Below are 240,656 nucleotides of genomic sequence, written 5' to 3'. Positions count from 1 at the left end.
AATATTATTGAATATTATTATGTTCTCTTTTATAACTTTACAACAGTTTTTGTTCATAATACTTAAAATACTCATAATAGAAATAATGTTATGATAAGCACATATGTATATTCATTTTTGAACTTTGATTAAATTATAAATAGAAGTATATGACCCCTATGAGTACAGATGAGTACATAAGCACATGCGCGTGTATGTATATATAGTAATATTTTAAAATATTTTCAGTAAGTTATGTTTTTTGTGATGAATTACATGCTAAATTGTCGATACAAATCCTTAGCAAATATTTCCTGATAATACATACGATATCCTTCGAATTTAATATTATATATATTTAACACAGAATATAATTATATTCATTTAGTAGATGTTTTTACACTTTCCAGGATAACTTGATTATAAATCCCCTAATGTAATACTGCATAGTGTAGCGCATGTACAGAATTATGAAACGTCAATATTTTATCAATATCTACGCTTTTTAAACAGGAATGCATTTACAGAGTGTAATAAATATGTGTATATATAGTACAAATATTAATTTCTGTTCCTCTTACATTTCTGATTCAGAACAAAGCTAATCTTTAAAAAAACATAGTTGATTGAGTTTTTATTTTGTTAATCTGTCTGTATAATATTAAGAGAAATATTGTTAAGAAATATTAAGAGATCTTTCTTTTATGAAAACATGCATATTTAATTTTAGAAAATGTTATATCTTCAATGTTTCAATTTTTGTGCTTTTATCAATAGAGAAAGAAATTATAATCTTTATTAATATTATACTTAACATTATATAATAAGAATCATAAATCTCTGACTAATAAAAGATATGAATATGTAGTATTTCTTGCATGGATATTGTTTATACGTTATACCTCAAGACTGTTTTTCTAGAAAATGCTATGGAAAGAGTGTGTAATATATATATATATATATATATATATATATATATATATATATATATATATTCATGATTTAATTAATAAGAAAGATTAATTAAATCATAAAATATAAACCTCACTTGTTATAGCTGTTATAGGAAAAGAATGGATCAAATACATAAATATATTCCGTTCAGCGAAAGAATAACTGCAACGGACAAAACGAGGAGAACATGACGCGCTACTCGGTACCGTATTTGTAAACATGGTACGTTCAAGAGCTTTTTAAGTGGAGACCTGCACGAAACGAATGAGTTTTCATCCAAGATCCATGATTATTCTCTCGCTGCACGGAGTATACGACGGAAGCTGGAAACAAAGGATCATGAAAATAATATAAGCTATTGTGTATTTTAAATATTTATTCCTTTTTTTCATTCAAAGGATAATTTGTTTTTATTATAACGTTATCCTAAGCATCTTTGAGAGCTCCATGCCCTGCCATACCTAAATTACTTTTTATATAACATCTTTTGTTTTCTTTTCGTTCTCTCTGTTGGCTTTACGCCACAGACAAATCAGTTTTTTTTTTCTCCTCAAATTGGCCTTCCCGGCCTTTCGATATCACTTGTCGCAATCAAATTGTTACTATCTCCAGTTTTCATTCGTTTTTCTCCTTTTTTTATCTCGGCTCGCTTATATACTGACTTTATACAAATTGATTTTGAAAGTTTCATGGCATTTTACCGTCGGTGGTGAACTGAGATGCTAATATTTATCTCATGTCAAATATGGTTGGAATCAAATTCGCTTGTATTTTTTTCAGAAAATTTCGCAATACAAAATGAAATGGCGCTTTGTCATTCTTTAAATAGGATAGCTATTTCATTTCCTCAAAGGGTTAGGATCCCTAATAAATGTATTGAACTGTTCGGAATAACGCAACACACACAAATCCAGGTTCGACAAAAATTGTTTCGCGAAGAACAATTATGTGCAATCAATAAGACTTGCGTGTCTATATAATAAGAGACTTTTGATAGCCAAAAGATTATTTATAGTACAATAATAATTAATCATGTAATTATAAAATCTTATAATTTTAGATTATATAATTACTTACCAAATATTTTAGTTTTACGCTTTAAAAACAATCCCCGAGCAAACACAAAACTGAACGAGCAAAAATAAATGCGTGCGATAACCACTCGCAAGATGTATCAACGCGAGATCAATTTTACAGTTGAATGCATATCATACTTGATATTTTTCTTCAATCAGTACACTATCGGAAAGATTCAATCATTCGAGTTAAGCGATTAAAACTCCTGATCCCTTACTGATGTATTGAATTATGATGTCAGATGCGAAAAATTGTGAAATTTTCTCTTGTAAAATAAGTAAACTTTTTTTATATGTTATCATTATTACATTTAATAAGATAGATTGATAAAATATATTGAAAACTCTCTTCTAATCTCGCTGGAAATATAAAATAAGTTAGAAGGCAGTTTTCGGTTGCAAAAAAAAAAAAAAATTTACAATAGAAAATTTTACATGTTTTTCGCTTCTAGCATTATAATTTAATATAACTGCAGTAAGGATATAGGAACTTTGACAAGAATACTAAGGAAAATAAAACCAATTGTTACAATTGTGCTGCGAATTTTCGTTATATGAATTTGGAAGACACGAAGGAATCACGAATCGTGCCATACAACTATGATAATTCGAAGAAACGTGTGTAGACGTACATCACGGCTGATTGTCAATTGAAAGAATGAATAATGAATCGTTTCACCGTAAAAATCAATTATCGATATCCGTATACTTAAAGTGTATGAAATATGCACACACACATACGCACGTTTTTAATTTTCAATGTTCTTGTATCTTAATTCGGACATCAAGATATCAATGTGTAACTCGTCTCTGATTGAGAAATATATTCCGATGGAAGTATGCGCGTGTGTTTTTATCGTTACTATTATCGTTAGACTTAAATTACATTTATTTTTATTATTTTTTTTTTCGATCGGCTACGTCGTTTATATAAACGGTGAGGAGTCACTAAATTACTTACAGTCTACGATAGAATATGTTGATGGCGACATGACTGACCAATCTCTTTGTACTTGCTGTTATATTCTCATGAACGATCTATATATTCTTGTTTATTTTCTCCTTTTAAAATCATCATGGCAAGGATTCTCATAAAGATATAATAAGCATAACGTATAAATTACGAACATTCCACGAATGAACAGAACATAATGTCTGGAAACAGGCAAGCAACGTAGCATATAAAAAGAGCGTTGGTCGACACGCCGTTAATGCACATCGTCGTAGCGATTAGTGTGCTTAAATTCGCATTCACACAAGGAAATCTCGATTCACTAATGTTTATAGCAAAATCATCTTTTCATCTCTCTCTTATAGCAAAGTGTTTTTTTATACATCAACCACCGACGATAAATATCACATAACGAGAAAAATTGTAACTCGTTAATCGAATCTCTCGCGCGCGCACAGAGTTTTTATTTGTTAAGGAGCCCCGCACGCCTTGGCGAACACGCATTCGCAAGTCTGTCTAGCTATACATCACAGGCACCGTGTCTAGCTATAATCACGCTTTTCTAATCTTATTAACTATGTTCGGTATTGATACCATGCGCTTCTTTATCTTCATTTCAAAATGAACATTTATCGCGCGTGTGTTGTTCATCGATGATTTAAAATTGAAATAAGGAAAAATTCCCTCCCTAAAGGGAATTGTCTCTCGCGATGGCAAAAATATGAAAACAGTATTTAACAACAACGCAAAATTGCCGCACATCAGCGCTTGCGCAGCGCAATCAACGGGTGCGGGGCTCGGTTGAGTTTTTCAGAGGGGCCGCAACGAAAAGTTCGGAGATATACCTGGTCAACATTGGCATTACAAAATCGTAAAACTTAAATATTTACGTTACTTCGCGCATTGAGTATGCACGAGAGGTCATTATAATGCGCGAGAAATGTAGACCTCGATGTAATTAACATTACACACGTTTCTACGACAGGAGGGAAAGTGGAAAAGAAAATAATAACGCGTTTTTCAGAACAAATATTTTTCTTTTATATGCAAAAAAAAAAAGATTCCCGCGTATCATGTTTTTCTTTTTTTTTCCTCGCTTTTCTTTTTATTGTGAACGTTGAATTTCGAGCGAAATTATATTTAGTTCACAGAACAGACATTGCCATATGTGCACTACACACATACACACACACACACACACACACACAGTCTTATACACAATCACGTACACCCATACACACACATCCCCGAAAACTTAAATATAAATGTTGCTCTAGGTATATGACAGAACGATTTTCGCAGTAGCCCCGAGGCAACTATATCGTACGTAACAATTAGCTGGTCAATGATCAATTTCATTGTGTAGGGTACTGATGTGGCATGGTGTATGTTACCATAGTGGGCTGCTGGCCCGGCGGCAAGGGTGCACTCGCTGTCGGGGGTGTGGCGGTAGCTTGCGTCGGCTGCCAGGCACCCGCACTTGGTGCAGGCATCCTCATGCTGTTCATATATTGTGCCTGTTGTCCATAATATTGACCATAGTATTGTGCAGGCTGCAAAAATTGTCCCTGCATCTGCGGATAGCCTTGCGGATACCAATAACCCATCTGTTGACCATAACCATACGCGTACTGTCCTACTCCTGCCGTCACCTGTTGTAAAAAAAAAAATAACGTCTATTTTCACGTCTGTTTTTTTATATAACTCGGTTGTGTAAAAGATGTAAAACATATATATAAATTTTAGCTAATATGGGATACAAAAGATAAATAAAGTAATTTACATAGGCCTAAGAGAAGGGTGCGAATGCTCTCAATATGCTTGCTAATAAATCTGAAATAAATACATATAAATGTACATGGTGTATATAATGACTGGACCATGAACAACTTGCTCATATATAATAAGTATGTAAACAACAACCTGTTGAGCTTGATGATTGGCATTAGGACCAACGCTGTTTGGATCGCCGTTTTCCTTTCCCCAAAAGCATTTGACAATGCTACCATTGATTTCTGTATTATGCGTCGATTCAATGGCATGCGTTGCAGCTTCCTTAGTTGTAAACTTAATAAAAGCATATCCCTTGTCTTTGAATACTCTTATGTCTTGGATGGTGCCAAAAGGAGAGAATGTTTTCTTTATCAACTCGTCTGTGATGCCGTTTGTGAAACCTCCGCAATATACCGTGCAATTGGTAGGACTACTTTGATTATATACCTATTGGAAAAACATTAATTAATCTTGATATCATTATGTAAAGTTTAACAAAATTAAGATTAAACAAACAAATTTAATTTTCTTTTTTTCTCCTGTTTTCATCCGACTCTATGAGTTTATCACTAAAAGTAGTTATTTGTTTCACGTCCATGATAATTGCATAAACTTTTTTTCTTATTCATATAAAAATTATTACTAAATTAAAACACCAAATCCATTTTTAAATGTCTTTATGTGCGCGAGCTATTTCTACAAGATATTTCAAAGTTAAACGATCAAATTTTATATGTTCTTTAACTAAAAATTAAAAAAAAAAAAAAAATTATATAAACAGATCTAGAATAGTTTTTTAGTATTATGTTACATTGAGAAAAAAGAGATTTGTTTAATTTTCCATTTGAAAATGCTATCTTTTGTTTCTAATGCAAGATTAACATTGTTGGGAAATTAAATTTAATACAATATATAATATCTTTACACAAATGTAATATCTAACTAGCTTTAGTTCAATGAATGCGTCGTTGAGCTTATTTATCAATTCCTGTTGCGACTCATTCCTGTACAGTAGATTATCATTTTTACAATTCCCCACAGATAAAAGTCTAACTGTGTGAGATCTGATGATTTCAAAGATCACACAATTGATGCTCTTTGGATAAATATTGTCAACCTATTCTTATATCGCATAACTTATTAACAAGAATCCGCTATTCATGTTCGATAACATTTTAATAAAGTGTTTGTGGACCTGTTTATGTAACCTTTTTTTTCTCATGAAATGTTCTGTTAATATTTGATCGTTCAACTTCAAAACACCCTGCACAAGTGAAGAAATCACTGTGTGTAAATAATTCTAGTACAAAATCCTAATCGCAAGTTTCACAATATAAAGAATTAGTGAAACTACTCTAACCACAACCACCCAGGAGCAATCCGGGGAGTCCGGCTGGTATATACCTCTTCATAGTTGGGTTTACTATTGTTCGAGTGTCGTGGCCGCTCGGATCTCGGCGGCGGTGGTTTCCTGGTGGACCAGTTGGTCCTGATGCTACGCGAGCCCAGCCACTGGCCGTTCATCGCATTAATCGCCGCCTCAGCCTCGGACTTCTTGACAAACGACACGAAGGCGTAGCCTTTGCTCTTGAGCGTTTGCGGATCGCGCACGATCCTGCAATTGCTGATCTCGCCGAAGGGCGCGAATGCCTCCTTCAGCGTCTGCGTCTCAATTTCCGGCGAGAGGTCGCCAACGAATATGTGATGATGATTGCTGGTGTCGAGCTTGGGCTGATTGCCCGGACTGGTTGCCCAGTTAACCTTCATTTCCTTGTCGAGGAACGATCGCTTATTCATGGCGGCCAACGCCGTCGCCGCGCTTTGATGATTCGTGAACTCGACGAAGGCGTACGGGTCGTTGCCGGGCTCCCGGATGATTTTGCAACCCTTTACCGCACCGATCTGCGAGAAGAGGGCGCAAAGAAGATCCTCGGACACCGAGGCGTCCAGGTTGCCCACGTACAGGGTACGCGGATTACTTTCCTCGCTCATAATTCACGTGAACGAGTGCACTTTTGCTAAACTAGGTGAGAAATGGCGAGAGAAAGAGAGAGAGAGAGAGAGAGATCTCTCGTCGAGAGATTCGTTCGTTTCGTTCGTTCGCTCGCCTCGACTTCGTTTGCACACTTTCTAGCCCTTCTAGCCACGCCGAGACTGCCAATCCCCCAAAAGAGCGCTGCTACACAAGCGCGCGCGCGTCGTTACAAGATATTATATGCGCGGAGAGACCTCGCAATGACAAGCTGGACAGCTGACTTACATCAGTCGCGTGAAAATACAAAAATCCTGACCGCGTGGATTTAATTGCTCGCTCATCGGGAACGATGTCGGTCGCTCCCCTCAAGCGAGAGTCGATTATCTTTTTCCCTCGCGTACAAACGGCAAAGTTACACCCAGCCTCTCTACGTCATACTCACTAAAAACTAAAATGGCCGCCTCGCGGCTCTCGCGTTTCCTTTCGCACGCGCGCGTGCAAACGAAATGTCTCTTGACGCGACGCCTTCCACCACCACCGCCAACACTACTACTGCTACTCTACTACTACTGTTACTATTACTATACTATTACTCCGCTGCTCGAATAATCCCGATTAACCTACAATAAATACAGCGACTACCGATGCCCGAAATTCACCGACCGACACGTGTTTTTGTATTACTAGTCAATCTTTCATATCGGATAGCGCGAAAACCAACACGAATCATTGGTCTTGCGAAACTCACTAGGCGTGTTCGGATTTGTTCTGCTTATATACAGGGTGTCCCAGAATAATCATATCACCTCTCGTGTGCAGGTAAAGCAAGTGAAATCAAGTGAGAAGAAAAGTCCTTTACATTTTTCTTCTATAGAAATGATAAGAATGCTTGGTTCTCCTTCACCTCTATTTTCTGTTGCCACCTTGCTGATTTTAACCGTCGGTTAACTTAACCAAAGGTGGTGAAATTGGCCCTTATAATAAAGGAATTATTATTGAATAAAGTCTGGCCAACCAGCGCCGACTTTTAACCGGACCGTCAGTGAGCTGCGCGCCTAGTAATGGTGCGCCACTGTAAAGACCCTTGCACAATGCGAGGCGATAGCGATAGGAACAAGAGAATAGCGATAGCAATATATGATATCCAATGAGAGATCTGCTTTTTTGAAAATGCAGTGTTCTCATTGGATATTGCTTATCGTTATCGTTATTTCTTTGTTCACTATGTCTTGCATTGTGCAAGAGCCTTTACAGCTGACGCTCTCGCACACTACCAAACGCGCGGTTCATCGACGTGCGCTTGGCTAAAGATCAGTGATGATTGGTCAAACTTTACTCCATAATAACTCTTTTATAGAAAAAATAGTAAAGGATTTTTCGCTTTAGTTTTACTTGCTCTACCTGTACACAAGAAGTGATAAGCGGGGAGCACACACATTTGAATAAGCGCATAACCATAAACATAAAAAAATTGATTGGTCCACAAATATATGCATAAGAAAATGAATCAATCAATTTATTTATGCTTATAATTATGCGCTTATGCAAAAGTGTGCTCCCCGCTATATGGTTATTATGGGACACCCTGTATATTTGAATTGCGTTCCAAAATTTACTCCTACAAATGGAGTAGCGGTTTGATTGACCAATCAAGACAGAAGAAATAAAGATTTCATTGTTCTGATTGGTCAATTAAATACTATTGATTTAAAGGAGAAAATTTTTGAACGTTTTAATTACTGGATTGCTGGATTATTGGATTGTTTCAAAATTTACTTTTTGAAGGACTACAATTAGGGAAGAAGAATAATTGTTTTCTCTTTACGTTGGAAAGAGTAAGATTAAACTCTTGAACTAGTGCAACCGCTATAAAGAACAGATCTGATATCACACATTGATAATCCTGAAACTGAGATTCGTATTGTCACCGCGCGAGATATCTAATATTTATTCGCACAATTGATTCAGAATTTCATCACATGACCTGTTTTGACAATGACATGATTTTGACAATGAGCGTCAAATGTCAGCATAAAAAGGGGCCTTAACTGTACTTCGTCGATTGTTTTGCGAAGAAAAACCGGGATGGCATTTTTCAGGTCCAGACTTCTCTTTAGGGCCAATTTCACTACTTACGAGCTCCATAAAATTAGCCGGTCAACATTTACTTATAATTTTTTTTTTACAAATCGTTTGTTGATCGTTTGTTGGTGATTGTTAGCCTAATTACAACGTTTGTTGGTTAATATTTTCTTTGAAAATATAAAAATAAAATTTTGTGTGAAGCTAGCCTGAAAGATATTATTTTTGTTTCAATCTTATGTTTGTTGGTTACGGAAAAACTAATTAAAACGTTTGTTGGTTCATTTGCCTTGAAAAACGAAAAAGTTAATGCAATAATGGTGCCGGAGGAGATTGGGTAAAACTTAAGATTAAGAGCAACGTCACCGATTTCAATGACCTTGATATATGTTGTCAGACATAATTCTGAGTAACCTTTTCTTCTAATTTAATCGTCGCCCGTTGCTTGTTAAAAAGTTATTAACAAAAAAAGTTTGAAATATACCAAAATACATGCATGGACAGGAAGTACGCGCGTGGGCGCGCGCACACACACACACACACACACACACACACACACACACAAGGGATGCAAGGGGGACCTTCGGCCCCACCCTCACGCCGGTAGGCAGGATGGACCTCGCTTTACAACTTACAAAGTACATATTACATTATAAAGCAAGGTCTCCTAATACTACTAGCGTGGCTGGTGCGGGAGGGGGACCGAAGGCCTCCCTTGCACTCTGCGTGTGTGTGTATGTGTATGTGTGCGCGAGTGTTTTCTGTTCATGTATGTACTTTAGTATATTTCAAATTCTTTTGTTAATAAGTTTTAATAAGCAACGAACGATGTTAAATTAGAAGAAAAAGTTACTCAGAATTATGTTCTTGACAACATATATCAAGGTCATTGAAATCGGTAAAGTCGCTCTTAATCTTAAGTTTTACCAATCTTTCTTTCGCCACCATTATTGTATTAGTTTTTTTCGTTTTTCAAAGCAAATATAAACCAACAAACGTTTGCGTTTTAATCATAGATTTTTCCGTGACCAACAAACGATTGCGCATCGATTGAACTAAGATTGAAATAAAAATAATATCTTTTCGGCTAACTTCACATAAAAGTTTATTTTCGTATTTAAAAAAAAATTTATTAACCACCAAACGTTGTAATTAGGCCAACAATTACCAACAAACGATTCGTAAAAAAAAAATTATAAAAATGAATTTTGACAGGCTAATTTTATGGAGCTCCACCTTCGGTTAAGGTAACCGACGGTTAAAATCAGCAGGGTGGCAACTGAAATGATAAGAATGCTTGGTTTTCCTTCACCTCTATTTTTTTTTTGTTAAGCAGGGAGCACACACTTTTCCATAACGCATAACGCATAATGCTTAGCACATAGCATAACATGCAGCAACGCACACGTATGTATGTACGATACATAAGAATTTTATATTCAAGATGGCGAAGTTCGTTTTTTAACTTAAAAGTGTGAAAATCTTTGGCAAAATATTGTGAAAGTAAAAAGTTGTGAAATATTCGAGAAGTAGGTACAATTGACCGAGTCTTTATAAGTTGTATATCTGAATTTATAAAAAAAATATTAATGTAATTAATAACATAATTCCTATAAATGTAGACGTTAAAAACGTAACGAATATTTAAAGAATATTATAATTCATATGTAGCTGTAAAAAAAGATAAAATAATGTGATATGAATATGTAAGTAATTAAGTATATGCAAGAATTTGGAAATTATGTTTCTTTTTAATATTTTTTTAGGCGATGTCTGATTATATACCTAGATACAAGGCGTCTGTTTCCATAAATATGAATGAAAATGATCTTATTTTGTTCGTTTTGCAATTGTGCCTATTGGCGTTATTAAAGAAAAGAAAACGAAGAAAAAGATGGCTAAATTAGAGATGGTGGGTTAGACCCATTAACGTTGTATATATGGGGATTATGAACACCTCTTTCAAAAGATAAAGTATAATGATCCAAGTATATTTTGTCGATATACAAGGATGAGAGAGGAAACTTTTAAGCTTCTGCTACAAATGACAAGACCATTTTTGACCAAATCAACCAAATCATCGAGCATTTAGTCCAGAGCAGCGTATTTGATCATAACTCTAAGGTAGTTACTTATTTTCTTATGAGCTGTTTAATTGAAGAATGAAACATATGTGTAAAACAATATTATTTTCCAAATGTTTTATTGATATGCAGTATTTTTGCATATCAATATTTCTATCAATTATTTTGTATAGGTTTTTAGCAACCGGAGATCAAATACTATCTATTGCATTAGCGTTTAGATGTGGAGAGTCAACTGTTCGAAAAATTATCCAAGAAACTTGTCGAGTTCTAGCCCAAGTATTGCAGCCAATTTACCTTTGTTTGCTAACAGAAGAAAAATGGAATAATATTTGTACTGGTTTTCTGGAAAGCTGGAATTTCTCCAATTGCGCTGGATTTTTTGACGGAAAACATATAGAAATACAAGCTCCGCCAAATTCCGGGAGTTTATTTTTTAACTACAAAAAGACATTCAGTATTGTGCTAATGGCTGCATGTGATCATAAATATATGTTCACACTAGTTGACATTGGTTCATATGATGGCAATAGTGACGGTGGTATTTTTACTTCTTTTGACATTTATTTAGCATTGGAAAATGAATTACTGAATCTTCCCAAAGGGACTGTAAATCTTCCTGGAAGTAACATTACAATGCCTTGTTTTTTTCTTGGAGACAGTGGTTTCCCGATCAGTACTTTGATGCGATCTTACTCCGGAAAAATACTTAATGAAAGAAAAAAAATATTTAATTATAGGTAAGCAATTTGCGCAATTATTATTTTTATTACAATGTACTATTATTAAAATATATCTTAATCTTATTAATTTTTATTTTTAAGTTTTATTAATTTTTGCAGATTATCTAAAGCAAGGCGTATTATAGAAAATACTTTGGTATTTTATCTTCACGATGGAGAATTTATCGAAAGCCCATTAATATGCATCCGAAATATATAGACATGATTGTCATGGCGACTGTACGTCTACATAATTTTATAAAATGTGAGAAAGATCTTGTGGAAGCGAAGAACAGAATATACTGTCCTCCACATTTTATAGATTCAGAGGACTCTGAAGGTAACATCATCCCCGGGGAATGGCGACATATACTGAAAATGTACTGAGAGATATATCTCCCACTTCAAAGCATCACGCAATTATAATTGCGTACAAACAACGAGACAAACTGGCTGATTATTTTCTAACACAACCCGGCAAAGTTCCGTGGCAGTATGATTATGTAAGAAGAGGACAACATCGTGATGATTCATAATAAAATACTATTGAAAATTAAATATATATATATTTATGTAAACATATACTTATGTTATAATAAAACGATTTATTACATTGCATAAAAAAAATAAATATAACATTTTGTGTCACTCGTTACATATTGCATAAAAGAAATAAACATAACATGTATTATCACATTATTAATTATCACATATGTTGCATTAAAAATTAATATATCTTATCAGTAATAATTGCATGTTACATAAAAATAAAAAAAAAACGTATCATTAATTATCACATGTTACATAAAAAAATAACATGTTCAAAAAAATAACTTAACATTATCACTATTTATCACATGTTGCATTATAAAAATTAACTTAAAATGACGTACAATAATTATCACATGTTGCATTAAAATATTTAACTTATATATCACTAATAATTATATATCATATAAAAAAAGTAGAATGTCATATAAGATATAACAATTAAATATCAAATAAAATACGCAACATTTCTTTCTTTTTGTCTGCCTTTGTACATTGGGGCATATTGATAAATAATGAAAGTATTAATTGACAAAATGCCATATCTTTTTCCATTTCCGGCTTTAGAGATGATGGCGATGAAAAAACTGGAACACATCTGTTCTCTATAAATAATAATAATAATAAAGAAATAACTTTACCAATGGTATTTTCGAGAACATCCGGCTGGGATTTTCCTTTTGACTTTATCCATTTTCCAATTAAATGTTTGTCCCGCGTATGTCCAGAGACACTTACTGCAGATGTAAAAGAGCTGCCAGATACATTTAAGTGCAAATCCGAACTTAAAGAGTCATTACTAAAAACAAAGAAATTTTAACATTATTCTATGTATGCCTCTGTATGTACATATGAATTTAAAAAACATGACAACTTTTACTGACTCTATATGCTGCGCGCTGTCACTTGTTAAATCTACGATGCTTTTTATTAATGGTGGTTTATTTAAAGTAGCCACATTTAGAGAAGATGAAATATTTTCTTTTTCATCGTGTGAGCCAAAATTTCTGAAACAAAATAACAAAAGTTTTATTACTTACTAGGTTTTATTACGTACAAATATAAGATTTCTACTTTATATGAAAATTGATCATTAATTTACGTGTACATACTTTTGTAGATTGGAAGATCCTATTAACGGAGATACACTTTTGTTTTGCATGTTGTATATGTTGGTCATCATTCTGGAAAAGAAAGAAATAAATATTTTTAAAGATATAATATAAAAAATGAATAAAAATATACTTGCAAATATCCTGTAATGTATTAAATTGTTCAAAAAATTCGTTTGAAGTTCGAGAATTTAAAACAAATTTTAACAACTTAATATTATATTAATAAAATATCTTAGAACATCAATTATTTGTTTCTGTTTTATCAATTTCATTATTTTTCTGAAAGCAGAAATGCGCTTTATTAGCCAATCTAATTTCTATATTATATTCTATATTATATAGATAATAACATATTAATCTTACTTTCTCCTTTTAACAAATCGTTCTAGGAATTGCATATTGTCAAAAAATTCAAATGTTTTTCTTTTTGATGCTCCACTTCCGGTGGTTGTTTCTTCTTATTGTTGTCTTTTTTCACGTGAATAGCGTTCCCTCAGTCGCATCCATCTACATTGACAATCTTCTACTTGCAATAAAAATAACATTAGCTTAAAACATTCAATAATAAACAATTTAATAATAAAAGAAATTTATTTTATAGATTTTAACCCTAACAATATACTATGTCTGGAGGATATCCAAAAGATGTTTTAACATGTCCTCCGAATATCCTCCGGATGTCCTCTAGACAGGTGTGTTGTTAGGGAATTATTCGAAAGTATGATGAAATATAACTAATGAAATATAACAATCAATCCCAAATTTATTCATTATGATGAATTGAACTTATTTGTAAGAAATTTAATTTTATCAACATTTAATTAAATGTACTAAGCTTGCTTTTCAATAAGAAACACAAACGACATATCAGAGACACACAATGTTTAATATAGTTGCTTTCTAACAATGATGCAAATATAAAAAGCTAGAAAGCTAAATATATTTGTGTCATGTTATATTGTTGTAGGAAAGCACTAAATCAAATATTAGATCTATTCTTTTTAGCTGAACTACTTGCACGTTCATCCTTTCTCTTTTTTTCTTCAATATGAAAAAAAAAGAGGAAAGAAAAACTATGCAAATAGTTTAGCTAAAAAGAACAGATCTATAATGTCACTTTATATTATTTATCTCTTGCTGGAAAGCAACTCAAATTAATTTTCAGATTATTAACATAATATTAATTTAATAATGAACTCATTTTAATTAGCACAATTTTATTATTAGTAATTTTTCTTACTGAAAATACGTTCAAAGAATAACTGAATGTATAATTTAAATGTAGAAAAGCATTATGTATGTACCTGTCATACCCATGACACTTGCTATTTCTACCCAAGCATTCTGTTTTTTGAGGCTATCTTTAAAATCAGTCAACTCCTTATTATATAAATAAGGATGGTCACGAACTAAAGAGATCAGCAAAGCATCTCCGCTCATTTTATTTTTACTCCCATAATCAAAATCTTCGTCCTCTTTGTCTTGATATGACGAAGCATAATAATATGAATCATGATCCATTTTCCTATCAACATTAAATACAGATATGATTTAATAACAAAAAAAATAATTTTATGATAGTTAAAGAATTTTATCTAATATTAATAAAAAACATTTAAACATACCTTCATAGAATATTCCGAAAAAGTTAGAAAGGTCGGAAACGTAGTTTGTTGTATGTAGTACGCACACGCAACACGTCTCTTCGCACAATCCACAACCATAAAAATTCATTCTAAAGCGAGGAGCACACACTTTTGCATAAGCGCATAATCATAAACACAAAGAAATTGATTGGTCCACAAATATATGCATAAGGAAATAAACCAATCAATTTCCTTATGCTTATAGTTATGCGCTTATGCAAAAGTGTGTGCTCCCCGTTTTACGTATTTCTCGACCCCTTATGCATTATGTTTTATGCACAATGCAAGCTCCTCAGAACGAAGAGTGGGGATAAAAATAAGAAGTTCTGATTGGTTTATTTCCTTATGCATTATGCGTTATATATTTATAATATGGAAAAGTGTGTGCTCCCCGCTAGAGTAGGTGTCATTTAAGAAAGAAGAAGCACACAAATTGACATAACTACACATGTATAGCGTAAAACCACCTGGATCTGAATCTATTATAATCTTTCTATCATTTCACGAAATATGAAAATCATATTTAAATAAGAGACTGTGCATATTTTATTATAAACAGGTAAATAGATTTGATTAAATTATGAGTAAACAAGAATTAAAATCAAAAGGATTTAAGCGCGCTGAAAGCAATTTGCTGAATAAATTCAGTACTACATTTTTGAAAAATTATCCACATCATGTAATGCCTGGTTATAACTTAAATAAGTCATCATATATTGAGGAATGGAATGAGGAAAATGTAATGGGGCTCTATCAAGAATTTTCATATAATTGTGATTTACCAAAGCCGTTATTACCACCAGCGAGATTATCAAGAACAGGTAATAATAACATTGACATGTATGAATTTTTAATTTGTGAAATATTCTTGAAATATAACCTTTTGTAATTTTATTCTATTTTTTCCGACGATGTTTTGTAAATATTTTTTGAAAAATATTTATAATTATTTATAGCTTTTATGTAATATTTCTTTCTTTCTATTTCTTGTAATATTTTAATTTTTTTCAATTTTGTTAAATATGTTATATATATATATATATATATATATATATATATATATATATTATCTTTTTAAATTTTATCAATTTTATCTTCATGGGATAAATAGTTATTTTACTGTAACGGTTATAACGGTGTAACGTTCTGCCAATTTTAAAAACTATATTTTAGCTAGTAATTAAGTACCGCTTTTATCCCTGCAAAATACCTATGGAATAATTATGTAATCCATTTGCTTTTATTTTAATTGTTAACTAATTTCATTAATCGCTTATCATTCTAGTTCCATATGGTTATTTAGCCTAAAAACCGAATATATTTTAATCCTTTTAGTAATAATAATCGATGGCGCAAGGAATTGAGAATTCCTTAAATCGACGAATCAGGAAGCATTATTTAGAACTAGCTAGCTGTACAGCAGTGACTTTCTAGAACTAACCTGCTGATTACTTTAAGAACGGACTTGCGAGCGAGTTTCACACTCGATAATATCGATACTAATATCTAACTTTTAAGATTTTAATATTTAATCATACAGACAAATATATATAATAATTACTCACTCTTAAAATGAGGAGTAAATGCGCCGTACTTTATGGAATCATAAAACGTATATAATAATAATTTGTTGACTATGATTTGTTGAATGTTTATAATTATTTTATCCTCAAAACATCACATATAAAACTTTCAATACTATATTCAATACAATTATACTTTATAAATAATTAAAATCATATTAATTAAAACAGGTTATTATACAATGAGCGAATGCTTCCATAAAGAAATGATTTTAATAAAATTAATATGCTTTATTGTAGTATCGATCAAGCGACCATAAATATAAATTTAAGAGGCTTATATTCTATGGAATCATAAATTATATACATTGCATATAATACAAATAAGTTATCTAAAATATCTATATTTTTAAACTATAGAATGCCATAACTTTAATTAAATTGCCAACTTATTATCAGAACTGAAATAAATAGAACAAATGATTCCATAAATTAATAAGCATAAATATTAACCATATTATTAAGGATTTTATATTATAAAATATTAATTAAGCTGAAGAGAATGCGCATAAGAGGCCTCATAAGTGAAACCTGATATTGCGAGCGATAAGTCGAACGGACTCGCGACGGCTACGACCACGAGCGCCGAAATTTAATAGGCAGATAAACACACCGATCGACAATTCTCAGAAGAATTGTTGTTAAAAATCTTTCTTCTCGGAAGTTCTCCACTGAATCATTCTAAGAACCTTCCAGAGCGTAACGCGTGATCTGCACACGGCCCGAAAATCCTTTGTTTCGACAGTATATAAGCCGGCGATTTCGAGCCTTCGGGGCATTCAATTAAGAAGTCTTCAACCATTCAGATCATTCACTCTTGCATTCAATTAAGAAGTCTTCAACCATTCAGATCATTCACTCTTGCATTCAATTAAGAGGTCTTCAACCATTCAGATCACTCACTCTTGCATTCAATTAAGAAGTCTTCAACCGTTCAGATCATTCACTCTTGCATTCGATTACGAATTCTTCAAGCATTCAAATCATTTATTCTTAGTTAACATTATTCATTACTAATTCATTACTATTTCGTACAAGTATTTGCTCCGTATTATTCGTTCATTGTTCGCGTACTATTCACTTTCGATTAATATATTAATTGTTATTACTGTCGATTCAGTGTTAAGTTGTGTAAAACCAAGGAAATAATAAAAAACTTTGTGCATACATCTGTGTACTTTTATCCGGCCTACTTCATCCACGACCGAGATCTTAAAAGACGAGAGAAGGGCCTAACAGAGTACGACTAGAACTTGAACAGAAGAAAGGATTTTCCTGCCACATCACGATAAGTATTTACAATTACTATAAACCCCGTCTTTCCATAAATATTAGAACTTTATTTGAATTGACTGACAACCCCTAATATCATTTAATTACTTTTTCATCCTCTAAATAATAAGAAATCCCCTGTCAAGCATTAGCAAGTGGCTAACAGTTTCCAGTCAGTCAACTTTAATCTATTATCCTACTATTATTTAAAACACCTCCATAATATCAATACTAAATAAGACATAAATTCCATGCAAAATATACATTACTGTTGTCATTTAAACCTGACTTAATCTTGTAACATTTTGCTCTTTTTCCCGAAAATCCATCGTTGCCAAGCGCTTATGGTGCCCCTGGCGACTCCCTCCCTTTTTCCTAAATTTTGACCTCGTTGCCGAGCACTAATTACGGTGCCCTGGTGACATTCGACCTCTTTTCTAAACCTTCTTTTTCTATCAGAAATTTAGAGTCATAATATAATCAAGTATTGATATTAAATAAAAGACCTTATTCCTTAGACCTTATTCCTAGACAATTCTCATAATAAATTAATTCGATCTAACTCTCTATTATTTAGTGTCCACAATTTATTAATTACTCTTAATTTCTATTATAATGTTCCTTTTCAAATCTTAATTCTCTAATTCTTACGGTTTCTAATTAATATACATATATATCTTAAATAACAAGCCCCTTGCATATGGTGAACCCGCAATACAAGCGGACTTGCCATAAAACGCAACCATAACCGATATCTTTCTTTTATTATAATATTAAAATTCTATTCTTTAAATCTGATTAACCTTCGAATTACATATACTTAGTTGCGTCCATATCCCTAAAATACCTAGTGAAACTTCCTAGTAACCAACTAGTTCCGCGCTACATCATTCCCCTAGATCCACTAGATTAGTCCTAGCTCTCGGCGTCCCTGGGGTATAGCCGGTGAAAGCAGGTTGCCCTATAAAAGTAGAGAGCAATCTTTTTCTCACTAACTGAGGTATAGAGAGAGAAAGAGCGTCGCTGAGACGTAACAACGGTTATCGTTACTCACAAATAACTGTTCATTTAAATTATATATGTAATACTACTATATTGCTAGTCAAAGCTCAACGCAGGCGAAAACATTATGGTGCAGACATATATCAACTTCTTGCTTCCATAATTTGTGTACTTGACGTAATGCGCATGCGCTGGCATACGTAGAGGCTATACATGTAATATTATTGGCTCAACAAAATTCGCGCATGCGCATTGAGACAAGTACGCAAATGGAAGCGAGAAGTTGATATACATCTGCACCGTAATGTTTTCGCTAACACCGCTTATTGGAAAGATACATGACTAGCAATATAGTAGTATTACATATATGATTAAGAGCCAATTTCACCATCTTCGATTAAGTTAACCGACGGTTAAAATCAGCAGAGCGTCGGTTAATCTAACCGAAGGTGGTGAAATTGGGCATTAAATAGTTATTTTGTAACAATTTAGAAATTTGAAACAAAAAATATATTATTTATTATTGCGTCTCAATTCTTGTGAACTTGCAGCGATGAATATGTTAGAGAACAAACTCACTGCATGAATTCGCACTCTTAAGCTTTTTTTTTTGCTGTAGGATAGAAAATCTCGATTCTCTAGAAATTTTTTATTTTGCAACCAATCAACACACTTGAATAATTTGTCAGACGACAATAAATTCTTAATTTTTTAGGGAATATTTTATTTGTCATAAATTGAATGTGCCGATTGGCTATAAGATAGGAATATTCTGGAATCTCCAATACAAAATGACGACGACGAATGAAATATGTACACTGTTTACAAAATAACTGCCATTGGAGAAAATTGACAACTAGTTACAACGGTTATCTTTCAATACAGATTTTTCATTACAAAATCACAGATATGAAAATACCGCCCACAGAGCCACCCATCACTCTTTGATATGTATGTATACAAGTCACCATGGCTACTTCGGTGAGCACGAATCCATCTACGTTGTTGCCATTAGGTAAAATAATCAATTTGTATATAAACAATCTCTTTTTTTTTAATTTTTTCTTTTTTTAAAATTATATATTATATATATATATATATATATATATATATATATATATATAATATATAATATTATATATATATTATATTATATATTATACTATATATATAATATTATATATATACTATAATATATAATATAATATATAATATAATATATAATATTATATATATAAATATATAATATATCAATAATATATAATATTGTATATAATATTTCTCTCGATCTCCCTTAAATATATAGTAGACAGCCCATTTATGCATTATTATTTGCAATATTATTTGCAGAATTAGTCGACAAATGCATTGGTTCTCGAATACATATCATTATGAAGAACGACAAGGAGATTGTAGGAACTCTGCAAGGCTTTGATGATTTTGTCAATATGTTGTTGGAGGATGTGACAGAAAGTGAGGCAACCCCCGAAGGACGTAGAGTCACAAAGCTGGATCAAATCCTTCTTAATGGCAGCAATATTACTATGGTAATTTTTTTATTGATGCTATTTAATATTATATTTAATTTTAAAAGAATTAAGATTAAAGTATTTAAAATCATAGTATCAATACATAAAGCAAAAGAAAAATGAGGCAAGAATTTTTATAATTTATTTATTTTTTCCAGTTGGTACCTGGTGGCGAGATGCCAGATACATAAAACTGATTTTCAATACATCATACCAAGTATCATTCTCAGGCTTTATTCCAAGACACAAGTGGTAATCTAGCTATGTATCACAAGTAAGAATCCTTATATGCTTATTCTTGCATAAATAAATATTAACAATTAATTATAATAAATCGAGTTTATTGATAATTTCGCTTAGTGCTGGTCTGTCCATGATATTCTGTGACCATGCTGCTTTGAACAATTCCTTGTATCTTCCATCGAATTCATCGTCGAGAGTTTCACTTTCAGGACGCGTTCCTTTTACAGAGATATATATGATAGTGTGGATATGTAGTCCATGGAAAGGTACCTCCCGAGATAACATTTGCCAAGCCACGATTCCTAGTGAGTAAATGTCGGCGGCAAATGTAGGTATATCTCCTCTGAATACTTCTGGTGCCGTGTAACCTGGTGTACCCTGATGGAGAGATAAAAGTGTTTTTTTTTTCTTTTTTTAAATAAAGATACCCTGTCATTAGGCGAGTATATACATATATCTTTACAATTTTAAAAATTATGGAATTATTTTCTCTTCACGACTGCAAGTTTGAAGATAAAAATATATTTTTTTAGTAATAGTAAACACATTTAATGAATTGCATATGCGTACTCGTGGCTTGATCGAATCGTATGGTTCGCCAATCAACATAGAGCTACCGAAGTCTGTGAGCTTGGCTCGATCATCAGCAACCATCAGGATATTGGTCGCTTTCACATCCGCGTGTATCACCGCGGAATTGTGACAGAATTGGAGCGCGCGGGCGATATCCCGCCAAATGGAAACCCGTTTCTCTTTGGATAGAACTGATTCCTGTAGTCTGTCTTGTAACGATGTGCCACACAACTCCATCGTTATCAGCGATAAGCTGATACCCTGTTCTATATTCAATATTTTCACGATATTAGCATGTCGTAGAACAGCTGCATGTTTCTCCGACTTTATTACTTCGTTATCGTTCCGTTGAATTATCTTGGCTGCTACTTGATCCCCTGAGAGAGAAAGAGACAGAGGGAGATATAATAGAAGTGTTCAAATTTATATTTCGATTTTTTTATCTTTTTATATATTTTAAAAATCACTAAAATTTATTAACAAGATTAAAATACCTTTGTAAAGCGCCTTGTAGACGGTACCGAAAGCACCCGTGCCTAGCACAGAACGATGTTTTCTCGGTAGACCGTCCCTTAATAATCTGTTTCTATTCGGAGTATCGATATTAAACGGCGACAACAAATTTTCATTCTTCACAGTTTTTAAATTGTTGGGAGTTTTCGGACTTGAGGATGCTCTACTAAATTATTACTTATGAGTTATTTAGCTTGATATAATAATAAAGATGCTTATTCTCACCTAATGTTGGGTACATTTTCGAATGACCGAGGTGACAGATGTTTCAGTGTGGGTATTAATTTTCGCGGCGAAGCCATTTATCCGATTATTTGTGTTCATAATAATTTTTATACATAAAATATAGAAATAAAAAATATATCAATTTTTTTTCATACTACCTGCATAGAAAACTCAAATTTCCATTATATTACTTATACGAGAAAATAGGATTTTTCCATTAAGATTTCGTTCTTTGTATGCAATACATCGAAGGACGATAGGTGAAATATCTTTATTATTATGTATATAGATTATAGATGATCCACAGATAAACTATAGAGAGCGCGCAGAGATGGTAATTTCGAGTATATGAAATATTTATATTCTTTTTCTACATTATAAAAGTAGAAAATTCTACATTATAAAGGACTTCGTAACGGAAAATTGGGATGATGTAAATATGAAACAGCAGAGTGCAATTAAAATATATATTTTATTCCTTAAGTCGCGCTAAAATTTAAGAGGTAAATCAGCTACTGAGAGCCTATTGCTAATTATTACTTCTTTTCTTTCTTTTTTTTTTAATACTGTACATTAATTAGATTATTTACAATTGCTCTATCGCTCCGCAACAATTCGCCTTCATTACAACATAATACCATACAGTAACTCATGCAGATGTGTGTATATGTATTCGCATACACATGTGTTCATTAATATTTACGATGATTGATTAAATTTCACTAATTAGAATCTGCATTACAAACTTGTTTGTTATTAACATTAAAGTGCTGGTCTAAATATCGTCTTGATTTTCGAGCAATTCTGCTTGCTATCACAATGATTAAGAGAGTATCAGGGTTTCTCCGTTTTTCCTCTCTCTATCCTACTATTAATTAACAATCAATATATCCCACGATATAAGCGACTTTATAGAGATTCAGTAACATACTCTAAAGAGAATGAAAATACAATTTATCATCTATATATGTATGTATGTATGTATATATATATATATATATATATATATATATATATATATTTTAGAGTTGAAAATAGTTTGTTCAATTAATTATAGCCTTCTATTTCTTTCACCAGCCTTATTGCTTATTATAGGCTCCGAACCGCTCAATTATAGCATTATCGATTGTTTAGGAAGCACGCACACGCTTCTTTTGAATTTCCTACGTAAAAGTAGATTAAAATTATAGTATTTCATGAATAAATATATGTTTTATGAATTTATTGATATGATTTGATAGGATTCGAGTGCAGCACGTTAGAAATTAAGTCAAACAGAATAAAATATTGCAATTCCGGTCGTTGCAGGACTCGTATATTCATTGAAAAGTCCGTAAATCTAATGGAAGATCTATTCCACATAAAGATTTACGGAATTGAAAATCTGAACGTGTAAAATGCGTGTCTATAGATATAAAAATATGGTATTCATATGCAAGAAATCGCCTATCTTTAAGTATACTCTCGCAGAATGTAAGTACCTGTGCAAGTCAATGAGATATACGAGTTGCGTGTGTATATATGAATGTATACAGTGTCTAATTATTCGTATACGCGCGTGCATAATAAAATATGCAGGTACATATGTGTAAGTACTTATGAATTTAAAAATAGCGTACATTTATATGTAAATAAGAATCAGAAATCAAAATTGATTTAAGAATGTAAAAAAGTTTGCGAAAACAATGGGATTAATCGGATTATAAAGGTTTAAAATATGAATTAAGTCATCATAAATCATGGAATATTGAAAATCGACAGAATCTCGTATTTGTAAAAACGCGTATTAATAGAAGATTGAAAGTTTTCTACTCTATATCAAATAAATAAAGGACGTGCATTGCGAAGCAATTGTGAATAAGTGAAGAAATATGAGAGGAAAATTTTATGTATCGCAGAATCTAAGAATCTGAGATATTAATTGTACGATGTATAGAATTCTGAATGATCAAAGAAATATTTGTGGAAGAGGAAGAGGAAGAAAAAATATTTGTAAGAATTATGATTATTTTTCGGCGATTACACCACCTAGCCAAACTTATTCCCATAACGCATTTCGATTTGGCACTATTTCTACGTGCCATTACATTAACTTTTCCTGAGCATTGTATCATCGGACGATCAAACTTGAGGCACTCAGAGGCTTTCCTCTTTTAATTTCAAGAACGTAAACATATCCAAGCATTCATTAGGCATATATGAATAATTGCTTTACTATAATGAAACTTTTTACACAGCTTTGCGATAAAAAAAAAACTGCATAAATATAGACGGAATTAAAGCAGCTATCAAAGAATATAATTGAATATTCGTGCATCTACAAATTTGGAAAATTGTTAAATAAAAATACTATAATTTTTGGAATTAAAATTGTAAAATAATGATTTGTAATAAAAGTTTAAAGATTCGCGATGTTATGTGCGCGAGCAAGAATTTATTAAAAGCCCGTAGAATGTCAGTTATATGCATATTTAAATATATATGAGAGATTAAAAATTTGCAGAAGCAAGCTTCAAAAATTCTTCAAAAATTAAGAAAGTAGAATAGAAACAAGAATCTGCGGAAAGATTTGTGCAACTAAGAATTCACAAAAAAATCCAATAATTTCTTACAATTGTCGATATTCTCGACGCTATCATTTATCTAAAATACATTGGATATCACTTTTCAGTTTCCTATCAGTAAACCCAACATTAGAACATTATACATCTCAATCTGATGAAAATAGAACTCTGTACTCTCTGACTGGCACTAGACACTTTAGGAGACCCTGATGTATGAGGCAGGTATACCAGTAAATAGTTGAAAAGACAGACGAATTTAGAGAAAGAGTATGAGAGAAAAAGACATGTCGATTAAGGCACAGTCTAACCAGGTAACGGAGCCTCCTCATAAAAATCGAGCTCGTCTTCGACTTCGTGTTCGGGTCCTTTGCTATCAAGGGCGCGCAACTCCGCCGCGGTAAAGAAGTGGCTCATTTGAGCGCGCAACGGCATCATCAGGATGAGGAAGAAGGGTAGAGCCAAGGCAGCCCTTGTACTTTTGACTATCCACAGCACGACTAGGCACAGAATCTGTATAAGGGTGAAGACGTGCATCTTGTAAGTTTGCACGCGCCGCACGTAGTTTGCTGTGCCGTGGTGCTTGACTGGCATGAAAAACAGCTTTACGCGGTCGAACAACTGCACACCGTTCGTTGACGAGATGCCCATGTAGAGGAACACACCCAACAGGACGGACATCGGCACTCGGCGTAATAGTGGCGCCATCAGCACGCTTACGCCTATCAGTATTGCGACCAGAAGGGCGCTCACTCGCTGTTCCTTCACCTCGACGATGTGCGGCTTATCGCCGGGGGCGTGGGTACGCGACATCACAGTCACGGCGGATACATGAGTGAGGGAGCGCACCGACGCGGCGCAACACCAGGGCGCACCCATTAGACCGCATCCCACATTCATTAGGCAAACTACCACAATATCCATATGATAGCCGTTACCCTTACGTAACTTGCGTTCCTTCTTATCGATGATCAATCTGCGAACCAGATATGATGTAATTGATTAATTGAAAACAAGTACAGCTGATAATTGGGAGATTTAAATTTACTTACTCTGATATTTGAGTCTCCATAAACACAAGGATGTAAACCAGCAAAGCTGGTATCACGCACGCAAAAGCCATCCAAACAGGAATAGATTTTTCAAAGCCAGTCGGAGAAACGAACCAACTTCTGCCAGGTACGGTCGGAGAGAGACCTTCGGGAACTAGCAATTTCTCTGTCTTTACCATAGCCAGATAGTCGATCAAGACAAAAACGATGATGCTGATGGGCACGCCGAAGTCTCCGAAGGCTCGTCGGGCGCTACGACCCAAGTAATGACTATTGCGAAAGATCCTTAAGTAGTAAGCACCCAGGAAAGTACCGAGACAAAGGATAGTACACATCAGAGCTGTATTGGGCTGATTGATCAACAATCCGGCAGCGTCGCGACTTGGTATTAATTCGCGGGGATTCTCCAAGTACAGATTCTCTTCGGTCTTATTCCACGGTGCATTAGTTACCTTCATTTCGACGGCATAGAGCGGATAGATGGTATTGTTGGCATCCGGACCAAAGCTGTACTCGTGGAGAAGTGGATTACGCATGAAGTAGTTATAGAGTTTAATAAACGTTTCAACGATATAGAGGATAGAGATCAATCCGGTGAAAATCTCTTCGGTGAAACGTGTGAAGAGTCGCACAAGAACCGAACCTTCGACGCAGGCAATTACCAGGGCGATTATGCCCATCCAGGCGCCAACGTATACCCGTACAGTAAGGAACTCGAGATTGTTCGCCAAGCAAAAGGCGTATAGGCTCTCGTCAAAAAGCAATAAGGGACCGGTCGTGCCGATAATCACCAATGGTTGAGTTGCAAACAAAGCCATTACCACGCCCGTCCACGAGCCAGAAACTAAGGTTTCAGAAATGCCAATCACATTCTGCGTCTTATCGCTCATTAAACCGCCAAAAGTAATAGCGGTGCACAATGCGGCGAAATACATAAAGATAGCCGCCGCAAGACAGGAGGAATTTAATCCGTCTGTAAAGTCGGACAAGTAAAAAGGATAGCGACGCTTGATGTCATTGATGAGGCCACCAAACATTCGTCGAGTGCGTCGCAATGGATCATCTTTCTTTTCCTCTTCGCCAGCTAGAAGAGCTATTCATTGAACAGGAGCGATTAGTTACATAAAAACATAATAAAGAAGACAAGATAAATTTCAAGAATTAGAAAATACACGAGTCGATCATCATTTATCGAATTTTAAAAGAAGAAATTACCTTTTTTTACAGCTGCCTCGCTTTGCACTGGCTTACTCTTCTCCTCTAACGCTTTCGCCTTCCTCTTTCTGATAGCTTCGCTTTTCGCCTTGAGTTCATTGAATGGCAACAAGGCCTGCCTCTCCCAGTCACCGGGCGGTAGTACGATCGAATCATCCAAAAACTCATTGATGGCTGATAATAGCTCTCGTCTTTCGTTCGCCTTATAAGCAACTTTATGAAATGATGTGTTCGCCATTAGCGTGGAGATGGAACGACCGATCTCGTGGTAGTCCAGGTCCGCATTTCTTGGTCCCAGCAATGTGAACATAAACCTGACCGGTATTGTAACTTCTGTAATGGACGGCATCAGCACACCTTCGGCCAATCGCACAAAAGCTATTGTCGGCTGATCTAGAAAGTCGACGGCGCCGACAAGAACAACCGTCGCCTCGGCACCAGCCGGGATCCTCTTCAGAATATAGTCGTTGTGACTCTTCTTTAGGTCTTCGCTGCTACTCATGTATGTTAACTCCTCCTTTATATCGATCGCGGTGTGATGATTACTGTCGAGCGCCAGATTCGATGATATGATCTTCGGCTTCGCGTCGTGCAAATTCTGTTGAGTATTTTAAAACTTTTTAAAAAATTATCTGAGAACTCTTTGATTTCATCAAAGAAAAACTATATAGATTTTTCATGAGAAAAGTCTATATATTATTTGCTTCAATATCTTGAAATTAGAATAACACTTGTATCATTAAATAATTGGATATCAAGTAGAAGAATAAACAAGTGAATGTTATATTCTCTGTTAATTCAAAAATCGATAAATATATCTATAAAAAATAATACTTCATCGTTCACCTTTATTTTGAGATATGTTTTGTAGGGTAGAAATATATATATATTTTTTTTTGATTTATGCAAATACAATTTGATTCTTCCACCAAATTATAAAATGTATAGAATTTTCTTAACAATACAATGATACTTGTTCATCTAATTTCATGATATTGTCTAATATATGAAAAAATAAAATATTCAAAAATAATATAACAATGATAAATTTCCTACAAAGGAATAACAAGCTGAGATTGAGCTTTTCAATAGTTTAGAATAAAAAAAATATACTATAACAAAAAAAACATGTTTGCTTTCTAGCATTTCATGATGCGTAGAGAGAAGTAGACAAACTATCTCACAATAAGAAAACACTGTTAAAAATACTGATTTCAAATTAAAAACTGAAAAAAAAACTTATCGCCTTATCACCATAGAGTACTCATGAGTATAAATTAATACACGAAAGTAAAATAATACATACACGAAGATACGATTCAACTTTTTTGAGAAATTCATCTTCGAGATTATGATGCATAAAATAGTTCGTACGAACTATTCGATGTCGGGAAAATTCGTCATATCTTCGTGATTTGCTTCAATACAGAAAATTAGGAAGAAAAGAGTATAAATAAATTATATAAAGATAATATAAGGTTTCAAAGCCCCTATAATGAAGAGAAGCGGGATACATTATTATAAGCATTTTAAATTATCGTTATTGATCGACGAGACTGGGTACTACACGAAAATTTCTAGAATTCAATTTTCAGGATCAGTACTAAGTAAGCCTCTAAGAAGACACCCGCGGACGTAACAATGGAAAAACTGCAAGCTTTAAGAATGAGCTGCGATCTGGCTTTTTCAAATCACAAAATAAAACCGTGGCATTTATTTATTATTATCAAAATAATTAAAAAAGTTAAAAATTTGAATCAATATAAATGAATTTTTTTTATCAGTTTTAATCATACAAAATTGTTGCAAATATTATGAAGACTAAGATGAATTTTATATATAGATTGTGTCGATAAAAAACCGAACTATTTGAACAAAAAGCATAAAAAAAACTATTAATTATTTTCATTATCAAAAATTACAATATGTTTATTCGAAATATATTTCTTTTGCATCAATACAATGCTGGGTACATTGAACTAACGTCACGGCACGGCTTCAAACATCATTGTACACAATGTTCCTTGCATCGTCATTTTCATTCTTAGAAATAGAAAATAGTTATATGGTAAATCTGGCGAATACGATAGATGCTAGACAATGCACAATTACTTATCTAATTTCGATCAAATTTTGATAGATAGTCGAACAGATATGTATGTTTAAATATAATCCTTTAGATGTTACATAATGCTGTTAATTTTAACGAAAAAATTAAAATTCGGCTTCTTCTCGACACACTGCAGTGTACAGTGTACTATGTACACTAAATATAAATATTATAACATGTTACTCCAATGATTATCCTAATCAATGTTATTTTTTTTTATTGGTATGTATCGATTTGTCTATTAAAGTTAATGACATAATAACTAATGATATATAAATTTGGTGCTGTAACATTGTCGAGATAATTGACATATAAAATACACAGAAAATATATTAAATTAAAATCGAAAGTATTGATAAAAAATATTGATCCAATAAATTGTTATTTTGTATTGTATATACATACAATTATGCTTTTAGAAAAAAATTTTTTTAAATCTATAAGTATATACATTTGATTTGTTCCGTAAACTCATGCCGGGTTTACTTTAACAAATAGGAAAATATTTGTATGAAAAGAGCGGGGACAAATAGGATGAAGGACTATAGAGTAATAAGAAAAAAAAGACTGCGTTTGTGTGAATCTCGGGAAACGAGAGATTTACATGTTGGGTTACATGGTTCTCAGCGGCTTCCCGCGCAGCATCTTCTTCCTCCAGCCAGATGGACTGTGGAAATAATTAGCACACTATCAGTCAAGCCTATTTTTTGTTACCGCCAGCTGTGACTACTCACTACTGACCGCGCAACACATTGTCCTCGCAGGGGGGTCTTCAACATTTCCATAGACCGCGAAATAAACGTACAAAATTTATTTCTTTTCTAAATTTCAACGCACAACTATGCGACACAATGCATTTTGACATCCATTATCATCGCGATTATCTATCTATTTTTCGGTTACGAAATTAGAAACGTGCAAACTTAGGATTGCATCAGCCTGGAATAGCAAAAATTGAGCTGGAACTCTCGTCGAATCTAATTTATGTTTATTTTTGCAACCCTAAAGCCTGTAAATACGATTATTACCTAGTTGAATAATTGATTAATTATCACGATTCCCTCATTTTTATATCGATACTTATTTACTTTCTAAGCAATTTCGAAGCGAGCCTTACGATTAATCAAGATTAATCGGAATCGCTTTCGCGCGCATGATAAACGTACACAGCACACACATTGGCGCTAAATCCTGAATTACCTGAAGACTAGTGTAACTGGAGTAACTCCTCTTGCCGCCGAATCGGAAACCACGTTCATGTTCATGCACGTGTCTGTGCCTAAGTAACAGTGCTCTCATCACGACTGGTCTATCCTCGGGCAGGATCAGCTCCTCAATGACCATTTGCTCGACTACTCTATAGGCCAACCCGGGCAAGTCTTTTTCCTCCAAATCGAGAAGGACTACACCGGTCTCTAGGCAACGACGGAGATTCAGCAACGAGTGAAAACTGAGGGAAGCCACGTGAGGCCTGCCCCATCTGTCTGCGCCTTCCTCAACATCTTCCTCGTATTTGATCCACCTGGCAGTCTCTCGCCACTCACGTTCCTCGCCCAAACCGTGCAATTCGTCCAGTTGGACGAACACCTCGTGCGGCGAGTGATCGTACATCTTTTTAAAAGTATCGAGAGGGATCCCGCCCTCTTTGCGTCGGCCAATTTGCACCATCATAGAATGGGCGGCTTTATGCCGACGCATACCACGCGGATCATCGCTCCGATGTGATTCCAAGTCATCGATGTCAAGCTCTTGCAAAGTGCTCGCCTCCTCTGGCTGGACACTGACGCGTCGAGTCAGTAAACTCGATATGTCTGACACACCGGCCCCTGATCGTTTCCGCCATTGCGGATCCTCCTGCAGGGAATATTTGCGAGACTTGTAGTGATGACGTCTGGAAGAAGTTAGTTGGTCAGCCTAGTATTTTTGTAGAAGAATACACACACACACACACACTTAAATTTTTATAAAGGAAAGAAAGAGCTTTGATATTTTTGGTCACTCCAAAAAGAAAAGCAAAACATCAAATAGTGGCAAAAATTACCAATTCTTATTATGATAATAGTGGCATGCATTTATACACATAATGCAGCTTTTTAATTGGTCTTTATCTTCTTGTAGTGTATATTAACTTCAATTTATTTCGTGCCACAAATAAATTATAAAGTTCTCATTCGCGCGGGAAGATTTCTTATCTGTGCAAACAATTAAAAAGAGTCCCTGGTCCTATCTAAATTAAACGCCGATGTACATTTTTTCAGCACAAACTCTATAAATCTTTAACGAACTATCCGCTCGGTACCATTCCGTACCGAGATTGTTGCGCCCCGAATCTAGCTCGGGATGGCACGATAAAAGATCGATCGTTTCGTGTTCATAATTGCATGGTTTATACAAATAGTGCAAATATATGAGCCCAATTGTGACTTGAAATACGACTGTCAGATATTAATTTTCATTTAAATATCGAGGACAATCCGGTTTTTTGCGCACGTAATATCTGTAGACACGGAATATTATATAAATTGAAGTTATATATTTTTACCTGCATATTTTATCATCATTTTTCAAGATATTATTTTATTATTATTAAATAGCAAAAACACTATCATTTGGCGCTAACAGTTAATTCAAAAGATCAAGATTTTTTCTTCTTTATTTTTTTTTCTTTCTCTTTGTTCTTTCTCTTCACAAAACCATATCGAATCAACTTACTTATGTTCGTGTTTTTGATGCCGTCGACACTTTCGGTCTTCCTCATGGAGGCCGCTCGGAGGAGCAACATCCGTCGGTACTTCCGGCGTTTGTGCGCTCGATCCATCTTCTTCCTTGATTTTCTCGAATTGTACTCTCGGGCTACCAACGGACGGGCTATCGCTGAAACCGGAAGCTGCTCTTTCTGAGATTGGTGCCTCGCTCTCACTACTGTTTATGTTTTCAATTTCCTCCGCTGTTTCTTCATCGATCTCGACCTCGGTTTCGGCTGCGATGGCTAATTGCAATCCGTTATGATTTGTCCCATCGACCTCCTGAACCTCATTATTACTCTTCGCCTGGACATTGCTGTGATCCTTCTCTTCTGATCCTTCCCTAAGAACAATTAAGAAAACATAAACTCTTCTTCTTTGGGTTAATATTCGGCGAAAAATTCCTGCGTGCATTCAATCGAATTTTGACCGTTAAATTCAAAATGTAATAAAATATTAAAATCAGATCTTAGGAAGGTACTCCAAATAGCCTTGAAAAGGGATAGATTTTGTCGAACATTAGTTTTTATTTGGAACTATATAACTTACGGTGAAAAATGCCGTCGCATAGATCTGGAATGTAAGCTTTTCAGGGGCATGTGAGGATGAGGATAACTTCTTTTTCGATGTTCTGTAAAAAAAAAAAATCGATTTTTGAAAGATGAAAGAGACAATGAAAAGTAAAAGAAAAATACAAAAAAAAAAAATGGAAAAAAGATGCAACTCACGATTGAAATCGCGATCGCTATATCGCGGTGGTCCGCGATCGCGATCTCGATCGGATCCAGTCGATTCCGAGGGCGAACCGAGCCGGGCTACGTCAAATTTCTCCGCGGTGTCCATCGCGAACACCTTTTCCATCTCCTCGTCGAGCTCCGGTCCCATCTCCGCGCCATGCCCATCGATCTAGAGATGTCAAATAGAGGTATAAATTGATATTTATCGCAACCATATGTTCATCGTTTTAAATTGTTTTAATGATTACGCGATTTTAGGAACAATGCCTTCAATGTCGTGCGGATAAGATATTAAATCACTTTTCGTAAAGAAAGTCTTCGAAATTCGTAAATATATCGCTTTCTTATTCTTCTTGTCGCACATTTTATGCTGCAATAAAATCGCGCTATCACGATACTGTTAAAAAGGAATAATATTTATAGCATTGTTCGCTTATTGCACAAAAAAACTTCTGATATTCTTTCGAGATTAATATTGTATAAGTGAAGAGAGAGTTTTATATCTTGTTCTTCTTCTATGTACGTGATCTGTTACGTGTTACATAAAGTCGTTTGATGTATGACGTTCCTTGACATGATGAAATACTGTTAAATTTTAGATCGTTTATTGAAAAAGCATCACGCATTCGTTAAAAATTTATACATTTATAAAAAGAGATTGTTTTCACTAATCTCTTTCCTTTGTCAGATTCTGAAATGTTCTTTCAATAGAAGGGATTCTATTTGTGGAACATCCTACACGAGAGGCAACTAAGCGCATTTAATTGCTACTTCACTTATGCAATGTACGAAGAAGTTGAAGGGTACCTTTGAGAATAACCGCTGTGTTATATTTTGGACAGATGTATTATCGATCTATTCTGAGAGAATTGTAGACAATGCCGTCGAATGATATAGTGATGGTAATGTTTTATGTACCTACGTTATGCATTCTGATTCTTTACATCTTACATGCATATGTAGGTGCCATTAGCAATGCGAGAAATTGATGTTTCAGGAACAGACATTTCAACATTTAGAATTGCAATTGACTCATAATTTCATTCGTTACATTTTGTATTCCGTATCTATAAATCATCTTCGATAATCTACTCAGACAAAACATATTTCTAAAAGACGTCTAAAAAACAACTTAAAGACTTCTTATTATCCTTTACATTTTTAAGATAACTTTTGATCTTCTTATACTGTCTGGGTTAAAATAAACTATGTTCATTTTATGCAATCAATTTACTATGCGCTAATTATGTACAATTTATTATCAATCTTGTTGCAAAATGGAAATTCATTTTTTGAAATTCATTCTTTCGGTGTTTCACTTTCTCATACGAGTTTAAAAATACATCGCCGGCATATATCTGTCCGGGTCAAGCGCATAACGCTTGTTCACAATAGCCAAAGAGCTATTGTGAGAGAATCGATCTCGCATTTCATTATACATATTGTCAGAAAACTGGCTTTGTATCGTGCTTGATCTGCAATGTCGCTCTTGGAGATATATTTATCTTTTCTTTCGACAAAACTAGATTTGTAGAATTATTTTACTGTAAGAAATTAAGCCGATGCTCGATACAAATTTCAATTTTGAATAAAAAAATATTTTTTTCCATCAATCGTTTTAATATTAAGGGGAAATGAAAAAAAAAAAAATATATATATATATAACAATCTTCTCTATTGCACGAACAAATCTCGAAACAGTATCGAATTAATTTGGCACGTCATAAGGCACGACTATCAAAACGAATGACGCGAGAGTCATTTGGCCAAGTTCTCTCTTGCGAATTGTCAGTTTTACCAAGAACTTGGTAAAACTAAACTAGCTAAGGTAAAACTAAACTAAGAATAGGGCCGCGTTTCATCACGCGGTTTCATCAACTAGTGCTTTATTTTTGCAACGAGATTACGTTGGAAATTTGAGAGCAGACTTTCTTTCAATATTATTTCCGCATTTCAGCGTGGATATATTAGTAACATAATATGTCCACTTTTTTACAATAAAAAAGAAAAAATATAATATTAAGAGAATATAATATGTCAAATATTGCCCTAATAACTTTAATAAAAAAAATATTGTCCTAATGATTTTTATTAAAAAAATTTTATTCATGCAAGATCTAGATCGCAACGTTCTTGATAATAATTTTATTATAAAATTAAAAATGGAAGAGAAGTAAAATGATGTCGGATGATGACTTTATCTCTTGTGCATTATTGTGCCTTATACAACGGTACATTCTGGATGAAAGAATAATTTTCATTATATCTCGCTTATAGAAATGTTATAGGAATATATATATATATATATATATATATATATATATATATATATATTTATACACTGACAATTTCTTTTTTTCTCTTCAGAGAAAATTAAATTATTTAAGAGATATTTTGAAACTGCAATTTTAGCGATCAGCTTCAAAGATTTTTCTCTATTAATTTCTTTAATTTCTAGAGATCCGAGTTTCTAGCAGGAAGAATTTGAATTTCACAGATTTCAAACTCCATATCTTGAGTCTACAGATTGCAACAACTTTCACAGATTTTTTGCAGTCCGAGTGACATAACATAGATTTCTTATGCTTCATTAAGTAGCTTGAATCGTAAATAGATATTTCAAAAACAAGAGCTACAAGAGGAGCACAGAGATCTTGTCTCCCAGAAAAAATTGTCTACTCGATCGCGCAAGTCATGATTAGGAGAATATCTCGTGAACAGGATGAAATGGTCACGAAATTTGTTCACCTGGTGCGTTGTCCGCAGAGAGCGTCGTAGCCAGCGAAGGAGTTTGCTCCGCGCCCGCTCCAGAAACGATTTCCTGGAGGAACCGGCGGCGACCTCGGGCATGGCATCCCGGGCAGAGTGACAACCCGGCCGGTTGGCGCTCAGAACTGGAGGAACTCGAACTAAGGGCGGAGGATGGTGCTACCGGGAAGGGAGAAAGAGGGGAAGAAGGATGGTGGGGAAACGCATGAACGGTCCAAGAGAGGGATGACGCGCGCACCCGGATCGATATTAACCCCATACGTTCGAAGAGTAACCCCTTCCTTCCTTTTTTTTTCCTTTTACTCCCCTCCCTTCTCCCCAATTGCGATTTATCGGGATTTCCACTCGAGATTTTCAATTTCCTGTAAGCCAATTTCCTGGCCAACGACCGTATAAGACAGAGTATATCTTAACTGATCGCTTGAATGAAATAATATCAAGTGCAAGATTAGTGTATTTTTATCTGGAACAATGATGACTTTTTCAAAGACACTATATATTATTATATTAAAAAAGAGATAAATAGATATTCCTCTAGAAATCTAGACGGAGAAGAAAAAAAAATGATTCAGTTTTGCTACATCTCAAAAAATAATATATAAAGAAATAATAAGTAAAAGAAACTAATTTTCTCGCGCTTGTAGCATGAGATAAGATATGGAAATTCTCCCAAGATTAGCAAGAAGAAAATATATTTAAATGATGCAAGATGAATGGAGAATGGAAGATGGATGGAGAATGAGGAGATGGATAAAGAATGGATTCCAAGATATTTGAAAGGAATTTAAAAATATGGAGTACATCGTATAGATGATAGAAAAAAGATACGCTTCGTATATTAAAACTGTTGAATTTGTTTTTCTGTCAGATTTTTTACAAATCTTTCATATAATAGTTCCAAAGATGGATCGAGAAAGAGAAAGAAAGAAAGAGAAAGATGGAATGCAATTTATTGTACAATCTGTCAGATAGTTTGCTAATTATGCCATTGATTATACATATCACTATAACTCAATTAACGCATTGAAATCGATTAGAAAATTGCAACTAGTCGACATATACATACCCGTATGAGCTATGATGATCTGTGATCTTCCTTAAAGAAAAAAAGATACAACCGCCATTTCCTTGGCACATTTGGAATAATATGTCAAAGCTATGCCCAAATGATTGACGGAAACTAGCTGGCGCAACAAGTGTCAATCGGCCGTGAAATCCGGAATAAAAAGACTCGAGTAAATCAACTCGAAGGAGGAGAAAGCTCACGGTAGGAGGGGAATCTCTACAACCGCAGGTGGGAAAGCTCAGCTGACGGTGCTGAATAGTAAGCGGTAGGAGCGATGAGGGGACAAGAATTGCATTGACCGGGTCAACCCCGGCCTAGGTCAAAGAGATGTTATCGATCATTGAAGAGAAAAAAGCGCGCACGAAGAAAAAAAACAGTTAGGAACAGCTTGATGAAAAACAATTCCTATAAGGAATATCAAATATCTCATATATAAAAAGAAACAAAAAACATATAAGAAAAATACAATGCTATTGCAAATTTATACGATAATCATAATATCATAAAAAAGGCATTCCATTTATAAAGCATTTTTTTCACCTATTATTTCGCCATCACTGAGCGCACGAAATCTCAGCCCACTCATTCGTAAAATATAATCGCTTCCCGTTTAAAAACTATTATAGTCTCGACATTTTTGTATTAGGATTTTCGTCTTGAAATGTTCTAACAAATCTGCCATTAAGAGGAAGTCCGGTAGTTTTGGGACACTCTGTATGTGAGTATATACATACATACATACATACACATATATATATATACAGGGTGTCCGGCGTCAATTGTATCACCCATCGTGTGCATGTAGAGCAGGCAAAACTGAGAAGAAAAGTCCTGTACCATTTTTTTCGATAACGCTTAATAAAAGAGTTATTATTGAAGTCTGGCAATTCAGCGCGACCTTTAGCTGGACGCACGTCAATGAGCCGCGCGCCTAGCATGTGTGCGTGAGCGCTCAGCTGTTTACAGCGTCTCACTGACGTGCGTCTGGCTAAAGATCGGCGATGATTGGCCAGACTTTACTCAGTAATAACTCTCTTATTAAGCGTTATAAAAAAAAATGCTACATGACTTTTCTCCTCAGTTTTATCTGCTTTATCTGCATACGACGGGTGATGCGATTGACACCCTGTATATATATATATATTTTGGTCCTAAATAAATATATACATTTTGTCCTAAATATATATCTTATACTTTTATCTAAATGAAAAAAAGAGCCAATCTAGGAAATCTTTGCATAAAAAAGAGATCTTTTTCCCTTATATAGCATCAACGTTATTATATTTATGATGCGACTGTATAACCACGCGAGAGGAGAAGAGCGACAACGAGCTGGTCCATCATCGATCAAATTTTCCTTCTCGACGTGTACTTCTCGCGTTTTGCACCGGTCGACCTTGAATCGCAGCCTCCCCGATTTATTCCCCAATACGCTCGCGGTGACCTTTTTCTTCCGACAGAAGAATTGATGAAGCGTTTAGTACTTTGTCGGTCAATGACAAAGATTTGTTTTTTATCGATAATTGTTTCTCGCGAGTTATTTCCGCAATTCACGAGATAGCCAATGTACACGCGATTAAGTTTCCTAGGAATTTTGCATTTAAGTTTCAACGCAAAGAAGAATAATTGAGATAACAATATTCTCGCACCGATACTTTTAACGATGTTTTTATTAAATATTTAAGAAAAATATACACGGAAAAATAGTATTTAGATTCCGCAAAAGATATTTAAACTCATACTTTAAACGGTCGATTTCTTTTATCTCATAGCACGATTTCGTTTGGCGGCGAGTTACATGAATTGACATTAAGTCTGATTAAAAGACGAGGACAGGAAAGAGGGAGAGAAAGAAGGAGAGAAGGAGAGAAAGAGAAAGAGCGGGAGAGAAAGAAATGATCAAACGTAAATAAAAAAAGGGAAAAAAAAAGAACAAACCTTAAATTGTTCGACATGAGTTTTTCTTTCCCCTGAAAAATTTTTCATCGATCACAATATAAGAGCAATAAAACAGCAACTGTGTATTCATATTTGCAACTACATAATTCTTTTTTTCATATTCAAAATACAGTAAATAATAAAAAAAAATTGTTAGAGTAATCAGAAAAATTGTCGAGCCGCAAAGTTATGTTTCGACAAATTATACTTTGGACATTTTAGAGAATCTCGAGAATTTCCAGCTTTTAAAGTAAATCGATAAATAAATACCTTGTACAATCGTTGCGTAAGAAACAGATCTAAGCTTTCTCGTCGCGTGAAAACGGCAAAGAAATGAGAACAGGAGCGCATCCTACGATGACGAATCTAATTCATCATCACGGAACGGATATATCCTACCTTTGTCGTAAACATAGAAGTGATCTTTCTCGCGCGGATCAATCGTGCAACATGCTCTCCGACATAAGCGGCTCACCTGTGCACTGGCAACGCTGGCGACAATCAGCTGTACATGATAGCGCGGATACGATTGACGCCATTCTTGATAATCGAATTTGCGGCTTCCGACCTTGCGTAAGCGCTACCCTGAACGGAACGTTGGCAAACTTGTACCTTAAAGTCATGCAATGTACGATGAGAATGCGACATAAGAGTATTAACGAATCTATCCCAGGAATTTGTCCCTTGGCTTGCTCTCAGGTGAAAGGAGAAAGAAGAAAGAGAAAGATGAAATAAATATGATAGAGGAAAATTTTTATTCGACAGAATAATTTCCCTGAAAAGCTTTGAAAAATACATCTTTCTTAATTAAATATTATTATACGTTCTTCAAATTTGTTGCATAATGCTATCTTCCAAATTGATACCGTGATTCGATTCAATATATTGCCTCAAATCTGTTAATGATATAAAGATTATTGCCTAATTATTATCCCCAACTTCCTATGGTCTCTAATAATTTTTTTTTATCAGGGTTAATATATTTTCTTTGAATTTCAAAAGATTTTGTTATTTTTATTGTAAAAAATCACTTTTTTTTAGCATTGTACTCCGCAAATGGTTAGGTCACATGGCGTTTCCATTAGGCAACTCCATATAAAAACAAAGAACACTCCGAACTATACTCCATTGTTTGAATCATATCAATGCAATGAAATTAATCGTAACTCCAAGAATTGTCTCACGTAAAATATTGTGAATCTTAATGGAAAAAAAATTGCGAGTAGTATCGCAAGAATGAACATCCGTGATCGATCAAATCGGGATTTCGTAATCAATGTAATATTAATGTATTCGATAATTCGCTTATAAGGATAAGCACATATGGATTCGATTCTTGGTGCTTACGCAACGGTTATTAGTTACAATCCTGCATATGTTGACGATTAATCGAGTATTCCTCGATACGACTGGATCGTACTCCAAAATTAACTTTTTGGAATAGAGTAGCGTTTGATTGACCAAACGCACAGGACAAAGAAACTTTTATTTCTTTCATTATTATTGGTCGATCGAATGTTTTTTTTATTTCAAGGAAATTTTTAAATTTTGGAACGTAGAATCCACTGGAACTCAATTAAAATTTACTCCTTGGAGTGCTTGATCGATCAATCAAAACAAAGAAAATTTTGTTTCTTTTATTCTGATTGATCCGAATGTCACTCTATCCCAAGAAATAAATTTTGAAACGCAACTCTGAAAATTCACATCGTAAGCAACTATAGTATATAGCAAATACATATGTAGCGTGAGCAATGTGGAAGTATGCGATTATATGACGAGTTCCTGGCAACTTTTCTCCCGATCGAAATCACGTGCCGTCCGCGCGAATCTCGCGTCTTTGCCTGTATCGCACGCATACACGATACCAAATGGTTATTGACCTGCGACCGTCAACAATCAGGCTAATCAGTCCCGCTCGAGGTCGTCCCGCTTTTACGAAACTATGTCAGAGTTAGGAGACAATCGCGATGAAGTGATAATCCACATTTCCTAACACGGATCTCCATCCCTTATATACAGCTTGTTCTACATGCACGAATGTGTTTGATATGAAGATCTCATTACGATTCACATTTACAGAACCTCATTACCTCATATGCTTACGTTCGATTCGAACGATAGCACGTGTAAAAAATAATGTGTGCGACTAAATTTGTTTATTTAATCGACAAGCATGAATGAAGTCTATTACTACGCTTATTGCATATCTTTCTTCGGTATTTTTCTCTCTCCTTTTTTTTATAGATGAATCAATAGCACATTAGAAGAAAATTAATGCTACCTTCTTAGAGAAAACTGGTAGAAAGTATCTAATTTGTACGATCGGATAAAATCTTTTATCATTGTCTGATCATTATGTAATGATCAATTTTTAATGTTATTACAATGAAACTCATTGGAAGAAAAATTAGAAGTTAATTATAAGAGAGAGAAGACACAGCTAAATCTCTTCTAATAAAAATATTCCACTTGTCACTGATGTATGCCATATGCCAAAATATCCGGAATGCTAAACTTTATCGATCAATGTCAATGACACGAAAATATTGATATGTCATGTGTACTATGGTATATTTATATACAACAAAATTTTACTCGCAGAACGTATCTACTGTATAATTTCTTTTCTAGAAATATAGAAATGTTTATATATTCGTTGAAACAGATCATAGAAGAGATTTACTATCTATTTCACAATCTATCATGATCGCGATAAAACTCACAATGATTGTGTCGGAAGTGTAAAAAGCCAATGACTCACTTGGAGATGTTGGATAAACTATCGTTTTAAAGTTTCGCTACATTACAGCTACATTTTAATTCTTCTCTCGCCAAATCAGTTGAGACAATAAAAATTATAAAGCACAGCCGCTTTCTCATTCATTATTGTAAGAAAAATTTATCTCCGATATATAATAGCGATATGATATAAATATAATAAATATAATTATAAAAAATAAATAATTTAGTAAATAAATAATAAATAAATAATTATAATAAATATTTGCATAAATACTTAAAAAAATATAATATGTTTTTAAGCGAATACTCTAGGTGAAAAGAACCTGTAGGGTGTTAATTGATACGAAGAAGAAGAAAACACATAAAAGATTTTTTTTTTTATTCTAAATACTACTTTGAATACGGTGTATGTATAAATAATTCAAAATTAAAAAGATGTATTTTTGTTATAAATGCGCCGATGTGAAATTGAATACCTCATATTCGAAAACCGAAAGTTTTATCAAAAATTTTGTTTGTACCCAAAATAGTTTTATAGTTTCTGATAAGTTTTAGAAATAGTTCCGGCAAAAAAATCTAAAAAAAAATTGCATTTTGAAAATATAAGGTGCCAATTTCCCGTAGTACCGCAAAATGTAAAAAATGCCATTTGAATCGTATAGTTTTCGAAGAATTATACAGTTTATATATATTAACAATATACATATATAATTCTGCCAAACTTTTTTAAAAATTTTTTAATCTGGAAGCTAGCATCTTATCTTCCGCTAAAAGTGGCTTTCTTCAGGTGTTTCTTTCTGTAGCAGATACCTCGGTGATTTCAAATTAACATCATCAAAAGCACGGAATAAATAAAGAACAATTCTTTTAGATAAAAATTTTCTTGCACTTAATGTTATTTATCAAATATAAATAAATGTAATCGTATATGTGATCTGTTGAAAATGTGTCCATATATATATATTTTTCAAATAATATCGCCAAAAAAATATAAAATTATCCTCTTATATATTTGAATTATTCATGTATTATTTAATATACTATATATTATGCATGCATGCAATTGCATGGATGTGAAATAAAATAAGCTGTTATCAAATGCTACGTGTGATAAAAGCGCGATATAGACGTGACATACATTACGTTGCGCATAAGGTTTAAAAATTCAAAGTTAAAATACTAATATTTTTAAAAATTTCTTATTTTAAAAGAATCTAAGTTCACTGTTATAAAAAATTAATTAAAAGCCCCATATATAAAACTTTTATCTAAAATATCTTTTATATATCTCATGATTTTGATGATATTTGCTCATAATCATTTATACGAGTTATTTTCGAACAAATTTTCAATCTTTAAACGTGTGTGTGTGTATATGTGTGTGTGGATGATTTATAAAAAATATGTGTCTTTTATTTTAAGCTATTCTTTTTACAATATATATCCAAAGCAAATATTAAAATCGAACAGAGATATTTCCATGTTTTTTTTTCTGTATGTATTGTTGGAAGCAAAAAGAATGCGAAGATAACTGCGATGTTTGTACATACGAGATATTATGTCATTGCCAATCAAGTAATGTGATATTACATTTATTGCAGTATGCATTCAAATGCATACCGATCCCGATATGGAATATCATTTATCGACATATCGCTCTCTATTAGATCATCCGACACCAGTCGATGATATTCTTAAACGTACAAGCATAAACATTTCTCGTGTTCGATTTATCTTTAGAATATTAATATCAAATGTTGTTATCTCATTAAGTCAGTAATACCCGTTTGCCGAAGCCGAGGAAAGAGAGCTTCCTCCTAGATCCATCGGTGTTCTCCATCCTTCACCGGCCACAGCAGCTGATGGCGCAGCTATCAGCTTAAGGCTGTGTCTTTTTCCTGGGTGCCCGGCCGATCCTAAGTCGGGATGGCGATGTCCACATGTGGAGTAGTCGCTGTGATGACAGCTCCGTTCTGCTGGCTGCTGAAACACAAATGATCGCAATTGCGATTAATACAATACAATAGAATAGCTATGACAAGAATAAAACCAGTTATATTTATTCAGAAGATTAACATGTAGGATGTATACATTCCAAGATTTAAATCGCGCGAGTTCATGTATTTGTTTAGCAAAATAAAATTATTTATAAGTTGTAAAATTCAAAAAACGCTCCATTTGTATGTGTATCCTAATAAATTCTAAATATCTCAATATTTTGGTATTTTTGAATATTTTCAATATAGGTATTGAAAAAAATTAGAAGTACTAGGATACTAAGATTTAATCAAAGTTACATACTTATATGAGTGTACATAATTATAAATTGATCGCGAATCAAATAAGGGGGATTTTTTGAAATAAAAAAGATACGATACGAATCTTTTTGAATCATTCAGATAATATACCGATGCCGAGAACAATTGTTCGGACTAATCGCAAAGAGCTCTCATACGATACGGCCGCGATAAATACGCCTCATCGAGAATGATTGATGGAGGATTCTTTCTTTCTCACTCTACTACTTTTATACTCGCCATTACAACTTATTGTTACTTATTGGCACGAAGCCAATATCAACACATCGATATCATTTTAATTTAATGCAATCTAAATGTCAATATTTCAATTTCAAATTGTATTTGCTCAAAATTGAAATCATAGTTACATGCGAATACCCCTTAACATTTTCCCAAAAATTAAATCCGAGGATTGTGCCGTGAACGAATAATTCATTATACATGTCTCGTTAGCTCTTACCTCGTTACCTGTTATTAATTGTTAATCTATCGCGATGCGCTGACAATCGCGAACAGAGTCAATGCAGTCAGTCTTCTCTTAGAGTCTTGTCTTCGGTTACGAGCTGTAACGAGATGAGATGTAACGACATGCACACCTTTTCTTTCTTGGGACATGTGTGTTCGTATGATTGGCAATCAGCATAATTTAGTCTGTCGCGTGGCTTGACACGTAATTTTTCATCTTTGTTCTATTGTACAATTATATAACGACGATTACATCAACATTCGGCATGCAATATTAGTCTCTTTTGTGCATTACAATACACATATATTGTATCAACAATTCACTATATACTTATATTGTTTAGCACTTCGATACTTTTATACTCTGCCATGTCTCGAGACAATTTTCGCAAATACACTGGTAATGTACCTTTTACTTTACTTCGAGTATCTCCTACAGTCCCAAGAATGCCATAATGATCCTAAAAACTCTTGATGATAGGTTTCATTTACACAGCAGACTGCATAGACATGAAATACGTGCGAATATATAGATATATGGATCTAAAGGTGTTTTCACAACAATGCGATATTACATTCGCCATTTCTTATCAATATAAAAATAATTACACGTTATACAGGGTGTCCCCGAATGTTCCAATCAGACTTTGAGATCTTATAGGAAATTTAATTCTAAACAAAAAAATTTTCTATAAACATGGGAAGAACCTCTGTTAAAGGAAGAGCAAAAGGTGAAAAGAAAATGAAATATAAAGAAAATGAAAATTAATAAATTTCTTGAAAAAACGATAAAAATAAAAAATAAAAATCTTTTTCTTTTATGAAAATAAAATAAATTTTTTTAAACTAAAATAGTACGTAATAATAGAAAATGAATAAAGACGTGAAAAAACTAACTGTTCTCAAAATGTCGCCCTTAGCTCCAATACACTTTTGGCATCGAGTAATTTAATTTTCTACAACTTTTGATTCGATACTTTTTGTTTAAAGACTCACATTTTACATATTTGGAAAAATGTGTAAAATAATCACTATTTCAGAGATTTTTGAGCGATAACTTCTTAAGAAAGCATTTTTCGATCCATGTTTATAGGAAATTCTTTGTTCAGAATTAAATTAAGATGTCAAAGTCTGGCTGGAACGTTCGGGGCCACCCTGTATATATGTATGAAACTAGACTTCGTAAGTATTATTTATTCGATCTCATACACATATCTTCCTCTCTAGCCCTTCAAACTTTTATATTTCTGTGTTAAAGGAATGGTAGTTATATTCAAAAATATACGCGGTTTTCCGTACGATTTGGCGTGAAAGCACCTTAAACCTGTATTGTAACGTTATAATAATGAGATCTTGTAACAAAAGAACCGGCCGATTCTCCATTTGTCGTCGTTTTTGTTTGTTCGACGAAAAGACGGATCCTTTGTAGATGCAACATCTGCTATGACGTTACGACAAGTTTTCTTATTTTGAGGCGCCTGTTTTCACACACACTCGCGTTCTTATCCTGTTAAGTTCTATCCATCATTCCATAGAAGGACGCAATACAAGCAGCCAATTGTGCGAGATAAATCATTCATATTTGATGAAACGTTAACAATTTAATTATATATATATATATATATATATTTGAAATATACAAAATCGGTTAGAATAATTTGCTTACTATGCACTGTCTGTGTGACGTAAGTTTGCCGGATATTATATGAACCCGCAAACATGCAAAATATAAATGCCCAACATTCTTGGCAGACATGCTTCATCAATTTTTCAGCGACGTTGACATTAAATTATTGTAGTTATCGAGCGAATGCAAGAATAATATTTCCGAAGGTCGTTTAACGATCGATGAAATTTTTTATCAAACAAATACGAGAATCGAATGTAAAATAATAAAGTAGCATTACGGGCCCGTTGAATTAATTTTTATTACCCAACAATTTGAGACACATATAATTTTTATGATAGCCAACTTGTGCGTTAAGAATTAAAATTAATAATGCAGGAAAGAATTCTTACATATACACATTTGTCATGTAAACATGTGCAGATACATCGACAGACGAAATAAACATCGATTTTCCGTCGTGCATTCTTTAAAAAATGTATGCGCTTTTTCCTCTTCAATATTCGAGGAATATCTCCGATGATTGAGGCCGGTAAGCGACGTGACGGATGCCGGCAGGATTTTTCGAGATCCTGCACGTGCAAATGGACGAGACGACTTCTTGTGAGAGAAAGGAGTGCTTACGTTTCCCTCGATTTGGCGTCGCTTTTGTGGGACAAGGTTATATAAAAAAACGAGAGGGAACATCGCGAAGGTTTTCGACCTGGTTTTACATAGAATTCTGATATATATCTCACTTTGTAGGCACATGTACGAAGCCCGTGTAGAGCCCATTAATGGTAGCGCAACCCATATAGAAGTTAAATTGTTTAACTACAATAAATGTATTTAAAATTTTAGACAAATATATATATATATAAAAAAGATAGAGCTTTTCAATTGTCTAAAAATTGCATTGTTACTAACTTAACCTATATAAAGTTATTAAAAACAAAAGAAAACTAAATGTTAGGATCAAGATGTGATCTAATCGTCTAGTGATGATCTATCTTACATAACTTAGTCTACAAAAAATAATATTTTTAAATTGTTGCTCAAGTTTTATTTCCCTTCATATCTGAAGGTAATATTTTGTAATAAATTGTATTCGGATAAGAATTGTTATGTGCAAATTAAAGTGTAAAATGGCTTTAAAGATGTTATGTGGGATAAGATGAAATGGACCGCGCATTCCTTTTGTAGCCGTCAACAGGCCTCGTAAAACCTCCTTCCGTGGAAAATTCCATGCTGGTAGCAGATGAGAGGCGCAAGAAGAAAGAGAAAGAGCCTCTCGACCTGATCTTTTCTGTAATTTCTGTAACCGTCCGATATTTTTCAATGAGGGAAATCAATTCCGGAATCGATTCTATTGTACATATAAGTAGAAACCTTCAATTTTTTTAGTTGTCTATCATTTTTAAGTTATATCATCATTTATTATATCACATCGTTAACTTATATTTACAATAAACTGTGAGAACAGACAAATTATTTGCGAAAAATTAAGAAGAAACATTGCTATCCTCTCCCCTCCTCCCCCACCCCTACAATGTCATGACAACGTGCAAACTTTATAATAATGCCACCCGCTACGCGATGACACTTACTCGATGCAATTAACATGCTGCTAAATTATTACGCGTGCAGCGTCGTCCTGTTTTTCTTCTTTTTTTTTCTTTTAACCATCCATGCCTCAATTTTTCTTAATTGTCTTTATATAGTGACTAAAGATAATAAAACAAACTACAATTTAAAGGAATTCTTCTAATGTGAAATATATATATAAATATACATAGAGTAGTCTTGTAAAATGATTACTGTAGTACTCAATGTGGACATTCATACATAATGTTTCTAAATGGCTATCAATTCTGCGAAATAATAGAAATTATGAAAAATATCTTTTAGACACAAATATATATATATATATATAATATTAATAATTATATATATATAATTAATATATATAATTAATAATTTTATATATATATATATATCTTTTAGACACAAAAAAATATCATATATATATATATATATATATATATATATATATTTTGTGTCTAAAAGATATTTTCATAATTCCTATTATTTCGTAGAATAGATAGTCATCTTAGAAAAAAATATCATATATATATATATATATTGTGTCTAAAAGATATTTTTCATAACTCCTATTATTTCGTAGAATAGATAGTCATCTTAGAAACATTCAGTATGAATGTCCACATTGAATCACACGATAATGTCTTAACATGCAATTTTCATGCACATGAGGGTATATTTGGTGCACGTGATCCGTTCCTATAATGACATAATTACTTGGTTATTGTTAGAAAATAATAATTTTATTAATAATAATAATTAATAAAAAATTAACATGATAATTTCTTTAAAAATAACTTTATCCCTCTTCGAAAACAGCATGACCATCTCTCGAGTAACTAACTAGTTATGATAAAATATATAGAGACGAAGCACGCGCGCTAAATATACTTCATTATACGTGCAAATTCATATGTTAAGGAAGATATTTCTCACGCCGTGTGTACACTCAAGGCATCACGAATACCTTCACGTTTGAAGATAAATAGCTACTTCAGGTCAAACGCATCTAGATATTCATGCATCATTACTCTATTAGTTCTGGGAAGAATTAGCAATGTTATCATCGAGCAGAGGATACAAAACAAATTATATTACATTCTTTTAATCTTACATTTAACAGATCCGCACACAAGCAGCTGTCAAACTAATTGTTACCGAATCGATAGTCATGATGTGCGAATATTCGAAGACAATGCGTTCAAGCCGAACGTAAATATTTTCAAGTGTGAAAACATTCATGATGCCGACATACAAAATTTTATAAATTATCTACAATTGTCTGTAACTTTGTGGAAGAAAAGAATGAAGAAAAGTGAGTTTTTTTTTTTTTTTCTATATTGAAAAAGTCAATCCCTTTTAAGCCTCTTTGGCGAGAAGATATATTTCCAGAGATATTTCCACTCCTTCTAAATCTACGAAGTAGTCTTGCATTTCGCTTTCGGAATTATGCAAATTAATCGGCGGCCGAAATCCCGTATGGGGAACGAGGACATGGTGTCCCTCCGTGGTGCTCAATGTACGCCACGACGATGATTCATCGTCACGAGACGTCGCGTGTGCGATTAAGCTCATTGAATGCGAGACCGTCTCGTAACTTCGATAACCTGCGACAATCAAAGCTGCGAACTTTGATAATCGCCGCGTGATATTTTACATGACGATCAAACGGGAAATGACATCGATGATGGTGAAAAGAAGGAGCTTCCTGGATTTCGCGAATCGCGCTGGGAATCGTAACTTTGAGAGTCGTTCGAGATTACAAGTTGCGATTTACAATTTACAACGCGCTTTAAAGAATTTGTTCGCCTTAATGCAAATGCTATTTTGAATTGCATAAAAATTGAATATAATATTCTTTGTAGTATAATATATTCGCAATGAAAATTTTGTGCGGTTTCTTTGCATAGTTTAGGAGGAATTCTAAGCCAAAAATATTTATGCGACTTTTATGCGTGTCTTTATGAGTCGGAGAAAAACATAGATATGTATATGGCAATGGCGATTTGCACCTTTGTAAATAAAGCTGTAAATAAAGCATGTAAATAAAAAAACCTGCCATTATAAACTTTACAAGAAATGCTTTGTAAAAATATACAAAACAAACTTGAATGGTCGCGGGTTAAGTGTCGCGATGGCTGCTTATTATCATCAATTCAATAAATCATTTCTATCGTAAACAGACCAAACTCGTGTCCCAACATAAATGTTTCGCACCGAGAGTCTGAGAATTTCTATATAATAAAAACTTGCTAATAATTATCAACAATCATGAAATAAATAAATAAACAGGCGGCGTATAAATACAATACAGTACATATAAATGAGGCCAATTTACCTACAAGGCTTGGTTACCAAAAAGTTACCTCTCTGCCTAAGATAATAATTAATAATCTTTTTTTTAATAATATAGAAACTTTTGCTTACAATAGAAAACTGATTTTGAAGAATCTGTTGCGAAAAAAAAAATTTGTATAATTTTATATAATTCATTATATTACGCTCTCTCTGATCTCTTTTGTGTGTGAGAAATGTACATAATATAAGACATCTTTAATTGTGTAAACTAATACGTAATTTATTAAAATGCGTACGTAAAGAGAGTATCTTAAGATCTTCAAGATCTTTGCGGATAATTATATCTCCATCAATTATACAGATATGTTATCTTTAAAAGAGATATTATTCGAATATTATCTCACAATTAACACTTCAGATTTGCTGATATTTAAAAGAAAGTAATGACCTTGTTAGATGATAAAACGTTTCGTGAGACATATCTATGAAACTGCAACGATTGAAACTGAATTATGGATTGCGAAAGAAATTTGACTAAACCATCGAGTAATAAATAACGAGGTCCTCTTCTTTCAATCGTTCCTGACAGAACAAGCTTCGGCATGAAATTGTGAATTGATATTCGAGAATTTATGAATCATTTATATAGCGAGAGCAAAAGAAGCGTTTGACATTCAATGATTTTTAAAAGACATTTAATATTTATTAATGTCACTCAATGTTTTCATTTCGCAGAAGCTTGTGCTAATTAATGCGACTTTTTCTGTCGGCATTGATTTAAAAAGTAAACGTTATACAATTTTTTATGGAACAAAAGTTTCCATTCTCCCTAGGCCATTTTGCATTTTAAATAATCAAAAAATCCTATCACTCGCCGAGAGACAGAAGTAGTATACGCGCGTCTCTATAATTATAGCAATTATTATACTGTTTCGGCACGAGCTAATAACGGGTTGGTTCATCAATCACGATTTTGTCCCGGAGCTAACATAAGTAACAACGGCGGAAACTGGCGTAACAAGCGTGCATGTGACCAGGGAAAAAAGTTTTATAATGTATTCGAAAATCCCCGTCCATATATATATATATATATATATATATATATATATATATATATATATAGAACACGTGACGAACCGCTATTGTCACCCAGTTCGAAAATAGAATAGGGACCGTCTATTCCCGACCCTGTTCATGTCCCGGTCCTTATTTCCGATCCCGACAACTGTAAACTCTATTTCTATTCGACTCGAATTTTCCTTTCCACGCCTTGTTTCGCGTATTACCCAATCTAATTTTGAATGTTGGCGCGAATCTCTTCTTTTACGTGTCGGATTTTTATACTTATCATTTTATTATTGTTTTTATTTTTTATTATTTTTAAAATTATTTTCATATTTATTATTTTATTTTATTTTTATTTATTTATTTTTTTATATATTGCGCATGTGTTCGTGCATGTGCGCGCGCGCGTATATATTTATTTTATCATGACTTTTCTAATTTCCCACGAGAAAGCTTTATTATCTATTCGCATTTATCGCGCTGAGTCTGATGTACTTTTGTTATCGCACATTCCGCAGAAAACGCCGACGCAGGGCTCGAAAATGCATATCCTGCTCGCCGATTGCCGCGATAAGCGGTCAGCGGGAATTCCTTTTAGCGCGTGATAAAAAAAAAAATCCTTTGCCCGCGACGATTCGTTTTGCGCGATGCAAAAACATCAGGTATTTAATAATCGGCACGTCAGAGATGTATGCGAGTAATAAAGCCCGAAGTGAGAGTCATAACTTTTGATATTACGCATGAAAAAGAAATATGTATGTGTGGTCCACACCTATCGCAATAAATCACTCAGTATTGTCAAAATATGTAGCATAATTTACGTGAAAAAAAAAAAAAGCAATTTTATAATACGCGTTAATTCTTCCACTTTATGCTTCATATATTATTCATAAGTAATATACTCTGAAGCGTTACGTTACGTCTTCGTATACTTTCTGTTCTCAATATGCATAATTCTCTCATTTCTTTCCCTTCTCGAGAAACTCGAAGAAAAGCGTATAGGGGTATAGAAACTCTCGTAAAATATCGGAGAAATAGCGATATGTAGAGCAAGAGAGGCACTGCTATTCCGGCTCGCGTTCGCCATCGTTACTTCCGGCGAAAATGATCCAGGCACACGCGATCTATTGTACATAATGTTGCATATGTACGTACCTAGGCTCCGAATCGATCGTTGGACGCGCACGACTCGCGCGGGCAACGGCGTCGTCGTGGCTACTCGAACCAACTCGAACCAACTCGGACCACGTACGGGACCAGTTTCCGTTCTCCTGGCTCGATTCTCCGGCTGCCACCGCTTTCTCGCCGTCCACCACCGACCACCGGCTTTTACGAAGACCGATACGACATATCCGTGTATTTACAGAGCGTACTATACAGTATCTAAGAATATTGTGGGCAGAGAGTGTGCGGTAAACGCGCGCGCGGTGATCATGCGCGCAAGAGCGGCGCCGCTGACAAACTGATGACCAGTCCTGAACGGGGTCGGCTTCCCATGGGAAACGTCGTCCGTCTCGCTCGCTCCGTCCGTTCGCCGCCGTTCGTAACCGTGGATGACCGGGAGAAAGGAGGAGAGCGGGAACTGAATTTCTGCCTGCGACCGGCCAGCCGGCCAACCAACCGTACACGAACCGAGTCGAGCTGCCCCGAAGCGGGTTTATTCGTTTGCGCGCCGATGCTGTCGTCTTTTAAAATTGAGATTCGCGAAATCAAATTAAATTTCTCATTCGAACTCCACTAAAACTTTTTTTTTTTTATCGAATCGTCTTATCTGCATCTAGATAGCGCAATATATTCTTCGATTGTTCTGTTTAGCGTCAAATATATAATATTTTCAGGATATTTTTATATAGAATTATCTATTATATTTATATTATATTATGTTTACGTTATATTTATATTTATATCGAGTTTTGATTTGAATTTTAATTTAATTTGTAGTAGTTTGTGAATTTTAGATTTTGGATTTAATTTTAATTTTAATTTCCAGTTTGATTTTGATTTTAATTTAATTTTAATTTTAATTTAATTCAACCGTTAATGTAAGAATCGAATGTAAACTGGAAGTCATCCTAAAGGCAAGGATTAATAAGTACAATACAGAATCTTCGTAGAATATTCTCGTGTTAAAAGAATATTTTATAAATCTGCTTAGAACTTATATTTTTAAAGTTCTATGCAGATTCATAAAACATTTTCTTCTCACTCTATTGGAATATTCAAATATTCATTGAAGGATATTTATAGTACGTTTATAGAATAGGTTTGTGCTACCTGGCCATGCAATCCGCCAATTCTGCATAATTCCTATAATTGTCAATTTATTGACACATCGTGTATCATTTAGAAAAGTAACACAACTCAAAAAATGTGATTTTTCGGGAAAGCGAAAAAAAGTTACGTATACAAAATCTAAATAAATGCAGAGATTATTGGATAACTTTTTTTTACAGTAAAAATTAATTATATATATTATTCCACGTACAAAATTCTTATCGAAAATGTTTAAAATTTTTGTTACCATGGTAGCCGAGGTGGAATTTTTTCCCTAACGATGAGAATTTGAACAAATTAACTCAAAATAGCTAAATTTTGAATTATATCACTTTTCTGTGTGATGATATTTAAAACTAAAATTTGATACACAGTATATTGAGTGACGTCTTATTATTTGATCTAAATAAAAAAATTTTTTCAATCTATTATATTTGTAATATTTGGTTGTTTCTCCGTGTCTTTTCTTTTATTTATTTAAGGATGTTTCGTGTCTATTTTTGAAATATTAGAAATTTAACTAAAATTGTACAAAATGTTCTTGCATATGTTCAGAAACTTATCAAGAAATCTTGAATCGATTCACTGAAGCGATCAAAAGTTATGAGGATTTTGAATTGTAGAAAAATGTTATCTGTCTCTTTCTCTCTTTCTGCAAACACTCGTTTTTCATTGTTTCTTGCAGTTGATTTCAGGGGATATTCATGATCAAAAGTTTTTGACATAAATTAGAAAAAATATTAATTACAACTATTTTCTTTTACGAAGACGTCAATCAAAATTATTTTGTGATACTTTAATTCTTTTCATAATCCGGATTTATTCTTTTGACTTTTCAAACAGTATAAATGTAAGAAATTTGTTTTTTTTTTATTTTTGACAGTTTTTTTGCTACTATAATATTGTACAAGCAAAATATCCTTAAGAGTTTTATTTATATTTTTATAATATATCTATGCAAACCAAAAATTTCTATTGATTTCTATTGATCTTATCAAAATCTTTTGGAATAAAATGAAAATATATAAATGTTTTCCTTTAAAGTATAAGTTATTTTCCTTTCTTTATTTATTTTTTCTTTTTTTATCTTATTTTTCTTATAATAAAACGAAATAACTATAGAAATATTAATTATATCAAACTGGAAAAAGAGAGAGAGGGAGAGAGAGAGAGAGAGAGAGAGAGAGAGAGAGAGAGATCGAGGATATATTTTATGACATAAACATACAAAAGAAAGGGAAACACTTGAGAATATATTCGATATTTTTATCTGCAAATTACTCGTGGACGAAAAAAGAAAAACATGAAAATCGAATCCCAGATACTCTGATAGCAAGTGTCTGTGAGATTGCTGTCATGTTGCCAACAATAATATAGTTGTTGGCAATATGACAGCAATATGATTAATTAATATGATTAATCACGCTTGGTTATTTGGAATGGTTCTAAATATTGATTGTGTCGATTAGTCACTTAATCACATGGAATTATGAAAATAAAGAAACGCGAGTTGAAGCAAAATATTTTTTTTTTTTTTATCAAACCAGGAAAAAGGACGCTCTCGGCCACGAACGTTCGTGCCACGATGCGATCGCATTGTCGGGCAATTTTGACGATTCTCCGGCGTATATCAATCTCTTTATGGCGGTCGCGGAATTGGGTCGGTCGTAGAAGACCGAGAAGTCCAATTCTTCCTGCTAATAACTTTTAATGAATATACATCATCGTCGCGCCGCGGCACGCTCGCAGATCCGTCTGTCCCATTTTTTTTTTCTCGCTCGTCATTTTGCAATATCAATGGGTATATGCAGATTACCGGTGCATGCTGTATTATGCTGATCGCATATGCATGCACCGGTTCGCAACAAGTATTCAGAGTGGTTCTACTTTGTACTGCATATGCATTTATGCAAACTCTGTAGGATCAACGTAACGGCGCTGGCTTTATATCGCGTTAGAAAAAAGGAAAAGAAGAGGAAAGAGGAGAGGAGGGGAAAGAAGAGAGAGAAAATATTCGATTTGTAAAATTTACCGCAAATTTGAATTGACCTGACGCATTCTATTGAGGACGCCCCTTGAGGATTATTCTTTTTTCTTTTGAAAAATTAAATTTTTTTATAAAATTCATAAGAAGTATTTTTATTTAATGATCTTTTCTTTTCTTTTCTTACTGGAAATACATCTACGTTATTTTCTCTTTTTTTATCAGGCTTCGATCGAGTAAGAGAAAGGAAATGCCTATCAACAGATCTTTAAATGTTCTTCTGCGCTTGTTCTTCTTTCGGTTCCAATTGATTTGGTATGTTGATTGATAATTTCTTTGATCCAATTGAACTCTAAAGTCATCAAATTGAAAAAATGTGACATCTATCAATTAAAGTTAAAAATTTATATATATGTTTGCTGTCTTTTGAAAAAACCTAAAAACGTATATATACATCCTAAAAGGGTTAAAAATTAAAATAATATATTGGTATACAATATATACTTGGTGCAAAATGCTGTCGCGTCAATTGATGTGGACGATAAATCAATCAATAAATCGATAAATTGATAAATAATAAAAAAGTTATTCGACCAATATTCAAATACACGCAATTAATAATAATAATATGATGAAACAATAATAACCAGCAATACGTGAAACATATATCCTCGAACTTCGCACCGCTATCGCAAATTGTTATCAATTGAATAACAAAGCATATCGCGTAACGCGTGATTATATCATCACTGATAATACGCATTTTTCCGATCAATCAATATGATAGACAACATGAGCGAGCTTCTACGATTCTGGTGATATTCGGATTATAATTATATAATTCAATATGTAAATCGCCTTCGCGATATATAATTATAATCCTAATCCATACTAACTAAGGCTCCTGTGTCATATTTAATTATGATGTTAGAAGCGAGGAATCATATGAGTTATGTTCTCTTGCGAAATACATCGAAATTATTTAATTAAATAATTTTTTTTAATGAAATCACTCGTGTTCTATGAATTAGTAAAATACGCCGAAAACTCCTTTGTTGTTATCCTGCATTGATAAATGTATGTATAATTTATTTGCACGTGTCCTACATTTTCAGTAAAAAATGAATCTTATAACGATTGACCAAGATTTACAGCTATTTATTAATTCATGAAGTTTTCGGCGTCTTTTATTAATCTAATATCATCGAACACGATAATTTCGCTTAAGAATAAAATTCGATTTCTCTTCTGATGTCATAATTCAGTCATGATGTCAATAAGGAACTAGAAGCCTTAATGAAATTCGTCCGCCAGACAATAAAACCAATTCTGTAATCAATATGTGATATCATTATATAGAACATAATAACAAAATTTAACATATACACAATGAAAAATTTGATAAAATATTTAGTTTTATCGTGTTAATATTTTTTTTTTTTTTTTCGTAAGAAACGCTCTTGCAGGGAATATGTAAATCTCTTCTCTCAAATTGACTCTCATTTTGAAAAAAAATCGAAAAGTATATGGATGATGAAAGGATTGAAGATCGAGTACGAATACACGAGTATTAATATGTTTGTTTAATATGATATACATGAGGCATGATGATACTATCGACTTGGTTAAGAAAATGACCATTATATTATTCGCAATAATAATAATAATAATAATAATAATAATAATAATAATAATAATAAAATAATAATAATAATAAAAATAATAATTATAATAATAATAATAATAATGATGATAAAAATAATATAAAGATGATGATGATGATGATGATGATGATGATATTATATATGTATAGTTCAACGAACAAACTATACCTTAATAAATTCTAACGCAGGGCATTATATATACACAGCCTTGTGCTGGTCTAGATATATACCGATTGAGGGATCGGCTCTAGATTCGATTTCTAGCTTGGGGGATTGATGAATCCTGCATCCTAGATTTGCGGATCCGCACGACATTCCGTTCCGACATGTCACACATTTCTATTAACTAATTATCAACATTTATACAATAATACAAGCAAGTCTCTCACGTTTGCACACAGGCATTCACGCACATGCTCTGAACCCGCTAATAGGACTGTGCAAGGATCCTTAAATTGAGAACACATGTCAAATTCTTTATCTTATTAGCTGGTACACCGGTTATGCTTGTCCAATGAGATTAAAAAGCCTAATAATTATATATATATATATAAATTAACAAAAATTGTTATATTTGTAGTCTGCGTAGCGGAACATAAAATTTTAACGTAATATTCCGTTGCTGATTGCATAATGACTGTATAATGCAAACAATTAATTACGATCGATTATCAGTATTGCATACTAATATAATTGATTATTTATATCGCATCGCAAGTATATGCTTAATCTCGGCCAGGCTTAACACTGTCCTTTCTCTTTAAATTCTAACTGAAAATTTTCTTAAAATTAAATGCATTTGACAGAAATAATAATCTCACATGTCTCCTTGACGATCATATGTATAAACAGTAAAATACTATTAATCTTTTAACGCTCAGAATTATTATTTGTATTTTTTATGTACGATAGCATCCCTTTTAATTATTATTTATCGAAAACAATAAAAAAAGCTTTTTTCAGGAGCAAATAAATTTTTTTAATCGTACATATATGCGGGTGTATTTCAATAAAATATTTTGAAATATGTTTATAGGAATAATTTAAGGAAACTTTTTGTAAGAAGCCGCAAATATTCAACAAGCCATTAAACCAACGCGCCGCTTAATATCCTTTCGTTTTATATATTCTACAATTATAATATTCTACAATTGTTTCTTATTTTACGTGAGATTTATAGTTTTAAAATACATACTTGCAAAGTTTTTATAAAATGTTGATTCGTACAATTTGCGCGCAGTTAAATGCTAAGGATATATATATATATATATATATATATATATATATATATATATATAATTATAATATCCGTGAAATCAAGAATCAGAAGATTCAGATATTTCTGAATTTAAATGTTTATGGATCCAATAATCTATCGTTACAGTCGATTGTACATGTATTAATAACAACAGCCAGTCGTCCAATGTAAAAGTCATTCATTGCACATTCCTACTTTTCTCAGGAGGTATCTAATATTACATTTTTCTTTCACGTACAAAGAAAAAATCAAACTCGACATAAAAAAAAAGATACATCAAAACCCAGAACCTTCGCGAAGAATTATTTAATTTAGAATATTTTTATTTTAGAATATTTTTATTTTAATCGGATAACTTTCGTGCGATTAATGCGAATAAATTATATTTTCACATATAAATCCCTATTCAAGGAAACTGTATTCCTCGTAAAAAAATTAAACAAATGTCAATACTGTAATGCATCTGCATCGCAAAATTCGAAGAAATTTATGATTAAATCAAACTATCACAAAAAAAAATTTCTAAAACTATTTTCTTCTATGCTGATAAATGAAAAAAGCAAAGTTTAATTCTTTTTCATAAAATCTGATTCAATTCGATAAATTCTGCTATTTTAACACCAGTTGCACCAACATGTCAATTAATTGTAAAAGTTTTTGTTTTTAAAAAAGATTTGCTAAGAAAATATCGCCTACAAATTTGTAAAAAGATTCGTCGCACTAATAAAAAAATAAAAAAAAGAAAGAAAAGAATGAGAAAGGAGAGAAAATGAGAAAGAAAGAGAGAGAAAGGAGATAGAGAAAGAATATGGCAAGAAAAATAAGAGAAAAGGAAGCTAAGAGACAAAAAGAAGAAAAGAGAGGGAAGAGAAAAGAATGGAAAGAAAAGAGAAACATTGAGAACATGATGAATGAGATCAGTTATGATTAACTGGTTAATTAAGGTGATGAATAACTATGCCGTTAATTTATAACATTTCTTTGTTTACAATTGTAATAATATCATAGCTGCAATAAATTAGGACTTAAACAAGACAAAAAACGAAGTGGTATAACACTTTAATGACACGTTAATTAACCGAGGTTGTCAGTGCAACCGAGCATGTATAAACGTAGCTATTTACAGGCGCGTGCATTTTTTCCATGCGTAAAAGTGCAGAAGTTAACACAAGATAACATGGCACGATAACTTAATAATGAAAGGAAAAGAAAGAAATAAAAATAATCAAATAGAGAAAAATGAAAGAACAGATAAAATGGAAGGGTATAGGAAAAAATAAAAACAGAAAAAAAGGATACAAGAAGAGTGAAAAAGGAGAAAGGAAGAGAAGAAGTAACAGGAAAAGGAAACTAAAGGGGAGAAGGTAAGAGGCGGTGGGAGGGGGGAGAAAAGAGAGAAAGAAAAGAGCCTTTCCCCTCATGTTACGTATTTATAAAAAAGCCGCCTGTGAATAATCGTCGAAATCCACCATACGATTAATTAATTAATCATACTCCGCAAGGGATTATAAATCACTATACGTATATTGCACTGACCAAGTTGTCGCCTATCGATAATACTTCGCGTTTACTAGCCGTTCATAAACACGCTCCATCGTGTTTTCATCCAAATGTCGCGGATTAATAGGTAAATAATGGCGTCAATCTTAATTTGATTCCAAATTAAGTTTTTGTCGGAATCTTATTTCGAAATTCGATCGAGTTGACAATTAAAAGAATAAGATAATCAAAACAAAACAAAAAAAACTTCTGGGCTGAAAAATCTATATCGGTAAGAAAATCTAGTTATTTTTTCTTTAATTAATTAATATTGGCAATATTTAACAGGAATCTTTTACGCACGGAAAATGCACATATGATTATTATTATAATCGAGCTGTTTCGCAAGTTGTCGCAACAATATGTGTTATATACCGCATTATATTAAAATTAGAATATAAAATTAGAGAGTTATCAACACGCATATCTCTCTTCTTGTATATATATCCATAAGTAAAAAAAGTTTTTTCCAAGAGAAAACAATCGCAATCACACTATTTTCGGATCACACAGTTTTCAACGTTTCTAGACAAAGTTCAGGAATCTTCCTCGCTAACTATTTATGTTATTATAAGAATTATTATAAGAGTTTCGTCGGTTCATGTATAAAACTGTTGAAATGTATTTTGTACAAAATTGTTAATACTAAATCTCTGCGTGTTAAATTTTCAATTTTAATATATCTTCATTTTTATTAAAACCGCTTCTAAAAAATCTCTACATCTACATACATACATCATACATACATATATATATATATATATATATATATATATATATATATATATATATATATATATGCTAGTAAGGTATGCCGTTTAATTAATATTTCCATTTTTTTGAAATATGTATAACGAAAGAAGAAAAAAAAGAAACTGTATGCATGGCAGCCTTTTTTTAAAGTCGCAATATATCTACATCCTTACATGCGAGCTAGTTGATTATATACTTATTTGTGCAGAGATTGATAGGATTTTGTATTGATCGATTACATTTCAAATAAATTTATAAATTTGAAGTTCAACTTTTAGTGAGTTAGAAAAACACGTCTAGAATAAATCAACTAAGAATCGGCTATGAACAATTCATCATAAATCGTCAAATCACCATTGCGACGAAACTCTTTGTTATGTCTATCAATGGGGAAAGTTTTCTTGTTCTTCGCAATGAAAATTATAGCTAATGTAAAAATGTGTGTTGCATGTTATATAGAACTTTGGCTTTAAATATACAAAATCGTGGGATGTTGTGCGTGTTTCAGCCTAATGAGCCAAAATTTTCGCACGCTCTTTGCTTCGCAAAACTGCAAGAATCAAATATTGAGATTTAGCAGGTCTATACTCTGTTATTAAAGTTTTCGAAACGGATCGCAAAACTATTAATGGTCAAAAGATATACTGAATATTTCGCGATGAATCGCTGGTTATAAAAACAGAATGGTGTCATAATTGTAAATTTATGATTTCATTTATCATCAATGACTTTATGATTTGTCATCAATTATTCTATCATGTCGTGTCTCATGTACGTATAATGTAATACAATACTGATTTTTACAGTTTAATCAGTTTTTCCAAGAGACAATTTGCGGCAAATTGAACTTTTCTAGTGTGCACGTATGTACGTTTCGTCGGTGATACTCACATTGCTCACTGGAGCGTATTAACATTCCTTGACATAGTATAACTCCACCTATTGAAATATTTATTCATATTTTGTTCCTTTATCCTTTATCTCAAATTAATCGCTCCAATAATGGATTTTGTGCAGGTAACTGACTGACTAAAAATAAGCTGCCCGGTGTAAGTACGCATTTGTATAAGAATTTGTGAAAAAATCTATAAAAGTAAAAGTTCGCGAAATTGCAGATCTAAAAGTCAAATCCAGATATCAAATGTTTGAAACTTTAAGTAGAATTTATACACATGATTCAGATACAAAATCCTCATTTAAAAAACCAAGAACATAATAAACAAAATTCAGGAAAACAAACAAAAATGAGAAATTTTTATTAGCTAAATTTTCGCGAAGATTGCTCATTCTATCGTCGTACGTGGAGCGAATTGAATTCCATTGCGCTCTCGGCACGTTGGATAAAAAACGTCGACGCGGAGGATGAGGGCGGAATACGAGGGGAGTGAGAATCTTCTCTTGCATATTCGTTCACATATTGTACGCCACGTAGATGGGATCGAGTTGATCAGCGAGGAAACCATCGCGCAGGTGCATCCGCTGTTTCTCACCGCGCGAATTAATGGGCACCACACCGGGATCCACTACGACCACTACGCCGACCACTAAATGATGTTCCTCGAGCACAGCGCTCGTTACCAGAGCCACAAGATCGAGAGCCTCGCTTTCACTACCGTCCAATTCTACCACTACCACTAGGAGATTGGTCCATGTGAATACGGCACTGAAAAAATACACGATAACAACGTTCGGTCGTTAATAGCGAATCGTCAATACAATTAGGAGAAGTGTTCTGGATATACAGAATTATTACGGAAAAAAGTAAAGAATAAAAATACAAATTAGATTTAGAAGCCAAGAACTTTAAAAAACACTTACCATTCCGCGATTTTCTTATGACATCGCATGACACTGTTTTCGATGTCTATTGGATGATAGCGCATGCCCCGCAGCAGTATGGCTTCATCGAGAGCGCCGACGACGAACACAGCATCGTGCAACTCCGGATCGTTCGACACGAGATCGGCCTCGGCCGGGTTAGTAGTATCGCCGGGCACATCGCTGATCACCGATTGTTGAACGCTCTCAGTCCTTCTCAAGAAGCCGAGATAACCAGTTCTCGCGTAGACCTCGTTCGTGTTGCCGGTAACCAGTCGCGCGTTGAAGTGATCAGCATAATCGCTTTCATCACCGTAGATTGTGAAGTAACCGCTTGCGTTATGCGACGACTGCACCCAGATCTCGCCTAGATGTGAGTCACCGCATTGACCCTTCGTTTCGGGATTCGCAATAATTACTTTTACACCTGGTAACAACTTGCCCGATTCCATCAAGCACAGAGAATGCGGACTACCGCGTTCTACCAAGGACACCCGATCGTTACGTAATGCGCGAAGGTCCACGTATACTGTCGAAGGCTCCGGACTGGATGCTCCCTATTAAACAAAAGCGATAAAATTATAGCAAAATTTATAAACGGCTTACAAACTGAAGTAATCAATTTTTATCACTAATGGATCTTACCTGTAAGCAAATGGCAGTGTTTACTCGGCAGCCAAATGAAGTGGAGACTGCACGCGGGCTCAAGCCTAAGGCGGAAAATAGTTTGCTAAAACTCGTCGTTAATACTATCCGTGGTCTTTCCTCAGCGACAACAACGCAAGTCCTCACGCATGCAAGACTGACCCCTCGCGCCTTAAGTGCATGAACTGAAGAACCGAGGCCCTTGGTGCACAACTCCATGACACCATACGAGCAAAACGTATCTCTTACTCTGGATTGACTGACTGCTGATAACCAAAGCGCAGGGTTGGCTTCCACCTAGTAACAAAACCATCGAATCAAATCAATGATCAGAACCGAGGGAAGAACGTCTTTACTGCAAAAAAATTACAAAGCTTACCTCGGATGGTGGTATCAGTATGGAATGATGTCCACTGTATATACTGCTAAGACACCACAATGCGAAACCAAGGCCTGAATATGGATCTAGACAGAGAGCAATGTGTCTAGAAGGATAGAGCTCGCATGCTAATTTCATGGCGCGGCATAACGAAGTCACCGCCGCATGAGACATCTTGATACCGGCGAGCATTCCTGTCGTCGAGACGCTGAAATCCAAATAGGCCAGCATTTCCGCGGTAGGCGCCCGATACATCACCGGCAGCTTCTTCTTTGGCATATCGTCCATATCCAGGATTATCGGCCAACTCTTTACGTCAACCACGTTATTCGCCTCCTACGAGATAATGTCAATCGATATCATTTTTGCTTTTCTAATTGAGCATTTTCAGTTACCTTTGTCTTGAGCAACTTGAGGATGTTTAGGTTGGTCAACACGAGAACAGATTTACTGACGTCCACGATCATGCGAACAGTCGGCAAGGTTGTCTGAAGGTTTTGCGGATGCGGTGGCCTGATAGTTACTGGTACTGCGCCGACATACAAGCATCCATAAAATGCACATATTAGATCGGTACCAGGTGGGAAGATGAGCGCCACGTGATCTCCAGTATTGATCCTGCCTCGATCTAGAAGCAAATTCCCAATCCTCTCGGCCTTTTTATGCAGCTGCGAGCAGGACAATGAAGTGGCCACAGCACCTTTCGCATTTAACGATGTAAATATCACATGATCCGAAGTACTGACAGCGCGCCACCGTAAAATTTCAGAGATGAATTGATACTGCAAACGATGAGATACCATAAAATATATATAATATATAACGCATGACAAGTTCTATATGTGAAAAGGAAGAGTCAAAGTTTTTATACAACTGAATTTTTTATTTTGGACTCACAAACCTTTTTGGCATTGTCGCTATCCTCGTCTAAGACACCCATGTCTCGTCCTTGCGCTGAGGCTAATCGGTTGCCCTGGACAATGTTTCCCACCATAACACTGGCCGGACCGACATCTGTAACAGAATCCCCCGCTACACGCCCCCGCACCATTCCGTTAGTAAACCAACACGAACACTCAACCCGGTAATGAAGTAGCTCACACACTCTTTCCTGACTGAGGCCGGAAAATTAAAACTAGAGCAATTTGGTTCTCGCCTTCGGTAATATACGCTCGCATGGGCCTTCCACTCCGCGCAGGTTTATTCATGTTTTAACGCGGATTTATGAATCTTTAAATCCATCGATGCTTGAGAATCCCCAAATGTCTTTTCTTTATTGGATTATATAAGTCCAGGCTGATTATTATTGATGCCAGATTGATTGCATCATGCGTTAAAATTATTAATGTAGAAGTAAACAAGAAAGTGCAAAAGAAAAGCATTAAATTCTAGCAAAAAGTTTAAAAAAAAGGAAAAGGAATTCTTCAATAATAAAAATAATTAAATAAAAGATCAGAACTTTTTTTGCCAATTACTGAAATTCAATTGCGCTTGCGCTTAGTTGGGACCTGAGGATATTCGGAACTCAGCCAAAAAAAGAGGGATTATATCGAATTGAACAACATGCTAAGCGTAATTAACTGTGTCAGAAACTTATTAATTAAAAATATATTAAAAATTGATTCCAACTTAATCACAAATATTTCAGAGATAGTTGTGGATTCCAAGTATTTCTGGAGAAGATATATAATGTTGTTACCACACAATCTAAATGGTACTCCAAAAAAGAAAGAAATGTATATATATATATGTATATATATATATACATATATATATATACATATATACATATACATATATACATATATATATATATATATATATATATATATATATATAATTTTTTAACGACAAAAGATAATGAATATACACACACGCACACGCACACGCACGCACGCGCGCACGCACGCACGCACGCACGCACGCACGCACGCACGCACGCACGCACGCACGCACGCACGCACACACACACACACACATATATATATATATATGTATAAATATTCATTATCTTTTGTCGTTCAAAAATTCGGGCTTATAATAATTTAATTTAATTCATACATTTATCTAATTGTTATTAGAGAAACATTATATGTAATGCATACAAATAAATTAGGAAATAAATTCTATTATGATTTTTATATACATACTTTGATAATCACCCGTAAGAATAATTATTTACATTAGCAGACACACATCCGATAATCTTGATCTTCATATGTATTGCAGAAATTAGAATACTGAGTAACATTTGCTTTTGTTTCAATCAGTGATCTCGTAATTTTTTAGATATTTATGCAACTGTAAAATGCAATATATGAGTGAATGATTGACTCCACGCGGTTTTTCACGCGAAATGAAGTCTAGTCCTCATCGGCTGATTTTTTCGGTACAAGATTTATAAGTATACAATAAGCAAAAATATTAATTACAATATCTTGTTTATCACAAAATTATCAAGCTCAAGATCATCAGAAATGTGTACATGTATGTGTGTGTGTTCATTAATATAAATAATTACTCCTGTATGTATAACCAAGCACATTATATCATGCAAGTATGCATCAGATTTTTAAAAAGCTTCAATAATTTTGTATAGATATACGAGAATTAAATCCTCCTTAATGTGCTAATAGGATTTTAATGTATATTTTTTTCATTTTTTGTTATTTTCTCTCTCTCCTCTATACTCACAGGAGCACGCACGCTCATTAGTGCACACTCACTTTCTTTCGCTGTACTGTCACTCTCGGCAATTCATATATAGTGCAATCTAAAAAAATGTGTACACACACATACATTATCTTGATTCATAAAATATTTAATATTGAATGTGTGTGAGCAATTGGATATGATTTTATGTCTTTTTTTTTATATATTTTATATTTTACTTTTTTTTCTTTGCGCCACATTTGCCTTTCAAAACCATTTAAATGTTTGAAGTATTTTTTTTATCATCAGAATTAAAGAGATAATTAAGGGTCTTGTTTCTGATGAATATCCTGTATATTAAAATGACACACATTTTCTTAAAATTTTCTGGATAGATAAAATATACATTAACGCAATACTTCATACAACTTTTTAAAATATACTTTAAAGAAAAATATACATTTCTTTCTACAACTTTTTAAACAGACACTGTCTTTTTACCTTTCGTTTTTTCTTTTTCTTTCAAAAGATAATTTTTGAAATTTATTTAAGCTTATGTCAATGCCTGCTCAAAAGAATTTCAAAAGATGCAATACCTGTTGGCAAATTTCACTTCACTTACCTGAATGTACTTCGCGCGGTTTCGGTAAATTGGTGACGCAAGTATGAGGGCAAAGAAGCACGTTCGCTGGATGCAAGGCACCTTCGAGAAAGCGGCGTTTCGTCTCCGATAAATGAATACCACCTAATGGCGTCTTGGGCAAATAGTTGGGCGGCACCAAGGCAAGGCAGTATATTCCTACAGCGTGGATCGAGTCGACTGCTTGCAGTACTCGAGACATCCATTGGAAGCTCTGCCCAAAATAACAAACTTTCAAATATTGTCCAAGTCAAAACATTCGGCAAGCACGACTTTATTGGGAAATAAAAAAAAATTCTTTCTCCATCCTCCTCTATTTAAATAAAATAGCATTCAATTTTCGAAACATACCTCTTCCTCGCTACAATCAGGTCGTTGTTCGGCAACGACGCATATCCTCTCGTCTCTGAGAACCCTCACGCTGAAAACGGCGATTCTACCGCGATAGATGAATTTCATCGGTTCAACTGCCAACACGGTGGCAATAATATCATCAGCATTATGTTTCCTGCCGGTCACTGTCATGAGACCATCGCGCGATCCGCAGACAAAAACAAGTCCACCAGGACCGAGAAAACCCAACAATCCTGATCGCGTATATTCTACGTCACCCAAGGGAGTACCATCAGCTTGTAAAGGCGATACCTTGAAGGTGTTGTTAGTAAGTCCTTGTAAACCCCAATATTGGCTACCGGTCGCCGCACTATGCACGCAAACCTCACCGACTTCGTCCGTTTTACAAATGGATGGCAGGCCTTCCATTTTGATAACAACTACTATACCTACAAAAAATACAAGAGTGCAGTCTCATTAAAAATTAATCATACAAATACGACTCGAACAAACGATTGACTTACTTCCAGGCATTACTTGTCCGCAATCCTGCAGCGTCAACGACGTGAGAGAATTCTCCTGATCTACTCTGACAACTCCGTAACTCAGCCCGGACATGGAAAGAACTCCACGACCAGTCGCATTCACTCCCGCGCGTCCTGGCCTTCTTACCGAGACTGTGAGAGCCTCACTAGAAGAAGCACAAGGACAAACAGCATCCGGCCTAAGTCCCTTTGATTGAAATACCGAAAGAAACTGATCACAGGATGACAGAGACCAGGGATTTGCGCCATCCGCTACAAGCAAAAGCCTCAAAGATGCTAAGGAAACATCTTTATGATCCTTAGTGGCAAGTAAACCCCAGTGAAGATCCCGTGACTTCACGACAGCAACGCTTGCGCGATGTTTCGTGATCATTTGCATCCAACTGGCGGGATTGACTTTCATCAAGGCATATGGAATAAAGATAACGTGCATGCCATTCAGCACGCTGGTAAGAGTGCTGTGCCAAAGGCCAACCTCTCGCTTGAAGTCCAGCACACAGACGGCGTTCTCGCCTTCGGTATAGCCACAAGCTTGCGTGAGAGCGCGGCAGTGAGCCATCATCGCCGCTCTGGTAATGGTCACACCCATCACAGAACCATCTTTGTCGGTGGTATATTCTATATACGCAGGGGTATCATCGGTGAGTCGCGGTGGGGACAGCCAATCCTTGGGAGTTTTGCCTAGATGCTCGGTAACAAACCAATGCAATTTCGGCCAACCTTTAAAGGCCACCACCTCGCCCGCTGCCGTCTTTGGCAAACCCTTCAAACACGCTTCACTGGTCAGTGCCACCTGAAAAATATCGAAAGACATAAATGCTACTGATTCCTAAGGTCAGGACTATTACAATTGCGTCATGTAATGTTACTAATGTTAACGGATTAATGCAACTCGCAAAGTCGTACAGCTAATTAGACATGCAAATATAGGAAAGAATGTTGATTGGCAAATAAGATGCCATACAATGTTCGCTTACCTGAATTCCGCAGCTTCCCAGAAGGAAACCAATCTGTTGAGAACCCGCATCACGTCGAGTCAAAGGAACTTCGATGGGCACCGGTACAATACCGGCTTGCAAGCAGCCGTAAAAAGCGCACATGAAGCTGATCGGATCGTTATTTGGATAAACTAGGGCGATTCTGTCGCCGGGTTTTAGGCAACAATCGCCACCGCGACTTAGAGCCTTATTCAGTAAAGTATAGGCGATTTTGTGGGAGCGACTGAGCAGTTTCCCGTACGTGAGCGTTACGCAAAGTTTACCATTAGGATCTAAGACAGTAGCTACAGGTGCTTTATACGTCGCCGAGCCGTACCTACGGTTACGTAATAAATAATTCTTATATGGATCACTGAATATACAAATTCATGTACAGTTTTAAATCAATCACAGATCGTCATGACACTGTTCTTCGATGGCAGCTCACCTCTGAATCGCGGCTTCGAGAGATCGTGGCAGACCAGATGGCACAGATAGCATCTCGCCAATCGCCGACGTCATGGAACCACCCTCGGGTTTAGGAGCATTCGGATCCTTCGGATTCGCAGCGATCTCTAGCTCGATGTCATCGTCCTCGTAGAACTCGGGTAGCGGCCGGCGCTTCGGCCGTTTCAGCGTATTTAGCAATTGCTGAATCTTGGCGGAAACCTTCCAGCGGCCAGTGGTACCTGTATTATTCTGATCCTCGACCACGTGCGCATAACGATTGACCCGGTCGGCGCCGGGCCGACGCGTCGCCGATTGCTGCTGGCTAACCGGAGTGTTGCTCGTCACGTGAGTCACGTCTGGCGGTTGGATGTTGCAATAGGCGTGTGGCGTGTACTCGGCAATGTCGGTGATATCGGCACCGGGCGGCCTTCTCGCCGGTGGTCTTGGCGGTGGTGGAGTATCACGAGCGGAACCGGTACTGCTGGTGTCCGAAAGACCGGTGCCTGCGGAGTAGACGATCACTTATTAAAAAATTAACACGCGATACATATGACATATATATAGCGCTTGATTGATAACGTCTTTTCTTTTTTTCTTCGACTTATACTAGGATAATTCAAAAAGTAAAGTTCCCCGTTTATTATGATTATTATTTACAGTTTGTACATAAACTGAATTTATATTGTCTTAAAATAGAATGACTACTTTTCAATATAGTTCTAATGTACTTATCCCATCTTGTCACAAATTTAAAGATTCCCTTTCGATAAAAATCCTGCTCGTGATATCTAAACTGTACTTGAAAAGCATTTTGTACTGCTGCATCATTCAGGAGGCTATTTAAAGAAAGAGGCCTAGACTTCTCTTTAAAAAAGCCGAGGCTTCTTTTTTATGAATTTTCTTCGCGATAATGCCAGACCTCATTGAATCTTTAAACTCGTGCCAAGGTGAAATAAGTGCGTCAATCTTCTCGAAGATTATATTGAAACGTAGTTATTCTATTTTAACACAATATAAGTCCAATTTGTGCACAAATGATAAATAATAATCGTAATAAAACAGGAAATCATATTTTTTGACTAAACTTTGAAAAGTAATCATTAGTTTTTATTTCAACACATTAAGTCCGATTATGCCAAGTTATAATAAAACAAAGATCGTAATAAAACAAGAAATCTTACTTTTTTTTACACCACCCTATATTTTGTGTGGGGGAGGGGGAGAAACAGATGGACAAATTTCACATTTATAATTATATTATTCGATTATTGTTCGGCTTAATTGATTGATCTTATTCGAAAAATACTCTCTTGACAGGAACAAAAGGACTCTACAAAAATAATTATTAATTTGTTTATATTCGTCTGGGATGTACCTATCCTAGCATAACAGGCGGAAGAGCGTGTAGTAAACAAACATTTACCAGTCGGACCACCTGCGCCTGGGCTCTCCTCGGTGACGACGCTGTCCTCGTCGCTGCTGGATTCACCACTGTCGCGTCTCTCCCGATCAGGGCTCCTGGCCATCACAGAGGTTCTCTTCGATGGCATCGGCAGGGATGGCTTTGGCCGTCCCTGCATCGCTGCCAAGGCCTGCTGCACCGCTTCCTGGCGCACCTCTAAATACGTAAAAATCGATTACTCGAACGAATGACGAGGACGGATGACAACGCAAAGGCACTTAATCATTTTACTTATACATTACTGATGATCTAACTCAACACTATTGTAGCGTGCGCGCGCGCATGTGTGCGGAAGGATTCAGGTGAATAATATGCTAAGAGACGTGGAAAGGACGTTGAAGAGAACTGAATTGAGATTCTTGATAAATGCGTCGTTCATTGTTAATAATAGCGCCTTAAAATCAACGAGAAATTAATCCGGATTCTCTCCTCGAAGAATGATCTTGTACAACCTTTTTTTCAAAAAATAAAATTTAAGTTTAAAATACATGAACGTAACATACATCAATGTAAAAAATATTTATACAAGAGAATATACGGAAAGAAATTTTCCTGTATAAAAATTGAGCAATTACACGAAACATGTAAATACTCAAGTTGGTATTAAAATTTATCAAAAATTTATTTTAAAATTTTCAGTATCGTTAAAAAGATAATTAGTTTCAAATTACAATATATCCTTACTGGTATTTGCCAGTTCCTTCTAATATATATTCTAGTTTATTGTGAATTACACATATAATTAACTTCATAAAAATTTCTCATTTAACATTAAAGTTAATAATATAAAATACATTAATATAAAGATATTATAAGAATGAAATTCAAATGTGTTTAAGAATAAATACAAATTTATATTAACGAGATAAAAATTTATATTATTGTTATCATTTAATATTCTGTAGATAAGATTGTTTAATAATATGTATATATAATTATATTATATATATTATAATTCTATATTATATATTATTCTATACTATTATAGTAAGACGCTCTATACGCCAAACGATTCTATTGACGCGAACATTCTTGGATTGACTTTCGATCTTTCAATGAGATACAGTTTGTTGACTCGTCAGCCGATAACGGTGTACCAGATGGAAGATTATCCGTACTTGCATTGAGATTAATATACATATTCTTTTATCGACGCTTTCAAACGCAAAGCGAATTTTTTTTTTTGCGAATTATGCGAAACGATGTTTCACACTAGCAAGAAGCGTAAGATATGCGGACAAAGCGCGCAAACCAAGCTTCTAGAAGTTTCAAAATTTGTTCGAAGAATATAATGCAGAGCTGCAGACATGAAAACAAAATTATGTAAATAAATAAATAATGTTAATCGCATTCAATACCATACACATTTTATCAAAATTGTTATAACATATAATAACAATTTAAATTTCTTTCATGCAAGAACAATAAAAAATGTAAATTACCTATCATACGTCTAGATTTCTTACATTAGACAATTAGAAAAAATTTATTTTTTATTTGTGCCATTTTATTTATGTTAAATATATTTCAAAAATGCATTAAATATTTGGAGGAATAAAAAAACGTATTTATATCTTATGATAACCGCTTTCTTAGCTGTTGAATGAGAGCAAAAAAAAAAGGTAAAAAGAGAAATAATAAAAATTTACATCACAATTTTTTTACCCAACATTGTTGCCCATCAATTTACGTTTGTTATTTTGACAAAAAGAAATTTGTGCTTGTAGGTCAAAAGATCGAGGAGATTCGACGGATCTATGTAATCGATTTGAGCGATATGAAAATTTGGAATATAAGAAACGACTGAAAAAATTCAACAAGATATACCTACTGTCGTACTACCTGGACGGTAGTTCCGGTATTCCTAGCATCACTTCTACAAGTGTACTCACCGGAATGATAACGGCTCTCATTGCGTGTAAGTCTGCGATTACCACGTCTCGCAGCCGCCGCCACTACCGCCGCAACAGTCGTATTCGAGTTCCCGGTGTTCCCTGTGAAGCCGCCAGATCCTGGAGGACTGGCGATCCCTCCAGGCGCTAAGCGACCACCTGCATGCAAAATAACAACAACAAACGGCACATAGACAAAAGTGGGACGCTACAAGGATCGGCTGCAAAGACTTGTCATCGCAAGACTTGTCATCGTTCGTTTTTCCTCGGTTTCACCGCATCCGGATAAACAAGCTCATTGAAGATACTTGGAACTCGTATACATTCTCTCTTCCTATTAATTTATTTCGCTATTGTTAATTGCAAATTAATCACAATGAATTTCTAGAGCTCTCAAAAAGTGTCGGAAAAATCTAACTATTTTATGTTTAAAGGTCCGAGAAATTAAGACTCCATAGATCAAAAGAGCCTTGAAATTAAGGATAGAAATCAAGAATCTATTGATCCTAAGGCAGGAGTCTCAAATAGCCATCTTCTTTTCCTCTTGGCTCGTTAGCGGATCATAGCAAACTTATGGAAAGGATAGATGAAGGTGAATAAAGGCAGTTTCGGTGGCATTCGACAGATTTTGTAACTCCTTGAATCTAATGTGTGCTATGTCGCTAAAGAAAAGGTGTACTTAAGACTCAACAGAATGAAAATGATCATATATCTCCTTTTTATCACATGACTAAAGTACTGAATTTGAGACTCTCGTCATAAGACGTTGGGGGCAGACAAGGGATAAACCGCTGGCCAAAATCATGTACACCAATCATGTACCAAATCATGTACACGCCTACTAATGCCCATTTTGTGGGCATTACTCCCGAAGTTTTTATTGTATTTTTATTATATTTTTCTATTGCCCACTAATGTCCTAGCAATGTCTATTCTAGTAATATCTAAATAATATCCAAGCAATAATAATGTCCACTAGTAATGCCTCGAATCTGTACACCGTAATGCCCTCAACGGTTTATCCTTTGACGTTTCTTAAGAGTTTAAGTTCCAAGCAGTTTATCTTCACGAAGAAAACTCGTCAAGTTTTCCACAATTTACATACCGTGAAAGAGTGTTATTTATCCGGATGCGAGCTACTCATCTAATTGCGTCATTAACGATTGGTCATTTTACCATCGGATGCTGCGACTCGTGAGTACGACTCGTCATATCGATCGTCCGTGGCAGGAAGGTCGGAGGAGGAGGAGGGCCGCCGGTCGGTGCCGTGATTCAGTCGGAATAATCACCCGACGATTTCAAAAGATCCCGCGAATCATATGTTACGTAAGTTTATCACACAATACCTATCGAGAGAGATAGATAGATCGAACTTTATCGAAACGCGCGCCACGCGAAAAAAAATAAAACAAAACTGACATTTTCCTGTCAAAAACACCTGTAATGTCTATAATCGATATCGAGGATTTTTTATATAAAAATATCCTGTGTCAAGTATTGAAAATACCTATCATAAGTATAGTAAGGACACAATTGGCCGAATAGCGAGAATACCGATGGTAGGCCGACTAACTGGTTGCAATCTAGTCACTCGGAACAATGGAACAATCAGTCTCGATTATCGCCTGGTCAAATTACAAAAGTATCTAAAGGTGCAAAAGCGTCTCGAGGCAACAACCGCGAGATAGGGAGTAAGCAGGCAAGGCTACACGAAGAGAAGTACAAGCAGTACAGTTAGATGAAACTCGTTTGTTTTAACAATGTGCAGAAAATGGAAATATATATTCATTCTAGGATTTACATCCAATTTTTTTTACAAATTTGATTAGGTGTACAACGATGTGAATCGAAAGAGCGAAGAAATTTCGAAGCGAGGAATATTGTGCTATCTCGTACAATTTATATTAGTTTCATATTGAAAAAAATATATATGTATCTTCCTTTAAAAAATAATTTTAATAGAGAAATGGAATTTTACCGTGCCATTCTTATACAGAATGTATACTCAAATCCTGTAAAAAAAATTCCTTGATCTTCCAGGAATTTTTGTGCAGAATTCCAAGTAAAAAGAATATTTTAAAGACTTTTTTAGTGCAACTTTCTTAAATAAATTTTTTTATTGCATGCGTTTTTTAATCCTTTTAACTCATATGAAAGAAAAATACAGAATCTCTTAAGTTTCAAGATTTATTAATCTACTGAAAAACTGAATAACTTTCGTATACGAAAACCTTTTTCACTCGAATAACATTTTCATTTTTTTTATCTAAAAATTACAATATGTACTGCATATTTAATATTTCGTTAGGACATTAAATTTATACATATATATATATATATATATATATATATATATATATATATATATATATCGGCAAGCTAAATAAATTATGTTAAAATATATTGTAAATATATACCTTTCTCTCATCTTTCTCTGTTTATATATATATATATATATAAACAGAGAAAGATATATATTTATAATATATTTTAACATAATTTATTTAGCTTGCCGACTGTTTACATTATGAGAACAAAATTATCAGAGAGAATTTTTTTTTTTTAATTTCCAGTAAAATTTCCTGATTTTTTTGCGTACAAAAATAATCTTTGAGACTTCCATGTATTCTATATTTTTCTTGAGAGTAGACACTAACTGTATTACAGCTAAAAAATCACATGCCATTCACTCGCTCGAGTGTATGTAAGTATGCGTGTTGTGTATGCGCGCGCGCGTGTTTAAAGGTAAAAGCAAATTTTACGTACGACAATTAGAGAATAAAGTTGAGTGTAAATAACATCATTCTATTCTAATCTCTAATAACAAAATTTATATAACAATTATCTCCTGTACAGTTCATTCACAGAAAAATGCAAGCTAAAAAGCTGAGATCGAAGCAAAATTGAGACACAACCAACAATGTTACGCGCATTAATCAACATCCCGTTTGTCCAACAACTCGGAAGAACGTTCTCTCGCTGGCTACGTAATGCATGGCGCTACCTGAGTGATAACGTTTTTCGTTGTGCGTGACGCGTCGTTGCGTGCGCCGTGCACGTGGCTGCGGTCGGCCGCCGCCATAGCTGCCGCTTCCTCCTCCTTCTCCACCTCCGCCGCTTCCGTAACTCGTTCTCTCCAGTCCTTTATCAATGCCTCTGTCACCACCACCACCGCCGCCGCCACCATCACCACCTCCACCACCAATACCACCATTTCCAGTCCCTACGATCCATAAGTGCGTATGTGCTCCAGAGATGCCAGTTTTGCGTTTTGTGCCCGCTGCCTAAGTGAACGAAGGGATACGCACACAAGCGTGTAATGCGCAAAGCGTTTTGCGCATTACACGTACACGGTTCACGCTTGTGTGTGTATCCCCTCCACACGGGCTGGCAACGGGCACAAAACACAAAACTGGCATCTCTCATGTGCTCACAACTGGAGCATTGTTTCTATTCTAAAATATTCATATTTGCGATTTGCCATTGTCATTGTCTTATCCCAAAGCCATATCGATAAATTTTTTCAGGGTCTATTCAAGTCTTGTAAAAAAATTCTCTAAAAATTCTTCCTTGATCTTCCAGGATATTTTTGTTCAAGATTATAGGTAAAGAGAATTTGAAGAATTTTTTTTACAACTTTCCAAGATAAGTTTAAGTTTCAAGTGCCAGATTTGCAAATATACTAAAAATATAAAAAAAATTGAATAGCTTTCGTGAAATAAACGTTTTTTACTTGCATAATATTTTCATCTATTTATCTATTTACTAAAAATTGCAATAAAAAATATGCACTGCATATTCAACATTTTATTAAGAAATTAAATATATATAAATAGAGATAAATACATATTTATAATATTTATAATATTTAAATTAAATATATATTTATAATATTTTATATATATTTATAATATAATATATATTTACAATATTTATTATAATATTTGTTAATATATTTACAATATTTATATATTTTAAACACATAATTTTCACAATTTGGCTTATCGAAAGATTGCTGATTGCTTACAATATAAGAATAAAATTTTCAGAGAATTTTTTTTTAAATTCCTCGAGTCCCCATAAAATTCCATGAGAATTCTCTGATTTTTCTCGACACAAAAAAAAACTCCCTGTTAATTCCAGGTTTCTCCATGTTTTTCTTCTTGTATTATTGGCAGTGCAATACTGTTATAACGATTTATTTATTTTATTTCGAAAATTGAGCAAAGAGCTACAAGATTTATGGAAAAAAAAAGCTTGAAGAATTGATGCAAAACAGTTTGCCGTTATTTGACTAGGCCGATTATCTAACGATAGAAAACTGTCGTTGGTTCAACTCGTTCGTTCACGACAATGGCAGATAGCATTAATGAGCGGATAACGCGGAAGCGCTTCTTCCGTGTGTAGGTACAGTTAAACTGCAAGCCGATTGCAGCGGTTCTACCGATCACAGTTGCAGGTGCAAAGGCGCGTCCGCACAACTATACAGGATGGTCTGGTGCAAACGTACATGATTCTTTTATACGATCATATATACATTGCACTTTCGTCGATTCTAACTTTCTAAATTTCATTTTAATGCATAGGAAGCACGACAAGCAATGATTACCGAGAAAACTGATTTCAAAAGAACTCTGAAAGCGTTTAGTGACATTTCTTTTTTATTTTGATTTGTAGGAAATTTTAACTGTTTCCTTTTTTATTTTAAGTGCATTATATGAAGACATAACGAGTGTTTATATAATTTAATAAAAAGAATGGGTGACAATAAGGGCCTCAATTGGCCCGAAAAAAGAAAAATTGCAATATAAAAAAAAAACATAAAAAAACCTCGATATTTTCTAACTTATCTGATAGACAAAACTTGGATATTGTATATAAAAATATTTAAAGTATTCTCAAATATATACGTTCCCCTAGATACAACTCATATTACATAAATAAGATGTAAAAAAAATGTTAGAATCAAGAAGAGTTAGAAAACATAAAATTTTTTGAATGTATTAAATAGCTGAAGAAATTAAAACGGTTAGAAAAAATATATTAAAATGAAAAATACCGATGGCAATAAACTTTTCTGCATAAAAAGCGAATAATTGCACTAAACATATAAATCATTAAATTGCGTAATTAAAGTGCTCAAAGTGATTGAACTAACTTTAGAATTTTCACAGTGTGTTCACTTAAAAATGTTAATAATTGTAATTGTTGTTTCTAAATACCACGCGGTATCTCTTCTCCGAATAATAAATTAATCTCTTCTCTTAGAGATAAATAGAAAAAAAACAAGCCTTGTTTTTTCAAAAAAAAATTTTTTTATCAGATATTTAATATCTTTATATCTTGATTACTATAAATTGATTTTTCCTTATTTTTAATAGATAATAGATTTGAATTAATCATTATTACTTTAAATGTAGCTCGCACTCCAATTGGCTATATATTTATGCATTTAATTAGAAATTATCCGAATCATGTCGAATTTGATATAATGTAAGGCAAGTCTCATTAATCCATTAAAATTACTTTCAAAAAAAAAGAAATTAAGAATATAAAACTTTAATTTTTTTATTATGTTAAAAAAATATAAAGAAAAATATTATATTTAAGAAAAAATAATGAAAAAAAAATAATAAATAAATAAATAAAATAAAATTTCTTTTTCAATTGTTTTTTTCTATTAAACAAAAAAACAATTTTTTTACATCTCTATCTCCACTAAATAATAAAGTAAATATAAAATCTTTTTCGTATGCCTTTTTAGAGCATATTTAGAAAGTCTATATGTTGAATTAAATTTTTAAATAATTTCTATTTTTAAATAATTGCGTGTACCGAAGCGTCAGCTGGACTCGTTCCAAATTAGTGAAAATTAGCGTCCGACTATGTATAAGAGCATTAAAATCGATAAATAATACGACGCGCATCGGCAAGAAATGCGTGAAATTGCGACCGCAATTGTGTAATTCCGTTAATTTGCAGCGATAAGACGGAGAGAGTCTCGACGAGTGCAAAGTCACGATAACGATTATCGAAAACACAGCCCGCATTAGATTTTACCCCATGTCATAAACGATGTTCAAGTCCCTGAGATCTCTCCCGTAGATCCTTAAAAGCGAAGAATGTTTCTCGAGGAAATAAATGGTAATAAAATCGCGTGGAATTGCGTACGCTCCTTTTAAAACTCTAATCTTTCCTTCAACCTGTGTGTTGAGCGATTCATGTATGATGCAACTGGCAACAATTGCACATTACGGTTGCAGGTACCGAGCGTCAAAATGGCACGTGCCGCGTGAAAATTGCGTTTCCATCCCTTCTTCTTATAACGGATTGCCATCTAATTTGCCATTGTGCACACAATGAAGCACATGTCCCTTGAGAATCGGAACGCGATTGATGTAGCGAGTGGCATTGCTTCTCGATGGCGCAACATTACACACGTCAAGATGCGACGAAGGATAAGACTTGGAAAGTTAGAAACTGACAGTCGCCTTTCCGTCCGATAAGATATTATTTAATTATTGTAATGCGCTGAAAATTTCGCTGATCGTATTACGAAGCTTTTTATGGGCGCGCTTTATTATAAACATTAAACTATAGAAAATGGACTTATATTTATGGACTATAAATATTGTCAAACAAAATTAGTACAGGATATACAAAAAAAAAATATATAAATGTCTCTATTGACTTCGTCTAAAAGTTGTCTCGAAATTATAATATGACATGCAATTTCTATGTATCGATTGAATATTAGGATGATCACTAAACATGATATTGAAGCGATAATATTATTTTCACATCGTTGATTTTCTCATCCGCTTTGTTGCCGCATATTGCGGATAATGAGCGATGATATCTTGCGTTTGCGGAGTCTTAATGAGAATTCTAGAAAAGCGAAAGAGAGACTCACCTATCTGTTTCGAAGCGTACTGCTGAAGTAGACGTGTCCGTTTCTTTTCATATCCCTTCTGCGTAATGTCTCCTGTAAGAAAAACAGTTTAATTAATTGTCCAATCTAATAATTAATTTGTACGATATCACGAGCAAGTCTCAGATTCATCGTTAAATTTTTCTAATATTTTAATGATCTAAATTTTTCATTGAATTACAAATCTCTGTACCTTGCAAGAAAAATTCCATGAAAATTTCCTGTTTTACGAAGATATGTTTATTGCACTATATGCACGAACGATATTCACAATATATGTACAAAGTGTCTAGATAAAAATATATTTACAAAGTATAATATCAATCACATCAAGGAATAGAAAGAATATAAATAAAAATAGGATATAAGAAAAACAATGAATACCAATAGTATAAGTTCTAGATGGTTGAATTGCTCAAAATAAGTTGCACGATTAAAATGCACGGGATTGAATTTTAGATCAATACACGCTCGGTTGGAGGTCGATGCTAATGATGTAACTCGTTCATGTTTCGATATAAAACTTGTTACTACAAACTTGCCTTTCGTTACACCTCGTAACTCAAGAAAACGCTGAAGAATTGATCTTAACGACCGAGACACGGTTTTCCCATGTTCGCAAAATAAAACCGGGCCATCGCGATTATGATAATCGTATTTGAACAATTTTCGCCATCGTCGATGTGTCAAATCAAATCATGATTCATCTTGATCAATATCTCACATTAATAATTTATATATGTTTATTGTATGGAGAATGTGTGCAACAATTTATATATGTTTATTGTATGAAAAATGTATTAATATTTTATTTATTGCAAAGAACTTATCCGCGTATAATTCAACATAAAAGAGCAAGTTAAATTCATCAAGATAATTAATAATAAATATATAATAAAATTATGATTTGTTCATATATATAATTACTTATAGGAAATATTCATACGATACAAATTACAATTTCAAGTATTTTTCATGTAATTGCTTTACTTTATTGGAAAAATCTGATTAAAAAATTATTAACTTTTCTATATATATATATATATATATATATATATATATATATATATATATAATTTTATATATAAAAATGATTTTTAATTGCTTATAAATGTGTATGTACTAAGGAAACAAATCTGAAATTATGATCAATAACTCTAATGCGAAAGTATTTCTCTGCCATTGTAAGTCGTCAAGCCTTTGAAGAAAAAAGCAAAAGCCGTGACGAGACACACGTTAAACCATGATCGCAATACGCAAACTCGTGATCGTGAGCAACAAGCTCATCGAAACCAATCGCGAGAAACGCGTTGCGCAATTCACGCCGACATAAGTCGATGGAGAGTAATAATATAATAATTATTATTATTATTACATTACTATAATATTATTCCCGCAAAATCTCATATATTCCTGGACAATATACAGGAAACTCTAGCTCGGATCTTACTCGGGCGTTTCCTTAAGGATGAACATTTGCGCACGAGGAATACCGGCTGGCCGGATGCTCTTTTCAATTCCGACTTTCGACGCAAGGGTCGTCTCCTGGGTCCGGATTTCTTCAGATGCTGCTGTTGTTGTTGCGGAAACTTGATGTTTCTCCTATGCTCATTAAAATGATTGTTGTCTTCACTATCGGTCGACGAAAGACATGTATAACCCGCATTGGAATTCCCACCCTTCGATCTCTCCTTGACAATACCCTCGGCTAAGAAGTTGAGAAATCGACTGCTGGCAAAATAATTTCCAGAAACAGCCGTATTCGTCGCCGTTGACATTATCGTCATCATCGTCGTCGTTACCGTCGCTGTCGTTGTCGTCGTCATCGTCATCGCCGAAAGCTTCCAAGTAGTTCCTCCTGCCAGTAGACCGTTAGTTCTTAATTCTTCAGAGAACAACTTATCTTCATTAAAATCGCTAATCTTTGGGGCTAGACAAGCCGATGATGAGGATGATGTTGCTGAGAAAGAGCCTAGGGATGACGAAACAATAGAATTAAAAGTATCATCTTCTCGTCGAATGTTGAAGTCGCCTGACAGCAGTAATTTTTGATCATCGAATTGATCATCTGACACGTTTGACGACCAGTCGTTGATCCTTTCCAGAATTGGACCTTCGTCAGGAAAGTATCTGATCTCCCGCCAAACTCGTCGTTGGCGTCTCGAGCGACGTCTCTCCGGTGGAATAAACCATACTGGACTGCTGGTACGAGATTCAATAATAGGTTGTTGATTCTTTTTGTTGGCGCGTTGAGAGTTTCTTTTGCCGCCTCGCTGACGAGAATACCTGAATGTGCTCGTTCGCTTGAAGTAATCCTCCGTGCTCACGCTGGGCGACAGCTTCGGTGCCTTCCGGCGAAAGAGACAGTTTCGCGTCATCCTAAAGTCAAATAGTCAAGATTGCGATCGAAATATTCTTCAAGCCAACGCGAAATACTAATCAATCAATCAGTGAGTGCGAAAGTACGAATTATGATTTATCAATATTCATCTTATTATAAAGTATCAATATTCATCTTATTATAAAGTATACAATCAAGGAAATATTTAATTAATAATTAATATAAAATTGCAATAATCTGCTATTCAAATCGATATATAGTAATTCTTACTCACCGTGTTTAAAATAACATAAAATGCAAGTTCTTAAATGAGTTTCAAAATCATAATTAATTATTTGGATAATAAATCATAATTAATTATCTGATAAATAAAATATCGATCAAAAACTCGAAAATTTTAATACGATCAAGAGATCATATACACACTTTTCTATCACTGATCTATCGTTTATCGGCAAGCTTCAATCTTAATTACCCTGGTCTCAAATCCGCGAGCTTGCTGATCCTGAGAGAGAAGCCGAAGGACGATGACGTAGTATTGTCCTTACTGATAGATTTCTCAGGCGCCGAGACCGTTCTTGTGACAGTCGGTTGCGGCTTTTTTTCCTTTAAGGCACTGTCCAGAAAATGATGAGCCGGAGAATTCGAGACGAGAGAATACGAAGAGGTTGATACCGGGATCGAGACAGAAACTGGTACCGGCACCGGCACCGCGTCTCTCCATATTCTGCCAAGACTGATGCTAACGCTAGGCGATCCTTCCATGGAGGACTCTTGGGTCCAAGAAGGAGTATCATACTTTTCGATCGGTTCATCACCGGTGATCCTGAAGAGTTTGTTCTTGGGCGTTAAAATGGGCGAGGAATCAAGTTGAAGAACTTTTAGATCCTCAGTGATCGAATCCGCCAAATCGGTTTGATTGGCAAGTTTCGCAACCTTAAACTTGGAATATTGAAGAGACTCGATATTAACTTCGTGAAGCTTCTCGCGGGAAGAGTGGACATCTTGAAGCCATTCGTCGTAGGTGATGAAATCACGACTAAGAGAACATTCTTGATTCTTCTTCGATTCCTGCTCCTTAATCTCTTGAGAGATAATCTTCTCGTTTGCCGCTGGTTGCGGAGGGAGATTAACGGCGGTCTCCAGGTTCTTCTGGATACGATTCCGTCGTTTACCCCGGTCCAGATAACTCTTCCTAATGGAAATTCGTTTGAAGGACTCGCTACGCTTGAAGGAAGGCTCATTGCGGTCCTTCTTACGGCCCACGAGCCTCCTCAGATTCTCGAAAGAGAGGGGCCTCATGAAGAGCAACACGATCAATCTCGGTTCGCAAATGTAAAAGAAGGAACGCTATAGATTTACACTTAAGGAATGGTAGCCAGATATATTTCTATAATAAGAATTGATAAATGCGTTCATGGATGTACGATAGAAAGAATGATTTGCCTGATCAACAAAGATTTAAGGATCTATAAAAAGGAAAATTTGTAAATTGTAAGTAGATTTACAGATTTCTTTCTCTCTTTTTCGATAACTATGTTTCTTTCTTGGTTTCTTTTTTCTTTGTTTCTCTTTCTTCTTTACCCTTTTGTTATTCGTATTCTTCTATTTGCCTTTCTTCTTATTTTTTCTCTTTTTCCTTGTTTGTCCTTTCTTTTCGTTGTGCTAAGACTCGCTAAACTGCAGCACCGAAGTTTTCAAATCAGTAAATGATCAGCGTAGCTTTCCTTTTACGACGCCGCGGCCGTTTTTCCTCCTTCATTGTCCTTCTCTTCCCTTTTCTTCCTACATGCCCTCGGCCCGATTGGAATAATCATTCTATATGAAAAAAATTTGGTATGGATTGCAAGAGCATCTTTAGAATCAATATATCCGATATCGATAAAATCTATGAGCGGATTGTATTTTCAAATGAGACAAGTTTAATATTGGTTTATTTATCATTATTTTTATAATTGCACTTAAACAGCTTTCTCGAATTAAAGATTGCTCCACTTTCGTACCATATAATATACTTTCGTTATCGAGATATATATTTACCTATATTTGTATCTCCATTTAATATTGGCATAATAATCATTGACCGATGAATGTAAGCTTCTTCTAAATTACAGTTTTACTTTTGCCGATGATCGGTCCATAATTTATCGATCCTGCTTTATCTTGGATATTTCTCTCGATGGTTTAACCAAACACAAAATCATGTACCTTGAAATTCAGATACTTTCTCTGCCCTCGAACAATTATGTTGTTTGTTTCACTCCTATTCTCTTCTCCTCCGCCATTCTCCACACGATCTCTCTCGACGATACAAACGCGCTCCCTCTGCGCGGAATGTCTTCCGCACATAAGAGAATTTTTTTAATAAAAAATCCAATTTATAGCTCAATGCTTGATCAATAAATAAAGGATCTATTCAAATTAGAATTGTGTCACTTAATATGAAGTAAAGTTAGATAAATTGAATCTATATTTGACAATATATCCTAAGAAAATACGATCACTTTTTCACTGCTTCAAATGTGCGATTCGTCGTTCACAAAATATACTTCAAAATAAAAATACACATCCAATCAAACACCTGCAAAATTCTTGCGAGTATTCGTCGGAACGCTTATAACTTTCTGCGGAAACGCAGCAAGCTCCGCGTTCGCTCAATTCGAGATCATCACCGCATCACTGCTTGGAACACATGCACACACCCTTTTCTACGATATCTCTGTCTAGGATATCTTCTCGTTCTTCGATCGGCGAGTAAAGGCACTCCACCCGCCTCGCCAAACGCGCGGTGTAATTTATTCGCATGTTGCACTCATGCGCGAGTGAAATGCTTTGAGAAATTAAAATTGATTCGCCGAGTCAGATTCGTGATAACAGATACCCTTCCAAAGATCTCACGCGCGAGCTAATCTAAGCAGATTTTAAGATCGCACGATGGCGCGCATCCGCGTGTTCGAATTCGCGCGACGACGCTCGCTGGTCTCGACGTCGAGACGCATACTCCAAGTCGTGTCGAATCACTGGCATTTGCGAGTTCTCCGCGGTTCTCGGCAACTATTTCTCTCTCTCTCTCTCTCATGTACGTGGGCGCAGGAAGGGAGAGAGAGAGAGAGAGAGAGAGAGAGAGAGAAAGAGAGAGGGAAATATACGGGTGGGAAGTTGCTTGCGCGTGTAAAAGTTGCTAGACGGAGTAAGTGAGAAGATTGAACGCTCAGGAACTTGCTCAGAAGGCAGAGAAGGGAGAAGGAGAATATAAGAGTGGTGATGGCATGCCGTCCGTCGACTTTCGCCTGCCTTCGTCGCTCGCAGCATCCCACTCTCCTTCGTTTCATCTCTCGCTTGAGAGACACCCTTCGCCGCGCCGCCCGAGCCCCACGAGATCGCTCGCGACTCCGCTTGGTGCCAACTCCTTCTAAGAGAGAGATTCTTAAGGTAAGATTATGGATCAACTGGAGTTTCGGCCCAGTCGCGATATTGTTCCTCGCGCAATATTGAAAGCCACGCAATATAACGTACACACATCAATAAATAATAATTATTATTATTGATTTCTTTTTTATTCGTAAAAATATCTGCCTCCATTCTATCTTGTTAGCAAGGTGTCTATTCAAATTTTATTAAAAAAATGTCTTCAAATTCTCATCTCATTCCCTAATTTTTCAAGTATTTTTGTTCATAATTTCAGATAAAATTAAAGAATTTTTAAATGCAACTTTGAAATAAGTTTATTTATCGTGCACGTTGTGTTTAATGTAGAAAAGATTGTGTACTCTGCAAAAAGAGTTATATGCGAATGTGTGTGCCGTCGTATTGTTACTGCTTGCTAACTTGATTGATAGACATATATGTATAAAGATTTTGCTTGCAGTAAAGAGAAAATTATTTAAAAAATAGTTGTTTTTTTTTTTAATTATTTGAGAATTCCAATAAAATAAAAATTTTCTAACTTTTTTAATTTTAAAGAAAAAATTCTCTAAAACTTTCAGGTTTTTTTAGACAATAAATCTAATTTAGACAATAATCCTATTTTCAAATTTTTTTGTGCTATCTTCTAAAATTGCATATTTCATATTTTCGTCATAAAATCTGTATTATAAATAGAGACATTAATGATAAATTAATCAAATAGTTGATAAAGATATCTTGCAAGATATGCAAGGCGTTTTATGATTCACTTTAATTATAATAATACTGAGTAATTATTCTGAGTCCATTTTTTTTCTCAACTATAAAATATAAAAAAAAAAATTTATCAATTATACAGCTCTTCAATTTTTGACATTGTATATCTTTATAATTAAACTTCAATTTAAAAAATGTCCATTTTAAATTAAACATGATTTTGTTATTTGTCTACTTCTTTAAAACTAATTCTGCGAGATCTTTTCCAATCACTGATAATTCTATAAGATTATTGGCGTTTTATTTTTGCCAAGGCAAAATCAACTCCAAATTTATCATTCATGCTATAAGATTTATTGGACACCCCATATAATGACAGAATGTAACATACATCAGAATTTGACACAGACCGTAATATTTTCAAATGACTTCCGAGGAAATCGTCGTTCTAAGCATTACGAAACCTCATGATACCGGTAGTCGGTGGTCCTGAACGCGGTGCAACGTACTGCACCGTATATAAGTACATTGTCAGGAGGTTGTGCGGAGGAGGGACATTATAATGGTCGATAAGAGCGCGAGGAATCGTCTATGATGCGTTGCGCACCGGCTCAAGGACACTCGAGGACATTTACCCATGAAACTGTCGACCTTGATCTTACACAGGGATTCGTGAAAGAGGAGGTGTGCTGCTGCATGATACTGTGCTCTCTTGCAATTGCACCTGCATCGCGTGTGATAAAATTGGAGCTAATCAACTCTGTCTGTCTTCCCATCTCTCTCTATTTCTCTCTCTCTCTCTCATTCTCTCTCTCTCTCTCATTCTCTCTCTCTCTCTCTCTCTCTCTCATTCTCTCTCGCTGTCTGCCGTGAAACGAAATACTCGACCAAGTGTCAAAGGAGGCATGCATTCATAACGTGTTGCGCGTGTTCCAGAAGTGCAACACAAATTCACTTTTAAAACAGAATTCTAAAGCTGACACATTTCAGATAATTCAAACGATCTCATTCACAAAGAAAATACGACGAGTTGTTTGTACATTGATATTATATTTACCTAGGAGAGAGAATACTCTGTCAATCTATATAAGATGCTATTATATATTGATTCTAATATAAAGATTTTCTTTACAAAATTAATGATAATTCGTAAGATTAGACAACCATCCGCGAATCCACGGAAATCGTTGAGATAAACGCACACGTTACCTCTAATTGACCATGTAATAACACGACAATTATGAAATTGTAGGTCGAGATCGCTTTCTATTCTTTTTCTATAGGTGTATCATCGTGTTTCTATATCGAGACTTTATGACTTAATGTTGCACGATAAATATCTGGCGGAAAGATTGTGCGACGACAAAGAAACGACTCCTAACTTGTGAATGGCCTGAATTACCGATAAACGCGATAAAATCCACGTGAGAGCGGATCTTCACGAAACAATATAAACGTTTATAGTAAATGAATAAAACATTCATTAAAGTGGAGTAAAGATATCATTTTTATTCTGAATTGAAAGACTTAAAAATTAGGACTTTTACTAGTGATATCTATAAAATAATGTATCAAATAATTAAAAAAAATCTATCCTAAAAAAAGAAATTTTTTCTTGCATATTTTTTTCATCTTTAAATATCAAGAACGCAAAGCATTGTTATCATCACACCCTAAATATCTTATTCTTATTTTAATGTCAGTTTATCACATCATTAATCTTCTATTCAATAATTTTTTTAGTAACACCATTAGAGAATTTTTCGTCGGATTATTTGAAAAATAAAGTTTATTAACAAGAATGTACTATTTTAACAACTTGGATTAAAAAATTTTTCAGGCACGTTAATATTTAAGGATCAAATAAATTTTTGTATCTAATTGTAGAAAGCTAGAAAACATTTTTTTAAATCAATATTAAAAAAAAATACATATTATATCATTAGTGTTACAAATTAAAATTAAGATTAAGCCTACTATTTTGCAGTTTAATGTTAAAATATCCATAAATTAATGAATTTTCGACACATAAATACCTCAATATTTCCTTATAGAGAATAAAAAACTGCGTCGAATAATGTTTAAAAAAACAGAGTTTTATTTAAAACGAAGGTGCAACTGTGTATTTTACAACTGCATGCATATGCATAAATGCATAATAATGATGAACAAAGTTGAAGCAACTAAAATCATTCGATTCTGTGTAACACTTTTTTTCTACGTTTCAAACCGTCTCGCGATAATATAATTACTCGGAATTCCATAGATATTTTGTATATTATTCATGTACATATATGTATATATTATTCATATACATGATTAATGTATAACTTTTTGTATAATTGGTTACGCTTTCGAAACGCATTAGTCATTTTCTCAAGTATAAGAATTACTTTTTACACGCATCGCAAGTAATTGTCAATAAAAAGGTGAGACTCGCGTTATCGCAAATGTCAACAAACTCTAGTTTATCTTTCTAAAATATATCGAAAAAATATACAAACATACCAACTCGAAATATTTATCAAAAATTTCTCAAAAATTGTTTCACATTAAGTTATTTAATTAAAAATAACTTTAATTTAATTTAAAAAAAAATTGATTCTTTTTTAATAATTAAATTAATAATAAAAAATTAAATCATTAATAAATTAATTTTTTCAAATAATTTTTTTACAAAACAATCAAGAGGCTATAAGACCATAAAATATTTTTTAGGAGCACATAGAAATGAGAATAACGACAATTGTTCATGTAAAGGAAAATTGAGTGTCACGATGCGCGCGATGGAGCTGTCTCCTCTTCTTTATTAATGCGGATGCATGACGCCATTGTAACATAGACTTTTAAGTCTTATTTACAGCTGGACGCCACATACAAGATGCTTACATTACAACCGTGTTGTATGCTAGCCGAGCAAGTAATTGACCAAGAAATTGTACTTTCCTTGTTCAACCGGTGTACAAGCGACATAGCTCGCGAACCATAATGACTTTAATTGTTAATTGAGGCTCGTTCCAAGCTATCGAATATCTTTGAATTTAAAAATTCGTCGACTATTGCAATTACATGTCAATAATGACAAAACAAAAATTAAGAAATCAAATAATGATTTTTTTGTAGCATCGATCAAATAAGATACAAGATCAAATTTCTCGACTCTTCAAAGGTTCAATATTTTCGTAGACGTTATGAGAAAGAGAGAATATAAGTGCGCATCTAATATTTTTATAAACTTTTAGTCTCATTAATTTGTACGCAATTATCAAATAAAATTCAATAAAAAATATGAAGATTCTTAATGTGCCTAAAAGATACTTAAGGAGATATTCTACTCTAAAACTCTTAAAAAACTCGAAATTTTTTTTTATTTTCTTGCAGTTTGAGGTTTCGAAAATGTGTCCTTAAAATATTAAGATGAAATTAGCAAAACTGCGAGAGTATTATACAGGTTTGAAGCAGAAATGGCAGATTGAGCTCCCGCGGAGAAGCTCTCCTCACAGAGAGCTACATTACAAGATTTCTTCAAAACTGAAGAAGGTTTTCTCTAAGGTCCCAGTATAGTTGATTAGGGATAAATTACTAGTCATAACAGAATGGAAAACTTTAAATGCATATTTTTCTCAAAAACTACTGGACCGATTGACTTGAAATTTTACACACATATAGAGTGAATGTATACCTATAACCGGAACTATTATATATAGAATTATATCGATAATTTGGATATTTTCCCTCCGCCACCTTGTTTGAGATAAAAATTTTTCAAAAAAATTGAACCTCAATTTTTAAGCAGCTGCCATTTTAATGAAAATATTCGGACTTGATTAGTTCTAGTTCGGGCAATAACTACATTCGTCCTCGCTCGCGAACAGCTGACGATCACCGGCTGTTATTTGTTTCTTCACGCGCAGCCCAACGACGACGACGACGGCGACGACGACAACGGCCACTCGATATTTAGCAGACGCATCGCAGCGACAACAAAACTACATTCATATAGATTTAAAAACTCCTTGGTTTTTTTATTTCAAACAATTACAACGACCGCAATTCGTGCGCCCGATTATACCGACTTCAAAACATGAACATGTACATCGGCGTATAATTCATACACATTAAAATAAAATACCTTATAAAAATTTGTGTTGTTAATTTAAATGTTACTAAAAGTATGTGTGTAATACCTCTGCCCTATAGGCTGAATAATTTTTTCAAAATTAATTCCTAAAAAAACACCTTAAAAGCGGGTGTCTAGAATAGAATATCCCCTTAAAGAGACACTCTAAGAGAATTATTTAGGCAAAAGTAATTCGAGAAACCAGTCGCTTTCTCATAATATCCCTGACCGCAAATGCAAATAAACATATTCTTCGGATGCGTTGCAGTTCACTCGTAAAAGAAAAATTACGAATCTCGTGTCTGTAACATCGAGCCGCTGCACGCTCGACTTGTAATTTTGTAACGTGACGTGCGCAGGTGTAATTTCACGACCCGACCGCAATGTCGAAAGAGTTATATTGATGAGAGTTAAAGAGGAACAGGACGGATCTTGAGATTAAATTCTAATAATAAGATAAAGATCTAAGAATAAGAAAAGGTCTAAAAATAAACAGGATATTAATATTCAAAGCTTTTAAAAAAATTCTCTGAGAATTCCTTGATTTTTCAGGCAATTTGTTCAAAAATTCAGACAAGATTAAAAAATTTTTAGATTTTAAATTTTTAAGAAAAAGTTTTTTTTGTGTACGTTTTTTAATGCTTTCCATTCATACAAAGGAAAAATAAAATCACTTAAATATTAAATATTAAATTTACAAAATATACTGAAAAGAATTGAATGACTTTTGTAAGATAAGCATTTTTCATTTGTATAACATTTTCATATTCTATCATTAATTGTGAGAATTACAATAAAAAATGTGTACTCAGTATTGTGTATATTTTTTGCTACGACAATGAACATCATCAAGAGAGAGAAAGATATATACTTATAACTTTTGAAATATATAATTCACACAATAATTGGCTAATCAGTTTCCCAATGCTTGCAATATAAGAAAAATATTATCAGAGAATTTCTTAAAAAATTCCCCAAGTTCGAATAAAATTCCAGAGAATTCTTTGATTTTTCAAGGTAAAAACGAAATCCTTGAGAATTTCAGATTTTTTAAATTTTTTCCACCTTGATAAAGTTGTTAAAGATTAGTAATCATAATGATTAGTAATCATAATGATTAGTAGTCATAATGATGGACATTAGTGTCATAAAGAGTATCTATGAATCCAAGAAATTAAATGTCTCAAAATAGAAGCACGATAAATTATGAAATTTTTCTAACGTCATTCAATCGCGTTTACGGTTTATATTCAAAAACGAGCCAATTAAAGTGATTTTAATTCAAAATCCTAAGAGCAAACAATGCGTAATAAAATATGAGAGAGCAAGATACAACATTTTCAATGAACGAAAGGTGATCGTTGTAAAAGTAAAAACTGTGCGAAATCAGAATGCGATCTTTGTTGAAGGAAAATGAACTCTTCACCATCTATTTTGAAAAGGATGGACGGCCATTGTGATTTTTTAGAAAAACGGCAGATACGTGAACAAATAGTACTCCGTATATTATTTGTATACTGTTTATCACTAAAATTGTATTTTGACATTTATTCCTTGCATTCCCTGATATTTCCTTTGTTTTTCGCCACACAAGCGAATGACGTATTTAAATAATACTTTCTTGCCGCTTGATTTATAAAACAAGAACAGTACGAATTATCCTTAATAACAGCACGAGTTTGGAATGGAGACGGCAACGGCCGTAAGGTGTTATCGATTTTATCAATAAACGACGGTGAGGGAGGGGGAGGGGGGGGAAGAGGGCTTCTAGGGGATTCTGTCTCGACGTAACACGGGGTGAATTAAAAAGAGTGAGACGGAGAGGGAGAAGGGGGGAAAAGAGAGAGAGAGAGAGAGAGAGAGAGAGAGAGAAACAGAAGGAGAGAAAAAGTGCAACGGACAGAGACGGGATTTGTCGCGAAGGGCGGTGGACGAAAGATCGCGTCGATCGAAAGAAAAAATCACTCACCCTCGGACAGTTCGAGATCCAATTCGGCGAGCTTCTCCCGCACGTCTTCCGGGAGCTTGCCGATGTCGATGTACTCGGCCATCGTTAGGCCATCCACGCTGCGCCGTGATATAGCGAATCCACCAGCGGTGCATACTACGGACTCGTCACCACCGCTCGGCCATCTTGCCTGACAACTGACAGATCGCACCGTCGTGCCGCTGGCGGCGCCACCGGACTCGCATCGCCTCGCACCCGGAGCGTGCTCGAAAAGTCACACATTAACCAGACTGCCAACTCTTTGAGCGTAACGGCACCTACGCGGTAACCAATCGATCTTTCGCTCTTATGGAAAAGTTTTAAGTCCATTGGCTACCGCGTCCTGTACTGGAGGAGGTTATGATCGACGATCTTCAATAATATTCTGCCGATGGCCTAGTGCTCCATCCAATCCGATTCGATGTTGATTATGTTGATATTAGCGCTTGTAAATTTATTAATTAAAGATAGATGCACTTGAGGAGTCGTATACGATGCGAGTCATGCACGAGTTGTATCGAGTCGTTAATTAAATGCGTCGTGCACTTGTGTGGTGATCGTGGACATCGCGTTGACCGTTTTTTGGTTTTGGTTCAACCATTGCAGGCTATGACATCATCTGCTTCGTTGGAATTGACTGGCAAATGAATTTGCGAAATGGATTTTGATTCCGTGTCTTAGGCTGCTTCAGCTACGAAGGCCATGTTGATTACGGCGATAACATCGTCATTAGCGTGAGTTCCAATTTGTAATTACGTTCTAATCTGCGCGCATGATTTTATTTTATCTCTGTCGATGTCTTCCCCAAAAGGGGATCGATATTTACATTTTACTACATGTTAGATACATATGCGCATGCATATCCACATTCCTTCTTGAGAATGAAAAATATTTCTTACATTTTTGTCTCTCTGAAAAAAACTTGCCAGTTTACATTTTTTTTCTCTTTCTAATATTTAATTATTTAAATTTTCGTCCTTTGTCATTTAATTTTCTTCTATGTGAAATCAGTAGCTGTCAAATCATTTTTTTTTTTTTTTTTTTTTTTTCAGAATTCTATACATATAGCCATTTTTTATGTAAATGTACATATATATATTTATCTTATATTGTCATATTTTATCTCATTTTGATAAGAATGCATCTCAATAAATCTTGATCTTAATGTATTAACATTAATATAATAAAGTCTTATTTTATTTCTTTCTTGCATTATTCCAGATATTGATATAACATGTTAAAAAACATAATTTTATAAATAAATACAAAATTTATATATAATATTCAAGTATATAATATAATATATGAGATAAATACGTATATCTATATCAACATATTAAATGTCAACTCTCTCTCTAAGCTTTATCTTGTTTTTTAATGCTTCTTTTGCTCGCAACTGTGGCGATATTAAAAAAGCGCATTGCATTATCATAATTACTTTGATAATTATACTTTATATAAAAGGAACAAGTTGCTGTGCTGTTTATGTAAGTTTATCGATGAAAATTATTTTTCCCTGACATTTTGTCGCCGCTAATTATTCTTGGTACGCAAGAATCAAGTTTTTTTTTTTATCTAGAACGAGAAACACGTTTGTCTAGAGCAAGAACCAAGTACAATAATATATTACCATACAATATATTACTGTACAATATATTACCATATTTTATACTTCAAATAATTTTAAGTATAAACTTTTTTATTGCTATTTTCTAAATCTTGTTTACCTATGCATACATACATACGTACACACAACATTTCAAGGTTTTATATTTTGTATTCAATGTGTTTTACAACTTTAGTTGGCACATTTTCAGAACCAGTGAATTTTTTTTTCCATTAAAAAGAAAGCAAAGAGAAGAAAAAGAAGATGGTCAGTTCATTAAAACTGCGAAGTCATATGTTGTACATTTGCAAAATTGTCACGACTGCGTGTAAGAGAAAAAATATCGATACATTTTGTGCATATATTTCAATGTTAATGACACATTAAATGCGAGACTTATTGCCAGTTTTTGTGAATGATGGATATTATATAATTCTATGTAATAAGAAAAGAAGCCTATCGCCTTCACACAAGTCTTGTTGAATCAGTAAAGAAGAAAGAAACAATTTGTTTAGAATACAATTTTCGAAAAATAGAATCCCTATTTTTTTGAACGCAAACAACTATAGATGCCCAATAAGCAAGTAACATAAAATTAATATTTTGAAATATTAATTTGATAATGCATTTTATGAACATTCTTCTATGAATATACAATGTTTTATAAATATTTTTAAAACGTTATCTAATAATATAATATTTCAAAACGTTAGCGCATTATTATATTTGTAACAATATATTATATTATATAATAATATATTATATTTCAACCTTATCGAAATCTTTAGATGTTAAAAAAAGTTTATTTACTATGACATTGATACAACATGAAAAACTATTTATTTTAAAACGTTACATGTTATAAAATATCTTTGTAATGACATTGTTATTAATGATTTCTTACTCGGTGATTCATTATTTATTATCGCGCTTTTTATATATACATTCTTATATGAGCATTTGTTAGTTATATTTTTGTTTTGATTATTGATATGCGTAGGAGACCTATAACGCAATTAATTACCACAGAAGCTTGCAAATATGCAACGTCTGCGTTCTTGGAAATACAATTGGAATATCTATATTTACGATATTCTACTCTAGTACATCGCATTATTATATAACAAATGTTAATTTTATCTTCTAGAATCAGATACTATGAAATTAAAACATCCTTGTTGCAGATTGTTCTTCAATCTGATTTTTGAAGGAATCTTCCTACCAAAGTAAACCGTTATTAGCATAATTAGCGTACAAAGGAGACATCCGGGAAGCGTGACCCCGAGGACCAGCAATCGACAGTTGAATACCTTTTTATCGGCCGATTTTTCTTTCTTTCTTCCTTTTTTTTTTTTAAGGGGAAAGGAATCGATATGGATAATCGAATTTATATAGATAAGGAGACTGGTGAGGATTTGATCCACCCGTTCGTCGATTATGACATTTGTCATTCGATGGACTCAATGGCAATAAATGATGCGGAGACTGGGGAGCCAGAAGTCAATCTTATAGACAATGGAATCAGAGGTCATCTTAGGAGAGTTCCGTTTCAGGTACTTGGAAAATACTCTGGAAATACTTTGTGTCTCTTCTTTTAAAGAATTTGTTTTTAAATTCTCTGACTTAAATCTGGAACCAATGTTTCTTGTTTACTATATTTTTAATCTATCGTAATTTAAAAATTAATTAATATTAATAATTCATAAAATAAGATAGTATAATATTTGTACAATAATTGTGAATTCGCAAAAATATATACAGGGTGCATCACACAATCATTTGGAACAAATTTTAAAACATTTAGTCCTATTGAAAATAAAAAAAATTGCAATTATATTTTTTCTTTGATAAAATTATATGTATTTTTTTGCATTATTCGAAGAGATGTTCAAACATTCCACTGTTATATAACGAACATTTTATGAACATTTTATTCAAACGTCCCACTGTTATATAACGAACATTTTATTTCTTTATATTCTTCATTACAGTATTAAGATAATCATTATTTTTATAAACGTTTAAACAATTTGTTCTAATCCGTTTTTTTAAGTCTTTAACGAAAATAAATGAATGCAAATACATTTTATCTTTGAGATAATCCCATAAGAAGACATCCAAAAACGTAAATAGTGATCATCCTGATCATGTTATAATGAATAATATAAAAGAATGGGTCACAAAATATTTATTATGTAACGATTTATTATGTAACGATCCCGCTTTTTGCGTGGAAATTCGAAAATCTATGTGACATTTTTAGATTTTGGTTTATTCAAAGTATCGGGCTATGATTAACTTTATTTTTAAATAATGTTTATAACTTTGTAATAAATAACTAGCGATTCAAACTTTTTGAATTTTTGTTCAGAGCTATATATTATGACCTTACATATTTCAAGATCATTGAAATAAAAAAAGTTTCCTTCCTCAGTTTTATCGTATTATTTATTTTAATAAGCAATTTATTTTTTGCAGATACCAAAGGAAGTGAAGGAAAAATCTTTAAAAAAATGCCATTTAACAGAGTTAGAGCCGGTTCCACCAGGTACCTCCTTTGGCCAGATAAATCCCATCTGTCTGTTTTTACCGGCCATCATTTATTTCCGTTGGTTCCTCGCCTTATTGATGATTTTCGAGGTAAATAAAAATATAGAAAGTTTTAAAAAAATGTTTACTTTCGTAAACATAATTGTCAAGGCTGATCTTTCATGCTGTTTCCATATTAAGGTCACTCTGCATGTATGGGCACATCATAAGAACAAGAGCCTGAAAGACGCCAGCGTATACTTTCGTTCACCATTTCATGACATTTCTGCAGAGTTCTGCGCTCTTTGCCAGAGCGAGACCTGCATGAATCGTGTCGGTAAAATGCATCAGATTCGAATGCACAAATTTCTGCGACAATGCAACTACATGAAGAGAGTAGTAACGTAAACTTGGGCTACATGAATGTGTCTAGCGGTACTTTAAGCGTCGCAGAGTTTTAAAATGACGATAGTCACATCTGATTTTATACAAAATTGTTTTATATAAAATAATTGTTATATGTGTGTGTGTGTGTATGTATGTATGTATGTATGTATGTAAATATATAATATATATATTATATATATATATATATATGTATATGTATAATATATATATATATATATATATATATGTATAATATATATATTATATATATATATATATATATATATATATATATATATATATATATATATATATGTATGTATATATATATATATATATATATATATATATATATATATATATATATATTCTATAGGTGAAGGGGAGGAGGAGATTATATGTAACAAACGCACAAGTTGATAATCTATTTTCTTGTTAAGTTTCAAAACTTGTATTTCTAAGAGTAATATAAAGTTTCATATATCTTGTACTTTTAAAAGTAACTGATGTTTGTTTATTAAGAATTAAAAGTATAACACATCAGATATGAGAAAGAAGTATTTTATTTCTTGTCTGATATTACACAATCTTGTAGAAAAGTTTATATTAAAATTCCTTAAATCAAGATTCAACAAATAAATTTAATTGCTATATCAATTTTAAATGTACTTTGTTTTGCACAAAAAAAGCACATTTTATTTTTTTCTTTAAAGTTTCTTTGTACACAATATCTCCAACATAAAACTAGTTGCCATGTTATCTTTTAAATGTGCATTTTATGTACACGACTACTGACTTTGATAAATTCGATGAATTAATCAAATCGAATATATTGAGACCATGTTAGTTTTTAAAGAGAAATAATCTTTTTCATAACATCAATCTCTCGATTTTTATTGCATTATGAAAATTTATTTCGATAAAACTTAAAATGATAAAGTTAATAAGAAAGATTTGAGTATGCGTGTCAAGTATGTTACTATTCGATTAATCAATATCGTTATCGTAATGCTAGAATTTCTCTGGTTGCAATTTTACAAATAATGTTGAAATCTACAGCAATATGTACCCTCCAAAAACCACACTTGCTCCAAATCAATGCAGGATAATTCGGACTCTGTATTCCATGAAAGATGCGAGCCACGGCGCGACCGGTGAATTTCGTATCTCTATAACGTATTATTAAATTACGCACATTAGCGGCAATGTGCTCCTCATTTGCCACCTTATCCTGTACAAAAGAAATGAAAAAAGATATATCTTTCATAGTTTAATAACCAAAAATTCTAAATAGATTTCACTATCAAAAAATGTACCTGGAATACGGTATCAACATTGTTTAAAGGAAAATCCGTTTGAAAATATTCTCTGATAATATTTTTGAGTTCTTCCGATCTCTTCATGACATCATCGTCCAAAATCAAACAATTCTTGATTGTCGGTACGCTGATCTTATCGAACGCCAAGGATATGAGCTCAAGCTGCTGTAAACACGAAGATTCCTGGGAGCGAGTACGGGCGATCAGTGCTTCAAGCGCCTCATCCAATTCCGTGTCGGTCAAATCACCCGGCGCTTTCACCCGTAAGCCGAGTTTATCGTATTGCACCGATATAGCCGAGCGTTTTGTCTTCCCATCAGCTATGAAACACGTTTACATGCATGAAACATAAAAAAAAGAGAAAAAAACCCTTTCCCGAAAAGTGAAACTTGATAGAAACTTTACCTCCTGCCGTCCATTCCAACGTTTTGAGATGGCTTTTTACTACTCCACTATCCCAACCGATGGCCGATGCGATATCAATAACCGAAAATTCAATAATGTTACTATCCTCATGTGAAATCCCCTTCTGCATGTCCAACGCTATCGCCATTGCCAATGGTGGAGACTGAAATCAAAGTCAAATTTCAAAAACTATTCTCCTTAGTAGATTATTTAAGAGGAACATAAGCGCCCGATTGTCCAAATTATTAATTTTTTTGATTTTGCGCGATCGTACGAACTTCCAGTTTACGCAAATGTATATTCTTTTTTTTTTCTTCGTTTCTATACTTTTTCTTTCAATATTTTTTTCTTAATAATTTATTTTTGTATCTTGTTGCTACTGTTTTAATAGAATATTTTTTCCCATAACAAAATTTTCAAAAATCTTATTCTATTATTATCGCTAGAATATTATTGATATTTCGAATAAAAACTTACAGATTGCGCGGCTTGTTTAAGAGCTTGTGGTCCATTGTAGCTGGAAACCCGCGCTCGAACATATACAGACGATAACACGGTAATGAACCTCTTCGAGTGTAGTTCGAGATAGCATAATAATGTCGAAATTGTTTCTTGTGTAATATCGAGATCTTGAACGATCTCGTCGATTGGAAAAGCGACTTCGTGACCAGGACACTTCCAACTGGAATTTTTTTCACTGATTTTTTTGCAAGAGCAGGGAATGAAGATTCTTTGCAGGAGATGTCTGATCGTATGCCTATCGACACCGTTCGCATGTATGTGTTTACGCAATTCCCATTTATCACTATTTTGCTGTATGTTTTGAGGAATAATAATAAATAGATTAATAAAATGGAATCAAAGGATGAGAGAGATTTCAAATAAAGATTTTTCCGAGGAGAGTAATTCATAAATTTTAATCAAATATGATACCGTAGGATTCAAGAACAAATGACAATGCGCTGTGATATTGTCTCTTCCGCTACGGCCGATCTCTTGCACATATCCTTCGAAAGTACCGGGCATATTGTAATGAATGATGGCCCGAATGTCCAATTTATTGATGCCCATTCCGAATGCAACGGTGGCAACCACAATTTTAATTTTACCACTCATAAACTCTTTTTGCACAATTTTGCGCTTGTGAGCCGTCATACCGGCATGATAAGCCTCAGCTATCATGGATATCTTCGCTTTTGGCTTCCCAGGATTTCGCGGATCCTGCGTACATAGATTTAACTTATGAAAATAACAAAAATTTGTTTCATTTTGTTTCACAACTTTTGACATTGTAATTCAATGTGGCTACAATGAGGAAAATCTTAATATTTACCTGCAGTGACACTCTTAACAAGGCTGCGATCCTCTCACATTCTTCTCTACGAATACAGTAAACTATTACACAGTCAAGCTCGCGGAATCTGTCGCTTTTCAATAGCGCGATCAACGCGTGGTCCTTGTTCTCATCCTTGGACACTGTTAAGACGAGATTTTTAGGCAAAGGCACGTCCGATATAACGCCGGCCATACTGTCGTGTAAATCTAGATGCTTCACTATACTTGCTGCGGTGGTCTTTGTGACAGTCGCCGTGAGTCCCAATATCGTCTTCACGTGCAGTTTCTCTTTAAGCACCCGACAGACCATCAGATAAGAAGGTCGAAAATTGTGCGACCATTGAGAAATACAGTGAACTTCGTCGATGCAGGCAAACGCAATTGGTGGTAATTGCCTGAGGAGGGCACCGAAACCGGTAGATTTTTCACCAGCTACCACCGCCTCCGGTGACACCAGAAGAATGTTCACTTTACCGTCCCTGACCGATTGCATTACCTGCTCTCTTACCTTCGGTGTCTGATTGGTATGCAAACATGCAGCGGACAGAACCTTAGGCATGCCCATTACTTGATCGTCCATCAGGGATACTAAGGGCGATATTACTAGAGTAATACAGCGGGAATGCTGGGAGTATAGATACGCCGGCAATTGGTAGCATAAGGATTTCCCAGAGCCCGTCGATAGCATTACCAGAGTAGACTGGCCGGACAAAATTCTCATTATTGCTTTCTCTTGGCCGATCCTAAAATTTTCATGGCCAAACATGCGTAGTGCGTCGAAGACTTCCGTTGGGGTTTTGATAAGACTGCCGTCTTCGTTTGCAGAATATATTGGATCAACCACCTCTCTTTGAGGCGGCAATAATCTGGACAATAATTCTTGTGGTATCTTATGCTGGAAAATTAATGTATCTTTCTCATTAATATCTTTCTCAAAATCGTCATCGAATAACTTTGCCATATCTTCTTTTTCTTCTTCATCTTGTGCACACGAAATCTTCGAAGCAGATGATCCTTCCGAAAGCCAATCGATCCTGTGACTTCGCGCGACAACTTGTGCGTTCCCACTAGCCATCTTCTCAGCTTCCTCCAGAGTCGGAAAATTCGTAGATTCGTCAATCTCGTTCAAAGGTAGAAGAGCAGCGTCCCTGTAGGTTGTACAACGTTTAGCGAAATGTCCAGATTCACCGCATTTGAAACATGTTCCGCCATTTTTGTCGATCAGATCAGCTGCATCCAAGCTGCTCTCGCTAGATGCTAATTTCTTCTTTTGTTTCCACTGATTCCTCTTATACTTAAACAAATTGAAGTTCTTTTTGCCTCGCACGAACACTTTTTTTTTCAAATTTATCCTGACAAAATTATTATTCATTGTTCCAGAGTCCATTTTCTTCTCCAACTTCTCCATTGCGGTCAATTTAGTACTCGCTTTTAAAGGTATCGAATCATTCCTTTCTAGCGCGTCAATATGAAGCGAATCGGAAAGTTGTGCGATGAGATCGCTAGTCTCCGTCGGCTTTATTGGGAAGCGAGGAATCGTTTGCAACATTTTCATGTCATCGTATATCGGAATCTCATATGTTTCCGAGTCTGAATTTTGTTTCTCATCATTCTTCTCTAAATTTGATTTTCGTCTAAGATATTTTCTTTTTTCTCTCACGTCACATTTTTCTTCATTGTTCATCGTCTTTTCTTTACTTCGCTGATTTGTAGATTTTTTAACAGAACGTGTCCGTATAACAGTATTCTTCTTCACTTTTGTCTTTTTAATTTTTTTCTCTTCTGCACAATTGGGATTGGAATCAAACAATACTTGTTTCGCTCTTTGACTTGATGTACATTGACTCACTAGTTTCTCATCAGATATCAAAGTGTCTTCTTGATTTGAAAGATGTTCTGATTTAGGAATAGTATCTGTCAATCTATCTTTTGTTTGATCAGTTTCTGTCTGACAAATATTCTCAGACGTCTTTTTATCATTATTGACAATTTTCGATTCGATGTTTGAACCTAAGGAAACTATGTTGTTTTCAATCCTAATTGATTTGTTCAATGTATTGAAACTCGTTTTAATATCATTAGTTAGCTTAAATGCATTAATATTGTCATCAGCTGCGTTTATACTATATTTATTTTTGAACATTATTAAATCAGAACTTGCATTCACATGACAAGTCTGCTTGAATGTATCGTTATCGATTACATCGCTAGACTGAATAATCGCGGAATCGAAATCCATTTTAACGCATTGTCGTTTTGCGGGACGACCGTCATCTTGATCGCTCAATTGCTTTTTGAAATTTCTGATACGTTTCTTCCTGCACTCTTCTTCAGAATCACTGTTACATATAAAATCTTCATCAGAAACTTGGAGCATTGTTGCAGAATATGCAACAGATGACTTTGGGGAGTGAATGCTGGATTCCGTCGATTCCACTCCAGAATCACTAGTGCCCGAGAATCTCTGTGGATTGATGGTTTCCATGTTCAAATTACTCTCCCTTGTGCATCGATCAAGCCAGCCCTCATTTAAATTACGGTTCACACAAGTCACATGGCCATCTGCCAATTGTTGAACAGCATTGATGGAATATTGAGTGACAGGTTTGCTTTCCTCAAACGTTAATTTTACTGATTCACCAAACATGGGTTTCATCTCATTAGCTGTTGTATCAAAGTCATCTTTGCCATTCGCGACCGTCTGATCAATGCTTGAGTTGGTGTTCTCAAACTTGTTCTTGATTTTAGTCGATGACAGTGATTTCCTCGGGTTTCGTTTAGTAAAGGTTGAACTTTCAAACTTGTTTTTAGATAGTTGAAAAGATGAAGTTCTACCAATCAATAAGGCTTGCTTCTTCTTTGGCATTTGTTCCTTATTCTTGTTCAAATTATTTCCCCAGACTCCCTCAACATTTGTTGATGTATTCAATTGGTTGAAAGAGCTCTCAATTTCTGTAAAACATTTACTATCATGCGGATCTATATTCTCTGCATCTTTTGTATTTTTTTCTGGGCTTGGAATCTTATCCTGATCATTTATTGATTTTTGCAATAAATTGTTAGTGACATTGTCTTGTATATCATCGCAGAAAGTAATATCCGTAAGAGTTTCCTCAAGTGCGCTCGTTTTTAGTTTCCAATATGTTTTATATGCCTCTTTGATAGATATATCCGCTTCTTTTATGTCATTCTGAAAGTTGTCAAAAAAACCCAAATAAAATAAATAAATGAAAAATGTAACAATGTAAATAAGATGCAGGAATATATGTATTACATCACTGATAATATAGCATGTCACAAATCACAATCTTTATTAATAATGTAATAAACATATATAAAAACTCAAAACTCTTAAAAATACTGAACATGCATCTCTGTCTAGTTTACTATCAACTTTTAAAACTGAACAAAATTATAATATTTATTTAATATACAATTTATGTTAATATGTTTATTTAATATACGATTTATATGAATGCAAGATACAAATCAAACAACAGCTGTGTAACTATGATGAAAATGTGAACAGAGGTGAAGAGGCAACATACTTTGTTAGGTTTGCGTCCGTATTTTTCCATAAAATCACTTTCCCATCGTTTTACGCGGAGTTTGTTTTTCATGTATTTGGTTTTAAAAACGGGATCCTCGAGAAGCTTCATGTTATCGTGAAACAAAATTGATTTACAGATACGAAATGCTGAAGGCATTCGAAAATCGGATACGCGTACAATGTTAAATTACACCATCGGTTCTTCGGTTGCTCTCGATGATCCTTAGTCAGTGACTTATAACCAAATGCCATGAAATGAACTGCAAACTGCAAATTGGAGGGACAAATCTCTCCGGACAGGATTTTCGTGCGCATGCGTGAACTACGTCATGAAACATGGGATTGACTTCAACAGACTCGTACTAAGATGCTACATTTTTAAGAAAAGAGGGGCATATAAATTATCAATATTTTTGTTTTTTTTTATTTATAATTTATAATATAAATAATATAAATAATATATATAATATAATATAAATAATATAAATAATATAATTTATAATATAATTTGCAATATAGAACATAAATAATTGTTATATATTAAGTGTATTATTATTACATATATATAAAATATAATATTTTATACTTTAAATATATAATATTTTTTTATAAACATAAAATATGTATTTTTACTCCTTTTCCGCGAGAGGAGTCAAATAATCCTTTTTATTGCAATGAAATATGTGACTGATAGCATAATAGCGTCTGCTAGCGCATGCGCGAGATTTATTCCTCTAATTATTTTTTAGTCTCCGACTTATGTTTACGACTCTGTCGGTAACGATTACGACAATCTTCGTGCTCGGTGCTCAGGTCCTTCAAACGAACATGGATTTGACTTGTCAGAATGCTAGCTTAACTATTGAGTATTTACTTGGTCAATTGAATACAGCCAGACAAGAGATTAATAATTTAAGGTACTTTAAGAAAAATATATTCGTTTTAATCATATATATATATATATGCATATCGCATTGCATATACACATATGTACCAAGCAATACTGTTTAACAGAAGTTTGATTTAATGTATTACAGACAACAAGTGAAAGGTCTACGGTATATACTAGACAAAGATGTTAATAACATTAAACGCTTTTTGGAATTACAAAAAGATGGAGAAGCCTTTTCACACTCCAAGCTAATAGCTTCATCTTTAGAAGAGGCAAAGCCTGGCACAAGCAAAGATCAAGATATACTCAAATTAAAACCTATTGGTGTCATTTCTACTTGGTTTCCGAACAAGAGAGCAACCCCACGACAACCTGGAATATGTGGGAAGGTGCCAGGAAAATTAACACTTTATAATTCTGTATTTACAAATCCAGATCATGCATTGCAAGGCTTGCAGGATTTTTCACATATGTGGTAAGAATAGCACAATGTTGTTTGAAAAAATAATATTGATATTATTGATAAAACAACAAATAATAATCTTTGCCCCCTCTTTTCCATAGGATTTTATTCCATTTTCATAGAAATGATTCAACGCATACTCGTGCAAAAGTAGCACCACCACGATTGAATGGGATAAAAACAGGTGTATTTTCTACGCGTTCTCCACATCGGCCATGTCCTATTGGTCTAAGTTTAGTTAAGATTTTAAAAATTGAGAATTATACAATTTATTTTGAAGGTGTTGACATGGTTAATCAGACGCCTGTTCTAGATATAAAACCATATATACCACAATATGATAGTCCATTACATATTGAGAAATTAAGTAATAGACCAAGAGAGAGTAATACTCAGAATGTCTCAGACATGTTTCACAATATGGGAGAAACCATTTGCTTAAATGAGGACCAATCAACTAATCATTTTAGTGATGATACAAACACTAACAATGCTGTTAGCGAACAAGCTGAATTTGATATTTCCAAAGATGAAGAAATAGCTTTGAGACTTCAGGTAGAAGAATTTCAAGCAACTTCAAATCTTAATGGCTATGATATTACAAGACAATCTTCTCAGTTGATGGAAGCTTATGCTAATAATGCTACTTCATTACAAACTGATATTGCAGATATTATGAATACAGAAACATACCAAATAGATAGGGCACCTGATATGAGATCAGATTTAGATTCTATTGAACACAACACTGCAATATTAATAGCCGAATCACAGGCTGCTTCTATTAGAGATTTGAATAGCAGATTACATGATGTAGATATAAATAATATTAGCAATACAGATTCAACATATATAGAGAGAGATAATGATAATGCAATAGATTATACCGAGAATCAGTCTTTACGCAACTCTAGACTATTGGATGGAGCAGATGGTCCAAGTACAGTTTGTGGTACAGATATAGATTTAGTTAATCATCATATGTTGCATGCAAGAGTCGATAATTCTCCTGTAAGAATGGGAATACGTGAGGCACCTGATGGAGAGGAAGGATTTGAATCTCAGAGTTTGACACCATCGCGAACTTTACCAGATATTCACGCAGCAACAACCGTATCATCTACGCCAATGAATACGGCAATGGAAGATAACTTTTCTGAGATAAGAGTACCAAACTGGATTTCGCAGCCTCGTACAACGACATTGTCAGTAATTTTCAATGAACGTGCTTTGATACAATTAAACGAGATTTCAGACGATAAAGTTGATGAACAAAAACAAGCTATAGAAAATGTATTAAGAGAAGATCCTAGATCGGTGTATCTAAGGCAAAGGTGGGGTAGCCAATTTTACACTTTTTTAATATATGATCTGCACATCACATGTAGATTTGACGATAGTAGAGGTATTGTTACTGTATTCCAAGTGCGACACGCGGGTCGTACTTGCGATTGCGGCGAGCCTGAATGGCAATGCTTAGGACATTCTCCTTTATCTTAATATATTATACAGCGAAATAAAGCAAATATTCTAGTAAACAGGGAAAAAAGAAGAGCAAAATACTATTTCTGTATAGTAATTTAGCATAAAGAATTTAAGTAAACTTTCATTTCCCAGAAATCTTTCTCGTAAAATAATGTTTGCTTTTAATAACAATTATTTTAGCTAATAGAATATTTATTATAATAATATGAAAATATTTTTCTTAATGATGTCTTATAGTTTTTTAATTTTAATGCAAATGTATAAGTTCCTACATTTTGTTATCATTTTGTTATGCAATTATCAATTATATTAAATTTATTGTAGAGTTTATACGCACAAAAAAAAAAAAAAAATAAGGCGCATAAGAAAAGGGAAATAATATACTTTATACATTTTATATAAGATCGGGAAAAATCATAATAGAGAATATAACTTTTTTTTTTAATGAATATGGTGTGATTCTATAATAATATTTTGTAAATATTTATATATATTTATTTTTATGTATACATTCGTATAGTAGAATCTGCACCTGCTGAAAACACCCATGGTTCGATGGGATGAAACATGATGTCCAAAATACCAAAATCGTTATACGACTCATGATTACATAATCTTTTCAATGGCACAATTAACGGATTTTGTAAAAGATCACTGAAAAAAGTACATATACAAGTGTTAAATATACAGATGTGCAAAAAGATTTCATTATATTAATTTTTCATTTATTTCATTATATCTTACTTGTACACCATTCCGTGAGACACGATAAGTCCCCTATCATCACCTCCAGATGCGAATAAAGGATATCGTTTGTGAAATGCTACAGCACGTACACCAGCTCCATGTAATCGCAATGTTTGATAAGGTTTAGTGCTTAAATCCAAGTCGAACCAGAGCATTTTGCGATCGTAGGTTGCTACCAAGACATTATCACCTCCTAAAAAAATTTATATTGACGATCATGTATCAGAAACATATACATATAATCGATACAAAATATATAAATATAATTTACCAGGATGAATAGCCATTGTTGATATCCATTGTGAATTGGATAATAACTTTTTGACCATTTCCTGTTTCACAAGATCATATATCCTTACATTCCTTTGTGTCTGAGGAAAATATAAATAATCTATTAAAAAAGATTGAAGTATATTAATAATATTAGTATTTTTAATATAAATTACTATTACTTACTGCAACAAATAAATATGGTCTAATTGGATGAAATAACACACACTGTATTAATCCCTTTGATTTACTAAAAGGCAATTGAGATCTTCGTTTTGACAACTGATTTATCAACACTGATCTATTTTGGCCATCTGGCATTACAGTAGCAAAATAATCTCCCTTTCCATGCCATGTTATTTGATTTACCATTTTAAAATTATTTAGAATTATCCTGATTCCAATGGACCACTGTTCCCCTTCTACTTGCTCCCACTGTACTGCACTTTGTACTCTGTCACTTACTAATATCATATAACATACATTAATCTCACATATATATGACTTTATCTCAAAAAAGAGGGCTTATAGAGAAACATATATTTATATAACTATTTTTTTTAAATTATTTTTAGAAAAATCTATATAAACAATATTGATTTGATTATTGAGTTATTGATACCTATTTTTTCACTCTGTGGTATTATCTCCAAAAGCTGATCAGTTTTGCTGCTAATAAGATCATCTCCGACTCCAGGATTTATTAAAAGAACTTTTTTATCAGCTGCAACAGCTATCAATGATACAGCTTGATTTGGACACCAGGCAACACTTCTAATAACACCGCCACAGGGCACTGTCTTTAAGCATCTGCCTGTATTCACTTCCCATACTGTCAAAATAATACATGTTTTTATTCGACATGCAAAGTATATAATTTACAATATATTAATAAAATACATTTTAATAAATATAAAAAATTTGTACATGTAACAATAATTATTTACGTAATATATATACATATACATAATTTATTATGCCATTATATATAATAACATAAATAAATATAAATTAATATACTATTATATATAATGATAATATGTAATAAATATAAATTAATATACATATATATGATGAGTTAAGTAACTTACTCTTCAATAACATGTCATCCCCACCAGAAGCAATAAACTGACCATCTGGTTCTGCAGTAATACTTCTAACCATATCTGTATGTCCTTTAAATACCATAAACATTGTTGTTGGAAATGGTTGCAAATCTCTTGGACTGGGCAATTGTGGAACCAAAGCTTCAGGCTCTATTGTTAGTCTCATTTTTAATGCTCTAGGGCATAGGTACAGATCTAAACACCTCTGAAATCTTTCCTTGATATATCTAGAGTATGCTGGTACTTCTCGAAGAGTATTATACTTTTCTGGTATAAAATGTAATTTTCTCTTCCATGGAGTTGTTTTTAATTTATTCCATTCTTTAAGTTCTTTCTTATCAAATAAATATTCCACTGGAGGATTATAGCTTTCTGCATGACCAGGTAAATGTCTTTTAGGTGCTGGAATATGCTTATGAATTCTACGCATCTCCTCTGCCTGATCATCAGACTGCCATAACATATAAAATTGTGGTCCCTGATCCTTTTCCCTATCTTTTTCCATCTCAGCAGTAGATTTCATCCAGCCCATCTTGAGAGCATGAACCAATTTTGATACCTTTCTAGCTTCAATCTTAGATGGTAAGAAAGAACGCTTATGTTCTGGAAATTTCCGAAGAGGCGTTTTCATTACTTCAGAAGTAAACCAATCCACCCATGGCTGTCCAATATATACAACATATAAAGTAGTTAAGTTTTTAATATATTACACACAATATATTTTCAAATTAAATTATTATAAATATAGCTTACCGCATATTCATCAAATTGAACATCAGGTATTTTTTGTTTCTGTATTCTTACAATTAAATCTATATCCGTTTCACTTAATATAATATTCTGGCCAGTTTGAGGATCTTTTATAGTTCTCCAAAAATCAGGATCTTCCATTCTTTTCAAAAAGTTATCTAATTCATCGCCTTTTTGCGGCTTTGAAATTTTCTTACCCTCCCAATCATAACCGAGATGATCATAATCATCATACCATTTCATTGGCACATTCCCAACTGTGTTATAAGTATCTTCCTCATCGGAACTATCATACTCATATTCATCTTCGCCATCAGACATATTTTTAGTTTTTGTTTTGTTATAGGTATCATTTTTATGTGCTTGTGCTTCTGAGTTTTTAGAATTCTTATCTTTTCCTAATGTATTTAATTTGTTTAGAGATGTTTTACTTTTATTCTTAATCTTTAATTTACTCTTTTCTTTTGATGTAATTGTTGAATTCTCTTGTGTTCCTTTATAAGAATTATTTATTGCTTTGTTATCTTCTGAATCTTCAATAGACTCATCTATAGATTCATAATCTGATTCAAGTTTATCACTTTCGTCATCAGATAAAAAAACAATGGGATCCTGTTCTTCATCGGAATTGAGTATATCTGCATTTTCCACTTCTTCATCTGTAGAATCTTCATCATCATTGATATGAGCTTTTAACAAATCCATATTAAAATTCTGAAATGTTAAGAAATTATATATATTTTATTATTACTATATCATAATAATTGTTTTTATTTTGAATTTATTTCCATATAATAGAATTATTATAATATATTATGATATAAGTTTATAATTATATATATATATATATAATGTGTGTGTGTGTGTGTGTGTGTTAACATAACTCTATATGAATAGGATAAACAAGTAGTATATATAGAAATGTATGTACAATGTATGTATAAATATGTTGAATGTATGTATAAACGTATACAATACCTTTGCATTTATCACACATGCATCTTTTTTAGTTTCTTCATTTCCTCCTGATGTCTGATTAACCTGTTTTCTCTTTAAGACTTTCTTTCCCATTTTCTTTAATGTGTTCACTATGTTATAAAATTAGTTTAAGTATTAAGTCAGATATTATTTTTTCATAAATTACATGTATTCGTATATTATTTCCTTTTTGAATTTCTGAAAATATAAAGTACTACAAAATCCTTTTCTTCTACAGTTTGCACTGGCACCATTTGAACGAGATCAACTCTAACCTCTCTTTCCATAAAATCACGTGTATCGGGTAAAATTATTTTTTTTTTTTTTTTCTTTATTTATCATAGACATAGAAAACTCGTAGACGTAAAAGAGTAACGTTCGATTGACCAATCACGACAAAGAAATTTTCATGTCTTTTTTTGATTGGTCGGTTTTCAGACGTCATTCTATTCCAAGGAATAAATTTTGGTACGCTACTAAGAATGGAAACTCGGTAAAGTTCAGCTACAAAGAACAAACTTTTCTGACCCGTGAAAAAGAAAGAACAAGGATGGAACACTGCACGTTTGATAAATTCGGCTCGAATACATTTCACGGATTTCCATTTTTTTTTATTACGGATTTCGAATCATCGATTTTACATGCCTTTTTTATAACCGAGGATTTATATAGATATTTTTCCTCAAAATAAAAATATACTTTTTTCACATTTATATCTATGTTATTCATTACGATGCTTTTGTTAAACTAATATGTATGTGTCTGTAATGAAAATATATGGATATACATTATAAAATGCCTTTTTCTCACACACATTGCGCTATATTTATAATTATATATATCTCATTGTACAAATTTAAAAAGATTTATATAAAAATATTTTGTTTAACATGCTTAATTATTTCTATATTTGTCTAAGTAATAATTCATTAGCAATATATTGCACTAATTATTTTAAAGTGATTTGACCAATAAAAACCCAAAAATTGTAAAAATGTAAGATATATAAGGATAAATTAAACAATTATTTAAATTAAATTGTGATGTAAAAAGAGATGAAAAAATAATATACAATTAAATAATATGAATAAATTTGATTAGATTATAAAACTTTAATATTATTATGTATTTCTATTATGTAAACTAATGATAAGATATAAAGCCATTGTAAAAAACTTTATTCATATTTTTTAATTACATAATTAAACAGATCAGAAAAATGTAGATATCAGATATTTAAAAAAATTTTTTTAAATGTGCGTTTAATACAAATTTCATTTTAAGTAAAAAATCGCTATTATATAATAGTTAAATATTTTTTTTATATTCTAAATATATTGGAAATACTTGCATCTCTAAGGAGTATGTATCTCCGATATCCATAATATAATAACAATGTCTGAACTGCTATCATCTATAAACAATTGTTTGCTTTATCTCTGTTTTATAGAATATACATCAAATGTAAAAAATAATATCTTCATTTTCATTTATGTGTGTTTTACTTTAATATTTAATTGATGAGACTTTTTCTATAATTTGCTTAAATAAAATTTATACACATGTTAAACAAAACTTATAAACTTAAATTGTATAGAATTCATTGGTTTGCCGTTATTCAGTCTTTGTCAGGTATATTAAATAGTATTCATTGTACAAAATATATCCTCAAATAATGACATGCTTTACTTATTAGATTATTCAATCGCGTATTTAGATATTTTAGAATATTAGTTTAACCTAGTTTGATTAAATAATTTAATAATAAGTAAAAAAGAAGTGTAAATCTTTTCTCCCATATCTATTAAACTTAACAGAAAACGATAAAAAACGGATTATTGTAAAAGTAAATATATAAAAAGCATTGCAATAATTATGTAATTAAGGTCTGGAAGGAAAAATTTCTAATAAGCTTGGTGTACTATGTTAAAGTATTTACATTTACTACAGACATGTAAAAATATATATATATATATATATGTATATAGAATTCCGATATATTTTCTGCTAAGAGAAACTATGTTTGAAACTGCGTAACAAGTAGCTTGGTTGCTTTGGCAATATCGTAAGCGCATGAACGTACTTGCTGCAAGCAACGATCCATGTGTTCGGTATCACTGGTGCATCTTTGAAGACCGGAGCATTCCGCTTGAAGTCTCCCAGTGTTGCCATTTAACTGACGTAAAGCAGATTTGATATTTTCCTCCAGTGGATTCTATTGGTACAGTAGAAATTATTTCTTACCAATTTAGATCCAAATGTGAGAAAACAAATACTTGAAAAAAAGAATGAATAATTTTACTTGAGGAAATATGGCAGTTAGCTCAGCAACAGCAACGCGTATTCTCTCGGCGCAAGGGACAAAAGCTTCTCGTTGGCTCGGATCTTGCATAGCCATCCATAGCTCTTGAATTCGCCTGGTGACTTGTTCCGTTCGTCGGGTCACTTCTTCGCTGGGTGGTAGATTAGGCGTGCCATATTCCCACAAACTTTGCGTGTTATTCCGCGATAAGACCTCTGTATCGCGTTTCGTCTAGATTGAAATAATATTAATAAATAATCGATATATTTCATTAATATATTTCATTAATTATTTCAGAAATTGTCAATTACTTGACAAATAGTCGTTGACCACGATGTTGGTTTCCGCAAGCCCTCTCTCGTCTCGTACATAGATGCTGGTCGTTGATTTCCACGTATAGTGGACGTTTTGATATCGTGCACTGGCTCTAATTCGGGTTCCTGTTCTCCACCGACATGTCCGTTTATGTTGTCTTCATTGGAACCTTTTATCTAAATTGTAAATTGTTTTCAATCTTCAGTATTAAGTACAATTGTAAACATTAATATATTATTTAATGAATAATACTACTTGTATGTTGCATACAAGAAAACATTTTTGCATTACCTGTAGCATACGTTTAAGCTCGCTATTTTCTTGAGTGAGTTGCTCGACAGCGTTTTGTAAGGTATATATCTGTTCGCGGAGATCTCGTACAGTTGATTCAGATAAAGTTAATTGTTTTTTTAAAACTTCTACCATAGATGGAAGACCTTTGGCCATTGGTGCAAATGCTTCCTACACAACATGATGCAATAATAATTTTTATTTTAAACTAGCACAGAGTACACATTTTTAAAATTATTATTATTACAAATTATTATAGGTTAGTATATTTCTATTGTTTAATATATAATATGTATCTACTCAAAGTTTGCAAATTTCCTAAAAATTCTCTTACTTCTCTTTTTGTTAATAGTGTGCCAGTACTTTTAATATTTTTATTACAAATATATGTACTGAGTTTTGTGAAATATCATCTTTTTTATCTTTTCTTGAAATAATTAAAAAAAAAAAAAATAAAAACTTTGTGCTAAAATAGTATAGTTTCACAAAATATGTGTATATTACAATTTAAATATAAATCAGATAAAAATTTAAAAACAAAAACGATTCGTTTATGTTTATATATGTATTTAACTTTGTATTTAAAGAATAAATTTTGAAATAACTTCTTGATTATACTTGTTGAATCTTTCATTTGTTAAAGCTTACCTCATTATTAATTTTAATTTCATTTGCCACATCAGATGAGGTATTAACTGTAGATGTTAAAGCAGTATAGTCATCATCGGATGCAACACTATCATACAAAGGTTCATCATCAGACATTTGTGATCCATGTTTACCAAGTTGCTCCTTGTGCATAGATATTGCAGGATCTAAAACACATATATATATATACGTCATAATATAACAAAATGTACAAAATTCTGTCTGTATAAAATAAATGTTTTTATATTCGATAATATTACTTTGAAATGCATTGTTAGCAAGCATATGTCGTCGTCCTGCCTCAATCAGTAAATCTGCTATAAGTGTAGTGAATTCTTTTGGTGTGAATCTTGCTAATTTCTGTCTTCCTTGATTCCTGGTAGATGACAATTGTGGATTAACTGGCAGAAATGGAACAGCACACTTCTCTGGGAGAGATGCAGTTGAAAACCAAACTATGCAAAATACCAGATATTAGTCTGTTTTCCTATATATTGTTATTATTACTATTTATTTTTTAATATATGTTTTTATTACGCTTATAATTACGAATTAAAATCATATTGTTAAGCTAAAAAAGTTTTTACTCACCCTTCCATAAGAATAGCATGACAAAAATATATATGTCATTTGAATAATTTAAATTACATTTAAATTTTAATCAGTATATTTTTTCTTTTTATATATAAAGCATGTAAAGAATATAAAAATAATACTCACTTGCTTCTATTTCTCGGCGATCCACTTCGTCATAAACATCCATTGCCAATTCCTCCAACAAGTGATTCGATAACTGTAGAAATAAAGCAAATTAAGCAAAATAGAACAAAAATAAATAAAATAAATAATCTTAATATAAATTTCTACATACCATTTGTAGTCTGCTTTTTCCTTCCAAAACTGTCTCATTTTTGTCTAAACTAGAATTCAAGTCAGAAATGATGAGATGTTCATCACCTCGATGATTTGGCTTACGAGAGCATATATGATATGTCAATCTATCTGTTACTTCATACATACATTCAATTATGCGTTCGGATAAATCTATATGTCCTGCCATCCTAAAACAATAAACAAAAGATTTCATACCTTTACCACATATATACCTCGTATATATACATTCCATATTAAACTTTATTTACTTAGCAATATCAGCAGCTATTTGTCCATTTAGATCAATTACACTTGGATCAGCGCCATTAGCTATTAAAAGTTCTACCTGCAGATTTTGTCCAGCACGAGCTGCAACATGTAAGGGTGTGGTTCCTTTTTCCTGCAGATACATACACATATATATATATATATATATATATATATATATATATATATATATAATTCAAGAAATGTTTTCATTCATAATTCAATTATATTTAATAATAACATATACTTTAAAATATATACTTGTAAATTATCTTAATAAATACTAAAATATATATATTTTTAAATAAATATTTAAAAAAAAATATATATATATATATAGACCTTGTAAAAATAATTGGGATTAGCGCCTTGTGCCAATAGCCTCAATGAAGTTTCTAAATTGCTTGTACGAACACTACTATGTAACTGTCTATTGAGTTCCTCCTCGGTACAACATTCTTCCTTGCTTGGTCGTAATATAAATGCCAGATGTTGATGCTTTGCCTTAATGAAATCTGCTTTTACAGGACTATAAGCAAGTAATATAATAAATATAAAAAATATGATCTTATATAAAAAATATATAAGAAAAATAATTGATATTTAAAGATAGTTTTAGTATTCAGAATCAGTTCTATTTAGAAGAATCATAATAATTAATCTCCATTTAAATCTGATTTAATCTGATCTTTGAAAACATCAAAGTATCTGTAGATGAAAGAATTCTGCTCTCTGTATACATAAAATTTATTATATAAATCACTAACTGTAAGGGATCCTTAGCCTGGGGTTTCCTTCTACTAATTTTCAAGCTGCTAGGATCCAGCAGAGAATGTTCCCAAATACTATTAGCTCCATTGTCATTCAAAGTATGCACCATCTAGAAAATTTATATCCAGTTATTTCAAACATTGCAATATGATGTGTATACACTATAAAAATTCTAAAAGAGCTTTCCTTCAATTGCTTTTCAGCAATTGTTTACTAACATTCAGTAAATTTGTATTCCAAACACTCTTGTGCAGCGACTTAATATGTGACACATGACGCCCTAGACTACGATGAATTCCGCAACAGTCGTCACATAACAAAATAGCTCTATTTATCGACGCCCATCCTGGTTCTAAAATAATTATTTTCAATCCTATGATTTTCTTTTAAATAAATAATTAATAAATATTCGAAAATGCTCTTTCTATTAAGAAATATATATGTTTACATTTTCGATTACGTTAAGTAAAAATTGAAATACATGTTTGACATGATGATAATTGTCATATGTCTTATATTCTAAAAAAAAAAAGAAATATTCAAAACTGTTAACGGCGCGGGATTAAATAAATGATCGCCAAGAAAACCGATGTTGCTCACCGAGAGTCCCACAGTCAGCGCATACATCCGCGCTTGCTTTGTGCTTCGGACGCGCCATAGTTTTATCTTCCCTTGATCAATGACACTTATTTGCGCACATTATATCGGCATGACATAGTCAACAATTGACGACAATTGACGCAGTCGACGATGATTTGTATCGGGAGTAAAAACACAAATTGAATTGTGTCATCCTGCTCTTATTGCGAAGAACATCCGAGAAAATGAAAAAAAAAAAAATTCAGGCACGCGATCGAGACGCCCGATAGCGGACGCATTTCGTAAATGCACGAAAGTTTATCAATTGTTTATCCACAACTGTTGGTAAATTTTACCTTTTCAAAAATTCTAATTATTTATATTATCAAACATCGGTAATATCACAATGATGCATCCAGCGTGTTGTGTCACAGACTCAAAGTATATAAATAATTTATTAAAGTTTTTGTTCTTATAACTTGTCTCCCGATAATATTTTTATATTCCGTTATTCTAAATAAACAATAATATATATTTATTAAAAAAAAAAAACCCCATATCTCTCATAAATAATTTTACATTTACTAATCGAATTATTTATTATTTATATAAAAAATTATTTTTTTGATATATATTTATTTATAAAAAACACTATACATAATATATATAAGTAATTTTTTATTTGTTAATCCATATCATTTATTTATGTAAAAAAATTCTTTGATAAAACCTGTCTCTTGGCATGTGCACATGCACGCGCTCAGCACGCAAACAAAACATATACATACACCAATTCTCAATTTTAAAATAAATATTACAATGATTATTTATTGCGCGTTTCATCTTATGATTAAAACATTTATTAGGTATGAAATATTGAGTATATATTGCAACTCATCGATTTCCTCTATTTTCTAAAATTCATCCATTCCAAGACAGTTGTTTTTCTTCTAAGATTCTTCTCTTCTGCTGCTTTTCTAAATTCATTACATAATGATGTGCAGCAAGTGCAATATTTTCATCACGAGTTTTACAAATTTCTTTTAAAATATTATTATTTTCAACATTAAAAAAACTTTAGTCTTAGAAAATAATCTTAATCTAAAATAGAGAAAATCGACTGATGTACACAAAATTATTGTATCTAGTCTTCATATAAATTATAAAGCTCTGCGAGTATCTTACCCGACAAAGAAGCTTTTGCATCACTACTTTCAGAATATAAATTATCATTTTTTGCTTTTGAACAACTAAAATGTTTAATGTTAGGTGTTAACAAACAGCTCATACGTGACTTTAAAGCCATATATTCCTTCAAAGGTCTCTCTTCTTTCTTGTTTTTGTACTTTAACACAGGAGTGCTTTTCTTAAGCGATACAATCGTCATATTAGACTTTATATTTGTGATATCCAGCATATTTTCTAAATTCACAAAGCTATCATTTTCCTTGTTGCTCTCGGAACTAAGATCGAACTGACACAATGATCGAATTCTGGAATTGTTCTTTTCACATATATCTGTTTTCACAAATTTCATTAAATTAATATCAGGTGTTTTATAAATTTCTTTTGGAATATGACTGTCTTCAATATTAATACTTTCTTCATTATTAATATTTTCCTTAATATTATCTTCAGTATTAATGTTGCTGATCATACATAGTGATTCTTCATTATTAATATTTTCCTTAATATTAATATTATCTTCAGTATTAATGTTGCTGATCATACATAGTGATTCTTCATTATTAATATTTTCCTTAATATTAATATTATCTTCAGTATTAATGTTGCTGATCACACATAGTGATTTTGTGTTTATATCATTCATTATTTTTATACGATCATTTAAATTTTCAGGCATTTGCTGCATAATCTTGGTATCATTGTTATCGCTTTCCTTTTTTGTTATATTTATCGCAGATAATACATCCATAATAGTAGTAAATGTAAATCTCAAATTCGGCAATATATCTTCTTCTAATCTGCGAATGTCATGTTCTAATTTAGTTGCCAAAACTGTAAGTTGTGTCTTATTAAGAGTTACATATTCATCATTTTTGTTAGCGCTATGGTTTAAATTCAAGCATGGCTGATTTATCATTTCAACATTTCGTGCAGATTGATGCAGGTCTTCTCTATAATTGTTTTTAGTCATAGATAAGCATTTCTTTTCTTCAACATTAATTGAACTATTGACAATTTTTCTTCCCAATTCATCATTCTTTGTGTCTATACATTCTGAATGTAAAATATCTATCCCAGACTGATCATGCACAGTAAACATTTGCGATGATAAATGTTGTATCATTGTTTCGTTAACTTGTTCGTGTATGACAGAATTAATTTGTGAACTTGTAACTCTCATAGGAGATGAACAACTTTCTGATCTCTCGGATATTCTAGGATACTTATTGTCACACACAGAGTAGTCTGAGATACATATTTGAGGTAATATAAAATTGGTTTGCTTCGCTCTGTTCTTAACATATGAATTCTTTACGCTATTCGGTGGCAATAAGAAACTTTTTCTTGTAGACAAATGTAAATTTTCTTTTTTCGAACTATCATTTAAATTATTTTTGCTTCTTATTACTGTTTCAGTTTTAGTCATGACAACTGGTATTTTCGTAAAGCTTAAATTTCGCCGCACATTCTTCTTGTTATGAGACAGTTTTATATGTGTGGTTGTTTCTGCACAAAAAAAAAAATAAAATAAATAGAAAGATTATAAAAAAGAACACGATGACACAATTGCTAACTATAAATATATACATTGAAAAAATAAAATGAGAAAGAAATCTATATATACTAACCATTTCCTTTTCGATTTGAAGCACTTTTCAAGTGAGGAGTGATTCTTTCAGGCAATCTAATTTTACCAGTTAAATCTGCAAATGATACATCTTTTGTTAATATAATAAACTCAACAATAAAATTTAAAAAAAAAATATATATATACACATAATATATATATATATATATATATATATATATATATATATATATATATATATACACACTATTAAAAAGTTTTGTTAAAAAATACTAAAGGAAAAAAAAATTGACATTACTTGTTTGACCATTTCGTGACTGCTTACATGATCCAAATAATTGGGTAATTCTTACAGGTTTGGATATCTCTCGTACTAAAATAACAAATTATTTAATTTTCTTTAGTTACAATATAAAAAATAAACTATAATGTGTTCAATATATCTTCATGTTAATAGCATTATTTATATATTATATATATACTTATAATGCATTATAATTTATTATAATAAACGATTTATTAACCTGAACTCTCAGACTGGCATCCATAAGTGGAATAATCAGCTTGATGTGATGTGGTTTTTATTCGAAACATTTTCAAACAAATTGTGCTGAAAATATAAATTTATATAAATCTTATTTTAATAAGAGTTGCAAATATGCAAGCAAACTCTTTTTCAAAGTGCTCTAAAAAATTTTAAATATAACAATTAAATCATTTAACATCGATATAAAATTTATTCTTTGCAAAATTGGATAAATATAAAAGAGATAATCAGAAAAATGAATTGTATATAAATGATTCGTACAATCTAATTTCCTAAAAATAATTCTACTTTTGTTTCTAAAAAAATGATTACCATAGAGTATATGTTTTGTAATGTAATCTCTATTCTTTCAAGAGTATAAAATATAAACACAAAGATTTATCCTTTTAATTAAGAAATTGTGTATCGTATAAAAATAATGATCATTCACATTCAATAATCCAAATTCTTTTTACACAGGTTGCAGGCTTTCCTCCAATATTCTTCTACTCGTTTTTCTATATTCTCACATCTTATTAACATGTGCTGTTTGAATCAACAATGTGTATTGTAGCAAACAAATCTCGCAAATGAAAACGATCGCAATCACTACACGATACAAAATACAATTCTAAATTATTCTAGAGATTTCAAACTTGTCTGCACAAACATAACGGTCTGTTGTCACGATGTATGCAAATAATATAGATATATTTATAAACGTAGAAAAATAGTATTTTAATTTTATTATAATTTTAATCTTAATTTTAATTTATCTAATTTTAATTCTAATTTTAATTCATTTAATTTTAATTCTTATTTTAATTTTATTTCAATTTCTTGCTATATGAATGTAACGATTCCAATCAGGTAAATACAATATTTCTATTGGCTATCAAATAGAGAATTTCCAATGTCCCGAAAATTTTTTTACTTAACAGCCAATCATGACATGTTTGACATGTGCGTTTTTGTTAGAAAGCTTCTCTATTTGGTTGCGTTCTAAAATTTACTCTTTGGAGTATAGTAACGTTTGATTGACCAATCAGAACAATGTCCAATCCATAGACATATGTTTATGTTATATGTATGGTATCAAAATCTATGGTATTAATTCCATCGCGCATGCGCGAAAAATCCGGCTCTCAATAACAACACAGAGTCCGGAGAAATTTATTCCTCCAACCTCTAATCTTCGATTCACGGCATATTATTGATAATTGATCAGTTTTTCGTATAGTTTGGTGACTAAAATGACGAAAGGTATAATGAATATATCTTAATTTTTACCAATTATAAGTATGAATATGAAATTGAAATAACACAATAATTATACAAGCAAGTGTAAAGGTGTTTAAATAATTTGTATTTTATTTCGGAAGACGCAACACAGCATTTGATAATAAGATGTATAATGATTTTACTATTTTATAGAAGAGAGCTTGGAAAAAAAGTCGGTGGAACGTAATGATAGCGATAAGAAAGCAGCGTCCGATTCGGGGCCTGATCCATCAGCCCCAATCACGAGGAAAGGAGTATTAACATCTTTTCTAACCGGCAAACCTATGGAAATACCAGAACAAGACATTGTAATAAACTTTTGATTTATCTCTATAGATTGAATATATTTATATGATATTATAGGTTTTGTTCATATTTTTCTTATAGCTTGGTAAATGCAGGTTTGTTTCTGAGTTTGAAAAATTGAATCGTATTGGAGAAGGTACTTACGGAATTGTATATCGAGCGAGAGATACAAAAAATGACAAAGTTGTTGCATTGAAGAAAGTAAGGATGGAACATGAGAAGGATGGATTGCCAGTGAGTGGTCTCAGGGAAATATCAGTCTTGTTATCATGTCGACACGAAAATATTGTGCATCTAAGGGAAGTAGTAGTAGGTAGAAGTTTGGAAAGCATTTTCCTTGCAATGGAATATTGCGAACAAGATCTAGCGAGTTTGCTGGACAATATGCAGGCACCGTTTTCAGAGAGTCAAGTCAAATGTATAGTGTTGCAAGTACTAAAGGGTCTTCGTTACTTGCATCATAATTTTATTGTTCATAGAGACTTGAAAGTCTCTAATCTTCTTATGACCGATAAAGGTTGCGTAAAAATTGCTGATTTTGGATTGGCAAGATGGTTTGGTTTACCATTAAAACCAATGACTCCTCGAGTAGTAACATTATGGTACAGAGCACCAGAATTGCTATTGCAAGCCAAGACACAAACTACTTCTGTTGATATGTGGGCAGCTGGATGCATATTGGGTAAGAAATTAATGTTAAACAGGACTTATTAATATTATTATATTGCTTATATGCATAAACGTGACACATATGTTGTATATCATTCATTTTATTATAGGAGAGCTATTGGGACATAGACCTTTATTACCAGGTAGAACAGAAATAGCACAATTAGAATTAATCGTCGACTTATTGGGTACACCCAGTGAAGCTATTTGGCCAGAATTTAACTCGTTACCGGCGCTGCAGAATTTTACGCTTAAACAACAACCATATAACAACTTGAAACAAAGATTTCCTTGGTTGAGTGCAGCTGGTCTTAGATTGTTAAACTTCTTATTTATGTACGATCCTAAGAAGAGAGCAACCGCCGAAGAATGTTTGCAAAGCAGTTATTTCAAAGAAGCTCCTTTACGTCAGTATGAATATATATATACACACATATATAAACGCATTTTTAGTTTTCTTTAGAATTGTCTTCCTAAAACAGAACTTATAATAGAACTATCTAACTAATTCGATATTATTACAGCTTGCGATCCAAAACTTATGCCTACTTTCCCACAACATAGAAATATGAAAAAAGCGGCTGCTCAGAAAGAAAATCGCGAACAAGAATCTACCGTTACTGATCAAACCAATAATCTACCAGCAATTTCAGATCTTGTACGTTCATCGATGCGTAACAACTACATACATAAAATATTTAGATTTAATTTAAAAATTTTTGCACGCATACATAAAAACAAGCACACGCATACACACATATATATATATATATGGTGTCCCAGAATTCATAAATTAAAATACTGAGGCGGAAGTTCGAAAAATTGAATGAAAATGATTTAGTGGTCAATCACGTAATTGATGTTCATAAAAAAACTCAATGATAAAAATAGTATGCATAAAGAATATACATAAATCATGAATTATACGCTTTAAACGAGTGTATATATATTAAGAAAACAGTATTGTGATTCGAAAATTTTGGGACACTATATCACGTGTATAAATTTTAATCTATATATTTAGATTTATTTATATATTTATTTGTTTCAGCTTGGATCGTTAGTTAAGAAAAGACGTGTTGAGTGAAAAAATTTTCAAATCAACTTGATCTCTTGATTTTTTCTTTGAAATATATAATATATATTGTCAATTTTTTTTTAAATGTATCCGTAAATAAAACTGACATTATGATTGATAATATAACATGTAAACTTATTGACAATTATACCTTTTGCATAAAACATTTTTAATGATAATTGATAACATTATGGCATCTGTTTTATTTGGAAAAATAATTCGTGAACAACAGATTAATAAGTTTACTGTTGTATATTCGCGCGAAAGATGCTAATTCAATGAATAAAATAAAACTTCTAATAAATTTTATATTTGTTTTGTATTTAACCAAATTCCATTCGAATATATCATTAACATGTGTTATATTTATATTTTGTATCTTCTATAAAGACGGGTATTTTATATTTTACAATAACTGCATAGCCTTTTTTTACAAAAATATGTAATTATAAATTATAATTAAAATAATTAAAATACTTGAAAAAAAGAGAGCTACAATTTTTCATAACTTTTCTTATATTCGCCATGAGGATCGTATTTGGCAACAAGACGATCCCAATCCTTGGATCGTTTTGTTTTGAGATGATGTATTACTTTTTCTGCCACAGCCTTTTGATCATCATTGCACTTACTGCAATCGGTTGTTAGAGCATCCGGTAGAATCTCTGAGAATAAAATAAAATTCATATATATTATTATTCCACTATAATTAATAATATTGCTGCAGGTATATAATATATAATTTAAATTATTCCAAGATCAGTGCAAAATATATCTTTTGAATTTATCGTACATTATTATAGCTTTTTACTATATCGCTTATATGTATATTAACATAATTTTGCGATTAAATACTATTACTAATGATTAAATATTAAATATTATTATCAATGTTTGAACATATAAAAAATTAAATTTATTTGCTATTTTTTATATTGTTTATTCGCATTTTAAACATGATTAAAAGTTATATACATTTTAAACGTGATTAAATGTTATATATACATTTTTTACAATTAGAATTATTTTCGATCTTAAAAAGTAATATATAAAAAAATAATATTACTTAAATAATCCCGGATATATATGTATAATTAAGCGAGAAAGTTGACACTAAACATTATGTAATGGTGAGAGGAGGGAGGGAGGGAGGGGAGGAGAGAGAGTATGGATATTAAATCTACCGTAATATTACATCCACAATTGCAATGTAATACTGTATGTGTTCATTGAATCAATGTGGGTATATAAAAATAAGAAATAAAAAAATAAGAGTGTGGAAAAATATCTTTTTATGATATGTCTTAAGCTCAATAATTGTTTTCTTTCCTACACTGAAAAAAAATGTTGATTTGACAAATATTTAAATATATTTAAGTCAAATATATATTAACGTAAGATAATTTAATATGTTGTATTTGACTTTAAATACTTAAATACTTGAATTAACAAAATGGTAATAATCAGTTGGACGGATTTAGTCAAATCAATATTTTCTTTTTCACTGTACACGTACTTCTTAATGCGCGACCTTCGGCAGTACATGGTCCTTCGTCCAACAGGCATCTAATGTAATTGTTGAGAATACGATTGCTTTGAAGAATTTTATCCACATCCACCTCATCGTATTTCCTAGAATATTTCTCAGCGGTAACCAGAATCATCATCAACGAGGCCAAGATCAAGAAATATTTCTTCATTGTGGAAGATTATCAATAAGTATCGAGAACACACAATTTTGATTTCTTCTTCAGTCGACAAGGCTGCTGACAGGAGTTAAAACAAACTAAAGCGTCAATCGCCGACAGTCTAGCCTTTATATAGTCGAACGGAGAACGATTCGAACGGAGAAGTATATTATGTATTCTACCTGCCATGCAACTCGAATGTCTTACAATTACCTCCCTAAAAGTAATATGACGTCTTACATTAATATTACCTGAAGTAATGAATTTGAATATTACTATCGTATTATTTTGACAATCGATCATTTATTCACTCAGCTTTATTATATCTCGATTAGAATTTTCTGTGATAAAATGATAAATATCCACGAAAAGCTCTCGTTATACTCTTTAATTTCATCTATGAATAATATCATCAATCAGTTTTGCATAAGTTCCATAATTTTGAAAAAAAGGATAATATATATATTTTATATAAAAAGTAACAAACATAGATTTTTTCTCGAATTTTAGAATTCTCATATTTTCTTTGGGACTAATTTTAATTAATTATTTCTTCAATCTTTATATATATATGTATATGTGTTGCGTTAGAATCTTTATCTGATTGCTATTGATATGCATAGCAGGTCGAGTCTTTGACCCACTCTATTGATGGATTACATCAAGAGAAGCAGACTAAAGTTTGTGCTTTGGACAATATATATTTATAAAATATTTTCGATACTAATTGTGAGAGATATTCTGTTGTAACTTATTAGCGTAAGCTTTTTGCATGAAAATCTGACAAATGCCTGCTTATATATATTTTATCAAAAATAATTAATTTTTGCTTTCAATATTTGTCAAATTCGCCTTTGTTTGTTTATATAAAAAAAAATACATTGATGTGATGATATCAATTAATATATATTAATATATCTCAATTAAGAAATATTACACAGTAATAGTGCGCGGATCACACAAACTATTGAAACGTGTGACGCATGAAGAGAAAGTGGCTTGGATTCACCGATAATCTCACTGGCTGTAGCTTCTTATTGTATAAAAGAATTTTTAAATGGATCACCCTTTTTTTCGAAAGGTTTGATTTTGAGATGTCATATAAAATTTGCTTTTATTGTATTGTATACTTTGCAAAATAATTTTTCTTTTTATATTGTAATTTTACATTTATACCTGATTTTATAAACACACATAAAAATATAAAAGAATTTACATTTTTTTATTTAGTTTATATATAAAATTAGTTTATATATATATATAAAAATGGGTAAAAAAAAGTATTACATAAAAGATATATATTTAACATGATTTAACACACATGTTTTAATGAATTAATTTTTATCAATATCCACGTCATCATATAATCATCTTCGAAATAAAGAAACAAACTATTTGTTTTCATTGAAATGAGTTGGTGAAGTGTACATTCCTTTGATCGTGCGCCATTGCGTGGGATATCGCGATTGTAGAAATTGTATCAATCTCTGTAGATTTATTTTCTGCTGCAAAGTGCAACGGCGACAATTATCCTTGAGTACTACGGGCAGAATACCTGTATGTATAAAGAAAAGCACAATCATTAAAAAAAATTATCCAAGCAAAACAGAAAATCACGATAAAATCAAAATAGCATCATAATAACTATCAAAGGTTGTTATGATGTCATTTTGATGTTTCGTTTTGCTTGAATATAATATTAGTAATTTTTACTTCAAATGCACAAAAAAGACTCAAATGTATTTTCGTATAAGTTCAAATAATTATAAGGATTTATGATATAAGAATAGAAATAACAGAATATGATTCTTACGTTTTACTTGTTTTCCAAATCCATCGCACTCCCCTGTCTCCAATAAGCAGTGAAGTTCCTTATCGATGAAACGTTTATCTGTCAAATACGACGAAATATCTTGCGCTCGGCAAAAAGCGACGAGTCCTGAGCTGATCAGAATTATAATAATAATAATTCGAGTGTTCATTTTTTAAAAACGATGGTAATTTAATTCAAAAAGGTATAATATAAACTTAGTACTCAATTGCTCGAACATATGGACAAAGGCACACTGCTCTCATCAAACTTCTTATAGGTATATAGTCCTGTAAGCAGAACACACATATACTTACATATATATATATTTATATCGCGTAACCTTTGATCTTTACAACGTCACGATTTGACTCTTCGTTAAGTTTCAAAATTTGATCTTTCATACGTTCAAATATAGACTGCGCGCGCACGTTTCGAATTCCATTGTCAGTATTGCCAACGTGACGTCACGTAACGTCATAGTGCAGTGACACAAGAATTCCGTTTTTAAAAGCATATTGTTGCCTGTATTAAACTAAACCGCAGATAATTATATTATCAAAAAGAAGTCTTTTTTAACATCATCAGCACGTAATATTTTTAATAATTTAATAGCGTTTACAAACTAGTTACTATACTAAAATTTTCAATATTTTTAATTGGTCCCGCCATTTTTGGCTATAAAAAGATTTCAATCGATAAACAATCGAGTTCTGTCCAGATAAATCTAAAGCAAAATATTACATTATTCTTAAATGGGTTTCGAATAATTAAATTGATCGTGGCAGGATAGGCTGTCATTGACAATTAAAATCCATGTTGACAAGTAATCCAAGATTACGTTCCAAAATTGGAATTCAAAATTATTTGCTTGTTGGAATTAAATTGAGCGATTGACTAATGAAAACTTTTTGTTTCTTTTGTCCTGCCCAATTAGGATTGGTCAATCGAACTCTACTCTACTTCAAGGAATAAATTTTGGAACGCAACTTAAAAATTTCTAATAATTACGATTAGAGAGAGGAAGAGAGAGAGAGAGAGAGAGAGAGAGAGAGAGAGAGAGTGTTTGACAAAGATCCGTGACTCTAGTCGAGCCGACGCAATCGCCGTCTTATTTCCGCGAGGAAAGGATTATAACGTGAGTGAAGCCGGACGAACAGTAGCGAACAACCGGACAACGGAGATTCGTCATCCCGGTACGACAGCGTCAAGGAACGTTTACGAGGGAGCACAGGGAGCGAAAGCATCGCGAGGATCGCGAGTGCGGCGGGCGATTGACTGGCAACGACGTCGCCGTCATCGTCGTCGTCTGCTATCATCGGACAAACATCGCCGTCATCGCGTCCGTTGTTGCCTCCTTATCGCAACGAGAGTGGATCGGAGTGTAAAAACGGAGCGAGAGTAGAGTGATCCAGCTACAACTATATATATATATATATATATATATATATATATATATATATATATATATACGACGAGCCCATCACAATGAGCTTCCTATTGTAAGTCCTTCGTCTCGCAAATTTTCTTCCAATAATCGCCATTGAGTCCAGTCGTCTTCGTCCGATCGATATATATATATATATATATATATATATATATATATATATATATATATATACATATATGTCTCGGAAGAATCGGGACGACGAATAAACATGACGAAGTTCACGAGGATATTCTTGTTTTGTGACAGTTGACAACGAGTTGACATTTTGCCCGCGAAAGCTTCGTTTCTTGTTCCATTTCGGAATGTGTATGCGTTTGTTTGTGTATGTTTTTTTTTTTTTTTACACGTCTAATCTAACGATGATCACATTATCATTCTGTTCACGACGATGAAATTCATCTAGAGGGGATGGAAATGTGCATTTTGCCGGTATGGATCGATCGTGGATAAAAATAGCGCGGCTACCTACCGTGTGGAAGCTTTCTTTCTTTTTTCATCTTCCCATGGGACCCACCATATTTCTCGAACGTCAGGATTATCGCTCAATGCAACGCGTAATCTATGAATCATCTCCGTCTTGGCGGCCGCGCCTTGTTTCTTGCCATCAGGAGTTTCGAGATCGCGATATCGCGACGCGTCATATCGCTCGCTTTGACATTCGCGATCAGCTGAGCGTCGCGCCTTGCGGGCCGAGCGTGTCTGTAAAAGGTTTGTTTTTCTTTTACAGCTGCGTCTTCTCACGCTTTCCGCATGTATAATAAAATGAATATGTACACATATTTAGATTTTTTCGTGGAAGAGAAAAAGAAGAGAAAAAAGAATTTGGACGGAAATGTAGACTTTTGAAAAGGAAGAAAAGAGAAAAAAATTTGCGAAATGACATAGAAAAATGTGACGTTTATCAAAAGAATGTAATAAAGTTGTTTTTTATAGATATATGTCTTCTTTTATATACATATGATAAAGTAAGCATTCATATAGTTAGGCTTTCAAAAAAAAAAGAAATTAAGGAAAACATAAAAGCATAGTGAAAAGGAAGAAATATATAATTCAATTATTTAATTTTTTTTTTAATTTACTGTTAAAATAAAATTTATGTGTGTGAAAAATTATTAAAATAAATTGTTAAAATTAGATTTTGTATTTGTGAATTTTATATATTATTGTATACATTATTATTTACATTTTTTTAATTATTTTTAGATGTGCTTATTTTAAAACTTTCCAATAAAACAATATACTACAAACTGTTTTTAATTAGTTGCTGTCAATTTCTTATCTGAGATGAGATAATATGATGTCCTATTCATACTGTATGAGATAATTCTCATATTTTTTTTTCTTGTTTTATATTCTTTGTTTTTTTAGTTTCATCTTTTAAAATATAAAAAAGCAAATAAATAATATTCTGTGTGGCAAATGTTGATTCTCAAAATATTAATAATACTAATTTATTTCGACGACATATAATAACATAAATAAAAAATCAAGGACATAACAATCTTCGTTAATATAATCTTAGTCTTTGAATTTTCTTTTCAAGTGGGAGCAGGTCTTCAAAGACCTTTAAACCAAAGAAGAACATCCCTGAGGGCACACATCAATATGATTTGATGAAACATGCCGCTGCCACATTGGGTTCTGGAAATTTACGATTAGCTGTTATGCTCCCCGAAGGAGAAGATTTGAACGAATGGGTGGCCGTTAATAGTGAGTTGAAACATCTGTTTTTTTTTTATATTCTCATTATTTTGTATTAACCAAACAAATAAATTTTATCTCATGTTTATTTTCCTTCAGCTGTTGATTTCTTCAATCAAATCAATATGCTTTATGGTACCATCACGGAATTTTGCACGGAGGAGAGTTGTCCCATTATGTCGGCTGGACCAAAGTATGAGTATCATTGGGCTGATGGTCATACGGTGAAAAAACCTATCAAGTGTTCGGCACCCAAGTACATAGATTACTTGATGACCTGGGTACAGGATCAATTGGATGACGAAACTCTATTTCCATCTAAAATCGGTAACTATTTCATTTTCTATAGATCAATTATTTCAAATTTATGAGAATTAATCTTTGATTACTTTTTTTGCAGGAGTCCCTTTCCCGAAAAATTTCTTATCAATTGCAAAAACCATTCTGAAACGGTTATTCAGAGTATACGCCCACATTTATCATCAACACTTCAGCGAAGTCGTACAGCTTGGCGAGGAGGCACACTTAAATACATCGTTCAAGCATTTTATATTCTTTGTTCAGGTATACAATTATATATATCTAGTATGATATGTATTTTACGTAATAATGTAGATGAGGGAATAAATTTTATGTAATGATAGAGATAGGGTAAATTTTATAAAAAAAAAGATGTATTATTTAAATTTAATATAAATTAAAATTGTCATGTAATGCTTTATTTTACTCCTCATATTGATTGAATCTATCTAATTAATTTGTAGGAATTCAATTTGATCGAGAGAAGAGAGTTAGCACCTCTGCAAGAGCTAATAGAAAAATTGACGGCGAAAGATGCGCGATGAGTCTGCCTATTGTCTACGAGCTAATCGTCTCTTCAAAACCTCTCCAAAGAATCTCTCAACGCTATCTTTATCAACTCGCATGTGTAATCACTTTATTTATCCACTAACCGCTAATCTTATCATCTATCTCTGTCTCCAAGTATGAAACGGAAGCGCATCGCCATTTCGGAAACAAGTGTCTGTTAATACGAATGAATAATTATAATGTTTGCTCTAAAAATTTATTTTTTTATACAGCGATATATTCTGTATACTTGCTGGATTCATATATACATACATATATAATCACTATCAAGTGGATAAGGATAACCAATATTGAGATAAATTTTGATTGGCATGTTGCTTTTTTCGAATACTTTCTAAATACGTTTCATTGTCAATTGTAATTTATTGCGTCTTATCAAGCGCTGACTAGTGAGAGAGAGAGAGAGAAAGAGAGAGATAATCAGATCGTCCAAAAGTGCATGTCGGCACAAAGCATAAGCTTATCTCGCAAAACAGAAATGTTTTAAGAACATTAAGTGTAAACGTGTTCTTTTTTGCAATTGAACAAGACCATCGCTCACGGGTTTTGTTTGCCTCTCGGGTTTTGCATTTTTGTTATTATTATCTATTGCTATTATCGGATGTAAAAATATTGTCGCTATTATATTACGAATAGAGATTATGATTGTTTCATACAGTTGCATGTATGAAGGCAATAGCATATCGTAAATTTTGTATGGTTACTTTTATGTTTAAGGATAGTTTTATAAATATAGTCCTATCATTTTTCGAATTAGCATATATATGTATATCCTCTGGGGTCGTATATAGAAAATTGTTAAAAAACTTAATCTTATCATATTATAATATATAATGTTTACTTTAAAAGATATCATCCTCTTTTTGTTAAGCGCTTATAGACTTCTTTATATGACTAAGATTTTTGTCCCCATAGAGAGTGACATACATATATTTCCTGCTTTAGACGCTTTTAAAATATCGGTGGTCAGACCGTTTGCGTCGTCTTGCTACAATTTCTTGTATATTTTTATTAGTTTATTATCTCGTATCTTTTTCAAAAAATTTAAAAAGACATGAACTTTATTTCGGTACATTTGATCAATTTTATTATAAAATGCGAGTGACATATGAAAAAAACTAATTTATTTTAAGAAAATAACGCTTTTTTCCATTATGATAATAGTAAGGACACGGAAGTCTTAACGAAAAAAATATTAATGGAATCTGTCTCTTTTCTAAACATTTATTGGTGTAATGCGATGTTTTATAACGCATATTATGCATATTTGGCTTTGTTTTCCTTAATTTTAATTGAATTTCCACTACAATGAAGAATTTCTATTGAGTAGCGCTCTAATCATCAAAAAAATTCGAATCACAAAATATCCGGCACTTTGATTATTTTTATATAGTCGATAATGAAATAATACTACAACACAACATAATATTTAATCTAATTACATACCGCGAATTTCTGCATAAATCTTATTTTAAATATCACTAATAATCGATCAACATCATCAACTATTAGCCACTTGTAGATAAGATGCTCTATTTCTTCACAAACGTATCAAGCAATTCGTTATTTTTTTCGGCAAACTATGATAACAATAAATCTTTAAGAAGATTCCAAAGTGCTAAGAGAAAGTGTTTTAAAAGAAAAAAAAAATATTTTTTTCATTGTAGTAGACGTTAAAAATTTGATCGCGCGAACTTCGTGTGCGTGCGTGTGCGTGTGCGTGCGTGCGTGCGTGTATGTGTGTGTGTGTGTGTGTGTGTGTGTGCGCGCGCGTATCGCAAGCTTTTTATATATAAATACGGCTCTTTTATGAAACATTTAGGTTTTTTTAAAATGTTTTATAAAAACCTAAATTTTTCATAAAAGAGCCGTATTTATATACCGCTAAGTTTTTTTATAAAAAGATTGATGTTTTACAAAAAGTTTGCAACATATACGTATATGTGCGCATCATATATACATACATGTACATATATGTATATACGCATACACATCGACGTTTTTTATTATAATGATAATAGAATGGTGATTGATGGCAGCGATTTAAGGTGATAATGCTATCGTTATGTATCGTTGGCTGAAAACGAAGACGACGCATATATACGCTGAATGTAGGCATAAATAATAATAATAATAATAATAATAATAATAATAATAATAATAATAATAATAATAATATATTCGGTACTTAAGAACGATTAATAAACAGTGAAAAGCGAGAAAAGAAAAAACTGAACGGATCAGTTAATAAATCTAATACATTTTGAAATTCAGAAAATTGATATTGCGCAAAACATTTTTATACTTTTAAAATATAAAATTAATATTTAATTTGTGAGTTAAAATAAAGATTTGCTCTGTATAATACAATTTCATCTCAAAATATTATCTTTCATATCAAACTAACTTTTTTAAAATGACTGCATCACGATTTTAACTATATGACACGAAAAAATTCGTGAAAATAAAAATTTGAATTTTTAATTGATTTGTTCAGTTCTTTCTTAAGCATTTTTTAGAAGTGTAATAGCGCCCGTTTGTGATGGACGGAGATAGTCGCCTAGAAAAATATGTATCACTTTGCGTTTTTGATAACATAACTGTTATAGATAAATTATTTTTGATCCTATATATTTGTACGCGTATTATTACAGATTAGCAATATTATTACAGATTAGCGATATTATTATAGATTAGCGTCACGATTATTATTCACTCCTGTTTTTTAGACGTTTATTTAAACGATGATTCGCTTAATTGAAAAAACATACACACACGCTTCTTTTTTCTTTCGTTAACAATTTGTTTTCAAATTACTCGAGAATCTGTATGAAAGATTGAAAAATTAATACTAAAAGAGGCAAAGTTGTGAAGATAGATATTCTTTTCGAGCATTTACGGATTTTCTATAACATCTATTTCTCTTTCTATTCGATATAAGCAAACTAAATTTTTGAGAGAATTTTCCGATCTTTAGTTAGAAAAGAAATGACGTTGATCTTCATAACAGTTTTTTATCTTTGGTTTTTTTAACGTTAAAATTCATGCATAATTAATTGAAGAAGTGCTATATCGGTTTTGATTGAACTTGATCAATATTTATTGTAGAGATGCGGATGTATTAATAATATAATAGCGTCAGAAAAGATCTTTTATTCTATAAATCTTCTCTAGCAATCATTTTTTATGTAAAAAAAGTTCGTGTGTTGGAATAAAGGTTATATATTTTTTTTTTCGAATGGCCTTTCGCGGAGAGTTTTTAGCGATAAACTTTCTGCTCCTCTGATAGTATGTAACGCTAGTGTGATATATGTGCAATGTAAATAACACTTTTCACGATTAAACGGGGGAAGCTTCCGCGTCCAGATCACGGCATATTACGGCCGCGTATAAAATGTTTATAGTCTTGGATATAATCTTGTAATCTTTCTGTAATAAATAACTCGTTTCGACTGTACTCATCTCTGTTTATTGTTTTTCTTATTATATAGGGTGTTCGTAAAGATTGGGAATTTATAAAATGCGTTAATGTGTAGAGTCAAGTAATTATTTTTGCTTCTGTATATGTCATCGTTTGCTAGAAAATTTGCATAGTACTTATAAAATCGATACTATGTAAATAGAAACTCATGAGAAAATTCTATTATTATCCCAAGCATCGTTTCCTGTCTTCTTCTAATTATTCCTTTAATAAGATATATATATATATATATATATCTGCTTTCAAAAACACGAAGGAAAGTCTTCAGGGAAGATTGAATGCTATTGAATATAAATTTTCTTCTTTTCATTGCTGACAAGTTTTGAACATTTTATATATTTATATCGTTCATATAAATTTTATACAAATTTTTTCCAAATATTAATGTTTTAATTATACTATCCAACTCTGTTGTTCTCTATCGAAAACTCTTAATTCGATCAAGTTCAAAATCGAGTTAGACAACGGCAAACATTTTTATATATATATATATTATTATATTATATATATATATATATATATATATATATATATATATATTATTCCACATTTATAATGTAATTATTTCTTTAACTTTAATCTTTAAACTTCTGTGTATCAATATGTATAAACTGCACATTGAAATTTAAATTTAGACTGTAACTCACAATCAGCAAAAAAGCATTTGGTTCGCATTTAACATAATGAATAGTTCATTAAATATTTATAAATATAAGTAATGTAAATAAATATAAGTGATGAATATTTTATTAATATATTCATTATCTTAAATGCGAAAAAAATGACACATATCATAACACGTAAATAACAGTCACTTAAGCAGATGTAGAATCTTTAAAAAAAAGATAGACAATAGACATACATAGATAATAAGTGGATCATAAATGATAAAAATTGTTCAACTAAATAAAGAAAAAAATTTTATAAATTATAAAAATAATTTAAAAATTAATTAATTAAACTCCACATTTTGCATAATAATACTAGATTATAATAGACACAACATATTTTCAGAAATGCGTCGAGAGATTTACAGTAAGTGCATTAAAACAAAAATGACAAAACAAAGCGCGCCACGAGACATGCTTTGACAACGTTTGCCCCACTCATTCTTCAGACTCGTTTCTGTTCAAGTTTCTTTTTGAATCGGTGTGAATTAGTCATGAACAGTGACGGTCGCGAATTAGACGTCAGTGATCGCTCGCTCGCTTAAATTCGAATCGTATATAAGTGATGAAGATCATTCTAAAAAGAGAGAATTGTTTTTGGTACGCTTTCCTAAGAACTCGGAACAATTATAATTGTACAGTTGAGGTAATTAAATTCATTAAATTATTTAATATTGTTTAATGAAAAAATTAATTATACATTTATATACTAAAAATCTTAAAATATTATTAAAATTTATCTTAAATTCTTAAAAATAATTTTAAACTATTCTTGCACTAAGTCCTTCAATTGATATTTATTAACTATTGGATTAATTTTAAATCAACAATTTGTTAAGCCTGAATCAATCTCAATTTGCTATCTCTCTTTTTTCCTCAAATTTATAATCTTTGTGTATATTAAAATATGTATGTTTTTTTTATTGCGAGTTTATCATTAGATATTATATAGTTTTATACACACGTTATACACATTATAGGCTTATATTTCTTATGACATGTTGCAGGACTATATAATATAATGAAAAATGCACAGCATTTTAATATATATTATATAGTCCTCCCTTTAATATATATTAAGATTATAATCTGAAAAAGAGAGAAAGATAACAAATCGTTGATATATACATGTAAACACGAAAAAAAAAGAAAATTTGGAAAATTGAGATTAATTTTAATTTGTCTTAGTGTGATTGATACTAAATAAAATTGTAGATATAGTAAATTAAATGTCGTCATTATTATTACATTGTCATGCATTATTATTAATGTACGTTGCATCTTAATTGGCATTTTTTTGCAGTATAAACTTTGCCCCACATATATGACTGTAAGGAGTAAGATATGCTAATACAACTATTAATACATTGTCTATCAGAATGATACAAGTTATCAAACTAATATAAAAAAAATATATTTCTTTAACATTTCTTTAACATATTTTTTTAACAAGCTATGAGCTTGAAATATTTCTATTTATAAGATATGAATTGCGATCTATTTATAAGATATAAATTACAATTATTTTATTAAAATGTGCTTGTTTTTTCAAGGAAAAAAAAGTAGGAATTTTCTCACGTTTTATGCAAATAAGAGTTGTGAATAATAATCAACAAAACACAACGTCCGTATATTAATGTATATTAATAATTAATTTTTTCATTAATGCATTTTTTTCAATTGCAATGTGAGAAATTATTTTCATATAATATATAATAATTGGAATTGAAATATGTATAATTAATTTTAAATATCTTAAAGAATATCTCTTTCTTTTAATCTAAATATCTAGAAAAATATTCTCTCATGAGAAAGAAAAAAAAAACGTACATAGTACAATATGATTTATGAGAAACAAAAAATAAAATTGAATATTTCTAATAATAATAAAATTATTAGATTATGTAAGACAAAAATTTTTGTGTGACAATCAATTCGATGAATATGCAGGTTTTTGCATATTTGAATGTTATAGAATCGAATTTTTTTACCAAAATTGATCAACAATCATTTTATCAGTGCATAAAAATAAACTTATGAGGAAAAAGTTTTATTTTATAAATGATTATAAAATATTAAATTATTAATAACGACGATTGATTATCTTTTTTACATGATAAATAAAATCGATGTCCATTCAAAACTAATTCAAGCTAATTTACATATATTATATAATAATGGATGCCGCTTACGTAAGTTCTATTTATCATGTTCGATGTCCCAAATAACAATATTATTCCTAAGATCTCTCGAAACTAGTGACTCATGTAGATAATAATTAATTAATGAGCCAATAAAACATAACTCGACTGTGAAAATATCGCGCTGCTTAAACAATATTTCTTATAGTTTTTTTTGTTCTTAGAAATTAAAATATATAAAGAATTAATTTTAAATAATTAAGAGAATATCTCTCTTTTACAAAATCCAAATGTATAATTTGTGAGAAACAGAAACTATATAAAATGGGATAATAACAAAATTATTAAATTAAATAAAAATTATATAAAATTATATAAAAATTGTTTACCACAAATTGTAAAATTTCACAGTTTCGAGTTTTTCCTCGTGAACCAAATTTGTCTACGTGAAAAAGCATTTAAGGACGGAGATATATATATTTGATTTTATTATATACGATGACGCGCGGGCGTAGACGAGAGAAGAAGGTAGAGCGGCTTCTTAGAATTCTCATCTCGTGTCTCATTATGGTTTCAATGAACCGTATGCAGGATACACGACCTAGAACCTAGAAGAAATGTCTACAAAGCATTGCGTTAGACATCCGTAGCTGGATTACTGCAAACGACTACGTGCGACTGCGTTCATCGTAAAAATAAAATCGTAAAATTTAAATCTGTATTTTAAAATTTTCCTCAATAACAATATCTTTTTTCAGATATATTTTACGTTAGCGTTAAATTTATGAATATGTTTCGTACAAAGTTCACTTTGGCTTTTTATTGTCTATATTTTTTTTTTTAATTTAAAAAAAAATAACAAGAAGCTAAATATAACAATGATCCCAGATAGCAAATACACTTCATTTGATGTCAAAATAATGTTATTTGATGTCCAAATGACATCACTGGCCGTCAAAATCATATGCGCTTGTTACCTGAGATCATTCTAAGCACAATATGCACAATCTTTTTTTTCTCGTAATGTTAGAAAAATTGATATGAAAGAATTTATTTTTTTATATTAATATCATATTAATATCATATTGGCTATTAATACCAATTATATTTTATATTATACTCATTTTGAAATATCATATATGTTGATCTACATATCGATCTTTTTTTCTTATCGTTCAATTACTTGGAGAGATTCTTTAAAAGGAGTTCCCACTGAATTCAACATTACATTGATTAACTGATGTTGATTAAATTATTTTCAATATGGGTTAGTCTTGGTTAGTCATTAAAAAATTTAATTAAATAAAATAATTTTTCACTGTTATCTCAAAAAATTTAATTAAAGAGATTAGATTAAACATGTTTTTGTAACTTTAATTGTTGTCACGAAACATGTCTTCCATAATTAATACAATCATGCTTTTTAAAAGTCAGAATCAATTATTTAATCGATGGTTTAATTATAGACAATTCAGGGCTAATCTCAATGACGTGACGAAATATATTATGGAGCTATTAATGTTTTCCACGGTGATCTCTATTTTGATTACTCTGTAAATTTAAATTATTCAATCATATAAGATGTACGTGTGGCAACTATTCGTGAGAATTTTAGAAAACTAAAATTTTTGTATTATCTAGGAAATCTAAACTCTTTAAATCGCATTTTTAGATTGCAAACGTGATTCTAACTACTTCAACGTGATCGATTAATTATCTCGAGGAAATACAAAATTTTTGAGCTTTTTCCTAAAGAAGAAAATGTAATAAAACTTTATACAATAAGAATAATCGATACCATGGTAAGACTTAATCTAAATTTTACAAATCTGCTCTAAATTAATTTAACATATACATTTAATAAAAAAAATAACTAAAACTAACACCTGTTTCTTTTCATATAAAAGGATGGATTAACGATAGTAAAAATATTAATAAAAGCCAGCTTATTCTGTCTCTATTGTTTGTTCGGTCCATTCTTCAAATTACGAGGCTTGAAGAAAAAACGGCTATGTCCGCCAATTGATAATCAAATCTTATTCCAATCAGCGACGAAAATTGCGCAAAAAATCCGCAGAAGAGAGGTAAGTCATCTATCATATACTTTTCGAAAGATTACATAATTCGAGATTTTTAATAAGGTAATATTATATTGTCAGATTAATACAATATCTTTATATGCTTTCGATAATCATTTTAAATTGACAATCGATAAAAGAAATGTATTTAATGAATTGTAATCAATATATAGAGTGTCTGAAAACCATTAATTGTCCTTTAAATAATAAATTCTCTGTTAAATAACTTTTCCTAAGCAAAAATGTTGAGAGAGGTCATTAATTTTTCCATTTCTTTTTCCATTTTATATCTTTGTGTAATTATATTTCAAATTAAAATTTTATTAAAGTAAATTCCATCTAAAGAATGCACATAGATTTGTTAACCTTTTGATTTTATAAAGTTTAATTTATTTAAATTGAGGCATAAATTTAATATTATTATTAAAAATAAAAATTATTTTTAAACTGGCCAGAAAAAAATCTACTATTAAAAGAATAGTTAGTTTTGGTACACCTAGTATATAAACTTATTTTCGAAAGATCGGTTGCGAAGAAGTTATCACCGCTTACGTGAAGCGATGCAAGGAGGTGAATCCGTTGATCAACGCGATTGTGGAGGATCGATTCGAGGCGGCGATTCGAGAAGCTCGTGATATCGACAATTTTTTGAAATCGACGACAATGGACGAGGCGAAAATTGCGAGCGAGAAACCGCTCCTAGGTCTACCTGTTACGATTAAGGAAAGTATTGCTGTTCAAGGTAAGTAACATACTTCAATCCTCTCTAATGTAATTCGTATACACGTTTCCACACATATAAATTTTAATGATTTTATTTATGTGATATTATTATTACGACATACACGAAATTATTTAATACAATGCCCGAATCCTCGGTGATTTTTTCTAGTTGACATTTGACGTTTATTGTTGAAACTATTAATTTACGCATTTATGTTAACCACGCGTGCGAATTCTAGGATTTGTTATATACACTTGACGTAATATGTTCAAAAGAATTATCCACATCCTCTCCTCTAAAGATGAAAATTTAATATTTATTGTTTCACATATGCATTAGCATTTGAGTGAACGTCAAATTAGCGGAGCCATTATTTAAATATCGATTTGTTCTTAATTATTAAGCGATAAAAAATGATAGGTTGATAAAAAAAATAATAAATATTTGATAATATATAATGATAACATTTGTATGAGATATATAAATGCCTGAATATCTTTATGGTATCAACTTTGCTTGTCATTAATTTTTTGTTTGTTGTTAATAACGCATTTTCAGAATTTTTTGCCACGTGAAAAATTAAGGTTGCCAGCTTTGTGAATGTTAATTCTCTCTTTTTCTTTATATATTTATTTATCTTTCCGAGTTGTTTGTTTGCATATATTATCATGTTCACGGTAATTTACGTGATTTAACGAAATCTTTGTCATGAATAAATTCATAAAAAAGTTCTTCGCACTTAAAGATACTATGTACTATTGCGTGACAGGTTTACTATTTAATATATTTATTATTTACAATATTATTTTTAATGGGATATTTTCTAATTACGTTAAATATGCAAATACAAAAAAAAACATTTTTAAATCCAGAATATTTGAATCTTTAAAAAGATCAAGTGTAGCATTACTATCTATTTCGACAACAAATTTTATGTTCCTATTTATCGAATACGAAAGATTAAATCAACGTAATAAATGTTGATTTAAAATTTTGTCAACAATAATATTGTTCTTTTTCTTTGCATCATTCGTATACACAATATATCATGTTCATTTTTTGAGAACCCAATAAAAAATATATTAAATTCAGACGAGAGAAACGATTTTGGAATAACTTTATAGATGATAATTTTTTGCACTTAGCATAAAAATAAACTTTATTTGTCTAGGGATGAGTCATTCAGTGGGAGTAAAGGACACTCCTTCGAGGGCGACGAGCGACGCTAATGTCGTGGCGAAGATTCGTGATGCCGGTGGCATTCCTCTTCTTGTCAGTAACACGCCAGAATTGTGCATGTGGTGGGATACGTTCAACAAAGTAACCGGTACCACCAGAAATCCTTACGACACTCGGAGGACCGCTGGCGGCTCTTCAGGTGGCGAAGTTCGTATATGTTGTTTTTCTTTTTCTTTTCTTACAATTTTTATTTAAACAATATGTCATAGAAATTTATAATAAATAGAAAATGCATATATAAATATGCAAAATCTAAATATATATTAATAATTAATTATATGTTCATAAATATGTATATTATAATTACATATATGTATATAAATAAATTGAATTAAATTATAAAATTTTAATTATAATTAAATATATATAAATAAATATATTATAATTTTATATATATATATATATATATATATATATATATATACATACATATTTAATTAGGCTGCTCTTCTTGGTGCTGGCGCCTCTCTTCTAAGCTTAGTTTCAGACATCGCTGGATCGGCTAGACTTCCGGCAATGTTCTGCGGAGTTTTCGGTCATAAACCTACGCCCAGTAAGTTGTTTACATCCACATCAAACATTTAATAAAGAGAGAAAAAAATATTTATATTTTTACAATTTTTTATTTTAGATTACACTTGTTCATGAAATAGTGTTGCGATAAATAACGATTAAAGTTTGTTAATTTGTATGTTCGCAGATTGGATTTCAGTAGAGGGACACAAACCTAGTGCAAGTGACAAAAATTGGTCTTCGTTTTTTGCAATCGGTTCAATGGTTCGATACGCCTCGGATTTGCCTCTTGTATTGACAGTTATGTCGCAAACTGACGAAGCGAAAATTGGCTTTAATAAAAAGGTCAGAATTTTCCTAATTTTAATTTAGAGTTTTTCAAGTTTTTGCTGTGTTAAAATTTTCTATTTATGATCACAAATATTTATAATAGAATATTTATAATATATAATAAAAGATTTATAAATGTGAATACATTTATTTTCATTTTTCGCGAACTATAATGAACAAAGTATTACAACATAATCGTACAGGTACGGCTGGAGGATATGAAATTCTTTTACATGAACCATTGCGGCTCAAGCGTAACTAACTCTGTGAATAGTGATATAAAAGGCATAATTTACAAACTAAACAGATACTTGGAAACAACATATAGTGTCAAAGTACATAAAGTATGTGACAAAAGTTTTTATTACATTATTATATAAATTAATTTTAATTTGTTAACAAAGAATTTTTTGTTATTGTCATAAGTAAAATTTGCAAAAATGCATGTGAGTTAGAACTCTATCCTTTACAATCTATAATATGTGAAAATCAAAGTCAGATTGATTACTTTTTCGCAGGTTTTACTTTGTAATATATATAAAATTTATTGTGTCTTTATTAAGAATTAAAATCTACTTAAAATATATTAAATTTTACAATATTACTATATACAGACCTGAAAATATTGACAGACATCACATTTATTTTTTCGATTATTTACAGGCAGATTTGGAAGATATGAAGTTTTCTCTTGAATTAAGCAGCTTTATTCTTCTGAAAATTCAAGATATATATTCGATGTTTAATCGCTCGGATGATCCCAAGGTATAACGTGAACTACAAATATTTCGTAAAAAAAAATTATATCTTGAAATATTTTTTCAGAAATCAAAGAGCGTATTTATGGAAACATTGAAGTATCTTTTTTTTATGTCATCCCATACTTTTCCCGCCATATGTTATGGGATAATAAAAAATATCAGCGAACAATTACCAGTCTCAGAATATAATAAATTATTAGAAACGAGAATGCGGTTGAAAAAACAATTTGAGGTAGATTCTATACTCACACATCTTTGAACTTGTTAACAAAATTACACACAATATTTGTTTATCTTAAGATATTTTGTCTATATATATATATATATATATATATATATATATATATATATATATATAGTAAAATATTAGAAATATATCGTTAATATACGAGTGAATTTGTAATATATTAATATACACATATATTATATATATATATATATATATATATATATATATATATATATATATATGTATATATAATATTATATAATGTACGAAATACTATTTGACTAGGAACTTTTGGGCGATAATGGTGTATTAATATTTCCATCTTTCATTTCGTCGGCGCATTATCCATACGAAAGTCTATACAATGTATGCAATTATACTTATATGATGATCTTCAATATGCTAGGATTTCCGGTGACACAATGCCCACTTGGTTTTGACAAAAACCAACTACCGCTTGGGCTTCAGGTAAAAAACCTCTTTTCTATCTCTGGATTCTAATAAGAAATGCGAAAATTAATAAACAAATATATTTTTAAATAAAAAAAGAGCAGATTCAATGATTGAACAATTGGAATTAAAGAAAACTAAAGACCAGCAGGAATCGGTCACTGCAAAAAAGTGCAAAAAAATTTTTTTTTTATCTGCATCTTTATTTCACGTTTGACTCGTATTGGCTTTCAATTTTTTTTAATTATCTATTTATTTGAATGTCAAATGATGTTATTTTGGCATCAAATAAAGTGCATTTGCTACATGAATAGTTTTTTTCTTTTTTCAAAAAGTCATTAATTTGTTTTTATTTTATTTAAATTATTTAATTTATTTAATTTTAACTTCATTTTTGTGTGCTTTTGTTTTTAGATTGTTGCGAATCCAGGTTGTGATTATCTGACGATTGCTATGGCGCAAGAAATTGAAAGGACATTTGGTGGTTGGCGAGAACCATCAGAAAACAAAGGATTTACTTATACAACGTAGCATAAATTTCGACGAAATAATATAGAATCTTGTTTTCAAAGTTCAGTGATTTAGTGTAATTTGCAGTAGTTTAATATGTATCATAAAAATCAATAAAAATATGATATATTGAAATTTTCGGAAAAAAAATTACTTAATCTAAAATCGTTATTCGGATAATACATATAATATTTTATAATATAAAAATCACAGCACATTAATTCTGTGTTTTTGATATTCTCTTCTGGGATTTATATTCGCGATTAAATTTGCATTACAGGCGTCTCGATGCTATAATATAATTGCGCATTTCTTCTTCTCTTAAGATTATTTAGCAAATGGTGAAGGGTAAAGATTTATGATGTAAGCTATACAGTCGTAATTATATTACGTTACGATATAAAGTAAGAACCATACCTTTTCATTCATCTCGTTTTTGATATTAAAAACATAGCGACAAAACATTTGATATTGATCACTTTTATTCAATGCGCGATACAACAGAATTTTTGAATGATTTAACTCGAAAAATCTGTTACCTCTCTTTTGCAATCGATCTGACGCAATATTTGTACATATGAAAAAATTTACGCGTTGTATTTTTTTATAACGTATTTAGATTTACAATCAATTTTTAAAATTATAATTTTTTACAAGCATTATAATATATAATATCATATATATATATATATATATATATATATATATATATATATATATATAATAATAAATTGACAACAAATTTGTATGTTTCTTTTGTATCTTATACAGACATTTACCCCTAAATTATATATAGTTTATAAAAAGTATATATAGTTTGTCATCTATATGCAAAAATATAAACTATATATATATATATTTTATTTATTTTTATTTTATAATTTTTAATATATATATATATATATATATATATATATATATATATATATATATATATATATATATATATACAGGATGTCCTAGACCAGCCGTACACCTCTTTTCTTTCAAAAACCAAGCATTTTAGAGAAAAATGTTTTGAACAAAAATTGTGTGGTTTTGAAGGGAACATAAGATAGTGTCATTGGTTTGACCTTGGATGGCATCGTTAAGGTCAAGTCAAGGACACCTTTAATTTCTTAAATGGAATTCCCTATTTTTTATTGCATATTCTTATAGCTTATGTTGAGAGTTTTCCAAAACACTATAATAAAGTATTTTTTCATTAAGAATTTTTTGAGTTATTTTGTATCTTAATCTCACGTATTTTAGTATAAAATATAAAATATCTCAAAAATTATTTAATATTCGATAATTATATCGTAATACTTTTATGTACAGAATAATAAGATGAATCAAATGGTGTACAGAAAATGATTGTTTTTAAAGAAAAGTATGCAATAATTATTTGCATACTTTATATATTTATTTTATATATATTTTTTTATAACATTTATTTTTTCTTTACACCACTTAATTCATCTTATTATTCTGTACATAAAAATATTACGATACAATTATCGAATACTAAATAATTTTATTTAGCTACCCACGCTAGCGTCAAGAAAAAAGAAGTTGGATTTTCTCAACCTCAGCATCAAGCATCAAGCCGTACTATTGGCCAGTATTGACGCTATAAATTCGATACTAAACTCTTCATGCGTTTTTCACAATATAGTGTCAATTTTAATGACGTGACTACTTTGACGCTAAAAATGGGCGTCGAGCTTCAGCGTGAAAAGGTACCTTTAACGCATTATTCTCTGCCAAATAAAAATATTTTGCAAAAAAGAAAAACATCTTTAAATTTTGCGCCAATATGGTACCAATGTGATTTCTAAATTTTGTAGATTTTTGAGGTTAAGTTGTCTTAATGGCGAGGCCCACGTGATCGATCATGTATAAGCTGTATTCTAAAAAGTCAATTTTGTTACAGAATTTATCAGTGAATAAGTTTATAACTAATAACTTCAAATTGTAATTGTAAATAGTAAAATATTTTTGTGATAGATCATAAAAAGAAACATGTGTTCGCTAAATGATTGCATATATGATAGTAACAATGAAGAAATAAATGAGAACGCAAAAGATTTATTAATGTTAGTACAGTTTTAAATAATAATATATAACAAGTAAATAAAAAAATTATATTCTAAATTATATTATTTATATATTCTATTATTGATATATTTTTATTATTATTTTTACTATTTTTATTATTATATTTTTCTTGTAGGAATACAACACTATGCAGAAAATGCAGACGTGAAAATAGTGATGTATTATTAATTGGCCAAAGTGGATATTGTAAAACATGCTTTCTAATTATTACAAATCATAAGTTTAGAGCTACGCTTGGCAAATCGAAGATTATTCGTCATGGTGATTCAATATTGGTCGATCATTTGGGTGATTTAAATTCCACTGTGCTTTTGCATCTTATTAAATCTGGTATGAGCGAGTCTGTTCATAAAAAACTCATCTTCAAGACAATAGTTTTATATATAGATGGTAAGTTTCATATAAGTCAATTTTGTATTGTGTATTCAAGTTTGAACTCAAAAAAAAAAAGATTCTTTAGATGGTGCTACTATGGGAAGAACGATTGACGAAAGAAAAATTCTGCAGTACAAAATTGCCAAGGAAATAGAAGATTCGGGATTTAATGGTTATGTCATATCATTGAATCAAGTTTTAAGCAAAGAAGATACCTTAGAAGTAAAACCGATTGATTATCAAGAAGTATACTATGAACATAAAGATCATCTACGTACAATATTGAATAATTTACCAGATAATACTTCAAGAATAGATTTATTACATCAATTACGACGAAGATTGCTTGTATCAACAGCACGAACACTGGGCTGTAATAAAGTATTTGTAACAGATTCTGCTATAGATATTGCCACAAAAGTGCTGGGTGATATATGTTTAGGACGAGGTGCGCAACTTTCTATGCTCGCAAACTTCTGTGACGCTCGTTGTGATATCAAGATACTTAAACCATTGAGAAATTTCACACAGCAGGAATTGGTATATTATTCACAGCACTATGAGATAAAATCTATTAAATTGAAAGAATCTAATGTGACAGCAACTTCTATACAGGCATTAGCGCGCAACTTCACGACAGGATTAGAATCTCAATTTTCTGGTACAGTGTCTACTATATTTCGTACAGCCGAAAAAATAAGTCCGAGAATTAACGCACAGCAAAATATAGAAGATAGTTGTGTATTGTGTGACGCAAGATTAGATACTACATCTAGTGATCAAATATCCGCCGTGAGGGCGATTGAAATTTCCAAATTGGTATCTTCAAATATTGACACAAGGACTTCTAGTAATAAAGAAAAGGAAGAATCAAATGATACAATTCTATGTTTAGACAAAATAAACTGTAATGATAATAACGAGTGTAATTGTAAGAAAAGAAAAATAACTGCGGAAGATGTTTGGAGGTATCTTTGTTATAGTTGCAGATTAATATTTCGAAATTCAGATATTTTAAATACCTTACCAATGCCATTATTATCTGCCGTTCAACAAAGATTAGCCTTAAAAAGTATGAGAGAGGAAATTAATGACTTTTTATTATAAATAAATGAAATTTTATTATAAATAGTTGAAATATTATTTTTGAATCATACTTACACAAACTTTATCAGATAGGAAAATATGAAAATTAATATATATATATATATATATATATATATATATATATATATATATATAATATGAAAAATAATATGTATACATATTAATATTTAAAAGTTTTTTTAAATATAATTATTAAATTATACAATACATAAATAAAAAAATCAAGCAAAAATTCTTTTTATTTGAACTAGAATGTTAATATGCTAATGTTAAAAATGGTAATATTTAATATTTTGTTTCTTCATATATTAAATGTTAATTATAACAATTTCCTCTATCAATATTGTATATAATTCTGTTACAAACATTATTTATCTTATCACGAAATATTAAGAATTGAGGAGAGCTATGATTTGAAAAATTCCTGATTTATACAAACAGAAATAAAAATGTATGATTATTTTATATATATATATATATATATATATATATATATATATATATATATATATAATTGTAATAATAAAAAGGTACATAATATACCATGCATTTTTTAATAATAAATATGTTTATTTCATTTTTCATATCAACGTAATAAAATATATAATAAAATACACAATATATACTTATCACATTATATATGGATAAATCTAGCTCTGTGTTAATTTAAACTTATACATCATGATTTACACAAACAGAAATGAAGATATATGTATTTTATGTATTATTTTATATATAATTGTAATAATAAAATAAAAAAAAGGCGTAAGATATTATAATTACGGTTATGATCTTCGAATCGTAATATCATAGATCTTGTAGAAATAGTCATCGCTTAATAACAACAAAAAAAGATAATTAATATTAGCGATGATTGCGCGGCATAGAATATTCAAATTGCATGGACTCATATAGTTTCTGGCAAATCATCTGCAGCAGTATTAATAATACGATCTTCGTCAGCTAATGTATGGCGTCCCAAACGGCATCGATATTTTTGGAATAATTGCGGAATAACGATGTTATTGTAACATGCCATACCGATTAAAAGAATTGCAAAACCAATGAGCTGAACCAAAAATAATTTTAATATTGAAATATATATATATATATATATATATATATATATATATATTTTATGAATAGTAACTATTATTAATTATATATGCATAATATCTAATCACATACCTGCATATAATGGAAGGCCTGCCATTGAAATGCTAAAGAAAATGCCCATATTAAAATCGTTCGAACACTATCTAAAATCATTCTCGTCGTAGCGCTCATCTCTTTGGTAACACTAATACCAGCAAAATTAAAGAAAGCGATACTAAACGATATACCTGTAACCAAATAGCATATAATAAAAGCAATAAGACAATTACAAAAAGGGAGAGAAAAGAAATGATAAACTGACCGATAACAGCTATCAATAATTTAATACTGCCTCCTATTTCGACAAGAGCTTCCACAGAAGCTTCAAGCGTGCCGCGTGAATTGTCAGCGAAAGGCGGTGGCGCAGTAATGTAATTTAGAGGAATCAAAGCTATAGAAATACCAATAAATCCAAAGATACCTGCAAAAAAGTATAATATAAAAAGTATATAAATATTATAATAAATAAGAATGATATCAATATCGATTTGAATAACAATGACAGATATTATATGAGAAAAACTTGAAAAACATGAAATGTACTAACCCTCCCATCCAATCGCCTGTAATGCAGGAATATCTTGTTCCCCCACATATTTTTCTTCCACAACCATTTGGACAGCTGTTATTACCTATATATTTCAATTGGAAATTATTTTGCAATAGTAAATATACATATTAGTACATGATTAAATATTGTAGATTGTGTGTGTGAGTGTAATTAAGTAATAATTATAATTGCCAATTTTCTTTAGAGATTTACAAACTGAATTGATTAAAAAGTTTATTCATTTATTTCCTAAGTAAATAGCTTCTCTATTATATATTCTCTATTATATATATTAATTAACAATATATTTGCCAATTTTATTCTAAATTTTATCTTATCTATAAAATTCTGTTTAAATTGGCATTTTATTATATCTTTAATTGTATAGTATAAAATCATTGTGGTAGCAAATAGTATAAAATCATTAATTTATATTCACATAATATAAACTTAAAAATAAAAAGAAACGAAAGGAAATACATTTGTATTATATTTTAAAAACCAAAATGATTATCCAAAAAAAGATTTGCGCTGTTTAGGGTCCTGTAAATATTTAGACAATTTAAAATTGACTTACAAAGTTTTATGCCAAAAATTTTTGAAAGATATTTAGAAAATTGATAATGAGAAAATTGTGTGTTTGATGGCATTACTTTAAAATAATTTACATTATACTACTAAACAAATTGTCGAAAGTCTCTTTATAGGACAAGAATCAATTGTTGAATATTTCAAAAATTTGTTTATAAAAAAATGAACAAATTTTCAATTGATCAACCCAATGTAACAATAAGTTGATAATGATAAAAAAATGTACCTGGGCAAATATAATAAGCAAGTCTCCGGTGATTACAGAGTTTGCACTGATATCACTGTCTTCCATTGTTAATATATCACTAACACCAACAAAAGCTAAGCCTACTATGACAAAACCAATGCCTATCCATTCCCTTATTCCCAATTTTCTATTGAGAAATCCAATAGAAAGCATTCCTGTAAAAACTATTACTGATCCACGTAACATCTGGAAACTACTCGCATAAGTCATGTTCAGGCCAATATACATTATGGATGTCGCAAACATATCACACAATGCAGGTACAAGTAAAATGAAAGGATTAAAAATCCTTGAACCCTTAGTGAGTACATTGTTATCTACAGAGCCATCCTGCAAACAAATTAATACCATAAATAATACAGCTCAATTTGTTTTTAAGAAACAAAAATCAAAAATACCTACAGCTCGTCGATTATAATAATAATAAAAGATTTTAAATGCCAAAAAACAAAGAGCCTCTCCAATAAACATAAATAACGATTGCATAAAAGGATGATTAAAATGCCTAAGTTGCTTATCTTCTCCAAGAACCACTTGCCGATCTGCGTACCTAAATAAATTTAAAGTCAAATTTTCTCTTCATGTACAAAATTAATGTTATTTATAAGATTCATTAATATATGTTTCTTCCATGCTATAACTCATAATTTTTTATAAAAATACTAATTGCACTTACTTTACTGACAAAGTATTAAATGAGCCTGTAATTATTTGAAGTATAGCTAATGTACGTTGATAATTTGTCCATGCCATTGTTGATTGGTATAAAAGTGATAGTTACTGGATATATCTGTTCCTATCGAGACAAAATACCATACTTTATATCTTACAATAAATTTACTTTTTTTAAAACATTATTAAATTTAATAAATATATAATAGTTCTATTAGTAAATCGCTATTTTTTTCCATCAATAAAATCAAAATTTGGTATTACATAATTTATTGAGCAAAATAAAAAAGAAATAGTTAAAATTGTCTCTTTACTAGGTGAAAAGTTAGAAATCTACTTAAAATCATGTAATTATTTAATTTGATTAATTTGATTAATCATGGTCAGATTATGTTGTAGATACGTTTATGTCATTTTACAGCGCAATAATTTTAATTATTTTTGTATTTTGTACATTTCATTCAGATCGACGAGGAGCATATTTTTCTACCTACCCGTTTTATATTTTTACTCAATACTCTCTTTATTCATGAAATGACCAAATTGAAACTGGATCCACAGGTGATATAAAATCCTCTACGATTTAAATTGGCATCGATTGGAAATAAGGACCAATTTCACTGTCAACAACTAATAAAAAATAGGTGAAAATAAATGGTGAATGATCCTCTCAAATCCTTTCAAGAAAATATTAGATGATACAGATTCGTCTGTTGGATCACTGTTCTCATATTACAATTACACATATCTCTATTTACTGGCGATGAATAATATTAGATCAACGTCATCTCAGTTCGAAGAAACAGCTTTGTTCCGATTTTTCGAACATTCCATATCTGACATATCGAAACGAAGAACGATAAAAACGTGCGGATAGAGAGAGACAATAAAAGGATTCGATAGCAGAGATGAGATATGAGAAAATTGACAGAATGTTTGACAGAACTGAAGATACCACGAGGCTGATATTACGCATGTGTGTATATATGTATGTACATATTTTGTATCGGACGCACCGATTGGTTATCGGATGAAGAAAATTTCCGGAATCCCTATCAGGATTCTAGAAATTCTCTATTTAATAGCCAATTGGGAGATTGCTTGAGAAACTTCGCTACGAATGTAATAGGGTCTCTATGTGATGTTAACCCCAAATACCATATAACCTGTAAAAAAAGCTGTGTTTTTATTAATTATTTTTAATTGACTTTACACTGGAACTTAGATTAAATTAATCTGTCTGTCACCCCCAATGGTGTTCAATAATATGTATATATTTGTACTACAGGAATGATTCGTGTGTATATAAGTAAGTGTATAAATTTGGTGGAAATAATTTTATACTTTTCACGCAAAAATTATGGGAAAACTACAATTTTTTATAATATAACTACAACTTTTTAGATTATTTCTATGTAGTTTTTATGTCAAACTACTTGGGCCATGTTGGTAGTTTTTTATAAATTTACATAGAAAGTTGTGATTTTCTACTACTACATACACACATATATCGAATTTAATTATAAAATTTAAAAAATAATCTACAACTTCTACAATTTTCTATATTGCTCGTGAAAATTTTCGAAAAAGTTGTGAAATTTTGTAAATATTTGTAAATATTTTTTACAATTCACTACTATTTAGAAAGTTGTAATTTGCTTAAAATCAAAATTTTAATTTTTTTGTAGAAATATGTAAATTGTTATATTATTTCTAGAAAATAACAGAGTTAACTGAAAATGTTTATTACATCTTAAATGACAAATTTATACTTGCAAAAAAATTGCTATGTATTTTTTAAATATTCTTTTTATCAACAATATATGTTGTGGAATTATATGTCATGGAATTTCATATTTTCTAAAATAAGATACTTTTTTTTATTGATTTATTTAAATTCTTTCCTATTTTCTCATGCAACTTTTGAGTAATATTGTTGATGGACAATTACATTAAGATCATACAAAAAAAGATTTAAATCCATAGCAATTATATAAAGTTATTTGTCCTAATTATAGAATAATCATATATATGCTATAATAATCATATATATATGGAAAAATTGCCGTTTGTAACAATAAGTATATTGAAACAGATCTTTAGAAAAAGAATGTTGTATATATAATTAATTATATTTATTTTAATAAATATTCAGTACTTTCCTCTATTATAAACTTTATTATATATTTTAAAACATAGAAAAAAACAATTAGTAATAGGAAATACATAGGATATATATATCTATCCTCTTTTTATATCTTTCTGGGCTTCATTTAAAATAAATTATTTTAAATTTGTCTTTTTTAACATTTTTAGAATCATGACTCGTAAATGTGCATTGTGTAAAGAAAGCAATTATAAAAGGAACAATTATAGTTTCTTCTCAGCTCCTAAAGATGCAGAAACACGCAGGAAATGGCAAAATGCTCTTGCCATTAAAAATTATACTGTCACAGATGATACATATGTATGTAGCAGACATTTTCACAAGAATGATATTATTACACATTGGATCAGTGGAGTACCCCCGCAAGTAATAAAGGTGCTTGATGAATACAAAATATATGCAAAGTTAGCAAGTAAGCTTAATTAAAAATGATAGCAAATACACTTTCGTTGATATTACTGAAGATTGTACCTGTTGTTTGTTACTATAGATTAAGTACAAGAAATGTCGATTGCGTCCAGGAGCTGTACCAAGTAGAAATTTCCACTCGGTTAGTAACTTACAGTCAACAGATAAAGATAACTTAAATCAACATGAAGTAGATATTAAGAATTTGACATCTAAAAAGGAACAAGCATCGGAAGAGAATAAAATCTTTTTGATACCTAGAAGAAAGAAAAGTCTGAGTGACAATGAAGATGCAGAAAATGAAAATACTGATGTGCATTATCACACTTACTCTAAATCACAAAGCTATGTGTATAACTCGGAAGAAAATGATGATTTGTATATCCAATTATCGAAAAATATGGATAAGGAAGACAATGTTTCTATGCATGACTCAAAATTAAAAAAATTAAAACCTGATATAAAAGAATCAGTTAAAACATTTAAACGCGATAACAGTTTAAATATAGATTTCGTAGAAGTAACGACTGAATCTGTGAATGTAGATAAAAAAAGGAATCAGATATCTAACAAATTAAGTGCAACTCATGCAAAAAGGTTTAATAAAACGACGGAATGTAGTATCGAAAGGTATGATTCTTCTGAAGAAGATGGGATATCGGTGGAAACTTCGAAGTACGATATCGATTCCGCCCATTCTTTTTCAAAAGAAACACCTATAGAGAATAATTTAAGAATGCCTAATGATTTATACATAGATAATCGAGAATTAGCTACTTTGGATTATGATTGTTTAGATATGAAGGATAAAGAAACATTTGATACAGTCAGTGAAAATGAGATATTGTTTGAAGATTTTCTTGAAGTATGCACAGAAGTATCTTTACCACGTGGTTGGTCCTGCTTGGTAACATCGAAAGGACATGGTACCACAGTTGTATATCTTTGTATGGGAATAACAAAGGACGGATTACCTTTTGTGGAGAAACAAGTTTTTATAAGAAGCGATATGGTGTTACATTGTGCTGCAGCTAATAGAGAAATTGATCTGCTTATGCACAATCTCGTGAAAGAAAGGAAACATAGCAAAATGAGAAACTTATTGGATATAGAAATATTTATCGATGAATTTGATCAACGAATTATTTGCCAAGGTAAAATTACAATATCTTTTTATTTTATTTTATTTTTTTAGTTTTGACTAAATCATTTTTTTTCCGAATAGGCTTAAACGATCTTAGAGACTTTGAAAATGTTGATATAATCGAAATTGCATATAAGGATGGAATCAGATGGAGACACATCTCTTGTCCATTGATTGTAAATAACAACTCGTCCAGATGTACAAAATGTACTACATTATCACATTTACTAAATAAATCTTAAAGTTTTTATGTAGAGAGGATCTCGGGATAAAATATAAGATCAGAATTTCTAGGTAGTAATTAAAATAGAATAAAAATTGAGGGAAGATTCCAAAATAATAGGGCAGTTTAGTGATAATTCTCCCGAATAGCGAATTTCTATTATACCCTTAAATTTTCGTTCTTTCGATTATTATACTCATTAATTGAAAGAGTAATGTTCAATATTTTAATATGCTAGTCTAATATAATTTTCAGAACTTAAATCAAATACATAAGCATATGCAGGAATTCTATTCCAGCTATTTTAATAATATAGAACAAATATCTGATTAATTTTTCCTCAATGAAAATATTATATCACTAGTAACAATTTTATCATATTTTGATATCAAAACTTTACAGAACAAATTAAATTCTGCTAATATGTATGATTTCCCTTCACTATTTACATACAATCAAGTGAGAAATAAAGTATAAAATTTTGGTGTCTTTTTAATTTAATAAAGTTTAATTCGCAAAGAAAGTGTCCCTTTACTTTTACTGCTTATAAATTAAATACAGAGTGAGTCTGATAAAAATTTCACCACATTTTTTTCGACAACAATTAGGTCAACTTTTTATCAGACTCATCCTATATAATAACGTCTATATATTGACGTCTATTAGTATTTTTGTTTTTAATTTAATTAAGAAAAATTTGCCAATAAGGATTTATTTTAAAAGTGGAATATCCTGTATATACTTGTATAACAGACACATCATACATACTTTCAATACATTGATATTTTTCTATAGATAGTATATATTGTATGTTTGTACTATGTATTTGTGTGCATATGCACATGTATGTACATGGAACAATATTAATCACAAGGATTTATTTTATTATGAATAATCACACTTCTTTCAATATATACGAAATAAATTATTATAATTAAAAGATTATGTAAAATAAGCTATAGATAATTACCTCTATATGTATGAATAATTATATCAACAATTGATATATTTAATTAATTATAATGTGAAAATCAAGTAAAAGCCAAATGATAATATAAATATATTGCTTTTTAAATAAATTATAAATAGAAATGTGTGGCAAAACAAAATCTAACTTAAATATAAGGCAAAAAAAACTTAATCAGTATCAGTACAAGTATTATAAACAAATATAACTAATAAAGAATGATGATGATGATGATTAAGGATACAATTTTGATAAAATTCCGATCAACTTAATTGAGGTGATTAACTTAACTAATAGAATTATCTACAGAATTCATCAAAATTTCGAATTATATTATTATTCGTTCCTAATCAAATCTTTTATATGTCAAATATGACAAAAAATTAATATTTCCATGTATATTAACAAAATACTGCAGATATTATCGATAAATTAATCGGAATTTGATTTAGATGCTTCCTAAGAAGCATTTCTGGCACATTTAATATCAGTAATTCAGAATAAAATAGAATAATGTCGAAATATTCACATTAAGGACGCCAAGTGCCACAAATGCCTTTACTCACAATATTTGAATACTTTAGAATTGTACTTACAAAATCCACACACACATTTTCAATTGTTTAAATGAAATATTAGAAACTGTGCTAGGCATCTGTGAAAATTAATGCATATATACAAAGTGTTACACAATTATAAGCATTTCGGGATTCTTCAAGAGAGGCTTGGTATTTTCTTTTCTTAAGGAAAACTTGACTCTTAATTTATATATCAAAAAAATGGAAGAACTTATTAAAATTTAATGTGTGATACAATCTATATATATGCAATATTTGTGATTATACAGAATTTATCATATATATAAGAAATGTGCCAAATAGCAAAGAATAAATCTCTGTCATATCGCACAATAAGGTATCACTGCATGCGCGTATTTTTTCTAATAATATAAACACGCGCAAAAAGTATTACATCACTCTGTTTTAACAGCAAGAAGTAAAATAATTCGAATACACACATGGCGAGGAAAGACGAAACGGATTCGTATTTTTTATTCACCAAATCCTTAGATTACAACTATTAAAACAAGCACTGAAGCATTAATTCATCCTGCACATTCACAATTTTATCAGCTGGTCATATAATAATTAAGTTTACAGCACTATACACACTCAAGTAATTATTTACAAAAACGTATACCTCACTATAAGAATCATATGGAAGTTATTTCTGGTTCTAAACATGTCCTGTTAAAATGTTGTAATTTTTGAATAATAATTATATATGCACAAAGTACTTTAATTATGACAAATTTTAATCTTAATGACATGTAAAAATTAAAGTAATCTGTAAGATGTAAATTTTTATAAATTATCCAATAAAAATTATAAAACTGTTTAAATGTGTAACAATGTTATCTTAAAACATTTAAACTTGATGCATATATAGTTTATTTGGCAGAGAGAAGCTTATCTATATATTATAAAGGATCATAATACTAATATATAATGATTTCTCTGTTTTTATAATATTTTAAGAACAATCTGTTTTACAATTTGAATGCGAAATAATAACGAAAATATTATTCAATTTTGTCTTTGCTGTATGTTTACTTAACTAATCTATAACAAAATCATCTCTCTCCAAAGCAAAGCGCTTTTATACATTACATTAAAAACAAGTTACATGATCGTTTACAATTTTCTATTGTTTTGCTCGTTAACGTCTTATGACATACAGTGGACAAATGGGCCTATGGATAACTAGGCCCATGAACAACATCATCCTCTATGACAGTCTTTGACTTTGGCATTATTCTAAATGAAGCAACAAATTCTTCCATACTATATTCTCGTAATAGAATATCTCATTTCATTTTGCTCACATTTGATACAAACATAAAATGTAATAAACGCATACAATTGTTCTCTTTAATTGACCAATTCTTAGAGCAAGTCTTTTTAAATCAGAAAAAGCCCATTAGATAATAAGGTTAAGAAAATTTTTTTTCAGAATTTTTTAAAATTATAACATATTTGAATCTACACATCCATGATACAATTTATGTTCAATATTATCTTAAAGATTCAACGAATAATGAATGTTGTCTAAAGATACTATTAGAATTATCGGAATTACAATATGTATCAATGTTATAGCTAAAATGAAATGAAAGCATGTTCGTGGGCTCAGTTACTGATATTTACTTGGATGATTAATTATCACTCACAATCATTCACATAAAACGTTGGATTGCTCACCCAATTAGTTCCTAATGATTCAAACGATACTACTTGGGGTACTGCTCAAACCAATCGGCTGAGTATTTTCAACTAGTGTGGACCGCATGCTTGATGCTGGAGCTTGAATATCCATTGCTGCTGTTCTCATTTCGCCAAAAGGTGCCCTAAAGTATAGATATCTTCTTAATATTTTTCAAGAATTCCTATTTTTTTCTATCAATATAATATATAAATTAATTCTATATTTATTGTTTTACAAGCATATATATAAGTACATTTTACAAAGAACAGCCAATATCATTCTACAGCTAGAATAAATTATCATTTCATTCATAATTATCAACATTTATCCTTTTATTATGAAATCCTAGAATGACACTGACATTTTGCTGTGTTATCATGACATTAACAAGAGGAACCCACTCTTATATTTTTTTAACAGCCATTTTTAGACGAAATTTCTGAAATTATTTATGAAGAAAAAAATTTTTTTAATAGTTCATTATATGCACACACATACAACTATTCACAATTTAAGATATTATACAAAAAATATATTTAAATTAAAATTTTGTTAAACTATACCTGTTTAAAAAGAGATTTTTTTTTAATCAACCAAAGAATATAATTTTCTTTGTTAATGAGATTTTTTTTATGTGTATTCATAATTGGCATTAAAAGTTCGTTTTTTTCTAAATAATTATCATAAAGATAAGATTAGAAATTTTCATTTAGAAGATTTAGCACAAATATGTTCAAAATTTTCCATATTTTCAAAATGAAGTAAAAAGAAAGTTGACACATACATCTATAACTATAATATATGATGTCTGACGGATTTTTGCCAGCTTATTCTATTAATTATAATTAATATAATGAAAAAACATTTTAAATATCTAAATCAAATGCAAATGCATTCTTTTCGAGTTGTAAACATTAGTCAAGAAATTCCAACATCTAAATGAAGCATGTCAATATTGAAGAAAAATTATTCAACATTGCAGCAATATTATAGCAAAAGGTTAATAAATGTAGTTAGATATTAAATAATGATAGGAATGTGTGATGTTAGTGTGCACTACTACTGAGAGCACAGTATTATAATTAATTAGATTTACGCAGAAAGAAATCAATCGCCAATTTTTCAAATTTTCAATATATATAAGTATTTGGAAATATATATGTATATGTAGGTGGATGGATGAGAGAATATGTGTATATATAATAAAATCGAAAACTAATTATTACACGCACCAGAAAAACTTTCTTTCTATTAAATAAATATTTTAAAATGAATATTTTTATAAACTTTATCTCTGATGTTCTTCTAAAATGTCAGGATTTTTGAAAATTGATTTCTTTCTGTATATCTACATACAATTATAGAGATATATTGATGCATTTGTTAATTAAATTTAATAATTATTACATCAATATAGAAAATAAAAATAGAATTGTACGTAATGGCATTTTGCAATAAACTAGTAATAAAGATTTTATCTCGAATTAAATTTCAACACATAAGATATACATGAGAATAAACATGAAAGATATATAAAGTTACATCATATCAATTAATACAAAATGTATATGTATGTGTGTGTGCGTGTGCGTGTGTGTGTATAAAATTAACGAATATTAAATTAAAGAATTAACTGTAAAACATAACTAAAGCAGAAATATTGCAATGTATATGCAATAGTTTATTTAATGAAATGCTTATAAAAGGCTGAATGAACAATGCAACATGCTGGTTGAATACACAAACATCAATAACTTAATTCAACATTAAAAGATATTTTGAAACAGTGAGACTTGAAGATATTGAAAATTACTAAGTCTTATTTCTTTAGTAAAAAAAATATAACATTGTTCAAATTTTTAAATAATTTTATAATTTAATTATATTATTTTCTCTTTTTTTTTTTAATCTTATTAATTTTATCTCTTCATTTAGTCATCTGGAAGACACCATTTTATATAAATTATCAGATCTTCAAGTCTCATTATTTAAAGATGTTTTCAACTTTATGAAGTAAAAGCAACAATATAATAAAGTACGATACAAATGATAATTTGTAATGAAATGTTATAAAGCATTTAGATGCAGTAGTAACATTAAATATTAGATATTATTGCCTGGTTAGTGAAGTGGTGCAATGAATATTTGATGATTTATGTAGGCCTCCAGACGTCAGGATCCTCCATGAGAGTAGTATGGTGATCTGTAGTAGGAGGCACTGTACTTTGTGGGGAACCCACGCCCGACGTTCCTGCTGGGTCGGGCCTGGATCCTCTGTGTTATCAGGTTATAAATTAGTATTTTATTATATTAATGCTCATAAAAAGTAACTTTGTTCACGACGATTAAATTTAGAATCGAGCCTATCTTGTCTTATCAAAGCTTCGACACAAAGTTCAAATGTTTTTGATAGTTTATTTCATTGAAAAAATTGTTTGTAAAATAATCTTGTAAAATATATTTTCCCCTACACAAACCCAAGCAAAGCGTTAAGACGAAGACAAACACAACACAAAAATCGATTCTTCCACCTTTCCACAAGCACAAAAAAAAGAAAATCACTGTGCATGAAAAATCACATTAACACATTATCCAATTTTATAAATGTAACACATAAATGTAATGTTACATCAATGCCAAACTGTGTGATAAGAGAAATAGATAAAATAAAAAGATAAATGTACTTCACATCCATTTCTCTAAACTCTACAAATTTAATACTTTTAAGGACTGTAATACCATCATTTTGGATTATAATCTCAGAAGAAAATAAATGAATGTAAATGTTTCGTACAATGTATAGCCGTATTAATAATTTTTTGCATCTATAAAATTAGTTTGGCACGATAACATAGTTTTACAATATACGTATAAAGCCTCATTATGAAATGATAACATTGATGATACAGTTTCTGATGTGCATTTTACAAATCTGCTTCATCAAATTAGACTAATTTGATAAAAAGTTATTCATATGGATATAATTCATATAATTTATACCTGTAAATTTGGTCATTCCTGATGGCACAATTAATAATGATTCACTGATTGATTTAAATATCCTTTTTTTATATTGATATAAAATTGTCGTTCAGATATTCTATAAATCATACCACTATCAGGTTTAAGGAAAAATTGTATATCACTTACTTTTTACCCAGGGACATCATTCCATATATTATACCCGTTGTAAATATCAAACCACTGCCAAATATACTACCCATTCCTGGACATAGGAAGACTGCTGGCAACGCTATTCTAAATTAATGAACAAGAAACAAAGATATAATTTAATTCATATATGTGTAACATTATATAAAAATCTCATAATATTTGATAAACTGCAGATTATTTAGTAATTATATTATGAGATATTTCAATTTTAGAGATATTTAAATTATATATCTCGTACTATTTAATAAATAAGATAAAGAGAGGAGAGAGTACTTACAAACAATATCCAGCTGCTCTATTCCAATATGGTTTCTTCTCCACCCAGTCACTTAAATTCTGTACAAAGTCGATGAACAAGCAGCAGCAAGGCGCTTCAATCATTACAACTAAGAAACCGGCAATCATTTGCCACATACCGCCAATTAAACAGTCAATCTGACCAAATAGTATCGACGCGCAATTCCAAGCTCCGAGAAAGATTGCAACTGCAAACAATTAAGACTGTTTTCTACAAATTACGCTTCAACAATTGGCAGCCTGAAAAGACTATTTCTACATCTGTAATGTTGTTTAAGCTGATATAAAAAAAATTTCTCAAAGATAAACCTGGCCTTGAAAAAAAGGATATTTCCCATATCGAATATTTAAGCAATAAGTATGTATGTAATACATACATATAATATGGAATTGTTAAATGTAATGTATAAAAAAAAAGAAGGGGAGGAGGAATTATAAATAATGTAAAATGGAATATCATACATTACATGTATCATAATGAACTCACTTATACTGCCTACGGTACCGAGTCCACGACCAGCGTACTTCATCCACCAAGGAGCATCATCCTTGGCAACAGGGTCCTGTCCAGGCCTCTGCATAATCGATGCTATTTTTTCGCCAAACGACTAAAAGAATGCACATTAGAAATGCGTTATGACATATTATGAACGCGTACACGTTGTTGATAGAAGTGTTTAAAAGCGAATTACCATGTTCGATGTTGTCCTTTCGTCCTCGTCAGCTGAGATCGTTGACAGCACCGCTGGCCGATGTCCACCGATATCCGATATCTGTTGATGTTGGATGTTGGTCGATGCATGGAAAAATCGACCCGCTAGTTTCACGTTTGCAACCACGAGGGCGCGTTTCTATAGATATATATACTATTTTGCGCGAATTTCAAAAAAGAAAAATGAGAACCATCCCTAATATCGCGCGATGGACAAAAAATTTTCTGAAAGTAAAAAAAATGGATAGGATTAATAGTAAAACATTTTTTTCTCATTTTTTTTTACAAAATTTATTCGAATATTTATAAAAACATACATACACATATTAGTTTATTAAAATTAAAATACTGATCATTTTTTTACATTAGCAAAAATTTCATTTTAGACAAACTTTCAATTTTTTTGTCATCTAGTTTGTAATCGATCTAATTAAGCTTAAGCGCACCAAAAATTTATTATACTTGTAATAGAGGGATTAGAATTTATTATTAGATTTACATTCTAAGAGGAAAACATGAAAGAGCGATGATTCTAAGTAAATTGCAAAATTATGTATGTACATATATGATGATATTCTTAATATTGATAATATTCTTGGTCAATTTTTAATTTGTACGCAATACATAATATACAATCATGAGATTTTTTTGTAATAATGATAAATATCATAAAACACATATCTATCTTGACATCTTTTAAAACGAGAATGTAAAACATAAAATTATCTTTTTATTGTTGGTGTATAAAATATTTTAATATTATGTACGCATTTATATATATGATAAATACAATGCACAATGAGATTAAGAAAATAAAGAAGGTTATTAATATTTATGATAAAAAAAAATAATCTCTTGTATGACACTCTCTCCTTTTTACACAATGTATGTATGATACTTATTTGAGTCTTTATTAATTATTTTGATACTTATTTGATTATTGAATATCACAGAAAAAAAAAGAGCGGCGCTCTGTACTAATATATGTTCGTGTATTTCATTTTTTTTTATTTTCATGTTCTTGTTGTTCCCAGCATGTCTTTCCAAGCATATACATGACATATTTACAATGCAATAATTTATTCTCTATGTTTCATTCATTTTTTTCGATTTCTCAAGTTTCGCGTAGTCGGTAATGGAGTATAAGGTTCGATGTCTGTAAACGATTCATTCTCGTGGAATAATTTCTTCTTACGAGAGCGTGTCTTCTCAACTGATATTTCCGGAGGCGGCAAAGCGGTGCGCCTCGTGCTACGTTTCGATTCAGAGCCAGATAATTCGATAACCGGAATATCCTCCTGTTTAACGGCTTTCCTTCCTCGTCGTTTGGGTTGAGGTTGAGTGGAGACCTCATCCTCCGATGTACTATCATCGTCATTCTTCGCTTTCGCATTAACAGGAGGAGTTTCATACTTTTTTAATCTATCCTGGAGAATCTCTATACGATTCTGCAACTTCTTACAATCATCTTTATTCGGCGTAGGTGTCAATTGCCTGCGGAATAATTCCTGGTACCTCATCACTTCCCTCTTCTGCCTCTCCAATTCCTCCTGCTGGTTCTTCACCAAGATTTCATACTTGATCACTGTCTCGTCTCTATTCTTCATGAAAGCGTCCATTTCGCGATCCTTTTGTGTTAAATTATTTCTTAGTTCGTCGTTTATATTTCGCAATCGTTCATTCTCCAGTTGTCGTTCCTTCGCATTCTCCTCAAGTAAATTAAATATCTTTGCATTTCTTTCAGAATTCTCTAAACGGATATTTAATTCCTTGACATATTGCTCTTTTTGTAAAAGCGTTTCTTTTATTTGGGTTAATTCATTTATAGTGCCTTTCAACTCTTCTTCCATTATTTCGGTGTTTTCGTTTCTCTGTATCATATGCTTCAGTTCTTTTTGTAAAGTCATGATCTCAGTATCTTTTTCTTGTTCTTTGAGAGTTATATCCTCCAATCGATTTTTCAATTCCAACAGTCTTTTATTATTCTCATCCAGTGCCTTTTGTGTACAATCCTTCTCCTTTTGACATATTTCCATGTTCTTGTTTAACTGAACAATGTTATCCTTTAACTTGACTATAGTTTCTAAATTTTTTTCCAAATGCAACACGTCCTCTGCATGTTTATCTAATTGTTTTAAATTTATTTTATCTATATCATTATTTTCTTTTATTGCAATAGTTTCATTTCGTTTACAAACGTCTACCTCTTTTTCCCGTTTACATCTTAATATATAGTTATCAAATTCTTTTCGAGTTGTTTCCAGTTTTTCCAAATATTCTTGAGCATTATTCTGTGCAACTGAAAGATTCTTTTCCAATTTATCAATTTCATGTTTGTAATCTATAATATTTTGTTCTAAAACCTTGTTAGAATTCAGCAAGGTTTCTTCCACTTTCTGTTTTTCTTCTGTAGCAAGTGACAATTGTTTTTCAAGCACTTCCTTGGAATGTATATATTTATCTATAATAGCTTTATTCGAGTGATCTTCTTCTTTTAAAGATTGCACTGTCTTTTTTATATCAAATAGATCGTCGGTCAACTTTTTGACTTTTAAACATTCTTGTTCGTATTGTGCTTGAATGTTGTTATACTGTATACTCAATTCTTTTAATTGTAATTTTGCATTATCATCCACAATTTCGACAGTCTGAACTGCTTCTTCTACTAACAAAGGTAATTTGTTACAATTAGTTTGAATATCTTCCGTTATTATTATTGTTGCAGTAGTCTGAGTGTCTTTTTCCATCTTATCTTTAATATCGAAGCTTTTTTTGTCATTTGTTATATCTGTCTGACACTCTATGTCCACAAATGTTCGTATAGGCTTACTACATGCAATATTAGATGACGAAGATTGTGGCACTTCAGAATTTCTTTTTGAAGGTGTTTTTTCTAGATTTCTAGAATTTGAACCATTTGAATCAGTTTTTTCAGTTTTAACAGATACTTTTGCATTTGTTTTTTCTTGGATATTTTCCATATTATTTAAATTAGATATATCGTCAAAAATAAATTCTTCTTTTACAATAATTTCTTGATATTCATCTTGAACAGATGTCTCTGATGGTTTCAATTGATCCAAATAAGATTTAACTGACTTTGATTTTTCCTTCTTTAACTGATTAATTTCTTCTTGCAGTTGTAATATTTTGTTCTCAGCATCAGATAATTTCTCACTTTGGCTTTCTAATCTTTCTTCTAGAAGCTCAACTATTCTAGTTTTTTCTGTCAAACAAATGTTAACTTGTTCAATATGTAACTCTAAATCTTCAATTTTGTCTTCACTTTTTACTATAAACTCTGCTTGCTTGTCCATACATTGTTCTTTTTTCTTTATATCATTTGTAATAGTAATATACTCTTCTTTTGCTTCATTGAGAAATTCTTTTAGTTTCTTTATCTGGTTGTCTTTAGCGAGCAATTGTGATGTCATTTTCTCTATGTAAGCTTCACCTTCTGAATTAAAACAGATATCTTTCTGAGCAGCTTCTAAAAGATCTTTTGCTACTTTTAAATCCTCAATCATCAGTCCCAATTCAAAACAAGCTTTATTTTTTTCCACGATTAAAGTTTCATTTGTTACTTTCAATTCAGTTAACATCTTCTTCAAACTTTCATTCTTTTCTCTCAGTTGTATATTCTCTTTACCTAATTCTTCAAGAGTTACATCGAGATCCTCCTCATTATCTTCATCATCATAATCACTGCGCCTCCTTTTATTTCTATGCAACTTATTTATCTTTCCCTTGTAAAATTCTTCAATTTGTTTCACAGCCCATTCAAGAGCATCTTCGTGTAGAATTTCCACATCATTTATACGTTGTTTCCAATCTGTTTCAAGTGCGTTTATCATCGCAATATACTTGTCAGCCATTTCTTGTCGACTTTGAAAATCTCGGATTAAAGCTGAATTTTTTAAAACTGTAATTTCCTTTTTTAATTTTTCGTTTTCATTCACGAGATCCAGATATTCTTCTGTAGTACATTCCGAAATTACCTCTTCTGCACTTTCAGTATGCTGCCAGTCTACACTTTCCAATTCTGCAGAATCCCAATCAATTACTTTTTGTTTATTCTGTGTAATTATTTGTGAAAATCTCGATTTTAATTTCTTTTGCACTTGCATCTTTTTTTCTATAATAATATTTTTCGCAATAGCAGCAAAATTTAGAACGTTTTGAGTTTCTACATAGAGATTTGGTAGAGGATTGACATTAACTATCAAAGCTAGATACTCCTTCCCTGATAATGCTCGTTGAAATAATCTAGTTAATTTAGATTCTCTAAATGGTCCAATAGCATCTGTTTTAATTCTTGTTGATTGTCCTTCGCGAATAGATTTTAGACATCTGCCTAAGACTAATAAACTAGTATTAATATTTTGCGCTTCTCTTAATCTGTCCCCAATGTTCAATGTCTTCTTTAAACGTTCCGAGCCCGCCAAATCGCAAAAGGTAAACCTGTATATAAATTAATTATCATTTTAATGATATAAAAAACAATAATTCTACATGTATACATATATATATTTATGATCGATTTAAACTACAAAAGCAAATTTTGTTTACTTTTTTTAACCAAAAGAAAATTATTATAACTCGATAAAAATATTTTAGAACATTTTTTTTTACAATACTTTTTTCTTAAACTTTGTCACACAAAGATGTAAAGATTAATAATATATTTTTAAAGCATTTTGTACATAAAATCAAAGTGTAGAATGCATATAAATAGAATATACATACGTGCTCACTTCAACTGTGTCAGATGAACTTTCCACATAATATTTTAATAGTGTAATTGTGAATATACAATGGGATCTTGAACTTTTTGCATTTAATGCAGTAGCAGCAATTTTCAAATTATATTGTCCTGCCATCAAAATCTGATAAGCTTCCGCTGCTGAATTAACATAAATAGTTTTTAATCCTTTAATAAATGCTCTGCCATTAGAATCTGTTCCCAATTTTAAAGGCATTCTTTTTTTCTGGCATTCACTTGACAATAAATCATATACAACTTCATTATAAATTTCTGCAAATGAAATCCAAACCGAATAATGAGCATCATGGCACTGACTAGGACGAATTGATTCTTCTTGCAACAATTTTTGCATTTGTTTGTAAGCATTCATGTACTGATGCTTATCCAAACTAAATGTTAACAATTTAGTTTTTGCTTCAAGTTCCTGTGCACGTTCAAGCGCATCAAGATTTACTACATCGCAATAATGCAAAGGTTTATAAGATGGGTTTGGTCTTGTTGTAATATTATTAAATACAAATTCCAGTGCACGTGGTATTAATCCAGGTGAAGTAGTGGTTCCTTGTAATGTATATGATTTTCCCGAATTTGTAGTGCCTACCAAATTGTATTATTAGTTAAACATATATATGGCATGATAACACAGTATTTCTTACCATATGTCATTATAGTACAATTATGTCCAGCTAAAAAATCAATCATCTGCTGCTGTACTGTTTGCTCAAATAATTCCAATTGAGTGGTTTCTGGCCCAAATGTTTGTGAAAAGGTAAATTTTTTGCATACAATCTCATTACTTTTGGATTGCTTAACACAACTTGTATTATTATCCAACAATGGTAATTTTGTAACTAATATAGTAGAGTTTATGATCTTATATGCCTCTTGTTGTTCCTCAGTTAATTTTAATTTTTTTGGAATTGGTTTAAGTCGAAGATATACCTTAATAGTTTGTAAGGTTTGTGAGTCAGAATGCTCAGATGCATTTTCACTGGCAGAATTACTTTCCACTTCATATAACGAAAGTAAATTCTTTCTTGTATCCTTTGACGGAAATGGTCTCTGACTATATGCTAAAATACTTGGATCTCTGCCAAATAGATATGACATTTCTTCTGGATTTTCCGATGGACGGATTGAATCCAATGTATTCTCCATCTGTATTAATTTAAAGAAATATATGTAATTATACAAAATTATTCAGCATATGTTTTGCTTTGCGAATATAAAGCAATCTTGGTGAAAAATCAATTTTATAAATTTTTCAGAACTAACAATTTGTTAGTTCTAAGTAGAAAGCAATCTAAATATAAGTTATAATGCATTGTATAAAATTTTATAAAATAATCAGAATAAATGAAATTTCATTTTTATTCATACATATATCATTGAATCTAATCATGATTGATTTTGTTTATTAAATATTTTCTTTAAATATACGCATAATTTCCATGCTTCAAAATATACACAAATCAAAGTGTATAAATTTTAACAAAATCAGTATGTTATAACTTTATTCAAATATGAATAATATCTTTATTTTAACGTATATACGCGCATAAAATATATAATCGTACAATCGTATATTTTTACAGAAACTCGCGCATCAAGTTTGATTTTACATTTAATTTTGTTTAATTTAGTTTTGAACAATCAGGTTTACATACCTCATTAAATCGGCTTTAGAACACTTTTAGTCTCGAAAACGAATGAATGCGTTTTACGTAGCCGTGCACGTAAACTAAACAATCAACAGTGAAAAGAGGAATTAGTATAAAATACACAAAATCGCAATATTTATTATTTTCGCACGCTCGTCCGTTTCGTACACTCGTTCACGACAAACGGTCATTTAATTCTAAAATTTCGTTTGAAAGAACGCTTTTACCGGATTGGTGGTCGATTTCGAACGACGTCGCTGATTGGTTCAATCACGTGACAACTAATCGATGTAGACGAATGATAATGTTGCATCTAAGAACGGACAAAATAAAGAACGCTCATCTGATTGGCCGAATCTCAGACCAAATATGAACGAAATTAATCGCCATATTCGAGCAATAAAAAAGATGACAAGGGATTTGTGGCGAGAGTGGACACAACCCTGTACATATCATATCATATATCGTACTCTTTACCGTGACACAAACTGTGACAATCGATTTAGATTGGTAATGAAATTATGTTTTTCATTATATTTAATATCGATTGAATTTATACCTGATATTTTTTGCGAGGAAAAAATATATTTTGTTTTAATTCCTGTGCATTAGAAATTATTGTAATTTATCGTAAACTCTGTTTAAAATAGACTGGCATAAACTAACTGGTGTTTAATCTCTTGTCATATATAACTCACTACCTTTAATCGTTTATAATACAGGTATGTATTAATTTCTCTCTTGCTAAATCTATTATTGCTTTACAATTGAATCCATTGAATCTTTAAATCTTTGTTCATTACTCTTGTCATCTGTAATTAATACAAAATGTTTAAGATTGATATTATAACCTTCTTAAAACGAATATTTAACATATCCTAGCGTAGTTCTTTATTTTGTTTATTATTTCTTATACATGTGAAATTAAATATTATCAAGAAACAGTATGGCAGACAATGCGATGGACAACTCTGGCAGACTTGTGAAGATGGAGGTGGATTACAGCAGTACTTGCGATACAAAAATACCAGAATGCAAGAAGCTTGCTTCTGAAGGGAAGCTACATGATGCTTTAGATCAATTGTTAGCTTTAGAGAAACTTACCAGAACTGTTAAGTATATTGATATTGCAAAAACTTGTATATATTGATATATAGAAATTATCTAAATTGTTTTATATAGGGTGCTGATATGGTATCGACATCGAGACTTCTTGTAGCCATAGTTGAAATTTGCTTGGAGGCAAAGAATTGGTCAGCGCTTAATGAACACATAATCTTATTGTCAAAAAGACGTTCTCAACTTAAACAGGCTGTTACAAAGATGGTACAAGAATGTTGTACTTATGTAGACAAAATGCCTAATAAAGAAACTATGGTAAAACTTATTGAAACTCTTCGTTCAGTCACAGAAGGAAAGGTAAATATATTTTCAACTTTTCAAGTTAAACTAGTACAAAAATTCATCGTTTTTCATGCGAGCATTAATGTTGCATTTTATTTGCATTTATTTGCATTCTCAAAATAACTAATATATTTTTAAATTATTTGACAAGAATAAAAAATTCACCAAGCAATTTGATAAAAGTATTTAAATCTAATATATACTACATATGTATGCTATGTAATTATATAATACTTATATAATTTATATTAAATGAAAAATAGATATATGTAGAAGTGGAAAGAGCAAGGCTCACTCACCGTTTAGCCAAAATAAAAGAGGAAGAAGGAGACATTGCAAGCGCTGCGGCTGTAATGCTTGAATTACAGGTAATATGGAGAAAAAGGATTTTATTAGTGCAATTATTACATATCCAATAAAGAAGCTATCTAATTTTGTTATTATAATCAATTATTTAATATTGCAGAAAAATTTGTTTTATTAAATAATATTGCCAAGTAAACTAAAATGAAAGTCTATTGTTAGTAAATATATTTTGCTATTACAATGAAACAATTTGTTACAGCGAGATAATTCTTTTGTAGATTTAGTAAAATAATTTTTACAGACAATAAAACTTTTTATTAAATCTTTTTGGTGTCTATATAGTTATGTAATATGAGAAATATATTGTACTAGCAAATCTTTTCTAATAGAGATATATTTTGGTAAAAATTAATTGAATAGTGCAAATTAGAAAATGTAACATTAAACTTATTGCATATAGGTGGAAACGTATGGCAGTATGTCACGTCGGGAGAAGGCTTCCCTTATTTTGGAACAAATGAGACTTTGTCTGGCAAAACAAGATTTTATGAGAACGCAAATAATAGCGAAAAAAATTAATGTTAAATTTTTCACCGACGAAAATGATGAGGAAACCCAGGCTTTGAAATTAAAATATTACGAGTATGCGCGCCATGTTTTTCATACCCAAATTTATTATACAACAATTTTATGAAGTTGCATTTTATGTTTAGTTTGATGATGGAGCTGGCTCGTCATGAAGGTTGGCATTTGGAATTGTGTCGGCACAATCGAGCAGTATTAGAAACACCAGCAATTCGAGACAATTCAGAGAAAAGACATACTGCACTTTCTCGAGCAGTTCTCTATCTTGTACTCGCTCCGCACGAGCCTGAACAGGCTGATTTGACTTATAGATTGCTCGCCGACAAACTGCTCGACGAAATACCAACATACAAGTAATGATTATAATGCCTTATATCAAAATATCTAAAGTATTTATTTTTAATTCTAAAAGCAATTAATCATTTACAGAGAATTATTGCGTTTATTTGTAAATCCTGAATTGATAAAATGGTCGGGATTATGCGAAATTTATGAAAGGGATCTCAGATCAACCGAAGTCTTTTCTTCTTCAACTGAGGAAGGACGCAAACGATGGGCAGACTTGCGGAATCGTGTTGTAGAACATGTAAGTTTCTGTATGGTACTAGAGAAATAAACTTAAGGCTCCTAATATATACTATTGAAAAACAAAATTATTTATACTTATTTTTCTTTTTTTAGAATATCAGAATCATGGCCAAATATTATACCAAGATTACATTAACTCGCATGACTGAGTTACTTGATCTCCCAACAGAAGAAACAGAAGCATGTCTTTGCAATTTAGTAGAAACTGGAGTAATCAGTGCACGTACGGATCGTCCAGCTGGTGTAGTTCGTTTTACTAGTACACAAGAACCAGCTGCTCTTTTAGATACATGGGCTGCATCATTATCGAAACTGATGGGCCTTGTGAATCATACCACCCATTTAATTCATCAAGAAGAAATGTTAGCTATTGCGCAATCTTAATTGATATATATCATATATTGATGTATATTGTATTTCTCACATTATATATTTTATTCTCATTCAACATTAGCATACTCTATGTACAATTTATAAATTTATTAACGAATCAACTAATTACATACAGTTATTATTTTGGATCGTCAAAATGTTGTAATAAATATTCCCCTGTGTAATTTAGCAAGCAAATTTAAAGACAACGTTTGAGACACGAAAAGTCTATTAAAAACAATGCATTGCGGACAATATTTTCTACTTTGATCGATTATTTTAATGCAATATATATAATAAAAATAAAAAATATATTTTAAAAATTACTTTCTGTATCCACATTCGAGATTGAAATCAAAATAGATAATCGCGCCTAAGTTGAAACCCGGAACCGGCTTTTTACATACTCTTTTGTAACTGCGCATGTGTGTAATTAGGCTTGTTTGCATTCATACGATAAAGTGTGAGCGATTGGCTATCGAATAGAAAATTCCTGGAATCAGATAGGGACTTTAAAAATTCTCTATCAAATAGCCAATCGTATATTTAATAAATCTTTTTTTTCATAAATGTAATATAACCTTAGGAAATACAAGAAGTTGTGACAATATAATTTCATTTTTGTGTGATACGCTTGTGATGAAAACTATAGCACAGTATGTATAAATGCGTATAAATGTTTTAAATGTTATCGAGCAACGAAAAACGTATTAATGCAAAGATATTAATAGCTATATTTCAGATGTGTTAATTTAAATTCTAAAATATTCGGCTTTCTATTTACTTGTATGAAGGATGATAATGCAAAAACTGTATGAAGGCAGGAAGTGATGAATTGTATGGATAATATAAAATTATTTTAAATCAATTTACGTAAATCAATAAATATGGATGCAACAACAATGAGCTATTGTCCGCCAAACATAACATTTAATGACATTTGGGTGGATCATGGTGTGTCCAAGTGTTTCATGGACACCATCAGTACTGCTATAATTTCTTCATATTTAATTATATTTGGATCCATCCAATTGTGGATATACCACAAGTATGGAACGGATGCCGATGAGCGTACATTGCCCAGAAGCAAATTGTATAATTTGCAAAAGTTTTTCTTATATTTTGTTCCCTTCTTGAGTATACTGAGAATAATTTTGCAAGCTACAGTCTTGGACGAAGGAATGGTGTATGGATATATGGTGAGATTTGTTGTATATACAAGTTTTAAATTTTATGTAGAATTTTATATATATAAATTTTATATATATATAAATATATATATAATTTGAAGAGTAGTTATAACTTATTTCTCTACTTTTAATATGCAACATGATGTAACATAAAAGTGGCATATATTTGAATAAGGCTTCTAGAAAGAGAAGTGATTTATTCTTGCATATATGATAAAATTTGAAAAACCTTGTAAATAATATTCATTAATGAAAGTTAATACTTTTGCAGATATTTACAACAGTAATGACAGTAATTGTGTATCCATATTCTATCTATATATTGAAAATTGAAAGACATAAACTATTACCAAGTGTACCGCCACATGGTCATGGATTAGTGCTATTGGGTTTTTGGACTTTAGCATTTGTTGCTGAAAATCTTGTTTTTGTCAACATTAGAAAGCTGGAATGGTGGTTCCACTTAAATTCGTAAGTTTATAAAAGAAAAAAAAAATTGCATTTATTTTATGTACAAATGGAATAAATAAGGCATATAAAAAGATCAATTTTCTTCAAAGTATCACTTCCAGAGTCAGTCAATTTTATTCCAAATTAAATTTGATTTTTTTTTTTTTACAGTTTAACAGACCAGATTGAAATGGCTTTATTCGTTTTGCGTTATGTTAGTAATCTATTAATCTTTGCTCTTGGTCTACGAGCTCCTGGTATTGCTGGTAACATTGATTCTGATTATCGTACACTTAATGATGGTTCAACCATATCATCGCGATTTTATCAAAGAGTAAGTAATTATATTCTGTAGCATATAAATGAGAAAATGTTAATCCTTATAGAAATATTTGTAGAGACCAGATGAAAATATTTCCACATGGGCAAATCTATGGTATAAGATTAAAGTCTTGTCACCATTCTTATGGCCAAAATCAGATTTATTACTTCAGTTGAGAGTGATATTTTGCTTTATGCTATTGCTATCTGGACGTTTGATAAATCTTTATGTACCAATCTACAATAAAAAGATTGTGGATAGTGTTGCAATTGAACCTGTAGAATTTAGGTGCGTGCACTTTCTATTATTTCATTTATATCTATTTATTGATTTAGAATATATTTTTCTTTGCACCAGTAATCATCAATTGTCATTTTTTATTATAGATGGGATATAGTATTGATATACGTAATGTTCAAATTTTTGCAAGGTGGTGGTACAGGAGGTATGGGTCTATTGAATAATTTAAGATCTTTTCTTTGGATTCGTATTCAACAATACACTACTCGTGAAGTAGAGGTAGAACTATTTAGGTGAGTTAAATATATTACTCTCTTTTTCTTTATAACATTCTATAAATGGTAAAATTGCATTGCAAAAATTGTTTTTATTATTATTTTTAGATAGAACAGAATTTATTTATTTATTTATATTTTGTTTACATTTTATATGTTTACTTATTTTATATAAAATATTTTCCAGGCATTTACATGGTTTAAGCTTACGATGGCATCTTGGAAGAAAGACTGGTGAAGTATTGAGAGTCATGGATCGTGGCACAGACTCAATCGATAATCTACTCAATTATATTCTTTTTTCGATTATACCAACTCTTATTGATATTATCATAGCTGTCATATTTTTCATCACTGCATTCAATAAATGGTTTGGTCTCATCGTTTTCCTAACTATGTGTCTCTATATTGGTAAGTGTGTAATGTAAATAAAGAGAGTATTGTCTCTTATAATATAATATAGTATATTTTGCGGCCCGCCGTATTCAACGATTAAGATTACAACATGAATTGTGATTGTATAAAAGTAAACAATCTTAGATTGGCTATTGTTAAAGTAGAAATCGGTTGATCGCAAATTATTAATTTGAATCTATTACATAATATTGTGAAATCTTTTACAACACAAATTTCTGATAATTTCTCGCGAGATTTCACGCTAAATTTCTTTCTGTCAATTTAGCTGCTACGATTCTAATCACGGAATGGCGTACAAAGTTCCAGAGGCGTATGAATTTAGCCGATAATGCTCAAAAAGCACGTAGTGTTGATAGTTTACTTAATTTTGAAACAGTGAAATATTACTCTGCCGAGGCATACGAAGTGGAAAGCTATAAAAATGCGATCTTAGATTTTCAAATAGAGGAATGGAAATCGATTATTACATTGAATATCTTAAATACTTTGCAAAACATCATTGTCTGTGGTGGTTTACTATCTGGATCATTGCTATGTTTATATATGGTTAGTGATCGCGTCGTAATTATTATAAAAATAATTTTTAATTATAAAGATAAAGTGTGTAATAATGATAAATTGATTTTGTAGGTCGTTTCCCATCAAGGTTTAACGATTGGTGATTATGTCTTGTTCGCCAGTTATATAATACAACTTTATGTACCATTAAATTGGTTTGGAACATATTACAGGTGATATACAAAAACGAGTATCAATAACACGGATTATGTAAAATACATAACTTATTTATGCTGAGGATTATAACTATATTATGCTAATTGTAAGCTATCATTTCGAACAAACCATTTACTCGGATAAATTTTTTCATTCGAAGGGCTATTCAAAAGAATTTCGTCGATATGGAAAATATGTTTGAACTGCTCAGAGAAGAACAAGAAGTAATAGACGCACCAGGAGCTGCATTATTGGATGTTAAGCGTGGACAAGTGGAATTTTTAAATGTATCGTTCGGCTATACCCCCGAGAAACTCATATTAAAAAATGTTAGCTTTACCGTACCTGCGGGAAAAACAGTTGCGCTCGTTGGTCCCTCCGGCGCCGGAAAAAGTACGGTGATTCGACTATTATTTCGTTTCTATGATGTGGAACAAGGCGCGATATTAATCGACGGGCAAAATGTGAAGACTGTTAAACAGAAGTCTCTCAGAAATGCCATAGGTATTTTCGTCCATTTTCCAATTTATTTTCTTGATTAATCTGTTTGCTTGACGATTATTTATTAATATTTACAAAAATCTTTGTCTCACAGGTGTCGTACCGCAAGATACAGTATTATTCAACAACACTATAAAATACAATATCCAGTATGGTTGTATCGATGCACCAGAAGCGGATATAATTGCTGCTGCAAAGCATGCAGATATCCACGAAAAAATCCTTACGTTTCCAAATGGTTATGAGACACAGGTGTGTCAGATATGATATGATAAAATTAGATTCTTTTTGATATAATTTTTTCTTATATTTTACTCAAATCTCTTTCTCTTTTATCTTTATTAGCCTGCTGACTAAACATGTAGATATTTTAAGCATAGATAAATATAAAGATATATTGATTTATAAAGAGAGACTAGATTTAACATTTATATAAAATTGCTTGTAACTTTTTGTGGTATTGCAAGATTATTTTAACACAAATTAATTTAAACTATTTAATTTTTATTTTAGGTTGGCGAGAGAGGGCTTAAGCTCAGTGGTGGTGAAAAACAACGCGTTGCAATTGCGCGTACAATATTGAAAGCACCGAAGATAGTGCTGTTGGATGAAGCTACAAGTGCTCTAGACACACAGACGGAGCGTAATATACAAGCGGCATTAAATAGAGTGTCCGCCGGACGAACTACTATTATTATAGCGCATAGATTATCTACAATAATTCATGCGGACGAGATCCTCGTCCTTAAAGACGGTGAAATTATTGAAAGAGGTAAACATGAAGAATTAATTTCTCATGATGGTATTTATCATACAATGTGGCAAGCGCAGCTTGAAAATAATCAAGAAAGTGGAAAGAATGAAGAAAGTTCTTCCATACATGAAAAACATGTGTCCTAATTAGTAATAAGTTAAGATAAAAATTTTTAATAGTTTTATTATTATTATTATTATTATTATTATATATATATATATATATATATATATATATATATATACACATACACATATACATATATATATATATATATATATACATATACATATATATATATATATATATATATATATATATATATATATATATATACATACTAGTATATATTTGTATATATACACACACATTGATATATGGATATATCTGCATACATATGCATATATTATGTGCGCATGCGCGTATATATATGTATATATATATATACATAGTATTTGTTATTCAAGTCATTAATTATATATATATATTTAATTTCTGAATGTGAGAGAAAGAGAGAGAGAGAGAGAGAGGATAATACATAAATGGAAAATTTATATAAAAAACTTGAGTGTACAAATGCTCATACAGAAGATTTTACAAGGTTGAGGGACTAAAAAGGTATAATATTGTTTATTTATATGTTAGATTTTGCGCAATGTTCTTGAATGTTCTTGTTAAAATCGACTTCTAATCATTATTTGTTAATAACGTTCTGACTTCTGATAAAAAATAGATAAAATAAATATCCTATAAATTTAATATTCTCTGATCCTTCTTCATTCCGTTGTTATTCCCTCAATTATTTCATTCGCCAAAGTTCCATCTGGACTCCAACCAGATTCATCGACAGATGCAACAGGCACGCTCGGCTGATTGCTACCCCACGCAAAATAATAACTCGCGATAAACGTCCATGTCAATATATAGAACACCTGCGAGTGATAATTTCTCTTGTTAATACATGTAATTAATGTGTTATTTTTATATTTATTTACATATATAACACACATTAAAAAAAATTATATATGTATATTTTAAGCTCGAATTATAACATTGCAAAAATTAGTTTACCTTTGCTGTGAATGTATTCATATTGTTTCAATAACTATACATTTCAATTGAAAAATACTATAAAACTACAAAAAAGCATCTCCTTTTTTTAACTTGCTCAACTCAAAGCAATATATATTTGTTGCCATGACAGGCATTCAAGCCGAAAGTCGAGTATTTGATGCTCAAGACAAAAGAATGTGAAAAGGTGGAAAAAGAAAGAAGTTAAAAAAAAATTATAAAAACGAAAATAGCAAATTTTAAAAAAGGAAACTGAATTTTAACTCGAACGCTCGTGAATCTTGCATTAGATCGTGAGCAAATCAACCAATTACAATCAAGCATTCTCAACGTAATAAGAATTTTGCTACAGCGTTACGATTAAAACTTTCTCATGCAAGAGCTCTTATTCAATCGAATAATGCGTTCTTTGGAAAAATTTTCGCATGTTAGAAGAATATATTTCGGCTGGAAGTGATCTCGATATTTAGGAGAAAAAGTAAGTTAATTTAATTTAGTTTATATATCATTTAATTTGGTAATTACATCGTCGTCATATTTGTTCATGAAAGAGTGCGTCGTATGATACAACTGTAAAATGCTCGTTTTTTTCTCTCTTTTTTTGCATATTTCCGTTTTTTTTTTGCATCGATGTGACTCGTGTCCATATAGGTTAGGTTTTATTGTCTTGTGACGTTTTCGCTTTTGGTATCCTCGCGCGTTTGACGTTTTGTCATTTCTCAATCAAGACCAGCTGTCAACATGCTGTCGCGCAAAAACAAAGATCTGCGGACAATCGAGCAGGGAGTGGTCGGCAAATATGTGAAGAAAGACCCACCACCTGAAATGCCAAGTTGGTATTTAAACGTCTTTCTTTATTCTATCTCTTCTCTCTTCTCGAGCGTTTGTCATTCGTGAAAATTTTCATTTCGCTTACATTATTCTAAGAAAAGAGAATTTATCACGTTCCCATAAATTCTGATTCTGCGCATGCATATCTTTTCATTTATATCATCCCGTTTAAACTAATACAAGACAATTTATAACATTTCTATAAATGTTAAAAATTGCGATTCAATGCACACACACACACACACACACACACACACACACACACACATATATATATATATGCATTGAATCGCAATTTTTAACATTTATAAAAATGTTATAAATTGTCTTGTGTTAATTTGAACGGGATGTGTATATATATACAGGGTGTCCTGCAAAGATTGTGCCAACGCTCGTGAATGGGTAGAGCACAGTAAACTGAACAGAAAAGTCCTATCATTTTTTGATCTGAGCTTTCTTTTCGTTGTTATACGATGTTAAAGTTAGCTAATCAGCGCCTGTCTACAACGGAAAACAAAGGAGAGACGTCAGGGGTCGGAGAAACGAGACTTTGGCTTTCTGCTGTATAGGCAAGAGCTGATTAGCTAACTTTAACATCGTATAAAAACGAAAAGAAAGCTCAGATAAAAAAAAATATATATATATACTATATTTCGAGAGACAAAGATCGACAAAAATTGCGGACGTGAATGTATTAATAAGTGGGATATTATTAGATCTTTTTTTTCACGTATAAAAGGAAATTTTTAAATTTAAATTAAAAGGAATTTTTTCACAATGTATATTTTGTTAGTTCATTACCTTTTATGTTGGATGGTTTTTCTCGTTATGATTAATAATTTTTTCTAATTTTACATGTTGGAACTCTCCATGAAACTTTCATCTTTTTTTGTGACATATTGTATGATATGCTTCTGACATATTATAATATTATGCAAGTAAACTTGTCAGGTAGTTTATATTATAAATTTCAGTAGAATTTTTCTCAAGTATTCAACAAAATATATGCATAATATTCAAAGAAAAAAAGGAAAGAATAGGAGGGGACATTAATATAGAGGATAATAATAAAGACTGTGATTAGCATAGAGTTAAGCGATAATTAATTGTAATATAAGGTATGAAAGATTGAATGCATAGTTAAGAACAAGGTGTATACATGCATAATATTCAATATAATAGACTTGATTAAATATTATATTCTTATGTTTATGTTAACATCGGTTAGTGATAGTTACACGAATTATTAGCTTTTTTATAATATTTAGCTTGTTTTATTTATTTATGTCTAATGTTAATATTAAAAATGATATTATAAAATTTTTAACCCCTCTATTAATCTGGCAGTCATATTCTCTAATACTATTTCTCTTTTTTTTTAATAAAAACATCAATTATATAACATAATTTCTGTTATTTGCATCTAGTAGTTATCAATGTATGGACGACAGAGCCGAACCGAAGGACGAGACGAAACAACCATTCAACGATGCCGAATATGGTAAATTATATAAATATAAATAAAGTATCATATAATTATAATATGATACTCCTACCATGTAATGAAAAATGAGATCTTTTTAAACATATTTTTCGACTTTGCCTTTATCAAATTATACATTTTGATATAAAAGAAAATTTTATTTTTTTTTACTAGAAGGGTATATATATATATATATACACACACACACACACATTTTTTATTTAATTTTTATGCTGTATTGTGCAATATGTTACCAAGAGATTAGTGTTTCCTTGTATTTTATTACTGAATGTATATGAATGCTGAATAAAGTTGTAAGAAATAGTTTCTTGCACATTTTCTTTAAAAACAAATTCCAATTTTAATGAGAAATCTGAAAGAATATTTCATAAATCTGGAGGCACTTTATATATTTAATTATGCGAAAGCGATTCTTCTTCATTTTTTTGGCACTAGACAATTCTTCAAGCGCTAGAATAAATTTTGGCGTTTGTTTGAATACGATTCTTTTCGATAAAGAACAAAAAATCTTACACAATATCTCCCATTCTCAATCAGCAGTCCTGTGGTTAAGAAATACATATATATGAAGACATCTGAAGATGTTGATTTTTATCGATGCTTCTCTGGTATCATAGTCCATTCCTCAACAACCTAGTATGGTGCAGAAGTTTGGAAACACAAAAACCACAACCAGTGCTGTCGGTTTAGGTAGTCACGAAGGAAAATATACGCCGAACAGTTCCGTTCCAGACTTAGCTCAAAGGTTGATAATTATTAGATTGTTTTTTAATCTATAAAATAAAATTAATATTTAAAAATGTATGCGAAACAAATACTTTTATCGATTCAAACATTTCAACATATTTTAACATATTTCAACATTACTTCTCTTAATGTTTTTACCCTTTTTCTCTATTGTTTTCATCCTTTTATTCTTATCATAGATTTGCTAGTCTTTCTGTTAACACTGGAATAAATGACAGCATATTTTCGAGAACCGCGACACCCATGTATCATCCCGAATTGTCGTCCGCAATGTCCCACACTTATATCAATCAATATGCTGGATCTGAATATCATTTGGACAGAGTTCAGACACCACAGATGCCTTATATGCCTTTCGAGATCGATACTGGTTATGAAGAATACAATCACTCCATGTATCATCACAATGCTGGGTACGATAAAGATTCTCGTAGTAGCTTTCACATTAATATCGAATCATTTAACGAAATTAGAGAATTTGTATTCTCCGAAAATATACTTATTTTAATGAGTCTCGATTTCTGGTTACAAGTTACAGCAGGTGCCATTCGGAGAGATCGAGTTCTCGAAGCGAACAGCAGCAGGAAGAGTTGCCTTTACCACCTGGATGGTCGGTTGATTTCACGCTCCGTGGCCGGAAGTATTACATCGATCACAATACCAAAACTACGCATTGGTCACATCCGCTTGAAAAGGAAGGTTTACCCACAGGATGGGAGAGAATCGAGTCGCCTGAATATGGAGTTTATTATGTCAAGTGAGTTGTCTTACGAGAAGAAAAGAAGACAATTCTCCCATAATTACGCTCATTACAATAACTATTTCTTTTTTTTTTAACTTTGCAGTCACATCACACGTCAAGCGCAATACGAACATCCGTGTTATCCGCACGAAATGCAAGCGGTGCGCGTTGTCTCACCACCGCGGCACACACACTTTCACTCTCACAGCGTCCTCGTGCCAGCTAATCCCTATCTAAACGAGGAGATACCGCATTGGTTGTACGTGTACAGTAGAGCTTCGATAGCCCTGGATCGTAAGCTACGCTGGGAGTTGTTTCGTTTACCTGAGCTGGACTGCTTCAACGCCATGCTCACTAGACTGTACAAGCAGGAACTGGAGGAGGTTGTGATGCGTTATGAAGAATACAGGTAAGATCGAGGAATCTAAAATAAAGGCGACCGCTGGTATTAGATGCGTTTATAATTTCATTATTACATTTGGCTTTATCTGGTTTTGCTACAGATCAGCATTATTATGTGAAATGGAACAGAGACTGAAAGAATTGAATCCAGAATCGGGTAGCAGTAATGCTGGTGCTATTGCCTTACGAAGATCTCTTCCTTGAGAGAAAACTATCAATTAAGATATATTGTATATCATAGTTTTTCTTTCGACTGATGAAAAGGTTCCTTGAAAGGTTCCTTTAGGATAAGTGATTAATTGAATGTGTTACACTTGATACATGTGTAGATATTGTAAAACAATGAAGTTTATCTCTTTTGATAATATTTTTATTATACGAGTTTTAAGAAATAATTATTAAGTGTTACCTCTAATGTTCCACTTCAGTAGTTGCCTTTTCTATTTCAGCAGCCTCTTTTTCCTTCTCAGTGTTATAGTTAATGTCAAATTCCTTGGTAACTTTCAGGCCTGAGACTTGAAGTATACGCATGTTATCAGGTACACCAGTCAAGAATTTATATGACATTCCTACAAAAGAATAAACGTTTTGTCATTTTTCTGACAACACCAGAATCAAGAATCGATAAAAAACAGATGTACTTCGTTCTGTGCTACCAGTTGGCATTTTATCTTTTAGTATTACATAGAATGCAATGCCGAAACAATTCCATCCTACAAGAGCATAGAATATTGAAAGTCTTTTCCTCGTAAGAAGGGCTCTTTTGTGGTCTTTTTTATTTATTCCGAACAAATGCTGTATGTATTTTTTCCACATGGTTTTTAAGTTTATGTGCACATGCGAGTCGAAAATATGTAGTCTATAAAAAACAAAAAAAAAAAAACATTCATAAAAATATATCTATATTTTTTGCACTATAAAACATTGAATAAATTTTGCACAAAAAAAATGAAATAAATTATCAATAAATAGTATTTGTATTGATAAGATGGTGATAGTAAACTAAGTTAAATTATACATCGTAAATATAGGGATCCAGGAAAAATCAAAAAAATTTTTGAATACCCATGAAGAGAAAAAAAAAACATCTTCAAAAACTGTTTAGTTTTATTTCATTTAAAGAATTGATTAATTAATGAGACAAGAAACATGAATAGGTTAACCTGTCACTAATGTACAAAATATCGTCTATTGACGAAATTTTTCAGTAAGCGTTTATACATACATGTATATATATATATATACTCACTTTCTCTAGCAAAAAGTAGTCACGTTTTAATTAACATGCATGGCATTTCCAGTCAATTATTTATTATTATTATAGATTGACGTACAAGCTGAGATTTTTCGCGCATGCGCGATGATATCTGAACGATTCATGGTGGATCTTGAACATTTTGGATCTCGAAGATGCTTCACCCACCAGCAGGATTTAATCTTTTCTTCCTCTTACAAGATTGGACACTTCTGAAAATAGCGTTTCGTTCGCGAACGTATCAATATTGCTTCGAGGAAGAAATTTTTTCTCCTTAATTGTTGAAATATCTAATAATGATTGAAAATTAAGAAGCAAGAGAATGTCATATGACGTCATATATATGTTTTTTAATTCAAAATTCAAAATTTGATTTAATTGCATAATTGAAAGAAATTATTGATGACCGAACTTTTTGACAATCTCATATAAATCTTATGCGGTTGATATGTATGCGCGATCTTAATTTAAAAATGACAAGATTTCAGGTAGATTTAAAGTCTTTTTTTCTCAGCGACAATTTCAAAAGCATTTTTCCTCGTAATCTTTTAATTTCTAAGGATATATGTCTTTTTATAATCAACAATAAGCTAAATTGAAATTAGATGAAAATGGAGTCCACTTAGAAATCGATGTTTTTTTTTTAACTCGCGTTCTCGTTCTTTTGCACAAAAATTTTTTCCACAGAAAAAAATATAAGTGACAGAAATTAAACAGATAATGTATCGTGTGTTATAGTATTACCTTTATAAAAGTTAAAGTTCATTAAGATTAACAAAGACAGTCAGTGTTAGAAATATAGGATGCTTCGCGATAATTTAATTTAAATGACAGTTTCGACAATTTGAAAGCGGTTTTTTTCTTCGCAAAAAACTTTTTTCGTTCTTCATAAATTAGTGCTGATAATATTATATTTTTAATACGATATAATATTTTTGCCAAAAAAAAGAAATTAAAAATTTATATAAACTCCGAGTTTTTAAAAACTTTCTTGTGTGTATGTATGTATATAAATTTTCCACATTTACAATATTTATATTAACAAACACGATACATTGTAAAGAAAAAAACAGAGTGGAAATAATTTAGACACGTTTTTAATAAATGTGTATCTATTTACGCGTAAAGAATCTTTTCTCGGACTCTCACCTACGTCTTCAAAGTCACATTACATTATTTTACAATAATATATATATATATATATATATTTATATTTATATATGTATATGTGTTACTCTCTGTCTCCGTACGAGATTTTACGTAGCGAAGGTAAACGGAGCGTAACGCAAAGCGAGCACAAGTCGTGTACAAGTCGTGAGAAACGTTCGACGATAATAAACAATGTCGAGAAATCATCAGAAAAGGAATCGGGGAAAAATGAACAATGGCAATTCGTGCGAATTCCTCTCCATGAAAATATGAGCAAGCGGTCAATCATTTTTTTTTTTTTTTCGTTTTTGTTCAACTATCGTATTTTATTTTATTTGCGGCTATTATTATTTGTTTATCATTGTCATTTATTATTATTATTTCCTTTTATTTAGTTATTCTTTATTGTTACCATTATCGTTATTCGTAATATTATTAATTATTATTATGCAATGGTAAGAAATTTTAAAAACGACCCCGCGGTGTGTGTAGTGTGTGTGTGTATATATATGTGTGTTTCCCCTACACTTGCCAGTGTAGGGAGCACAGCTCCAAAGTGGATCCTTATATATCTGCGCGCTGTATCACTATCACGTAATTATATTTATAAGCAACGGATGTTTTTGGTACAATCAAATCTGTTTTTCTTTTCTTCGTCATTTATTGAATACTCCATTCATCCTCTCGCTCCCATTATTCCTTCTTCCTTCCCTCTATTAAAAAAAATCAACATATATATATGCATATATATATGTATACATACATACATACATACATACATATATATATATACATATATATGTCTCGTATATTTTACTCTTATATTCCATCATTTTTTCCATCGTCCGCGCGAATTGAACCTTATCATTCGTTAGCTAATTCATGTATGCCGTCTTCCGCTGCGGCTTCGCGCTCTTGAGAAAAAATGTTTGTTCTATTAACTCGCCGCCGACACGCAGCCACAGCAGTCTCTATGTTAGTAGCACATGGGCCTATATATGTTTTACACGTGTTTTTTCCATTTTATCGCAGTTTGGTGTACGCGTGTGTGTCTGTGACTTGTTTTGTTTCTCATATTAACTATATATATCCTTTTTCTTCTTCAATAATATATATCATATTGTATATATTTATATATATATATATTTTTTTTATGTATATATATAAATATATATTTATATTTATATTTGTTTTCATTTTTACCTAATTTATTACGTACCTGTTATAATTATCGTTATCGCTAATACGAATATATGATACATATATTCAAACACCCCCGCTGGCTCTGTCAGGAGCAGTAATAAACAGCGCAAGGGTCAGTCAGGAGGCGACACACTGGCCGTCTGAGAGAATGCACAAAGTGTCGCGTCCTCCGTAAAATGAACATAAGGATCACAACGACGTGTATAACTTCGTCCATTCGAAATTTACACCACGATTGTCCCGTCCTACCGAAAACGCAACAAAATCTTAGTCAAGGATGGACTAATACATTGTTGCGTACTGACACTGAGAGTACACACATCATGCAATCGAGACTGTTTCCCCATTTCAAAACAAGACAAGAAACGGAAATAAATGTACCCGATATACACATATATAAAATCATTTGGAATTCACTGATCGCCACGTTATTATTGTTGATGTTATTATTATTGTTGTCCCAAAAGAAAACCAAAAAAAAAAAAACAAAAGAACATAAGATTGCGTGCATTGTCTTTTCTTTTGCATTTTTTTCCTGCTTCTATCACTCCGCCATACCGGTCACAACTAATAAAATGAATTACATTACGTCAAGGATGCCATCGTGAGACACTTTGTTTCACTAACAACAATAATTTTTTGCGTGTAATATATGGACAATCGACGTAAACTAAGAGCTAACAATCGGGCAGCGTGGTACTGTAATTCGACCTGTAACAAAAGATAAAAGATAAAAGCTTATTCAATATTTACAAAGTATTAAGAGACTAATTTTTTGATAATTTGTTTAACGTTATTGTTCTTACCAGCTCAGGGGCGAGTTCGCGTCGCAGGTGTGTTAGTGGCAGGAACTGGATTATTGGAGGTAGCTGTGATAGCATTACGTTCGAGAGCATTACGTCGTTCTATCTCCAATTCGCTCAGTTTCTTCCACAATTCGTCTCTCTCTTTTTCCCTCTTTTTCTCTCTATAATTCAAAGACATGTATGTAAAAGAGAAATACATGTTCTCGATAATATTTCAAGTTAGTTTATTTAAACTGATAATGTAACAATAAATTAACTAAAATATTTTTTTAGTTAATTAAAAAGAAAAAATTGTAAAACATTTTCAAATTTAAATTTACTTTTGCCTCTCAGACTTATAGCTGGCAGTAAGTTCATCAAAGAGCTTGCTGTTCATCTCCATAAACGTTTTTAAAACGTTATAAACAAGAGCTACAATTGTCTGATTCCAATGCTCTTTACTTATTCTATACAATGCTGGAAACATAATTCCCATTATTACATGATTATTTTCCTCAATTAGAGACATTATGTACTCATTATTCCAGAAGTACAATGCTCTTTCCGCAACCTGCAACAACACAAAAACGATTTATTGCATTTATGAGAGAGAATTTGTCAAAAGTTAGCTGAAAACACTACATCCAAATCGTTTACCTGAAAGTGTGGTGAAGACACGCAACGTGCAATTTGCCTGAATAAAGGTTCTTGTATTTTAACAAATTGGCTAGGTTCTATAACGTCCAATATTTCTTCAATTTCGCCAAGGAACATCACCTCCTTCTGGCTGCACGTTTTAGGCCAGAATTTAAGGAGACCTCGTACAACTGGTTCTGTTAGAGTCGCATCTTTTTCCAAAAATTGCACCACACAATAAGCTAATTGCGCGTGATATAGTGATAAACATTTCACTTTATGTAGTGGTAATAGCACCTGTGAAAAGAAATACAAAAATATTGTTTTTTATAATTGAAATATTTGAACAATTCATTCGATATTATATTTATCTACATAATTGTTATTTATATTTCATTAATCATTTACTTTTGTATAATAAAATAATTAAACTCGATAATCTTTTATCAGCGCAGGACTAAAAAATAGATGATAACTTAATGAAGAAAATTTGATATATAGTTGGAACACATACCTTAACCAAAAATTGCTTATGCTCAACTTTTAAAGGTAGAGCGAATCCATTAATAATGCTACCCAAAATTTCAAGAAGTTCACCAACGCCGTTGAAATGTTCTGTTTCATACACAAACCTAAAATATATAATAAAAAGAAAGAAATTACAATTATATAATACTTTGAATAAAAAATGTGTAATGAGAAACGTCATTTATACAAAATAATTATTAAATAAATACCTCAGAAAAATGTTGTTTATTTGTTTGCGTATGAAGGCTCTAAGACCCAGGAACTTGCCATAAATACGATGCAAAACGGTTTTCAAGAAATCCCTTTCCCTCGGGTCTTCCGAGTCGAACAAATCCAATAACTATAATACAATTATAATTATAATTGATAAAATGTAATATAATCATAATACAATTATATTATATAACATATAATTGTACGAATTTATATTCTATTGTATATATTAAAAATTATTTTAAAAAGTGTACCATATATATAAATATCTTGAAAAATGCAATATTGCATCTCTACCTGTAATACAAATTTTTGGTCGATAACTTTTTTGCCAATGGCAGGCTGGAAATCTGAAGACTCGAGAAAACGGAGGAAGACTTCGTAGACCAACTGAAGATGGGGCCAACTTGCCTCCAGGGTCGGATCGTCCTCTTCTGGATCGAAATCCGGGTTTTCACTTGGTGGCAACGTACGAAATAAATTTGCAGAAACCTAACAAACACGTTAACGTATGTTAACATTAAATAGTTTCATGAATTTTATTTATTTACAAAACATATATATACATATAGAAGTATAAGAATTATTGATAATAGAAAAAGATGATATATTAGAAGAAAATAAAGATTATAATAAAGATCTAAATCCTTATTGACAAGAAAACGTGAGAAATGCAAAAATTGTCATTCTAGTCTAATAACTTTCTTATATTTTGATATTATATTTTTATCAATCACATACCATTTTAATAGTTTCTGGGTAAATGGGTTCAGTGAGGACACCTCGTCCTGCTGTGATATATTCCACCAATTCATTGAGCGTACTCCGTTTAATTTCTTTACCCTTGAGATCAGCCATTGGATCCATGAAGTCGAAAGCCACACAACATTGCCGAAGTTTTTTGATAAACAATTCCTCCTGTTCTGCAGCGTTAACATCTATAACAAAAATAGATAACATTGATATAATCTTTGATTACGTATATTTCGAGTATAAATTTTTACTTTGATACAATTACTTTTGCTAATAATAATAAAAAAAAAAAAAAAATAAAGATAGCTTCAAAGCTCTCTTCTTAAGGACGTGACTTGTCATTTTTGTCTGAATGTTTGTTGTAAATAATCAATTTATTAGAAAATAAAATGTATCAGAAATTCATAATCGCTATTTTTAACTTTCTATTGCATAAATAACGATCCAATAAAATGTTATCGTTTCTTTTTGCCTCTAAATATGTAAGCAAACAATTTAATTGAGCCGATAGAAACTGGAGTCATCAGATATTATTACAAACAACAATACTATGAATATATTCTGTAAACGAATTATAATGTGTCTCTAACTGTTTTGACAAAATTGTAGTCAAGCTTTTCGATTTAAATTTACTTGAAATTAAATGAAAAGGTAAAATTTTATTAATATCTTTGAAGTCTGGTTTCGTGAAAGAAAAAAAGAATTTTGTAATTTCAATAGAAAATATCATCATCCCACATTATTGAATTTCGAAGCGAAATTCAATTCAGATTGATAAAAAAAAAATGTCGCGTTTAATATCATGTAAAATCTAAATTCGACATTAATGCCAATAATGATAATAACACGAAAACTGAGCGTAAAATGTCAATATATATATATATATATATATATATATATATATATATATATATATATATATATATATATGAGCCGTTTATTTTGAAAGTGGCCTAACTCCGTTTTTCAATTTTTTCCAGTTATCATGGTTACATGTACAACTTTATGTTATTTATCAGTAAAGCATTTCAGGTTGCTTATAATCCGAGCAAATACGATAATTCTTGACACATAAGTTTTCAGAGTTAATTCAATAATCGAACCGTGTAGTTTGAAAGTGGCCTAACTCCATTTATACTTAAATAATCAAGATATATTTACTATTGATAATGTCGGAAAGTAGTGATGAAGGTAATTTTAATTAATTAGTATTTACAAGTTAACCTCAGTTTTTGGACAATTGCGTTAGTTGAATAACCAGTACGTTTAATTAATATAAAACTTAAAATTTAATATTAAATTTTAGAAATTATTTCACCCATGGGGAAGAACAGAACAAGACTATTATTTAGTTCAGATAGTGAAGAAGAAATAGTAAGTAATGATTTTTAAAAAAATCGAAAAAGAAACCGAATTATAGAACAATATTCGTCTTCAGGGGATGAAGATATGAATAACAATAGAGAAAAAATTGATGAATCATACATCCAAAAAGTGCGAAAGATTAAACGGAATTCAGGAAAAAGATATTGTACTCAAACCGGAAATATTGTACCGGAAAAAATTTTCGAAAACAAAGATTGCCGTTGTCGGAATGCATGCACAAAAAATTACGATGAAAAAGAAAGAAAGAATATTTTTGAGAAGTTTTGGGGTTTGGGAAATTTTAACAAACAAAATGTATTGCTTTACGAAGCTGTCGAGCGCAAAATTATGGAACGAAGACGTCCAACAAACGGAAAAGGTTCGCCAAGAAATTGGAGTTTTAGATATTTGTTGCATTCTAAAACGGAAAAGTTCCCGTCTGTAAAAATTCTTTTTAGATACTTTTAAAATAAGTGAAGGACGCTTAAAACGAGTATTAAACTCTGCAAATGTAGGCAATGATTTACGTGGGATGATGGTTGGATCATCAAGAAAATTATCTGAGGAAAGAAAAAAGCATGTTCAAAACCATATTAATAGTTTTCCTAAATTTGAATCCCATTATACTAGATCTCATAATCCTAATAGAAGATATCTACATCCTGATCTAACTCTTAGGAAAATGTTTAATTTATACGAGCTTTATTGCGAGGAAAATAAAATAAAAGCCGTTAATGAGTGGACTTACAGAAAAATATTTAAAAAAGATTTTGATTTACATTTCCACCAACCGCGCAAAGATACATGTCAAAAATGCGACTTATTAAACATCAAAATTAAAGCATCAAATGATGATGAAGAAAAGAATAAACTTACAGAAGAAGCAAAATCAGCTAGGAATTCACTGAAACAAGATCAGGAGCAAGTATTACGTAATTCAGATTATTATTTTGCTTTCTCGTTCGACTTGCAAAAAGCATTACCGTATCCCAAGTTGACTACCTCAGTAGCATATTACAAACGCAATATGTATGTTCTAAATTTAGGCATTCACAATTTTCATAACGATAATGTTTACATGTACGTTTGGGATGAAACTATTGCATCCAGAGGTGCTCAAGAAATTGTTTCATGCATCCTAAAACATGTTAAAAATTTAAAAAGTGAAAGACACATTATAGCTTACAGTGACGTGTGCACCGGGCAAAATAGAAACATTAAAATAGCTTTAATGTGGTTAAAAATTGTCCAATCTTTGGAAAATAATGTGGAAATCATAGATCACAAATTTTTAATATCAGGACATTCGTTTTTACCAAATGATAGAGATTTTAGCGTGGTAGAAATGTCATTAAAAAAAAATAATTTACTGTTCATTCCCCAAGATTATTACAAGATTATGAAAAAGTGTCGGAAAGGTAATAATTTTATTGTAAATGAAATGAGACAAGAAGATTTTGTATCAACAAAATTATTAGAAGATGCAATTTTTAAAAGAGTAAAAAATTCTGATGGAGAATCAATAAACTGGCTAAAAATATGTTGGATGCGTTTTGTCAGAAATGAACCGTATAAAATTTTCTATAAGACATCAATGAATAAGAATGAAAATTTTAAAGTCCTGAATTTATTACCTCGTCGGGGTAGACCAAGAAAGTTCGAAAATATTGTATTGACACCACTGTATAAAAATATCAGACAAATTACAACAGTAAAATTCAAGGACATAATGGACCTATTACGATATATACCACCGGAACATCATGATTACTTCAAATCCCTTTCACACGCACAAAATGTAGATGAGTAGTAAATTGTTTTGTAATAAATTTATGTTTGTAATTTTGCACGTTATGTAGTTAATTGAATCGCATAAATTATGTTCCTGAAGTGTTTTAAAGATATGTAAAATAAATTCAGTATTGTGTTTTTCAATTTGAAGCATCTTAAATTATGTTGAATGGACTTGGGCACCTTCAAATTTTATAATGAATCTGGTTGTTAATTTTGAAAGTGGCCTAACTCCATTCTTGATAAGAAAACGCATATTATTCACTTAATAATTGCCACTATTTTAATAGGAACTATAAATTTAACACCCTTAGATACACTTAAGCAGTATGACTCATTAGTGTCCTATACGTATATTTTTAAATTCATTGAAACGCAAACCCTTAAATATCTCGATTTGAAGATAAATGGACTTAGGCCACTTTCAAAATAAATGGCTCATATATTGTATAGAAATAAAACTTTGCGCGCAAATATACCTTTATTTTTACAAGAATGCATTTTATATATTTCTCTTTGTCGGAGATAAAAAAAGATCAACCACATTAACACGTTCACGCCGGGGCCGATTTTTATGTTCTTCGCCGTGAGGCGGCGCTCGAATTTTTGCCGCGTTTCATCTGGCGGCGCGCGATTTTTACCTGTTCAGACCTATATACGAGTTGTACGTTTGCTAATAGTATAGTGAGTACTTATTATGCAAGTTGTGTACTTGTGCGGTTTTTTCATCCTAACCTCAGATTTCTGCCAGCAAGTATAACTCGAAAGGCAATTAGATTGTTTTTTTAATTTTTGCCCTTATAAATAATAGATAACATGGATATGGAAATAAGTGATTCGTCTGATTACATAAAAAATAATAAATAATGATGTTATAAATACAGCAATGTTGAATTATTATGTTAATTTTGTAGAATTTGAGTTAAATTTACAATACTGAACCATTATGTTTATGTTATTGAACAATAGTTATGTATTTAATAAGTTATTAAGTATAATTGTTATTAAAAAAGTGTTTTTTTATAAATAAACGTTAATTTTCAGCGTTTAATAACACAATCGAATGCGGGCCACCAGTGATACGCGCCGCCCGATAAGACAGACTAGTGCGGGCCACCGGTGGTACGCGCCGCCCGATGAGACAGACTAGTGCGGGCCACCGGTGGCCCGCGCCGGCGTGAACGTGTTAAATATATATATATATATATATATATATATATATATATATATATATATATATATATGTGGTTGATCTTTTTTATCTCCGACAAAGAGAAATATATAAAATGCATTCTTGTAAAAATAAAGGTATATTTGCGCGCAAAGTTTTATTTTTTTATTTTTTTATTTCGTTACATTATCGCGCTAATATTAGGCAAAAAATTTTGCACTCGAATATAGCGGAGCAAGTCGGGAAAAATACGGTACTCATACGTTGGCAAAAAAGGGAGAGGTTTATAATACACGCGCGTGCGTGACAGTTTGCCGCCGGCCCGTCAACAGCGTGTGTAGCCACCTTCACTCCGTACACACAATCCGATGGTGGAGGAGGGAGGTGGGTCTCGCTATATCGGCTGATTCTCTCGATTGCGTCCTCTCGTCCGCGTAATCGCGCGAGTCAACGTCCACGGATTGCGCGCGCGAAGATTAGGATTAGAATCGATTATTTCTATCGCGTTAGTTGACTCTTATTATTAACTGATAATCGCTATCCACAAGCTGACATTGATCTATAATTTATACTTATTGTTAGTTTCATATTTCAAAGTGTTTAATTTTATAAAAAATTTCTAATTTTCTAATTTCCATTCTAATTTTATAAAAAAAATTCCATCTTTGATCTTCAGGTATTTTTCTTTCAAATTTCAGATAATATTTAAATGACATTTTTCAGTGCAATTTTCTATAATAAATTTTTGCATTGGATGCGTTTTCTAATGTTTTTTTCACTTCTAGAAAGAAAAAAATAGAACTTTTTAAGTTTCAAGTACTAGATTTGTGTAAATGTACTGAAAAAAAACTGTATAATTCTCGTAAATATTTGAATTTAAAAAAAAAATTGCCAGGGTATCAATAAAATTTCCTAATTTTTTCAGATACAAAAAAAGTTCTTGAGGATTGTTTTCCATATTTTTCGAGAGAGTAAGCATCTTTTGTTTCATTATAGAATCTCGGTTTCAGATATAAAATCCCGATTGTTTTAAACCGTAAAATGCCCACAAATATCCAAGGAAAAAGCGTGCATTAACGCGTCTCAAATATATCTATCTAGGAAGAGATGGAGATAATATTTTCTTTTTAGCGCGCATCTACATATACTGGATCACAATCGCCGATAGCTTCTTTAAATTGCCGATATTTCGGAGCGTTTAAAAGGCTTTGAAGATATTCTAGATGCAACAAAGGTTAAAATATAAGACCAGTTACGAAAGTGTAAGCGAAAGCTAACCTGCTTATCTAAATCTCGTTTTTGTCCATTTACACTTAAAGCGTACGTTCACCAAGCAATAACAGAGAGAGAAAGAGAGAACCAAATTTCATTTTAATCATTTCATTCAATATAAGGATTTTCTCAAAATTCTTATATTAAAAAAATAGATGTACCGCGACTTCCATTTTTTTTATCGAGATATTCGTAAGTAAAAGGCAGTTCCCGATATAGGGCTCGGGACACCCTGTATATCCTCTGTCAAAGGGTAACACACATATCAGCTAATCAGTTTTTCCTGTGCGCTTCGAAGGGATGATGGCGCGGTCTGTCCGCTCATAATGGCACATGGCGTGGCCTCAATGACTTTATCAAATTATGTCAAACTCTACTTCTCTCTCTCTCTCTCTCTCTCTCTCTCTCTTCCCCTTCTTCCCTCCAACCAACGACCATCCTACAGAAAATATCGTCGCGCGAATAAATCTAGGTGTAAAGTGGCCATCCTCGAGAAAAATTGGCGATCATTCGCGTGTTATATTTATCTGCCGAGATCTTTTTCCGGGATGCTAAAATATATGTATATATGTTTGAAAAGAAAAGTCTGATCGCTACATTCCAATTGCAAGTGCTTGCTGTCGTCACTCTTGAATGGCGACATTCGAAATTGGCGAGTAGAAATAGCACCCGTAGCAACACAAGCTTTGTAACACGTCCAAGACATATTTAGACGATTTTGCCGACGTCAGATCACACCGCATGGCGCGATCTTATTATCGCTGTCACACACGTGGGACACGCATTACCTTTTCTTTTTTAGCTGATTGACACATTGCGATTCGCGTCACGCGATTATTTCATTTATTGACGAGAAGAAAATATTGAAAGAAGAAAATTATTATGCAAAAGATACGAGCGTGGATCATAGATTAGAAGACGAAAAAAGAAAAAAAAAAAAAAAAAGAATGAAGAAAAGCGCGCAATCCGCAAGATAGTGATTAATGATTATAGAAAGATTGCGGAATCCGCTATTCTCGTAACTCGCAGAAGAATGATATCAACAAATTACACAACAATTCAGAAAAAATTGTAAAACACACACAGCTTCTTTTTTAGGAAAAAAAAAAAGAAAAAAAATGCCTGCGTAATATTTCTTATTTCCCTTTAGTCCTCGATTGAGGTCAAATTTTTGCTTACCGCTCTTATCCGATAAATCGATCTGTTACAATCAAGTTACGATTGAACGAATAATTTTGATTTATATTAGCCTGCATCGATATAATTAATCTCATTATGTACACGGCATTACGTTTCTTTTTCTTAAATAAAGACGGAACCTGAATTATAAGTATATCCGTTATTTGCGCGATAATATATAGCGGGGAGAGTGAATTTACGTCACGCTCTCGGGCTATAACGAGGTGAGGCTGTAATTTTTCATCCGGGGTGTAATCGATGCCAGACACACGATTCCTCCATCGCAAGGGCCTCCTCGCGATTCTCCTCGATAGGAAGAAAGGGCAGTTGAACGGCCTTACACGATCCCATCAAATCTGGTAAAAAGATGGAAATGAAAGTGTGTGAGAGAGAGAGAGAGAGAGAAGGAGGGGGGAGAGAGAGAGAGAAAGAGGAAGGGTGGGGGAGGATGAGGAGGAAGGTCGAGGCGCAACGAGGACTCCAAAAATAGCGTTACGCTCGCGTCTCGCCCCCGTCGTTCGTTCGTTCTCCCTCGACGTTACGTGCGCGCGATCATCTAGCATGCACATATTTATAATTTCATTCATAAGGCGACACGTTAGCTTCATATGCCCGCACCTGTACGCGGCGACGCGCCACCGCGAGATCGAAGAGGGATAAGAATATGTATACCTGGCTCGCGCCCCCACCTTTATTTCGCCACGATTAGATTAATTGAAGTTTAGAAATTCAATTTTCAAAATTTCCGTTAAAGCGCGAAATTAACCATAGAGTCCACTAGGGCTTTACGTATTATTATTTTTACCTCTCGCCGAATATTATTATTGCTTTTTTTTTCTTTTTTTTTTTTTTTAAATCACTGATCGGAAAACGAGAACTGTTGATTCGCGAATAAAAAAGAGGGACGCTTTAGTGAGAAAGACGGCATGTAAAAATAAAATTTGTTTTTATATGTAATTTATTTATCAACGTGAACCGTTTTTTTTTCGATCTCCCACCGCGATTTATTTATCATTCAGACAAGGCAAACGAATCAATGTTCGTCTGATCCAAAAAATGTGAATTCGTTCGAGAAGAGTCGTCGCGATTGTCGGAATTGAGATCCACCGAATGGCAAGAGCAATTCGATAGTAAATTATGCTACGAAATACGAGGGTGATAAATTATCGATAGAACGAGAAAGAAAGAGCAAGAGAAAGTGAATGAATGGAGGGAAACGGAAAAAGTCTGGGAATAAATAAAAAAAGAGAGAAAAAGTAGACAAAAAATAGAGAAAGACAGACAGACAGACAGACAGACAGACAGACAGACAGACAGACAGATCGACTCGAAATCAGTCAGATCGAAATCAATATACATCAGTCGAAATCAACAATCATTGAATCGTTCACATGAAGATCATCGACATCGGTTCGACGTCGAAGACAGATGAAAGAGCAGACGTCGGAAGAGGTAAAGTCAGCAAGGAAGGATGAAGTCAGTGGTCGAGGTGGTCAGATGCGAAGTCGACGCGCGTTCCGGGCAGGTGGTCGCCGACACATTCCGGATCAATACTTCCACCGCCGCTTCTCTGACGGGGGTTCCCGTCAGGTAGCCTCCTCGCCCCCTTTCCAACCCCTTTTCCAATCCCTCCCTTCCTCGCCACGTTCCCACTCTCTCGCTTTGTCCACTCTCGGTATCGTCGTCGTCGTTGTCGTCTGTGCGCTTCGCTTTCTTCCCTCTTCCTCTTTGATATCTTCCTGTTCTACGTATTTTCTCCTCCCTCGCCCCCTCCACCATTTATTTTTTCCCCGACGCTTTTCTCGCCACTATTCGCGTTCCCATTTTCTTCACTCGTTTTCCCTTTCCTATGATTTTGTTTTCACATATTTTTTGCGATATCGCTACGCGAGAAATGTATGTTGGTTTTACATGGTTATTTAAACATACCGTATATAATATATTACGTAACGTATTAAATATGACACGTGTTAAAAAAAAAAATGTTCTTTCTTTCCAGCGAAAATACTCTGTGAGAGGAAAAAGATATAATTATACAAATATTTAATTACCTCGTATAATTATTGTATGTACAGTTATTAATACAAGAAAAAATATAATTTTGATAACGTAATCGTGCAGAAATGAATTCTCGTATTCTCTTCTTTTTCTTTTTGCGTCGATTGCACCGCAACAAGTGACGTAAGGTACTTACATTGTTCGTCTATGCATATAGCATTTATAGCAGCATATCTATAGCAACGGATATTGAACTCGCGGAAATTATAACGATCTCTCATTATAAATAAAATCGTATTGTGTTGCAATGTATTACGTGATTAAATTGATATCACTCGAGTATAAAATCCGCGGCGAGTATAAAAAAAAAAGAAGCTTTATTCATGTAAATAAGTCGAAAACGCAATTTAATATAAAGTCGCATGAAGGATTCGTGCCTCAGAATAATTTTCCGTAATATATTCTAGCACACCGATCGACTTCATTCATATTGAAATAAAAGCAGCAGCCGTTTGGAAAGCGAATAACACCACACTATATATAACAATCGAAATTTTCTTGCGCACACGACTGATTAATAGGAGCGATACTTTTTTGTCGGTGCAGCTGATTGTGCGAACGATGTTCGTTTCACCTGCTCTCTCTCTCTCTCTCTCTCTCTCCTCTTTCTCTCGCTCCGCGCTGTCGCACATCCATCTCCTGTCCTCATCTTGACATTGACCATGGCCGACAATTAGACAAAAAAGGCATTTATGCGCACGCGAATTGCCACTATTAGGATATTAAATATTCGAGCGAGACTTTAACTGAAATTGAATTACGTATTAAAAATCCATTCAGAGAGGTAAACAGATAATAATTCCGTCGTTTATTTTAATCCCTGAAGAGCTTATCTCGCGAAAAACTTTGATGATTCACAATTCTAAATATTGTTTTCGTTTTGAAAAGGATAGGATTAATCAATTAATCTCAAGGAATACGTCTACAAAATTTATGTAAATTTGTCGCGTTTTATCAGCAATTTGTAATATCTCTTGACATGAAAAAGGAAAAGATCCTTGGAATGATTTCGTTAGTCATCCCTACATTTGATTCTCGCGCTCTTCTCTTCCTTAATATGGGCCGGAATGGAGCTCCGACATACAAGAGTTAATAGTGTTCTGAGCAAAGAACACTATTAACGCTCCCACTTGTGCATGACGCATAATTAAATTGTGTTTACGTCTGATGTAATGGTCCCGGCACATCGCGGCTGCATTCCTTGCTTCGAGAAACTAGAAATTTTTCTCAACACGTGCGCATGCAAAATGAATTTTTTTATTTTCTTTAAAAATCGCATATATATATATATATATATATATATATATATATATATATATATATTATGTATACAGGATGTCCCTAAACTGACAATAAATATTTTAATTATAAATTCTTTGTAACATTTTAAGACAAAAATTCTAATACGAAAATGTCGAGGCTACAGTAGTTTTCAAATAAGAAAAATTTAAAAATCACCAATAAAAAAATAAGAAATGTTGATAAAAATGTTTTTTTTTCCCTCCCCAGAAAAATGTTTTTTTCGACTACTCTCATTATGGAAACAGCTGACTATGACAGTTGACATATATCAATATCGGTATATTAAATTATTGAGTCAACACATTTTAAACTATTATGATTCATTACGGATAAGCAGAAATAAATTCTTAATAAAAATCTTGAATATCTTTACAATAATTTTATTATTGCCAAAGGCATTCAATTCATAGAAATATCTTTACTGGCCATTTTGCCATCCCTGAGTGCGAAATTCTGTTATCCTGTTATTCGTGATTTAAACTTTTCCCATTTGAAAACAACTGTAGTCTGGACATTTTCGTATTAGAATTTTCGTCTTAAAATATTACAAAGAATTTGTGATTAAAATATTTAAGAATGAGTTTATCTGACTAAAAATTTAATTTCGTTTTATTTCCAAGAATAATGTTTCAAGAATAAAACTTAACACGTCAGAGAGTGAAAAGTTACAAGGTATCTGATGATACTTTTATCGAAGAGAAACTTTGCACTTCAACTTTCTTCATCAATAGCTCTCGTTATTTATAAATATATATACTGTTTCATTCTTTTGCAAAGCTAATATACCAGAATTAATAATATAATTGTTAAGACACTCTCCTACAGTTCTTCTTGATACAAAAGAATAAGAAAATATTTATCAATAAACTTCCAAAAAAAAAAAAAAATGTCAAATTTTTGAGAAAAATTTTTAATCCGTGGTCGTCTTAAAATTTTAAAAATATTTAGATAAAAGCTAAAGCACACGTCAAAATATTAAAAGTGGAGGATCAACTTTCAAGAAATTAAAATAATCGACGCGGTCCAAAACATGGCTCCTGCGCTCTCGAATATATCTTGGATTTCCGAAATTTCGCGTATATCAACAAAACGGGACGTCGTTATTCGTGGAATTTACTTCTCGAATGAGAAACATCGGCTCGTTCTTCACTCAATTTGCACAGCATTCAAGCGCGTCATTGAGCTATAGTTCTCTTTCTCTCTCTCTCTGTCTGGTGGGAGTAATATATCAAGACGATGAAGTAACAACGCGGATCGAAGTGTCATCCGATGTATCGAGCGTCGGAAAGGTTCGATTTAAAGAGGATGTACAGCGCCGAAAATATTGCGGCAGCGACTTTCTGGAACTTTTGAAGATGGGTTCCAATTCCGAAAATCTGAGGATAAGATACTTTACTGGATCTATCGAGAGGTAAGGTCCCCCCAAGAGAGCAAAGAAAGGTGTCAATAAAGATGTAGAGTAAGCAATGCACGTGAATTTTTGTCCTACATCGCGGATTCGGATTTTAGATACCATGTTTCAAATATTTTCGTAGCAATTTTTATTATCCGCACCATATGTAAACAATAACCATCGGACTGTTTGCGGTATAGAGTAATTGCATAGCGTTGCAATTTCGTTATCGCCTTGAAAGCGATAACGAATTGAGATAAATTTTTATATGCATTTTCTATTGCAAACAATATGGGGTAATATCCGAACAAGGTACATATATATATTAATTTCGAAAGTAGTTTGTTTAGACGGGATATTTTGCAAGGTTTACGACGGTTGAAATGTCGTAATTTTTATGAGTACAAGAATCCTATACACACACACACACTCACAAGCGCGTAAAGTCTGGGTACTGAAACTTGGATTCATGAATATATATGTACTGAACTTGACTCCCACTCCTATTTGTTTTCGCTCACCTGTCGCTGTTTACGAGCGGTAATGTCGTTTCGCACTATGCAATGGTATGCGCGATAATTTATTGCACTTGGTTCTTTCGAGCCGATAGAGACACGTAAAACTCAGTCGAAGTCGGAAAACGAGTTGAAATATTTCTTCGTCCGTAAGAAAGTTATTTTCATCGAATAAAATATCCAATAATTCGAGAAAGGAAAAATTCATATTGTCACATTATTCTGTAATGTAGTACAAAATTTACTTCTGTCATATACACGTACAATAACGTTTCATAACATTGAGTGATTTTAATTCGCGCCTTGCATAATATAAAATCTCACGTATAAATTATTATATGAACTAATATATGTGTAGTTATAACATTTTTCGATTGGACTTTGTCGGCAATTCATTTGATAGATAGATTCATCCGACAGATAAATTTCTTATATCTCTCTTCAGATATATATGTTTACAATTCTGACCGCACTATAGGCAGAGAGATAATATCTATTTATGATTAGTCGACTCTGATATTGGAAAAACTAAGAGCACTTTGGAATACGAGTTTCATTGCGTAAAAATATTTGCATCACAGGAAAATAAATACGCGCTCTTCTGTTTACACTTTTTTTTATCTTCCAAAAAGTAAATTCGTAATTTGATTAACAAACCTTGTAAATTATTGAAAAAGAAAGCTCATATCTTTTGGCTCAATTCCTCTGTAAAATTAATGTTGATTAAATTTTTTACATTCCAATTTATCGCAATAGAATTACGGATCCTCTTTCATATATTTTTACGATTTATTGCCAATTCAATTGGAGAAATATCGACATTTTCCAACAAAGGAACGTAATTATATACAACAAAGATAAATGTAAAAATTAATTGCAAAATTAATTACATGCAGTAAAATATATATCTAATGTAAAAAAAAGTGATATGTGAAGAGAAATAATTCGAAAAAGATTGAGAAAAAAACGCAAAGCATAGAACAATTTTTAATCGATTTTTCCTCATAGGAAAATATATATATATATATATATATAAAATTATCTCGAATTTTTCATATAGGTGAGACAAAATATGAAAACAAGTAAAATATTTTCGTACAAAAAGTTATTTATTTTAATTGAGATTTTTGTCAACGCTGTGCGATCGACAGTTTGAATGATACTGAAAGAAATAACTGTTCGAAGAAAGAGAAAGAGCAAAAGAGACTGTTGCCGTTTTACCGGCAAAGGTGAACGACATTGTCTGCTGCAAGGTGGAGGCCTGTATTCATGCCGCGTTGAAATCCATGCCGCGGATTTGTGGGTCAACCAGAGTAGAGTGGAAGGGGTGAGTCGTTTGACCGCTACTGCGGTATACGGTCGAAAAATTTTAAGTATCACTTTTAAAAAATGCAAAAAAAAAAGAAAGAAGACAGAAAATTGTCTATAAATTTAAGAAAATAGAAAATTTAAATTATTACAAAACATTTGCAATAAGAAAATATATTCCACTTCTTCCTCGCTGACGAGACTTAGGTAAACATCGTGCTGGGTATTTTTTTTTTTTTTTTCGAGCAAAGTGTTATGTCACGCTTATAAGATACTCAAGTATATTGCAGGAATGTCTAAAAAATTATTCCAAGAAAAGTAGCAGATTCTAATTTTCATTGCGCGAAACGATTAACGTTTAGAATCAAGAAATCACAGAAGAAGACGTCCAAGAGAGGAATTTGGAACGCCCTGTACAAATGCTCAATTATTTCGAAGAGATTTCTTCTTCCTGGAACGTGTTTGCATATTTTCCGATCGCACAAGTCTTGAAATAATTTAACGCAGAAAAGAAAGACGTGTTTCCTCTCGAGGGAATACTGGTTCTGTCTGGTCGAGAATGATTCTGCATCGATTTACGCACCATACGTAATATTGACTTGGGACAGAGATACTTTAATATTTTGCACACGGCTCTTATTTCACGATTAATTCACAGCTCTGACACTCCCTTTTTCTCTTCGGGTTCTTCTTGATTTCGATTGGCCATCGATCGTTCTCTCCTTTCGACATACATTCATTTTATGTTCGACACTGTCATGTTTCCTTCGCTAATCAACGTCCGCAATATGTTAATTATCTTGATATAATAATCATACACACGCGCGCGCGTGTGTCTCATTATCAGCACTGATTGCTTTAATGCTTATTTAAGAAAGAACATATCGTAAGATGAGCAAATAAACGAAAACAAAAAAGAAGATAAAAATTTATAAAAAAATAATTACTTTGCTGACGTACAGATAATTATTATTATTATTTTTTTGTTGTAGAATTTTGTATTGACAAACTTTACATTAAAAAAAAAAAAATTTGTGTGTAGAAAAAAATGCTTATTATTACAAGCGACAGAGAGAATTTAAGATTCTGTAAATATCGCATTCTGCAAACATCATCTCTAGTCGATCGGTGCCGATATAACTAATTCCTCCAAGCTCTCCCCATAAAGGTCCTTGCACAATGCGAGGCGATAGCGATAGGAACAAGAGAATAGCGATAGCGATAAACGATATCCAATGAGAGCTGCTTTTTTGAAATTGCAGATCTCATTGGATATCGTCTATCGCCATCGCTATTCTCTTGTTCCTATCGCTATCGCTATTGTGCAAGGACCTTAAAAGTCGCTATGTTTTTAGTTCCCCTCGATACAACTTTGTTCAGATGGCGGTGCGATGGACGCACGACATCGATGGGAATTCTCGACTACACGTGGCGGAATTACGTACTTAATATCACGTCGCGCAGACTGGGAGCGTCACATCACTCTCAGGATCACAGCAGTGATCTTCGAAATTCATCTCGCGTGACGACGGATCCTCTTTCTTCGCGTATAAGCTCGACGTAGCCCGACTGTAGTTGTGTGTATCCTAAACACAAATTCAACGAAACCAAATCCGCGCATTTGGAGAGTTATGGTCATCCTTCGCGATTATCAAGTGTAATCGATCGGTTGTAAATTTTTCACAGACTGTGTGTGATAATACCTAATACATATTTTTATTTAAATATTACCAGTCGTGTCTTGTTGCAATATTCGAGGTGCAGATAAAGGAAATTTAGTTATAAAAAAAATCACGGTGGATAAGAATTAGAAAGAGATTGTGAAACGCGATCGATCGTATGTCAAACGTCTTCAAAAATCATATCTGTCCCTCGTATTCGCAAACGCAACGTGGATATATTTTCATCGAAGAAGAATATGCAATATAGAGCAGGTATTTCGAAATCGTGTTTCTCTTGTTATTTTGTCTTCTTATCGTTATTATTGCATTTTCAATCTTCACGTTTATTTTTAAGCGAGTTTGATCTCATAAAACGAGTTGCACAGCCGCATGGATAACCTCGACGTGGCTTCTCTTCTCGCGTGACATAACACGTTGATACGTATATTACGTGTGTAAATGACGTGTGTACAAAATATCCGATAAATGAATGTTCAATAGATTTAATAAATGTGATACACTATCGACAAGGAAGCGAAAGGATGAACAAAAATTGTAGAAGAAATTTTTCACGATTGGTTTCGCAGTTTCAAAAAAAAGTAATTTTAATAGCGTGCATGTATTCGATTATGTAGTGCATATAAATCGATTAGAATGTATCTTGAATTAAGATACATCCTAATCAATTTAAAAACCTAAGAAACAATACATAAATAATCGTTTTATTAATTTAATAATTATAATTATAATCAGCAATAATAAAAAATTAACTTTTTTTATAAACTATTTTCTTTTAGAATAATTCTAGTGCTCTATATCTATAGCATTGCGAATATTCAACATTTATTAACGCGTTACAATGTTCTATATATATTTCGTAATTTTGAGAGATCAACGAAAACCAACAATAATACCATAATTTTTAATATTACATTATTATATTAATATTATATTATATTATTTTATATAGTGGTTTATGTAGTGTATTTCTCGTGAACAGAATTTTTTTTAAGTCGAGCGTAACAAGTGCTTCAACGTCCACAAGTTCAATATGTGATCGAGTAGATTGGACGTAAGCGCGCATGAATATTCAAAATTATTTTTTTCACCTGAGATGCGAAAAAATTTAATCTACATTTTTTTTGCTCCTTCCTCTGACTTTTTCGTCGATGATCGTATCATGATTCACGTTGCGCTAACAAGCATTTGGCGCAGGCGTTAAGAACGAGATGGCTGCTGTAAGTCATGTGCTAAGCAATCGCTAATAGTAGATTATTTGCAGATACCGAAAACGATATCGATCTCCTTCGACTAGAAAGAAAGGAACGGAACGAAACGTTTCTCCAACCATCCAAAGTACATTTGACGAAGCCGAGATTGTTGGTACCCGGTGTGCGCTCGTCGGCCACAGATTGTGCACGTTCCACACGAGATTCATTCACATGACCAACCTCTAAGCTGCAGAGAAAGGTTCAGTTGGATACAATCGTTCATATCGACCGGCACGATTGACCAATCAAAGAGTTTTATGTTCGACTGGCCAATAAACAATGTGTCCAATTGAATGCCACTCGAAGCCGCGAACTGATCGGATATCGTTTATAACGCAACTGAACGTGGCGCGGTAGTTGGATGAAGCTCGAAATCCCACGAACAGCTGGCCTCGAAGATTCTCCGTATAACATCAGTAAGAAGTGACCGTACTTGTCATTCAGCCCTCGAATAAACTTCTTATTAAGTCTCGATAAACAAAGTTTTTTTTTTCCCTTTTTTTTATGACTCACGTCTCCTCGCCAACTATGTCGCAATGTATATGTGTTAATTATACCGTCGATAGGTGAGCATGTGTAATAGAGGTGCTATTAACGGTAATGTATCATGGAACTGCATATATTAAATTGCTTGCCCTTTGAAACTCTTGTCAGTATGCCGGCAGTGTTTCTCGATAACGCGATCCGTCAATTACTAGTGCACGACAATAGTGTTGGAAGAAACGAACGGCCAGTATGTTTATCAGTAGTGGTACTATGTATGCGATGCAATTGCCCAAGTCAGAAACGCCGCAGACTCGCTGCCAATTATTCAATGGCGTCAAGGATATTATATTTGAGCTATGCCTCCACTTGCAGAAAATACAATAGATCTAGTGATAGAACTGGATGACAGTTTTATCGACGTTCTGCATGTGCCTTCTTTAGTAGCATTATTCCTTTTATGGTAATAAAACTAAAGATCTTTCATCAACGTTCAATTGTTAAAGTATAGAAAAATAAATTAAGATAAGTTAAGATTCTGAATATAATTTACTCGAAGTGTAAAAACAGAAATCGACAAGAATTGTGTGTTGGATGAATTTGCAAAATCTTGTGTTGTCATACAAGATTCTTGTCCTTGATATCCCATCTAACTTCTTTTAAATTTTTGAGTTTTTTTCGCCTCAAAGACATATTGTGCGACTAACGTAATTCGCAGCATACAACTACATAATATTATGTAACAATACTGTTACAATGTTATATAATTTAAATACACCTTATAATTGTATACAAACGCTTAGTTCTATGTCAACTCAAAGATATGGGCATTAAATGTACTAGGTAAGAGCGAGAAACGTAAGACTAACCTTTAAGCAACGGCAATTGTTGGAGCTCAACGTCTTGCGAATTGCGATAACGGGAGGAACCCTGCGACTTCTTGGATTTCTTCTTCAGGGATCGCTTGGCGAAGGGGTCTATCCGGTCGACGAAAGTCCCTGACGACATTTTGGCATTAACGGAGGCACTGTAAGAATATCCTGGCGATGCGTCGAAGCTCTCAACGAGGGCTGTAGCGGCTCCTGCGTCCTTTTCTCCTGGGTATTCCCAGATAGCGAAGCGTCTTCGCGACTAGAGACGAAGATCACCCTCACCCCGAGGAGGCCGCATTCCGTGCACGACGATGACGACGACGAATACACTGCACTTCACGAGAAAGAAAGGAACACACTGTTACACGATACACGTGTGATGATCTTGTGTCGCATTCGTTCGTTCTCCTCCCTCTTTCTCTTCCTTTAACACGATTCACTTTTGTTCACTCTGCGTTGAAAGGAGAACAAAGTGAGCTCCGCCGAGAGCGTCCGAGGAGCATAGCACACACACGCCCGGAGAATATTTTTCCTTTTTCCTTCCTCTAATTTTTTTTTCTTCTTCCTAATCGACGACGTCACGGCGTCGTCGTACACCCCATGAACAATGTGACAATTTCCAAACCTCGATCCGCCGCACCGGCTTACCACCGGGATGAAGGGGCGCGATGATCTCTAGGCGTTGTCGCACACGCGGACGCACTACCGTGTCCTCTTCCGCTCCCACCTACACCGTGTAAAATATATACGCCGTAAAACGACGACCGGTAGCTGCGGGATTCTCTTTGCGGGAGAAAAGGGAGAGGGCTCTCCTCGACTCGCCCGCGTCGCAAACGACGTAGGGTGGATTCGATCGACGACGGCGGCGCCGGTCGGTGATGGGTAGCCGCTGCTGGTTCGTTGGTTAAGTCGGTTGATCGGTCGGTGTTGAGGTCTCTCCTCTCCGATATATGTGTGTAAGCGCACGCACGCACGCACCGTACCGTCGTGCTCGTGTCGAACTACCGGCCAACCGAGAGAGAGAGAGAGAGAGAGAGAGAGAGAGAGAGATGGAGAGATAGATAGATAGAGATAGAGATAGAGAGAGATAGATATATATATATGTATATATATATATATATATATAGAGAGAGAGAGAGAGAGAGAGAGGAAGAGAGAAAAAGAGAGGAGAAAGAAAAAGCACCGTTACGAAATAGAAAACGATTCGACTGCGGCTGGTATAGCAGCGCACGTCCGTGTAGTAAGTATGGCCGCGGGTAATGTGGTCGCGCGCACACGCAGCGGTATATACGATATCCTGTCTGGAGGACCTTAACACGGATATATAATAATCCAACACGATCGGGGCGTTATGTATCTACGCGCGAGGACGAGACTCTCGGGTGTGGAGTCGCTGCTACCTGGGTGTCCCTTTCGCGCGGCGACCGTCAAACACCACGACTCGCGCCGCCCGGACGCCCGACGACGTTAGGTAGACGTGTACGTTAAGAGCAGCTCGTAACGCAAGAGCGCTCGGCCGCCATCAGCTGCTCGCTGCGACGTAGGGGCCTCTCTCATCTTCCGGCGGAACGTACCGAGACAGACGCGACCGAGTCAGGCGCCGAGAGCCGCCGGGACGTGGCCCGACATCGCCCTTGTCGTCGCTGCTGCTGATTCGCGTGTGCCACCACCTCCTCTTCGCCCCCCTCGGTTCTTCGTCGCCTCTTCGTTCACCCGCTTGCTTTTTTAATACACTGTGCTTTATCGCGCGCGCACACACACCTACCTCTATATCCCACCGTCGAGAATAACCGGACCGTCCGATGATCGCGCGAAACCGACAAAAAAAAATGACCGATCCTATCGCACGCGCGCTCACCTATCGCCGCCCTCTTCACTTATTGAAAATCCGTCAAGAGAGGTGCCTTGTGTGCCTGAAAATAGTAATGCGCGCTCGGCAATCATCGGCCGGAGATGGCCGAGCGGTCGACGGGGACGCGCGAATGCGCCAGATGGCGCGACATCCCACGCGCACGCGCCGCCGGACCGCTCCCGGCCAATAGCGACGCGCCGCCGGCGCACGTCATTGGCCGACGCTCGCGCTCGCGATCGATGCGCGGGCCAGTGCGTCGAAACGGAAGACGGCGTGGCGCATGGCTCGATCGTTACCGACGAATCACGTTATCGCTTTATAGATGCGTACTGACGACATTTGCTTTCGCTCTTTTTCTCTTTCTCTCTCTCTCTCTCTCTCTCTCTCTTTCTCGCGAGTTCGATCCGTTTAACTGCGACAGAATTCGAGAAAACATCCGTGGTATATTATTTGAATTCATTATTTTAATTTTTTTTAATTTTCAAACACGTAATGGGCTTGAAGAATGTAAAAGAATGTTGACTTAAAACGTGCAAATATATAGGGTAAAAGAAATTGAACGATTTAATAAAAATTTTTCTCGAAATGATAAATAGATGCAAATTTTTCTTCGGTCTCTCACAAAAGATATATGTAATATATGTCAAAATTAAATTACGTCAGAATATACAAATATCGTATGACGTTTTGCGTTACAATCCTTATACATCTCTTTGATCAATATATAAGGTGTTCGGAAAGTAACTATATACACCTATTTCAAATATTAAAAATAAACATTTTTATTAAACATTCTTAACAAAAATTAATCTTTTTTTTGTTATAGCCATGTCATCAGATAAGTTCAAGAAAGTTTTTGATAACAAGATGAGTTAAAGCTTGTTTACATGCTCGTGAAGCTCATTTAAATTTCAACATTTTTTGTAAAAAAAAGATTAATTTACTAATAATGTTTAAAAAATGTTTTCTTTTTTAATATTTGAAAATAGGTTAATAGAATATATGTTACTTTTTAAACATCCTCTATATAAAAGTTTTAGCGATAATTAAAAGTTGCAATATACATTAAAGACTTAAAAGTCTTGCCTATGTATATATGAACTTATATATATTTATTTACAAAAATTAACTCATTTCACTTTTACGTCAATCAATTGTCAATTTTATCGCGTTTTCGTGGATTATCAATGGAGAGCGACTTTATTGGCAGAGAGCGCAATATTTCATAAGCACGATAGTTAATTGTCAACGCCAGTTGTCGCGACTTGCGCGAAAGTTGACATGAGTTGTTATATATTGATATACATGTATTTATTATAATTATTATATGTATTATATGTATTATATGTATTAATTAACATACATATTCAAAAGCAAGTTAAATATGGAAAAAAATATGACCCTTGTCGTTTCGTAAACTGCATGAGAGACAAATATATGTATAATATTCGCTATTAAGAGAGATCAAGGAATTAGCAAAGTATTGTATCTCTCAAAGAATAGCAAAGGCGCTTTTTTAAATAGCAAAAGAGGTTCACGAGAGAGATTTGAAAGAGAAGAAAAAAGGAGAGAAAGTTGACAAAAAATGTTGAAAAATGTAACATTATAGTTTGACAGCAGAAAGGATATCCTCAAAAAAAAGTAAAAAATTGAAAAAATATCTGCGTCATGTAGGTCGATTTCGTATTGCGAATCTAACCTAAGAACATAGACGATATGAACACCCTTACACGGTGTCCCGGATTGTACTGCGGCAGAGAACTGTTGCCGGATGGCAATTGGAGCGTATGCGGAGCTTGTCCTCGTGGCTTCCGGGCCAACACCTCGTCAGCGTGCGTGCCCTGCGATGACACGCCGATGTTCTACGACTGGCTTTACCTGGGCTTCATGGCTCTGCTGGCCCTGGTGTTACACTGGTTCTCCATCGACATGGTGTCCATGCGCCGGAACATACCCAAGGAGGTGATTGCTCTGCACCTGTCTGCCTTGCTCGAAGTGGTACTGTCATCTGTCATAGTGCTACAGCTGACCCATCCCATCGGAACGTTTAACGTCAAGTCGTGCAGGGCGAAGAAACTGTCAGACTGGTACACACTGCTGCACAATCCCAGTCCGAATTATGAAGCAACGCTACACTGTACACAGGAAGCGGTGTACCCCTTGTTAGTTCAGTCAAAATAATTTCTATTAAGTCTCTTGCATTATTTTCATCTGTAACATTATTACAAACATCAATGTTTGAAAATCAACATTTAACAGTAATATATATATATATATATATATATATATATATATATATATATATATATATATTCTTTGATATTTTATAGAAAAAATGTGATTCTAAATTTCTTTTTGTTAACTTTCGCTATTGGCAATATTCTGCTTAAAACATTTTATTATATTGCACGTTTCTAATGTACATTGTTCTATGATTTCAGATACACTATGGTTTTTGTCTTCTATGCCCTAGGCATTGCTCTCATGTTATTAATAAGGCCAATAATAGCCAAGAAATTTTTGCCAAAACAGGGCAAGCTCTCTATTTATGCCGCATTGTATTTTTATCCAATTCTCGCACTACTTCATGCTGTAGGTGGAGGTCTAATTTGTATGTATACTAATTTTATTTAATTATAGATTTATTTCTAAATTATAACTTTATACATATAATAATGTAGATAATTACACGCTTATTCTTTATATTTTTCTCTTGCAGATTACTCTTTTCCCTACATTACTATCATTCTGTCAGTTCTTTCAAATGCGGCGCATTTTGCATTTAAATTGAATCAGACGATAAAGTCGTTGCTGTTAAGTTCTATCTCGAATGTAAAAAACGTAATAGTCATCTTGGGCCATTGGTTGTTGCACGGTTACGGTATAATAGCGGTCGCAACTCTTCGAGGAATCAGCATCCATCCCGGAATGTTAGTCTTAGTTGTACTACCAGCCTTGTTTTATATCATAACGGCACGATTTACCGATCCACATAAGTTGCACATCGAATAAATCTCTATTTTAATAAATTTTTGTATATACTAAATCGCGCATATTGAAAATTAACATATTTAAGCTATTTATTATAGAACAAAAGATTTTTGCGCGCGTGCTCATGCGTGTAAAATTCTTTTTTTAATAGAGATTTTCTGTTAATAAACATCAATAATGAAATTTTATTTAATTAATAATTTATAAACAAATTATTTTATATGCAATATATATATAATTTAAAATAATCTAAAATAAAAATTCTTAAAAATTAATAAAATTAATGCGCGTTTTTGTTCATTAATATTCGTTTGTGATTTATTTGGTCTATATCCGATCTATCCGATTTAATATTAATATTAATAATCTAAGGGAAAATTGATATAATTAACAATTCTTTATATTTGATGTTTGCTATATATGCATTTATTTCATCAAACAAAATAGAATATATCAAGATTTCATTCAAGATTTTATTATAGTTGCACACAAATCATGTTACTTCATATTATATTCTTTTTCTGATTATTTACGTTGAAACAAAAACGCTATCGTATATGGTCGACCGTTTTTGTATTTTAAATATTCTTATTGATTATTCCTTTGGCACAAATGTTAGGACCAATGTGCTCTTGGGTGACATGGGCACTTCATTTGAATTTAACTTTGTTCTGCAAAAGTGATAAAGTTCCAATATTATATAAAATCCTTAAATATATATGGAATATAATATATATGAATATGAAATATATGGAATTTTATCAAAGATTTTTACCTCACGATTTCTGTATCTCGATTGTAGTTGGGACTATGCGCAACTACATTGATTTCATCTGATACTCGCGATATTCCAGACAAATCTATAATTGCTGATTCGTCTCCTGACTGGTACGCTACCAGATATCCAGGATTGCCGCTTCTTAGCCTTAAAAAAAAATTTATTCAAGATTTGTCAATACCTTTATTCAATATACAACTTATTGCAAAGGATATGTATACAAGATACAAAGTGAAAATGTATTATATGGGATTGTGCGTTTGCTATTAGTTAATATACGTATATTATACTATTTGCTCTTGTGTGCAATTAAATTCTTACAAAACATGACTGCTGTATGTTAGTGGCACATGCATACTTACCAACTTCTGTTGTACATAGAAAGAAGCATGGAACAAGATAAATTAATCTTTGGTTAGTCTATTACGCTACATAATGTGCAAGATATTTTAGTTATATATATTTTTAGATCTATTTAACATCACATTTACTTGAGAAAAATGTTCACCAATTCTTCATTTCATTCATTCATTTAATATGAAGCCATATTTATATATTAACACAAGAAGTAACTAAAGTACCGTGAGAATGTGGGCCAAGATTTATTGGATAAGATTAATTCAATATCAATCCAGTTGTGTATGAGAATGTGTTTAACGTGTGTGCATAAGAATCTATTCAATTATCCAATTAAATCTGAATTCATTCATGTATTGTAAGTATGCATTTACTTATAATCTTTCTTGTGTATTAAAGATATTTCAATAGAAAAATGAATAACAGGCAAGTGTTTAAAAAAATTAGTTTTTTTTAATCTACTTGGCACAAGTCAGTAATTCATATTTTAATAATGTGCGATGAATCATTCTATGTTTTTTAAAAATGGTTAGCATATGAACACTTAATTTTACTTTTGTTAAATTGTACGTGTACATTAAAATTAATGATTATTGTGCACAAATATTGAATGGATAAACTCACCTTGCATACACAAAGACAGTTTCGTTTATTACTCTAAATGTTGTACTTCCATGAAGGAATGTCAAACCCTTTCGAGCATTTGACAAAATTGTAAATGCGTTTTTCGCGGACATGACATCATTTAATCGAAGAATTGGCGTACCCGGCAACAGCATCGTCATTAATGTGATGCTGTCGGCGACATTACTGGGCATACGATCCCTCAAAGAATGCTGATTACCATTGAGCTACAATTGAATTATAAAATCATGCTTTTATTTAATAATTGTTTTAGGCTCTAATATAAAAAATTAATGGAAAATGTTTTTTTACAATATCTCAACGAAATTACAAAATAAAACTAATTTTGCCAAGGATACTCACATTCCATGCAGGCCATTGGGCAATGTTGACCCACTGTGATATACTTTTACGCAATACAGTTGCATTGATGCTTGCATTGGCAGTGGTAAGGAAATGCGAACTTTGTGGTAAGTCAATTACTGCTTTTTTCTCGTTGTAAACTTGCAAGATATCTGCACTAATATCATCTTGCAAAGCGAATAATCTATCATATAAATATAACCTTGTAATTAGGTGAGATGATACGTGTAATTACAAAGTGACAGTGTAAAAGAAAACGTACCCTTTACCATCAGTCTCATTACGAACTATTTCTTGCCATTTCGTTAATATCGCAGCGTTCTCCGGACGATCGCGCGTGTAAACGTGTATCAGCGATTGATAATTATTCGTTTCTACAGGAAGAAGACTCCTAGACTCATCATGAAGCTGTGGATCTTCTGTTAAGAACGATGTATTTGCTAAACGAAAACCGCTAATTCCCAATTTCAGCCAATGAATTAAGATATCCTTGAATAATACATAAAATACAATAAAATATAAATATGTCAAAGCAAAGTTAAATATGTATCAATTAAAAATAATAAACTTACTCCAAATTCTTTCACCACTGCTGGATTGTTGTAATTCAAGTCTGGTTGCGATTTATTAAATTGATGAAGATAATATTGTCCTCTTTGTTCGTTCCATTCCCATGCAGAATCACCATGTACACTCAGCTATAAATATATGTATGTAAGTACATTATATGTAAGTTTCTTTTTTCTAGCTGGTGTTGACAAAATTTTATGCAAGCATGACTAACCCAGTTATTTGGTGGACTTCGCCTTTCTTTTCCACCATCAGATTTAGTTATTCCATCAGCCCATACATAATAGGAAGTAAATGGATCTTCCTTTTCTACAGATCGTTTGAACCATGGATGCTCTACAGAAGAATGATTGGGATCCAATTCCAAAAAGATTTGTTGATCTTTTTCTGTTGCAACTTTAATAAGATTTTCCAAGTCGCTAATGTTTCCTAATTTTGATTTGATGGTTTTAAAATCTTCAGTAGCTCCTGTAATATAAATAATATATTTTTTTATTAATACATATTATAATTTAGAGTATATGTATTTATAAAATATAATTAAGAATTTTACACAAAACAAATATCTTATATATTTTTGAAAATTTATACATACCATCTGCAGCTTCTTTCACTATTGATGAGAGAGAGATTGCTTTGATGTGTTGATCTTTTAAGTCGTTTAATACAGATTCCAGCCCTTTTAAATCATTACTAGGAGAATCTGAGATATCCAACTGAACAATTGGGCTTTCTTCCCAGAATTTTTTCGGCTCAGGTGCTGAACATTTTGGTGCCATCACAATGATAGCTATAGCACCAGCCAACATGCCTGCCCACAATAGCCAAAAAAAGATGAATAAGACCCATCTTAATTTTACCCAGAATGGATCATTGACAAACTTCATCAACTCTTCCTTGCTCATTCCTGTGAACGCGTTTTTAATTGGCTCAATATCGATCTTGACATCGCCATTCTCAGAAATAAATTTCACCTGTTAGAGGAATCACAGAGTAATTTAAGAATTAAAATAAAAGAAGCTCAAAACAAAGTAACATAGAATAACATAACTAATCGTTTCAAAATATGTCTAAGCTAATTAAATATATATTATTGTTATAAATGCTTGTATAAAAGTGATTTACATTCTTTATACATTCTCAGTATTTCTTTTTAAAAAATACATATTGTATGATAAATTGATAAGATTATTATCTAGTTATTAATTAAAATTAGGAAAAATTGAATATTAAAAATTGTGTGAGTGTGTTGTTGTTTTAAAGTGAGTTTTAAACATTGAGGATTTAGCAAACATATTAAAATGAGTTAATATATTTAAAATAAATTACAATATCTTCGCATGATGCAACTTCTGTGAAAATTTGCATATCTTTTGGAGCTTGTTTTCATTTTGTTATTTATAGCTTTGTGAGACACAGTGCATTTCGCACAGCTCAACAAATTACAAAGAAATTACAAACTGCATTAAATATAATCTTGTACAATTAAATCTGACAATAGTGAAACGAAGCCAGATTGTGTGAATAACCGCGGTCGATTATTCGTACAATGGCGAGGATAGGCGTGTCTATTATAAGACACTGTAAGTATATTATTTAGCATTGAGATAAATATACAAGTATTTATCGCAAACAATTTCAGAAATAAGTCATATATTATTCTTCCCCCGTCTCAAAAGCGCTTGAAAAAAAATCTACAAAAATTTATACATATTCCTCGACATCTGTAGAAAATGATCATGTGCAAAAAAGTTAAAGAACAAATTTTCAACATATTTCTTATTGATTATTCACGCGGGATATTTTATTGTCAAAATACAGCTGTCAAAATGGCCCATATGTGATCTTTAAAGGATAAAATATGCGTATATAAATATATCATCGCGATATTTATTCCCTCTCGCGATTTCGCGAAGCGAGATGAAGAGAGACGTCCTCGCTTATACCTCGACGTTGTCTTTCTCGGTGATCTTCGCGGTGCTATCATCCCCCTGGAGCATACGCTCCTGCGCACCCTCGTCCAGGTCCTCGCCGTTTTGCTTGCCCATGGTGACGTGTTGCTCCTCGTCACGAGACACCTCCGACTTGGATGCGTTAAGAACTGAGGACGGCGTTTCCTTCACATCACCGTTCACCTCACCGCTATCTCTCCCACTCTCCATACCGCGCGAATCACAGACGATCAAAGATGCGTTTATCTCCACTTCTTGTTACTATCTTGCAAAAAGCTTATGCTTTGCACGCACAGCGTATATATATATATATATATATATATATATATATATATATATATATATATATATATGTTAGCGCTAAGAGATCTGCAAACGCGATAATGCGCGAATAATAATGGCAGCTGCACCGAGGCTACGAGAATCGTTGGAGCAGGACGCGGTGCGGGAATTCGGGGAAACGCGCGCTGTCGATAGGTCGGCAAGATATTAGGATGATATATTTCGATAAGAGATCAAACTAATTGCATGAAGTGTGCGAACTTGCCGATAATCGAAATTTCGAAGAAAAATTTACAAATAATATTTTTAATTAATATATAATGTATTAATAAAATAAATATAAAAAAATAATATATGTATAAAATATATAAAAATATATTATATTACTTTTTTTTTTATTACAAATATTATATATTTATATACATATAAATTAGAATATATATAAATTATATACATTAAATGTTCGGTGAATCCTCAATGTTTAAAATTACTTGCAATATTTAAATATTAAATTTTTTCTAATTTTTTTCTAATTTTTTCTAATTTCCTTAATTTTCTAATTTTTTCTAATTAATAACTAGATAATAATGCTACAAATTAATGTAATATGCTGTGATGTAAATATTTGATACTTTTAATTAGTTTATTCTACTTATTTGTTTTTTTTTTATTTTAATATTTTCTTCTTATTATAATTTTTTTCCGTATATTTTTATACAATCCAAATTTTAATCCAAACTTATTGGGATAAATTTTTTATTATCGATTTTCTTAAATTTTTTTTTGCATCGCGTATATCGTATTACACATGTGTAATCTATCAGCATCTGACAGAAAAAAGCGGCGTCTATATATTGTGATATCCAGTTAAAATATCAAAGAGAAGTCTACCGAAAGGATAATTCATCAACTGAATGGGATAAAACGAAAAAATTTGTGACCAAATTGAAATTCGAAATTATGACGTCTATAATTAAATGATATATAAGATATATATACAGGGTGTCCGGAGTCGGTCACACCACCCGTCGTGTGCAGGTATAGCAGATAAAACTGAGAAGAAAAATCCTGTATCATTTTTTTTCTATAACGCTTAATAAAAGAGTTATTATTGAGTGAAGTCTGGCCAATCGGTGCCGATCTTTAGTCGGACGCATATCAGTGAGCCGCGCGCCTGGTAGTGGTGCGCCACTGTACAACTGAGTGCTCTTGCACTCGCGGAGTCAATCGACATGAATTATATTAGTGTTATTTTTCTACTTTAATCCTTTCGATCATGTTCGATGTAAACGCACCCGTACTAAAGCATTACTGCGTATTAAACTTAATACCGATGATTTCACGATGTAAACTAGGCTATGGTTTTTCATATGACGCTTTTCCGTATAGTAGCGTCACCTGGATCTATTTTAGAACTGGCGGAACTATATGGCCAGATTTACTTTTCGGTGCCATGGTAAAACGATCGGTTGGTACATATTCATGCTAGATCCATAATTGTGGATCAAAAATATGGAAACATTATGGATATGAATATTTTATTAGCTGCGCGTGATCTTTTTTTCATCTTACTACATATTATAGAGAGCAATATATGTATTATTATTGAAATATTTTTCTTATGTGTGTGAAATATTATTAAAATTAATTTATATAATACATATATACACAGCATATTTTAGAAATAGGTGGCCAAACTTTAAAAACATATTCTCATTATAAGGATGAAAAAAAGTCATATAAACATGATGGGTCCCGAAACGCTTTCTTTCCAAGTATAAACATTTTTTATTTACATCGTGAGGCCAACACGCCTCGCATCAACATTTCATGAATTGTCCTCTTTATTCACTTTTTATTAAAGGTAAACAAGAATCATATAGATGATCTATATGGAATTGGAATCAGTCTTTATTTAAGCATTTGAGAGTAAAGATATTCCAGACAGTATGTAACACTAAAAAATAACGAAAGAATATCTTTTTTAAATTATCTTTTCGACAAAGCGAAAAAATATCTGTAAGACATTGTGCGTATGTGTGCGTGCGCGCGCGCGCGTCTAAAATAAAGCTTGCAAAGAACAGTTAGCAAGAGATTAAAATTATTCCCATCAATTTAATTTCTGATATAATCCCAAATACAGGGAATTGAGATATTGAACTAATTGTCTAGAAATAGGATGAATAAATATGTTTGAAAAAAAGTGAAAATCTTCGCGCAATGTATATCCAAGAACAAATTTTAATGTATATAATTAGATATAATCATATATAAATTAGCTATACATAATCATGTATCAAATTTGTCTTTATATGAATGCACACACACACACGCACATATATAATTATATATACAATCATTTATACATGACAAAAAACTTATTTTTAAGTTTTTACACAAATGAAAACAGTATGGGTCCAAAATGACCGAAGCGCAATAATTGTGCGGTTGTCAGTAATGCGAGGATTACTAGTCGTGAAAATTCCAGGATAAACGATTTTTAATAGTACCTCATTCGTGGTTGAATATATCTCTAAAAATGTTTTTGAAAAAGATATTTTTTTAAATTTATTTAAATGAATTATTATACATATATTACAGAAGCTGTTAAATTAATAAGTAATTTAATAAGTTGCTCGATAATGCAAATTTAAACATTCCAATCTTAAAATAAGTGATTTTATACATATATCGGTCTTGAACGGAACTCAAATTATTCAATTGGCTGACTATGTATCAATATTCTAAGCAACATCATAAATCTTTCACTTATATTGCAATGTTCATTATAACCACTCTATCATTATCAAAGACGCTATTCTGCTTCCATCCGATTATAAACTGCATTATAGGATAGGAAGTACGAGAAGAGATTAAACTTATCCGTAGTGAATAAAAACGTTATGCGTTTGACCTCTTAAACAAAAGTATTTTTAAATATACGCTCTGCGTAACATGTATCGCCATGTATATGTATTTTCTGTCTAATTAGATTTGATTTATGACTTGTTAAACATTTTTTCTTTATTTTTCTAGTTGTTTTAATTTTTAAAAATATTTATTAATATTAACAAATTGTTTTAAATTTTTTAAGTAGATAAATTATATAAATATAGATCTCTCTCTCTCTCTCTCTCTCTCTCTCTCTCTCTCTCTCTCTCTCTCTCTCTCCACATAATAGACATCTGTTAGGAATTGAATTTCATTAAAAGATCAATATGTATTTATACCAAAAGTTGTAATATAGTAAATTGGTGTCATCTCATTGTCAGTTTATTAACTTTGTTTTCGACTGACAGTATATCGAAGCGCACCTGCGTGCTATACATAGAAGGTATTAGTCTCGTTGTAGAAATTATGCGTGCAGTGCTATTATGAAACACTTGTTGTAATACGTGAGGATAGATGATGGGAACTGCAGAAATATCAGACAAAATTGATAAACCTTTGACAACCCATTGAGCAAATAATATTTTTAAAAAAGTTAAAAAAAAAAAAAGAAAAAACATTTTCAAAAATGTTGTCTTGCTCATTGGGAATAGATGCTTAATTAATTAGATTATTCGTTGCGAAACATATGATACATTATCTTTATATAATATATAAATTGTTTGCACATTCAAACAAGATTACAGAATTATTTTATGCTCTTGCTATCTCAATAAGTGAAGAAAGTATAGAAGCAATAGAAATAAATTGTTTTATTCTTAATTAATGTTTAAATGTTTTGTTATGCCTTTTTACATATCAATTCGTAAAAGCAAGTTTAAAAAGCGCAATTTTGACGTGGACGCCAAAGAACGCAATGAAAAACTTAAAAGAAAGGAATTTAGGGAATTATAAGTTGTTGACGCGTAAGTCAGTGTTGTTCAAAAATTCGCAAATAGTTAAAAAACTTAAATAGATGACCATTGTTCAATACATATTTTTATAATAAAAAAAAATATAAATATATATAAAAATATTATATATAAAATACAAATATAGAAAAGAGTCTAAAACTTCTATATTAATCATAAATATTAATATGCATTTATTTCTGTTTCACTATGAATCAAAAATTCATCGATAACAAATTAACATTGATTGAAAAATGATTCAAAGTACGTCATTTGATTCATTTCCGAGACGACGGTTAGCAACGATAGCCTAAGCACATTTGTCCACAGCCTCATAAGATAGGAATCCATCTTAACGGTGTACTTGATATTGTGCTATCGCTTTATTTGTGACGTAACCACCCCATCAGCATCGTTATTATCCTTCATCCATCTTACCCTTCCTTAATCTGTCTTTTCATATGTGCTGGTTTGACATCTAAACGACCGACACATTTTATGAATCAAAAGTGTCATCACACGATTTTGAGTCATATCGTTTTTCTAGTTTGTTCGCTAAAAAATACTGTGGCATTTTCCAAGCATATTTAGCCTAAATAAAGATGATCCTCATTTATATTGCTTAAATGAAAAAAAAATGATTAAATTTGCAAAGAAAGAGACAGAGAGTATTATCTTACTCAATCCTAACATTATATTAAAAAAGAACATGATGTGATATCGTTGTATATCTCCACAAAGCAAAAAGTGCAGGCAGACTTTTGATAAGCGATTCGAGGATAGATCAGGTCTTCGGAGAATGAGGAGTGCCATTTCCGGTTACTGCCAGCTCTTTACAGTGAACTCGCGAGTGTCGACTGTGCGCAGTAATAATGTCCTTTGTCGCATAACCGAGCGGTTTACGGCGATTCGCTGCTTCGTTGTTTCCGTCCGGATCGTAATTCGCAAACGGGGCCGGGAGTATGCAATTACACAAATCACGCGTTCGAGTTTGTTCCGCGCAAAGGAACAATGTCGACGGTAACGAAGAGCTCGTTTAATCCTGCACTAATGCAACACGTCTTACGTTGTTTGCACACCGCAGGATCACATAGGTATAGCAGAATATGGCGAGGTGACGACCGCAAGTATTGATGCAGTGGTCTCGTCGAGAGTGATTAGAAATGCGCACGAGGCAAAATGTGCCTCATTTATTGTCTTTATAAATTGAAAAATTTATTCCATGATATATAGAATATAATCGGTATCGAAAATAATATTTTATTAATCCATAAGTGCATAAATGTTCAAGATTTATGCACAGACTTCTGCATGTTGTTTTATGTGTGGATATCTATCATAATTAAATTATGCTGCGTACTGCGTGCCTTAAGTTCTCTAGTTAATTGGTTGAATCCGCAATATCGGAGTAACCGGGATGCCTGTAGATAATAGGATATCCTAGATTTAAGATCGGATCCTGACCCGTGCAGATTAAAACCTTATTAAGGTCTACTGCATTGACAATCGGATAGATTAAACTTATAATATAGTGTGATGTAAATGAAAAGTACATGCATATATGTGTCCAAGTTTCAACTATTAATACGTTAAACTTGATAGCTATATGATATATTGCAGCATTTAATTGCCAAGAGAAAATGCAAAGGCACTTTATTGTATGATATGACATTAAATTGATTGATAAAAAAACGTTGTAAAAAAGATTTATGTTGGATGATACTCTCAAACACATAACCAATTTATAATAAAAATTTGCACAATACATATAACATAATATAGATAAAGTTAAGAAAGAAAAGTTCCTCTATTCTATGTCATAATTCGAGTTTCATCGAAAGTAATTTCTTGAAAAAAGCTCAGAGTTTTTGTGAAGAAAGAAATAAAAAGCAAAGGCAAAATAGCAAATGCATAACAAAATGCATGGCGGAAAATATCTCAATGACATAATCAAAAGTTATCAGAAGGATCATGATTGCGCCGCAATCGAGCCCCTTTTCTCCTCATGGGAAGCAATTTAAAACTGATTTCTCGCAGCGATATCAGAAAGTTAGGCGAAATTGTGTTAAGTGGTTTTAATTACTTAGAAAACTTGGACAGCCCCAGGAAGTTTCCACGTCGCTCAACAGCGAAGTAGATGCACTCGGAAGTGCCTTCGGGATTTCACCCTTTTGCACTCACACCGCTGTAAATCCCTTCCTCTTGCAATATCATCAATGACCAATCACCTGTATTGCTGCAGTATTTTACTTTTAGACTAATTAATTATATATCTAATATTATGTCTATCTGATTCTTTAATCGATTAAGAGATTCTTCAAGTTTGATCTTGCATTATTCTAAACATTTTTTATGATTGTGAATTATGGAAATCGTTATGACAATTATGTCTTCTCGAACAAACAACTCGTGATCATAAATCATTATTAAATTGCGTGAGTATTTTTTTGAGCTGTCGCTTATCTGATTTTTCTGCGATTCGTTAACTTGCAACTTTCTCAATATAAAACATTTTAATGCAGAGTCAAGCGTCTTGCTTTTAATTTATTGACAATAATTAAAAATAATTTGAAAAAAGAAAATAAATAATTTCAGCGGTAAAAATGTGCATACAAGACGATTCGCAGCTCCAACATTTGATAGTAGAGAAAGAGAGAAAGAGAGAGAGAGAGAGAGAGAGAGAGAGATGATACGAATAACATATTTCGAGTCGAGGAATGGATAGAAATGAGATACTGGGTAGATACTTTAAATAGGACTGATAGTTGACTGAAGATATGGTCGCAATGATAAATATGAAAAGCGTAGTAAAAAGTGTTTATACTAATTAGTTGTTTTAGGACCGAGTATGTCAACGACGCTGACGCTGATACCAAGGTCGGCAATAACAATAACGACGATGTCGTCAGAAAAATTCATTGCGGGAATTATTCATTCTTAATGCGAGTCTCAGCTTCGTTCGCTGCAATTTCTACTAGATTTTTCGTATCTTTCTTCTGTCTATTTTTTCTAGAACAGAAATTAAAATGTAAAGATTAATTTTCGAGAGGTTCTGGTTAATGATACTTATAAGAGACATTTAGCAATGCAAAAATTCTCACAAATTTGAAATTAAATAAACATATTTTTCATATACAATTTCCAAATAATTCAAATATGCCAATATAAAGAATTTTTAAAACCATAAAATTTTGCATCAAACATTTTGCACATATCTTTTATCATTTCGATGATATTTCCTTAGAAATGTAAAAACTAATTTTTTATTTTTTTTGGAGAGAATGTTTTCACCTCTAAAACTGAATATCAGTACCAACAGAAAATTGTTTTGTTAGTAGTATTTGTCCTTTATATCTACATAAATTTTATTTGCGTTTTTCCAATGTCCTTTGTCAAAAATGTTTCTTCAGATTTGCATAGCATGAAGATATGATTGTGCCTGCTGTTTGTCATCATTATTTAGCGATAAATATTTGCAGTCTCGATAAATAATATCAAAAAAATAGATAAAAGATGATACACAATTAATTGTTATTTAAAAATAAAGTGTGTTAACATTAAATAACTTTATAACGTGGCTACAGTGATATGCTTTATTCAAATAAAATAGATAAAAATTACGGTATGTATTTATTAATATGATATACATTTTCTATTTAGAATTTTTACAATTTTCATATAATCAAAGACCTTAGAAAGTTAAGTGTTTTCTGTGTAAAACGAATGCCTTACAAATAAATATTGTACTTCTTAATACACACAATTCTAATACAATGCAGAATTGCGGTTTAATTCAGCATGAACATACGAGTGTCAGCTCAGAGAAAACGAAACGGAATTGAATCTAATGCGCTATCCTGAATTCTTTAGGAGAAGCTTCCGCACGCCGCTCGGATCCAACAGTGTCTCGCATCCTCGTCAATTCCCATTTTCCACATCCACTACACCGCCTCGTCTAGAAGAAATACATAATTCAAGAGAATATTTGAATAGCGTTTTACATTGCTTACAGCTTGTACTCATAGGGAACTTTGCCGTAGGACTTCTGTGGCTGGTAAGTAGGATACTAATGCTCTTATCGTTAATCATTTCACGCTATTGTGCTAAATTGTATCCGTGAAAATTGAATATCCTGTCATGTTGTTGTTCTCACTCAAAAGAGAATTTTCTTATTCGATGAAATAATAATGCAAATGAAATAAGCTTAGCATTGGTGCAATCCGATTGCGATGTTAGCGGAAAAATTTTAGTAATATCGGAATTCTAATAATAGATAGAGTAACGTAAATTAAATGTTTCTTAGTTTGAAATTGTTCCGTACCATATATATTTTGATATTTAATTTAGTAATATACAGGGTGTCCGGCGTCAATCACATCATCCGTCGTATGCAAATAAAGTAGATAAATTCATTTAAAAAACCGGACCATTTAAAAAACCAAAAAGAAGAATCATCATGTGAGTGCAGTTTACAATAGTCCATCATGATAAGAACAGTGTATCGATATATAAAAAATACATTGTTATATTTTGTATTTAGTTATTTCGGTGAATAATGCATTCAATGCAATTTTATTTACTGTAGCAGAAGATTCAAAATGCATATATAGGTACCCTAATTATGTTGTAAATAACAATTCTAAAACTGTTACATATAAATATAATTCGGATAAATCGAGATGCAATTTAAAATGTAATATTATTCGAAACAATTCGAAACAATTAGTTAAAATAATTTCAATTCAAAATTTATTTTTTAATAAACTCCTCGTATTTTTTTAAAGATGCGTAGGTAAGAAAAATATCAGAGCACAGAGGCTAAATTGGAAAATTAAATTTAAATAATAAATTGATAAATTAATAAATAATAAATAAAATATAAATAATTAATTACTTATTAATAATATTAAAAATTCAAGATTTTATTTATATGAGAATTGAATTATTACAATGGAACCTCGAAATAGCACATTGTATAAGGCTTTTGTACATTATAATGAAATTATCCCTACTTCCATCAATTTAGGGCCGTGCGGCTGCGCGAATCTTGCACACATTCTTTCAAGTATATCTCTCTCTGCGCTATACTGCCGGGAGAGGATATGCCCACAAATCTATATGTGTTGTTGCGCAGTTAGATCGTTACTTTACATCATTCAGGTGGTGTGGCACGTATGGAAGGAATATTGGATGCTATAACAAGCTTCAAGGTGCTTCATTTAACGCGTTATCGATACTTTAGTTTTTTAACTAAAATTTATTTATTTTATTATTTTTATCATTTTAATTATTTTATGTATACACATTAATTATAAGTACTAAATTATTTATATATTTTTTGTGAAGTAAATGCATGGATGGGGTCCGTTCTGAGCGGGAGAATTCTGTTGCAGTGCATATTCCCGATAGCACATACCACATATATCGATTATGGTCTAGAATAACAAGTACGATTGACAAAGCACGATTGATCCTAGTGTTCAATTGGCCATTTGGTAATATGCTATCAGATCCTATGCTTCGAGGATCTAATAAGCCTATATTACCAATTGATCAGTTGAATCCTGCCCGACAATGATTTTTTGCATTTCTAGCGAAGTAAATGTAGGAATGGGAATACTCATATGGTGAACATAGGAATATATCCATAAACAATGGGTCTGTTCTTGATAGCTGAACTGGCTACACTAGTTTAGAATTTATCTTTTTTCTTCTCATTAGAAGAAGGAAGATAAATCCCATTACTAGTGTAGCCAGTTCAGCTTAGTTCAGCTATAAAAAACAAACCTAGTGTCTGGTATAGAAGAGATGCACACACGTAAACTGTGTACATGTAATGCGCAGAACGTTCTGCGCATTACATGTACACAATTTACGTTTGTGTGTGTATCCCCTCTACACGCGATAGAGCGCATAGATCGCTTGGAAATCTACAATATATGTTACGTGAACTATAGATTTTCTATACGCGATCTATGCGCTCAATGCGTGAAACGGAACGCATCCTATGATAGCGGGCAGCGTCTCGAAAATGACAACAATAGTTTAGTCTGTCCTATGTTTATCGTATAAATATCCCCATTCCTACGTTCTCATTAGAAAAACAAAACGGAATCATTGTCGGATAGGGTTTAATTGGCAATATAAGCTTATCAGATCGTAACATATGAGTGAGGATACGATGAACATAGGATAAATATCTCTACTCTTGTGAAGGTTCACCTTGCTAGGGAAATGGAACGAATCATTGTCGAGCAAGACTTTCAGACATTAAACTTAAATAAATATGCAGCAGATCGGAATCTGCCATAAATTCATAATTGAATTTGCTGGCATACTACTTGCATTTTGTTAGCCACCGTCTGTCAAGAGCAGATCTTGCCAAGTGTCTGCCACAAATTATTATCAATAAAGAAACTACAAATTTAGTACAGAAAATGTTATTATTGAATCGACAGATTAGGTCGATCAACAAAATCGATCAGAATCTACGTGCACGCCATCTGATAACAAGATGAGCAGCAGAAATCAAACAGTATCTATATTTCCTAATCATTTAAGGACCAATTCACCACCTTTGATTAAGTTAACCGACGGTTAAAATCCGCAGGGTGCCAACAGAAAATAGTGGTGAAGGAAAACCAAGCATTCTTATCATTTCAGTTGCCTGACTCTGCTGAGTTACTCTGCTGATTTTAACAGTCGGTTAACTTAATCGAAGGTGGTGAAATTGGCCCTAAATAAAAGAGTAATGTACAATGTTATATGTTAATAGATCAAGCTTGTTGCCATCAGATTCTGAACAGACTCTGTCGGTAAATCACAAATTTAATGTGGACATAACTAATGTTAATTTGTTAGCAACTTCTGAGTAAATTTGTTATCATAATGCGTAATCTGCTGATATATTATACGCAGTTTGTTTACTGGGAAATATCGATTAAATGCATTTCTATCGAGATCTGAAATAAAATTAAAATAAATATTTATCACTTTTAATTGATTACAAAAAATCGTTTATTTTTTTTTATAATCAACTGTTTTGCATATCGATTCTGTTTCTTGACATCGCCTATTAATGTAATCTTCTTTTTCTTCTATTAGCGATTTAAATTGGCATAGATTGTACATATATACATACGAGATAAGTTTCTCAGTTCTCCGTTATCAGTTATCTCACTTTTTTCACAGAGGGAGGGGAAAATCAATTATTAAGATAAGGGGGCTTGTCAAGCATGCGCGTGTGCATGAAATTTACCACGCTTGGAAGAAGTTCCGGGAAAGAGGTTTCTCACCAAAAAAATTTTTAGAAAAGTGTTTTCGTAAAATTTAGTGCATTTTAAAGATTTCGAAAAGATTTTTGTTTTACAACAAATAATATTTTTTTTTTAGTTTAAAAAGTTGATGTAAGTTAAAAAATCCAGGTTTTTTCGCAGATTTTAATGTATTTCTATGGGTCTTAAAACTAGAAAATTGGAAAAATATTATTTTATAAAATTTACTGATGGTACCGTTTTAGAAAAAAATATTAAAATAATATATATTAATAATATATATAAATATTAAAAATTACGATTGCATTTTATTTATGCATTTTAATAATCTTCACCACAAATCATTATCTTGCACTTATTTTTGCAATATACAGAATGTGCTTTTTATAGTACATCATGTTATTTTGTCATACCATAAATTTTTTTAATACAATTTCATGCTTTAAGTTAAATATTCTAAATCAGATCTAAAGGAAGACCAGATGTAGTTTAAGGGAGGGGAGGGAGATGGGTCTACTCTGGTCCCTTTTAGTTTACGCCACTGCACTTATCAACAGTTATCAGTAAAAATAATAAGTGAAAAAATAGGAATGATAACGTCCTCTTGGGTTCTCTTGAGGGCCAATTTCATCACTTTTGGTTAAGTTAACCGACGGTTAAAATCAGCAGAATGGCAACTGAAATGATAAGAATGCTTGGTTTTCCTTCATCTCTATTTTCTGTTGCCACCCTGCTGATTTTAACCGTCGATTAACTTAACCAAAGGTGGTGAAATTGGCCCTGAGAGAAAGACAAAACCAAGCAAAACACAAAAAGCAGATCCAAACAAGGGACACGCGAAGAATCACGGTCCGACACCTCCATTGTCGTCCGCAAGCGTTAACGGAACTCGATCCAATATAACCGACTGAGTCGACTGCGCAGTAGGTATTCGTGAGTCAGCTTGTCAGCTCGTCGTCAGTATCGCCGCCATTTTATGTAACAGTTGTGGCTTGGTGATCGTGATCGTGGTCAGTGCTGTGCGCGAACGTACTTGATAAGATGTTTCTGAATTGTTCAGTGATGATTCATACTATACTAATGTGCTTTATTACGAAAACGTGATTATAGTGTAATATTGGTGGTTTTAAATCAATACATAACATTCTGTGTGCTATTCCTTCTACTTCGAATGACATAACACCTTTATATTCAGGTACAGCGTGCCGATTTTCTTATATCGATTTTATTACTTTGTTTTCAATTAATGATCAATATCTTATATAAAATGCATATGTGTATAATTCGAGAATGATTCGCTTCTTCTTATCTAAAATAATATAAATCAGATCTTGCAATGTATTGAATTAGATATATAACATCAACAAATGCTTTCATTAAAATTTCAATAGATCACTTCTGTACAATGTGCATTTATAATCTTATGTTTAAATTGATTATATTCTTATATCAGATGCATATATATATATATATATATATATATATATATATATATATATATACAATCTCTAATGGTGTAATGTATACGTAGCGTTGGTAGCTAATGTGCTACGTTATTGAGTTCTCAATTTTACAACTATGTTATTTGCTTGTGTATAAATACTTTTTAATATTGCTTCTATTTGATAAGTTTAATAACATAATATATAATTTAACATGTTACAGGAGTAGACATACTACGAACATTGTGATATGGCTAGAGTTCTATTGTACGAGAGAGTAGTAGATGCTGTATTCATACATGCAAATCCATCTGTAAGTACTTTTATAATTATATATAAACAAATAGCTAGCAAATTTTTATAATTAAATTTATTAACACATCTATGCGTATAGAAGGTTAATCTTAAGAGATTTTATTTATATTTTATATTGAGTATTTTTATTGTAAATATTTTTAGATATCAATGCTTAATTTTATATGGCAATGCTTTAAATTTAATAAAATCTTTGTTTAGATATTTACTTGCTATATACATCTGAAATTAAAGAAAATTAGTTTGTTTAATTACTCATTAAATTAATTATATTACACTAATATTTCATGTAGCATATATATATATATATATATATATATATATATATATATATATAACAATGCATTTTTCTCATTTTCAATCTTTTTGAAATATTTTTAAAATATTTTTTCCTTATAAAAAAATGTTTTTATATAATTTTTTTATAACATTTAAAATCATTAAGAAATAATAATTGTTCTCAAGTATGGAAAGTGATATTTTAGCTATTAAAAAAGTCTTAATAATTTTGATGCATGATAAACGAGTTTTAGATTTTTATCACAATGAAGATTTTCGTAGTCGATAAATTAGTAATACAATTTAATTTGCGATAGTATGTGCTACAATAGTTGCTTTTGTAAAATACAACGGTTATGTAAATGTTGAATGATAATGGATTTGTTTTTTACAGTTGAACTAGCTGCACTAGTTCAGTTTATCTTTTTTTCTCCACATTGGAAGAAGAAAGATAAGTTCTGAACTAGTGTAGCCAGTTCAGCTATAAAGAATAGACCCAATGTCTGTTAAGGCCATGACATGTAAAAAAGTTTTAATCATAACCATAAAGTCGTGAGCAAATCGTCCAATCACAGTCAAACGTGTTTTTACTACATTTGAGAATGCTTGAATGTGATTGGTCGATTTGCTTATGGCCTTACGGTTACGATCGAAACTTTTTTACGTGTCATGATCTTAATTATGAGTTTGATCTTACATATGAATTTAATTCGTTTTCAAAAACCGATGACGTAACCATTGTATTTTCTGTAGATGGCCATTATTGCGTATATATATAACATCGGCTTGCTTACAATGAACTTTGCGATAGTCGGTATAATAGGAAACTGTTAAAGGATCTATCGCGTAGGTTCCTACTTTATTATCGTAGCATAAACGTTGATTTTATTTACTCGAGGGTCTGTTTGTTTTGCTGAACCCATATTGGAAAGATAAACTGAACTAGTGCAGCCAGTTCAGCTAAAACGAACAGACCCTGAGATGAGTTATATATATATATATATATGTCTTTCTTTTCGGTGATACGCGATACATTTTAGGAATATATTTTGTTCAAAAAGCAAGTAACATTTTTTTAATTTTTTACTTATTTTAAATAGAAGATTGCGATTTCCAGCATTTTTCATAGCCAAGGAGCTATTGAAAAGTAATATAGATATAGGAGATTATAGATTTTGATTATGTATATTATCAATCAGATATAACGATGGATTTCTGATACAAAGTATGTAAAATTTCTGTCGGACACAATCTTGATTGGATACAGTCTCGATCAACAATTACTAATCAAGGATTAATCTCAGATCAGTTTATATTAGATTAAGTTAAGTTTATATAAAATAAGGACAAAGGAGGGAAAAATTTCAATAGCACATATCTACGTATCGACCGATGCCTAGAGTTAATCAGTATGATTGAGAAGCCTTCACTTGCGCACAGTACAATTGGACATGTTGCAATTGCACACTGCGTTATTAGATACATAAAGTTGCGCACCGTTCGATTGAACACATTTCATTTGCGCACAGTTCGTTTGGACACTGTGGCTTTTGGCCACAACACATATTTTTGTATAATTTAAAATACATACACGCTCATGTATATATGTATAATTTTGAAATTTATTGACATTTATTATTAATTTCATTTGGTTAATAAACGTTTCTTACAGTTCGTTTACACACAGTTCTTTTGCGCACATTTCTTTTGTGCACATTCTTTTGCGCACATATCTTTTGCGCACATTTCTTAAGCACGCACGCACGCACCCACACACGCGGGGGGTAGTGCAAGGGGGGCCTTCGGTCCACCTCCCGCCAGTAGGCTGGGTGGACCTTGCTTTACAACTTACAAAGTACATGCTATAGTGTCCGATCGAACCCGAAATGTGTGCAAAAGAAATGTGCGCAAAAGAACTGTGCGCAATAGAAATGTGCGCAAAAGAATTGTGTGTAAACGTACTATAACAAATATTTATTTACCAAATGGAGTTAATAAATGTCAAAAAAATTCAAAATTGCGTGTGCATGTATTTTAATTTATACAAAAACATGTGTTGTGTCCAAAAACAACGTGTCCAATTGAACGGTGCGCAAATGAAATGTGTCCAAATGAATTGTGCGCAATTGAAATGTGTCCAATCGAACGGTGCGCAACTTTATGTGTCTAATATCACAGTGCGCAATTGCAACGTGTCCAATTGTACTGTGCGCAAGTGAGCCGTTCCGAGTATGATTGATCAATCATAGGAGACTAGTGTTTAGCTGGTCAATTGATAATGTGGGCTGTAGCCCATGTTAGGATTCTATAGGATCCCACTTGAGACGCATGCGCATTATATTTTAGTAGTAAAAGCGCGCATGTGTTAGAAAATCCCGCGATTTGCAATGACTAAATAAAATCTAAGACCGATATTCATAACTCATTCTTATATTTAAGATCGTCTTAAGTGTGGATTGGCTTAAGATCCCATTCAATCAATGAAATGGCCGCATAGCATCTTAAGACTGTACTTAAGACGATCTTAAATTTAAGAATGGACTAAATACCGGCCTATAATTTTATAGTTATGACTCAAAATCTTCACTTTAGTTTATGTCAAATGAAATTAGTCAAAACAATATATTTTAGTGTTTCATCACTATAAATTTTATCCGAATTATTTTAAGCCAGGGACACGCGATCTTATTTTATCTGCTGGATTACTAACTGGTTTTTCGTGCTTGTTATCATATGGGCAGCATTGCTGGCAATGTTGCTGGCTTGGCTTCAGACGATGCCGGCTTTCGCATTGGTTCGTACTGATTTTTGTACTGGCACCCGATAAATAAATATGGAACAGACCATTACTACTGCAGTACAACGTCGAAAAAAATGGAATTGCATTATTTCTAATTATTGATAAATTACGACGGAATCAATATCATCGATCCGGTCCAATGATAGAATAACCATGGATCGGACGAAAACTCGTCCATTTCGAGCAGGAGGAGGAGCTAAAAAGTCCCTGAGCTTGCCGTATTTACAAATACGGTATCGAGTAGCGTGCCACGCTCTCCCCACTTTACCCGCCTATGCGCAGACAGTGGTTATTCTCTCATTGGACGAAGTATAGTCAGCAACATGGCCCTTAGTGACGTCATTTTTTATCATCGCTTCTAGCACAGTTATCATTACACTTGCAAGCAAGTGATCCAGTAAAGGAAATAAGCATCGTATGCCGCTGGCTTTAGTCTGTATTAAATAGTCAAGTATTAAATGGCATTTCATAAATCAAGTTGAATTTTATTGATGAGCTCAATGAGATTGTTTGAAAAAACAATATATTTATTTAATAGAACTTCCAAGAAGAACAAGATGGAATGTATCACTGATTGTTTTTTTATTATGAACAAAAAGGCGTTGTTAAAAATCTTTCAAAAACGAGAAGGTCGGTAATAGCAACAAATCTCGAGAAGTTTAAATTATGTAGTCTTTTATGAAAAATTATTGCCTATCTACACGCAAAGCTGTAAAATATGATATTGACAAAAAATTTCATAAAATCTGAAAATAAATAAATTCTATTTTTATTAAGACAAGTTTTACACAAGAATTGTCTGCAACGATTTTTATCGAGTTGAATCTTGCGAGAGGATGATGATATAATTTGAAAATCGCAACTTTCAGACAAAAATACTTTTTTTTTAGATAAAGCAACATTTGATTACTGAAAGTATAAATTGATACAACTGCAAATATTAAAACGATGAAATTGGATATACAAATACATATGCAATATTCTTGAAAAGTTAATGTTTGAATAGGAATTTGGGATGAGAGAGAAAGATAACTTGATAACTTCAACTTTTTTTCATTAAAGGAAATTTTAATTCTCAGTTTTATAATACATGCATAGAAATATTATTTTAGCATTATAACAAGTCGCTGGTCAAAACTTCAACAATATTTGGTTTTAACAAAATGATGTATTTACTATAATGTCTGCATATATGTAATTATTTAAACAACGTTGTCTCTGATAGGTAGAAAGGAGAAGTATTATTAATTTGATTAAGATAATGATTTTTAGATTTATCTTTATTTGATTATTTTTTGGGATATTTAAAGAGTCTACTTTATCATAGAAAATCCACGATATAAATCATATTACCATATAAAATATAGAAAAATTTGAATTAGAAAATAGGAATACATTTAATGGAGATAGCAGACAGAAACATACCTAAATTATGGACGCGGGAAAGACGCTTTCCAGAAGGCATAGTCAAGTGACAAATATCCAAGGGGTAAACCGCTGACCAAAATCATGTACACCAATATCTATTAATACCAATTTTTGGGCATTACTGCCGAAATTTTTACCTAATGCCAATTAATATTTTAGTAATGACCAAGCAATGCCTACTAATAATGCCCACTAATGTCCACTAATACTTTATCAATGTCTACTAATATCCAATTTTTGGGCATTACTGCCGAAATTTTTACCTAATGCCAACTAATATTTTAGTAATGCCTAGTAATGCCTAGCAATGCCTTCAATCTATACACCATAATGCCGTTAGCGTTTACCCCTTGCAAATATCTTCAACAAGAACATCCCGGATCGAACTCTAGATTTTCCGATTACGAGTTGAATACTCACGGTAGCGGGGCCACGCATTACAAAAAATAAGGTCATCTTCTTAAGTTAGGATTGTTGTAACAGGAATTTAGGAGGATGATGATCTTAGATTTTTAATTGATAGTTGGTAACCATACATATACATAGTTGGTAATGCATACTGATGAACGAGTTAATTTGGAAGACCTTTTTAAGCCTAGGTTTCAAAATTGGTGTAAAATTTCTTCTCCGAGGAAAATTTTACTTGATGGCATCTGGAACCAATCAGAAACGCTCAACAATGTTTTGGAACATAATCGAGTGAAATCTTCCTCGGAGAGTATGTTTTGGAATGTAGCTTACAAGTAAATCTACCTTTGTGTGACTCGCCGATTTTATTGAAACTTGGTATACTTGTAAAGCTATCAAAAATAATAGACACGTATTTTTTATATCGGCAATGGTGCAAGTTTAAGGGTGGAAACTACTCCTTGTATTTGTAAGCATGAATAATTATTATTACTTCTAAACTCACGGTATTAGAGCTGTTATTGAGTTTTAGACATGAATAAGAGATTTCACATATCGCTGAAAGCAAATTCATGTTAAACTTATGAAATACAAAATGGTGGATGATGATTTGATAAATCAAAATAATCTCGCTCTTTGCCGAACCCAGGAATAAGCGACGAGAATCTATTCCTATTTCGGTTTTTGTTTATTTATAATTATATTTATTATTTATTTATTATTTTTATTATTTTTAATTTTTTGTTAGATATACTTATTAGATATACTAATATTTTTCCTTCTTTCTTTTCCTTATCCATTTAAAGATAAACGTAGGAATATTTATCCTGTTTTCACTGTATACCCATTTCTACGTTCATCTTGGGGAACGGATCGAATCATTGTGGGATAGTATATTTGAAACAACATATTCATGCAAGTCTCGCGCTACAGTCCTGAATTTGAGACAGTGTTAGAATGAGTTTCTGACTTATTGGCTCAGCGGTGGAGGGGATAACGCACAAAACGCGAAAGATTCAGACAGATTTTGCGCATTACGTGGATGCGATTCGCGCTTGTGTGCACTATCTCTCTCATTGCCGAGCCGATGAGACGGGATTTCATTCTGGCATCATTATTTTGAGGGTAATTCGTATAGCGTCCTGCATTATATCGAGATACCAGTATATAACTAATGCGGATAGCTCAAAACATGTATTTTAAGTCAAATTCTTTGAGATTAATATTGCTTAACACAAACTTTTTTAATAGAAAGACAATATTGATCTAAAAACGCTTGGTCTACATCTATATTAACAAGTAAAGACAAATTGAAAATTTCTAGAATGGTTTGAGCGCAATCCGATAGCCTATATTATAATTATCAATTAAGCACTAAAACCTTCTGTTACTCAATCTTGCTGACTATTCCTGGCATTGGTATCGATTTGTGTGGATGTGTGTTAATAGGATCCTCATTTACACATATAGGAGAGAAGATATTTCAAAATTTGTTCAGTAGGAGTTCTTTATGATGCTAGAAGTTAACTTTATTTAATAGTTATAAGTTTAAGCTTTTTATGTTTTTTATATTTTTGTTTTTGACAATTAGAAGATTTTGTTGCCTTTAAATGGATATAGGAAATTAAACTAGACTTATATATTTTTCAGTGTGATACGGAGATCCAAGATGGGATGAAGATTAAGGATGAACCCATTGATACGCCATTAAATACTGACACGAGAAATGCATTAAGTAGAAATTTCTCTAATTTGAAAAATGATACGTCAAATAGAAATTGTCCTAATCTGATCAATCACAATGAAGCATCATTACTTGAAAACGATATTGCGCCCAAAACCGTAAAAAATAAAAAGAGTAAACGCATATCTAAAAGTCATTCTGCATATGTAGGTGATGCAGCTAAAACTTTTAATTTAAAACGTAAAAAAACACTTGTTAAAATAGAACAAGTACGCGATGCTTTGTCACAATCCAATAAGAAACAAAAACGTTCCAATGATTTCCAAATTTCTAAAAATAAAAATATTAATTCGTTTACGAAAACAACCAAAAAATTTAATACAAGAAGGAAACAACAAAGCATCATATCAGTTTCTAGAACCAAAAAGCAACGCACAACTCAAAGAAAAAAAACTGCTACTGAATGTAATATATGTTTTAGAACATTCTCTTCTTTGCGAAACTGTAAAGCTCATAAACAGTGTTATATTGGGAATTATCAATGCAAAAATTGTAAAATGCATTATATGACACATAAGAAATATTACTTTCATACCCTGAAGTGTTTTAAAGAAACGGAATGTTACAACGTCAATTGCCGCTCAAAAGTATATTGTAACTTTTGCCATCGTGGTTTTAAAAAGAAGGTACTTCTACAATCGCACTTGTTTCACTTACATAGGGAATTAATATATTCGAATAACATAACTAAACATAAAAATCCGAAGTCCAAGAATGAAAATATATTATTAAAAAATGACACTTTGAAGACTGATGCACATGAAGAATTACTGTGTCCAAGCAATCTTATGAAATCAAAAAAACGAACTATTAGTCTCATAAATCATAAATCTTCGAGCGATGATGATGCGATGAAAATCGGGAACTTAAAAACTGAAGAATCATTCAGTGATGGAATGTCACCTACAAAAAAATTACGGCAACCAACATTAACGGAATATCTTGAGCTTTGCAAAAGAAAACGTGATATTAATGCCAGTCCAAATAAATTTAACATTATAAAAGATGGTTTTTCGTCCACTTTATTTTACAAAAGGGTAAATAATTCTAAATCAAATTTTTCAGAAATATGTACTGAACAAGTTGATTCTTTACCTACAAAATCAAGTAATTTAGAACAAATGGTACATTCTACTTTGGAGAAAGATAGAAATCACGAAGTGTCCAAAAAGCCATTTGTAAAATTACATGCAGATGTTGAAATGATGAAATCTTTTTTGGAAAAACTTCCAAATATTATTATTGAAGATAAAATAACCAAAGATCAAAGAAATGACATTGTTTCATGTTATCAAGAAATGCCGTATAGCTTACGATCTCCAAGAGCTATATCTTCCGGGAAATCAATTTCAAGTTTAAGGAAGAGGCAGAGCAAAGATGCATCTAAGAAATTTCAATTTAACACAGAATATAGTACTAGAACGGAACATAATATGGTTAATTTAAATAAAATAGATTCCAACTTTTGGAAAACTATTATGATCCGTTTTAAGTGCAAAGATTGTAGAATTATTTTAACAAGATGCGATGAGAAGATAAGAGAAGATAATCATCATCAAAGTTTTGCAATTGAAACCACGTTTAAGGAAAACATCTTTTCTCCTCAATGTAATTCTGTATTGTTTCAAGAAAATAATATACGAAATGAAATCGTGCTAAAAAAGTTAGAAGTTTCTCTGGAACGTTTAACAACTGTTCCAGCTATAGATATCACAAAAATGAAGACAATATCAGACATCGAGAAACACAATGATGGTTCCTTTTTGTGTAAAGTTTGTAAGAAGAGTTTCTCTTCAAAATTAGACAAGCATATGCACATTAAGTCATCTCATATAGCGTATATGTCAAGTATATGCGACGCACGATATAAGCTGAAACATAAATTACTTCAACATTACTTGAGTGAACATCTATCTAAACAAAATCAATGTTGTGTTTGTTATAATGTATTATCTAACTATGTAGAGCTGAAACGACACTTAAGTGTTCACTGTCTGAAGTATGTTCAGAAAGAAAATGATCGATGTCCAATAGATATTGAGGTAAAATGCAGTTCGATAAAAAACAATTATAAGTGTCTTCAATGTAGCACTGCATTCCTAACACAGACAAGTTTGATGATACATCAAAGCGTTTGCATACTACAGGAAGAGATGACTACGGATCAAAAAGATGCCATGAAAAAGATAAACGCGTGCCCGAAAATTATTCTTAAGATGCAGCGCAGCAATAATGTCAATGGACTAACAGTTATACGTGATGAAAAGACTCATTCTGATGATGAATGCTTAAGTAAGAACTCTGTAGAAATGACAAATGAACATTGTATATCGCTAAATAGTGAAGAAGATCTAAAAGTTATTAAGGACTTAAAAATTAATGAAAATAAACAAAACTCTTCTGTTGATGATAACTTAATTACAAAGGAAATCGGAATTATCAACGAATCACAAAATTCTGAAAAACTTTTGGAAAATAGTAATTCTACAATTAGTAATCAAGATATCGCAAATGCACAATTGGATGCTATTAAATCAAAAATTAACATTTATCCTTGTGATATATGTGGAAAACAATTTCATAGTCATAAAAATTTGCAGCAACACATACGCACTTTTAATTATACTACTGATGTTTGTCCGATATGTGGGACTGCATTTAGTTCGAAACGTCTTTTACAATCGCATATTACTGCGGCACATGTACCGCAGATCTCAAAAACATACAATTTCCATTGCGTGTTTTGTAATCAAGGGTTTATTAAAAAACATGAACTTCGTCAACATATATTACATTTGCATAATCAACAAATACTTGACACATTCACGCATGATTTTCGCGCGAATGAAGAGATATTAGATACTCAAACCGCAATGTGTAATGTGTGCAATTTAGTATTTGAGACGCATGACCGTTATATGCAACACAAGATGTACTATTACAAGAATCATACATTTACATGCTCGCTCTGTGCACAAGATTTTCAAGGAATGTACATGTTGAATCATCATACCAAACTTACACACTATTCAGAAGATAAACGTAAATCGTACAATTATATTTGCAACATATGCAACGAGGGATTTAATCACGAGAAGCATTTTCATTCGCATAATATGCATGTCCATTCGAATAAAGAGAATTTGACTGAGATTGCAGAAGAATCTGAAGAGAGAAATCGATTTGATCACGCATCCGAGGACCAAGAATGTATTAGAAATTGTTCTACAAGTAAACAAAAAGAAATTGAACAATTCCCTGATGAATACACTTGCCAGATATGTCAACTAAAATGTAGAAATATTGATGATATGGCAAAGCATATCGCATTTTACTCTAATGATGGCGATTTTAAATGTGATAGATGCAAGAGGCAATGTAAAACATTTTATCTGCTTTATCAACATAGAAAGTTAACTCATACTTGTCGTGATATTTATAATGGACATGCGTGCCATATTTGTGGCGAAGTTCTAGAAACGGTTATTTCATTGAACTGTCACAAGAAACACTTTCATTCAAATGATATCGTGTGTGATAACGCACTTGATCGTAAAAATTGTGAACAGACATTATCTTCGAATACTGCAAGTAAACTAATAGAACATCAACTTAAATCTAATAATGCACAGAACACAACAAAATGGAGATATAACTGCTTGTTCTGTGACATGAGGTTTTTATCTGCTAATGCTATCCAGACACACATTCTTCAAACTCATATTGATGATTTGGCTGCTAAAAACATTGCTCTAAAGCCTTCACTTTTTACTATTGAAGACGATAATATTCGGAAACACTCCATTCAACAATTTATTGAAGCTAATCAAGCTTCAACATCAGTAGTAACATCATCATCAACATCAGCATCAATAGTAACTACAACATCAGCAACAACTAAAACATCAACAGTAGCATCTACAACATTGACATCAGCAACAGCAATTACAACATCAGCATCAATAGCGGCAACTCTAGTATCAACTTCTACAGCAATAACTACAATATCAACATCAACAACAGCGGCAACATTAGAAGATATCTCAACACAATTTCTTCAAGATAAAATTCCGAATATTTTAGATAAAAAAGAGATAAAAGATAAAACCAATATTGAACCAAATCAAATAAAAGCTATACTATTGAAAGATAATATAATTGCGCAGAAAATTTCTGCGATGCCATCTATTAGTGGATTTAGGACTGACGTTGCATCATCTATGGCTTTTGCATTAAGTAATGAATTTAATGGTAAAGTTATAGTTCCCTTATCCACTCTTAAATCAACTAATGCATTTCAAGCTTCTGTAATCCAATCAACTGTACCACTCCAAACATTAGTTCTTGTACCACAAGTTTGGAAAAGTAATGAAACTACAAATCAGAAATCTGAACAAATCCACAGTTACAATCATAATTCTAATTACACGTGTCCTTTATGTCCATTAGAATATCCATCTTTGATGTTCTTTCATGCCCATCTGAGATATGCTCATGCGGATTCCATTCAAACCGATATGATTAATTCACAATTGAATCAATCAACTCAGGACTTTTTGATAAAATGTTTATTATGCCTATGTGTATTTACCGACGAAGATAAATATAAAAATCATTTGAAGAATTCCCATACTGATAATGTATATATGAATTCTAAGAATGAAGAAAAAACGGATGAGAAGAAAAAGAGCACAACTCCTGAAATTATTACTGTAGATGATGATGATGATGACGATGTCGAGAATAGTTTGAATCAACGTACAGTCGAAACTACAGCCATACTCGCTCACGAAAAACAGAATGAAAAAATTGGTAAATTGCGAGTGAAGCCTTTCGCGAAGATTATGGAAAACTTATCTATGAAGTATGGATTGAAACATCTATAATCTAAGCAAGTTTCTCATTCTTCATAAAAGATTCTAGATCTAATTTTGATAATGCAGTTAATAACATAGTTAATTGCATTAAATATTTATAAGTAATAGTAAAGTTTCTTGTATATAAATGGAAAGAAGTTGTTTTGGTTACGATTTGATGATTTGTTACAGAAAGACAGCTGAATGACGAAAAGAATTAATTTATTCTTTATAACATACGATTACGATCCTTTTTTTTTACATGGGGAAAATCTTCGACAAGACCCCTCGACTCCTGAGAGAGAAAGGGGGAGGAGCCGAAGATAATGTGGATTCTCTACCCACGATAAATCTTATGGTAGTCTACTCTGCGCATATGTAAGGAGGGCCCAGGAATCTCAACAAGATTTTTGGACTCTTCCCGCGCTAGACCATCCTAAGAGAACGGATACGATTCTTAACTAGTATTTACATACTGGTTATATAGCTATATAAATTTTATTTTATATACGAACGAATATGCATAATACTATTATTATTAGTTGCTTTTCATTTGCACTCAAGTGATACTGAGTCAGTTATGTGAGTATTTTATACTTAGATAAAATGTCAATTATTCAATGAGTAAAAGGAACGCGCAAATGATATTGCAGGTTCATAACCTTACTTTCGTGAGTTTATTAGACTCACTAAAGCACACAGTCTCGATCGTGTGCAGAAACTCACTTTCTCAGCATCAAAAGGAACGTGCATTCAAATGAGTTATGATGTCATAGGTGAGAATTATTTGAGTTTTGATGTAAATGGAAAGCAACTATTATAATATTATCAAACTAAAATGATATAAAGCAAAACTTGAAATTATTACATGAATGCGTAAAAGTAGGATATATTATTAGACATGTATGGAGTTCTTCAAATTAGATGTTTACACGTATCTATATCCATTTACACATGGGTAAACGACAATTATACACATATATAATTAGATCTTACATATATATATATATATATATATATATATATATATATATATATCAATTTACAAAGTGATTAAAATAGTATAATTATTTAATATTAAGCTAACATTTTCAATTATATAATTAAATAAATTCTTAAAATTGAAAGTGGTTAAAATTGTAATAATTTAATATTACCCATAACATACAATAGAGTTTCGTTAAATTTAGCTTCGTTTATTTTGGTATTTTTTCTATATATATTTTTACAAACACCAATATCGTGTCCTTCCATGTCATAATGGACCTACTTGATGACATATGCATTTGTATATAATTTAACAGTTTTGTGCACGCATCTACATTGGCAAGTACATGGCGATTGGAAGTTTGGCACTATACAAGGTGTCCCAAAAATTTTGACACACGAAGTGTGGAGGTAGATTGGGCCAAACTGAGTCGAAAAATTCTTTATCATTTTCCTCTATAACGCTTCAGAAAAAAGTTATTATTGAGTAAAATATGGCCAATCATCGTCGATCTTTAGTCAAGCGCACGTTGGTGACTCACGCGACTGATAATGCGTGAGCGTTCAGCTGTTACAGTGGCGCACCAGGCACGCGGCTCAGTGACGTGGATCCGGCTAAAAATCGGTGCTAATTAGCCAGACTTTACTCAATAATAACTTCTTTCTGAAGCGTTATGGAGGAAAATAGTACAGAACTTTTCGACTCAATTTGGCCCAATCTACCTTCACACTTTGGGTGTGTCAAAATTTTTGGGACACCTTGTATATATAAGGGATTGGGAAGGGAGCATATTCTTTAATTTTTTTCTTCATTTTTTTTTTTGCTTTTTTTTCTCCAATAATTTTTTGTTCTTTTTGCTACATAAGATTAAAATTAATAAGATTTTACTGTGTTGATTAAATGTTCATTAAAAAAAGATGAAATTAATTTTCACATTTTAATATTTTAATTTAAAAAAATATTATTTATGAGCGTTTAAGATTTTTACTTGAACTGTAAATATATATATTGTTGTATTACATCTTTAGCTTATTATATTAATAATGCTATTTTTATATTCTAGAAAAATTATAAAACTAATAAAAATTTGGAAAATTTGTTATATAAGTTTAGTGTAATATTAATTCGTTATTTCAGTTCTAAGTTTTGTAAAATATATATAGAGTTATAATACTAATCACTTAGGTATATAATTAGTTTATAAAAAATTTATTAAATCATAGGCGTTTCTCTCTCTCTCTCTCTCTCTCTCTTTATTTATATATACAGGGTGTATCCTGATTTAATCTCATCACTCATCGTATGCAGGTAGAGCAAGTAAAA

At 32.0% G+C, this 240,656-nt stretch overlaps 30 protein-coding genes, 4 long non-coding RNA genes and 1 pseudogene across 65 annotated transcripts; 17 read left to right on the top strand and 18 right to left on the bottom strand.

Moving 5' to 3' along the window:
* Positions 1-1,291: 1,291 nt before the first annotated feature.
* Positions 1,292-7,419, bottom strand: LOC126858211 (nucleolysin TIAR). Of its 2 annotated transcripts, none has more exons than XM_050608358.1 (3): positions 6,139-7,419; positions 4,882-5,181; positions 1,292-4,613 (listed from the first exon to the last, which is right to left on the bottom strand). In XM_050608358.1, the coding sequence occupies exons 1-3, from the start codon at positions 6,724-6,726 to the stop codon at positions 4,317-4,319; spliced, it is 1,185 nt and encodes a 394-aa protein (XP_050464315.1). In that variant the 5' UTR covers positions 6,727-7,419; the 3' UTR covers positions 1,292-4,316. The 2 variants fall into 2 exon arrangements, with proteins under 2 accessions (XP_050464315.1, XP_050464316.1); XM_050608359.1 differs by having other exon boundaries at positions 4,885-5,181; positions 6,139-7,415.
* A 2,285-nt stretch (positions 7,420-9,704) lies between these two features.
* Positions 9,705-10,915, top strand: LOC126858229 (uncharacterized). Its single transcript, XR_007688633.1, has 2 exons — positions 9,705-10,320; positions 10,558-10,915. It is a non-coding gene; the product is annotated as an uncharacterized LOC126858229 (long non-coding RNA).
* Positions 10,916-10,953: 38 nt separating this feature from the next.
* Positions 10,954-12,133, top strand: LOC126858292 (uncharacterized). Its single transcript, XM_050608497.1, is given in 4 exon segments — positions 10,954-10,964; positions 11,010-11,615; positions 11,718-11,746; positions 11,749-12,133. Coding segments are annotated over 4 exon segments (882 nt in total). The 3' UTR covers positions 11,985-12,133.
* An 84-nt stretch (positions 12,134-12,217) lies between these two features.
* LOC126858217 (uncharacterized) lies at positions 12,218-14,901 on the bottom strand (annotated as a pseudogene).
* A 4,723-nt stretch (positions 14,902-19,624) lies between these two features.
* LOC126858225 (U6 snRNA-associated Sm-like protein LSm5) lies at positions 19,625-20,627 on the top strand. The gene is made up of 3 exons (XM_050608376.1): positions 19,625-19,779; positions 20,115-20,311; positions 20,452-20,627. Exons 1-3 carry the CDS (start codon positions 19,734-19,736, stop codon positions 20,482-20,484), a joined length of 276 nt encoding a protein of 91 aa, XP_050464333.1. The 5' UTR covers positions 19,625-19,733; the 3' UTR covers positions 20,485-20,627.
* Positions 20,618-21,995, bottom strand: LOC126858213 (serine/threonine-protein kinase mos). Of its 2 annotated transcripts, none has more exons than XM_050608363.1 (4): positions 21,848-21,995; positions 21,604-21,785; positions 21,107-21,486; positions 20,618-20,914 (listed from the first exon to the last, which is right to left on the bottom strand). In XM_050608363.1, the coding sequence occupies exons 1-4, from the start codon at positions 21,922-21,924 to the stop codon at positions 20,618-20,620; spliced, it is 936 nt and encodes a 311-aa protein (XP_050464320.1). In that variant the 5' UTR covers positions 21,925-21,995. The 2 variants fall into 2 exon arrangements, with proteins under 2 accessions (XP_050464320.1, XP_050464319.1); XM_050608362.1 differs by having other exon boundaries at positions 21,604-21,788; positions 21,848-21,970.
* A 305-nt stretch (positions 21,996-22,300) lies between these two features.
* LOC126858195 (band 3 anion transport protein) lies at positions 22,301-51,593 on the bottom strand. 11 transcript variants are annotated; one of them, XM_050608315.1, is made up of 11 exons: positions 43,959-43,977; positions 43,545-43,647; positions 42,568-42,764; positions 32,258-32,435; positions 32,079-32,160; positions 31,498-31,872; positions 29,986-30,676; positions 29,390-29,452; positions 26,676-27,273; positions 25,461-26,553; positions 22,301-25,384 (listed from the first exon to the last, which is right to left on the bottom strand). In XM_050608315.1, the coding sequence occupies exons 3-11, from the start codon at positions 42,622-42,624 to the stop codon at positions 24,715-24,717; spliced, it is 3,807 nt and encodes a 1,268-aa protein (XP_050464272.1). In that variant the 5' UTR covers positions 42,625-42,764; positions 43,545-43,647; positions 43,959-43,977; the 3' UTR covers positions 22,301-24,714. The 11 variants fall into 11 exon arrangements, with proteins under 11 accessions (XP_050464272.1, XP_050464274.1, XP_050464277.1 ...); XM_050608317.1 differs by having other exon boundaries at positions 42,568-42,767; positions 43,959-43,976; XM_050608320.1 differs by lacking the exons at positions 43,545-43,647; positions 43,959-43,977 and adding an exon at positions 51,276-51,593 and having other exon boundaries at positions 42,568-42,767.
* A 3,251-nt stretch (positions 51,594-54,844) lies between these two features.
* Positions 54,845-91,115, bottom strand: LOC126858193 (disco-interacting protein 2). 4 transcript variants are annotated; one of them, XM_050608311.1, is made up of 15 exons: positions 90,869-91,115; positions 78,299-78,370; positions 74,390-74,608; positions 69,455-69,649; positions 68,030-68,534; positions 67,582-67,918; positions 66,584-67,397; positions 66,078-66,508; positions 65,709-65,940; positions 63,336-63,466; positions 62,830-63,216; positions 62,435-62,770; positions 62,056-62,352; positions 61,411-61,967; positions 54,845-61,255 (listed from the first exon to the last, which is right to left on the bottom strand). In XM_050608311.1, exons 1-15 carry the CDS (start codon positions 90,948-90,950, stop codon positions 61,003-61,005), a joined length of 4,848 nt encoding a protein of 1,615 aa, XP_050464268.1. In that variant the 5' UTR covers positions 90,951-91,115; the 3' UTR covers positions 54,845-61,002. The 4 variants fall into 4 exon arrangements, with proteins under 4 accessions (XP_050464268.1, XP_050464264.1, XP_050464265.1 ...); XM_050608307.1 differs by having other exon boundaries at positions 63,336-63,448; positions 90,869-91,066; XM_050608308.1 differs by lacking the exon at positions 74,390-74,608 and adding an exon at positions 71,386-71,544 and having other exon boundaries at positions 90,869-91,065.
* Positions 79,448-83,617, bottom strand: LOC126858203 (uncharacterized). Its single transcript, XM_050608345.1, has 3 exons — positions 82,698-83,617; positions 81,133-82,475; positions 79,448-80,695 (listed from the first exon to the last, which is right to left on the bottom strand). Exons 2-3 carry the CDS (start codon positions 81,957-81,959, stop codon positions 79,720-79,722), a joined length of 1,803 nt encoding a protein of 600 aa, XP_050464302.1. The 5' UTR covers positions 81,960-82,475; positions 82,698-83,617; the 3' UTR covers positions 79,448-79,719.
* Positions 91,116-91,285: 170 nt separating the features above from the next.
* On the top strand, positions 91,286-95,476 carry LOC126858222 (uncharacterized). The gene is made up of 4 exons (XM_050608372.1): positions 91,286-91,620; positions 93,677-94,045; positions 94,971-95,132; positions 95,223-95,476. Exons 2-4 carry the CDS (start codon positions 93,866-93,868, stop codon positions 95,427-95,429), a joined length of 549 nt encoding a protein of 182 aa, XP_050464329.1. The 5' UTR covers positions 91,286-91,620; positions 93,677-93,865; the 3' UTR covers positions 95,430-95,476.
* A 214-nt stretch (positions 95,477-95,690) lies between these two features.
* On the bottom strand, positions 95,691-102,304 carry LOC126858194 (ATP-dependent DNA helicase Q4). The gene is made up of 7 exons (XM_050608312.1): positions 102,016-102,304; positions 98,466-101,657; positions 98,066-98,353; positions 97,610-97,945; positions 97,133-97,295; positions 96,725-97,047; positions 95,691-96,639 (listed from the first exon to the last, which is right to left on the bottom strand). Exons 1-7 carry the CDS (start codon positions 102,172-102,174, stop codon positions 96,409-96,411), a joined length of 4,692 nt encoding a protein of 1,563 aa, XP_050464269.1. The 5' UTR covers positions 102,175-102,304; the 3' UTR covers positions 95,691-96,408.
* A 475-nt stretch (positions 102,305-102,779) lies between these two features.
* Positions 102,780-105,019, top strand: LOC126858209 (tRNA (adenine(37)-N6)-methyltransferase-like). The gene is made up of 3 exons (XM_050608356.1): positions 102,780-102,934; positions 103,055-103,384; positions 103,474-105,019. The coding sequence occupies exons 1-3, from the start codon at positions 102,846-102,848 to the stop codon at positions 104,870-104,872; spliced, it is 1,818 nt and encodes a 605-aa protein (XP_050464313.1). The 5' UTR covers positions 102,780-102,845; the 3' UTR covers positions 104,873-105,019.
* A 223-nt stretch (positions 105,020-105,242) lies between these two features.
* Positions 105,243-108,986, bottom strand: LOC126858196 (ribosome biogenesis protein BOP1 homolog). The gene is made up of 8 exons (XM_050608325.1): positions 108,709-108,986; positions 107,734-108,444; positions 106,966-107,641; positions 106,497-106,706; positions 106,061-106,338; positions 105,876-105,975; positions 105,602-105,797; positions 105,243-105,511 (listed from the first exon to the last, which is right to left on the bottom strand). The coding sequence occupies exons 1-8, from the start codon at positions 108,799-108,801 to the stop codon at positions 105,358-105,360; spliced, it is 2,418 nt and encodes an 805-aa protein (XP_050464282.1). The 5' UTR covers positions 108,802-108,986; the 3' UTR covers positions 105,243-105,357.
* Positions 108,987-109,293: 307 nt separating this feature from the next.
* LOC126858201 (ARF GTPase-activating protein GIT1) lies at positions 109,294-115,028 on the bottom strand. The gene is made up of 13 exons (XM_050608342.1): positions 114,776-115,028; positions 114,394-114,527; positions 114,172-114,284; positions 113,747-113,933; positions 113,407-113,537; positions 113,136-113,325; positions 112,985-113,057; positions 112,525-112,719; positions 112,265-112,431; positions 111,617-111,787; positions 111,322-111,501; positions 111,011-111,241; positions 109,294-110,923 (listed from the first exon to the last, which is right to left on the bottom strand). The coding sequence occupies exons 1-13, from the start codon at positions 114,831-114,833 to the stop codon at positions 110,726-110,728; spliced, it is 2,028 nt and encodes a 675-aa protein (XP_050464299.1). The 5' UTR covers positions 114,834-115,028; the 3' UTR covers positions 109,294-110,725.
* Positions 115,029-115,370: 342 nt separating this feature from the next.
* LOC126858204 (uncharacterized protein PF3D7_1120600-like) lies at positions 115,371-118,731 on the bottom strand. 2 transcript variants are annotated; one of them, XM_050608347.1, is made up of 5 exons: positions 118,508-118,731; positions 118,055-118,140; positions 117,829-117,903; positions 117,571-117,645; positions 115,371-117,448 (listed from the first exon to the last, which is right to left on the bottom strand). In XM_050608347.1, the coding sequence occupies exons 2-5, from the start codon at positions 118,122-118,124 to the stop codon at positions 115,899-115,901; spliced, it is 1,770 nt and encodes a 589-aa protein (XP_050464304.1). In that variant the 5' UTR covers positions 118,125-118,140; positions 118,508-118,731; the 3' UTR covers positions 115,371-115,898. The 2 variants fall into 2 exon arrangements, with proteins under 2 accessions (XP_050464304.1, XP_050464303.1); XM_050608346.1 differs by having other exon boundaries at positions 115,373-117,448; positions 118,390-118,731.
* Positions 118,732-119,186: 455 nt separating this feature from the next.
* Positions 119,187-121,694, top strand: LOC126858210 (cyclin-dependent kinase 10). Its single transcript, XM_050608357.1, has 6 exons — positions 119,187-119,319; positions 119,491-119,645; positions 119,725-120,325; positions 120,423-120,719; positions 120,837-120,970; positions 121,364-121,694. The coding sequence occupies exons 1-6, from the start codon at positions 119,310-119,312 to the stop codon at positions 121,397-121,399; spliced, it is 1,233 nt and encodes a 410-aa protein (XP_050464314.1). The 5' UTR covers positions 119,187-119,309; the 3' UTR covers positions 121,400-121,694.
* LOC126858223 (ejaculatory bulb-specific protein 3-like) lies at positions 121,691-123,207 on the bottom strand. The gene is made up of 2 exons (XM_050608374.1): positions 122,907-123,207; positions 121,691-122,055 (listed from the first exon to the last, which is right to left on the bottom strand). Exons 1-2 carry the CDS (start codon positions 123,088-123,090, stop codon positions 121,883-121,885), a joined length of 357 nt encoding a protein of 118 aa, XP_050464331.1. The 5' UTR covers positions 123,091-123,207; the 3' UTR covers positions 121,691-121,882.
* Positions 123,208-124,375: 1,168 nt separating this feature from the next.
* Positions 124,376-125,178, bottom strand: LOC126858224 (ejaculatory bulb-specific protein 3-like). Its single transcript, XM_050608375.1, has 3 exons — positions 125,114-125,178; positions 124,892-125,022; positions 124,376-124,633 (listed from the first exon to the last, which is right to left on the bottom strand). Exons 1-3 carry the CDS (start codon positions 125,152-125,154, stop codon positions 124,470-124,472), a joined length of 336 nt encoding a protein of 111 aa, XP_050464332.1. The 5' UTR covers positions 125,155-125,178; the 3' UTR covers positions 124,376-124,469.
* A 786-nt stretch (positions 125,179-125,964) lies between these two features.
* Positions 125,965-132,366, top strand: LOC126858218 (MOB kinase activator-like 1). Its single transcript, XM_050608366.1, has 5 exons — positions 125,965-126,390; positions 127,882-128,048; positions 128,139-128,366; positions 128,440-128,603; positions 128,804-132,366. The coding sequence occupies exons 1-5, from the start codon at positions 126,377-126,379 to the stop codon at positions 128,882-128,884; spliced, it is 654 nt and encodes a 217-aa protein (XP_050464323.1). The 5' UTR covers positions 125,965-126,376; the 3' UTR covers positions 128,885-132,366.
* A 1,188-nt stretch (positions 132,367-133,554) lies between these two features.
* LOC126858205 (fatty-acid amide hydrolase 2-A) lies at positions 133,555-142,168 on the top strand. Of its 3 annotated transcripts, XM_050608349.1 has the most exons (13): positions 133,555-133,704; positions 136,666-136,782; positions 136,872-137,001; positions 137,107-137,283; positions 137,800-138,019; positions 139,173-139,387; positions 139,682-139,793; positions 139,941-140,098; positions 140,287-140,427; positions 140,747-140,848; positions 140,909-141,076; positions 141,359-141,541; positions 141,938-142,168. In XM_050608349.1, exons 3-13 carry the CDS (start codon positions 136,999-137,001, stop codon positions 142,052-142,054), a joined length of 1,596 nt encoding a protein of 531 aa, XP_050464306.1. In that variant the 5' UTR covers positions 133,555-133,704; positions 136,666-136,782; positions 136,872-136,998; the 3' UTR covers positions 142,055-142,168. The 3 variants fall into 3 exon arrangements, 2 of the variants coding, with proteins under 2 accessions (XP_050464306.1, XP_050464305.1); XR_007688625.1 differs by lacking the exon at positions 136,666-136,782 and having other exon boundaries at positions 141,480-141,541; XM_050608348.1 differs by lacking the exon at positions 136,666-136,782.
* Positions 142,169-143,882: 1,714 nt separating this feature from the next.
* On the top strand, positions 143,883-145,699 carry LOC126858208 (cytoplasmic tRNA 2-thiolation protein 2-A). The gene is made up of 3 exons (XM_050608355.1): positions 143,883-144,111; positions 144,249-144,523; positions 144,594-145,699. The coding sequence occupies exons 1-3, from the start codon at positions 144,038-144,040 to the stop codon at positions 145,613-145,615; spliced, it is 1,371 nt and encodes a 456-aa protein (XP_050464312.1). The 5' UTR covers positions 143,883-144,037; the 3' UTR covers positions 145,616-145,699.
* A 465-nt stretch (positions 145,700-146,164) lies between these two features.
* LOC126858212 (solute carrier family 35 member F6) lies at positions 146,165-149,726 on the bottom strand. Of its 2 annotated transcripts, none has more exons than XM_050608361.1 (8): positions 149,325-149,726; positions 148,835-148,948; positions 148,561-148,708; positions 148,138-148,488; positions 147,318-147,402; positions 147,033-147,191; positions 146,804-146,958; positions 146,165-146,684 (listed from the first exon to the last, which is right to left on the bottom strand). In XM_050608361.1, exons 2-8 carry the CDS (start codon positions 148,909-148,911, stop codon positions 146,523-146,525), a joined length of 1,137 nt encoding a protein of 378 aa, XP_050464318.1. In that variant the 5' UTR covers positions 148,912-148,948; positions 149,325-149,726; the 3' UTR covers positions 146,165-146,522. The 2 variants fall into 2 exon arrangements, with proteins under 2 accessions (XP_050464318.1, XP_050464317.1); XM_050608360.1 differs by having other exon boundaries at positions 148,835-148,954; positions 149,325-149,725.
* A 12-nt stretch (positions 149,727-149,738) lies between these two features.
* LOC126858206 (uncharacterized) lies at positions 149,739-153,727 on the top strand. 2 transcript variants are annotated; one of them, XM_050608351.1, is made up of 4 exons: positions 149,739-149,818; positions 151,147-151,372; positions 151,488-152,559; positions 152,631-153,727. In XM_050608351.1, exons 1-4 carry the CDS (start codon positions 149,739-149,741, stop codon positions 152,789-152,791), a joined length of 1,539 nt encoding a protein of 512 aa, XP_050464308.1. In that variant the 3' UTR covers positions 152,792-153,727. The 2 variants fall into 2 exon arrangements, with proteins under 2 accessions (XP_050464308.1, XP_050464309.1); XM_050608352.1 differs by lacking the exon at positions 149,739-149,818 and adding an exon at positions 149,916-150,139.
* LOC126858221 (calcium channel flower) lies at positions 153,469-160,301 on the bottom strand. Of its 2 annotated transcripts, XM_050608371.1 has the most exons (6): positions 160,168-160,301; positions 159,963-160,083; positions 159,456-159,663; positions 159,155-159,262; positions 158,122-158,278; positions 153,469-156,146 (listed from the first exon to the last, which is right to left on the bottom strand). In XM_050608371.1, exons 1-5 carry the CDS (start codon positions 160,168-160,170, stop codon positions 158,158-158,160), a joined length of 561 nt encoding a protein of 186 aa, XP_050464328.1. In that variant the 5' UTR covers positions 160,171-160,301; the 3' UTR covers positions 153,469-156,146; positions 158,122-158,157. The 2 variants fall into 2 exon arrangements, with proteins under 2 accessions (XP_050464328.1, XP_050464327.1); XM_050608370.1 differs by lacking the exon at positions 158,122-158,278.
* A 332-nt stretch (positions 160,302-160,633) lies between these two features.
* On the bottom strand, positions 160,634-166,783 carry LOC126858088 (kinesin-like protein KIF20A). The gene is made up of 4 exons (XM_050608119.1): positions 166,620-166,783; positions 165,609-166,110; positions 164,934-165,549; positions 160,634-164,648 (listed from the first exon to the last, which is right to left on the bottom strand). Exons 2-4 carry the CDS (start codon positions 166,108-166,110, stop codon positions 161,285-161,287), a joined length of 4,482 nt encoding a protein of 1,493 aa, XP_050464076.1. The 5' UTR covers positions 166,620-166,783; the 3' UTR covers positions 160,634-161,284.
* A 230-nt stretch (positions 166,784-167,013) lies between these two features.
* Positions 167,014-170,026, top strand: LOC126858095 (26S proteasome non-ATPase regulatory subunit 12). Of its 4 annotated transcripts, none has more exons than XM_050608141.1 (9): positions 167,025-167,123; positions 167,264-167,335; positions 167,559-167,724; positions 167,796-168,032; positions 168,281-168,385; positions 168,784-168,965; positions 169,037-169,261; positions 169,338-169,494; positions 169,590-170,026. In XM_050608141.1, the coding sequence occupies exons 3-9, from the start codon at positions 167,560-167,562 to the stop codon at positions 169,878-169,880; spliced, it is 1,362 nt and encodes a 453-aa protein (XP_050464098.1). In that variant the 5' UTR covers positions 167,025-167,123; positions 167,264-167,335; position 167,559; the 3' UTR covers positions 169,881-170,026. The 4 variants fall into 4 exon arrangements, with proteins under 4 accessions (XP_050464097.1, XP_050464098.1, XP_050464096.1 ...); XM_050608139.1 differs by having other exon boundaries at positions 167,553-167,724; XM_050608140.1 differs by lacking the exon at positions 167,264-167,335 and having other exon boundaries at positions 167,014-167,123; positions 167,553-167,724.
* A 392-nt stretch (positions 170,027-170,418) lies between these two features.
* Positions 170,419-174,933, top strand: LOC126858090 (ATP-binding cassette sub-family B member 6). 2 transcript variants are annotated; one of them, XM_050608128.1, is made up of 12 exons: positions 170,419-170,524; positions 170,600-171,067; positions 171,330-171,529; positions 171,680-171,842; positions 171,907-172,118; positions 172,217-172,363; positions 172,533-172,756; positions 173,028-173,308; positions 173,393-173,493; positions 173,637-173,980; positions 174,072-174,229; positions 174,491-174,933. In XM_050608128.1, the coding sequence occupies exons 2-12, from the start codon at positions 170,756-170,758 to the stop codon at positions 174,875-174,877; spliced, it is 2,529 nt and encodes an 842-aa protein (XP_050464085.1). In that variant the 5' UTR covers positions 170,419-170,524; positions 170,600-170,755; the 3' UTR covers positions 174,878-174,933. The 2 variants fall into 2 exon arrangements, with proteins under 2 accessions (XP_050464085.1, XP_050464086.1); XM_050608129.1 differs by having other exon boundaries at positions 170,427-170,524; positions 170,611-171,067.
* A 67-nt stretch (positions 174,934-175,000) lies between these two features.
* LOC126858104 (uncharacterized) lies at positions 175,001-177,060 on the bottom strand. Its single transcript, XR_007688608.1, has 3 exons — positions 176,719-177,060; positions 176,328-176,622; positions 175,001-175,663 (listed from the first exon to the last, which is right to left on the bottom strand). It is a non-coding gene; the product is annotated as an uncharacterized LOC126858104 (long non-coding RNA).
* LOC126858097 (protein salvador homolog 1-like) lies at positions 176,537-180,443 on the top strand. 4 transcript variants are annotated; one of them, XM_050608147.1, is made up of 7 exons: positions 176,537-176,634; positions 178,064-178,134; positions 178,755-178,882; positions 179,064-179,297; positions 179,417-179,641; positions 179,730-180,035; positions 180,130-180,443. In XM_050608147.1, the coding sequence occupies exons 1-7, from the start codon at positions 176,544-176,546 to the stop codon at positions 180,230-180,232; spliced, it is 1,158 nt and encodes a 385-aa protein (XP_050464104.1). In that variant the 5' UTR covers positions 176,537-176,543; the 3' UTR covers positions 180,233-180,443. The 4 variants fall into 4 exon arrangements, with proteins under 4 accessions (XP_050464104.1, XP_050464103.1, XP_050464106.1 ...); XM_050608146.1 differs by having other exon boundaries at positions 178,061-178,134; XM_050608149.1 differs by having other exon boundaries at positions 176,561-176,634; positions 178,061-178,134; positions 178,678-178,882.
* Positions 180,444-182,377: 1,934 nt separating this feature from the next.
* Positions 182,378-206,167, bottom strand: LOC126858094 (serine/threonine-protein phosphatase 2A 56 kDa regulatory subunit epsilon isoform). Of its 4 annotated transcripts, none has more exons than XM_050608138.1 (10): positions 206,050-206,167; positions 204,189-204,918; positions 186,539-186,735; positions 186,095-186,289; positions 185,794-185,924; positions 185,571-185,688; positions 185,078-185,353; positions 184,762-184,991; positions 184,442-184,602; positions 182,378-184,346 (listed from the first exon to the last, which is right to left on the bottom strand). In XM_050608138.1, exons 2-9 carry the CDS (start codon positions 204,325-204,327, stop codon positions 184,446-184,448), a joined length of 1,443 nt encoding a protein of 480 aa, XP_050464095.1. In that variant the 5' UTR covers positions 204,328-204,918; positions 206,050-206,167; the 3' UTR covers positions 182,378-184,346; positions 184,442-184,445. The 4 variants fall into 4 exon arrangements, with proteins under 4 accessions (XP_050464095.1, XP_050464093.1, XP_050464094.1 ...); XM_050608136.1 differs by having other exon boundaries at positions 204,189-205,192; positions 205,957-206,129; XM_050608137.1 differs by having other exon boundaries at positions 205,957-206,129.
* LOC126858105 (uncharacterized) lies at positions 187,479-188,251 on the top strand. The gene is made up of 3 exons (XR_007688609.1): positions 187,479-187,741; positions 187,857-187,924; positions 187,989-188,251. It is a non-coding gene; the product is annotated as an uncharacterized LOC126858105 (long non-coding RNA).
* LOC126858102 (uncharacterized) lies at positions 201,255-204,110 on the top strand. Its single transcript, XR_007688602.1, has 3 exons — positions 201,255-201,561; positions 201,639-201,838; positions 202,848-204,110. It is a non-coding gene; the product is annotated as an uncharacterized LOC126858102 (long non-coding RNA).
* A 1,136-nt stretch (positions 206,168-207,303) lies between the features above and the next one.
* LOC126858099 (JNK1/MAPK8-associated membrane protein) lies at positions 207,304-209,290 on the top strand. The gene is made up of 3 exons (XM_050608151.1): positions 207,304-208,205; positions 208,485-208,654; positions 208,763-209,290. The coding sequence occupies exons 1-3, from the start codon at positions 207,760-207,762 to the stop codon at positions 209,053-209,055; spliced, it is 909 nt and encodes a 302-aa protein (XP_050464108.1). The 5' UTR covers positions 207,304-207,759; the 3' UTR covers positions 209,056-209,290.
* Positions 209,291-209,428: 138 nt separating this feature from the next.
* On the bottom strand, positions 209,429-213,993 carry LOC126858093 (maltase 1). The gene is made up of 9 exons (XM_050608133.1): positions 213,673-213,993; positions 212,322-212,700; positions 211,941-212,194; positions 211,729-211,854; positions 211,419-211,645; positions 211,157-211,340; positions 210,794-211,020; positions 209,810-209,959; positions 209,429-209,705 (listed from the first exon to the last, which is right to left on the bottom strand). Exons 1-9 carry the CDS (start codon positions 213,886-213,888, stop codon positions 209,630-209,632), a joined length of 1,839 nt encoding a protein of 612 aa, XP_050464090.1. The 5' UTR covers positions 213,889-213,993; the 3' UTR covers positions 209,429-209,629.
* Positions 213,994-226,058: 12,065 nt separating this feature from the next.
* On the top strand, positions 226,059-239,349 carry LOC126858086 (zinc finger protein 91-like). Its single transcript, XM_050608117.1, has 3 exons — positions 226,059-226,268; positions 226,739-226,828; positions 233,396-239,349. The coding sequence occupies exons 2-3, from the start codon at positions 226,766-226,768 to the stop codon at positions 238,373-238,375; spliced, it is 5,043 nt and encodes a 1,680-aa protein (XP_050464074.1). The 5' UTR covers positions 226,059-226,268; positions 226,739-226,765; the 3' UTR covers positions 238,376-239,349.
* Positions 239,350-240,656: the final 1,307 nt, after the last annotated feature.

Source organism: Cataglyphis hispanica, chromosome 24 (genome assembly GCF_021464435.1).
Source record: "Cataglyphis hispanica isolate Lineage 1 chromosome 24, ULB_Chis1_1.0, whole genome shotgun sequence".
NCBI lineage: Eukaryota > Metazoa > Arthropoda > Insecta > Hymenoptera > Formicidae > Cataglyphis > Cataglyphis hispanica.
Note: the sequence above shows the minus strand (reverse complement) of the source record. Positions and strands in the feature narration are given on the sequence as shown.

What these genes read in the sequence shown, in the direction of transcription:
- LOC126858095 (XM_050608140.1), top strand. Translation starts at nt 167,560, where the DNA reads ATGGCAGACAATGCGATGGACAACTCTGGCAGACTTGTGAAGATGGAG. An exon ending in TAGAGAAACTTACCAGAACT is followed by an intron (nt 167,725 to 167,795) that starts GTTAAGTATATT and finishes TGTTTTATATAG; the next exon opens with GGTGCTGATATGGTATCGAC. An exon ending in CTGTAATGCTTGAATTACAG is followed by an intron (nt 168,386 to 168,783) that starts GTAATATGGAGA and finishes TATTGCATATAG; the next exon opens with GTGGAAACGTATGGCAGTAT.
- LOC126858193 (XM_050608311.1), bottom strand. Translation starts at nt 90,950, where the DNA reads ATGGCCGAGTACATCGACATCGGCAAGCTCCCGGAAGACGTGCGGGAG. An exon ending in ACCGCGCGAAGTACATTCAG is followed by an intron (nt 63,467 to 65,708) that starts GTAAGTGAAGTG and finishes GGGGGCGTGTAG; the next exon opens with CGGGGGATTCTGTTACAGAT. An exon ending in ACACTGCCATTTGCTTACAG is followed by an intron (nt 61,968 to 62,055) that starts GTAAGATCCATT and finishes TTTGTTTAATAG; the next exon opens with GGAGCATCCAGTCCGGAGCC.
- LOC126858222 (XM_050608372.1), top strand. Translation starts at nt 93,866, where the DNA reads ATGGATAATCGAATTTATATAGATAAGGAGACTGGTGAGGATTTGATC. An exon ending in TTAGGAGAGTTCCGTTTCAG is followed by an intron (nt 94,046 to 94,970) that starts GTACTTGGAAAA and finishes TATTTTTTGCAG; the next exon opens with ATACCAAAGGAAGTGAAGGA. An exon ending in CCTTATTGATGATTTTCGAG is followed by an intron (nt 95,133 to 95,222) that starts GTAAATAAAAAT and finishes TTCCATATTAAG; the next exon opens with GTCACTCTGCATGTATGGGC.
- LOC126858099 (XM_050608151.1), top strand. Translation starts at nt 207,760, where the DNA reads ATGAACACCCTTACACGGTGTCCCGGATTGTACTGCGGCAGAGAACTG. An exon ending in CAGGAAGCGGTGTACCCCTT is followed by an intron (nt 208,206 to 208,484) that starts GTTAGTTCAGTC and finishes CTATGATTTCAG; the next exon opens with ATACACTATGGTTTTTGTCT. An exon ending in TGTAGGTGGAGGTCTAATTT is followed by an intron (nt 208,655 to 208,762) that starts GTATGTATACTA and finishes TTTCTCTTGCAG; the next exon opens with ATTACTCTTTTCCCTACATT.
- LOC126858213 (XM_050608362.1), bottom strand. Translation starts at nt 21,924, where the DNA reads ATGGCTTCGCCGCGAAAATTAATACCCACACTGAAACATCTGTCACCT. An exon ending in GAAAATGTACCCAACATTAG is followed by an intron (nt 21,789 to 21,847) that starts GTGAGAATAAGC and finishes GTAATAATTTAG; the next exon opens with TAGAGCATCCTCAAGTCCGA. An exon ending in CTACAAGGCGCTTTACAAAG is followed by an intron (nt 21,487 to 21,603) that starts GTATTTTAATCT and finishes TTTCTCTCTCAG; the next exon opens with GGGATCAAGTAGCAGCCAAG.
- LOC126858205 (XM_050608348.1), top strand. An exon ending in GGTTGAAAAAACAATTTGAG is followed by an intron (nt 141,077 to 141,358) that starts GTAGATTCTATA and finishes CTATTTGACTAG; the next exon opens with GAACTTTTGGGCGATAATGG. An exon ending in AACTACCGCTTGGGCTTCAG is followed by an intron (nt 141,542 to 141,937) that starts GTAAAAAACCTC and finishes TTTTGTTTTTAG; the next exon opens with ATTGTTGCGAATCCAGGTTG.
- LOC126858204 (XM_050608347.1), bottom strand. Translation starts at nt 118,124, where the DNA reads ATGTTTCGAATAAAAACCACATCACATCAAGCTGATTATTCCACTTAT. An exon ending in ATGCCAGTCTGAGAGTTCAG is followed by an intron (nt 117,904 to 118,054) that starts GTTAATAAATCG and finishes TTGTTATTTTAG; the next exon opens with TACGAGAGATATCCAAACCT. An exon ending in TTCAAATCGAAAAGGAAATG is followed by an intron (nt 117,449 to 117,570) that starts GTTAGTATATAT and finishes TTTTTTGTGCAG; the next exon opens with AAACAACCACACATATAAAA.
- LOC126858194 (XM_050608312.1), bottom strand. Translation starts at nt 102,174, where the DNA reads ATGCCTTCAGCATTTCGTATCTGTAAATCAATTTTGTTTCACGATAAC. An exon ending in ATTTGTTCTTGAATCCTACG is followed by an intron (nt 97,946 to 98,065) that starts GTATCATATTTG and finishes CAAAACATACAG; the next exon opens with CAAAATAGTGATAAATGGGA. An exon ending in TTAAACAAGCCGCGCAATCT is followed by an intron (nt 97,296 to 97,609) that starts GTAAGTTTTTAT and finishes CTTTGATTTCAG; the next exon opens with TCTCCACCATTGGCAATGGC.
- LOC126858208 (XM_050608355.1), top strand. Translation starts at nt 144,038, where the DNA reads ATGTGTTCGCTAAATGATTGCATATATGATAGTAACAATGAAGAAATA. An exon ending in AACGCAAAAGATTTATTAAT is followed by an intron (nt 144,112 to 144,248) that starts GTTAGTACAGTT and finishes TTTTTCTTGTAG; the next exon opens with GAATACAACACTATGCAGAA. An exon ending in AATAGTTTTATATATAGATG is followed by an intron (nt 144,524 to 144,593) that starts GTAAGTTTCATA and finishes AAGATTCTTTAG; the next exon opens with ATGGTGCTACTATGGGAAGA.
- LOC126858218 (XM_050608366.1), top strand. An exon ending in TCTATTTCCATCTAAAATCG is followed by an intron (nt 128,367 to 128,439) that starts GTAACTATTTCA and finishes CTTTTTTTGCAG; the next exon opens with GAGTCCCTTTCCCGAAAAAT. An exon ending in ATTTTATATTCTTTGTTCAG is followed by an intron (nt 128,604 to 128,803) that starts GTATACAATTAT and finishes ATTAATTTGTAG; the next exon opens with GAATTCAATTTGATCGAGAG.
- LOC126858206 (XM_050608351.1), top strand. Translation starts at nt 149,739, where the DNA reads ATGAGATATGAGAAAATTGACAGAATGTTTGACAGAACTGAAGATACC. An exon ending in TTACGCATGTGTGTATATAT is followed by an intron (nt 149,819 to 151,146) that starts GTATGTACATAT and finishes TAACATTTTTAG; the next exon opens with AATCATGACTCGTAAATGTG. An exon ending in TCAACGAATTATTTGCCAAG is followed by an intron (nt 152,560 to 152,630) that starts GTAAAATTACAA and finishes TTTTCCGAATAG; the next exon opens with GCTTAAACGATCTTAGAGAC.
- LOC126858088 (XM_050608119.1), bottom strand. Translation starts at nt 166,110, where the DNA reads ATGGAGAATACATTGGATTCAATCCGTCCATCGGAAAATCCAGAAGAA. An exon ending in TTGTACTATAATGACATATG is followed by an intron (nt 165,550 to 165,608) that starts GTAAGAAATACT and finishes ACAATTTGGTAG; the next exon opens with GCACTACAAATTCGGGAAAA. An exon ending in GACACAGTTGAAGTGAGCAC is followed by an intron (nt 164,649 to 164,933) that starts GTATGTATATTC and finishes ATTTATATACAG; the next exon opens with GTTTACCTTTTGCGATTTGG.
- LOC126858211 (XM_050608358.1), bottom strand. Translation starts at nt 6,726, where the DNA reads ATGAGCGAGGAAAGTAATCCGCGTACCCTGTACGTGGGCAACCTGGAC. An exon ending in GTAAACCCAACTATGAAGAG is followed by an intron (nt 5,182 to 6,138) that starts GTATATACCAGC and finishes TTTTTCCAATAG; the next exon opens with GTATATAATCAAAGTAGTCC. An exon ending in ATCATCAAGCTCAACAGGTT is followed by an intron (nt 4,614 to 4,881) that starts GTTGTTTACATA and finishes TTTTTACAACAG; the next exon opens with GTGACGGCAGGAGTAGGACA.
- LOC126858212 (XM_050608361.1), bottom strand. Translation starts at nt 148,911, where the DNA reads ATGGCATGGACAAATTATCAACGTACATTAGCTATACTTCAAATAATT. An exon ending in TTTAATACTTTGTCAGTAAA is followed by an intron (nt 148,709 to 148,834) that starts GTAAGTGCAATT and finishes AAATTTATTTAG; the next exon opens with GTACGCAGATCGGCAAGTGG. An exon ending in AGGCCTTCCATTATATGCAG is followed by an intron (nt 146,685 to 146,803) that starts GTATGTGATTAG and finishes TTTTTGGTTCAG; the next exon opens with CTCATTGGTTTTGCAATTCT.
- LOC126858224 (XM_050608375.1), bottom strand. Translation starts at nt 125,154, where the DNA reads ATGAGAGCAGTGTGCCTTTGTCCATATGTTCGAGCAATTGA. An exon ending in CCATATGTTCGAGCAATTGA is followed by an intron (nt 125,023 to 125,113) that starts GTACTAAGTTTA and finishes AATTCTGATCAG; the next exon opens with CTCAGGACTCGTCGCTTTTT. An exon ending in ATTTGGAAAACAAGTAAAAC is followed by an intron (nt 124,634 to 124,891) that starts GTAAGAATCATA and finishes TTATACATACAG; the next exon opens with GTATTCTGCCCGTAGTACTC.
- LOC126858201 (XM_050608342.1), bottom strand. Translation starts at nt 114,833, where the DNA reads ATGGCGCGTCCGAAGCACAAAGCAAGCGCGGATGTATGCGCTGACTGT. An exon ending in TCGCCGAGAAATAGAAGCAA is followed by an intron (nt 112,720 to 112,984) that starts GTGAGTATTATT and finishes TATTTTGCATAG; the next exon opens with TTTGGTTTTCAACTGCATCT. An exon ending in AAATTAAAATTAATAATGAG is followed by an intron (nt 111,788 to 112,264) that starts GTAAGCTTTAAC and finishes CATGTTGTGTAG; the next exon opens with GAAGCATTTGCACCAATGGC.
- LOC126858094 (XM_050608138.1), bottom strand. Translation starts at nt 204,327, where the DNA reads ATGTCGTCAGGGACTTTCGTCGACCGGATAGACCCCTTCGCCAAGCGA. An exon ending in ACCCAGAAACTATTAAAATG is followed by an intron (nt 186,290 to 186,538) that starts GTATGTGATTGA and finishes CGTGTTTGTTAG; the next exon opens with GTTTCTGCAAATTTATTTCG. An exon ending in ATAAGCAATTTTTGGTTAAG is followed by an intron (nt 185,354 to 185,570) that starts GTATGTGTTCCA and finishes TTCTTTTCACAG; the next exon opens with GTGCTATTACCACTACATAA.
- LOC126858223 (XM_050608374.1), bottom strand. Translation starts at nt 123,090, where the DNA reads ATGAAGAAATATTTCTTGATCTTGGCCTCGTTGATGATGATTCTGGTT. An exon ending in CGAAGGTCGCGCATTAAGAA is followed by an intron (nt 122,056 to 122,906) that starts GTACGTGTACAG and finishes TTTTATTCTCAG; the next exon opens with AGATTCTACCGGATGCTCTA.
- LOC126858225 (XM_050608376.1), top strand. Translation starts at nt 19,734, where the DNA reads ATGGCTACTTCGGTGAGCACGAATCCATCTACGTTGTTGCCATTAG. An exon ending in ATCTACGTTGTTGCCATTAG is followed by an intron (nt 19,780 to 20,114) that starts GTAAAATAATCA and finishes TATTATTTGCAG; the next exon opens with AATTAGTCGACAAATGCATT. An exon ending in ATGGCAGCAATATTACTATG is followed by an intron (nt 20,312 to 20,451) that starts GTAATTTTTTTA and finishes TATTTTTTCCAG; the next exon opens with TTGGTACCTGGTGGCGAGAT.
- LOC126858093 (XM_050608133.1), bottom strand. Translation starts at nt 213,888, where the DNA reads ATGGAGAGTGGGAGAGATAGCGGTGAGGTGAACGGTGATGTGAAGGAA. An exon ending in AGTGAAAGAAGCTGCAGATG is followed by an intron (nt 212,195 to 212,321) that starts GTATGTATAAAT and finishes TTTATATTACAG; the next exon opens with GAGCTACTGAAGATTTTAAA. An exon ending in GAAGTCCACCAAATAACTGG is followed by an intron (nt 211,855 to 211,940) that starts GTTAGTCATGCT and finishes ATATATTTATAG; the next exon opens with CTGAGTGTACATGGTGATTC.
- LOC126858195 (XM_050608320.1), bottom strand. Translation starts at nt 42,624, where the DNA reads ATGGAGAACACCGATGGATCTAGGAGGAAGCTCTCTTTCCTCGGCTTC. An exon ending in CATCAAAAACACGAACATAA is followed by an intron (nt 30,677 to 31,497) that starts GTAAGTTGATTC and finishes AACTTCTTCCAG; the next exon opens with ACGTCATCACTACAAGTCTC. An exon ending in CCAGTTACACTAGTCTTCAG is followed by an intron (nt 29,453 to 29,985) that starts GTAATTCAGGAT and finishes TTATTTCCACAG; the next exon opens with TCCATCTGGCTGGAGGAAGA.
- LOC126858086 (XM_050608117.1), top strand. Translation starts at nt 226,766, where the DNA reads ATGGCTAGAGTTCTATTGTACGAGAGAGTAGTAGATGCTGTATTCATA. An exon ending in TCATACATGCAAATCCATCT is followed by an intron (nt 226,829 to 233,395) that starts GTAAGTACTTTT and finishes TATATTTTTCAG; the next exon opens with TGTGATACGGAGATCCAAGA.
- LOC126858196 (XM_050608325.1), bottom strand. Translation starts at nt 108,801, where the DNA reads ATGGGAAAGAAAGTCTTAAAGAGAAAACAGGTTAATCAGACATCAGGA. An exon ending in GACCATATTTATTTGTTGCA is followed by an intron (nt 105,976 to 106,060) that starts GTAAGTAATAGT and finishes TATTTTCCTCAG; the next exon opens with ACACAAAGGAATGTAAGGAT. An exon ending in TCTCACGGAATGGTGTACAA is followed by an intron (nt 105,512 to 105,601) that starts GTAAGATATAAT and finishes TACTTTTTTCAG; the next exon opens with TGATCTTTTACAAAATCCGT.
- LOC126858210 (XM_050608357.1), top strand. An exon ending in GGCAGCTGGATGCATATTGG is followed by an intron (nt 120,326 to 120,422) that starts GTAAGAAATTAA and finishes ATTTTATTATAG; the next exon opens with GAGAGCTATTGGGACATAGA. An exon ending in TTTCAAAGAAGCTCCTTTAC is followed by an intron (nt 120,720 to 120,836) that starts GTCAGTATGAAT and finishes ATATTATTACAG; the next exon opens with CTTGCGATCCAAAACTTATG.
- LOC126858203 (XM_050608345.1), bottom strand. Translation starts at nt 81,959, where the DNA reads ATGAGGCCCCTCTCTTTCGAGAATCTGAGGAGGCTCGTGGGCCGTAAG. An exon ending in CTCGCGGATTTGAGACCAGG is followed by an intron (nt 80,696 to 81,132) that starts GTAATTAAGATT and finishes ATTTGACTTTAG; the next exon opens with GATGACGCGAAACTGTCTCT.
- LOC126858221 (XM_050608370.1), bottom strand. An exon ending in CGGTACCGTAGGCAGTATAA is followed by an intron (nt 159,664 to 159,962) that starts GTGAGTTCATTA and finishes AATTGTTTGCAG; the next exon opens with TTGCAATCTTTCTCGGAGCT. An exon ending in AGAGCAGCTGGATATTGTTT is followed by an intron (nt 159,263 to 159,455) that starts GTAAGTACTCTC and finishes TCATTAATTTAG; the next exon opens with AATAGCGTTGCCAGCAGTCT.
- LOC126858209 (XM_050608356.1), top strand. Translation starts at nt 102,846, where the DNA reads ATGGATTTGACTTGTCAGAATGCTAGCTTAACTATTGAGTATTTACTT. An exon ending in CAAGAGATTAATAATTTAAG is followed by an intron (nt 102,935 to 103,054) that starts GTACTTTAAGAA and finishes AATGTATTACAG; the next exon opens with ACAACAAGTGAAAGGTCTAC. An exon ending in CAGGATTTTTCACATATGTG is followed by an intron (nt 103,385 to 103,473) that starts GTAAGAATAGCA and finishes TCTTTTCCATAG; the next exon opens with GATTTTATTCCATTTTCATA.
- LOC126858097 (XM_050608146.1), top strand. Translation starts at nt 176,544, where the DNA reads ATGCTGTCGCGCAAAAACAAAGATCTGCGGACAATCGAGCAGGGAGTG. An exon ending in TATGGAGTTTATTATGTCAA is followed by an intron (nt 179,642 to 179,729) that starts GTGAGTTGTCTT and finishes TTAACTTTGCAG; the next exon opens with TCACATCACACGTCAAGCGC. An exon ending in ATGCGTTATGAAGAATACAG is followed by an intron (nt 180,036 to 180,129) that starts GTAAGATCGAGG and finishes GTTTTGCTACAG; the next exon opens with ATCAGCATTATTATGTGAAA.
- LOC126858090 (XM_050608128.1), top strand. Translation starts at nt 170,756, where the DNA reads ATGGATGCAACAACAATGAGCTATTGTCCGCCAAACATAACATTTAAT. An exon ending in GTCTCTCAGAAATGCCATAG is followed by an intron (nt 173,981 to 174,071) that starts GTATTTTCGTCC and finishes TTTGTCTCACAG; the next exon opens with GTGTCGTACCGCAAGATACA. An exon ending in CAAATGGTTATGAGACACAG is followed by an intron (nt 174,230 to 174,490) that starts GTGTGTCAGATA and finishes TTTTTATTTTAG; the next exon opens with GTTGGCGAGAGAGGGCTTAA.